Here is a 255,419-nt window from a genome sequence, read left to right as displayed (position 1 = left end):
AGTTTGGAAACAATGATGATTATAAGCTATGAGAGACCTTGGAAATAGAAAATGACAGGCTGAGCGCCGTTAATTACCTGCTCGTGGAAAGTTCTGAAAGCCAGAGAGCCTCCACAGCAAGTTTAAGAGTCTTATTTCCTGCCACCATAAGATAGAGTCCTAAAATCAAGCCCAGGACCTGATCACACAGTAGCAGAACAGCAAAGGATACTAAATACATGGCCTTCACAGTCTTCCCTACCAGTCAGAGCCCTGATAGGGAAAGAGTGGGACCCAGGGTCCTAGAATAGGGCTGTCTCAGTGGATGAGTGTTCTTGACCCTTCGAATCCTGCCCAGAAAAGACCCCCTTCTCCATGGCTTATTCTCCTCAAAACCACTTATTGCCTCCACCAATACCCAGGGTCAAGTGCAAGCACAGCCCACACTGGAAAGAAGACCGTGGAGAAAAAGCATCCCGGCCAAAGATATTGTAGGGCTTGGCTAACGTGCACTGGCAGGAACTGTGGAAACATGTGTGGATCCTGAAGATGTTATATTGGGGGGGGGGGGGCAGAACTCCTACAGAACTCAGCATTTAATGTTTCAGCAAGGAAGCCTGGGGCTTGTCCTACCCCCTTGTTTCTTGGATGGGTCTTCGAAGACTGGTCTCAACAATAAGCAAAGTGGAAAAAGCTGACTTCCTTGTGTAGTGCAGAGGAAGGCATCAAAAGAGTCAAGAAAGAGGGAATATTAGATAGAATATTAGAAGGTTTTGTAAGTAAGGCTCAAGGACTGATCACCTGACTAGCTCCCTGGGCCAGCCCCTAGGACAGTCATTTCACTAAGGCAATAAAGGGTGCCTGAGTAAGGAGGCAGTTGGTAGTGGCTATCCTCGTAGTCCAGGAGTGATGGTGGGGGGAAAGGGTGCTGTGTAAGTGGGCTGCCTACTATTAGCAAAGAAGACAACAATCCCCGAGTCTCAGAGGCGTGGTGGGCGCACTTAATCATCCAGGACAAGGTGAACATATCCCAACAGACAGCAAGGCAGGAGAGCAATCAGGGTCACTTTCTCTGCATGGACTCATGCTGGCTAATAGATCATGGTGTTCCTAAGGGACAGGTACTCAGATAATTTATTTTCCACATTGAGCTCCTTTTGAGAATGAAAAGGTGAGCTAGTAATGATTACATGGGGACAGGAGGTATACAGCAGGACCCTCCCAGTCAGACTGATACCTATGGTCACCCTACCGAGGGTGAGATAGGGAAGGAGCCACTCAGGCTATCGCTTGATTGTATCATCAGAAAAAAATAGCTGGTGAGCAGAAGGCTTGCTCTGGTCACCATAGTGAAAGATCATAGACCCTCACCTAATTTCCAAATCTAAGCCCAGTCTGGCCCAAAGCTGTTGCCATCGCTGAGTGAGCCCACCTGGCCACCTGCAGGGATGGATGCCAAGCACTCAGTCTGACAATAGCCACCTGAGAGCACGTAAATTTATATGGACTTTCTACTTGGGAGGGGGCGGAGAGCTGACTTGACCATAATCAATATAAACACCATATATGGGGTTGCCTTCCCTGCCCACAGGGCTTCAAGCACTACCACCATCTGAGAGCTTCCAGAATACCTTATCCATTGACATGTTACCTTAGACATTTCCTTAGAACAAGAGACCCATTTCATGGTGAAAGATAGGCCAACGATGGGCCCATGACCATGGTCTATTGGTCTTACCATGAATCCCACACCCAGAAACAGCCCACCCGATAATGTAGTGAAAAAGCCCGTTGGAACTCAGTTCAGGCAAAGCGAGGGTACAGTGCTTTGTAGAGTTGTGGTACCGTTCTCCAGGCTGTAACATGCTTTGAGCTATCGACCACTGTATGGCACTTACTCCTTAATAGCTAGAAAGAATGAATCCCGGAACCAAGGCACCGGGGTACAGGTGGCACGTTTCACTGTTACAGCCCGTGACCCACTTGAGGAATTCGTGCTTTTTGTCCCTGAAGCTTTGGTCTCTGCTAAGTAAGCAGTTCTGGTTTCCAGATCACTCTGCCAGGGTACACAGTGAGGTTCCACTGACCTGGAAGCTGCGACTGCTACCTGGCTGTTTTGGCCATTTCAGGCCAGAGGGCAAAGATAAGAGTTAAAGTTTAATGATTCTAATTACCTCGAGGGGCCTGGATGGCAGGAAACCCCAGGGACTCACTGGGATAGCTCCTGGGAAAGCAATAATTTGACAGCGATTGCAATTAAATTCAATAAAGGCAGTTCAATTAAGAGCGTCCTACCTCCTCCCACCTATGAAGATGACCCAGTTGGGCAACCCATCCGGATAAAGCAGCTGCAGTGTTGGACAAGAGGGAGGGAAGTCTAGAATAGGTCACGGAGAAGGGAGACAATGAATATTAATCAAAGCCTTGGGACCAGCTCTACTAGCTTGAATCAGGCAGACTGTAGCTCCACTCGTTGACTCTCTTCCCTTCAATCTTCTAGGAGATCGTAACTGGCCACAACCTTGAAGGGACTTCATAACTGAAGGGATTTGTATCTGTCTTGGAAAAAGGGTAAATCCTCAAATCCAGACTATTCAGCCACCCTTACCAGATCCTCCGTCTTCCCCTGTCTTGTTGGGAATCAGTATTTCATGATGGTTGAATGTAGTGGACGTGACTAGTGGAACTCAGGTCACCTCTTTGTGCCTTAGCTGAAAAGAAATTAGAGAGGGAGTTTTCCAGATTTTATCTTAGAGAAAGAAGATTCACATGGTGGGCAATCCCCCCAGACATAACCAGCGTGTTCAAAAGAGGCTGCACGATTCTGAAACTGTAGGAGATGTCTGATGGGATTAAGCAAACGAGTCCATGCCCTGAGAGCCCTGGAAGACAGTGCTTTCGTATGGAAGCGGAAACATACCAACATGGCACGGGGAGAGGCAAAGAAGGACCCTGTGGGATGAACTGGAGTTAGAGGTATTGAGGGGAACTCAGTCTTTTTAAATCCATAGCATGAATCTAATCACGAACAAGCATCAGACCTAACCAAAATAAGGAACATTCTGGTTTTAAAACTGTATATTTTAACTGTCGATGTAATAAAGGACAAAGAAAATCTGTGGAAATGTTCCATATTAAAGAAGACCAAAGAGACATGGCAACTAAGAGTGATACCTGATCAAAAACTAGGTCTTGACCTGCAGGGAAAAAATGATGTGAATGGTATTATTGGACCAAGTGACATAATAGTAATATAGATATTCGAGTAGATAAAAGTACTGTGTCTATATTAAGGGGCACCTGGATGAGCGTCTGACTTTGGCTCTGGTCATGATCCTAGGGTCCTGGGATCGAGCCCCATAATGGCTCCCTGCTCAGCGGGGAGTCTGCTTCTCCCTCTGCCTCTGCCTTACCCCCCACTCATGCTCTGTCTCTGTCTCTCGAATAAATAAAATTTTAAAAAAAAGTACTGTGTTTATATTAACTTTATTGAAGTTGATAAACTCTACTATATGATGTCCAGGGACTATCCTGATTCTTATTCTTGGAAAATACACACCGAGGTATAGAGGGGGAAAGGGCCACTGACTCTCGAGTGGTTCAGAAAAAACCCCCACTGTGTGCACAAGTATGTGCGTGTGTGTGTGTGTACGTGTGTACAGAGAGAAAGTGAGAGAGGAAATAAGACAAAATGTTAACAGTAGATGAATCTGGGTAGAGGGTATATGGACATTCTTTGCACTATTCTTAGACTCACTTCTCTGTACGTTTGACGTTATTTCCAAGTAAAACACCTCAAAAAGGAGGGGGAATGAATAACCCCTGAGAACAGAGTAAATGTCTACTATAATAAGCCTGTGAGATAGATGGTATCACTTCTATTTTACAAAGGAAGCAGATGAGGTTTTGGAAGGTTAGGTAACTTGCACAAGATGATGTAATTAGTAAGTGTCAGAGCTGGGAATTACACTTAGATCCTTCTGATCCTGTGCTTTTCTTTTTCCTGCCTTTTCACTTTTTTTTTTTTTAACAGGAAGAACAGGGACTTAAATGGTAATCACAGACAATTCCCAGATGTCCTTACGACCAAAAAGTTTAACTGTTCTGACGCTTCACACTTTTCCCTCACAGGGAGTCCCTTGAATTTCAGGCTTATTTGTTTTTCTAACTTATCCCCTGAAGAGGGGGTGCCAGAGGGCAGGGAGCACGTCGGAGAATGAGAAACAGGATGAACAAGACCAGGGGAGCCACCAGGGAAGGGACTGCACTGGCAGCAGCCGAGGCCCTGGACAATGGTCCTTCTGACCAGGCTTAGGGTTCTAAGGTCCTTTGAGGACATTCGGCCCGAGGGAGCAGAAATTTAAGACTTTCTTGGATTACAGCTACTTTTCACCCAGAGAATAAAAGAATCATCTGCTGTAAAATCACCGCCTTCTGTCACAATGGCAGCTTTCAGGGAAGAAACCTGTTGTCCCCCTCCGGACAGTGCATTTGAAGGCTCTGTGCCTACCCCTTAACAAAAATACCATAGACTTCATTGCTTTTAAACAACAAACATTCATTTCTCACAGTTCCAGAATCTGGGAAGTCCAGCATCAAGGTGCTGGCAGATTCAAGGCTCTGGTGGGGACCCACTTCCTGGTTCATAGACAGCCATCTTCTCCCTGTGTCCTCACGTGGCGGAAATGACAAGGGAGCTTTTATAAGGGTGCTGGTCCTATCCATGAGGACTCCACGCGTGTGACCTCCTCACCACCCAAAGGCCCCACCTCCTAAAACCATCCTATCTGTGGTTAGGATTTCACGAATGAATTTCAGAGGGACACACACATTCACTCTGTAACGGCAACCATCTTGCAAATACTTGGATTTGGCCTCTGCAGGGTTTTCCTGAGATCCACATGGAGAGGAGCAACTGCTCAGATGCCGCAGGATGGCTGGGCTATGTGAGAACACTGTCCTTCGGATTCTTGGGTACTTTAGGAAGGTGAAAATGAAGTAAGCTGAACAATATAGCCTCCGTCCAGAAGGAAAATGGGAACACACTGACCCAGGCCTGCCCAGCTGATGAATGAGACCTAAAGCAGTTACTAGGGAGGCACGTGATTGGGGTCATACAGGAGCTACACTGGGGAGTTTCTGAAGGTCCAGGAACCCTCTGTGATGTGAAGGGCACAGCACCTGCTAATCTTAGCTCTGCCTGTAACATCCTGGGTGAGGCAAGTAGCCACCTCTTGGTATTTAGGGAATACCTCAAGACGAGTATTACGAATATTCTTGGAAATTGGAGTCAGACGACCTTCCCTGAAGAGGATGAGTGCATGCATACCCTATCACACCTGGCCACTGAGCAGTTTCTTTCTTTTTTTTTTTTTTTAAAGATTTTATTTATTTATGTGACAGAGAGACAGCCAGCGAGAGAAGGAACACAGCAGGGGGAGTGGGAGAGGAAGAAGCAGGCTCACAGAGGAAGAGCCTGATGTGGGACTCGATCCCGGTACGCCGGGATCACGCCCTGAGCCGAAGGCAGACGCTTTAACGACTGCGCTACCCAGGCGCCCCCACTGAGCAGTTTCTCTGGGTTCCAAGCTCTGTTCTGTCTCCTGAGAAACTATGTGGGTCAGGTTCCTCCTGTATCCATCAAGGACAAGCAGGAAACAGGTGGAACTCTCAAGAAGGTTTAAGTGAAATAAAGCTTTTGAGGGGTCTGTCGGCAGAGGCACTGACAGGATGAGGGGAACCATCAAAGATGACAAGTAACCCTGGAGCTGTTCCCTGCCCTGGGCCTGGAGGAGCCCAGTGAGAGCAGAAGACAGGGGTGCAGTCCACTGAGGGCAGCCTCCTGGGCAGAGAGAGGAGCAGAAAGTGGGTTGGGGGTGGACAGAGATGACTGCTGACCTCGATCCTCAGGATCCAGGCAGAGGCCCCAGTGCCTTCCGGAGAATCTCACACAAGGACAGGTAAGATGTCACAAGGACTTCACACATTTGGGAAGACAAGGCATTCGTGTATCCAGACCATGGATAAGCACGTTCAGAGGCTGAACAGCTTCCTGGGTGAGCTGAAGAAAGAATGTGAGCCCAGCGCTGTGCGGGGAGGTGGTAGGACATTCCTGGAGAAGAGCACCCAGGCGTCTCTCGTTGACCATCTCCCTTGGTGCTCCCCGAGAACCCACTTTGAGGAAAGGGTCCACATTAGAAATATGCCGACATGTTTTCCTTTCTTAATTGTAGCACTCTCCTTGGCTTTATGAAAGACAGCGTCGTCTGGGGAGCAGAGTGTCTGGGGAATCACGATGACGTGGCTTTTGGCAGCAGCAGCCCTACAGAACGTGAGAGGAAGCCCACACCCTCAGGATTATCATCATATGCTATTGCTACTATTTACTGAAAATGCGCTATGTGCCAGCCACTGTTCTGAGTGCTTTTCGAGCATGTAGTGGTTCCCCCTAGGAAGTGGGTGGTGTTGTTATGGACTGAATGTTTGTGTCGCCTCGAAGTCGTATGTTGAAGCCCTAACCCCTCAGTGTGGTTTATTCAGAGATGGGGCCTCTAAGGAAGTAGTTACAGCTAAATGAGCTGCTGAAGGTGGGTCTCTGATCTGAGAGGGGTCGTGTTCTCGTAAGGAGAGACGCCAGAGAGCTGGCCCCTTCCCCCGCAGTGCTCACACTGAGGAAAGGCCATGTGAGGACACAGCAAGAAGGCTGAGGTCTGCAGGACCGGGAAGGGAACTCTCGCCAGAAACCGAATTTGCTGGCACCTTGATTATTCCAGCATCCAGAACCCGGAGAAAATGAACCTCTGTTGTTTAATGAAGCCCCTCAGTCTGGGTATGTTGTTAGGCTGGCCTGAGCTGACTGAGACAGGCACTATCCGTGTTATTCCCGTTGGACAGGTGAGGAAATTGCAGCAGAGGGAAGCGAAGTGGTCTTAAGGTCACCCCGTTTGCCTTTGCCTTTGGCCTCTTCACCCCTCAGGGTGGGTCCTGCTTTTCCGTGGGAAGGGGTAAGTAGAAAGAGGTCAGGGGCCCTAAACTCAAATGTCAACAGATGTCGGGCAGATAACAGAAGCAGGGGACGCTGGCCGAGAGGCCCCTTGCAAACCGAAGAGGGGAGGTCCCTTTAGGGAGGGCAGCTGCCTGTCAGTGTCCACAGCTTGTTGGCCGAATGGCTGGTGTGCTCAGATCTGCAGGTTTTCAAGACAGACTTGGATGTCTGGATCTCCTCTAGGAAAGACGATTTCTCCCACATTCCATCAGGAAACAGTGTGCGGCCTCATTAAGACCTGACTATGGGCTATGTTTGGCACACAATGTCCAGTTTGTGCCCCCTCGGGACTAGATGACTTTTCTACACACTTTTCTCCTCCCGCCTCCTCCATGACTCTTTGCCTTTGGTGAGACTCCCTCCCATGTGGGGACTCGAAGCCCCCTGCCTTTAGGAAAATGGGTACCACCATGATCCAGAAAACGTGTTAAGGTACAGTCCGTGCACAGAGCCCTCTGTCGACTGGGTTGAGCCGCGTGACTCTGAGCCCATTTCCTCTTCTGAACATGGGTCCAATCACAGCTACCTCACAGGAGTTCTGGAAGGATTAAATAGGGTTGGGCGTGAGGAGGCAGCGGGCAGAAAGTGAAGCAGCCGTGTGGGGGGCCCTGCTGGGGCTCGGGGACATGGTGTGAGTGCTTCCCGTCCTCCGGCAGGGGCCGCGATGTTAGGTGTTCGTGCTGAGTCCATACAGGAGACTCGGGCTTCCAGGGCTGTAACGTTGTTGAAATAGAATCGATCGATGCGCCAAGTCCTAAAAGGCAGCAGAGGGTGACCCGGCAAGGCCGGGGGCCTGGCTGGGGGGTAGGGGGGTGCGGATTGTCAGGCATGAGAGCAGCGGAGATTCCAGCCCTGGGAGGCAGGAACAAAACAGTCTCCTCTGCTCTTGAGCGGTCTCGAGGCATAATTAGTAAGAGTGTTTGTAATAATGCACCGAAGTTCTACTCAGGCTTAATAGCTGCCTGTAAAAATTCCGGGAGGGCCATTTTTAGTTGGGGCTAATGAGGGTTAAAAACTCTCTAGACTGCCCAAAATACTCAGTGGGGCCCCCCAGGAGGGGCTTTACTTACTGCACCACTGATGAAGGAACAGTTTATCTGCTCGGGATCATCTTTCAACAAAGCCTTTATCAGTGTTTTTTTGGCTACTGGTGTTTGGGGGTTTTTTTGTTGGTTTTTTTTTTTTTTTTAAACAAATGAGAACAGGTTATGTGTGTTCCAAGGCTGTGACTCAGGTTAGCTGTCTGCCAGCTGTGAGCAGGGTCCTCTGGGGCCAGCCCTCCCTTTGCAGAGCCATGGCGGGGGCGGGGGGCGGGTGTCAATGAGAAGGATGAAACAGAAGGAGGCAGAACTCCCTTTCTTCCAGGTCTTGCTGCCGATCAGCTCCGTGGGGGTGGGAGGCTCTGGGGAGGACTTTGGCCGGCCAAAGAGTGAGTGGGTTCAAGGCAGCCGAGGTGGAGGAAGAAAGAGCAGACATGAACTGGCCAGGGGAGGGGAGGCGAACGAGAGCCGCTCCAGAGGACGTGGGCTGGAGACTCCCCAGGAAGCTGAGGGAACTGATGCGCAGGGGTGTAGAAGGAGGGCAGCACCGAGCAGGAAGGAGGGTCGCGTGGAGCTGTGTTCTGGGCTGCACGGAAACTCTGGGTTAAATCTATATTCACTCTGGTCAAGGAAGGGTTTAAAAGGTGTGACCTGGGGGGCGCCTGGGTGGCTCAGTCAGTGAGGTGTCGGACTCTTGGTTTTGGCTCCGATGATGATCTCATGGGTCGTGAGATCGAGCCCCCCATGGGGCTCAGGCTCCCTGCTCAGCATGGAGTCGCTTGAGATCCTGTCCCTCTCCCACTCCTTCTCCCCCTCCCCACTCACACACTCTATCTCTCAAATAAATAAATACGTCTTAAAAAAAAAAAAAGGAAGAAAAGGTGTGACCTTGGGAAGGGTGTTCTGTCCTAAATGACTTTTTAAGAGCACTCATTGGATTTGGGGGCTCAGGCCTGCCACGAACTGGCTAAATAATCCTGGATACTTCTCCTCCCTCTTTCTAAGGCTTAGTCTGTAAAATGAGGGGCCTGGACTGGAATCCTAGCTCTAAACCTTTGCTGCACATTGGAACCACCTAGGGGGCTGCAGCCCAGACCAGGGAAATCAGAATCATCGGGAGTGGATCCAGGCATCAGTCTCCCACAGCTTGGAATACTGTCCACAGCCAAGCTGGAGACTCTCGGGGCTAGATGGTCTGTGAAGGTCTCATTCAGCCCTGCCATTCATTAAGACTTTAAGGAAAGGAGAGAAAGGACGATTGGCAAGCAGTCCTCAGTAGAAGCAAGGCATGGACCAAATGGCCTCTTCAGAGTCCCACTGTCCATGAGATTCCATGATTTGAGACTCCAAGGGGATACACAGGCTCCCGGTGCCAAGTTCCAGCCAGCTGTGTTCCTTGCCCCCTTAATTTGTTCCAGAAGTATTTATTGAGCACCTGCTATGTGCCCGGCACTGTTCAAGATGCTGAGGATATAACAGCGAACAGACCCTCTCCTGTGTTCAACTCTTGGGACAGATCTGAAACCACAAGCTGGAAAGGAGGGGGCAGAATGGTGCAGAGAGCCAGAAGGGAAGGGAAGTTTGGGAATCTGATGATTCACACAGAGTTGCCAAACTTACACATCATTTTATCGAACTGAGGGATGAAGTTCCTGGGATCTGTCCTGATACATTAATCCCGCCTTCCTTTCCTCCTTCCTCTTCCACTGTGGAGCCTTCAGTCTCTGCATTTACTAAGTCAGTTCTGGCACCCGATTCCAACATGGGGGCAGGGGCTGACCAACACCACCAGGCAATGCGCGGACACCAGCGGGGCGTGCTACAATTTAGCTCGACTCTGACAGTATCTACCTGGAAATAGGCTCAGATCCTGTAGGATAAGGGCTCAGTCCCGGAAGACTCCCCACTTCAGACATCCGTGGCAAGTTCCCTGTACTTCTGACCAACTGGCTATAAATCAGAGGTTCCCATGATCCCCTGCTTGGGTTTGATTAATTTCCTACAGTGGCTCACAAAACTCAGAGAAACATTCTAGTTACTAGTAAACTACCAGTTTATTATACAAGGCTGTAACTCAGGAACAACCGTATGGAAGAGATGCATGGGATAAGGTATGGGGAAGGGCTCAGAGCTTCCGTGCCCTCCAAGTGAGATACTCTCCCTGAATCTCCGCGTGCTCGCCAACACCAAGCTCTCAGAACCCAGTCCTTTTGGGGTTTTGTGGAGGCTTCATTCCATAGGCATGATCGATTAAATCATCGGCCATTGGCATTTGATTCAACCTCCGCCTCCTCTCCCCTTCCCCGAGGTAGGTGTGTGTGTGTGGAGGGGGGTGAGACCAAAAGTTCTATCCTTCTAATCATGTAGTTTGTTCCCCTGGCAACCAGTTCCCATCCTTAGGTAATTTCCAAAAGTCTCTCATTACCATAACCAAAGACACTTCATCACTCTTATCACAGGAAATTCCAAGGGTTTTAGGATTCTTGAGCCAAAAACAGTGACGAAGACCAAATATATCTTTCTTATTATAGATCACAGTATCACAGCAAGCAACCGAAGGGTCAGAAAAATTCTGCTCCCCAATCCCAAACTCAGACTCCCGGGTATCCATCATGTCTTCCCAATTCGGCATAAGCCCCTCACAGCTGAGGACTGGGCCTTGAGTCTTTGGGGGAGCAGATGGTATAGTTCAGAGTGTGTGGGCTATAGACGGATATCCTGGATTCGGATCTTAGCTCTGCCTCTTGCGGGAGGCTATCACGATGTGATCTGGGCATAGTACCTAACAGCACCCCAACCGCCCCCCTCGGGTCTGGATCTTCCAAATGGGGATTATAATAGCACCACCTTTCATGTTGCTGCGAGGAATAATGAATTCATGAAGAGAAAGCATGTGTGGTACCTGGTAACACTCAGTAGGTGGTGACTGATTGTCCTGAGCGGGAAATGTTAAGTGTGCTTGTTCGATTAGGCTCTTGGAGAAACCCGCACGGTTGTACGTTGCCCTGGCACCTGCTCTCTTTCTCATTTCCCGTCAGGGCGGGCGTCAGATACATTGGTCAAGAGAACGCTAGCTGTGGTAACAGGGAGATACTGAGATCTCAGCGGCTTCATCCAGTAGGAGCTCATGCTTCTGTCCTGTGCAGTCTAATGGCATGGGGTGGGGGTTGGGGTGCTCTGCCCCATGCATTCGTGTAGGATGCCAAAGGCTCTGTCACCCTTGAGGAAGGCCAGGACTTTGGCATTCAAGTGGCACACACGCTGGGAGAGCGGAGAATCACAAGGGAGCCTTTGTGGGCCAGGTCAGGAATGGCATCCCTTAGCACCCATTCCACCGGCCAGAACTCAGTCTCAGGCCACAAAGAGCCTGGGAACGGGGCCAGGAAGAAGTGCATGAGGGGGCTTCTAGCACCTGGCCTCCAGGGGTCTTCTGAGCTGGCAAGGTCTGTCTCCTGATCTCAGGTGCCCAGGGCCCATGGTGCTTATCCCATCTGGGATGGGCCGTGGGACCACTGTATGTATAGGGCTCCCTCCTCCTGTCTCCTTCCTCCCTGACCTTCTCCAGTTACTTTCCTCCAATTCCCGTTCTCTCTTCAATGGCACCTGCCCTCTGTTGAACTCCTGTGGTTGGAGAAACGTTAATTGTTTGGCCATTGAGGGCTTTGGTGGAGAGGTGCCCTAGGGATTCAGTGACAAAGGATGTTGGGGGTGGGGGGCGTCAGCAGAGGAGCCTTCCAGGGAGGCGAGCTGTGGCCACCTCCACCTCCTTCCTGAAATCAGAGAGCTTGATCCCAAGCCACTGGGTTCCCAGGGACCCGGGAGAGCTCTTAGCCCCTGATACTGTCCCCTGAACAGCAGCAACAGTATTGCCTAGAAACTTGTTAGAAATGCAGATTCTCAGCCCTGCCTTCATGTGCTGAATCAGAAAATCAGCTCAGAAAGATTGGTAACCTGCCCAAAGTCACACAGCTCGTAAGAAGCAGGAGAAAATGTTTGAACAAGTCCTTAGATGATTCTGGTGCCCTCAAGTCTGAGAATCAGGGCTGCAGGCAGGAGAGCGCTTCACACTGCCACCCAGTGCCTGCAGAGCAAACAACAGCCCAGCCTCCAGCTCTAGACAAACTCAGGCTGAGGGGGCAGCAGTGCTAACATATAAATTAGGAAGCAAGTTCTGGAAAGCACAGGGGAATCCACAGGACTCACCCAAGTCTAGCCTTATGGATAGTTGTTAAAAATTAGCCTAGAGGGGCGCCTGGGTGGCTCAGTCGTTGGGCGTCTGCCTTCGGCTCAGGGCGTGATCCCAGCGTTCTGGGATCGAGCCCCACATCAGGCTCCTCCGCTTGGAGCCTGCTTCTTCCTCTCCCACTCCCCCTGCTTGTGTTCCCTCTCTCGCTGGCTCTCTCTCTCTCTCTCTGTCAAATAAATAAATAAAATCTTAAAAAAAAAAATTAGCCTAGAATCCAGCCCAGAGCCAAACCCAAACTCTGTTGCTACAAGGCCAAATCCCACCTGTGCTTGCATTTCCTGGAGACCAGGCATAGCCGGCTGGAAAGGCCTCTACATCAACTGATGACACCTTCAGGGGCAGGCTCCATCATCCTCACAGGGTACCAGAAGAAGCAGAGGTCCTTCTCTGAGAGGACACAGAACTCTACCTGGGACCCTGCCAGCTAGGACCCTGAGGCCCCAGGGCTCACCTGGTATGGCACTCCCTGGCTCTGCCAGGAGCTTGGGGATCTTGGGGGGGGTGGTGGTGGGGAGAGGCTGGAGGGAGAAGAGAAAATGTGATGACCCCTCAGGGTGCAGCCTTCTCCTGCCTGTGTGACGGGGAACTGCAGGGATGGGGGTGACATCTGAGCTTAATGAGGAGGAAATGTCCAGAGACAAAGACCATGTGCTGTCTCCCTTGTCCCTTGACCTCAGACATGGGGGCGGGGGGGGGGCAGGAGGCTCAGCGCTCTGGGGACTGACTCTGATTTTGCATTTTTGTGGAAGGACCTAGTAGCTCTGGGATTCCCAGGGGCTGTGTCCAGCTGGCTGGCTAGGCAGACTCTGGGGGAGGAGGATGGGCCCAGGAAGCAGTGTCTGATGGGCATCCTGCAATGTGCGGGGAAGTCATGGTCTCATTTAATCCACACACACGGGAAAACTCAACTCAGAGAGTTCAGGAACCTGTCCAGAGTCCCACAGCTACGTATGCTCTGTCCAGCACTCTCTACCGGCCACTCCTCACTGCAGAATCCCTCCGGGCTGGCTGTCCCCATCCTGCCGGGTAGGTCTTGCAGCCAGAACCCCATGGGATCCAACAGCAACAGAGCATCTCCTTGCTTAACTGCCCTGCCCTTTGCTCTCAGGCCCCTTGTTGGCTCAGTAGCATCTCTGACAAGGGAGGAAGCTCCGGCCAACTTAGGAACTGGGACATTGGCCTCTGTCTAAGGTGCGGGGAGGAGGGGGGTCTCCATCCTGAAGCAAGGCTAAGGTCCAGAGGGTGCCCATCTCTGCCCTCAGGGCTCCCAACCAGAGGTGCAGAGCGGAGCCTGAGAAGGGGAGGGCAGAGGAGGGAGCAAAGTCACTGCTCAGCATATCCAAAGGAGAGATGGATGGGGTCCCGGGAGCGGCCCGGCCACCACAAGCCCCAGGGGCAGGAAAGCAGGTGAGCTGAGTCAGGATGGCGGCTCCCCGATGCCCTGCTGTCCTGAGTTCGCTGGTGAGCCACAGCCACCTCACAGTACAGGGTACCCAAAACCAAGGGAGCTTCTGTAGGATAAATATTCTGCTGCAGTCTTGAAGCTTCATAACCGTAGCTAAAATAAACACAAGAAAAGCATGATAGGATTTGTACTTTCAACTTTATTCAGTATACAATTGTTATCACAGAGCCTGACACGGACGCACCTCACACTTTGGCTCAGGAGTACGTGGGGGTGGCTCGTTGGACTTTACACCTTGCCAAAGATTCCAGATACCCCCAAATTTGAGGGTCACCATTGTGGCTCACTCTGTATGCCAGGAATGTCTTCCCCAGCCTCTGTCACTGACCCACATCCTCACGGTGAGGCCCAGGGCATGGATGGACTTAGAAAGGGAGCTCACCAGGGGCGGCTACCCCCAGATAGGTTGGGTGTGGGAGGCCTTCTTCCTTGAGGGTTGCTGTGGACCAATGCAGGCAACTGTCTGATGGATGCTGGGCGGCAGAAGTTCCTTGCCTGGGGCTGGAGCTCTGCCAGCCACTCCTGACTTGGGGCTTCTGACCGCCCTTTTCCAAAGGAGCCAGGAGAGGCTAGCTAGGAGAGAGGCCTTCCCTGGGCAATCTCCCCAAGTGGGGGAGGAGTGGGGCCCTGACTCCATTCTTTCCTAGCTATGCAACTTTTGGCAAGGCTGAGCCCAAGTTTACTCTTCTGCAAAATGGTTGCAATTAGTGAGGCTCCAGAATTTTTTATAGGAGGCACTTAGGGGGCCCTCAGGAAGGAGGTGGGGGTGCTGGGAAATCGTCTACAAGTACATATACACCATTTTCCTTAGATTACAGGCTTGTGTGTGTGTCGGGGATGCAGGGTGAACCGGGGAGCTCGAGGCAGGGCTCTGCTGAAGCCCAGCCAGCTTTTGGTGCTGCTGTGGTTGAAGGAACCGAAGCCGGCCTCCGTCGCGGGGTCAGATGAGCTCATGTAGATGACACCTTTGGGGAGTGTTCTCAACAGATGGAGCGTATTATTATCTCCTCCTAAAGTTGACTTGGGAGCCTGGCCAGCATTGCTAGCTAATGGATCCGTGATGTTGCCCATGGACCCTTCTGCAAAGGGGCCACCACTGAGTACTCTCCCCAGCCCTGGATGATGCCTCAGTTGCTTGTCTAGGGGCCCCTTCCTAAGCCAGAGATGTGGTTAGATCTTCCAAGCCCCCAAAGCACTGTTCAGGGGGAATCTCCCCACTCATCAACAGCCCACATAGTCCCCCAAATAGGCAGTAAGAGCCTTCATAGGCAAAGGGTGGCCACAGCCCAGTTGCTTCAGGAACACGTCAGGTGCTTGTGAAAACTTCCATAGCCCCATCCCGTGTCCCAGGAACCAGTTTCTGGGAGCGGGGTTGAACGATCTGTGGGGTTTTTTGTTTGGTTTGGTTTTTTAATCAAAGGCATCCTTGGTTATTGTTGTGAAACTATGTGAGTCTTGGACAGGGATGTTCATAGGATCTGGTCTGCTCTGCAGGACAGACTTCCTGCAAACTTCTCTATTTCAGGACAATCTTCCCCATTTCTAAAGAGCTCACCTGTCCGGGGAGGTTGCTGAAGTGACAGGAACACGTAAAACATAGCGTCCACGCGTCCTTTTGGAAGGAAGGTCAGCCCGGACTGTGCAGGAGCAGACTCAAGATTAAACAGAGGACTGGGGAAGGTCAGGTGCTCAGAGCATTCGGGGCTTTCGCTGAGGACAGAAACGCCTGGCTCTGGGGGAGAAGACAGGGAGGTAGAGGAGGTCTCGCGAGGGGCACAGGTGGCTTCGCCTGTCAGACTCGGCTCAAGCACCTGCCCGCCTCACCTCTGCCCACAGAGGCCCTCCTCGCTATGCACCACAGCACGAGCCAGGCACAGACGCCCCCTCACACCTTCTCACTGTTCAAATTCCCCACGTCTGTCCTCGCCAAGGGGCTCTCTCAGAAGAGGCCTTCACTTCAAACCCAGCAGTTTCCCCTGTTGGAAGTGTGGGTTCCCAGCCCAGTTTCTGAGGCAGAGCCCCTTCTCTCCTGTGCTGCCTTTTCTCCAGACCAGGTAAGGGTGTCGCTCGCTCTCCTGGCTTAGTGGCAGTCGGGCTGTGGGGATGGGGTGCCTGCTGTCTTCACCGGGAGGAAACTGCTTTCCTAGAAGCCAGTTGTAACCCGGTGGCCCCTGCTCCCACCTGTACCCCACCATGTTTCCTGAAGCAGTCCAGAGGAATGAGGAGGGGAGGAAGATTCAGGGCTGACGGGGAGGAGCGGCTGCTGACACTCTCTAGGGGTCAGCCTGGCCCTCCCTGGGCTCCGTGGGGACGAAGTGTGTTTCTGCACAGAGGCCGATGCCCGCTGGCTGTGGTCCCCGCAGGCTGGAGATGGGCCAGCGGCACCACCTGCCTCCCCCCACTCCCCCCCCCAGACCCCAGGTGCACCCGCTGGGCTCGGAACCGTCGGGGTGTCTGAGAAACCAGAGCCCTGCCTCGTTCCTCTTCACTGGGGACACACAAAAGCCTCGCATCTGGACAGTGAGAAGAACAGCCAGGTCATGTGTCCGGTCAAGCCCAAGGAAGCATTTCTGGGGAGCCACGGGGAGCCTCTGGGGGAGGGGCGCCGAGCCCAGGCAGACCCACCCGAAGAGGCCCTGTGTGTTGAGCCCGCCTGGGCACGCAGGGCCGGCTGGCAGCTGTGCCGAAGCGGTTCTCAAAGTGTGGTCCTCGGGTGGGCAGCCTCACCTCACCCGGGCACTCAGCGGGAATACGTATTCTCGGGCCGCACCTCGGACCCGCCGGATCAGAACCTTGGGGCTCGGGCTCAGCCCTTTATGCTTTAATAAGCGGTCCAGGTGATTCTGAGGACACTCGACTTGGAGAACCTTCGGTTAGAGTAGGCCATGCTGTGAGCCCGGGGCCCTGGGCTGGGCGGCAGGGCCAAGGGTGCTGTGGGTGACCCCCAGGGGGCCTCCAGCCGGAGCGGCCTCAGTCATCTTGCCTTTGGGTCAGCGGGGACGGGGGTGGAGAGAGCACACGGCTGCCCGTGGAAGGAAGGAAGCGTCCCCTTGGTGGCACCCGGCCAGGCCTGGGGCACATGGCTGGAGGGCGCAGCGGGGGCCACGGGAGAGGCTCACAGATTCCACCGAGGAGCGGTGTCCGGCCAAAACCCCATGACTTTTCCCGTCGCACACAAGTTGTGCAAGACAGTTAAGTTGAGTCACCTACCACCTTCCCGGAACAGGCTCCCCTCGGGGTGCCGCGGGCTCGTGCCTGACCACCGCCGTCACTCGGATGTCGCCGCAAAGCGAGTCCAGTGAATGTTTGGGTTCGCAGTGCCTAGGACAGTGACGTTTGCACGGTTTGCACGGTGCAGTGGTCCGGTAAGTGTGCAGCAGCCTTAGGCCTGAAAAAGGACGGCCTTAGGCAAAACCGACTTTGCTGCTAAAACATGCCAACCGTCGTTCGAGCTGTTAGTGAGTCTGAATCTTTCCCGATGGAGGGTCTGGCCCTGATGCTGCGGCTGCTGGCTGGTCAGGCTGGCGGAGGCTGGGGTGAAGCCTGGGGTGACCGGGGCAACTTCTGAAAGCAAGACAGCAGTCGGCCACATCGGTTGACTCTTCCTTTGGGGAACGATTTCTCGTTAGCGTGGAGAAAGGACGTTTTACCCACAGTCGGACTTCTTTCAAAACTGGAGTCCATCCTCTCAAGCCTTCCACTGATTTAAGGGCTAAGCTCACGGACACCCTAAACCCTTGCGGTCCCTTCCGCAGTCTTCACGGCGTCTTCATCCACACGTTCCACCTGGAGCAGCCACTCTCTGTCCCCGCCCTGAACAAGCAACTCCTCCTCCGCTCAAGCTGCGTCGCGAGATTACAGCAAGTCACGTGTGATAATAATGAAAACGTTTGAAATATTGCGAGGAAAACCAAAATGTGACCCAGAGACACGCAGGGAGCAAACGCTGTTGGGAAAATGGCCCCAAGAGACCTGCTCGGAGCAGGGTTGCCACAAGCCTTCGGTTTGTAAAGGATGCAACATCTGCGAAGCACAATAAAATACGATACGCCCGGACGTGCCTCGAACGTGTCCCTGAACATGTGAGAGGTTGTCAATGGCTGATGTTCACCACGCCCCGTGCTGTGTAGCCCAGACAGTGGGAGTGTGTGGACACTCACTTGTTTAACCCGTGTGCGTGTGTGTGTGTGTGTGTGTGTGTGTGTGTGTGTGTGTTAGAGGGCAAGTGACTCCTACTGGTTTGGAGGTACAACTAAAATGAACTGGCACATGCCTGCCCCCCCTCCCCAAACATGCACACCCATCCCCTCATAGCAATCCAGCGAAATTGCAGCCAGTCCAGAGTAGTTCATGAAATGACCAATAGAGGGAGCGCTTGTCCCATTTTTGGAGTGGAAATGGGTCTCCTGCCAGGTGCCAGGCAAAGGTCTAGCAGCTAGGTTTTCAATGCTAATAAGGAAAAGCCAGATCTACTGGTAGGTTTAAGAGGCAGAAGCCTAAAGCAGAATGATTTCAGGGACACAAGGAGGTGCAAAGCCCCATTATCCTACTGGACTATTGAGGCTGTCTGAGCTTTATCCGTTTAGCCTAGACCAATTTAAAACAAAAATACAGGGGTGCCTGAGTGGCTCGAGCATCTGACTTCAGCTCAGGTCATGATCTCAGGGTCCTGGGATGGAGCCCCATGTTCTGCTCCCCGCTCAGCGGGGAATCTGCTTGAGGATTCTGTCTCTCCCTCTCTCTCTCTGTCCTTCTGTCTGCTCATGCTCTCTCTCTCTCTCAAATAAATAAATAAATAAATAAATAAATAACATCTTTAAAAAATAAAATCAAATACAGATACAATCCAGGTTTACACTCAGGCCTTCACGTTTCAGTGAGAGGAAGGGAGCTGTGAGAAGGTTTTGACAAACTAGGAGGTGAGGGTGTGCCAAGAGGCATAAGGGGCATAAAACAATGAAATTGGGGCTTCCCAAGTATCGAGAACCTCCTCTGTTCAAAACAAGAGAAACGCCTTGCCTGATTCCAAGGGTGAGAGGCTGCGTGTTGGTGTCCCCAGCAGGGGGCGCCGCTTCCCTAGTGCTGCTTTTTCATTTGCTCACGTTCAGTCTCTGAGCAGGTGCTGTGGACTCTGATGGTTTGTTTTCTTGTCTTAGAGCGTCTTGAGAGAGGGACACTGTTTTGTATTTCCAGCTCCTACTATAAACCCTGACATGATCGTACGTGCTCAATACACGTCAAACAGGTAAACGAATGAGTGTCCACGAGTAGAGAAACATTAAGTAAATTACGGTGTATGAGCCTGATGGGGATATTATGCAGTTATTTTAAATAATGGTTATTTGTTATTTTGTCTTGTTTTGTTTTAAATAATGGTTGTTTGTTATTTTGTCTTGTTTTGTTTTAAATAATGGCTATTTGAAAGGCACTAGGAGAGTAGATCTTAGAAGTTCTCATCACAAGAAAAACAAAATGTGTCACCACCGTGTGAGTGGTTGGATGTTAACTAACCTCATTGCGTCAGTCATCTCGGAATCTACACGTATGTCAACTCATCACGCTGTACACCTTAACGTACTACAATGTTCTATGTCAATTATATTTCAATAAAACTGGAAAAAATAAAAATAGAAATGAAATAATGGTTATCAAGCCTAGGATATTATGTTAAATACAAAGGTTGCTTTCTACCTGTGTGAGACTCCGCTTGCATGTGAACGAAAAGGAAACGAGAAATAGTTGCTTGCATATGGGTGGTGGACTCATGGGTAGCTTCCTTCTTAGCTTGTTGTTTAATCTCCTTTGTTGTGGGTTATGCAATAAACACAGAAACCACTTTTTCCTGTGCGTCTCAGTTTTGTTCTTTGGTGCCCAAGGACCTTGACTTCCACCCCATCCGTCCAGACCTCACCAACGCTTTAGAATGCGGTTTTGTTTCATTGTCTTTGCACCACGCCTAGCGTTGCGCCCTCATGCACACAGACGTGGCTACGTACTTTGGATATCAATGATTTTAAAGGCAGCTGCTATAATGTCAAGTTCAAACACTTAAACACATATTCTCCCCAATCAGTGACCTGCCTCTCAAGTGTTAGCAGCAGTCAGTCCTTACCTTTCCTGTTTCTCACAATGGGAATAACAAGGCATCTGGTCTGTTGAGGATCTACTGCGTGCCTTCTAGTTAAATTTCAACCTCACCACCAACCTGAAAGGTAGGAAATACTGCTTTAGTACGAGAAGAAACAGAAATTCAGTGTAAATTCCTTTCCCAAGATCACAGTCATGTTCCACACCTAAGTCTTTGGGTTCCCAGAGGACATGTTTTTACCCTACCCGCCATGACACCTGACTTCCGGGGGCCGATGATGCAATAAAGTACTGCACGTCAACTACGGACTCTAGCCGTGCAAGGAAACTAAGCTGCCCTGTGAGTAATAGTACCAAGTGCTGCCCAGGTTTGCAGGTGAGGAATCTATGCCCATGTGTCACCCCTCCAGGGACATCTTTTCTAATACTAACCTGATTGTGCGTCGGGAACCTCTGTCCACACATAAATTCTGCCCTGGCCAGAATAATCCAGAGCTTACTGGTCTTCATTTTGGGTCAGGATATGTTTTGAAGGATTCAGGCTTTTCACTGAAAAAGAAAACACTGCCACTCTTATTTCAGCTTCACTTTTATGCGTGATGAGACTTCATGAAAATTTTATCAATCAGCTAATCTCAGGGGTTAGGGGCCATTTCAGTTCCTGCAGGAATCAGATGTGTCTCTGAGAAAGAGAGGTGCTCAGACAGTGTTTATTAACCAAGCCTGGAGGCTCCAGCCAGAAATCAAGTTTCTACTGGCTTCTAACAGTTTGTTCTCTTTACAATGACCATTTCATCATGAGCTTAAAGTAACAAATGAAAGGGGAAGTGCAAATGAATACATCAAACAAGATAGGCAGAGGCCCAATGCATCATTTGTCTAAGTGGCACATACCTTATTTTAATGAGTCTTCCCGCTTCCCCCTCAATGTCATTCTCCTCCTTTCTCAAGGCTTTAGGGTCTCCGGACCACATCGCCCCCTCCCTTCTATTCGAACCTGCTCAAGGGCATGTCTAGACCCTAGATTTCAGATAATGTGTCTCCTCTTGGTGGTCAGTGTGCTTTGAAACCTTGCCTCTCTTCAGGGACCCAAAGCTGTTCTGTCTCCTGTGAGGTGTCATCAAGGCATCTTCCAGGCACAGAGTCCTGTCAAGAACCCTAACGTCACTTCAGGGCAGGCTGGCACCTACACAGATGACCAGCTCCCCTCTCAGAGAGGGAGGGGCAGTGTGGTATAGGCAGGTGTCTGGGTCTGGGAAGCTGAGACAGGCGGGTGGGTCACAGGAGAAACAACGGGCTTCGGAAATGTGCTTGCCGGCTGTGGAAAATAAGAATGGTGTTTTTTTTTTCTCCTGGATGGAAGTTATTTATTCCATTGAAAATCTCCATGTAATTCTAGTGAAAGGTCTCAGATTTTAAAGCCCCTGTTTACTACAGGGTGATGGTAACAGGTACAATGCTATATAGTCGTTTTATTTCAGTTTCATGACCTTTGCCTTAACATTCAGCTACCTATAAAGCTAAATAAAACTGAAACTTCATCTTGAAATATCACACTAATTATAGTAAAAATAGTATGAAACGAGGTACTGGTAACATTTTTATGGCTTCAGGTAGCATCTTCATTTGCACCTGCCAGGTCTCTTCTCTTTGGTTTCATTAACAAAACTACCAGGTTTTTGCCTTTCTTTCCCCCAGGCTCCTTTGTGCCTCCAATGACTCTTCCATTTGGCTCCTCTTGAGATGCCTTTGAATTTTGACCCTGCTCTTCTGCCCACTCTCCCTCGTTTCTCATGCTGTCAATCCCTGACCTGCATTGATGACAGCCAATCACTTTTCCAGAAGAGTGGTTCTCAAAGTGTGGTCAGCAGAACCTTGGGAGTCCCCAAGACCCATGTCAAACTTTCATAATCCTAGAAAGAAGTGATTCGCCTTTTTCACTGCATTGACATTTGCTCTGATGGCACAGAGGCAGGGATGGATAGAACTGCTGGTACCTTCGCACTGAGTCAAGGCCCAGGCATCGGGCTGCTCTGGTGACCACTGGTTCCTCCCCGTCATTCAGTAGCCATGAAAAAAAGAAAGTCAGCGCCACCCAAGAATATCCTTGAAAAAAGTAAAAGCTATTGAATGCTGATCGTTGGGCAGATGACTTTTAAATATTGTGTGATGGGGTGCCTGGGTGGCTCAGTCGGTTGCGTGTCTGCCTTGGGCTCAGGTCATGGTCTCAGGGTCCTGGGATCAAGCCCCACATCAGGCTCCCTGCTCATCGGGAAGCCTGCTTCTCCCTCTCCCTCTGCCTGCCGCTCCCCCTGCTTGTGCTCTCTGTCAAATGAATAAATAAAATTTAAAAAATAATAATAAAATAAATAAATAAATAAATAAATAAATATTGTGCGATGAGATGGCAAGTACACATGGCACACTTGTGCATACGCCCAAGCATGAGGCTCGTTTCGAGGAAAAGCTTTGGGACATTTATTTCAGATGCAAGCTGAACGAGAGGTTTATTTTCAAAGAACATCATTTTTACTTGAAAGGATGGCTGACAGATAAATTATGGTTATTCATATGGGTGTTTGGCAGGTATTTTTTCAAAAAGCAATGCAGCGAGTCTCTCGCTTCAAGAAACAACTGACAGATTTCCCCCCCAATGGTAAGAATCAAGTTTCCGAACTACAATGAGCATTCTGGAAACCCTGCGCCTGCCGAAACAAGTTTTAGGAGACTTGTATGAGCTTGACGCTTCCCAGCTCTGAAAAGACTTTCTGATGAGATCAGAGGTATTAACGAATGTGATTTTTCTGGCATCCTACAAGGAGATATATCAATGTTTGCTAGAGCTGCATGACTCCGTGAAGTAATGCTTTCCAAACGCCGGAGCAAAACGTTGCAAAACCATGTGCGGGTAGATGTCTACTCGCAAGGCAACAACCGTTAGATTCGGATGTTAACAAAGTAGGGAAGGTTTATGGATACGGCTCCTGAGTCCACCTAGCAACTGATCTTTAAGATACTACCAGTTCCAACTTGCTATTGTATTCAAGACTATCCACAATTCCCTGAAAAGGCTACTAAAATACTTCTTTTTCTCCAACTGCCCCTGTGCAAAGCTTTTCTTCAAACATGTCAAAATAGCCTATCCTCACAGACTGAAGGTAGGATCTGGTAGGAGAATCCAGTGGCCTTCTTTGAAGCCAGACGTGGAAGATTTTTGCCCTCTTTAAACATTAAAAAGTGTCATTGTTCTCACTACATTTATTTTGGAAAATAATTATTTTTCATAAAAATGTAATTTATTAAGATGTAATGAAGTTATTTTTAAATGAATAAAATAGTTTTGTTTTAGTTTCTAGTATGTTTAATACTAACAGCCATAAATCAGAAAAACAGAAGTTCTTTGGGTTCCTCAATGAGTCTTTCATTTTTTAAAGATTTCATTTATGGGAGAGAGAGAGAGAAAGCACAAGCAAGGGGAGCAGCAGGGAGAGGGAGAAGCAGGCTCCCCACTGAGCAAGGAGCTGGATGTGGGGCTCGATCCCAGGACCCTGGAATCATGACCTGAGCTGAAGGCAGACACTTAACTGACTGAGCCCCTCAGGAGTCCCAGGTTCCTCAATGATTCTTAAGTGTAAAAGAATTCCGAGACCAAAACTTTGGGATTCATTGCCCTAGACTAATCTCTCATCCAGCCTCCAGTCTCAATGACAATTTCCTTAATCGTGGCCAACCAGATTATTTGCATACAGGACTGGCTTCAGGAAGATGTGGAGTGGACAGCCCCCTGCCAGGTCGGATTTGAATAATGTGGTTACCACTCTCTTCCTCCCTAAATATCTTCTTTATTGGCCATTCTCCAGGACCTCAAATTTTCCTCAGTGGTATTCTTTTGATGTAAGTCACTTGAACTTCTCTCTTCAAATCCAAATCCTTTTAAGTGGTAATATGGTGCTGGTTGCCAATCATTAATGATAAAAATCGTAGCCAAAACTTTTGAGCGTTGGCTAGGTCAAGCTTTCTGCTAAACGTTTTTTATGTATTATCTCACCGAAGCTTATAAACAATGAGTGTTCATCAGACCCAATATTTCAATGAAGAAAGTTATAGTTTGGTTAATGATGTTAATCAGCAAGGCCTTGAGGAAAAACCGACACATGCTGTGGGATGTCAGTTCCCATACAGGCACACGCTACCAGAGGAAAGAGGGAAAGTCAGCAGCTTAGGGGTAGGGTCCCCAGACAGCTCATGGTAGGCACCTATCTGCCCAAGGAGGAGTCAGGCACCAAAGGAGATCAAGCCCTTACTACTTTGCTGTTTTAGTCCTGACCCTGGGGGACTTGGTCTCGTCGCGCTCCACAAAACTGCCTCCTTGGCCCATTCTGAAATCTTACAGTCCCTTTCCACTCCCCATGTGCACCTAAGCATCAGAACTTTAAAAAAAAAAAAAAAAAAGCCATACAAAATGAACATTAAAAAAATAAATTTATTTCAGGTCTGAAACACTGAAGGACAAGCATACCGACAAATAGTACAAAAAGCAAAAATTAGAACATGAAAGATGATTTAATACAGACAGACATTCTGGCAATACTCTGAGTTTACACACAAACACATTTTTAAAGACATTTCTCCAACATTCACAAAAGGCAAAAGCTAGTGTTTGTTTGTTGTTGTTTTTGCAACATTTATAAATGCAACAGCTTTTAAAAGCATCCAATTTCTTTCTAAAATCACTTCATTAAAACTTACACAAGTACTGGTTACCCAACTCCATTTTCCAAAGATAAGACAGAATTTATATGACGTTCTTGTTTGACCTGCTACAACTTTAACTCAAGATACAGAAAAAATTATCCATCCATTTTGTGTTTTGGAACATCATATTTCATCCTTTTTCTAGTCAACAAAGAAAGACACACAGGACATTTATGCTTTTCAGAAACAAAGTAGTTCAACTTTTATCTGTAATTTTTTCGAAAGTTTAGGAACTCAACAAGTACGTGATTATTTTAAACAATTGATAGTTCCAAAATAAAAGTAATTATTTAGGAGGGATCTTAGAATATATTTTTGGCCATAAAACCTGTGACGTAAGTATCTAAAGAAGTTAATGATCCAGCATATTCTGCCTACGCTATCACCAACTGAATAAAAAAGCAAAAAACAGATGCTAAATTCCCCATATCCACGAAGTGTCAATCACAGCTGTGTATCCAATTCTCCAGGGGATTCTTCTCTAGCTAGATTTAAGTTCCTGTGGTTCAGTGATTTGGTTACCCCATGACGAGTGGCGTTTAAGATTCAAAAAGGATCTTTGAGATCAAAGTGAAAGGAAAATGCTGGCCAGTGGGTGACAGGGACAGCCAGAAACAGCTCCAGGTCACAGCCCCAGAGCTCCTGATTTCCAGCTACGTTCTTCTGGTGACACATTCTCCAGGGTAAGATTCTACATAATTTGCTGTCGTCCGATTACAGAGAATGTTATAATTTCGCTATAAAGCAATGCACAGAACACGCCCAAATCAGAACTGCTAATTCACGTCAGAGTATTCAAGGGTTTACCTGACTGGGTTGGTGTTGCTGTTGTTTTGGTTGATGTGGACATAATGTCAATATCATGGCTGTTTCGATGTCATTATTGTAAAGATATTTCCCTATCAGCTTCGGAGAGTCAGGACAGGAACGACATTTAAATTCTCATTGTAAACAAAACGCAGTGGTAGGCACTGTAGAAACACATTTGGTCCTATTTTCCTTACCCTGAGCATGTAACAGAGCAGAAGTTTTCCAGCAGTGTGGAGACTATGTACCGTCCGGTGAAGCAGAGAATACTCTTCCCCCGCACGCCGCGGGAGGACGTACCCGGTCACAGTATTCCTCAAAGGAGAACGGTCATACGTATGATAGTGCGGAACGAAGACAGTATTTCCAGAGGTCTCCACGAATGAGAACCCCTGGGCTATGTTACCATAGATTTATCTCCATAACCTTCAAGCCAAAGTATTGCAAGACATCATGAAAAAGCCAACAACACGTAGGATGGCGTTTTCTTGCTAGAAAGTCATACACAGGCACACCTCGTCTTATTGTGCTTTGATTTACTGCCCTTCACAGATACCGAGTTGTTGTTGTTGTTGTTTTTTTAACAAATTGGAGGTGTGTGGCAACCCTGCATCAAGGAAGTCCATTGGTGCCATTTTTTCCAGAAGTATTTGCTCACACATGTCTCTGTGCCACATTTTAGTAATTCTTGCAATATTTCCAACTTTTTCATTATTATTCTCTTTAGTAGGTAATCTGTGATCAGCGGTTATGACTTACTGAGAGCTCAGATCGTGGTTAGCATTTTTTAGCAAGAAGTCTTTTTTAAGGTATGTACCTTGTTCTTTCAGTCTACTGCACACTGACTAGACTACAGAATAGTGTAAACATGACTTTTATATGGACTGGGAAACCAAAGAATTCATTTGAATCACTTTATAGTGATATTTGCTTTATTCTGAATGGTCTGCAGCTGACCCTGCAATATCTCCGAGGTATGCCTGCGTTGAAAAAAGAAGAGTCAACAGGGGAGTGGGTACAAAATTACTCTATTTCAAGTTGGAGTGAAAGGAACAGTATTAGCATTTAGACCGTGATAGGAAGGCAGTGCGGAGAACTCAAGATAATGAGCCTGTGTCTGGCTCCTTAGCGTCTAAGACCAAAGTCATGGTTTCAGCGTGTACACAGAACAGTTTTGATGGCCACTGACAATACATGTTGCAAAGCATTGTTTAACAAGAAGAGAAGAAACCAGAAAAATTTTAGAGGTTTCCGTGGAAGTCTCATCCCAGTGCTGTCCTTTGAGGAGTTCGAAGTGCCACACTGGTACTCCCACTAAGGCGGATTGGACAGTTGGTAAGAATAATGGAAAGGGAGCTAATTAGGAATATATTGCACACTTGGTTCTAAATGGCATGTACTCCTATGTGAGTTAAAGGGATTAGACCTCCACATTATCATTTTAGAGAGCCTTCTGACCTTCCATTTTCCAAAAAAACCCAACAACAACAACAAAAAAACCACTTTCGGAAAATACATGTCAGGAAGCTTACTTTCTGATCGGCAATAGAAGATTAGCAATGGGATGCTAGGTGCATTAAGTGGTAGTGTGAATAGGATGTGAGCCAAAGCATATTAAGCAAAATCTTGCTTTACGTTAACAACGAAGCAAGACAGTAATTGTAGTCAGCGGTCACGTAATAATTTTCAAGTAAGTACCCATCTCCTGTCATGTATAAACCGAGCCTCGCTGCTCAACTATCACGTGATGTCAACTTTCTCTTTCACCTCAGATTGCCGATTCTGACTGCTTGGACATCATCATAGTTTTGGATTCTTGATCTGTGGGACTATCTTCAACTGGTACCTGGAGAAAGAATCATAAGATAAAAAACCCTTACGGCATCTGGCATATGCCATGATGACAGATCGACAGCTGGCTCGGGAATACAAAAGAGCTGACTAGACAGATTGATTTCACACATTCCTCCATAGTATAGTCATAAATATATTCATTACTTACAGCTTTAATATCACCGTTCGCAATTCCTATGTTTATATTGTGTCTTTTGAGATCCGACTTGATTAATGCTGAAATAGAGAAACATCGGTAGAGTTACCAAAGAGTATAGAGGGATATATTTTTCTCTAAGCAGTACAAGGCCTTTCTGGATGTTGCCACATTTAGCGCACTGTAGTACCATCATATTCAGCGGCATCCTCACAGCATGAAAAAATGCTAGGGACGCCTGGGTGGCTCCATCAGTTGAGCGTCTGCCTTTGGCTCGGGTCATGCCCCGGGGGTCCTGGGATGGAGTCCCACCTCGGGCTCCTTGCCCATCAGGGAGTCTGCTTCTCCCTCTGCCTGTTCTTCTTCTTTTTTCTTTTTTTTTAAGATTTATTTATTTATTTGTTTGTTTGTTTGTTTATTTATTTGACAGAGGCAGCCAGCGAGAGAGGGAACACAAGCAGGGGGAGTGGGAGAGGAAGAAGCAGGTTCCCAGCAGAGGAGCCTGATGTGGGGCTCGATCCCAGAACGCTGGGATCACACCCTGAGCCGAAGGCAGTAAGTACCCATCTCCTGTCATGTATAAACCGAGCCTTGCTTAACGACCGCGCCACCCAGGCGCCCCCTCCCTCTGCCTGTTCTGCCTGCCGCTGCCCCTGATTGTGCTCGCTCTCTCGCTCTCTCTCTACAAATAAACAAAATACAAAAAAAAAAAATGTTAGTGTTTCTCTAAGGCACTAATTTAATTAGCAATTCCTTCATCAGTGAACACATACAGGATGCTGGGAACCAAAGAGGCAAAGGTGAAAAGCACAATTCTTTCCCTAGAGCACCCTCGATTCTAAGGAAATACTGGCATGCGAACGATTATAACATTGTGGGATCGGTGCAATCACACAGGTTATGTAGAAGGTGTGGTGGGAGCATGGGAGAAAAAAAGGCCTCTGTCAATCCGGAGAAAATCACAGAAGGCCTGCTAGAGGAGATACATTTGAATTGAAACTTGAAAAATGAGTAGGAACTTGTCAAGCAGACAAGAAGAGAGAGGAAGGCATTCTGGGCAGGAAACAGTACATGCAAAGAATGCGAGACAGGAATAGAATGAACAAGAATCTGGCACTGGAGGTAGTTTGGGGACCATTGGAGCATCAAGTACAAGGCGGAGGAGGCAGGATATGTGGCTCGGTTGGCAGGTACCGTGTACATTGTATAAAATAGTTTGCACTGAAGAAATCAGCCAAGCGAGCTACCAGATGAAGCAACGTGTGTGTAGAAACACTGCCGGACATTAAACTTTGCTTCTAAACCCATTTTTACGCTAATGCGCCCGGACAGACTACAGATAAAAGCCCTCTTCTGTGCTCTTTTTCTAGTGTTGGGCAGGCTGGGCCCTACTCTCATTCCTGCCCATGTCTACTCTGATTATCCCTATCTCGGGTACTACTGGCTAACCCTTCCATGTGCTATTTCCACCACCACACACGATCATCACTGAGGATGCGATTAGGCATGTTCTAGGTGCCAGACGCGACACTGGGAGCTTTTCATGAAGCACCGCAGTTAATCCGTGTCACAACCCTCTAGGGCAGGCTTTTTAATACCCTGTTATATGAATGAGAAAAGGAGGATCTGAGAGGTGAAGTCACTTGTCTAAAGTCACACAGCCCGTGAGAAGCAGGTCTGTCCAGAATTTTTACCGACCCTTAATACAATGGTTTTGTTTTTTATGCATAGTAACAGTATTGAGGTTAAAATCTGAAAAATGAATTGATAGATTCATATCCTTGGGAAAAGACAATATCCTGCTTTGTATCTCTTTTTTCCCCCTGAGTTCTGCCAAGTCAGTGAGAATCAATAGACACGAAAATTAAATATAAAGACAATATGACATAAGTAATTTTGCCAGGAAAATGCCCTAATTTACCTGTTAAAAGGATGCCTAGAAACATCCAAATACAGAGGAAAATGTTTCCTGCCCTAGGACCATAGTCTGATGTGAGCTTTCCTTGAGCCAACGTGAACAAAATTCCAAATATCTAAAATAAGAGAAATAATTGTTAAGTTTGCTTCTTTGAAGTAAGTGCAACGTTTTCCCCAGAACTGTTCCTATCTTATTCATATGATTTAGCTTCTACAAACATTCATTGAAAGGTAGAATCTTTCGAACAAAAATTCTTTTTAACTTTATTATCCACTGGACTAGTCAGCAAACTAATCATCTCAGATTTAAGAGAAGTCAGAGGTTTACTTGTGCAGCAGCGTTGAGAAGACCAGAGGAAGTGCCTTCAGATTCAGGGTAAGTGATTTCAACAGCGAACTCAAAACCCACTGGGAGGTAGCCGGTCATGAAGAAACTAGGAAAATAAATCCAGAATTATAGAAACAGTTAACTGAGGGCATATCACATGTTGAGGCAATCGTTCTACTTCTCAGGCCTATTCTAGTGATCAGATAACTGAACGTTTTGAATTCATGTGTGACAGTAAGGCCCTATTGTTATTCACCAATCAGCCCAGGGACAGAAGAACTAAGAAGTAAAGCAGATCCTAAGTTTTTCTTTTTTTGAGAAAAATTTACCTCTAATTTGCGAACTCAGTTGTTTTTCTAACTAAATAAAGCTACCTGGACTAAGGAAGGCTTATCCATTTTTCACTTATCATATATACCAAAAAAACATTGTAAACTACTTTTTTTTTTTTAATTTCCAAAGAATTACGTATTTATGTGCACAGGATAGATTCTTTAAAGTTTAAAATATTAAAGGACATTTGAATGAACTAAAAATTTAAAACCACAGTAGTAATACTTCAAAATTGTAACAGCACGCTAACATTCCTCCTACACGCACACGCACACGCACACACGATGCTTACCCGAGCACCCCTCCCGTAACAAACACGACCATAATGTATCCAAGGTCCAACGTGAAAGTAAATATAACCATTCCAAAAAAAGACAAAATGTAAACTGTCAAAGTTGTCTGTCTAAAACAAAAACAAAATTGTTAGTATTTTGCCTGATTTTCCTAGGTATATAAAAATCCTGTCGCTAACCATTGCTCTCTCTATACAGTAATAAATGCCTTGGTTTTCAAGATTAGGTTTCCGTCGTATGGAAAATGTTTCCACCAAAGCATGGACTTTAAAGCTTACATTTAAGATTCAACAGTAGCAACCAACAAAACTCACACCATATCCAATGTTCAGACAGGAAGGAATATTCATATGGATCAAATCATTTTGTGCCACCAAGTGGGATAGTTCCCTATCTGTATCTGAAGATTGACTTCAAATTCCACCTCTCCCAAAACCCTTTCCTAACCACGGCAGCTTATAACATTGTCTCTTCTTCCAAATCCCCTTATCATCTTAGTAGCTACGTAACTGTCACATGACAGACATCTATTGGGTGTACGACATCTATTTTAGTCTGTTACATTATTATTTTTCATATACAAACACTCTATTTTCCCCATCTAGACCATAAATGTCTCAAGGACAGGGACTCTATGTCGCTTGTCACAATCCCTAGCTGAACTATGGCCACAACACAAGTCTGGTGAATGAATGGCAATTACTCTGAGAACAAAATCAGGACAACAAAGAAGACATTTCTATGCCTATCAAGTTTTCTAACTGTAAAGTGGACCAAAGGCTAGGAATAATTTTAATCCTGTACATATGTTCCCTTTATCTACAGATCGAATGTAAGCTACCATTTCATAATAATGAAACTACAGCAAGTGTTGTCTTAAATTATGGGAGAGCTGTCTTGGAGTTTTTCAACATGAGAGGTCTTTGGAAGGGCTTACATGATGATATCGAACATATCTTGAGCCTTGAAAGGTACACAGGATACATAGGTGACAGTTCCATATTTCATGCATTAATTTTATTTCATTCCATCATTTATTTATAGTTCCATTCATTCATTTCTCCCAAGCAGTTGGGAAGATTCTGCCTGTTAAAAAGTGTAGCTATTCTGGGGTATCTGGGTGGCTCAGTCGGTTAAGCATCTGCCTTTGGCTCAGGTCATGATCCCAGGGTCCTGGGATCGAGCCCTGCATTGTGCTTCCCGCTCAGCGAGAAGCCTACTTTTCCCTCTCCCACTCCCCCTGCTTGTGTTCCCTCTCTCGCTCTCTCTCTCTCTCTGTCAAATAAATAAATAGAATCTTAAAAAAAAAAAAAAAGTAGCTATTTTTGACTTAGGGGCCCAAGATGGCAGCCTAGGAAGACGCTGAACTCATGTCCTCCCACAGACACATAGAATCTACATAGAAAGCAATTCCTCCTGGGGCGCCTGGGTGGCTCAGTCATTAAGCATCTGCCTTCGGCTCAGGGCGGACCCTGGAGCTCTGGGTTCGAGCCCCACATCAGGCTCCTCCTCGGGAAGCCTGCTTCTTCCTCTCCCACTCCCCCTGCTTGTGTTCCTCTCTCGCTGGCTGTCTCTCTCTCTCTGTCAAATAAATAAATAAAAATCTTTTAAAAAAGAAAGAAAGAAAGAAAGAAAGAAAGAAAGAAAGAAAGCAATTCCTCCTGAAGAAGAACTGAAGACTGACTGAACAGCTTCTGCATAATAAAGGGTAGAGGGACCACATAGAGAGGATCGGGAGAGACAGAGACAGGGTAACAGTGGGAACCCCACTGGAGACCCTATGACCTGCAGTAGGGACAGATATCACTGAGCTGTCCCTGTTCAGATTCACCTGCCCTGGGGCACAGCAAAAAAACAAAAACAAAACAGTGGTTTAAGGAGCAACTAGACTATGAGTGAAGGAAATCCATTTACTAACCCTAGAGTGTCTGCCAAACAGTGGGGAAACTGCTGGAACTCACTTTGGAGTTGGAGATGCTTGTGATAGCCACTGTTTACAGCGGCCCCTTGAGAGCACAGACGGGGACAGAGTCCACTAGCCCACACTAGCTCCATCTGTCCTGCAAGGGAAGCCCTCCCGACTGCATCTGCTCCAGGTCAAGTTGTCCCACCGGGGCAGCCCGGTGCAGAGCACCCCCACCAGCACTTACTCTAGCTCCAGCCATCCTGCCACGGCAGCCAGGGCACAGAGTGCCTACAAATGCCCAGGACCCCTGCCTCACGCCTGCTCCAGGTCCAGCTATTCTGCCAATGTGGACCTGACATGAAGCCCCTGGGACCCCCAGGGCCCAAATGTGCTCTAGCTCTAGCCATCCCACCAGGGTGGCCTCTGGCATGGAGCACACCAGGACCTCTGGCCCGGACCAAATCCAGCTCCAGCTGATCAGCCTAAGCAGCCAGGCACACAGAGTCTACACGGGGGACGTTCCTACATAAGGCCGCTCCTTCAAGACCGGAAGAGATACAGACCTCCAGTTATAAAATAAATAAGTCACGGGGATGAAAAGTATAGCACAGGGAATATAGTCATCTGAACTATGGAAGCAGCCCAGGTGTCCATCGATAAGGAATGGATAAAGAAGATGTGGCATATATATACGATGGAATATTATTCAGATCTAGCTATATGAAATAAGTAGAGAAAGACAAATACCATATGATTCCACTCATATGTGGAATTTAAGAAACAAAACAAAGGCTAAAAAAAGAGAGAGAAAACCAGAAACAGACTTTTCACTATAGAGAACAAACTGATGGTCACCAGGGGGAGATGGGTGGGGGGATGGGTGAAATAGGTGAAGGGGATTAAAAGCACGCTTATCTTGATGAGCACTGAGTGATGTATAGAATTGTTCAATCGCTATATTGTACACCTGAAACATAACACTGTATGTTAACTACGTTGGAATTTAAAAACTTAATTAAAAAAAGAAAATAATTGTTGAATCACTATGCTGCACACCTGCAACTAATATAATATTGTATGTCAACAATACTTAAAATTAAAAAAGCAAAAAATATATATATAGCCATATAAATATGGCTATTCTTTTAAGGCTCAATGTAAAAGATGCTGCCCCTGAAATCCCTTTTCAGTCTCCCAGTTGGTATTCCTAAGTTCTTCTTTTGTATTAAAATTTTGATTATATAAATGTATAATTCATATAGTATTTTCATATTATGTATTATATTATAGTTAAGTGGTGCAATAGTGTGGATCACTTTAGGCAAAGACTTTTAAAGACTTATTTCCAAGATTCTATTTATTTATTTATTTTATTATTTTTTTAAAGTAAACTCTACACCCAACATGGGGCTCGAACTCATGACCCTGAGATCAAGAGTTGCATGTTCCACCAACGGAGCCAGCCAGGCACTCCTAGGCAATAACTTTTTACCAAAAATGCCTTATGCTCAATAGCAATTTTTTGGTAGGAAAGACAACTTTTTGTTTGTTTGTTTTTAAGCTTACGACATGAGAAAAGAACAGGATAAAGTCTCTGTCAGAAGTCAAATGTTTCTCAGAAAGGGCTTTTGTAGGATAGTAATGATCCCTTCTAAAGACATATGTGTGCATGATTCCTATTAGAGGGGAAGAAGCTTCATAAGGTATTCAAATTCTCAAAGTATGACTGATAAAATAAGACAATATATAGACTTCATTCAGAAGTGAAGGGAATCTAAGAATGTCTAGAATCCAAGTCTCTTAGTAATAATAACACTTTTTAAATTTCTTAAAATAAAAAGCAAAGTTTCCATTAAACCCCAAATACCCTAGGCTGTACACCACACATTTATCTACTATCACTTACTTGTATGTTTTGGTATGATCTAGCCACAAGCCACAAAGAATAGAGCCCACCATTCCAGCTACTACCAATGTTAGCCCAATCCTTCCAGCATTGATTTCTTCTCCCTTTAAAAAAATTTTCATAAGAAGTTAATCAGATACTTCTAATTCCAATAGATCTTTCACATTCCCATACCTTTCATAGTCAATGAAAATAACAGGATAAAATAGTAGGAAATTTAGTACATCTGTTAGGGTGAGGGGGTAGGGGGCAGGTAAAGCACATATCAAGGACATTCTATTTTCAAACCAAAAAAAAAAAAGAAAACCTAAAATGTGGGAGAAATAAAATAAATTTTCCTTGATCCTCTATGGTTAAGAAAGTGCAATGATTTTTGTTAGAATTCTCATGTAATTCACAGAAGTCTGAGAAGGAGATTAATCTGATAGTTTTTATATATTACAACTGCTTTCTCCTTTCAAAAGCAAAGACAGGTCACAGCTTGATCTTTACTTCTTTATATTTGGGCTGGTTTCCTTTAAAATTGTTTGTTTTTCCCATATAACCAGTCATGTTTCTTTTAAAAAGGACTGAAAAAAAGACTTATGTATTGTCACAGCAATAATACCTTCTTCCTTCCATTTTGTGTGTTCTATAAATTGGATTAAATGTATTCTCAAAGAAAATCTTTTAAAGCAACAAGGTCATACATCTTTTTTTTTTTTTTAAGATTTTATTTTTAAGTAATCTCTACATCCCACGTGGAGCTTGAACCTACAATCCTGAGATCAAGGGTCAAGCACGCTCCCCCAACTGAGCAAGCCAGGCGCCCAATAAATCTTTAATCTTATGATCATGCTAACAGGAATTACGCTGTTTAAATAACATTCTTGGCCAGGCATGCGACACAGTCTAGACGGAAACTCACCTTATAATATGTCAGTATCATTTGATTTAATAATGTTGACACTGAGTAAAATGCTCCAGTTATGATACCTACAATAATAAACAGAAAATTATAAACGTACCATTTATTAGTTCGTAACGTGATAATGGAGTACTCTGTGACAATGGTGAAAATATAACGTATTTCTCAGACAGCTGCCAGAGAAAACTAAAAACTCTGACCATTCCCTTTCAGAATATGGAATGATCAAGTTAACACCTCAACTTACAGAGATTACAATAGTAAACTTCTGTCATTACACCATCTATTATTGTTTGGACTCAGATATGCCGACCACAACTCCCATCTCCATGCAGAACACTCTAGAGCAATGAAGCACTGAGTGGACTGCTCACTGAGCACCCACAATGTCCCCGAGCTAGTGAGTGTTCAAACAGGAGACAGAATCTCCACCTCAGAGATCTCACCCCTGCAGCAAAGACTTCAAGGCAATTAGTAAGATAATATTAATTCCAGAATATTTAAAAAGGAAAAATAAAAAACAGCTAGCTATCAGAAAGCATATGACTGGGTTTGAATCCTGCTGATTACTGGCACATTTGTGGGCCTCTAGCAAGACTTAAGTGTATTATTAAATATTTCAAGCATAGAAGAAAGTGCAGAGAATAATTTAACAAATACCCTTACTCATCACCCAGCTTGTCAAACACTCACATTTTGCCATCTTTGTTTCAGATTCACTGTTTAGATCTCTAATCCTGTTCTTCTCTCCCATTCTTTCTCAGAGGTAACCCCGACCCTCCTGTTAGGGCCTATCATTTTATATTATTTACTTTATTTTATTTTAAGATTTATTTATTTATCTTAGAGGGCATGAGTGGAGGAGGGGCAGAAGGAGAGAGAGGGGAAGCAGACTCCCCGCTGAGCAGGGAGCCTGACACGGGGCTCAATTTTAGGACCCTGAGATCATGACTTGAGCCAAAACTAAGAGTCAGACGTCCGACTGAGCCATCCAGGTACCCCGGTGCTTATCATTTTAGATATTGAATATATGTGTATCCATAAATAACAATTAGAATCATTCTGCATGTAATTGAACTTTATATAAATAATATATTATTTGTATCTATCTATAGCTTCCTCTGTCACTCAATATTATAGTTTTTAGATTTATCAGAGTCAATACTTGAAATTCTAGTTCATGGGACGCTGGGTGGCTCAGTCAGCTAAGCGTCTGCCTTTGGCTCAGGTCATGATCCCAGTGTCCTGCGATCGAGTTCCGCATCGGGGTCCTTGCTCAGTGGGGAGCCTGCTTCTCCCTCTCCTTCTGCCCCTCCTCCTGCTTGTGCTCTCTCTCTCTCTCTCTCACTCTCTGTCAAATAAAGAAATGAGAGTGAGAGAGAGAGAGCACAAGCAGGAGGAGGGGCAGAAGGAGAGGGAGAAGCAGACTCCCCACTGAGCAGGGAGCCCAACATGGGGCTCGATCCCAGGACTGGCGGATCATGACCTGAGCCGAAGCAGATGCTTAACTGACTGAGCCACCCAGGCATCCCAAGAAATTCTTTTAAGAATACTAAAGCCAGGGGCGCCTGGGTAGCGCAGTCGTTAAGCGTCTGCCTTCGGCTCAGGGCGTGATCCCGGCGTTCCGGGATCGAGTCCCACATCGGGCTCCTCCGCTGGGAGCCTGCTTCTTCCTCTCCCACTCCCCCTGCTGTGTTCCCTCTCTCGCTGGCTGTCTCTCTGTCACATAAATAAATAAAATCTTAAAAAAAAAAAAAAAAAAAAGAATACTAAAGCCAGTTTCCTACATGTACTTCTAAAACTTGAAAGTTCTAATTTTCACCCTTTGGTCTTTAATCCATTGCAATTCATTTTTTTCATGGTATGTTCTAGAGAGCTAGTTTTATTTTTCCCATATGGATCATCAATTATCCCAGGGCAATTTCTATATAGTCTCTCTTACACAAACATCTAGTTTTCATATATACATGTTCTAGTCATTAGAGCTCTTTGCAAATACAGTAGTCCCCTCTTATCTGCACAGGATTTGTTTCAAGTTCCCCCAGAGGATGCCTGAAACTGCAGATAATACCAAACCTGACACACACCATATTTTTTCCTGTACATACATACATATATATGGTAAAGTTTAATTTATAAATTAGGCACAGTAAGAGATTAACAATAACTAATAATAGAAAAATTACAATATACAGTAATAAAAGTTACGTGAATGTGGTCCCTCTCTCTCAAAATCTTATTGTACTGTATTTTTTCTTCTTATTGTGCTGATGTGAGATGATAAAGTGCCTACGTGATGAGATGAAGTGGGGTGAATGACATAAACCGTGTGACGTAGGGTTAGGCTACTGTTGACCTTCTGTGATAGGTCAGAAGGAGGAGCACCAGCTTCCTGACTGTGGCTGACCATGGGTAACGGAAACCAGAGAAAGTGAAACTAGGAATCAGGGGATCACTGTATTCTAGCGTCTGCAGCCACTTAGGGGCATGGCCATATGACTTAAATGTGAGCAAAAGTGACATTTCCCATTTGCTGCCCTAGTAATCATAATAGCATGTGCCAAGATGTCATTCTGGATCCCTGAGTTAACTCTGGGGAGCAGCACCTTGCTGCCAATTCACGCTGAACACGCAGCACTGGCAGTAAATGAATTTTTGACGTGTCAGGCCATTGAGATTCTTCATTCGCAGAATTTCATTGCTATCATACAAACCGGCCTGCAAACGGATACAGAGAAGTAGGTCACTGGGCTCTCTTCTCACTCCGGTAATCTACTAGTCTATCCCTTGCTTATACACGGCATCCTAATTCTCGTTGTTTTATAAATCCTGATATTTGAGAATGTGTCTCTCACCTTGTTCTTCATTGACACTATCTTTGTTGTTTCTTGGCCCTTACTTCTTTTGCGGGAGTTTTACAATTAGTCAAGTTCCCTTACAAACCATGTTTAAATGGAAGATTGCAGGATGAGACATACGGCTGTCTAAAGATCGTATCAAAACATCCCGAGTAACTGGCCTTTGATGCTCACTTCCCAGTGAGTTCGGATACATGTAGCGACCCAGCGTGGTTAGCCTGGGGAGACCAAGGAAAGCAAGGAGGCCTGTGCTCAGGCCTGAGGGTACCCTACTGCACTGTACTGTACGCTGATCTTTCATCTATTCCAGACCTGAGTAAAGATAGCAAGAGTCAGGATGAAGGATCATAAGAGCAAGAAATACTGTTATCTGAGCCTAGATTATTTGTCTGAGTTTCAGATAGCAAATAGCAAGAGTGGCATAGTGAAGGATTGCGTTTTCTCCAAATAGCCCTACCTCAAGAAAATGTTACCTTAGACTATTTGGTTCCTAAGTTTTGGACCCTGTATGTAATCCTGAAAATCTGTCCTAGGAGGATAGCCTCTATCTAAACCACCCCACGTCCGAGTTTGCTCCAACTTTACATATAAAATACTAGTCATGGAGGGAGACCGGTGCACTGTCGAAAGGTGTGATGAGGGGCGCCTGGGTGGCACAGCGGTTAAGCGTCTGCCTTCGGCTCAGGGCGTGATCCCGGCGTTCTGGGATCGAGCCCCACATCAGGCTCCTCCGCTATGAGCCTGCTTCTTCCTCTCCCACTCCCCCTGCTTGTGTTCCCTCTCTCGCTGGCTGTCTCTATCTCTGTCAAATAAATAAATAAAAAAAATCTTTAAAAAAAAAAAAAAAAGAAAGGTGTGATGTGACACACTCATTCAAAACCATAATCCCTAACTAGGCACCCCTTTGGTGAAGAATAGGAGGTCAAGAAAGTTTTCCATCTCTCCTGGCGAACTCTCCACAGTGTTTCCCAATGCCTTCTTTCTGATTCTTTTTTTTTTTTTTTGACGATTTTTGTATTTACTTTAGAGAGTAAGTGAGGCAAACGTTAAGCCAGCTCTTGTAGGACTGCTTAAGGGAAAAAAGGAGTACATTTCAGGTAAAAAGAATAATGGCACAGAATTACAGAGACTGGAATTCACAGCATATATGCACGTGGAGGCGTGTTTGTATGTGTGAACGTGTATGTCTGTGACAAGGGGCTGGTTATAAACTGGCTCATAGAAAGCTTATCTTGGGAGACAGTAAGAGATAAAGAAGGTAGGAGTCTTTCTTCCTTAAATGACAGGCTACAGAAAGAAATGAATTTGCTCTTATAGATAATAATCACTCACTCACTCACTGTATTTTCTCTACTTCCTAGTTATGTGTTTTAGGTTTAAGCTAACCAGTGGAGGTAACCAGCAAAATTAAGAAAAGGCACTATGGCATGGCAAAGTATTTAATGACGATAGGATGTAACATCTGGGATTTGCTTAAAAATATTCCAGGAAAAAAAAATCCAGGAAAAATGTAGAGGAAAGAGATAAAGCAAGAATAGTGAAATGTTGATAATTGCAGCTGGGTGATGATAGGTACATAGGAATTCACTATATTAAATGTTCTACTTTTGTGTTCAACTTTTCACTGAAAAAAAGAAGAAGATGAAGTAATCCGGGTAAAAGGGTGAGTGAGTTTAGGTCAGGGCATAATTTGTTACAACTCGTAGAACGGTTATGTACTAGGGTATGCACTCCCCAACAGATGTAAAGAAGAGAAAGAACAGCAGTGAGTGACTGCTGAAGACAAGGAAGATAGAAATAGGGTGTGTTAGCAGTTATTATAAACGGTGTTGATATAAAAAACAAAGAATAAACTGTCAGCAAACTCTGAAGGGAACCAAATGGGTTGGTGCCTGCAGTCAAAGCTACAGCGTCAGGGTGAGTATCTGTCAGCTATCCTGAAATATCTAGAAGGATAAGAATTGCTTTTCAAGTTAGAACTGGTTAGGGCGATCGCATTAATGTCAGTTTTGACTGAGTAGTCAAAATAGATGTCAGTTTGCAAGGGGTCAGCGAAAGGACTAGTGACATTTTCCATATGCTTCCAGCAGTAGGACTTAATTAAAATACTTGGTGAAACTCAAAAAAGGAGGCGGTGCTTGTCTATTTGAGATGTAGTATATTTTATTTAAAAACATAAGAAATTAGAGAAAGGAATTAAGAAATCAGATTAAGAAATTATTAAGAAAATCGATCCTGAAGTTTTTGCTTTTAGTTCAAAATTTAAGTTTATGACTATGCCATCATTCTTTTTACAGTTAACAAATCTATCTCATTAATTAAAGCGCAAACCACTAGATTAAATGAAAAGAATCTACAATGCTCAAAGTTTTATACAGAAATCAAAGTAAAAGAAAACCACTTACCGTAAGTGATCAAGAGAAGGACAAAGGGAATGTTTTTAAATAGGTTCCTTATTGATTTCTTATAGGAGTACTCGGCAGGGGGGCTTTTTTGAAGAACGGCTTGAGCCTGACTTGGTGGATACTGAGGCTTTTCTTTGAATGCTGGAAACACATGGGAAGGCAATTAAATACATGGATCTCCCTTAGTGAGCAGACTAAATCAGTTTAAGCTTAAAGACGTAGTGAAGTCTTACAGTGAGCCTTTCATTTTCATTAACTTCTGAAGAATATCCTCTCAGTCCTCTGAAACGGACTACAACTCAGAGATCTGGCCAAGTCACATAACTGCAAAACCATCAATAATATGTCACAACCTTGCCCACTGATTATTCTATTCTTAGTTGAGCAAGATTAATTTTTATTCTAGTAAAGTCTTCAACAATTCCATTTCTACACTTAGTTCAATTTGTGATTACAGGTAACATCAGATACGAGCAAACCAATATGTTACTTTTTAGAGGACTGTCTTGAGTTAGTAACTGTTTTCTTCTACTATTTGCTACAAACTTTATCATCTGATCTAATTACACCTCTAGAATTGAAAAGGTCCAGGTGGATTCATGGAACAGAGCTCACCCAAAACATCGATTAATTAGCATATACTGATAACTTACCAAACTAAAACAGACTTCTATTTTTACAGGTGTCACAACTAATTCAAGAGGAGACATACTCATGAATATTTACTTTTGAATGTCCTTATATCGGAGGACTGCTACACATAAAATGTTTAAGTCGTTGCAATCCCTTCTCTTCTGTTTACCCTATCTGCTCCTTGCACTGTTGAGAACGCCTGTTGTCCTTTCCTAAAGTCTCTTTGGGTCCTAGTTAAGATACAAGATATCTCCTTTCGTTAATAGTGGTAATACACAACTCACGCAGCTGTAAAACGAAGTTTCAGAACATAAAAACGATGCTTACAAGGTAGTCATGGGGATTGAGTGAGTCTTCGGTCTCTTACTTAGGTTCGCATTTACTCTGGTAAAGTAAGTATAAATGGCTCAGATTTGAACTCAAATGCAAAAAGAGAACAATTCATATTAGTCTTCAACCTCGCTGAATTTATTTTCTGAATACATGTGTTATCTCTTAGTTTCAGGTAGTCATCTACCCTGTTGGAGAAAATCAGGCCCATATCTCAGGCCCATATCTCAATACACTAAAGTTGGGTTTCAGTCTATATGAAGAAAAGGAAATGGAGGGGCAGAAAACCACTGGTCTATGACCCTGTTTACTCTGCATTGCTTCCTTTAAAGAATGAAGACAATAGCCTTCTTCTTTCTTCTCCCCACCAAAAATGTGTGCCAATAAAATAATTAACTATTGGGGCCCCTGGCTGGCTGAGTCAATAGAGAATGCGGCTCTTGATGTCCGGTCATGAGTTCAAGCCCCGCACTGGGCAGAGAGCTTATAAATAATAATAATAATAATAATAATAATAATAATAATAATAATAAACAACTATTCAAGCAGTTATTCTCCAAAGTAGCCAAAGGATTTTGGGGCACCACGTTCAAACCTTTTCTCCCATGATGAATAAGAAGGAAATCTATTGGGGCGCCTGGGTGGCTCAGCTGTTAAGCATCTGCCTTCGGCTCAGGGCGTGATCCCAGTGTTCCGGGATCGGGCCCCACATCAGGCTCCTCCTCTATGAGCCTGCTTCTTCCTCTCCCACTCCCCCTGCTTGTGTTCCCTCTTTCGCTGGCTGTCTCTATCTCTGTCAAAATAAATAAATAAAATCTTAAAAAAAAAAAAAAAAAAAAGGAAATCTATTGTGTTTAGGACTACTACCACTTTTTGGAATTAGATAATAACATTATCTTTTGATTTCATTATTTGTCTCTGTATGATTCAAGCAGACATTCCACACATTAACTTATAACAAGATATGTAGAGGTTTGAATACTGGCTCTGCCTCATATCTTTGTATAACTCAGAAGGAGTCAATTCCTGTCTCTCAACTATAGCTTCCTCATACATAAAATGGAAATAACCAGTTGTTATGAGGATTGTATGATATAATATATGCAAAATAATCTTGCCATTATGGAATGCTACACAGAATGCAGTGTCATTTTCAAGAATACTTATTTTTTTAAAAAATCCATTTATTTATTTGAGAGAGAGAGAGCACAAGCACGGGGAGAGGGAGAAGTAGACTCCCTCTGAGAGTAGAGCCCAATGCGGGGCTCAATCCAAGGACCCCGAGATCACGACCTGAGCTGAAGTAAGACACTTAACCGACTGAGCCATACAGGTGCCCCCAGGAATACCTACTTTTAAAAGTCAGAGACTTTATCTCAGGGGCTTGAAATTCTTATAGACTAAGTAAAACACATTTCTGTTAAATGTTTACAATAGCAGCCTATCTATAAATATCCTGAATATAAGAATTAAAACTAGAATTATATATCCATGTTATATACTCATGTGTTTAAGTACCTTAATATTAAATACTTTGATTGCCTTTACTTCTGCTTTCTCTCATCCACTCATGTTAGTGAGTCAGGAAGGTAAGGATTTTAATTTGCACATTTGAGTTAAGTGGTAGAGTTTACTGTCCTCCTGCACAAGGACAGCTTCAAACACAACAGCATTACCCCTTATACAAGAGGAATTTGAACTGGAACAAAAAAAAGACTAAAGAAAAATTAAAATGACATATTTCTATATATAACATTTTAACTGTGGTGTTAGGGTACCTAGGCTCAAATTTCATCTGCAGTATTCACTATGACCATGGATGGATTACATTCACTTCAATTCTGTGTCCTACTTTCCTCATCTATCAAATGGGAATGATAATAGTACCGCCCTCATATGGCTATGCAGATTAGATGATCCAGCAGGTAGCATGCCTTTAAACATGTTTGGTACTTACCAAACCACCAAATGTTAGAGGCCACAATGGCATGGGGTATGAAGAATGAAGCATTACTGTGAGATTCGGTGGAAGGCTTGGGTTATTCCTAGAAATGCTAGATGGATTACACTCATGACTAAGCTTATGACTAAGGGAGGGCAATAGGGTTACAGGGCATGAAGCCTCCAGATAGCATTTTTCAAAGACTGCTGAATACCAATTTGGTATATGTCACATTGCTGAAAAGCAACAGCAAAGCCAAATCACTTTATAAAATTTGGTTGGGTTTCCAAAGTATTTATGGGAAGTATTTAGAGGGAAGCAGGATTGTATCTTAGTAATTAAGGACCTTTAAGCAGGGATTTTAAAAATAATCCCTATTTTCCTCAATAGCAAATATTTGAGTATAAGGAAAACAGATAAATTTTTTTGTTTAAATGTCACGATTTTCAACCTGACATTCATGTCACAACTGTATATTATCTCCCTTTTAAACTATGTTTCATTAGATTAAGATTATGGGTCACCAAGCAAAACTTGACAGTGAGCCCTTTTTTCCTGGCTCCATCTCCACTCAGAAACTATGAGTGCATAAATAAGTAATGATGGACATGATATAGGTCTCTTTTAATTTCTCAAATAACACAGGTGCTATGTCAAAGGACACACCTATTGTTATTGCCTTTTTGTCCTCTTCCTCTGACAAATAAAAATCTTATATTTGTAGCATCTCATACAGATATGCTTAAACACATATGTGTCACATATATAATTTCATATGTATAGATATCTTATATAGAGCCTGTGCTCTCATTTCTTCCAAAGAGATAAAGCAATGAAAGACAGTTAAAAAAAGGAAAACCAGAATTGATGTGAAGATACACAAGCAATCGTAGGAAGGAGGATTTTACATATTAATAATCCCTATTGCTGATAGAGGATCCATTTATGCAAAATATATACAAACTATATGTCATTTAGCAAATCAAATATGGCTCCCAGAGAAGACGACTTAAGAGTTTGTTTTTCAAAAATATACAGTTGACCCTTGAACAACATGGGGGTTAGGAGCACCAATCCCCCACACAGCTGAAAATCTATGCATAACTTTGGACTCCCCAATAACTTAACAATAGCCTACTGTTGACCAGAAGCCTTACTGATAACAGTCAATTGACTCATATCTTGTATGTTATATGTGTTACACACTGTATTCTCAAAATAAAGTAAGCTAGAGACAAGAAAATCTTACTAAGAATATCATAAGGAAGAGAAAATATATTTACAGTACTGTAAAAGATCCGTGTATAGATGGACACGTGCAGTTCAAACCCATGTTGTTCAAGGGTCAACTGTAGATTTCTTTTAAAACTTTGTTAAACTGCTGAAATAGTACAGGGATAATTGTCCTTTTTCAGTAGTCTCTACACAGCTAAATGTCACTCCCTAATTGAAACATAAAATGAGTAGATTTGGTATGTCAGAATACTTTATATGCTACCGAGAGAATATTTTTTTCATTATCTAAAGGGAAGTTAAATGTACGGGCAGTTCATCTATGAAGGCAGTCTCTATCAACAGTCTTCAACCTACATGCCTTTGAAAAACAAGGATTTCCTATCTGGAGATCACGAAATTTGAATTTTTCATTACTATTATAGCCATGGTAAAAATTAATCTTATACATTTTAAAACTCCAGCTATAATGCAATAAATGTAAATATTCATGATTAAAAGATGGCCTTTCAACTTTAAAGTTGCTTTCTTCCTCAAATCAAGTTAAGATATCCTGAGTGCTCAAAGGGCAATATTACAGTGACGTTAGCAACCACATTACTGAAAAAACCTGTCCTTCGTCCCTGCAAGCAAAATCGTTTCCCATTAAAAATAAACTTTAAAAAGCAGACCTTCCCAAACCTTCTTCCAAACTGACGATGGCTGCTTGCAGCTGATTTTGACTGACTGCTTCAAGAGACAGGCCCAGACGAGAGGACTCAGGGACGAGTGGTGACAGTAGTGCTTTGCTGGAGTGGCCTAACAAGCAGACAGTCGCCAGTTTGAGACTGCTGAACAGCTTGCCACTGCCCAGGATCGTTCACTGGTCAACATGTTCAGATCCAGTTAATTGTTAAAATGGGGATCCTTGGAAGGATTTCTCATTAAAAAAGAAAACAAGATTGTAGCCTCTTTGCATCATTTCAAAGCACGACAAGAATTTGTTCCTGGCTGTGTTAGCATAAGCCGCAGAGCACGTAGAGGAAGATGCAAACAGGAGGCAGGTAGCATGTTGGAAACAACGGTTATCAGGGAAGAAAATTAGTAGGGAGAGAAATTAGATGAATTAGTCTTGAAACCCTTGATGATAGTAAAAGAGATGTGGCTGACCATCACACATCCCTAGGGGTGTAGCATTCATTATCGGAACAAGTGCGACAGCAAGAATGAAACAAGCAAATGGCACTGGAGATATTATCATAAAAATGTTCAGGGTCAGCTATGTTTATTTCCATATGTTTGCCATGCATTTATCTATTTAAGCAATAGGGAAAATAATTTGCTTACCAATTACTGTTAAAAGACATAAAAACGTGGCGATGGATGCTGTTCCATAGAACATGGTACTGATATTGCAAGCCAGAAGATCTGTGTTATTCTGTGTGTTGGGCACTAAAACTGGTGGTAGCAAAAAGCCAACTGCAGTTCCAAGCTGTAAAATAAACAATCCTGTTAATAGCTACCATTAATAAGAGAAAAAAAGGACATACTGACAATTAATACAACATAGAGAAGACAGCTAGTGTATTTATGGTGTAAGGTGCACATTCTACAGCACCAGGTTCTGGGATGCTGGGCTGGCTCTGTTGGAGGAGCATGGGACTCTTGATCCTGGGGTCGTAAGTTCGAGCCCCACACTGCGTGTAGAGATTACCCAAATAAATAACTATTTAAAAAAACCCACACCATGTTCTTTTTTTTTTCTTTTTTTTACTGTACTGTTAAAGGGTAGTTGCTGACAAATGACTTTCCTGTTCAACAAACTCCTACTATTTGAATAATTCTGCTGTAAGGATGTGTAAGATTCCATCCTTACCCTTTAGATGCTTACAATCAAAAAGAGCAAGAAGAATATGCAGAGTAAGGCTGAGAAAAGATGACATACAGAATGGGAGAAAATATTTGCAAATCATATATCGAAGAAGGGTCTACCATCTAGAATAAATAGAGAATTTTCACAACTCAACAACAAAAAGACAAACATCCAATTCAAAAATGGGCAAAGGGCTTGAATACACATTTTTCCAAAGAAGATATACAAATGTTCAATAAACACATGAAAAAAAATGCTCAACATCATTAATCATTAGGGAAATGCAAACCAAAACCATAATGAGATACCACTTCATACCCACAAGGATGGCTATAATAAATAAACAAACAAAAAAAAATTGGAAAATAACAAACGTTGGCAAGTTGTGAAAAATTGCAACCCTTGTACACTGCTAGTAGGATTGTAAACCAGTGCATGCACTGTGGAAAACAATTTGGCAGTTCCTTAAAAACTTAAACATTGAATTACCATATGACCTAGCAATTCTACTCCTAAACAAATACCCAAAACACTAAAGATAGGTATTCAAACAAATATCAAATATTATACATGAATATTCATAACAGCCCTATCTGCAATAGCCAGAACGTAGAAACAAACCCAAATGTCCCTCAGTGGATGAATGGATAAACAAAATGTGGTACATCCCTATAATGAAATATTATTCAGCCCTAAAAAGAATGAAATATTAACATGGATGAACTTTGAAAACATGCTAAGTGAAAGAAGCCAGACATAAAAGGTCATATATTGAATGATCCCATTTACATGTAATATCTAGAATGGCTAGATCCATAGAAAAAGCAAACCAGTGGTTGTCAGGGGACAGAAGAAGGGGTGCATGAAGAGTGACTGCTTAGTGGGTACTGGGTCTTCTTTGAAGGTAGATGAAAATGTTTTGGATCTAGATACAGGTGATGGTGGTACAACACTGTGAATGCACTAAATGCCACTGAGCTGTAATTTAAGATGGTTAATTTCATGTTCTGTGAATTTTACCTCAGTAAGAAAAACTCAAGGTTGAATATGATAATTACAATGAAAGAAATAAAATTAAAGTATTAAAGGAACTCAATAGAGAAAAATAGCAGATTCTTTCAGGGATAGAGGTGAGGAGGAAGGGCCCCAAGACTGGTTTCCAAAAGGAGGCTGAGGCAGATAGTAAGAGTCACCAAACACTTCATTTGCTCCTTAACAAAAAGTTGGATAGAGACCATTAAACAGGTAATTAGAAGAGACAGTGATGGAGAGGTAGAGGGTGCCAAGACTGGGATGATCATATGCTCTATCATCCCAATGAGAACACTATTCAGAGCGAAAGGGACTAAATGAGTAGTTATTCTAATGAACAGCTCTACACAGGGATTATCCCATGCAAACTGGAATATACAGTCACCCTAGCTACTACGCTAGAAACTACTTTGAAGGAGCACTTTGTACAGACTTGGGGTTCAGGAAGAGTTTCTGGAGGAGCAAAGATCTGAAAAAGAAACTGGAGTTAGCCAAGTGAAATCAGGGTGTTCCCAGCCAAGGGAACATCACGTACAAAGGAAGGAGGACAGCATGACCTTGTGAGAAGCTCTAAGTGGTGGACAATTCCCCTCAGAGCAGAGAAAGAATGTGGATGTGAGGAACGGGGGGTGTGGAGAGGTGAAGCCCAAGAGTTGACAGGAGGCAGATCCAAACGGTCTCACATTGTCTCATTAGAAAGTTTGAATTTTATCCTAAGGGCCATGGAAACCACTGCAGAGTGCAAGGGAGTGTCCTGGACAGATCTGCACATCAGAAGGACCACAGTGCATGAATGTGGAGAGTAGTAGGAAAAGAGCGAGAGCTGCAGATAGGAAAGTCAGCCAGCAACCTCTAGGTAAGGGCTGCCGGTGGCCAAAGCTAAGATAGTGCTAGTAGAAATGAAGAGAAATGAGAAGGAGACAAGGCAAATTTGGATGGGCAGGATCATATGGAAACATTCAGCTGGCCAGTATCTACATGAGTCTGAAGCTGATTCATTTATTCAACAAATTTTATGGAGAATATATAATGTGTGGGGCACTGTATTAAATGCTGGTGAGACAACTGTATACATTCAGACCACATGCCTATTTTCATGAAACTTACAATCTGATGGTGGGGATGGGAAATGAGTAATAACAATTAATATATAAGCATAAATATATCAGACAGTGATAAGCACCATATGGAGGTAAGTATAATGATGTAATAAGAGAGTGACTGGGCAACTCTAAATGGGATCCTCAAGAAATGCCACTAAATGATATTTAAAATGAATTTAAACTGAGAGTTGAGTGACAGTAAGGCTGTAATGATGTGATCCTAGGATGAAGAACATTCCAGGCAGAGAGATGGATCTGATCCATGTTTTAAAAGGGTCTCGCAGGTTAGAGACCTGGCCGTAGAGATGGATAGTGAAAAGCCAGGATGCAGCAATCAGACAGACTTGGGTGTGAATGCTCTGCCACCACTTAGCTGTGTGACTCCTGGAAAATAATTTCATTCCCTTCAAGTCTCAGTTTCTGTATATAGAAAATGGAGAGACTCATGGTTCCCACCTTATATTATTAAGCTCAAGGACACAATGCATGTAAAATACTTAGCATGGTGCCAGGTTCTTGGTGAACGCTCAATAATGCTGAATCTTATTATACATGATCATGCCATAATTTAGGCTGAAAATGAGGGCCATGAACACGTGCACAGCTACTGCAGTCAAGGAAGGACAAGAACACCTAGGGAGAACGTACGAAGAAGGCAGAGGTGTGCTGAACATCAGAGGGAAATCTGCATATAAGAAAACATTTCCATTTATTATCCATAAGTAGATAATCCATAGATATGGAGTTAATAATATTTCTGCCATTCAATGAAGTATGAATATGGAATATAATATTGTAAATGAAAAATACTTTAAGAAAACAGTTCCTGGGGTGCCTGGGTGGCACAGCGGTTAAGCGTCTGCCTTCGGCTCAGGGCGTGATCCCGGCGTTATGGGATCGAGCCCCACATCAGGCTCTTCCGCTATGAGCCTGCTTCTTCCTCTCCCGCTCCCCCTGCTTGTGTTCCCTCTCTCGCTGGCTGTCTCTATCTCTGTCGAATAAATAAAATCTTTTTTAAAAATTTAAAAAAGATTGAAAAAAAGAAAACAGTTCCTATCTAAACATATGGAAGCAACCAACTAAAATATCAGTTATAAATTATTTTGAATATGAACAACAAGCTACCCTTTCTTCTGTACTTTTAGAGAAAGAAGATAAAAATAAAGTAATAAACATGTAGAGCTCGCCTTTTTATGGATTTTGGCTAAATCTTGTGATCTTGAAACAAGTGTTAGACTGGAAGTAAGAGAGTAACATTCTTTTGTTACATAGCATGTAGGAATATAGGCAGAGAGAGGTGAAGTTCATGGTATATAGATTTTTAACTACATTCTCCTCAAGCTGAACGAACACTCAATACAATGTACATAAAGTATCACAGAACTCCATATGCAAATTTTAAATGACAATAAAAGAATCAATCTGCAATTACAACACACACACACACACACATACACACACACACACACACACCATTCTAGTTAGTAATGCTACTGGAATGCTACTGGAATTTGAACCTATGGTGTTAGAAGGACTAGATAGCACTTTAAGGGAGAACTGGCAAAATAAGCCACCCTTTTAGAATGGGTTCCATGATCTGTGATCTGTCTTGCATTTTCTTACTGTTAAAATTTGGTACTTGGACTCGGGCATGTTGTGAGGTCTTTACCACCAGAACGTTTATGTAGCTGTCATTTGTAAGTATCATGTACCAGACACTCTGCTGATTGCTAACATATAAAATTAAACAGGAAGGGCGCCTGGCTGGCTCAAGTCAGAAGAGTGTGCAACTCTTGATCTCAGGGTCATGAGTTCCAGCCCCACCTTGGGTGTAGAGATTACTACCAAAGATAAATAAACTTTAGAAAAATAAATACATAAGTAAAACAAAACAAAATAAAATAAAACAGGAGCTGTTCACACGGATCATTTAAAATGAGAACAAACTTCCCAAACTTCCTTTTACAAAGAATACACTGGGGAGGACAAAAATACCTAAGTCTCACGGGTTATTACACTGCCAAGTTTTCTATGATGTTAGGGATCTGTGGGCCAGTTCACTTATTTATTTTATAGGTAATTCTCAAAGCAAGATGATAAGGTAGTCACTTCAAACTGGTTTTGAAGTTCTGTCCTTACAAATAAATCAAATACTCTCTTTAATCCAAGACTGCCTCCTACCTTGTAACGACACATCTCCTTTCCTTCATTTATACACATCTGCCTCCTGAGGGTCCATCCGCATGCCTAGCTCATACAGCCTATGCCTTGATCTGGTCCTGAAGGATCGAATTTTCATCTCTCACTCTAGTTCTTACCTGATTGCCTAGCACGGCGGTGGCACAGGCTGTGGATACCTCCTTGGGCCCAAACCACACTGAGGCGATGCGGGAGGGCAAGCCGAGGATGAACACCTGGGCCACGGAGCACAGGCACTGGCCCAGCATGGTGACCCAGAAGAGATGCTGCTGGACACTGGCGCACTTGATCCAGGCGCCCAGGCAGTTAAGGCCAGAGCCCAGGAGGGCGGTGAGCCGCAGGCCTCTGGTGTCCAGCAGCCACGTGGCCGGGAAGATTAGGGGCACGTACGCCAGCATGTACACCATGGACAGCCAGTCGATGTGCAGGGAGGAGACGCCGTAGAAGCCCTCGAAGACATTGCTGATGATGCTGTATTGGATCCATTGAAAGGCGTTCACCAGCGAGTACAGGCTGAAGATCAGGAGCACCACAAAGCGCCGCGCAGACAGCGCTGTCTGGGGCACCCGGGAGCCCTCGGCCCCGGGGGTCTCCTCCCCGGGGCCCGTAGGCAGCAGCCGGGTCTGGGTCTCCTCCTCTGGAGCCAGCGGCGTCTGCGGCCTGCCGAGGGATTCAGCGGCGGCCGCGAGGCTGTCCCGAGACACTCCATTCAGGGTCAGGCAGCCGGCCTTGGGCCCGTTCTGCGGCTCGGCGCTCAGCTTTCCGGGGGGCTCGCCCCCCGGGACCAGCAGGTATCCATTCGCGGGCGGGTGTCCGGGTGCCACCGCTGCCCCCTTCTCATCGTCCAGCTTTGCCATGTCCCTGCGCTCCCCCGCGCCCCGGCCCTCCTCCCCCTCCCTGTACTCCCCCGCCCAGGACCCGAGGTCCTCCCCGCACCCCAACCCCAACCCCTTGGCCCACCGCTCATGCAACCCTTTCCCTGGCCGGGTGAGCCTGGGTGCGAGCCGCGAAAGTCAGCCCGCGCTGCCGGAGGCCGCAGGCGAAGTAGCTGTCCTCGCGCGCCTCCAGGCCCACGGTCACCCTGCGCCAGCCCCCCTCCTCCAAGAACGTCACCCGACCAATCAGCGGGCGTGTTCGCCCGGCGCGAGAGCCAATCGGTGAGCTTCTGTCAGGGATGAGGCGGGAACAAATTGCTGAAAGGAGAGAAGGAAGGAGGGACGGGAAGGTTAAGGCCCTGCGTTCACTCCCGTGGAGAGATGCAGTGGCCGAGAGTAACCGACCTGGCAAGAGGGCGGGAGGGGGTGCGGACGGGGTGGGGAGGTTGAGCGGGAGGGTGGGAGGGGAGGGCGGGCGTGAGGCGGCCGGGGCAACTGGGCCCCTCAGAACGGGGAGCGAGGGGTTGGGAGAAACCGGGGAGACAAAGAGGGGCTCGCCGAGGGCCAGGTCCACACTCAGGCAGAGGACGAATGTGCGGGGAGGAGACGCCTCGCCCCAGCACAACTGTCTGTCAAGATCGGACCCCGCCTTCAGAGCAGACAGGACCCCATTTCAGAAATTCGTGCCACCTCGGCAGAGGAAAAACACCAGAAAGCGTTTCAGTCCAAATAAAGAGATTTCGTCAGAAATCTGCCCCTTGTGGAGTTGGAATCGCCCACCCGGCAGATGACGGAAGCCGGTGAGACGGGTCGTGCCTGAGCACAGCCTGTGACTCAACACTCTCCCTCGGACCACCTCCGGCAGCTAGTGCTTACTGGACGCGCACATTCAGCGGGCTCCGGGGATTCCAGGACCAAACTCCTTATGTATGTTCCAGACACGATCGTGCCGTGCCCTAGGGAATTAAAAAAAGCCAACAGTTTCTGCTCTCGAGAGCACGTGTACGTAGCCTTCAGAGTCTTCTAGAGAAAATGTCCCTCCTGCTGCTACTTAGGAAACTAATTTTGAAACAAAACAAACCGAAAGACTCCAAATATTCATTATTTTTTTTTAAGATTTTATTTTTATTTATTTGTCAGAGAGAGGCAGAGAGAGAGCACAAGCAGGGGGAGAGGGAGGCAGAGGGAGAAGCCGGCTCCTGGTTGAGTAAGGGGCCAGACGCGGAACTCGATCCCACGACCCTGGGATCATGACCTGAGCCGAAGGTAGCTGCTTAACAAACTGAGCCACCCAGGTGTCCCACCAAATATTCATTTGAAAGTGAATTTGAAACTCAGTGTAACTAACTATGGGTTTAATCTTAAAAAGTGCTCCTATCTAGAAGCCTAAAACCCTGTACATCTTTTTTTAATGCCTCTTAATATTATTATTTTGGTGATGTATACCCGATATTTGCCTCAGATATATATCAGATGCTTCTCAGTACAGGTGAAATACTATGGAATCCTAAACTTTAAGGAATATGTACATTTTATGTGTTCCTTGGCCACCCTATATAAATTGCCACATGACACCCCCCCCAACTAAGTCCCCTTCCCTGCTTAATTTTTCTTCTTAGTGCTTACCACTAAAATGTCCTACATTTTACTTATTTTTTCTGGTTATTTTCTCCCTCCCCACTAGAAAGTAAGCTCCATGACAGCAAGTCTGAAAATTTATTACTATTTCTTAAAGGACTGCAGCTAACAAGCATTGAATTACTATTGAATATTTTAAATAATTACTTGCTTTGTAAGTGAATCCATTTCTTTTTTAAAAACATGCAAATTTCCCCTGCAAAATATGATTTTCTAAACATTGATTTAGATAATATTTCAGATTATTAAGCTGTTCTCTGAATGACCAACCAACCAAATGTGGAATCCAAAGGACTTCAGTCTTAGTTAAGAAGTTTATTTTATGGATTTCTGAAAAAGATACTAATTGCATTGCTTAATATTCAGCACAACTTATTACTCAACATTCAGAGGTATTTTTTTTTAAAGATTTTATTTATTTATTTGACAGAGATAGAGACAGCCAGCGAGAGAGGGAACACAAGCAGGGGGAGTGGGAGAGGAAGAAGCAGGCTCATAGCTGAGGAGCCTGATGTGGGGCTCGATCCCATAACGTCGGGATCACGCCCTGAGCCAAAGGCAAATGCTTAACCGTTGTGCCACCCAGGCGCCCCTCAGAGGTATTTTTAAAATACCATCATGTACCATGAAAATTTCTAGATAGCTCACAGAAAAGCTGTTTAGAAAGGGAATCCAATGGGTAGAATTTTAAATGGACCTTTCTTTGCTTGCCCCAGTCATACCTCCATTTCAATAGTCACAGTAATCATTCAGATATCTGTAAACTTCCCACCCCCTTCCTGAAACCAGAAACCGGCAGATTATATTAGGCCTCATTTCCCCATTACCCAGTGTGCGTTGGCGATTTTCTTCTGCTAGATCTGAACGGTAACTTCCCTCTCTGCACAGAGGCAGCTTCCTGAATGTACTTCTGCAAGGAGGCCATTCTTTCTGATTGTGTAGGCTTTTTCTGTCTAGAGATAATTTGCCTGCTCTATGTGCATAGCAAGAAGGATGGGGTTGTGAGTCCTCCGGGTATCCTGGATAACAGCATCTAACAGTTCCCTCCACATTTTTACCAGCTGGCACCTATTCTGCTGTCCCCCACTTTGTCATTTGCCTTCCCTGCCCATGGCAAAGCCCTGTATCTGACGTTATCAACATCTACGTGGAGCATAGTATCAAGGGGGTTTACAGTAGTGGAGAAAAGCATATCTAGAGACAGGCTACCTGGATTTGAATCCCAACTTTAGCTACCCAACCTTGGGCAAGTTACTTAACTGTTTTATAATAGTACATGCTCTTATGAAGAATAAAGGAGTGAATTATGCCTGGCACATGGTTTAGGCATTCTTAGTTACAGTTATTAAGGTAGTTTATATAGTGGTTAGGGTCCAGGCTCCAGATCCAATTGGCCCGGATTCAAATCCTAGCTCTTTCACTCACCGGCTGCATGACTTTGGACCAGTTACTCTGTGCCTCAGTTTCTACAGCTAGAAAATGAAGACAATATTCTTCATGAAATTGTGAGATATAAATGGCTAATAAGTACAAAGTGCTTAACTAGTGCCTGACCTCTGATCTATAGTAATCAGTAATATATTCAGTAAATGTTACCCAAAGCCATCGTCATCAACTCATGTCTGTCTTCAAAGTTGTATCTTGTTCTCATGTTATCTTAGATTTGACCCCATCTTGCCTATTGAAGCTTGCTTGTGTTGTCCTGGAGTTACTCCAAGCTCTCTCAGACTGAATTTATGATTGTAGAGTCCTTCACTGGGGGGGGGGGTTGCTCTGAGAATGCCCTGAAAGGGCAACACACAGTGGTGTATACTAACTACTCTTGGCCTAACAAGAGATAGATTTCTTATCAGAGGTAGTCAGCAGCTGAATAGACAAATCTAGACAACAGATGTATCCATAATGGACCAGGTGTGTTGTAGATAGGATGACTGAATTCCATAGAAAATTAAACTATGGGGGGCACCTGGGTGGTGCATTCGGTTGAGCATCTGACTCTTGGTTTCGGCTCAGGTCGTGATCTTGGGGTCATGGGATCTAGTCCTGCTTAGAGCTCCACACTCAGTGGGGAGTCTGCTTGAGGATTCTCGTTCCCTCTCCCACAGCCCCTCCCCCCTCAAATAAATCTGAAAAAAAGAAAAAGGAAAGTTGAACTATGTAAGATTTAAGATTTCTTCTGACTCTAAGTTTCTATGATATATGAAAAGTAAAATAAGATGTTTCCAAAGAAAGGATTAGAAGAAATTCATATGCTTAGGTCGACAAAGTTCCTAAGTAAAGAATGGAGTACAGAAAGGGGAAAACTCAGCAGTATCTCTTTGCAGTATCATTCCAGTCTCTTAACCTTGCCTCCTTTCTCTTGAAGCTTCAATAATAGATACTTATTAACCAGTTTAGGTATGAATCATACTTTATATCATATGTGTGGAGGTATAAAACATAAACCTTACTCTCTGCCAGAGAGGACAGTCCTGGGAGCATCACTTGGCTGGGAGTCAAGAGGAGATCGAGCTACATCATGGGCGTGGAATGCCAACTCTGAGAGAGATTTGAATAAGTCACAGTTCAGCAATATGAGATCTGAATATGTCCAGGAACCAAGGTCCGAGATGCTATCAAGTGTGATGTGGCTGTTCCTGAGCAAAGGTCTCCTGCAGTCTAAGAGGGTAAGATGCAAACTAGAACAATGCTACTAGATGTAAAATCCACCATGTTTCATGGGAAGGGGGGTAGACTTCAGCAGCCTTGGCTTCAGTTTATGCCACTATGACCGTGCTCTGTCCACCTGAGTGGCCAGATCGCTGCTGTTGTACTCTGTGGAAAGATTAAGTTGGGAATGGAGGAATAAAGGAGGCTGGATATCAGAATCCTCCCATGTGTACTTTATTTTCCCCATTGAGACAGTGTGTGTGTGTGTGTGTGTGTGTGTGTGTGTGTGTGTGTAACACTCATAGAAAAGAATCCCAGGATTTTCCCTTCTGTGTATTTTTGTCTTGCTTCTTCAGTTCTTACAAAGAAACCAAATGGAAGGGATGGGGTGAGGGACTGAAATTTCCAACCCCTTAATCGATTTGTTCCCCCAGCAACCAACACCATCCCTAGGTACTTTCCAAAAGTCGTTTCATTAATATTACAAGGAAATCATCCCAGGAAAGTCCCAAGATTTGAGAAGCTCTGTGCAAGAAACTATTGTGAAGGCCAAATATATTGTTCTTACTATAAATCACAAAAAACACATTAGCATGGTAGTTGGTATGTATTAGCAAGACTAATTTCTGATCCCCAGTCTTGGGAGTGTGAGGGTACTAATATACAGCCCCTTTGGTCAGGATTGCGGCTGAGTATGCAGACTGGAGGCCATACCAACAGCAGAGGAGGACCAGCACAGTGGAGAAGAAATCACACCACATTAGTCCACTCGGTGCCTCTGGTATGCCACGTTTGTGTTTATTGTGCAATCTGACTCATGATTCTGCTCTCCACCTTCCCTTAATTTAGCCAATTCCCACCCATCCTTTATGGTCTCCCACTCCCTTCCTTTGTCTATCCCCATGATCGGAGCCCCTAGAGATAATCATCCTCTTCCGACTGTTAACAGCCCCGGAGCTACTCACCGAACATTTCCTGGTGGCTACCTAGCTTTTCTTTTATCCCTTATTTAGATTTGGGCATCTTGAAGCCAGGGACTGGATTTTATTTTATAATACTCTCAGTACCTAAAAAAGCTTTTTACTTGGCATTGTAGGGGCCCAGAGCAGGTTGCCCCAAAATACGCCACAATGGCATGTTGATTACTTCGAATTAAAGCTACTAAGAAACAGCCAGTGCAAGGACACTCTGACCTTCCTCTGTCCTGCTGAAAACGGGAAATAAATCTCCTATGTGGAAAGTACACTTCCTGTACCAGGAGGTAGAGAGATAGGGAATCCTTATCACCAGAAGTAGGGAATTTAGAGGCAAGAAGGCCATATAAACAAACCCTGTTACTTTTTACTAATTTACTACCTTGGCCCACATTCTCTTTAGAATTTCGTACTAATCGAAGCTCTTGAACATAAGTTTTCTTTTTCCTGTCTACTCCTCACAAATTTATTGTCTCTTTGACTAAAAAGTATAAAAACTGCTTGCTGCAGTCATTCCCATAGGTTTCAAGGTCTCAATTTCATTACCCTCCATGCACACATAATTAAACTTCGGGTTTTTTTTTTTTTTTTTCTCTTCTCCTGTTAATCTGTCTTATGTTCACTTAATATTTAGGCCAGATAAAAGAAACTTGAAGGGTACAGGAAAATTTGTACTCCCAGACAGCAGTTCATTTCATACAGAGTCACTGGCCTCTAACTCAACAAATGCTTTTAGGTGACAGTGACTAATAGGAAAATGGCCAGCCCCATTATTACAAAATTGTAAAATTTAATTTATATCCGAAGTTAAATCAGGCCCTTTCTCCCTCTGAAATGTAAATAAACACACTTTATTTTTTTATTTTATTTAAAATCAATTAGCCAACAGAGTACATCATTAGTTTTAGATGTTGCATTCAATAATTCATCAGTTGCGTATAACAGTCAGTGCTCATCACATCATGTGCCCTCCTCAGTGCCCATCACCCAGTTACCCCACCCCACCCCTACCTCCCCTCTAGAAACCCTCAGTTTGTTTCCTATTGTTTAGAGTCTCTCATGGTTTTTCTCCCTCTCTGATGACTTCCCAATTAGTTTTCCCTCCCTTCCCCTACAAACCTCTGCTCTGTTTCTTGTATTAGACTTATGAGTGAAACCATATGATAATTGTCTTTCTCTGATTATTTCACTCAGCATACTACTCTCCGGTTCCACTCACATTGGAACCTTTCTGATGGCTGAGTAATATTCCATTGTATCTATACACCACATCTTCTTTATTCATTCATCTGTCAATGAATATCTTGGATATCTTGGCTCTTTCCATAGTTTGGCTATTGTGGACATTGCTGCTATAAACATTGGGGTGCAGATGCCTCTTCAGATCACTACATTTGTATCTTTGGGGTAAATACCTAGTAGTGCAATTGCTGGGTCGTAGGGTAGCTCTATTTTTAACTTCTTCAGGAACCTCCATACTGTTTCCCAGAGTGGCTGCACCAGTTTGCATTCCCACCAAGAGTGTAAGAGCATTCCCTTTTCTCTGCATCCTTGCCAACATTTGTCGTTTCCTGACATGTTAATTTTAGCCATTCTGGCGGGTGTGAGGTAGTGTCTCATTGTGGTTTTGATTTGTATTTCCCTGATGCCAAGTGATGTGGAACATTTTTTCATGTGCCTCTTGGCCATTGTATGTCTTCTTTGGAGAAATGTCTGTTCATGTCTTCTGCCCATTTCTTGACTGAATTATTTGCTTTTTGGTTGTTAAGTTTGATAAGTTCTTTATAGATATTGAATACTAACCCTTTATCAGATATGTCAATTGCAAACATCTTCTCCCATTCCACAGGTTGCCTCTTAGTTTTGTTGACTGTTTCCTTTGCTCTGCAAAAGCTTTTTATCTTGAAGTCCTAATAGTTCATTTTTGCCTTTGTTTCCCTTGCCTTTGGAGACGTGTCTAGCAAGAGGTTGCTGTGGCCGCGATCAAAGAGGTTGCTGCCTGTGTTCTCCTCTAGGATTTTGATGGATTCCTGTCTCACATTTAGGTCTTTCATCCATTATGAGCATATCTTTGTGTATGGCGTAAGAAAATGGTCCAGTTTCATTCTTCTACATGTAGCTGTCCAATTTTCCCAACACCATTTGTTGAAGAGACTGTCCTTTTTCCATTGGATATTCTTTCCTGCTTTGTTGAAGATTAGTTGACCTAGAGTTGAGGGTCAATTTCTGAGTTCTTTATTCTGTTCCACTGATCTACGTGTCTGTTTTTGTGCCAGTACCATGCTGTCTTGATGGTCACAGCTTTGTAATATAGCTTGAAGTCAGGCATTGTGATGCCACCAGTTTGGGTTTTCTTTTTCATTATTCCTTTGGCTATTTGGGGTCCTTTCTGGTTCTATACAAATTTTAGGATTATTTGTTCCAGCTCTGTGAAAAATGTCAATGGTATTTTGATAGGGATTGCATTGAATGTGTATATTGCTCTGGGTAGCATAGACATTTTAACAATATTTATTCTTCCAATCCACAATCATGGAATGTTTTTCCATTTCTTTGTGTTTTCTTCAATTTCTTTCATAAGTGTTCAGTAGTTTCTAGAGTACAGATCCTTTACCTCTTTGGTTAGGTTTATTCTTAGGTATCTTATGGTTTTTGGTGCAATTGTAAATGGGATTGACTCTTTAAATTCTAATTCTTCTGTCTCATTGTTAGTATACAGAAATGCAACTGATTTCTTTTTTTTAATTTAAATTCAATTAGCCAACATATATCATTAGTTTCAGATGTAGTGTTCAATAATTCATCAGTTGTGTATAACACCCAGTGCTCATCATATTACATGCCCTCCTTAAGGCCCACCACCCAATTACCCCATCCCCCTGAAATACAGATGCTTTCTGTGCATTGATTTTATTTCCTGCCACGTTGCTGAATTCCTGTATGAGTTCTAGCAATTTTGTGGTGGAGTCTTTTGGGTTTTCCACAGAAAGTATCATGTCATCTGCGGGGGGCAGGGGAGGAAGCAGGGTGTCCTAGGGGTTGTCACTTGCTGGGCCCCTGCTTGGAGAGCAGTCGGCCCACCATGCCGTGTTCCCAGTTTATGGCCACACCTAGCTGAGAGGCCACTCTGGGGCTTGCTAATTGTAGCCGGTTTCCCCACTCTAATGCTTGGGAACTCTACAGCACTCAGGTACCCCTGTTCTTTCTGTGACCCTAGGGATCCTAAGACCACACTGTCCCACCTAGGATTCTGCCCCACTTGGCCACCCGAGTATCTTTCAGGCAGGGAAGTCCCTCACGGGAGCAGACCTCTAAGAATTCCAGTTTTGCACTCTGGGGCTCTATCACTTTCCAGGAGCCGGCTTACGGAGGCCCCCTCCCCTGCCATTGATCTTCCAATTTATCCCCTCTGATTCACGTCTCCGCACCTCCTACCTTGCAAAAAGTGGTCACTTTTCTATTTGTAGAACTGCAGCAATTCTTTTCTTAGATTTGTTTGAGTTCACAGGTACTCAGAATGATCTGATAGATAATTAGCTGAATTCAAGGGTTCAGATGAAGCGCGGGTCCCCTATTCTTTCACCATCTTCCTTCTCCCTCCTAAATACACTTTAAATTCAATTTTACATATTTGACCATGATTGTGCATGCCTGGTGTTGTATCTTGTAACCTTTTCGCGTAGGAATGAAGACCTTGGTAGGATCTGAAGTGAGTAGCTATCAGGGAGGGGCAAATTTCCCCTTACCCTCTTAGTTCAAAACATTAAAACAACATAAGACAGATTAGCAGGAGAAAACACATTTAATGTATACCTGGGGAAGCCACATAAACATAAGAGATTCCAGTCAGACAAAAAGAGGTACAGATGTCATCCTGAGCTAAGGGGAAGGGGTTAGGAGTCTAGTAATTCAAAAGAAAGGAAGTAATTCACAGGAGGATGAAACAGAGCAAATATGTGGTGCACAGATGTTTTCTGGGCCATACAGAAACACAGGGACACAGGAGTGGTAACAAACAATCTTGGCTAGGTTCCTCCCTTTCTATCACACCCAGTCCATATTATAATGTAGTTGTCTCTGGAGCAGGCTATCTAAATTCTTCTAGAAAGTGAGGATGTGAAAACGAGTAAAGGAAACCTCATTTCAAATGGAGTCTTGAAGCCCTGATGGGGTGGGGGAGGGGTGGGGAGCTCTCACACATCCTTGCAGCCTGCATAACCAGTAGGGAACAAGAAGATAAGAATTATCTTGATAAGGGAGGACATTTTCCACCTAGGTATTTATCTCCTGCTTTTAAGAAAAAGAAGAAAGATCCCTCTGCGCCCCAGCAACAACACCCTAATCACTGCTTCCAGCCAATGTGAGCCCTCCACAACCCCAAACTCTTGTTCTTCTCCAATGAACTTTTGTTCAAAACAACCCTCCCTAATTCCCTTCTAAAACCTAACAAACGCTAACCTTCCCTTTGTCTCTTTGGACTTGCCTATGGTTCACCATAGCTTGCTTGTCCTGAATTGCAATCCCTCTGCTATTTCCAAATAAAGTAAACAACCATTTTATTTGTAAGGTTGACAGGGGGAAGGTCAAAGGTTCTTCCTGCACTTTGGGGCCTTGATTGTTTTTAACTCAAAATAATCCGCATGCCAAAGCAGCACATCCTGGGGTGGCCTGTCCTGAACCTCAACAGTTTTTTCCTCTGAGGCTTTCTTAGAAGTTTCACATATTGAGGCACCTGGGTGGCTCAGTGGTTTAAGTGTCTGCCTTCAGCTCAGGTCATGATCCCAGGGTCCTGGAATCGAGTCCACATCAGGCTCCCTACTTAGCAGGGAGTCTGCTTGTCCCTCTCCCTCCCCTCCCCATGCTTTCTCTCCCTCTTTCAAATAAATAAATAAAATCTTAAAAAAAATATTTTTCCCACATATTAAAAGCTGAGCGGGTGCCTGTGGAGAGTTAGTAGCTGAGTGTGGCAAGAGATCCACCAAGGAAGGAAACAACATAAATTAGAACAAGGATAAACAAACAGAAAAGAACAAACTAAAGCCCATTACCCCACACCTCATTAGACCAGCCTCCTACTCCTGGGAATAGGTCAGTCCCATATAGTGAGTGGATAACCTTATTTTATCTGATGAAAATTACTTACCCTTTCTTTTAACAGATTTAAGTTAGACACAAAAGTGATGTTTTTCACCCATGATTACAAATTTTGAGCTAAAGAGACACATTTTGGGGTAGCAGTTTTCACTCCCCTACCTTCCTGCCTTTGAAATTTCCCCAAGAAGTTTCATCATCCAGAAGTCCAATGGGTAGACTGTTTTCACCTCATTGAACTAGACTCTTAGTCCTGACAATAGGTCAATTCAGTTAAATTCATTTCAGGAGGTCATCTTGCAGAGAGACTCCCCAAGTTAGGCCTGCATTATGCAAACAATCAGGTATTGAGTAAGAGGCATTTCTGTGGGAACAAAGAAAAGCAATGGTTAATGACTGGAGTAAGTTTTAAACCAGTTTCTGAGTTCTGAGGGTAGGTAGCCAGTTGAGAGGATTTCTAGATGTCAGCCTTGAAACATTTCTAGATGGAGTGAGGCAGACAGGGGTAATCTGACAGACTTTCCTAGTTTGCAGTTTGAATGTCTCTGGTAATTTTTCTGAGTGGCCCCCACAGCAACAGGCAACAAGGATTGTCCATACATGAGCTGTTGTGGTGATTCCCCTGAAGTTTATATATCAAGTTGTCCAACTTTAGTTTGCATGGCTTTGGGAAAAGGGCAAATTTAGTTCTTAATGATTCCAAGACAGGATAGTAGGAGAAAAATTGGAAATGTTAGTTTGGAGATTTGTAGCTAGAAGACTTTAGGATACAATCCAATTTACAATGAATAGTATTAGCTTCTAATATTCATAAAGGTGTGTTATTGAAACATAATATTTGTCTTTATAAATACTGTCATTTCTACCAAAGATAGCCAAATTAAGACTAATATGTTTGCGAAATAAGTCTACCCTGAATGAACGTGGCTTGATTATTTACATAAAGGCAGCAAGAGGAGCAATGGATCATTTGTGCTCCTTTATTTATTTATTTATTTATTTATTTATTTATTTGTTGTTGTTGTTGTTTTTAAGATTTTATTTATTTGACAGAGAGACATGGCGAGAGAGGGAACACAAGCAGGAGGAGTGGGAGAGGGAGAAGCAGGCTTCCTGCCAAGCTGGGAGCCTAACGTGGGGCTCCCTCGATCCCAGGACCCTGGGATCGTGACCTGAGCTGAAGGCAGACGCTCAACAACTGAGCCACCCAGGCGCCCCCATTTAGGCTCCTTTAAATTTGCTTGCTGGAACTTTTCATAAGGGATCTCCAGGTTGAACTCTTAACAACTTTTCAAGGTGAAGAGGTCAAGCCAAATACTTGCCATTAGTCTTGTAATACCTGTAGATTTGGGTTAATTCCTCTCTTCTTCGGGTCCCCCAAATATCCTGAGGTACTTGCACCTGCCAGAAGTAGCCTTCCTTACTCATCTGGTAAGGTTGCTGGGAACCCTGTAAGCAAGGTACCAGGCTGATAATTCCAAGGGGTTTAATTGACTCCATAAAGTCAACCTTAGTTCCTTAAAGCTGGTCACACCTGAGTCTATGCCTGTCTCTTTTAAATATGACATTCCAGTCAAAGCCTTGGTAATATAACCAGCTTCCAATTGTGTCCTGTTACAAGGAGAATAGATTCTTATTGAACTTGGGCAAATAAATATATTGCCATGAAAATATAAGCATATTCATTGAGAGTTTCTGAATTCTGGAGAGATCAGGTAGGGAGAAAAAGATGTTACAATTCTGCTTATAAAGGTATAATTGACCAAAATGCTGTAAGTCATAGTTAACGTAAGAGGAAAGTCTTCCTTCTATCTGGAAAACAGAAGATTAAAGAACCAACCATATTTTAAATAAAAAGTCATAAAAATTATAATCATCCTCATCAGTTCATTCAGTCCCATATAATTAATTCTTGTTCTTCTTAAATTCAGTTTTTTCATTAGTTTCAGAAATTTACCCGGGTGCCTGAGTGGCTCAGTCGTTAGGCGTCTGCCTTCGGCTCAGGGCGTGATCCCAGAGTCCTGGGATAGAGCCCCACATTGGGCTCCTCCGCTGGGAGCCTGCTTCTTCCTCTCCCACTCCCCCTGCTTGTGTTCCCTCTCTCACTGGCTGTCTCTGTCAAATAAATAAATAAAATCTTTAAAAAAAAAAAAAGAAATTTACCCAGTTTAAGGATATTCACATCTATTTAATTCATTTATTAATAATCATAGATTGCTTATGAAAATTTCACGAGACATTAAAGCAATTAGCCATAATTTAAGTTATTTACTTTTTGCTGACAAATTTGGTAACAAAGATAACATGAGCTTGTTTGACTTTTTAATAAACCAAAGTGGAGAAGCCTGCTTCTCCCTCTCCCACTCCTCCTGCTTGTGTTCCCTCTCTCGCTATGTCTCTCTGTCAAATAAATAAAATCTTAATGCCAAATCATACTTAATGCCAATAACTCTAAAGACATGTCTATATTTTTTTTTCAGCATCTGCGTCACACTTTTTTCCCTCTTTTTTAATTGAAGTGTAATACACAATGTTATATTAGTTTCAGGTGTACAGTATAGTGAGTCAACAATTCCATATATTACTCAGTGTTCATCACAATAAGTGTACCCTTAATCCCCATCACCTATTTCACCCCTCCCCTCATCACCTCCCCTCTGGTAACCATCAGTTTTCTGTAGTTAAGAATTTGAATTTGTCTCTTTTTTTCTGTTTGTTCATTTGTTTTATTTCTGAACTTCCACATATGAATGAAATCATATGATACTTGTCTTTGTCTGACTGACTTATTCCACCTAGTGTTATAGCCTCTAGGTCCATCCATGTCACTGCAAACGGCAAGATTTCATTGTTTTTATGACTAATAATCCATTGCATATATTGTATGTTATATAATATTCTATTGTATATATTACGTATATATCACATCTTCTTTATCCATGCATCTATGGATGGACGCTTGGGTTGCTTCCATATCTTGACTATTTTAAATAACATTGCAATAAACATAGGGGTGCATATATATTTTCGAATTAGTGTTTTCATTTTCTTTGGGTAAATACCCAGTAGTGTGATTCCTGGATCATATGGTAGTTCTATTTTTAATTTTTTGACAACCTTCCTTACTGTTTCCACAGTGGCTGCATCAGTTTACATTCCCAACGACAGTGCATGAAGGGTCCTTTTTCTCCACATCTCACCAGCACTTGTTGTTTCTTATGCTTTTGATTTTAGCTATTCTAACAGGGTGTGGTAATATCTCATGGTAGTTTTGATTTGCATTTCCCTGATGATGAGTGATGTTGAGTATCTTTTCATGTGTCCGTTGGCCATCTGTATTTCTTATATTAACTAAACCAACAAATTTATTTACTTTTTTTTTTTTTAAGATTTTATTTATTTATTCGACAGAGATAGAGACAGCCAGCGAGAGAGGGAACACAAGCAGGGGGAGTGGGAGAGGAAGAAGCAGGCTCACAGCAGGAGAGCCTGATGTGGGGCTCGATCCCAGATCGCTGGGATCACGCCCTGAGCCGAAGGCAGACGCTCAACCGCTGTGCCACCCAGGCGCCCCTAAACCAACAAATTTAAACTTAGCTTTTATTTACTGAAAATTTTCCTAGATCACATGAACTTGAAAAACAGGTTAGTTTCTATTATATTTTGAGATTTAGAAATGCTTGAATTATAAGTGCTTAATTTTAGGTCAGTTAAATAGAGCTCTCTTACAAATTAACTTTGGTAATACTATCTGGAGGTAGAAAAATCCCATATTTATAATGTATAAAACAGATTTTTATAGCTTTCCATTTTAAAATTTAAGCTATGAATCAGGTGTAACAATACAAAAGTCACTAGTTTGTAAGTTAAGTTTATCTGCTTGGATAGCTAAAGCTTTTTACTTGTAATATTTGTGGAGAAGGCACATGATTTATATTTGTCCTTGACAAGTAATCTTATAGAAGCCGTGGAGCACTTCGTATTTTTTAAAAGGTCCCCAGCCCCCCATTTAGTCTTAGGACTGGCATTGTTTTAGATACCTCCTGGGGTGTTTATATTTCAAATACAAGGTAAGATTCATATCTTGAAAGGACAGAGAAAGAATGTTAAGTTCCTCTAAGAAGAACTTCGGTTTTTTAAGGCCAATAATTTTACAAGCCTTATGAGAAAAATAGGGGAAGTTTTAGGACTGGTAAAAAGAAATAAGATGGACTTCTCATTGCCTCTAGAGCTGCATTTTTTAAATTTAGTAAATATTTGTAATATAAGGATAATTGGTCTCCATGTTTTTTCCCCAAAGACTTGAGTTGGAGCATAAATGATCACAAGGGGTTGATACGCCCATTCAGTTACATTAGCTCCAATTTGCTTTATTTTTCTGGATTGTAAAAAAGAAAAACACAGGCCCAAAATGGTGTTACATAGGTTAAGGCTCCAAGTCAGTAAACCAAGGTTTAATACCTAACCTGACTGCAGATTCAACCTCCCAGAATCTTTAACCAGTCAACATGGGAATTCCCTGGTCAGCACTAGGAAGTCTACTTAGGAGGGTGACCTTGCCTAATACAATGGATTCTTTTCCACTCCCTCTCTCCCTTTAAAAACTTTTTTCCTTGTCTGTAGTCCTTTGGAATTCCCCTCTATTTGCTAGATGGGATGTTGCCTGATTCATGAATTGATTAAATAAAGCCAATTACACCTTCAGAAATTTCCTTAGTTGAATTTTGTTTAATTAACAGATTTGGTGGCAGTGATGGGATCCAAAGTGAACTTCTTTTTATTTTTTTAAAAAAGATTTTATTTATTTATTTGACGGAGAGGGAGACAGCCAGTGAGAGAGGGAACACAGGCAGGAGGAGTGGGAGAGGAAGAAGCAGGCTCCCAGCGGAGGAGCCCATGTGGGGCTTGATCCCAAGACTCCGGGATCACACCCTGAGCCGAAGGCAGACGCTTAATGACTGCGCCACTCAGGCGCCCCCCAAAGTGGACTTCTGGCAGCATTCGGGGACAAGAAGAAAAGCAGGTGTGGTACCCACAAACACTGAGTTCACTCTTTCTCATATTTCCAAGGGCTATAGGTAAGTTCCTCTTGGTTCTGAGCTCCGCTCTTCGTGCGTTTGAGCTCCCTGTCTAATTGGCTTTCCTTTACAGGGCAGGTCAGCTTGAGTGGACACGGCTATGCCTGGAGCCAAGCGAGCTGGCATATTTGCCTGGAGCCCAGCTGAGCTCACTACTCTGCCCATGGAGCTGACAGTTCTGCCTGGAGCTCAGTGGAGCTAGCGGTTGTGCTTGTATCCTGACTGAGCTGGCGGAAAGGTCTGCCGGGGCCATGGCCCTAGCCTTTCAGACCATAGAGCCCCAGGGGAAAAACCTCAGCAAGGTTCCATGGGAATTGATGGTATGCGCATGGGGCCTGCTTGTGGTCAAGATGAAGTAACATCTCTTGGGAACTGCCAATACTTTAAAGTGCACATATTTGTCTTGTTTTATGGAGATAAAGGCTACTGCTAGCGGGGATCTCAGAGGCCAAAAAGGCCACAAAAATTGGTGGGCATGGGTCAAGCATTTAAAGGCTGCTAGAGCTCTGGCCACCTGAAGAAGATTCCCGTGATAGGATCAGCGGGTCACAGAACGGGTTAGATTGACACTAGGTCACCTGCCAACCTCAAGAAAATGTCAAGGCAATGAGGTACACTGTCAAACACTCACAATCCCCAATCCAGGGGCAGTTTCCTTTTAAGTATTACTTCGGCTCTAAGAAACCCAAAGGCTTAGCTAATGGGATCCTTAAATCCTAGAGTCAAGTGTGCCATCTTTCAGCATATTTTATGTCTAAGAACTGTAGTCCCGGAAGTTGTAGATATGCAGTAAAAACAGCAAATCTTACTAAGCTGGTTTTGTGTCCTGAGGAACTTCGGTCAGTAACCGTCAGGTTGAGGACCCCAAAATAAGCGTGGACAAAAATATCGGTTAACTCCATTTGCGGCCAAGGTCCTGCCAAAGTGCTGCCAGCCCTTAGGAGAATTACAACAGAGAAGCACAATGGCCCTGATGGGGGAAGGTTCCAATTAGATACAATCATTTAAGAAGTGCACTTGAAAGCAAGGTTCCCAAGTTAAGCAAAATGGGACACCTGTTTTAATTGGCAAGCAGAAGCCTCCAAAAGGTTTTCAAAATTCCAAAGTCATTTCATCAAATGACTCTCATTGCAAAAGGCTAATGAAAAATTAGGCTGTACAAGGTACTTAAAACAAAAGAGGGTATGACTGATACAACTCCTACTGCTTCTCTCTCTCCTTTTTAGAGTGCTCATTCTTCTAATCCTCTGTCTAAATTGTTTTTCCACTGTAAACAGACTACACAACCATGACCAAAAGTCCGCCAAGTGAATGGCCTTAAAGACACCCCCATCTCCCTCTTCAAAGGAAAGTCCCCATATAGGTCCCTCCCAGAGTGGTCACAGCTGAGGGATTTTCTGCAACACTGCTATGTTATTTCCTTAAACAGCCAGAGAGAAACTGGTAAATACCACAGCCTGCAGAGGGGACCCCAAAAACACTGGCAGAAGCCAGCAAAGGGTGAAATTCCTGATCAGAATCGGCTCTTACGAATCTCTATCCGTGGTGCCCAGTCAAGAGAAGACAATAAAATTCCACATTGTCCCTTCCTTCCAAATCCAGACCTCTGACTACTGATCCCTTCTCTCCCAGGCAAAGCTACTGTCTTCTTGCTTGACTCATTTTCATAATGGGGCCTGGCTTTCCGCCTGCCTGGGACATGCAGGTTGCTGGTTCTCTCTTTCGGCTCTCATTGGGAGCAACTCTGGATTTGGGGAAAGTGATAAATATCCTTCCCTCCCTGTTTGAGGACCCCTCCTACACCAAAGGCGAGTTATTCAATACTGCCAAAAATATCTAATGTTAAAACATTTGGATCTGTTAGTAAACATGTTTAGGATTTATTAAATATTGTACAATGGCAGGGGGCACCTGGCTGGCTTAGTTGGGAAAGAACGTGAGACTCTTGATCTTGGGATTGTGAGTTCGAGCCCCATGTTGGGCGTAGAGATTACTTAAAAATAAAATCTTAAAAAAGAAAAAGATTGTCTTATGAAAAAGTACATTTCCAAAAATTGTGAAATATATTCATCAGTACACCAACTTAAAAAAATACTGGTGCAACAAAGTTCATCATTGCTTACTTACTAGCTTTCACTAGAAATTAAGGTTTCTAAGAGCTAACAAATTCCAATAAGGGAAACAACACTCCATGAAAAAGAAGTAAGATGTGTGTTTTTGGTTAAAATAAAAAAGAGGTATGGGAATACATGTTAGTTGGGGGAGAAGAAAGTAATTCTGTCCTGAAGTGAGGCTGGCTATTTAAACCACAGGACAACATCTGAATGTAAAAAAGAATGTTGCAAAAGATTTGTGAGAAAGGAATCGTTGTTGGAAAGAAATTTTATGGGTGGTCAGGACTGATTAAGATTAAAATGAGTACGTTTTAATATCAAAAATAAGTTGGTACAAAATTAAAATTTGGTTTTCTCTCTCTTAATAGGACAAAGGTTTTTTTTTTCTTTTTTTTTTTTTTAGACTTTTGGTCTACTTAAGTGTTTTTGACCTAGAACATTCCAAAAGATTTGCTGAACTAAGGGGGCTCATTTGGTATGTTAAATTATATAGGAAACATTGCCAAATAAGAAATAATACTAAGTTTTCTTTATATTGTATTTGTAAGATTTGGGCAGAAGTGACAAGTCCATTCTGCTTCTACAAACAATGGCCCCTCACTGCCAAACTTTTGCCATCCTGATGTCCTTGTAACATAGGAACAGCCCGCTCCTGAATCTGAGAAACTGAACAATGACTGTAAATTAAACAGTCAGGGCTATGGGAAAACCAAGACAGCTGCTTGCTTCTTTCCAGGACCCTGGCAAATCCCATTTTTTGGGTTTTGCATTACTGTACTCACCATAAGGCATTTAAGATGCCTCAAATTATAAATAGACATTGGTGGGGAGACTTTTATAATATGGCAAGAACAGTCTACAAGCAATGTCTGACTTGTCAGGTCCAGAATCCTAAAAAAATATGTTTTGTTTCCAGAGGCCTCAGACGTCTTCCCTTTGGACCCTTTGAACACCTACAGCCAGACTTCATTCAACTGCCACTTCATATGGGTGACAAATATGCTCCTGCTGCTGTTTGTATGTTTTTCCAGATAGGTTGAAGACCTTCCCCACGGCAAGTCTGTTGCCTTTAAAATGGGTAAAAAAATCACAAGTTTAAAAAAATGTACTTCCCACTTGGGGTACACCTCTATAATCTGTGGTGACTGGGGCACCCACTTCGCTGGGCAAATCACATGAGCCTTAACAAAAACCTTACAAACTTCTTAAAATTCTACCAGCATACTACTTTCTGCTGACCTTCATTGTCTCGTGAAAGCATGACCAGCTACTGTAAGTCTCTAACGTCTATCATCCACAGGTTAAAGAAGGTTCCCTGGATTCCAATTCAAAGGATTCTGTTGGTCATAGTTTGGAGCCCGATGATTAGGTATTCTGAAAATGTTATCAAAGAAAGACAGCCCTTGAGCCCCATTGAAAGGGACTTTACCAAGTGCTCCTACTGACCAGTACTGCTGCAAAACTAGAAGACGTTGAGCCTTGGGTACACACTTCACAGCTGAGGGAGGTTCCCCCGACCCCTGGAGATCTCCGAATCAAATTGGCAAGAAAGAGAGAGTAGCTGGCATCAAGGTAAATTGCTTCTGCCCAAGACAACGGATCAAGACTTCATACTTGAACTAAACCTGAAACCCTTTCTCCTTTTCCTTTCCTTGACTCTGGCATTGGCCTGGAAGGATAACGCTCTCATTTGTATCTCCCAGGCCATAGCTAAAGGGGTGACCTTTGGAATTGAAAGCAACCTTTTACTTCAGGGTAGGAGAAAAATCTAACTACACTTCTAAATGTTTACAAGCGAAATAAGACATCTCATTGGTCAGTTCCGCTAAATTTACATTGTGGAGTTAGAAAGGAACCACCAGGACAGTTTTAGTCCTTTTGGCAGATCCCTACTTCCTTGGTTAGGGATAAATGTAAATTAAGGCTATGATCCAGAACTTTTCCTTAATTCTTAAAGGAATTGCAAAGTCTGCTGCTAAAGCAATAGTGACCATTTTTCCCCTTCTTTTTAGATACTTACAGTTCCCAGGACCACAGTTCTTATACGTAAAATAAACAGGTGTGCCAAAAGATGATACATTTAATTGTTTGACTCTTAATGATGGGGTTTTGGAATATAGGTGAGGTTCGGTGGGGTGGAGTCCAGAGTCAACGACCAAGAAAGAATTCTTGAGATGTCTTTGGTGCAAAAAGGTGGTTTTATTAAAGCACGGGGACAGGACCATGGGCAGAAAGAGGGGCTGCACCGGGTGGTGAGTGTGAGGGGTGGCGGATCATATACTATGGGGTTGGGGGAGGTAAGGAAAAGCGAGGTTTTCAAAAGGATTCTCATATGTTAAAGAAGAGTCAAAGGATACTGGAGGTCTTGCCATTGTCAAGTTAAGGTTGTTCTTCCTGCTAGCAAGGCATTAACATGAAGATAGTTGGGAGCTTCCTGGAGGAACATTACACTCTGCCCGCTTCAAGTATCTGTTAGTGGGCTGCAGGTTATAAGGACGTTAGATTGTATCTACATCTCCTTCTGGAAGCTAGGTTATTGATAGAAATGCTTTGTTCTTATAGATTGCTAAGACATTTGTAAGGAAGACTCATGTCTTACAGGATTGTGATCTCTATAAATTAACTATCTGGGTTTTCTTTCCTTAACTTTAGGGCAGCCAGGAGTGTTTGAAGAATGTCACATATATCCCATGAAGGGCGGGTGTCAGCTTCTGCTTTGTCCTCAGTTTGCCTTCTGCTTCCTCATCATTAAGAAGGAGGAATTTATGTTGGATGTGGAGTTTTAATTTTTGTTCCAATTTCTGTCTTTTTCATCTTGGAAAAAGGATTATTCCGCGGATTCCTATGGGAAAAGGCTGTTACATTCTTTCGTATCCATTTTTGAATCTGGTCTTTGCATCGATGCCGTTAAGACAATTCTTTAGGATGAGAGCCCTGTTAAATGTTTCAAACATGGAAGTTTCTTTGATTCAGAAGATCCATTGTCCTGCCATGGATGAGTAGGATCTATTCATCTCAATAGTGAGTTAAACCTAAGCCTTCTTATGGCTTAACCAAGGACACAACAGGCATCCCACAAGAAAGTGTAAAATATGCCACCCTCACAAGATCTAGAGAGTTCATTTCCAAAGAGAGACTATAAAAGTAAAGGCCTTTGTTGCTTATTTTTATGACCAGTGAAAATACTCTCTCTGGTCTTCACCATCTGGAGGTCTGGAGGGTGCACTTCCTGGGGTGTACCTGGTGGCCAGTTGAATAGACTGGGGTTCCAAGGCATGCTCTTGGGCTGGGGTCCCAGAACATAAAGGGTCTTTGTTATCTCAAACTTTGTTGCTTGTTGGTGCTGGAAAAGTCCCATTTCAGTAGCACCTGCCTGGTGTCACAGATTAGTGATCTGTGACTGGAGGTGTTCATGTTCCCGTGGGAGACTAGCGACACTGTTTTCACGACACCATCCTTATTGCCTGTGTAACAACAAAGGTCTTTGCTATCATAGTCTATTTTGGGGAGTGAGGTGTTTGGATCACGGGGCTATACTGTCTGCAACCACTGCAGAGACATCTCTTACATCCATGGTAAAGGTTTATTCTAAGCTTGGGAAATTAGCTCCAGGACTTCCCATAAAAAGGCTTATTGGATTGTGTCACTATTGGAATAAATATACTAATGGAGATCCTACTCATTAATGGCCAGAAGATGGGTCTTTTTAGTTGGAAAAAATTCTATATTTGGGAAAATTTTTAAAGAGCTCTCATTCCAAGCAGCTGCCCTTCTGGTATTTACGGGAGGATCGAATTTAAAGGAAAACACAATACAATTTGAACAGCTAGCCTCAAGGAATCAATAAAATGAAAAGAGTCAAAAGTCAGACTTAGAACAGAAATTTAAAAACCAATCTGACATAAATCTCCTTTTGCTGTCTTTTATCCCCCACTTTCTGTCCCAGACCCTCTAGATATTTTGGATCTGGGCCCCTTGTCTAAACTTTTCACAAAACCCAGCCCCATCTCCTCAGCCAATTTCCTTAAATCCTGAGACTCCACTTTCCCCAGAAAAAAAACCTTTAACAACCAGCTGCCTGTTATAATTTCCCTTTCTTCATGAGATTTGCAGAGAGCACTTCTGCCTGATCTCCAGGCCCAGGTAATACAGGTTCCTTACGTAAATACTGAATGTCAGGAAGTGAATTTAGCACAAGTGCCCAGGAAGAGCAACAGGGCTTGTTTTGCTAGCCCTTAGAATTCAACTCCTACCTTCCAGGGCTCTGTAATCAAGCTCTGCCTGGGTCAGGCATTCCTGTGCCAAGTCCATTCTGGACCCCGAGAGCAAAGAATTCAGGTCCTCAGGACAGCAGCAGATCTTTTAAATTCGAAAACCCCTTTACCTCTGCTCTCGGAGTGATGTGAAAATGTTTGGGAATGAACAGTCAAGAAAGAATTCTTAAGGTGTCCTTGGTGCAAAAACGGTGGTTTTATTAAAGCACAGGAATAGGACCCATGGGCAGAAAGAGCTGCACTGGGGTCACGAGGAGTGGCTGATTATGTGCTTTCAAGTTGGGAGGGGGTTAGGGATAGCGTAAGTCTCTAAGGAATCGCAAGGTTTCCAGCATCTTGAGCGCCTAGCTGTTGTTAGGAAAAGGTCATTTACTACTGTCTAGTAAAGCCTTAGCCCTGAAACCCTTCAGAATGTGTATCAGTGGGCCATATGCTTGGAGGATGATTGGTAACATGTATCTTGGGGTGGGGGGTAGAGATAAAGGAAGTTCCAAAGGGATTTTCATATGTTAAAGAAGACTTATAGGATCCTGGAGTTCAGGCTAATATTAAGCTAAGGTTGCCTTTTGCCCACATCAAAGTATTAATGTCAAGGCAGTTGAGTTCCTAGAGGAACGTCATTCTGCCTGTCTCAAGGACTTGTCAATGGGCTATAAGTTGTAAGGAAATTTAATTTTGTTCTTTTGCCTTTGTTCTCCACATCAGGAGGGTCCTACCAAATTTAGATAGGAATTAGAAATATCAGTGGTTATTTACCACCCCACTCACAGAGACCTAGACCGGCTATGAAGGGGTGTTCTTCCTACGCATGATTATATGATGGTTAGGAGACAAGCTAGATGGTCCCTGGAGAAATCCCCCTCACAGAGGAAACAGATGGCCTGAGCCTTTCCCAGGCCCTCCTGCACATGACCAGGAACAGCTCAGCTGGTGGCTGATATCCAAGGCCTCAATATAGGAGCTATATTAGAGGCGTTCCCCCTCAAAGTAAATTGGTCTGAGACTGAACCATGTACTCAGAAAGAAGAGCACATGAAAGCCTTTGCCGAATGCTTTATACAAACTTTTCAAAGGCAAACTTTGTTAAATACAGAAGCCCCGGAATTTAGGAATCTTTTAATTTCTGCTTTAGTGGGACATTTTCTCCCTGATATTAAATACTAAATAACAAGGGGCGCCTGGGTGGCACAGCGGTTAAGCGTCTGCCTTCGGCTCAGGGCGTGATCCCGGCGTTCTGGGATCGAGCCCCACATCAGGCTCCTCCGCTATGAGCCTGCTTCTTCCTCTCCCACTCCCCCTGCTTGTGTTCCCTCTCGCTGACTGTCTCTATCTCTGTCGAATAAATAAATAAAATCTTTAAAAATAAATAAATAAATACTAAATAACAAATCCACATGGTCGGTTGGTCAGGGCAACCTCTAAGCATAATAATGGAGGCAGCTACTTAATTCTTTGAAAAGAGCTTGCAGGAAAGCTTGAGAAAAAAACCTCACAACAACAATTCTTGCTTTGCAGCTTGAGTCTTTGGAAAGGTGAAAGCTGACTGAGAGTAATTCAAGGCCCATTCAGAGCTCTCTCTATTCGCCTCCAGGCAATCACCGATATTGCAAGAACCCAGGTTACTGGAAGAGAAATTGTCCTGTACTTAAGACAAAGTAAAGTTTAAGAAGCAATTTCCCTAAATCCCATCACCCTGAGAGAATTTGTTTTTCTCTTGAGGGACAATTACCCCTTAAATGACAGTGTCAGCCAGTCCTCAATCATACCCCAAAGCCCACCATTAACCTTAAAATAGAGGATCGGGAATTGGATTTCTTAATTGACACTCATGTGACTTTCTCTGCCACCTGCTCAGAGGATTTATCTCTACCTATCACCTCTGATTTTAATCAGGGGGGAAATCAAACTAAGCAGGGAGCTCTAATAGATTTCCTCATCCTCCTAAAGGCACTGGCTCAATGAGGCCATAAAGCCTCCAGATTTAAACTTCAATGGGTGCAAACAACTGTTAACGACTTAGGACCCGAGATATCTCAGGGCCTTCAAAAGCTGACTCCCAAACACCTTGAGTCAATTTTCATCCCTGTCCCCAAAACAAGTAAGGGGTTATTATGTAAACTGGGGGTGGGGGGGCTGACTTTTGCAGCCAATGGATTCCTGATTTTGTGGACTTAGTTAAACCTCTGTATGCTCTTCTCCCAGAGACACCGCCCCCCCCCCCCCCCCCCCGCCCAGAACCCATTTCCTGGCCTTTAAAGCCTGGAAATGAATATTGTCAAAAACCCCAACTCTAGGCTTACCTAATTTTAACAAATCTTTACATCTATATTTCCCTAAAAACAATGGCATTGCTACAGCATTCTAGGACAATCTTTTACCTCTCAGATACAACCTATAGCATATTTCTCATGCCAGTTAGACCAGATAGCATTGGGTATGCCCTCATGCTTATGTGCATTGATTGTTTTGGGCTCAAAGTAATGTGCAAGTGAAAGCATCACATCGCGTGGTGGCCTACCCTAAACTCATGACAGCAAACCAGAGCAAGTACAGGAAATGGGGATAGGCTACCTTTGAACGCAGGCTGAAATCTTTACTGGGAGAGTAACCTTTGAGTGAGGGAAAACTGTTGGCTTAAGAATTATTCAAATTGGCTTTCTTATGTGACAAATAATTGCATTGTAAAATAATGATGGAGAATTACTCTTGGATACAACACACTTAACTTTCTGAGTTAATAATCTAATATAACCAATGTACACTTTAGAAAAACTCATAATGCTCGTGTTGGGGTTCAGGGCAGGCTACCCCAAAATATGGTATGTTGGCATCTAGATTATTTTGAATTAAAGTTTCTTAAGAAATAGCCAGTGCAAAAAAGGACACACTGACCCTCCTTTGTCTCCAGAAAGCAAGAAATTAACCTCCCATGTGAATGGTAACCTCCCATGTGAATGGTACCCTCCCTATATCAGGAGGTAAAGACACATCCTTATCATCAGGGATAGAGAATTTAAGGTGAAGAAGCCTATATAAACAAACCTTGTTACTTTTACTAACTGACTACCCCCATCCAAATTCTGTTTAGAATTCCTTACTAGTTGAAGTTCCCAAACATAAGTTTTCTTTATCCTGTCAATTCCTTACTAATTTATTGTTTCTTTGTTTAAAAAAAGCTGCCTGCCTTGGTCATATCTGTAGGGCCTCCGTATGTACAAATCAAATTTGATTCTTTCCTATTATCTGTCTCATGTCAATTTAATTCTTAGACTAGCCCGAAGAAACTTGAGGGTGAAGAAAAAATTTTCCTCCCCAACATTTGCTTTATATACTTTATGGTTTACAAGTCCTTTCATCTGTTATCTCATTTAATCCTCACAATAGCTCTGTACTGATATCAACCCATTTCACAGCTAAGGACACTGAAGCCCATGGATATAGAAATCTTCCTCCAGGTTGCACTCTAAGAAGAGAGGATTTGAATATAGCTCCTAGCCCTCAGGTGCCAGGGTTGTGCCCAGCCAATTAGGTCTTCTGATAAGCCTTTGGGAGCTTCGCTAAAAAACAAAAAACCAACAGTTGCAAAATACCTTCTCATCTTCAGCAGCTGTCCTGAATTAGTCTCAAGGGTTTTTTTTTTTTACCCCCATCTCATCAGAGTTGGGTGGTCTTTTTTTGCTGACCCTTCATATAGTTCTTTAGGGAATTCATTTCTCTGGCATTGTGAACTGCTTTCTTCAATACCAATCTTATTTCTCCTATCACAAATTCCTGTAAAGAGAGAAAGAAATTACGACTTTTGTATTTCTGAAATGTATTTCTGAAGATTTTATTTTTGTGGGAAGCCTCTTCTTCTGAGAAAAAAATATAAATGAATAAAATAATTCCCAAGTAAAATATGAGGTTTTAATAAAATCAATAAAAATAGCTATGATTTACTAAGTACCTACCTTAAACCTTTAAAATCTAAGCTTCAAGGGGGTTGGTACCCATTTGTCCCCAGTATCCAGAACAATACCAGGCACAGAGTACATGTTCAAGGAATATCAGTACATGTAATAATTTGATACCAGGCACAATGTAAAAATGTATATTTCATTTAATTCCAACTCCCTCCCTGCCTCCTACCACATACACACAAACATACAACTTAATGAAATAAATATCTTTATCTCAGATGAAGAAATTGATATTAAGCAAGACTGAGTAGGAGCACCTGGGTGGCTTAGTCAGTTGAGCATCTGTCTTCGGCTCAGGTAATGATCCCTGTGTGCTGGGATTGAGCCCCACATCGGGCTCTCTGCTCAGTGGGAGTCTGTTTCTCCCTCTTCCTGCCATTCCCCCTGCTTGTCCTCTCTCTCTCTCTCTGTCAAATAAGTAAATAAAATCTTAAAAAAAAAAAAAAAAGAGAGAGAAACTGAGTAATTTATTCAAGGATACATGGCTGATAAGTAAATGGTCTAACACTAAAATTTCTCTTAATTAGGGTTCTATGAATAGAACAAAATTGGAATGGCTTAGATCATAATGTTCCATCACCATGGTAACACTTCACTAAGCTGATCCAAACCAGTGGACTTCAAATACGCTTTGGGTTGCTGTACATTAAAGGTAATTTATGATAACATACCTGTAGAAACAATAGTATATTTTCTATATATACATAGTTGATTCTTGTTATTATAGTAGTTACGTTCTGTTAAGTGGCCCCAAACATTGAATTAGCAAATACTCAACAACTGCTCCTAGGGGAAATACAGGGTTAGGTTCTTGTGAGCCTCTGGTCATAACATTTTTGTCAACCAACCAATATGTAACCTTATTTTATGTACGTATCTGTTTAAAGACACATTATTTAATACACACTGTTGATTCATTAACATTGAACTCACACTCAAAAGCACTATAACTCACGCCTGTACAAACCTTATCTAACACATATGAGGCATATTATAGCCTTCTTGCTGCTTAGGAGCACTAGACAGCACTTTAGCACTATACTTGGGGGGTATCCTAACAAATAATGATGCTGAGTAGATCAGGAAAAGGACATGTTTATAGTATGAGAGCTGAAGCAAGAAGGCAGAGTGTCCCCTTATTTGACCTTAGCTGGCAAAATGCACCTCAAGGAGAAGGTCATTTTGTCAATTGCTTTTTACTGGGCACCTACATTATATGAGCTTGAACTCCAATTTTATTGTGAAAGATATGCTGCCTAAGCTTGAGGATTTTCCAGGGAGACAGGAAACAGAAATGGAAAATGGAAACGTTATGCCTGCCAGAGGTGGCAAAATGAAACAGCAGTTCAAGAAAAAATTGTTTTTTTCTCATATCCATTACCTTAAAAAAAATTCTCTTATGCTATTAAAATTCCTAGAAACAAAATAAGGATAGGAGACTTAGATCCCATCTAACATGTTGGATTAGAGGAAAATGGCTTTTCTTGTTTTTCCCAGCCCTAAAATTTTGGGAGCAGACCTAAGTTCAACCTTCACCGGGGAGCCAAGCCCAGCCAGACCTTCAAGCCGGAAGCCAAGTTCTCAGGTGAGTCCAGCCCAGCTCAGGCCAGCACTGAGCATGAGAATAAATGTTTATTGTTTTATGCTGTTGAGTTTTGTGGCATTATTGTGGCAATAACTGCCTGAGACAATTCTTTACCATCTTTTAGAAAATTCTAGTCTTCCTTGGGCTTTGGAAAGGGGGAAGGGGAAGAAAGTTCAAATTCCATTCTCCCTGAAACCATTTCCTTTTGTTCAGTGACAACTATTTTCTGCAAGTACAAATACATGTAAGATTTATGTGTTAGCCAGAGAAATTTGAAATACACCTCTTCTCCTTTTGAGTATCCAGGAATGACAAACCAATGACTCTGGTGGGTTTCCTAAAACAGCATGTGTTCATGTGTGATTTTTGTCACTTCAACGTGTTTCAAAGTGTGCTGTTCAAAGTGTAAATAACCTACAAGTCTAACAACAAACGGACTAATCAAATATATTATTTTAAGTCCATATGAAAGACTATCACAGTGTCATCAAATATTTCGTTTTTATTGTGGATGACATATATGTAATGGCCTGAAAAATTCTCAGGATACAATAGTAAGTGAATAGGAGTCAAGATTTATAAGTAAATGGGGCGCCTGGGTGGTGCAGTCGTTAAGCGTCTGCCTTCGGCTCAGGGCGTGATCCCGACGTTATGGGATCGAGCCCCACATCAGGCTCCTCCGCTGTGAGCCTGCTTCTTCCTCTCCCATTCCCCCTGCTTGTGTTCCCTCTCTCACTGGCTGTCTCTCTCTGTCAAATAAATAAATAAAATCTTTAAAAAATAAAATAAAAAAAGATTTATAAGTAATATACTCTTCATTCATTCAACAAATATTTACTAACCACCTGATATGCATTAAGCAATGTGCTAGGTGCTGATCCCAATTTTATTTAACAGCTTTATTGAGATGTAATTAACATACAATAGACTGTACATGTTTAAAGTATGCACAATTTCGTAAACTTTGCCATATACATACACTCATGAAACAATTACCACAACCAAGATAGTGAACACAGTCATCACCCCCAGAAGTTTACTCACATCCCCTTATAACCCCTGTCTGTTGCCCTTTTCCTCCATCCCTTCCCAGGAATTCCCAGGCAAACGCATATCTGCTATCACAGTAGAGTAGTTCACATTTCCTAGCGTTTTATATGAATGGAATCATATAGTATATATTCTTTCTTGTCTGCCTTTTTTTTTCACTCAGCGTAATTACATTGAGATTCATCCATGTTACTGTGTCTATCAATAATATATTCCTTTTTTATAACTGAGTAGTATCCATTGTATGGATATACCATAATTTGTTTATCCATTCAGCTGTTGATGGATATTTGGGTTGGTAGAACTTTTTGGCTCATAAAAAAGTTGTGACGAACATTCATATATAAATTTTCTTGTGTACAAATAGTTTCTTTGTACACTTGTATAGAGACTTCCACTTTCGTTGGGTAAATACTCAGGAGTAGAACATATGGCAGATATATGTTTAACTTTTTATCTATTGCACTGTTTTCCAAAGTAGTTGTACCGTTTTACATCCTCACTAGCAGTGTCTGAGAGTTCCAGGTCCTCCACATCTTCACCAGCACTTGATTTGGTCAGTCTTTTTAATTTCAGCTATCCTAGTGGTAAGCAGTAGCTCACTGTAGTATTGATTGACATTTCCTTAATGATTGATGATGCTAAACATCTCTTTGTGGGCTGATTTACCATCTATACAACTTCTTTACCACATTGAAAATATAATTTCTCTGTTTAATGGCTTCTATTATTCCTGTTTGAGAAGTCAGCTGTTAGTTCAACTGCCCTTCCTTTTTATTCTCTCATTGCTTTTAAGATTTCCTTTTATTTTTTTTCAAATTCCACCATAATTAAGTGTGGATTAAAAAAAAATCCTTACTGCTATTCTTTGAGCTTCTTGAGTCTATGGAGTGGTATCATGTATCAGTTTTGGATATTTCTCAAATATCTTTTTAAATCTTCTCTCTGCCTCATTTGTGTCCTCTGGATTTCCCATTTCATGTAGGTTTCATGTCCTCCCTGTGTCCTCTGCATATTTAGCTTTTTCATACTTTTTGTCTTTTTTGTCCTATGCTGCATTCAGGATAATGACTTCTTCTTTTTTTTTTTTTTATTTATTTATTCGACAGAGATAGAGACAGCCAGCGAGAGAGGGAACACAAGCAGGGGGAGTGGGAGAGGAAGAAGCAGGCTCATAGTGGAAGAGCCTGATGTGGGGCTCGATCCCATAACACTGGGATCACGCCCTGAGCTGAAGGCAGACGCTTAACCGCTGTGCCACCCAGGCGCCCCTAGGATAATGACTTCTGATTTATCCCCCAGTCTTCTAATTATCTCTTCATCTGAATCCCTATCTTCTGCTAAACCTATATTAATTATTTAATTCTCATTTTTAGAAATTCTTCTTGGCTTCTTGTTTCCTAAAGCTGCAAACTTATTTCCTCATTTCTTTAGCTGCAGTATGTGTAGTTGTTCTATGATTCATCTGATGCTTCTCACATATGTAGATTTCATGGTTTTGTTGCTGCTGTTCTCACTTTGTGATGCCTCATCTACCCTTGTGCTTGATTGGTTATCCTTGGCTGTGTGCTATTTGTTGTCTTTGAGAAAGTACTGTTGGGGATTCCAAGAGGCCTAGGATGAAGTTCTTCCAGAAAAGACTTGTGTTTGCTTCTGTTGGTCACTTGGAGGTACCCCTAGCCTGGAACCCCTTTAGCTAAATTCCTGCTACCACCCTTGCTTCTCAGCTTCATGCTTCTTGCACCATTCTTGCTTTTCAGCTTGACATTTCTTGTAACTGCCCCAGTTGTGAATTTGGGTTGAAAATCCATGAGAGAGTCAGGAAGCACTTATAATTTTTCATGGAGGGATTTTCCCCTAGAGCTGTGCTTAGTGCTAAAGCAACATTCTTCCTGCAAGTTCCTGATGCAATGTGAGTTTCTTTCTTATTCACTCTCACCCTGAGGCGATAAGCCTTTGGATGCCAACTTAATACGGAAAAAGCCTGCTTTAGGCTCTCCACTGCGCATAGGCTTTGGGCTTTGATCTTTCTGTCTCTTGTCCTCTAGGCTAGCGAGATGACTTCTTTAACCTCCAGGATCAGAAAATGTCCTCAGGCAAGCACAGGTTTTGTCTACCTCTCTATGTCCTTGTTCTTGCATTCCTTCATTGAAGACCTGGTATTTTCTAACTCTCTTATCAATTTCATTATTAACAAATTAAAAAAAAATTTTCCCCCAGAATTTTTAGTAGTTTTCACTGGGAGTTATGTCTGAATAATCTAGTCCACCATAGTCATTTAAAAGAAAGTTCTGTTCATTTATATAAAATGTTAATGTGAGATTGTTTTTTTAATGTCTGAGAATAGCCTTTGTGTGTAGAAAGGAATATTTATAGTTACTTGGTTTTCAAATTAATATTGATTTTATAAAATTAAAACATTAAAAACTTTTCTGTCAACCTTTGAGCTCAATATATGATTCTCGTATTCTATGTATAAATTGAACTATTTTTATATATAGATCACACTCATTTTCTCTGAAATTAATGTTCAGTTAACCCAAGTTTAAAAGACTAAACATCTCTAAGTAATTAGTCCATTTACAAACTTAGTTAATACTTTAAATATTTAAATATTTTAAACTTCTTTTGTAAATTTAACATATTTGATTTAAGTACTTCACATTAAATATTTTAAACTTCTTTTGTAAATTTAACATATTTAAGTACTTCACATGTCTGGTAAGACAAATTGATAGCCCTACCAAGTAAAATCTTCCTAAATACTTAACAACACTTTACGTTTTTATGTTCTGCTATAGCTAATTTAATGTCTTTTTCTGTACTTTTTATAATAAAATTCCTTTGGATATTTATTGGGAAAGAAACAGCCAAAATGTTAATGTGATTGTCTCTGGATCAAGAGTGATTTTAGCTTGTCTACCTTATGTTTTTCTGCATTTTCTTAATTTTCTACAATGAATATGTATTATTTATAATGAAAAGATACAAGAGTCCTTTAAAGCAAGAATCAATACATAGCATTAGTTTCCAAAACAAAATATTTTCTCTTACTAAAATCCTCTTTTTTTCTTTATTTAAATTCAATTAGCCAACACATAGTACATCATTAGTTTTTGATGTAGTGTTCAATGTAAAATCCTCTTTTTATTATTTTTTTCCCTGAAGAAACATCAAAAAACAAAAAGATCTTTGGCAACAATAATACAAACAGAGATGTGGGGTGAGGGTCACAGTGGGGGCGGTATTTTACAGGAGGAGAAAGAGGAAGCGACTGAATCCTGGCTGCTGGGTCAAGCAACCGCTGATAGTATTTTGTGGTTTGTTTGCAGGACAGTAAGAATTACTTGATGATTAGTTTGTCAGCATAATGACTGCTAAGAACAGAACCAGCGAAATAATGACAAAGCTCAGAGAAAGCAGACGATGTCTCCTGGAGGAGATAAATGAAAAGCGTGACTCTAACTGCCTTGTGGAAAGAAGCAATCAAGTCAGTTTACTGAGAGTTCAAAAGAGGCATTTCAGTGGTGCCTATATGTCCTCTACTCACGCCCACATCAAAGAATCTGTTCCTGATAGCGGAAGGAGCTCCTGGGTCACATTGGGTCTCCTTGCTCACACGGAGAAAAAGCACTTTCCTGCAAAAAGTAAGTTGGTATGGTAGGAGTCCCACCCGACTGACAGCAGGGATTTATAAGTAAACTTGGGGAGAGTTTCTGGGGTGGAGAGAGTTTCAGGAAGAATCGCTCTGGGATAGTTTAAAGGAAATCTGTCTCAAGTAAAAAGCATCAGTAAAACGAGGTTAGTTGATACAAGATCTAGTATAGACCAGAGATTCTCAGTTTCTTGTGCTTAGAGAATCCCAGACTCCACCTCCAAACGGACTCGTTCAGGAGGCTCTCCTTTGGGTCTCAGAATCTGCATTTTCAGCAGGCTAAGGAGATGCTGAAGCTGACGGCCTGAGAACCACATTTTGAACAAAGTTGTCGATCATTATAATAGATCACAAAAACTCCAGAGACCTCCTCTCACCAATTTGTTGCCTCTGCAAAAATTTCACGTGCAAAACGGAGATACAACAGAAATGATTTTGATGACAAATATCAAACAAGAAGCCCCAAGTCACAATAATAACACGTGGAAGGAGTTTGGCATGGGGGTTTGTGGTGGCGGTGATATTATTTTGCCGAAGGAGGAAGAGAAAGGGTAACTACTCTTGACTGTGAATACTTGTTTCTAAGGCAAGACAGCAACTGGTAGCATTTTGTCATTTATGTAAAAAGAAAAAAGTGCAACTGGATTAAATACAAACAACACATGATTAAGTTAGATCAGAAACAAAAGAATCACTTCTTTGGAGATTTTTCTTTGATGAAGCGGTTATGACTTTTAATTTGCCCCATGCTCTTAGTAAGTGGGATAGAGAGGTGATACGGTGTGGCATGGGAAACTGAGATTCTCCACTGTGCTTCGAAGTTAATCCAACAGCCATGTGGTTATTTTACTCAAAAAATAACTCTTTACAAGGAGGAATGCCTCTAGTGTCCCTAAGTGGATCTGCATAATCTTTTATTCTGCTTGAATTACTTGGAACTAGCTGAATTCAGCCACACTGAGTAGGTTAGTTCTCAGAAGTTTAATGGTGGAGGGTACTACCCACCTTCTCTGACAGACAGAGTTTACCACTTACGTGAATGCACATGGTTTTCTACAGAGTCGAACACATGCAATTTCCATAGCCAGCATTAATGATATCAAGGTTATAAACCAACAATTCTGGAACATTGAAACACACCTTTAAATATTGCAGAAAAGCTCTTCGTTTCTTTTAAGTAAACAGACTCAAACAGAAATTCAACTTTATGACAAGATACAGAATAAGCATAGACCTAATTTAAATGTTATGGTAATTATCATGTAAATACCTGCTTTTTCTTTTTCAGTCTAAATTAGTAATTCTGAAAGGGTGTTCTGGGGAACCCCTGAGTATTCAGGTCTCTTTCAGGGACTCACAAGGTCAGAGCTATTTTCATAATAATGCTGAGATCTTACTTACCTTTCATACTCTCATGGGAGTACAATGGAGTTTTCCAGAAGCAGTACCATGTGCAATCACATCATTCTTCTGACCATTAAATGGAATGTGGGCTTAACCTCTTGAGCTTTACATTTTTTCCCCATTTAAATTTCTAATGTGGTAAATATTGAGAGGTACAACACACATGAGCAAAAATTGGATAGGGTCTTTAATAATTTTTAAGAATATAATAGATCTTGAGACCAAAAAGTTTGAGAACCACTTGTTTGAACAAATGGTAGGTAATTATTGACCCAGTAATGTGTATTCTCAAAAGCTTATTAGAATTTTTTCCCCATTAATCTGTACTTCAAACTTAAGGTCTTTGGTTCAACTTTAATTTTAATTAGATAAATAAAATATAAAAAAAATAATTTTAATTAGGTAAATAAGAGATATTGGGGACTTATTATTGTTTTATTTCCACAAATGGAAAGTATATGGGTATAGAGAAGGGTGCTGACATTCTTTTGAGTATCTACTTTATTCTGAATACTGTTAAGGTTTGAAAAGGTCAACAATAATATCCTTCTGTCCCTGAGTTTACATCCATGGAAAGATTGATGGAGGTAAAAATTGGCTTTGTTACTGGAAAATTGTCTATACTGCAGAAATGGGCTTAAAAGCATTGAAAATTAAACTCAGCCCAAAAGAGAACTTACCACATACCAAACCAAGAGTTCAGCCCTACCACACTAGACTGAAAACAGCTATGAGAGAGTACGTCCTCCCCCGGGAGGCCAGCAGAGGCAAAGAAAAAAAAAAAAAAAAAAAAAAAAACCACCTCATTTGTAAAAATAAGGAGATGGGACATTACTTATAGAATTTGATGAGCGTATTACCCCCACAAACCATCAACAAATATGTATTGAATTGAATGATAAACATCATCAACTGTAAAATCACCTCCTCCTTCTATAAAATGGCCCACTTCTCATTTGCACTTAGTTTTTAGGTGATCTCAGTGAGACACATTGCTGGTCTTCAACTGCTCCAGGACTTGAAACTCTCATCTCTATTCTGCACGTTTCTATTTCTGGCGCTGACCTTTCTCCAGAGTTGGAGACATCTATCCTGTAACACCATACCTGGCGTTCTTTTCCTCTGCAGGGTTGGTCACTCCCTAATGCTCCTTGATGGTAGCTGTTTCCTCTTCACTCTATCCATTCCGTTCCTAGAATGGTGTCTGGCATTAATCAGGCACTCAGAAAATATTCATTTGAGGACTGAATAAATATTGGGACATAGAATGTATTTTTCCAGAAGTAATGGCAAATCTTACCTCATTCCTCTCGAGACCAGGAGCTGTGCCCTTGGGTGATGGCTCACAAACCTAGAGTTTCCCATGGCACGTTTGTTGTTGTAGAAGAATCTTTAGAAATGGGAGAGGATAATAAGGTACATTTTGCTGGACATACACAGTAATTAGAAAGTACTTTACTCTTTTCCTTTGTATATACCCATGTTAGAGGAAGAAACACATTCGTTCAGCAAATTTTTTTTTTTTAAAGATTTTATTTATTTGTTAGACAGAGACAGCCAGTGAGAGAGGGAACACAAGAAGGAGGAGTGGGAGAGGAAGAAGCAGGCTCATAGCGGAGGAGCCTGACGTGGGGCTCGATCCTACAACGCCGGGATCACGCCCTGAGCCGAAGGCAGATGCCCAACCGCTGTGCCACCCAGGCGCCCCCCGTTCAGCAAATTTTTATGGCACTGTTCTACGTGCTTGGCAGTACTGTGATAGATAAAACTCCTGCCTCGTAAAGCTTAGATTTCAGTGGGTACTTGAGTGGAGAGAGGCAGGGAGCTGCAAGTGGGGAACTGCTACGGAGAAACATAAAGCAGTGGGATGGGAGTGAATAGGAACTGCCGGGTGGGGGACGCTCTGCTGTTCATAGAGCTATGGGGTTAGCATCAGGGCATGTGGGGCAACCCAGAACTCCTGCCTTCTTTTTTTCCCCATTATTTTTATTTTACTTTATTACTTTTTCCATCGTGGTAAATATACTCTTTGATCCCCATCACCTATTTGACCCATCCCCCCAGCACTGGTAGCCATATCCTATGACTCTATAGTTGAGTGTCTTTCTTGGTTTGTGTCTCCCTCAGAACTCCTGGCTTCTGGAGGTAGCCCAAATAAACAGGGACAAGGAACAGAATGAGATTAGTCTTAAGTGTCAAGCAGTGGTGAGGCCATGAGTGTTAAAGCTGAGAAAGGTTGGGGACTTTGCTAAAAACACTTGGGGTTCAGGACGCTCCTCTTTGCTTCTATCAATAGGGATGTGAAGACCAGGGAATGGGTTTTCTTAGCTGGAGATCTCCAAGCTCTCTTTTCAGTCTTCCACTTGGAGATGTGGAGGCCAAAGGAGGGGCAGTCTTACTTAAGCATACTAGCCTTAAAAACAGAAACGCAGGTGTCTTGGTTTAGGCTGGTATAACAAACTACAACAGATGGGGTGGCTTAAACAACATGTATTTCTCACAGCTCTGGAGGCTGGAAGTCTGAGATCGGGGTGCCAACATGGTTGGGTGCTTGACGAATGCCCTCTTCCTGGTTTAGAGAGGGCTGTTTTCTTGCTCTGCCGTCACATGGCAGAAAGAGCAAGCTAGCTCTCTGGCCTCTTCTTCTAAGGGTACTAATCCCAGTTATGAGGACTCCACCCTCATGACTTAATGACCTCCCAAGGGCCCCAGCTCTTGACACCATCACACTGTAATTAGGGTTTCAACATAGGAATTGGGGGGAAGGGCACAAACATTCAGTCCATTGCGCTTGGGTTCAAGTTCTGCTTCTGCTATTGACCAGTGTCATGCACTTAGTCACTTGATGTTTCTAAGCCTTTCTTTCTGTATCTGTGAAGCAGCAGTCATCCTCTCTGCCTTCAGGATTATTCTGGAACTATGAAATGTATTATACATTATATAACAACTACTTCTTACTTTTTATTTTTCAGATAATGCCATATTTGGATAAAGTGCATCTCCAGAGACACACAGAAATAAAATCTCTTTGATCCTTCTTCAATGTCTGTCTTATTTACAAATATTAATTATAAAAGAAGCAAAAAAATTATTCACTGGATCACCAAGAAAAAATATTCTTGTCACATAAAACATGTCTTTATTCATTCCATCCCATTATCTAGACTTGGATGTTTTGGAGAGGTTTTGAGTGATTAAAGATAGTTTCAAAGATGAATGACCCAAAAGTTCACTTTACAGCAACCTTCTCTTTTGCAAGCTCTTTTTAAATTTTGTTTGTTTGTTTGTTTGTTTAAGTAATCTCTACACCCAGCATGGGGCTCGAACCCACAACCCCAGACCAAGAGTCTCATCCTCTTCCAACTGAACCAGCCAGGTGCCCCTAACTTAGAATGTTTACATAGCTTGTTTCTGAAATTAGTAGAATGTGTCCACCAATCCCACTAGTCAAGTTTAAGACTAAAATTTCTCCAAGTTAACAGTTGTTTCTATTGCTTAATTGCATTAACTTACTCTGTTAAAGCTATGATTTTGATAACTTGAAGAAGTACATACTTAAGAAGGTAATATAAGGTGCCTATAGAGACTTTCGTTCTATTTCATTGCCCGTCCCCAAAGTGGGCATTGCCGGAATCATCTCATGGCCAAACCCCATTTGGCTACCATCACCTCTGTGTCATCGTTTCCCAGATAGCAGGCTATTTTTCAATTTTAACCTGGCGTGTGTTCCTTGTTGTAGTCTGAGGTCATAGCCTATTCCATTTGGTAAGCCAAGCACTGCCTGGCTTCTTGGCATATGTCTTTACATCAGTGAAATATTCACCTTGTATTTAATTGCCCTTTGCTTCCACGGAAAGCTCAGATTCATAAGCCGGAGCATTTTCATATTAGAAGGGATATGGATCATTCAACTGGCCTAAAATCCTCCTTCAGCTAGGACTGCACAAGTGCCCAGTATGGATAAGATTCATTAACTCGGAGGGTATGTTAAAAAAAAAAAAAAAGACCCAAAACTAATTTTTTGCTTCTCAAAAAGGCAAACACCTAGTGTCAAGAGCTAGGAAGGTTAACCCACCACAGCTTCAGGAGCTTTGACAGAAGGCAGAAAACTAGCTCTGAGGCAAAGGACTTTATTTCTCCGAGCACAGCAAGCAGCACAAGCCTCATGTTTAGGTGGGTCCCCCTTGCCCTCCCCTCACCCCTCTATGGCAATATGGAACCTTCCAGATAGATGCCACACACACTGAGGTTTTGCCTCACACCCGAGGACCCCTGAGCTTAAGAAACCCGACCTTTATTCTGCTGGATAGTAAATAAGCCAGCCCTCTGTTCCAGTGAGAGACATCATTTCTGCCATCCAAGGTCCTTGGCTACAAACATCCTTGAAGAGAGTCTGGAACAAAAGCTGTCAGTGCCTGGGCTCCCAAGACGCACAGAAATGTGAGAGCTCTATGGAGAATTACCTCCAACACCAAGCAGCACAAATAAAAGACCCTCAGATGCAACATCATTCTCGGGTTCATTCTAAGATGAATCCTGGGGAATAAACACATAGTGAATGAATGTCCAGTTATGGACTATGTAACAATCCTCCCAACCTCATCTCTTGGTAATCCCCTCCTACCTTCTCCTCCAGGTTTTTTTTTGTTTGTTTTTTTTTTTTTTAATTTTTTTTTTTAAAGATTTTATTTATTTATTTGACAGAGAGAGAGACAGCCAGCTAGAGAGGGAACACAAGCAGGGGAGTGGGAGAGGAAGAAGCAGGCTCATAGCGGAGGAGCCTGATGTGGGGCTCGATCCCATAACGCCGGGATCACGCCCTGAGCCGAAGGCAGACGCTTAACCGCTCTGCCACCCAGGCACCCCTCCTCCAGGTTTTAAGGAACTATTTGCGGTTCTCTGCCTTATTCTGTTATCCTCCCTTCACTTGGCTCACTTTAGTTTAAATACCACCTTCTCCTGGAAACCTTCCCTCCCCCGGGCCCTTTTCCTAACAGGTGTTTCCACATCCTCCTCCTCTATACACCGTATGACAGCCAAGGGCTAAAACCAGAAACCCAAACATCACAAAACCATATGTATTTTGGACTCTGACTCTACTGATGGGGTTTTGGAATACAGGTGAGGTTCAGTGGGGTGGGGTCTGGAGCTGATGACCAAGAAACAATTCTTGAGACTCTTTGGTGCAAAAAGGTGGTTTTTTTTTTTAAAGCACAGGGACAGGACCCGTGGGCAGGAAGAGCTGCTGCACCGGGGTCTGGAGGAGTGGTGATTATATACTGGGGGCTTGTCGGAAGTACGGGAAAGGGAGGTTTCAAAAGAACTTTCATCTGCTAAAGAGAACCGACCTACAAGATACCTACGAGACACCAGAGGTCTTGCCATTGTCAAGTTAAGGTTGTTTTCCCCTCTAGCAAGGTATTAATATTAAGATAGTTGGGAGATTCCTGGAAGTGTCACACATGTCCCACCCAGGAGTGGGGGCGGGGGGAGGTTGCAGGATGGCCGCTTGTGCTTTGTCTTCAGCTAGCCTTCTGCGCCCTCATCACTACCTGAAATCACGAGAAGTCCACCCCCTCCCAGGAATGTTTCATATCTGTTGATGCACATGTTTCCTCATAAACATGTGGGGACTGGCATTTTCCTCCTTTTGCTCTGGCTCCCTGTACAGCTGTCTGCAGGTGAGTTTCTAAGTCAAGGCCACTAATGCTCCTGCAGGAAGGCACCCCTGGTTCTCCAGAAAAGACTTCAGCATGGCCCACCATTGCTGCTGAAGCTGCTGTAGGGGTTCAGAATGAGTTGTCCTAAGATGTGCCGTTTTGGCATGTAGATGACTCTTGAGCTGAACACCATCAAGGCCTCAAAGACTCAGGAAGAAACTTTGACCTTCCCCCTAAACCGCCTGAAAGAATTTAGAGGACCTGTTCCAGGAAGAGAGCTACAGTGCGATATGAACTGGGCGTGGAAGAGTGAGGAACCTAGCAAAGTCTGTTACAAGTCCTCTCTGTGTCCCATTATTTCTGTAGGCTCAGCAAACACTCCTTTTCATCTTCCCGTGAACTGCTTTCCTTCTCAGGGTGACCGAATTCCTCTGATTTTCTATTTCGAGAACTGATTTCAAGGTGATATGTCCAGCAAGGATGAATGGAGGCATCTCCTTTTTAAAGGTTATCTTTTCCATTAACGAAACAAATGGAGCACCAGCCTCTGTCACCCTGTAGTCACACAGGCCACTCAAAAGTGAGTCCTTCTTGCCTCAGGGCCACCACATCGGCTCCTCTCTGCCTGGGAAGTTCTTTCCCCATTCTCCTCAGATCTGGCCCCTTCGCACCCTTCAGCAATTCAATTAGCATGTCCTCAGAGGCCTTAACTAACCACCACATCTGAAGTAGAGAGAACTCTGTCGTGCAACTACTTATTACTAAGCAGGCAGAAATGTCATGGAATATGTTCTACAGGTCCAATGAAGTCCCTGCTCTTGCCTTGCTACTCACAGACCAGCAGCAGCTGCCCTATCTGCAATATGGGACCTTAGGTATAAGGGAGGAAAACTTTTCCTTTCTTCCTTTGTAGGTTCTTTGGCTGGTGAATAATTGAACTGATATAAGACAGGGTAACAGGAGAGAGACAAATTTAATTTCTTAGGAGAGCTCACGAAAATATGAGACTCAAAGTGACCAAAGCAAAACTTGTATACCTTTCAGACAAAGAAACAAATTTGTGAGGCATTGACAAGTCTGGGCTTGGGGTAGTAAACTGGTGAAGAAGAAATGAGTGTTTATACAGCCTCGCAGTGCTGCATTCCCCATCTCTGGTGATAAGGATGTTTCTTTACCTCCTGATTCGGGAGGGTAGCTTTCTCAGGGGAGATTTATTTCCTGCTTGCAGGGGGACAAAGGAGGCTCAGAGTGTCCTTCTTGCACTGCTGCTTCTTAAGCAACTTTGATTCAAAATAACCCAAATAATTCATAGTGCAGAGTGGCATATTTTCGGGGGGCCTGCCGTGGACCCCACACAGGTTTCACCCCAGCTCTACTGCAACGGAACCTGTCTTTTAACAAGCTCCTCAGTTGACTTATGTAGACATTAAAGTTCGAAAAGCACTGCAGTTTAAGGCACACCCATAAACACCTTTCTTGGAGTCCACTTCATTTTCTAGCACATGGTTCTCAATTTCGGCTGTACCTCAGAAGCATCTCGTGAGCTTTCCAAAAATTCATTTCCCGAGACCCCGATTCCAGCAATTCTCATTTAAATGATCTGGGTCGGGCCGGACGTGTGGGAACTTTTTAAAAGCTCCCCTGGTAATACTGATGTGCAGCCAGGAATGAGAGCCACTGCTCTGGCTGGGACTGAGTGAGCCTTCCAGTTCTGTTCAGGTGACAGGAGCCTCTTTAAAGGACTGGCTTCCAGACCAGAAGACGCCCTGGGCCTCAGGCATCATTCTGAAAAGTATAGGCCAGGGGTCAGCAAACCATTCTCTGTAAAAGGCTAAAGGTATTTTAGTCTTTATGTCCGTGTGATCTCTGATGCAACTAGTCAATTTTGTCCTGTACAATGAACACAGACACAGGAAAACGAATGACCTAACTGTGTTCCAATAAGTCTTTATGGACACTGAGATCTGAATTTCATATAATTTTCACACGTTGTGAAATATTATTCTTTTGATGTTTTTTTCCAACCATTTAAAAATATATCTATCTAACGCATGCAAAAATTACGTCTAGCTAATCCAGCTTTGAGCTTTACTCATTTCACCAGTGAAAAGTTTTCTCTCTGCATTTTTAAAAACTTTGGGTATTTCAATGACAGTCCCAGACTCCTTAACTTCTATTAACAATAAAAGTTAGAAGAAGCAGATGAAAATGGATTTACATACAGAATTCCTCTGTTAGGGAGCTACTGATTTCGGAAGGCGCCTGTTAAAATGGACTTTAAATTTGTTTGGTGAAAGTATTGCATTGACCAACTTTGTTGTGGGCGAGGATAGCAGTGTGAGACACCCCCAGTCCAGAGAGGAGCCTTGAGAAGTGAGCCTGAAGAGAGATCTTTGGGGATTGGGGAAAATTTCTCTTAGGCCTTGTTCTGTGGAGGGTGTGGGAATACAACTTTACAGGCTTGATTCTTCAGTTCCAAAGGGTGTATTCTTTCTAGCCAAATTAATGTCTGGCTTTTCTTCTGAACCCCCAACAAGAGGCCTCTTATAATAAAAGGACTAATAAATGGGCACTGAATTGTGGCGACTGATGAACTGCAAAGTATCACCAACCCTCAGGGACCATTCCTGAGGTTGAGGTTAAGGAGGTCCTGGAGGGCTTCTTCCCCATCTTGACATTTTAAAATTGGGAATCAGGCCCCAAATGAACTCCAAAGTGGCAATAAAGGCAAGAAATCATAAAATAAAGATGGAGGACAAGAGAGAGAGAGGAGGGTAAGTTCTGGATTTGAAGGGTGGAGTTTTATGGACTGACTGACAACAACAGCAGTCTGTTTCAAAAAACAGAAACCAACTTGGAATAATTTAAGCAGACAAGGAATTTATGAAATATATTGGGTAGCTCACACAAGCTCCAAGAAGGCCAGAGGACCAGGTGTGTAGGCTACAGAGCTAGAAACAATGCCCAGATCGGGACACAAGGTGCAGGAAGACCCACTGCCTTTGAACGTGGGATACGGCAGTACAATCAAGGCCACCAGCACCTCTCAACTGGGTGCAGCTGCCACCTGCCACCCCAGCATGGTGTCCACACAGCCTGTTTCTTTATCTTTACATCCCTGGCTTCAGATTCCAAGTTTGGGTGCAGCCTACTGGTGGAACGTAGGTCATGTAACAGTCAGAGTTGTAAGAAAATGTGGGAAAGCAAATATTTGGCATTTTCAGTTTCTAGAGTGGATGCCGTCTAAGGTAAGAGATTCCACAAATACAAGAAAAGTGGAGAAAAAGAATGAAAATGTTCACCTGCAGTATAGCTTTTGGGTTATCCCCAAATCAACACATATCCATCTTGCTCTGCGAATGTCTTTTAAGATGCTTTCACAAGACAAATCACCACCTGCCATGGACGGCCAGTGCCTTATCCCTTAACAGTAACTGGACACATGCTGTCTGGAAAGCTCTCCAGGCTCTATAATGAGTCCCATTTTCCTTCTCTTCCTTCCTCCTTTCCTTCATTTCCCCAAGGGTCTCTTGGTGACAACCACTTTAGGGTACCAATCTTCTCACCAATCAGGATTCCTAAAGATATAAGCAACAGAAATGAAATCTAGTGTAAGGAAATGAACTTACTGAAGGATATTGGATAAAATCTCCAGGAGGGCTGGAAAACCAAATTCATGCCACTGAACTAGAAGCATAAAGACCACTGCCACAGCCACGGGGCACAGACCCTGCAGTGAAGACTTCCAACCTTGCCAAGCTGGACTCTAAATTCGCTGCTATACTGCCCACCCTCACCAAAATGGAGTTGGGTCAGTCCTGGCCTCTTCATGTCCCTCGCAAAATTCAAACTCCAGGGTGAGTCATGGTATCAGTGCCTTGGTTACAAAGAAGCCTGGAGTGACTGCCTGGCATTTTCAACGTCTACAAGGTGAGAGGTTCTCTACAGAAAACAATTCGCATGTGTCATGGCCAAAAAAAGACAGTCAGATGTCCGTCCATATGAACCTCAAGACCCCTTCTCTCTCCTACTGATTCCCTCAGTTACTGCCTATCTACTCAAATTCAGAGTTCTTGATTTGAAATACCTGAAGGATGGCTTTTGAAGGATGTTAAACTAATGCATAAATCAAATCGGGAGGCACTGCGATATTTGGAAAAAGTGCTGGAATGGAAGTCAGGGGATTATAATTCAAAACGTATCACACATAAGCTGTGAGCATTTATACAATGAATTTAAATTACTTGGGCTTCAGAAGCAATCCACGGAAAGGTCCCGTACAGAAGACATTAGACTTTGAACACTTTCTGCTCTTATATGCTACACATGGCTCTCTATATTTATTATATTAAGCTATTAACTGGGAAATGTTATTTGGACCAGTTTTAACATGTAAGATATAAATAATACTCAGGTTGTTAATGAATTACAGAGATGCTCACCAAAGAAGTTCTCTTTTTTGGAGTTGTGCTTGCTTTGGAATTAGCCAAAAATAAGGAGGGTGAGGAGGGCATACAAGGATGTTTTTGCTTGAAGCCTCATGTTTAAGCTTGTAACACTGATAATCCCTGAATTATCTCATTTCTTTCCACTCTATCTTTTTGACTGACTTTGTAATTATTAGCACAGACTTTGTCATAATTTTAAAAGGACCGTGAAAAAAAAAAATAAAAAGGACAGTGAGATCTGCTTATGATTGAAAAGCTAAGCCCTAAAAAGCCCAGAACAGTTTCTGGAAACCCTTTGTAAGTTACTCAGATCTTGTCAATGAAATGTCAATTCAAATACCTTACCGTGAAGTATTCAATCAAAAGCATGAACAGAGCAACAAAGGGCAGATAAAAATATTAAACTCTGAAGTATTAGTGTAGCTCAAGCAGCAAAGACAAGACTCTTCTTTACGTTCAGCTTAGAAGAAGGATCTGGGAGAGGGGAAGGAAACATGCAACAGCAAGAGGACAGTGGAGAACCACCAAGAAAAGTAGTGGGCAGGAGGACAGAGAAGCGGCAGCAAGGTGATCAAATGAACCCTTGGTTGCATAATAATGAAAGAAAAGAGTTGATATTAATTTTTCTTTTTTAATTTAAAGGATGATACATATTCATCTGATTCTTACCGGAATAAAAAAAGACAAAAGCTAGAATAAGAAAAAAAATGTTTCCTTTAGTAAAGAAGGTCACCATATGCTGGCAGAGGGGAGGGGGAATAAAAGCCCTTTTAGCCTTTCACTTGGGGGAGTGTGTTCCTACAGAACATAAAAGATTTGCTTTTCTGGACCATGAGAGTTTATTCCTATTTTTCACAATGTTTAACATTTGGAAATCTTCGAATAGCATTTAATACATTCTTAGGCTGGAGATGAAAAATATGCACCATGAAACCAAACCAAACCAAACCAAACCAAACACAAACCAGTCAAAATGTACACAGTATTAAATCTCCATTTCAAAGAGCAGGTTGAAAGAGAACATATCTAACTTGTCTGCGGAGGTCAGCTCGACTTACTACCTCCATTTGCTTATTTAAAAGATATGTGAGAGCATATGATATTGCAAACTTTGTTTCAGACCGCACAGAAGATGCAAAAATGAAGTAACTGGTTTGTTCTCAAATGGTCTGTAACTTCTAAAGGTGAAAAACATACACAAGGTAACTCTAGTAAAAAGGAATGTGTGTTAAATGTCATCAGACTGGTTTTGTAGAACCTCGTTCCTCCTTTATGATAGTACTTCTCACAATGCTTTGAAATTATTTGTCCACTTTTATTACACTTTGAACTGAAGGCAAGGACCATGTCTTATACCTCCCTGTAGCCTATGGACCCAGATTAGTGGGAAACCTATTGGAGGGGCTCCATAACTGTTTGTGCGATAAATGAAACAAATAAATTGATGAGTAAATGAAGAAAGTGGCTACACAATTTAGAGGGCAGGGATCGTGTCTGGCTGGGGTGATGAGGCCAGCGGAAGTCATTTAAGTTGGATCTTAAAGGATTGAAAGGTGAGAGTTTGACAAAGGGAGTACGAGCAGAAAGAGTAGTAAATAGGCAGAAGAAACGCAGAGTTGAAAGAGAGCCGGAGCCAGATTTTAATAGAACCGCCACTACATGTAGGAATTTCATCTCTCATGATGTTGACGGGTGGTCACGTGCCTCATGAAGCACCCTCTTCTGTTCCTTAGCTAGTCTAGTTTGGCTTGGACAGTCTGCCCTACAACTAGTTTTGATTCCTCTATAAATAAATTTCAAAATATTAAAGATTATGTAAAATCACTTAGCTTTTTAGGAAGTTAATTTTTTTCTATGATAGGTACTTTTCCCGATATTTGCTGCTTGTATAATTTAGTAAAATTAAATACTCAGGCTTTGGTATGCATCACAACGCCTAGTAAACTACGTATAAGATTTTTTTAAATTGTGGTAAAATACACATAACATAAAATACCACTCTAATAACTTCTAGGTGTGTAGGTTAGTGGTATTACTTCACATCATTTTGCTACCGTACCCACCATCCATCCACGGAACTCTTTGCAGCCAAGATTTTTTAAACTTAAAAATATAAAATATCACTGCGTGCAAAAATAGTCAGATACATTTTAATAAAGCTATGTACATTTTAAACACGTGACAATATTCAGACTGGAACTTAAACTCAGTTTATTGCCTAAACTTTGGGGCTTGGCATTTAACGGTGATTGCACAAACCACTGTCTTCCTAAGTCAAAATCCACGATCAATATAAAAATCTATACATTTTTCTCTTAAAAAGAAGTAATTCAAAGTACTAACAATTAAATTTTACAAACCCAGAGAAGAGATCTCTGACAGTGTAAGAAACGAGATGATCTCTTTCTACTAGATAAATCCTACGGTGGTGAAGGATCAACGTTAACTGTCCCCGTAGCGCTCATGTCTTACCTGGTGGAGCCTCCCTTGCCAGAAGAGATGGCTTCAGGTCATATGGTGGTTCTACCTAATGGGGTAAGGTAAGAAGCAGTGGTGTTTCCCAATCTCCTGCTAGGACTCCATTAATTATAAAGAAGTACAAGGTAGAATCAGAATCTAGGGTTTCAGGATTTTAGGAGAAATATTTCTTTAAATTTATAATCGTCAATGTCCTTAGATGATGGCCTCTTCAGCTCAGACTCTTACTCAAAATATTTCTTTCTCTCAGTGCTGTCCCCACAGCAGATTTGGCTTCGAAGCTATTCCTGGAGCAGGTGCCGAAGCTTGGGAAACAGTCTCAATGCATTCTGTGTTGTCACTTCTATAACTTCTTCTACTGAGATCCCCTTCACCTGGGCAATATATTCTGCTGCAATGGAAATGTTTTGGGGTTCATTTCGTACCTGAAACAGAACAAAGCAGAAAGTCAATCAGACATGACACTCAAGGAAAACAATCTTGGAGACCATAGATAAAACAGAACAAAGTGAGCTGGTAAAAACCAAAGAGCTTTTTTTTTTTTTTTTTTTAATGGGCAGATTAGGGGAGGCAGGGAGGCAAGGCTGGGGAGAAGGCCCTGAGCTTCAGCTTAAAAGCTACAGCTGCAAGGCTGGCCTGTCCAACATTGATTGTAAGCTGGTGTTGCTCTTGAAAAGAGCCCTGTGGTATTCCCACTGAGGTCCTGGCACCTAGCATATGAAGCAGTCTGCAGATGGTCAACATTTGGTGACCTGCCTGACCTGATGGATTAACTGTGCTTAGTTTGTTGCATAAATGAGTGCTTATAAAGGTCACTGCTCTGCGGCTTGGCCTCTTCACCTCACAGGTAATTATTACAGCTGGATTCAAGAATTGCTACTGTGTCTGGAAGACTAGATAGATTATGTACTGGTATTTCACTGATTCTAAGACACATTTCCTCCTATTAAACATCTCTGAAATTGATATATGTTTTACTTATATTCAGTGGCATGTCGTAGCATAACTGGCAGTGTTTTTTTCTTTTTTCATGGTCATAAAGCAGTGGTGTATATATAATCAGTAGTATTCAGATTTTATAAATTTGATTATTATTTTTTTGTCTACTCAGGATGATAACATTCAGAGGAATAAGATAACTATTAAAGTTTTAAAAAGTGACCTTGATAATTAGCCTAAAAAACAATGAAAAATGTGCACCAAGATTTTTGTTCCAAGACGTTCATTATATTGTTTATGATACTGTGTTGGAAACAACATAAATGACAATATCAAGTTACATATATTGTGGTCTGTTCACACACTGGAATATCATGCAGTTATTAAATCTGATGAGGAAAAGTATAGTTATTGACATACAGATACCACATAAAAGTCATAAAATGTGTTCAAGCGAATCCTATTTTTATGAAAAAAATATATATGTACATATATGGATGTTAAAAAGGCTAGAAGGACATAAAAACTTACATTTATTTAGTGCTTACTATGGGCAAGGTTTTGTTGTCAGCTTTTCATGGAATTTCTCACTTATTTCTCAAAGTAACTCTGTGAGATAGGAACTATTGTTAGCAGTTTTACCTGTGTGCTGTTTTTATAGGTAAGAAGGAATCCTACAAAACTAGTATGTCAGAGGGCTGAGGTTTGAGCGTGAGCAATCCGGCGTCAGTTTGTGCTCCGAGCCACTGTGCTCCAGTGGTAGCCTCTCGGTGGTAGATGGTTCTATTTTCTTGTTTATGATTTTCTGTGTTCTCTAATTTTCTAAACACATTTTACTTAACAAAAAGCATATTCAAACTACAAAATTTATTGATTCAGTAAGTACTTCTGTACCTGCTATGTGCAAGGCGCCGGAATTCTTGTCAAATCAACTAAAATAGCATTTGAAATTCATTCCTGTTGGGGCACCTGGGTGGCTCAGTCGGTTAAGCGTCTGCTTTTGGTTCAGGTCATGATCCCAGGGTCCTGGGATTGAGTCCCACATGGAGCTCCCTGCTCAGTGGGGAGTCTGCCTCTCCCTCTGCCCCTCCCCCAGATCATGCGCATGTATGCACACGCTCTCTCAAATAAATTTAAAAAAAAAAAAAGAAAAAAGAAAAAAAATGAAATTCATTCCTGTTTAGGGAAAAAAAATGCTAGGTCCTTTTCCTTCTAGTTTACACTAACCAGGAAAGCAATTCTGTACCATTTTGTCCTATACACAGACAAAAACTGTAACTCGTGTTGTGATTTTTCTGTCTTCTATATTGTTTTAAGAGCTGACTTATAAAATTTATATCCAATTGGACATTAATTAGCAATAGTCACACTGCAATCATAAACAATCATAGTTTATTAAAAATCACATCACGACTACTCCCAAACCTCTGAATCTTGAGAGCCAGTCTTCTGAACCTGGTAGGCATGGAGACACATTATCTGATGGGCAGTCAAGGGCACAAGTAAGCTACATGCTGGGAGGCGAATATAATAGGCACTAAGGCAAAAAGAGTAGATACTCTGGCTTCTTTTTGGTTATAATTTTAAAAGGTAGCAATATTTAAAGTATGATTCTTTGTGGCCTATAATAACAAAATGTAGAGCAAAGACCACATCAGTAAATCCATGACTATATTAATATTTGTACTGAAGGAAACAGAGCGTCATTTTAACATGCTAATTAAAAAAAGAAAAATAAATGTTTCTTGAGCATCTACTGTATACCAGACACTGCTAGACATTTGATATACATTATTTCATTTAATCCACAGTGTAATATTCTAATGTTATTATTGTTATTTTGTAAATGAGGAAACAGGTTTTTTTTTTAAGATTTTATTTATTTATTTGAGGGAGAGCATGGTGGTGTGGGGGAGTGGGGGAAAGAGCAGGGGGAGGGGCAGAGGGATAGGAGCAGAGGGAGAGGAGCAGAGGGAGAGGGAGAAGCAGACTCCCCGTTGAACAGGGGCCCATGCGGGGCTCCATCTCAGGATCATGACCTGAGCCGAAGGCAGACACTCACCCGACTGAGCCACCCAGGCACCCCCTGAGGAAACAGTTTCAAAGAGATTAACTAACCTGCCCAAAGTCACACAGCTAGTGGGTAGCAGAGATAGGATTTGAATCTAGGTCTTTCTGACTCTAGACACTGAACTTTTTTACTATACAGGTCTGGCTCTCATTATTATGTAAATTAAGACTTGGCCAATTTCCAATATTTGCTGGAGCACAACAGCTATATAATTAGTAAAACCTCTCAACCAAGCATTAGAATAGGATTCCATTGGGGGTGCCTGGGTGGCTCAGTCGGTTAAGCATCTGACTCTTGGTTTCGGAGCAGTTCATGATCTCGTGGTCATGGGATCAAGCCCTGCATCGGGCTGTGCTCAGTGTGGACTCCGCTCCGTGAGGGATTCTCTCTCCCTCTCATTCACTCTCTTCTCTCTTTTAAATAAATAAATAAATAAATAAATAAAATCTTTAAAAAAAATAAAACAGGATTTCATTGTATTTACACTGTAATGAGAAACACAACTAAACTGAAAATAGCTCAAGAGAAAGATAATCTAAATAATGTAGGAATTAGATAATCCCTTACCTGTTTTTCTGGTCCTAGTGCAGGTGAATCTGTTTCTAAGCAAATTGAAGTTAAAGGCAACTGTTTCACAAGTTTCTGCTTCTTAGAGAAAAGAGAAAGCTAGTCAGTTTAAAACACGAGACACAAAGATTAAAAAAAAAAAAAAGGAGCATTAAATCCATATACCAATGTATCCTACTTTTCAGGAACCTAAAATTCATGCTTTCATATTCAATTAATTACATACATTACTAAATGCTCACCACAATAAATGTAGTTACTATCTGTCGCCATACAAGATTATCACAATACTATCGACAATATTCCCTATGCTGTACTTTTCAACACCATAACTTATTTTGTAACTGAAAGTTTGTACCTCATAACCCCCTTCACCTATTTTGCCCATTTCCCCACCCCCTTCCCTTCTGGCAACCACCGGTTTGTTCTCTTATGAGTCTGTCTGGTTTTCTCTGTTCATTTGTTTCATTTTTTTAGATTCCACATAAAAGTAAAATCATATGGTATTTGTCTTTTTCTGTCTGATTTATTTCACTTAGCATAATACCCTTTTGATCCATCCATTTTGTTGAAATGGAAAGATTTCATTCTTTTTTATGACTGACTACTGAAGCACTATTTGTGAAAAACTGGAAATGACCTGACCTTTACTTAAGGTAATGATTAAATAAATTATTGTACATCCCTATTGTGAAGTATTATGCAATCACTTTAAAGACGAGGTAGAGTCATATGTATAGACACAAGCAGATATCCACATATTTCCCTAAGTATTTGGAAATTGAGCAACACACTTTGAAATAATCAATATGGTTAAAGATGAAGTCACAAGGTCAATTAGAAAGTATTTCAAACTGAAAGAAAGTGAAAATATAGTATCTATCAAGACCCGTGGATTGCAACTACAGGATCTGGTTAGTGCTAATGCAACAATAGCAGTAAACATGTATATTAGAAAATAAGAAAGATTTTAAATAAATAATCTAAAGTTCTACCTTACACTATAAAATGAAACTATAAAAAGGATAATATACAGGCACACCTTGTTCTATTGTGTTTCACAAATAGTGAGGTTTTTGTTTTTGTTTTTTTTAACAAATTGAAGGTTTGCGGTGACCCTACAAGTCTATGGGTGCCATTTTTCCCGCAGCATTTGCTCACTTCATGTCTCTGTATCACATTTTGGTAATTCTTGCAATATTTCAAACATTTTCACTGTTATTATATTTGTTACGCTGATCTGTGCTCAGTGATCTTTGATGTTGCCATTGCGATTGTTCTGTGGCACTGCCACCTGCGCCCATACAAGACGGTAAGTTTTAATTGATAAAAGTTGCACGTATTCTGACTGCTCCACCCACCAGCCATTCCCTGGTCTCTCTCCCTCTCCTTGGGCCTATTTCCTGAGACACACAATACCGAAATGAGGCCAACTAATAATGCTACAATGGCCTCTAAGTGTTCAAGGGAAAGGAAGAGTCACACATTTCTCATTTTAAATCAAAAGCTAGAAATGATTAAGCCTGGTGAGAAAAGCCAAGATAAGCTGAAAGTGAGACCTCTTGGGCCAGTTCACTGAGTTGTGAATGCAAAGGAGAAGTTCTTGAAGGAAATTAAAAGTGCTGCTCCAGGGGAGACACAAATGATAAAGCAAAACAGTCTTATTACTGAAATGGAGAAAGCTTGAGTGGTCTGGATAGAAGATCAAACCAGCCACAACCTTCCCTTTAGCCAAAGCTCCATTCAGAGCAAGGCCCTTCAGTTCTACACAGGCTGAGAGAAGTGAGGAAGCTGCAGAGTTTGAAGCTAATGGAGGTTGGTTTACGAGGTTTAGAGAAAGAAGCCGTCTCCGTAACATCAAAATGCAATGTGAGGCAGCGAGTGCTGACGTAGAAGCTGCAGCAAGTTACCCAGAAGATCGAGCTAAAAGAATTCATGAAAATCTGCTAAACAATAGATTTTCAGTGTAGATAGAACAGCCTTATGTGGGAAGAAGATGCCATCTAGGACTTTCATAGCTAGAGAGAAAAAGTCTACGCCTGCCTTCAAAACTTCAAAGGACAGGCTGACTCTCAATAGGTGCTAATACAGTTGGTTGGACTTTCAGTTGAAGCCAAGGTTTACTTACAATTCCAAAAATCCTAGGGCCCTGAGAAACTGTGCTAAATTTTTTCTGCTTGTGCTCTATAGATGCAACAACAAAGCTTGGATGCAGGTACATCTGTTTACAACATGATTTAATAAATATTAAGTCCACTGTTGAGACAAAAAAGATTTCTTCCAAAATATTACTGCTCATTGACAATGCACCTGGTCACGCAAGGGCTCTGACGGAGACGGACAAGGAAAGTAATGCTGTTGCCATGCCTGCTAACACAACATCCAGGCTGCAGTCTGTGGATCAAGCAATAACTTTGACTTTCAAGTCTTATTATTTAAGAAATACATTTTCTGAGGCTATAGTTAGTATCACATAGGTAGTGATTCCTCAGATGGATCTGGGCAAAGCATACTGAAAACCTTCTGGAAAGGATTCATCATTCTAGATGCCATTAAGAACATTTGTAAGTCATAGGAAGAGGTCCAAATATCAACATTAACAGGAGTTTGGAAGAAACTGATTCTAACCCTCATAAATGACTTTGAGGGGTTCAAGACTTCAGCGGAAAAAGTAACTGCAGATGTGGTGGAAATAGTAAGAGAACTGGAATCAGAAGTGGAGCCTGTCCTCTGCTGAGAGCCTGCTTCTTCCTCTCCCACTCCCCCTGCTTGTGTTCCCTCTCTCCCTGGCTTGTCTCTCTCTCTGTCAAATAAAGAAATAAAATCTTAAAAAAAAAAAAAAGAAGTGGAGCCTGAAGGTGTGAATGAATTGTTGCAATTTCATGATAAAACCTGAATGAATGAGGAGCTGCTTGTTATGGGTGAACAGAGAAACTAGATTCTTAGGAGGGAATCTACTCCAGGTGAAGATGCTGTGAAGATTGTTGAAATAACAAAAAAAGATTTAGAATATTATATATACTTAGTTGATAAAGCCGTGACAGGGTTTACGAGGATTGACTCCAATTTTGAAAGAAGTTCTACTGTGGGCAAAACGCTATCAAATAGCATCGCATGCTACAGAGAAATCATTCATGAAAGGAAGAGTCAATGGATGCCGCAGACTTCACTGTTGTCTTATTTTAAGAAATTGCCACAGCCACCTGAGCCTTCAGCAACCACTACCCTGATCAGTCAGCAGCCACCAGCATTGAGGCAAGACCTCCACCAGGAAAAAGATTACGACTCACTGAAAGCTCAGATGAAGGTTTGCATTTTTTGACAATAAAATACTTTTATTTATTTATTTTAAAAATTTTATTTATTTGAGAGAGAGAGAGAGAGAGAGCGCATACCAGCTGGGAGGATTAGAGGGATAGAATCTGAAGCAGACTCTGCACTGAATGCGGAGATGGACACAGGGCCAGATCCCATGACTCCAAGACCATGACCTGAGCTGAAACCAAGAGTTGGACACAACTGACTGAGCCACCCAGGTGCCCCAGGTTATCTTTTCAGTTGGTGAGTTGTAATGGTGTTTTATATACTCTGGATACTAGATCCTTATCAGATATAATTTGCAAATACCTTTTCTCATTTTGTGGGTTATCTTTTCACTTTCTCGATAGTGTCTTTTGAAGCAAAAAAGTTCAAAAATTGTTTTATTGTGGAAGTTTTAAATTTTGATGATATCCAATTTATTTTTTTCTTTGGTTGCTTGTGCTTTTGGTGTCATATCTAAGAACCCACTGCCTATTCCAAGATTACAAAGATTTTGATTTGTTTTCTTCTAATATTTCTATAAATTTTAGCTCTTATGTTTAGGTCTCTGATCCATTTTTGAGCTACTTTTCATATAAGTGTGAGGTAGGAACCTATGATTAATTTTTGTAATGTAACTAGGATACCATTGTAAGTGTGTAATAAAAGCTCATGTTTTGGGCGCCTGGGTGGCTCAGTCCATTAAGTGTCTGCCTTCGGCTCAGGTCATGGTCCCAGTCCTGGGACTGAGCCCCACATCAGGCTCCCTGCTCAGAGGGGAGCCTGCTTCTCCCTCTGCCTGCTGCTCCCCTTGTTTGTGCACTGTCTCTTTGTCTCTCTCTCACTCTCTGACAAATAAACTAAAATATTTAAAAAAAAGTTCATGTTTTAAAGGGTATTTCACAAAGCATAAAATGAGGCTTAGTTAAGGAACTTACCTGTCCACTCCTTATGATGGAAGGAGGAATTGAGAAGAAGTACCCAGCTCTTACTCCTTCCATGGCTACAGATGGCCTACCATCAAATGCATGCAGAAGCACTTTGTCAGCACCTGTCAAAGATTAAAGATAATTTAGAGTTTCCTGTCATTTCCTTAACAAGAAATTTTCCCACTAATCAAACTGTGCAACACAGGTTATAAACTTTAAGTAAATGTTGGTCACTATGATATAAAGATGAGGTTCTACGATTTTTTTTTTAAGTTTTATTTATTTAAGTAATCTCTACACCCCATATGGAGTTGAACTCAACACCCTGAGATCAAGAGTCACATGCTCTTCCAACGAGGGATGCCTTTATGGTTTCTAAAGGGTAAATGTACAGTGTTCAAACAGTAAAATAAAAAAATACAGGACATTCCTTATTTTCAGAATAAAATCAAAAGGCAATTTTTTAAGGGCCCCTGGCTGGCTCAGTCAGTTAAGCATCCAGCTCTTGATTTCAGCTCAGGTGTTGATCTCAGGGTTGTGAGTTCAAGCCCCATGCTGGGCTCCATACTGGGCATGGAGCCTACATTAAAAAAAAAAATACAAATTTTTAAATAAACATTTGAACTTCTTATACCATCAAACCTTTTCTAGAAGTTTGTAAACTGTCAAATTAAGGTTCCTACTAGGTTTTTAAGCAGTGAAATTATCCTTAACAAGAATGCTAGTGAAAGAAGAAACAGGGAGTTCAAGGACTCAGAGACTCAATAGTCAGGATTGGCTTTACCAAATCACTTCCAGTTTTTAAAGGATAGCTGTTCAGCCTGACTAAAAATCGTGCTCTCAGTAATTCCAGTGATTCTCATCACTGAGAAATACAATGCTTTCTAGTTGCAGACAATTACATTTCCTTTACTATCTGATACTGTTTTTTTTGAACAGTAGGCGTGATCATTAGTGGATTACAATCGTAAGTGAATTATGAAATCAATTTAGTGGGCCACAACTGAGCAGCATATACTTATATGTATGTGTGTGACTGCATATATGTGTGTGCACATATTTATACATGCCTATCTGCACATACAGATAGATGTACTGCTCCGTAAACTTTGGTGGTTTTCTGTATGGGTACATACTGAGTCTCTTTATGTGTACGTAAAGTCTTGGTACCAAAAAAAGCACTCAAAGTATATTTCTTACTGCGGATGGTACTTTAAAAAGTCTGAAAATTAATGCTCTAAGATATATTTTTACTTTAGGAGCAATTGGTGAAGATGACAGTACATTTTCAGTATGATGGCCACCATCTGTATAATACGATTTTCTGAGGCAGCAGCCAGAAAACATGCAAGACCCATCTTTGCTCTGTTTCTTCCTCTCTCATTAATCAGCTGCTTAAGCTGATAAAAAATTGGAGCTGTTGATTTTTAAATTAAGGAATATAAATTACTTGATCCAATTTTTCATTTGCTCTATGCTGGCCTTCTAAATGTCATAGTCACACTTGAAAGTAGGCTGACTTGCAAAATCACCTTAGTTCATTTCCACCTCCACCCTTGCCCCATTCCCTTCCCTTTAAGAAATCAAATTAAAACATGGCTTATTCTATGAGAATATGGACTGGAACTGTCAAACTTAAATATTAGGCACATTTCTCTCAGGAACCTAAATACCTTGCTCATTTAAGAGGCTGATGGTGGGTCTTCCAGCAGAGCGTGAGTGAACATTTCTGTTTAACAACAAAAAATTCCTTTTAGGTACTTAATCTGAAAGTATTATTTTTGTTCCATTAAAGTAATTCAGAGAAAAATAAATACAGAGCTCCATCTCAGGAGAATCATTATTTAATTTGCTCTATAGCTATTAATACAGAAAGATGATCAATTAACCTACAAAGGCAAATTTAATCTTTTGGCGAACTGGATCTGCCGGATTAGGACTTGTCGTTGCTCTTCCTTCTGCTCATCAGTGCCAGCAAATCTGGGGGAGAAATCTAGTCCCACCTGTAATAGAAAAGTAAAACAGATTTACACGTTTACTGTTTAATGAATTCAAAAGACACACTGTGGAGCAGTGCTGTCCAAGAGAAATATGATGGGAGCCATACATGCAAGTCACATATATAACTTCACGTTTTCTAATAGCCACATTACAACCGCTAACAAGAATCAGGTGAAATTAATTTTAACGATATACTTTATTTAAGCTATACGTCCCAAACATCATTATAATTATATAGTAATATTATTTCAACACAAAATCAATATAAAAAAAATCACTGCATTATTTTACATTCTTTTTTTGGGGGGGTACTAAGACTTTGAAATCCTTTGTGTTTTATATTACAGCATATCTCAATTTGGACCAGTCACATTTCAAGTGCTGAAGGTGTATGTGTATGTGGTTATTACATTGGACAGTAAAGATTATAAATATTTCCCTTAATACTATTTTGGCATACATTGCTATAGTCTAAATTTAAATGTTATCTTATCTTTTATCTTTGATTAGAGGTGGAGTTAATATCAAGTGATAAAAATGTTTCACGACTGCAAATTATTTAATAAAAAATGTTCTTTAATTACAAACTCTAGCCTATTTTTAAATTCTTAAAAAATATATATTTTATTTATTAAGTAAACTCTACGTTCAATGTGGCGCTGGAACTTATGACCCTGAGATAAGAGTCACATGCTCCACCAACTGAGCCAGCCAGGCACCCCCAACAAACTAGTCTATTTAAAGTATGTTTGTATAACTAACTATAGAGATGACCCTATTTAAGAAAAGGAAAAAAGAAGAACAAAATACACAGAAATGCTAATAAAGTAGTTTTCTTCCATCAACATAAGTGTATGGTGGGGCTTTCTACTGTCTTACCCCCAGGCTCTTTAGCTTATTAAGAAAGTACTGACAAATTATTATCCAGCTAAATAAGGTGAATGTAATTATCTAAGTCAGTTATAATCACCAAAAGTGAACTAAAGATTATACTCCTATATCATATGAAAGTCTGGATTAGAAGTCATTTGATCAGCTATTTGGTGTTACCTCTCCAATTGCCAACAACTGATCCTTATAATTCTCCATAATGGGCAAAGCTACATCCAAATCCTAGGAGAAAAAAAAAAAAGTAAATTTGTTTAAATAGAAGGGTAAGGGAAACTGATGCTTTAGAAAACACCTTTTAGGGGTGCCTGGGTGGCTCAGTTAAGTGTCTGCCTTCGGCTCAGGTCATGATCCCAGGGTACTGGGATCGAGCCTCACGAGCCTCACAGTTGGGCTCTCTACTCAGTGGGAAGCCTGCTTCTCCCTCCCCCACTCCCTCTGCTTGTGTCCCCTCTCTCGCTGCCTCTCTCTCTATCAAATAAATAAATAAAATCTTTAAAAAAAAAAAAAAAACCTTTAACCAGTTGAAGAAGTAGTGACAGTCATCCTTCTACAATGGTGAGAACTACTATTTGGAAATTTGAGTAGAAACATCCCACACCCAGTCAGGTTACGAGAACATGACTTTCAATGAAAAGTCTGACTTAAACACTTCCTAATCTTTAGGAGGAATTTCCTGACATTTAGGACTGATTTGGATTTCCTCCTGGAATAGCTGACCACGAGAGAAGAAAGCTAACAGGTAGTCACTTTTGTAATTGAGTTTTTGGGGGAGTGCACTGTGTTATGTTCTTCTCTTGGGATACTAATGGTTTTTGAGTTTTTTAATAGCAACAACCCTGTACTTCCTCTGCACTATTTTCACTGATTTCTTTTGTCTTTATAATTCTACTTAGCCTATTTTTGTCCTAAAGGTTCAACATTATAAACACTAATTATCACACATATGCTTGTTTGTCGATTATTGAAGTAACTAAGTACAATTAGTTTCCATGATATTGCTATTTCCACTTAAAGGAATTTGCCCTGTAAGGGTTCCCTTGTAAGACAAAGGAAAGACAAATATATGTAAAATTTGCTTCTAGATATCTTTAAAACTACTTTGAGGGTTTAGTCTCAGGATATGTAAACTGCAAAGAACTTCTACTGAGGATAATCAGAACAAAGGAGAATTAAGAAAAGAGCGGTGAAACAGATGGTAGAGGAACGGGAGGAGATTTTACAATTATGCCTGTGGAGACAGAAAACATGAGGGACAGAGTAGATCATGGCCTTAGAAATACATTCTAGTAGATTCGATAAAGAGGAATTAACACTGTCATGAGGAGCTAAGAGTATAAAACCCTAGAGATCAGAGAAGGTGTCTGACAAGAGCAGAGGTTAAACAGCGTCAGCCAAAGCTTTTTCCATATCAAACATCCAAACTGCTCTGCCTCTGAGGTTCAGAGGGGCTGGAGAAGTTGGAGATTACCCAGGAAATGGTTGACACCTGGAAAGTCTTAGAAAGAAAGTGTACATTTGGATGAAGACCAGATAGAAGGAAAAATATGCTTCTTGGATTATGTATTATCTGTGAAAAAAGCAAAAACAAATTTACAGTGAGACTGTTCCAACTTCTCAGGAAGTAATCTGGAAGTTTCTGGCAAGTCAAGAATAGTAAATAGAAATTAATATAATTCATATTACTAATTTTATATGTGTGTATTTTTGTGTGTGGTCTCTATCATTTTATTTCAATAGATGTAAAGTTTTATAAAGACATTCACAGATCTATTTCTTTTTTTTTTTTTTAAGATTTCATTAATTTATTTGACAGAGAGACAGCCAGCGAGAGAGGGAACACAGGCAGGGGGAGTGGGAGAGGAAGAAGCAGGATCCCAGCAGAGGAGCCCGATGTGGGGCTCGATCCCAGAACTCCGGGACCATGCCCTGAGCCGAAGGCAGACGCTTAACGACTGAGCCACCCAGGCGCCCCCACAGATCTATTTCTGACTTCATTTCTATTCCCACCTCTTCCATGACGTCTCAAGTTCTTTAATAGCTAATGGTTCTATTACGGGGTTTTTAAAGATCCCATACCTCTACACCCGATGACCGGGACTACTACCACTGTATAATTATCCATGGTTTACAAATGAGGAAATTGACACTTAGCAAAGTGAAGTGCCAAAGATCAAACAAGCCAGGAGGCTGGGTCTCTGAGACTTCAAAGCCTGTGCTGTTCCCACTATGCTGCCGAAAGAAGAGAGAAGGATGAAGGGAGGAGGAAAAAAGGGGATGAAGGCAAAAGGGAAGGACAGATTTATTCTGAATGATTTTAAATAATTACAATAGATTTTTTTTTATTAAATAAAATGTTTAGTCTTCACAATCTTGAAAACAGGGCCAGGCGTGTAACACAAATGAGTGAAGTGGGCCAAGCAGGAATGGGAGCCAACTGCAGAGTACATGCCCTGCCTGCAGGGGGCAGTAGATCGCACACAGTGAATTGTGGTTCCCTGAAATATCTCTAGAGCCCAAGCCCTGCCTGGTGGTAATATTTATTGAATGAGTAAGTTCAGGAATATGCTGAAAGATCTGTGTGATGCTAGGCAGCTCTAATTTTATTTACTTACTTTATTAGAGAGAGAGAGAGAGGAGGGGCAAAGGGAGAGAGAATCCCAAGTAGGCTCCACACCCAGGGCAGAGCCCAACATGGGGTTTGATCTCATGACCCTGGGATCACGACCTGAGCTAAAGTCAAGAGGTCCAACCTTCAACTGACGGAGCCACCGAGGCACCCCAGAAACTTTAATTTTATGAACCATGTGAATTTACTAAACACTTACTACACACCTGCTTTGTACCACATATTAGGGGTTTATAATATAATCATTACAAGAAAATTAAACTATGGTACAGACTACAAGCACACCAAGAATAAAAGAGGAATAACCGCTTATCTCTAGTGTTTTCCGGAGGGCTATCCTGAGATTTTGTGAATCTAGAATTACCTATCTATTGTTGCTATTTTCATTAGTTTTGTAAGTTAGACAGTTCTATCAGTTCTACATTTATGTCAAATTCACTGACTTCCCTTTGTCTCCACCGCTAGCACTCTGGTCCAGTCTGCCATCGTCTCTCATAGGGGCTATTGCAATAGTCTTCTCACTCCTTGTGTCTTCCTTTTTTTGCACTCTTCAAAATTTGTTCTTTACACCATACCCAAGGGGATCTCTTCAAAACATAAATCCCATCTTGTCCCTCCTCACTTTGAATCCCCCCACTGATGAAGACTGAACTCCAGCAAGGCCCTGGACGAGGTGCTCCCTGCCCAGTCCCTCTGATCTCACCACCATTACTTCTCCTTCCCTCTGGTCACATCAGCTCTCTTTCTGTTTCTTGACCACATCAAGCTCGTTCCTACCTTAGGACCTTTGTGCTTGGTTGTTTCCTTTGCCTAAAACACTCTGAGCCCTCTCTCTGCAGGGCCAACTCCTTCACAGCATTCAGGTTGCAGTTCTCATATCATCACCTCAGAGAGGTCTTCCTTGACTACAATCCAAAAATCAGCATCCACAATCCCTATCACATAATCTTATTTTATTGTCTTAAAGGACTGAGTGTTACCTACGTGTATCTAATTGTTGATTGTCTGTCTGCCCCGACTAGAATCTAAATTCCATGAGAGGGATTTCACTCTATAGTGCTTATAGTAGTGCTTGGAATGCAGTAGGTACTCAGTAAATACTTGCTGACTAACTAAACGAATGCCTATTCATACAAATCTTTATATAAATGAAAGAAATGCTGTCCTGCTATGATCCCCAACATTTTGGGAACTGTATCTCTCCGGCAATTTAACTAATTTTATCATCCCAGGAAAACAATTCAGGAGAGCTGAATTGTTTATTTTGTTTCAAAATAAATAGAGCTACCTGGTGTATCCTAATGTAGAAATACAGATTCATTATTATAAAAAATGAAAGACCTTGTATCTTAATTTATTCATAGGTAACAAAAAGTCTTCACTTCTTCAAAATGGTGGGTTATCAATCCCATTATGTAATAAAGCACTTAAGAAACTGTATCTCCCTGATGCTGAGTCAAGAGACAATTCTGAAATATGAGACATATTGGCTACTGTGAGTCAGTGAGATCTTGTAGTAGGATTTTTTTAGAGCCGGTATAAAAGCAGTGCAGTTTCATAGATTAAGAGCATTCCTTTAGAGACAGTTTAATATTCAAGAAGATACTGTGCACCTGAACTCATCTGTTCTCTTACGGTACTACACCTATGAATTTCTACCTTTCCTTTTCTGGATATTTTATCACTTTTTGGCCAAAGCAATATGACAACTTGGTAAAAAATGTGAAAACAAGTCACTTATAATTATACCCGATCATCACAGCTAATGTCATGTCTGTGTTTTTCCCTCTAGTCTTTTTCTTATAGAATATATTTTTACATGAATGTCACAACTAGGGAATAAACCATCTGGTATCCTGCTCTTCTCCCTATATTGTATTGTAAACATTTTCCATATTGCTACATAACATAAACCTTATAGTTCTCATTTTCCATGCATACAGTCCATACATACACATATTTAACACTCTACAAGTTAATTTTTCCTTTATTTCTGAGCCTCTAAGCTGTTTCTGTTTTTTTCTCTGTTACAGATAATCCGGCAATAAACACCTTTGTGAAAGGCAGTGTTTCCTTCTTCTGGATTATTGCCTTAGAACATAAATCAGAGGAGCATTACTGAGTCAAAAGGTATCATTTTTTATGCTTCTTGTTTTATATGACTTTTACCTTTTTTTTTTTAAAGATTATTTATTTATTTATTTGACAGAGATAGACAGCCAGCGAGAGAGGGAACACAAGCAGGGGGAGTGGGAAAGGAAGAAGCAGGCTCCCAGCGGAGGAGCCCGATGTGGGACTCGATCCCGGGACACCGGGATCACGCCCTGAGCCAAAGGCAGCCGCCTAACGACTGCACTACCCAGGCGTCCCATGACTTTTACCTTTAATGTGACACTTCTTTGATCTCCTGGTGAAACTCCTTGAACAGGGTGAACACCCAAGCAGGGCAGGACAAACCCCTTATACCTAAAAATGTAGAATAAATAAGAAAGCAGAAATAGTAAACTAGTAGACAATGCTATGCTAAAGAACAAGTATGAAATAATTTTTTAGGGCTATGTTGATGTGATTTTCTTCTCATTCTAAAATTGGATGACCTTTGAAAGCACAAATATGACATCATAACTCCATCCTTATTAGCAACTCTTTAAATTCTTTTTTTTTTTTAAGATGTTATTTTTCTATTTGAGGGAGAGAGCACAAGCAGGGGGGAGAAGCAGAGGGAGAGAGAGAAAAGCAGACTCTCCATCTATCAGGAAGCCCAATTATGGGGCTCAATCCCAGTACCCTGAGATCATGACCTGAGCTAAAGGCAGACGCTCAACGAACTGAGCCATCCAGGCACCCCAGCAACTCTTTAACTTCTTAATGAAAAGTAGCACCTTTCTGAAAGCTGCATAATCTTTTCAAATTCTCCTGACTGTTCAGCAACCACCACAAGAGCCATAACATTGGCCTGAAACAAAAATGAACAGAATAGTTAGAGTCTTAAACAATATACATCTAACATAACTGAAGAGAAATTTAAAGTCTTCTGTACTTTTAGTTATTCTTGCTCACTCATACTCCATCAATATAATCTTGATGGCTATCACTGAGTACTTATATGTTTCAGGCACTATGTTCAGCAAATATAAATATTACCTCATTTAATCTATACAACCCTATGAGGTAGGCATTGCTGTAATCCATCATATTGATCAGAAGTTTTGGGTGAGCCAAATAACTTGCTCAAGATCATTATGCCCATGTAATTCCAGAGCCCATGCTCTAATTAAGCTGCCATATTAAATGATGGTTGTGTATATAAAAATGTATTAGCAACCGTTTCTGACTATCACTTTAAGGGAAAGCTACAAAGTGGTAGTTACAATGAATTTCATAAAAACTTACAAAAATTAATAATCTTTTCCTGCAACAAATCAAAATGTCTCAGAAAACTTTTATAATTTCTCCAAGATCTCTGGAATAATGTTAATTTTAGAAGTGACAGACAGACCAATCTGTTCCATATAACTGGTAGCTGCGGGGACATGTTTTGGATTCAGACTATCTTGTCTGTATCACTTTACTAGCAGTCTATCTTTGGATAAATTAATCCCTAGGTCTGAGTTTCCTCCTCTATCAAACGCATAATGGTTGGCTATAAAATAGTAGCTTCTTCATAAGAATGGTGTGAAACTTTAAATGAGATAATGTACAGACAGGGCTTAGCTCAGTGCCTGGCATATAGTAAACAGTTAATTAATGCTACTTTTTTATTAACAAAGCAACATAGGCATAGTGTATCTAAATTTCAAGCTGTTCTAGCTTGAAATTAATAGGAAAACAAAGGGCAATTATAGATATTGACTTACTTTCTTGGCTTTCTCCAACACATCATCCAGATCCTAAAATAAGCATAAATAATCACAATTATTTTAGATGAATAAGTAACTGCTCTTTGGCTGGATATATCAATGTAGCTGAGGCACCATAAAGAATGACGACAATGGCAAGGAACAGTGTGAAAGAATGTGAAGAGCTACACTCCCCCACCTTCTGTTTACTCTTCCTTTCGCTCAGTAAAATCTGGCTTCTGTTCTTACTCCACTAAAACAGAAACTGTTATTGTCAAATATAAAGGACAACTGTCTGTCCACCTCTTACTTTACCCCTCAGCAGCATTAAGAACTCCTCACTTGTCCATTCCTTCCTTCCTGAATTATTTCCCACTCTTGGCTTCTGCAATACCGCTCTCCTGCAAACACCACCCTATACCAGCTGCTACTTTCAGTCTCCTTAGCCGGCTCTCTCCTCTCAAGATTTCAGGACCCTATGCTCCTCTCTCTTTTACCCACCTCAGGTGATCTCATCCATAGGTTTTGATATATCATTATGCTAATGAGTCCTCAATTTTGAGCTCCAGACTAGAATTCTCTCCTGAGCCCAAAACTGACATTTAAAAACGACATTTCCACTTGGATGGATATTAGGCTTCAACATGTGCCAAACATAGCTCTCCTCTACAAACCTATTCCTTTTATCTGCCCTCCCCAACTGCAATCTTCCCTCCTCTCAGTAAATAGCACCGCCATCCTCCCTCCAGCATCCTCATGTCCTCTCTCTCTCCCTCGCCACATCCAATTCCTCAGCATGTACCATAGATTCTAGCTCTAAAACACACTGAATCCATCTGCTTTTCTCAAACTCCCCTACAACCACCATCTCCTGTCTACATACAGCAAAAGCCTCCAAACTGGTTTTCTAACTGCCACACTTGCTCTCCATTTTTAAGATGGAAATCAGATCTTGTCACTCTCCCTTAAAAAAAAACACCCAAAACACCTTTACTGGATCCACATTGTCCTTACCGACCTACCTCACCTAACCCCTGCAAACCTTTAGTCTTACTTCAATGGCTCTCTCTAGCTCATCACCCTGCACCTAGCCTTTCTGTAGCTTACGCGTTAATTCTACCCTGTCTGGAGCCTGCGACCTGCTTGGTTTCTACACCACCATACACCCACCTCCTTGCTTGGCTGGCTCTTTGCCTTTCCAGTTCCAACTGAAGTGTCACCTCTTTTTTTTTTTTTTTTTTTTAAGATTTTATTTATTTATTTGACAGAGACAGCCAGCGAGAGAGGGAACACAGGCAGGGGGAGTGAGAATGGAAGAAGCAGGCTCCTAGCAGAGGAGCCTGATGTGGGGCTCGATCCCAGGACGCTGGGATCACGCCCTGAGCCGAAGGCAGACGCTTAACGACTGCATCACCCAGGCACCCCTGAAGTGCCCTCTTGAGAGGTTTTTCCCCTTAAGAGACTCTGCTCTTCCTCCTCTTTTATCAGTCTCTGGTTTCCAATGTAGCGGGTAAAACACTTTGTAACTCTGATTTTGTTTGTGTTCTGTTCTGTTTGCTTCACTCCCCCGTTAAAACTGGAGCACACGGCGCGCTGCTAAGTGCCGAAAGCACACTTTTCCTAGGAAAAGTGGACGCTCCGGCTAGGCCAGGAACTGCGAGGCCCGAGCGATAAACAGCTGGGACAAGGGGCGGTAGAGGGTAAGCCCTCTTGTAAACGGGGAGGGCGAATAAAAGCCATGTAGAGATAGAGGGCTTAACCCTACTCAGGACCAGAAAGAAAAATCAGAATGACTGAAGTTAAATAGAGTCAGGAGCAAGTCACTCATGGCCATGAACAGGGGCCTGGAAGGATTTGACGCTTGGTCCTAAGGGAAGAGAGCAAAAACAACCCGAAGGGAAAGGACGCGGGGGAGGAGGCCCTCCCCGCTCCCACGGGCCGGGCTTCGCCCTTACATACGCTGTCAAAATCCGGGGCCGAGAGGTGGCAGTGGCAGTCCACAAACCCTACGCCCACCGCCCCCATCGCCGCCGCCACTGCCACCCTCCACTCTCCCGCCGAGCCTCAGCCGGAACGCTGCCACTGCAGCGGGTGGAGTTTCCGGCCGGACGAGTGCTTCTTCCACCATTGAGAGCCCGCCCTTCCGCTCCCAGAGTTCCCGCTCGCAGTTCAAACTGGAAAAATGGCGGGGTCTCCTGTGTTGGTGGTCCCTTCCCTTCCGCGGGACGTGGAGAGAGTGGCCGGGGCCGACGACGGGACCTCGGTCGCCGCCACCTCCCGAGAGGACTTCCGGGTGCACTGCACCTCGAAGCGGGCCGTGACGGAAATGCTAGAACTGTGCGGCCGCTTTGTGGAAAAGCTCGGGGACGCGCTGCCAGAGGAGATTCGGGAGCCCGCTCTCCGAGATGTGCAGTGGGTACGGGCCCGGTAGCCATCTCTTGTCTTATCACCCCCTTACCCTATACCCGTCTCGAGGCTCAGAAAGAGCCTACGGCAGGCTTCGCAAAGTTAACGGTGCCACCCGCTCCGGTAGAAGCAGCCGGAGAAACTCAAGGGGTCGAAATAGATGCTAGTGTCAGCTGGGTATTAATCGCTTAGACCAGCGCCGTCCAGTAGAAAAATACAAGGCGAGCTATGTATGTGACTTGAAATTAAAGGAAGAAAAAATAGGTGAAATTACTTTTAATGTTATGTCTTTTTTAGCCCGTTCTATCCAAGATAGCGTTTTAACTTGTAATAATAATTTTTAAAAAGGAACGAAATCTTTTATATTCTTTTGTTCGTCTAAGCTTTTCATATCTGGTGGCTTAAATTTAGAGCTCATCTGCTTGCCGGCTAGCCACATTTTAAGGCCTCAATAACCACAAAGTGGCTAGTGGCTCCCCTAGTGGACAGTGCAGACATAGACTCGAGGAGGAATTCTCCAGGAAAAGAATAATTCTGGAAGTCAGCCAATGTCACCAAACTAGCCTTTGGTCTTTCCTTTTGCCTGTTTAGACATGTAAAGTCAGTGAAAACATTTTCCCTCCAAGTCTAAAGTAGATAAGGAATCTGTCTTGATTAATAACCTCTCTGGCACTCATAACATTTCCTCTTCCTTTCTCATCTTTTGCAAAGCCCTGAAGAACATAGTTTTTTTGAGGAAGGACACAACAGATTGAGGGATTGGTACCTGCCTTAAGGAAGCATACAGTCTATCTGTAGAAAATAAATTTAAAAGCTCATAATGCAGTACATTTGTGAGTTCGAACGACCACAGTGCAAACAATAAAAATAAATGTCAAATGGAAGAAGAATAAAGAAACAGCCCGAGTAGTGAGTCTTCCAGTTTTGTATACAGTAATGCTATTACCACCTTCTTGCAAGGAAAGGAAGAATAGAGACATACTTCAGGACATTTTTAGTAGTTTCTGGGAAAAGACTTTTGTTGCATAATGATCTTAGAATTTGCCCCTTTGTAGGAAGTGCTAACCTATTTAGAACATTTACTTTACAGAAAAAGAGAAGCTTGGCTTAACCTATTATACCTTATTTAATGGATGATCAAGTGAATTAGAAGATAAAGGTTTGAAGACTTAAACTACCAAGGAATTCACTTGTGTTTTATATTAAGAGCAGATAAAAGGCAAAGGCTTTAATTATGTTGATATATCTCTTTATCTAAAATCACGTAATATTGTAATGGATAGTCTAAAAAAGTCATATAGATATGATTGTGCAATGAATATTACAGCTTCTATTCTGAGAGAATCCTTGAATGCCCATGTATAAAGTAAGAATTTTATTTTATAAAATCTTTAAAGTGTAGAGTGTGTACTTTAACTCATAATTATCAGTCATTATTTGATTTATGCTTATTTTTACTTATACAAAATGTGTAAAATACATTCTTGTAAAAAAGAGCTTAAAGCAAAAGTCTGAATTCCTCTCCCCTATCCCTCTTCCTTCCTGGAAATAACTTACTATTTTGGAGGGCCCATGGAGGGTGTAATCCTTCTATACCCTTTTTTATGCCTTTACATCTCTCTTTGTTGTTTTAGTTTTTTGTTTGTTTTTTACATTAATAGTGTTAGGCTGCTGTATTTAGGAATTTAGCTTCTTTTTTCTCTACCAAATCTGTCTTCGACTATTATTTGTCAGTGATATGTAGAGATATACTTTGTTCTTTTTGGGTATTGCATGATATGGATATAATATATTTAACCATTTTCCAAATTTGAATTTCGATTTCATTTGCCCCTCAGTATTTCATAATTTCAAATAGTGCTTTACTAAACATTCCTATGTTTTTATGAGAATAGTTCTTTAGGATACATTGCCTAAGTGGAGCTTGAACTCATAACCCTGAGATTAAGAGTCAAATGCTCTATGTCACATGACTAAGCTAGCCAGGTGTCCCTTTACAATTCCTTTTTTTTTTTTTTAAAGATTTTATTTATTTATTCGACAGAGATAGAGACAGCCAGCGAGAGAGGGAACACAAGCAGGGGGAGTGGGAGAGGAAGAAGCAGGCTCATAGTGGAGGAGCCTGATGTGGGGCTCGATCCCATAACGCCGGAATCACGCCCTGAGGCGAAGGCAGACGCTTAACTGCTGTGCCACCCAGGCGCCCCTACAATTCCTATTTTAAAGCAACTCCAGATCTCAATCTTTTTTTAATATTTTATTTATTTGACAGAGAGATAGGGAGTGAGAGAGGGAACACAAGCAGGGGGAGTGGGTGAGGAAGAAGCAGGCTCCCAGGAGAGGAGCCTGATGCACGGCTCGATCCCAGAACACCGGGATCACACCCTGAGCCAAAGGCAGACGCTTAACGACTGAGCCACCCAGGCGCCCCATCAATCATTTCATTTCTATATATTTCAGTGTACATCTCTAAAAAAATACAGTCCTTGGGGCGCCTGGGTGGCTCAGTCGCTAAGCGTCTGCCTTCGGCTCAGGGCGTGATCCCAGGGTCCTGGGATTGAGCCCCGCATCGGGCTCCCTGCTCAGTGGGAAGCCTGCTTCTTCCTCTCCCACTCCCCTGCTTGTGTTCCCTCTCTCGGTGTGTTTTTCTCTGTCAAACAAATAAAATCTTTAAAAAATAAAATAAAAAATACAGTCCTTTATGAAGTAGAAATTAATTTTACTTATTTTAAGCATTTTTTCTTTGTTAACACTGATGCTCGTTCAGCAGCATATGTAGTACTTGTACCCTTGAGATTCAGCTGCGCTCAACTTTGTTAGCCTGTTTTTTTCCTTCATCTTAGAAGTATATAAATTTTGTGTCAAATTTTCTCAGATGTAGCATAATGATTATCAGAGCTAAAATGTAGGTAGAATCAATGATTGAAATGGAATCTTCATTGAAAAGAATATACTAATAAGCTAGTCTATCTTTTCTTGATATTTTGTATTATAAATCTGAAGTTCTTATTTTGCCAAAATGTTTTAGTTCAATATTTAAAGTTATTTTTAGTGACTTGAGTATTGTGAATTTATTTCAGACTTTTGAATCAGCTGTGCAAGAGAATGTCAGCATTAATGGGCAAGCATGGCAGGAAGCTACAGATAGTTTTATGGGTATGTGATTTAACTTTCCTTCTGTCATTAATTTCTGAGTTATTTTTGTAGCTAATTTTATCTCAAATGCTAATTTTTAATCCCCATTTTCAGTCTTTTTTTTTTTTTTTTTTTTAGGATTGATTGATTGACTTGAAAAAGACAGCAGACTGAGAGCACCAATGGGGTGGGGGGCGTAGAGGGAGAGGGAAACAGGCTCCCCGCTGAGCAGGGAGCCCCATGCAGGGCTTGATCCCAGGACACCAGGATCATGACCTGAGCCAAAGGCAGACTTCCAACTTACTGAGCCACCCAGGCGCCCCAGAATACTTTCTTCAGAGCAGACTTGATTGTACCCTAACAAATGGTGTTGACTTATCTAAAAAAAAATCAAAGTTTTAATGGAAAGAAAATGGTCGGTGGTCAGTGTAAGAAGGAAAAAATTTAGTAGACAAGGAATGATCTGTGTGAGAAAAGAGTTAGAATTCTCCAGCAAAGTCTAAGAGAAGGGCTACCCTGACAAGAGGGTCAGAGCGTCTTGTCTTTCCCCATGGTGATATAACAGAGTCTGACCAGCATAACTTGGCATCACTGCTTGATATTACTTGCTGTCCAGTTATACCCTTGAGCTGATTCCAAGCGCATCAAGTAACCCTCTGTGGTTATAATTTTTCTTCTCAACATTAGTATAATACTTTGCCCAGAAAATTTCACTGTCTAATCCTTGGGATTATTGTAGTTATCTCTTCAAAGTCACCAAAATTTACTTTCTAGTTTATATATTGAAATGGTAAAAGCGGGGAACATTAGATTTCCCAAATATTATCAGAATGATTAGCAATTCATAGGGGAGAGGGAGTGTATCACAATCACCTAAGAGTATTTTAAACTATGCAGACTTTCCTGTGTCTTTGACTCTTGTTCTGTGAAGTCACTTTGGAATTGCTTTATTGTTTGCTCCAGGCTGCCTTTAACAATATGATTCATCAATTTATAGATTAAAAATATATATTTTCTAATAGGTTGGCAGCCTGGGTGGAGTGTGGTTATTCTTTGTCCCTTTTCCTCCTTATAACTGTGAGGGGAAATAGTTGAGAATACTACAGTTTTACCTTCTTTCATGGGCACTTGATAATGCCAAGGCGCCATACCAAATTCTAGGACATAGATGAAAACACATGGTCTTTACTATTTGGGAACTCATTGTTAGTGGAAGGAAATGGACAAGGAATTACTATACTGTTAGGAAGGGGAATAAGACCTAACAGAGTAGATTGTTGTTAAATTAAATGCATTTAATGAATGACAATGTGCTAGACAAAAAGGAGGAAGGATATCTGAAGCAGAGAGAACAGCATGTGCAAAGGCACAAAGGAGTGATATGTTTGGAAAATGTCAGAAATGAATTGGGAAGGGGCGCCTGGGTGGCACAGCGGTTAAGCGTCTGCCTTCGGCTCAGGGCGTGATCCCGGCGTTATGGGATCGAGCCCCACATCAGGCTCCTCCGCTATGAGCCTGCTTCTTCCTCTCCCACTCCCCCTGCTTGTGTTCCCTCTCTCGCTGGCTGTCTCTATCTCTGTCGAATAAATAAATAAAATCTTTAAAAAAAAAAAAAAAGAAATGAATTGGGAAAACTAATGGCAGGTGTGGCTAGAGAGAGAAGTTGGGGCCAGATCACAAAGAGCCCTGAGGGTTTGCTAAGAAATTTGCACTTTATCCTGTAGGCAATGGGGAGCCAGGAGAGATTTTTAAAACAGAGTTTACATGAAAGCTTTGTGTTTTAGAACCTAACTGCTGGCCGTGTAGGGGATGGATTGGAGAGGGGTGACATTCAAGGCAGGCTGATCCTAGGGAAGTTATCGCAATAGTACAGTAAAAGATGGTGAAGACCTGCCCTAAGACGGTAGGAAAGGAGAGAAAAAGGTTCAGCAGATAGGATTAAAAGGGTTTGTATCTGCTCTAATACATAGAAGCAATAAGTAAGCTTCGCAAGGGCAGAAGGTTTTTGTCCGTTTTGTTCCCTGGGATCATTATCGAAATGAGTGAACAAATGAAAGAATGAATGAATGAACATACAAGTGAAAACAACTTTCTCCCTTCCTCTGTAACTATCCTGAAAGGACTTGATTTCAGGCTTGACCGGGGACATTTAAGAATTAAAGGGTAAATTCCTCGAGAGCAGGGGCTATATTTATTTTTCTGCACTTAGCTTGGCATATAGTAGGTACACAGTAAATACTTGTTAAATTGGTGACAAAATCTTCCCTACTCAAATTGTTTATACATTTCAGTTTTGTAGCTTTATCATTAGGTGGCGCTGAAAAACCATTTTCCTCCTCCATAGAAGATTTAGCTGGGAGACTTTTTTTTTTTTTATACTGTGAAATAGTACATTATTTCAGGCTAATGATTGAACTTTTTAAATGGATAAATTAAAATTTAGGAAGGGCTGCTCATCAAAATGAGTATTCAAAGCAAGCAGTGACTGTTTTTCTCATAATATTCTCAAAAGAATTTAGTTGGACTTAATATTTGTTACATGAATGAGAGATACCTGATGTACTTCATTAATCTTTACCCAATATGTGCGTGTGTGTGTGTGTATACACACTGATATATGTCAGCAATGTTTGAAGGTTTCCAAAAATAAATATCACTGTTTCAGACTTCTTAAGCTTCTACTTAATAAAATAGATAAATTTCTAGCATAGACTATGACATAGCAGAACAGGTGTGATGTGAGACCAGTTAAACCAATGACCTAGCTCTTTAGTATTTTTTTTAAAAAAGATTTATTTATTTGAGAGAGAGTGAGGGTGCACGTGTGCATGTGGGGAGGGGTGCAGAGGGAGAAGTAGAGAATCCTCAAGTAGACTCCCCACTGAGGCTGGAGCCCCTTGGGGCTGGATCCCAAGACCCTGAGATCATGACCTGAGCCTAAATCAAGAGTCAGACCCTTAATCAACTGAGCCACGCAGGCACCCCATTCTCTAGTATTTTAACTACTTATTCTTAAAGGTGATTTTCAAAATAAGGTTGATGTACCACCTGCATTCATTTCATCTAGGGTGCTTAATTTTGGGGCCCCATTCCAGAGGCCTCTGTTGAATCAAAATTTCTCTACTTCTGACAAGTTCCCCATGTAATTATTCTGCTGAAGTTTGAGATTCACTATTTTAAAGCAGGAAAGCCACTGATAAATAGTTTTAGTTAAGGAAATTATAAAGTCACCGTGTCTCTTACTTTTTCCTACTATTTATCCAGTTGTGTCTATCTCAGATTTAGCTTTTCCACTCTGCTACTGTCACAGCTTTGGTGTAGCACATAATGAAGTCAAAACATGTTAGAAACTCTGACGTTAAATGCCCTTTACAGTCTAGTTCTTTTATATTTTATCATCCTTCTTCCCTTATACTTTATCCTGCAGCCATTTAGAACGTTTAGTTTTAGAACAAAGTTTCCCAAAACCTCTATGATCTTGCAAATACAGGTTCCTCTGCCTAAAATGCTTCACCTTGTTATTTTTTGTCCCACCTTTTTCTAATCCAGTGGATTTACATTTTAAGGCTTAGCTCAAATGTTGCTTTCTGTTTAAAGCCTTAAATTCCCCAGGCAGAGTTAGTGTTCCATTGTACAGTGTCCAAACAGCATTTTGTTCATACCTCAGTTGCATTTATCAAGTTGTTTTGCAGTTATGTTTCTTCCAGGGAACTGGGGGCTTTTAGAAAGCAGGGATCATGTTATATTCATCTTTGTATTTTTCTGATTTGGGCCTGGCTTCCCATAGGTGCTCAGTAATTGATTTTCAGTGAGTAAATAAATGAATTAATTACCAAAGTGGGGGCATCCATTAACTTACCATATTTGTTTTTCTTAATTATTTTGTATTTTCTAAATTTAGCTTGTTATACTTCTATATAGAACAAAAGCAATGTGTTTTAAGACATTTTTTGATACTGTTTTTCTCTTGAAATAGATTCTGATATCAAAATACTTGAAGATCAGTTTGATGAAATCATAGTAGATGTAGCCACAAAACGTAAGCAGTATCCCAGAAAGATCCTTGAATGTGTCATCAAAACCATAAAAGCAAAACAAGAAATTCTGGTAAGATGATTTATCTTTGAGATAATAAATTTTGTGTTATGTCTATTTTATTACAATAAAAAGATTAAAAGTAATTTAATTTTAATCTGTGTGGACACAGATGACATTTTGTTTTCTTTGTCTTTTCTTCCTCAATTACTACTGTTTATCTCCTATAAGATTTTTTCCTGTTCTAAGTTATACTAGATTTTGAACACAGCTGATTTTAAAATAGAATTTGAGGAAGGAAGACTAACTTTACAATTCTGAGACCAGGAAGGAAAAATAAATTTATCCTTTTTTTAAAAGATTTTATTAGTTTGAGGGAGTGCAGAGGGAGAGAATCTTCAAGCAGACTCCCTGCTAAGCACAGAGCCTGACTTGGGGCTCGATCTTATGACCTCTGAGATTATGACTTGAGCCAAAACCAAGAGTCAGACACTTAACTGACTCAGGTGCCTCAATAAATTTATCTTTTAAGCCTTTTCTTTCTGTTTGTCATTTGTGTTTGGCACATTATTTGTATATGTTTATATATTTTGGAAGACCCCTTTAGCTTAAATTGATGATGAAGGATGATACCTGTTCATAACACCGAAATTTGGTTTATGAATTGTTTGTAATTTGTTTTGCTCCAAAAGTCATGATGGGGTGGGAGTAGTTTTGCTGGGAATGGCACTGCCTCTGGAGCGAGAAACACATGTTGCTTTAAATTATGTTATACTCTTTGTCATTAATTTTTGAGATTAACATACTTTCACATTTAAATCTTCTAGTTGCCTTTTGTCAGGAATTGTTTTAGGCAATAAAGACATTGTTCTATGAGAAAAAATATAAGCAGAATTTTTCATTTTTTTTCTTCCAAAGCATCCTCAAAAAAATACCCTACTCTATCCTCCCCCTCCCCCAACCTTGCTTTTTAAAGTTTCCCCAGGAAAAACATTCAAATGCATTTATTTTCTCTCTCCCTATAACTACCCCCTTCTTTCCTGGAGAAAAATCTAATTAGTAATCAGTATTACGTAAAAGAAAGAGAGTTGCAGGCCTAGGTGGGGTACCACTGTGGAAGTTTAAAAATGGATGCAAGATGGATGGATGGGGTGAGGATACTAAAGGCAGATCTTTTAGAAAACATTTTTGGTTCCTGCTGGCTTTGGGCAGGAGTAAGGAGGAACCATTTTACTCTTTCTTTTTGCGAAATTGTAGATCTTATTCCATGTCAGCCTTGCATAGGGGCCATGCTAACCTCTGTATCGTTCCAATTTTAGCGTATGTGCTGCCGAAGCGAGCCCATGGATCCTTTGCTATAGTTCTGCTCTCATAGTCCCAGTATATCACAGAGTGTACAGGCTTCAGCGTGATGATATGGCAGCGACCACTTTTTAAAACAGAATTTCTGTGGAAATATGAGTTCTGAGTTCCAAACACTTGTCTTAAAATGAACTTTTGAAAAACAGCCTATTCATAATTTGGAGACTACCTTGTACTTTAAACACAAAATTCAGTTTCTGTGCCCTTAATTTGCTTGTTTGCTTTTCTTAAACTTTTTTTATGGTGCTATTTCTTAGTGTATGCAGTAGGTGGCAATGCTGTAAAAGGTATAATTCAGACTTAGTTTGATCTTTTCCCCTCCTTTCCTGTAGATTTCAGGATCTTTTTCTTTCTTTCAATCTTCCTTCCTTCCTTCCTTCCTTCCTTCCTTCCTTTCCTTCCTTCCTCCGTCCCTCCCTCCCTTCCTCCGTCCCTTCCTTCTTTCTTGCTTTTAAGATTTTATTTATTTGAGAGAGAGAGAGAGAGCACTATTGGGGGGGGGGTGAGGAGCAGAGGAAGAGGGAGAAGCAGACTCCCCATTAAGCAGGAAGCTTAATACTCAACACGGGGCTCTATCCAAGGACCCCACGATCACTACCTGAGGTGACCTGAGCAATAGACAGACGCTTAACTGACTTAGCCATCCACGTGACCCAACCCACTTTTCTTTCTTTAAAAGAATGGTTTGACCAGCTAATAGTATATTTGCTTACATTGGTTGAAGGAAATGTTTATATGAAGGATTAAGTGATTAAATCTCTTTTAATTTATATTGTGTTTAGAAGCAGTATTGCCCTGTTGTACATCCATTGGACCTAAAATATGACCCTGATCCAGGTAAGTCAGTGCTCTTTGTGGTAAAAGTGAAGCATCAGCTTGTAATATTTTATGAGTTCTGATACTCTTTTAAAGGTGTCAGCATGAAGGGTATCTTCCCTTCGATGCTCTAACTCACTACCAGTCATCTGTGTTTAGCTCTTCTCTAGGATTATAAAAACTTGCTCCAAATGTACTGACTCAGCAATCTCCAGGAGTAGATCCTAGGAATCTGGACTTTTATAAAGCTCTCCCCTGACCTAGACTATTACAACACCTTCTCAATCTCTAACTTCTATTATAGTACTCTCCCATTTCTAACTGCTACTATACTGTCCATTCTTTGTATTACAGCCAAAGTTATACTGTTAAAGCATTCATGGTGTCACTCCCCAGTGTGAAGATTGGTTTCTCATTGTTTACAAAATAAAATCCAATAAAAATATAATGTTGAACTTGAGAAAACATGCGTACTTGATATACCTTTGAACTCAATTCTGTTTCCATTTAGATGCATCCTTTAAAACTCAGAGAAATAAAATTAATAAAAACTTACGTAAATCCAGCAACAGAATTTGCATTACTAAAAATGTGGATCATATATATTTTTAAATGGCTCTATTGTCACAGTTAAAAATTTGTAACAGTTTTCCTAAGAGACCTTTTGGTGTTTTCCTTTGGCATTCAAAAGTACCATTTCTTTCTTTCTTTTTTTAAAAGATTTTATTTATTTATTTATTTATTTATTAGAGAGAGCGAGTGCGCATGTACGCGCGAGCCGGGGAGGAGCAAAGGGAGAGGGACAAGCAGACTCTGTGCTGAGCACAGAGCCTGATGTGGGGCTCAATCCCACGACCCCGAGATCATGACCTGAGCTGAAATCAAGAGTCAGATATTCAACCGACTGAGCCACCCATGTATACCCCCCTTTTAAGTACTATTTCTGAACTATTAGAAAAACAATTAAAACATTGATTTATTTGTATGGGCTACCTGTACTTACGGTTTTGTGTACCTTATCTTTGTCAAATTGTGCACTACTTTCTAACATGTCCCCTGCCCCTCCTAAATCTCCCAAAGCCAATGGGGATAAACCAAGAGGGGGATGTACAAGTGTACTGATACTCAGAAATTTGTTAAAATCACAGCATTCACTCTGACAAATAAAAATTGACCTAGGTTCACTAAAAAGGGAAAGTTGCCAAAAGGCAGTAGTTGACATACACTTGTTTTGAGTTTGAACAACATAAAGATAATAATTGAAACTTGTGGTATCATAATTGCCCAAGTATTACTTTTCTTTCTTTTTTTTTTAAGTGAAATCTACACCAACGTGGGGCTCGAATTCATGATCAAGAGTCACATGCTCTGAGCCAGCCAGGCACCCCCCAAGTATTACTTTTTAGATATAATTATCCTCTAAAGTAACTTGTAACCTTTTTATCTTAGGAAGGAGAACAAATTTACTTAAATGACTTTAAGGTCTACATGATTTTTTTCCTACCATTCCAGTTATGTAGTAATAGTGGAAAAATCCTCTATATCATATGATTCTAACTTCAAAACTAAGCAAAAGAATAATTAGAAAATATCTTTTGGATAAATTTTAAGATTTTGTTGTTATAACACTTTCATAATGTTTATAAACTTAGAATAGCATCAGTTCTGTAAGCACAGCAAAATTAGCTTACAATTTTATTAGCTGTGTATTTTGGGGCAAGTCTCCCTTGATTTCTTCAAACTTTAGTTTTTTAATGGTAAATTCTAGATTTGGAGCCTGATGCTTTAGGTGTGAATTCCAGCTCTGTCAGTAAATATTACAGCATTGTTCCGCCTACTTACCAGGGTTGTATTATGAATTCCAGGAGATGAGGGGTTCAATAATCTGTAACTAAAATACGTAAGTACTAGTTTATAAAGAGATACTATGTAATAATAACCTTATTATAGGGGCGCCTGGGTGGCTCAGTAGGTTATGCGTCTGCCTTTGGCTCAGGTCATGATCTCAGGGTCCTGGGATTGAGCCCCGTGTCTGGCTCCCTGCTCAGGGGGGATCTGCTTCTCTCTCTCCCTCTTCCCCTCCCCCCTCTCGTGCTCCCTCTCCCCACTCTTTCAAATAAATAAATAAAATTAAAAAAATAATAACCTTAGGATAAATCCTATCTCATTTACAACGGCATACGTTATAATACTGCATAACTTATAATACATCTAACTGGTAAAATCATACAAAATTAATTAAAATGGCTTGGGAAAATAGCATACATTTGTATAGAACCTAAAAGTCTGAATAAGCTGCATGGGAAAATTTTTGTGGGAACTTCTTGTAAGTTTTTTCTTCTTGTTATTAGAATATTAAGTGATACCAAATGTATTTGAAAGCTGACATTTTTAAAGGTTTTCTGGTTTTCAAGAAGCAATACTTAGCCAGCGTGTATAACATTGATTTGGCAGTTATGTTAGGATCTTTGAGGTATATGGAGATAAAGTAGACAGATTCTCCCTTTAAAGAGCTTATGTTTGAGTGTAAAAGATGAACATAAAACAGAATTCCTTCATGCCCTTAACTGGTTCTTCCCCGTTTTCCCTGAGTAAGTGGCACCTTCATCTACATTATTGCTTTAGTTAGAAGTCAGCCTTGAGTCTTTCCTCCCCTGAACTCCTCATATCCATTCCATCAAGAAACTACAAATTATTCCTTTGAAATATAATCTCACATTCATCTATTTCTCTCCATCCTGCTATTATCACTTCCAGTCTGGATCACCATCACTTTAGCCAGGATTTCTACACAAGCTTTCTAGAAGGTCTTCCTGTTTCACTCTTGTTTTTTCCCATTCCATTGTATATATATTGGACAGAGTTGATTTTTTAGAAGTTCTTTGAAATATTTCAAACATATAGAAAATATGGAGTATAACATAATGAACATCTTTGTTGCTACCACCTATTTTTAAGGGCTATTCACATTTTTGCCAAATTTGTTTCAGATCTTTTTAGGAACTAAAAGCTATGGATGCACTTGAAACCTTCTCTGTACCCCTTCACCATCCTATTCTATTCTCTCTTACTTCAGAAGTAATCACTATCCTCAAGCTGAGTGGATCCTTACTGTCCATGTTATGCTTTTATTCTATAGATGTGTAACCGTAAATAATGTATGGCATTTGTTTTTAGATTTTTATATAAATTGTATTATACTGATCATATTTTGCAACTTTTTCACCCTTGACATTATATATACACAAAGCTTTCTATTCATTGAGCTAATATATAGTATTCCAGAATATGAATACAGCACTGCTTATGCTTGAGAGACACTTAGATATTTCTATTTGTGTTGTTATAAATAGTATTACAAGAACATTCTTATAACTGTCTCCTTGTATAGTGTAAATATGCCACAGAATTTCTGGAGTAGATTTCCCGGAAGCAGAATTTCTAGGTCATAGGGTTTGTTTCTCTTCAGCTATTACATTTGAACTATTACTGTTCAGCTATAACATTCTGATACATTTGAACTTTATTATCCATCCAAAGTATAGGTTTACATTCCCACCAGCAGTGTTTGGAAGTTCTTGCTTTCCCACATCTTGCCAACATTTGTTACTGTCAGGCTTTCTATACACACACACACACACACACACACACACACACACAATTTTTATTTTTGCCAATTTGATAGGCACCCGGTAGTATTTAAAGGTTGAGTTTACTTTATGTTTTTCTAACACTTCAGTTTCTTCTGTGAGTTGCCTGTTTATATTGTTTGCCTATTTTTCTCTTGGTTTGTTTGAACTTACTTCTAAGAGTTGTACATACAGGCACATATCCATACACATGCACACACACACATTTTGGATATTAATCCTTTCGTTATAAGCACAATTTGGTTAAATAATTGATCTCAATTTTTGGCTTGTCTTTTAACTTTATAATGATCTTGTATATAAATTTTAATGTAGTTGGATTTACTAGTTTTTTTCCCTTTATAATTTGTTCTTTAGTGTCTTTAAGAAATCCTCTACCCAAGTGACATAAAGATCCGTTGATATTTATCGAGTTTTGATTATCAAGTTTAGGTCTTGAATCCATCTGAAATTTTTTTTTCATTTTATGAGGAAGGAATCTTTTTTTTTTTTTAATGATTTTTTATTATATTATGTTAGTCACCATACAGTACATCCCCGGTTTCTGATGTAAGGCTCGATGATTCATTAGTTGTGTATAACACCCAGTGTACCATGCAATACGTGCCCTCCTTACTACCCATCACCAGTCTATCCCATTCCCCCACCCCCCTCCCCTCTGAGGCCCTCAGTTTGTTTCTCATAGTCCATAGTCTCTCATGTTTCATTCCCCCTTCTGATTACCCCCCCTTCTTTATCCCTTTCTTCCCCTACCGATCATTCTAGTTCTTATGTTCCATAGATGAGAGAAATCATATGATAGTTGTCTTTCTCTGCTTGACTTATTTCACTTAGCATTATCTCCTCCAGTGCCGTCCAAGTTGTAGCAAATGTTGAGAACTCGTTCTTTCTGATAGCTGAGTAATATTCCATTGTGTATATGGACCACAACTTATGAGGAAGGAATCTAATTCCTACATACTGATAGCCACTTGTCCTAGCATCACTGATTGACCAATAGTCCCATCTTTTCTCCACTGCTTTGTAATGTCACTCTCCAATCACTTTCTAATATGCTAAATTTCCATATATTTTGGGGTCTTTTTCTGGGCTCTCTTTTTATTTTTATTGGTTGACATGGCTGTCTGTACACTATTAACCGCACTTTTATATTACTGTAGTTTTATAAGAAGTCTTGATATATTGCAATTTCTTCAAAACTTTATTGCCTGTTCTTGGCCCTTTACTGTTCCATAGGCATTATTAAGATCAACTTGTTAAATTCCATGGAAAAATCTTTTGGGATTTGATTGGAATTGCATTTAATTTATAGATTAATTTAGAAAGAAGTGCCATGTTTAACAATGTACGTCCTTCTATTTGTGAACATATTATATCTCATTTTGTTTTTTTCAAAATGTTCAATAGCGTTTTATAAACATAAGTAATAAAGATGATTCTGAGAGTGCTGCCCACTTGTTTCTTTGAGAACAGTGTTGTTTAAGGGAATGGATATGGTAGGCATTCTGTAATGATGTAGAGAAGTGTTTAAAAATGTGTAATAAAGATGGTTATAAGAAAAAAATAGTGTTTTATAAATTTCTTTATATAGGTTTTACATATCTTTTATTTGTTCCTAGATACCTTTTTGTAGCTATTGTAAATGGGAGCATTTTGGGATTACATATTATAATCAAATATTGCTGATGTTTAAGAGCACCATTGATTTTTATTTGCTGAACTCTTTTTAGTTCTAATGGTTTATCTAGTTTTAGCTAGATTTTTAAAAATGTAGATAATCATATCATTTGCAAGTAATGATGGGTTTTATCTTTTTCCTACTTTATACATCTTTGTCTTGTTACATTGATTAGAATCTTCAGTATAATGGTGACTAGTAGCAATGATAGTGGTCATAATATTTTAAAATTATAAGTAAGTGTCTAATTTTATTGAGTACTTTTGCACAGAGATCATATATTTGTTAACCAACTTTATTGTGGAATAATTTACATATAATAAAATACATCCATTTTATGCATGTAATTTGAGTTTTGACGAATGTATTATACAACTATGTAACCATCACCACAATTCAGAAATGGAGCATTTTCTATAATTCATAAAGTTCCCTTGTGCCCTTAGATCATATGCTTTTTGTCTCTAACTCCATTAATACGGTGAATAAACACCGACAGATTTTTCTGATGGTTATCTTTGCATTCATAGAGAAAACCCACTTATTATATTTTTCCTTTCATGCACTGTGGAATTAAATTTACCTATACTTTATGCTTATACTTTGTTTAGTATATTTACGTCTAGTATATTTGCACCTGTAGTCACACACACAAAAATGTGTATGTGGTGTTTTGAAACATGCTGACCTTTTCTAATTTTGGCATCAAGTTTATACTGCCCTCATAAAACAGTTTGTAAACATAGAGGTTATTTCTTCTTTGGAAAGTTGATAAGATTCAACTATAAAACTGTCTGAGCCTAGTGGGTGGGTGGGTGATGTCTGACTTAGACTTTAGCTAGCTATACTAACCACTAGTATACCTAATGCTTGTTTATTTTTTCAGGTGTTTTTTTCTTTCTTGAATCAATTTTGGTAATATTTGTTTAGAAAATAATCTCTTTCATCCATGTGCTCAGTGTGTTGATATGAAATTGTTTTTAGGAATTGCTTATGTTTGAAAAATCTCTATTCCACATATGATTATTTTCTTTCTTAACATTAAGCTTTCTCTTTTTTGGTAATATCTTGCTTTAGGTTTCTTTGTTTTTGTAGTCTTTCAGAAAGTCAGCTTTTAGTTTTTGAGTTCTCTTTTTTTTTTAAGTTTTCTGGTTCCTTGAATTCTTATCTGTAATTATGGTCTTCCTGCTTTCTTGAGTTTTCTCTGTAATTTATAGCTTCTTGAGTTGAACACTTAGTTTGAGAGTTATTTTTTTTTTTTTAAAGATTTTATTTATTTATTCGACAGAGATAGAGACAGCCAGCGAGAGAAGGAACACAAGCAGGGGGAGTGGGAAAGGAAGAAGCAGGCTCCCAGCGGAGGAGCCCGATGTGGGACTCGATCCCGGGACACCGGGATCACGCCCTGAGCCGAAGGCAGATGCCCAACCGCTGTGCCACCCAGGCGCCCCTGAGAGTTATTTTTTAATTAAGGCATTGAAGGCTGCTACGTCCTGCTTTAGCCAGATTTCCAAGTCGTGATATGTAGAAGTTTCATAGCCCGGCTCTGAGTAATTTTAGTTTGCAAATTTAGGAGTTTTCTTTTACCATTTTCCCTCTTTTCTTTTTTTTTTTTTGCCTTCTATCATGTTGGTAGAATTTTCTTTATTCTCTTTTTTTTTCTGGTTTGGAAGCTATATGCTATGTTTCTTTTCTTTTAGTGTTACCTATCAGATTTTAGCGTGGCTAGAATTTAGCTTAGCTAGAATTCTAAAATTATCTGAGCCTGGAGTTGTTCAGTATTTCAAGTCCCCTCCTGAACAAGACAAGGACCTTATTACACCTTACCCACTGAATAAGCACATCCCTTCCCCAGTTTTTTTCTCTGTGTCTTAGTTTTTCTTTTGTTAAAAAATACAGTTTACTCATTACTATCTTTTTGCACTCGGTGATTAAATTTATCAACAAAATTTTCCCAGTTCTATGATTACTGTTTCTTGAATCTCATGCCTTCCTTCTAGGTTCCCTATTCTTGCTGACGTGCTTCTTTAGGTACTTTGAGTAAAAGTCTGTGGGTGGTAGACTCTCTTAGTTTTTATTTCATCTTGTTCTTAAATTTTGTTTTATTTACTTTCATTTACCATAGGGAATATATTACATCATTATCTTTGATACTCCTTTTTTAGATGGCTTGATTGAAATATAATTCATACACCATACTAATTTACACATTTATTTATTTAATTTTTAAAAAGATTTTATTTGTAAGTAAACTCTACACCCAACATGGGGCTCAGACTTAACAACCCAGAGATCAAGAGTTGCATGTTCTAGTGACCAAGCCAGCCAGGTGCCCCCTCAGTTTACACATTTAAAGTGTACAACTTGATGGCTTTCAGTATATTTACAGAGTTATACAACCATCACCAAAATAAATTTTTAAACATTTTCATCATTCAAAGAGAATTCTCATACTCCTTAGCCATTCTCCTCCAGTCTCTTCTCTCTCTCCCCTGGCGCTAGGCAACCACTAATCTGCTTACTGTCCCTTAGATTTGACTGTTGTGAACATTTCCTGTAAATGGAATCATGCAATATGTAGTTCTTTAAGAATGAAACAAGACAAAACCAGAGAGGGAGACAAACCATAAGAGACTCTTAATCTTAAGAAACAAACTGAGGGTTGCTGGAGGGGAGGGACATGGGGGGATGGAGTAACTGGCTGATGGACATTGGAGAGGGTATGTGTTGTAATGAACACTGAGTATTATGTAAGACTGATGAATCATAGACCTGTACCCCTGAAACAAATAATACATTATATGTTAATTAATTGAATTTAAATTTTTAAAAAAAGAATGAATGGTTTCTTTTAATTAGTGTAGTGTTTTCGAGGTCCATCTGTGTTGTAGCATGTATCACTACTTCATTTTATTGCCAAATGATATTCCCTTTTATGTATATACTTTTTATTTATCCATTTATCAGTGTAGAGACTTTTTTTTTTTTAAGTAAGCTCTGTGCCCAGTGTGGGGCTTGAACTCGTGACCTGAGATCAAGTGATGCATGCTGTACTGAGTACAGACATTTCTGAGTTGTTTCACTTTTGACTGTTATGAATAGTCCTATGAACATTGGTGTACAAGTTTTGTGTGGACGTATGTTTTCAGTTCTCTTGAGCATATGTAACTAGGAATGGGATTGCTGGATTATATGGTAACTCTAGTTTAGCTTTTTTTTTTTTTTTTTTAAGATTTTGTTTATTCATTTGAGAGAGATAGAGCACAAGCGGGGGTGGGGGAAGGCAGAAGGAGAGAGAGAAGCAGACTCCCCACTGAACAGGAGGACCCTGAGAACATGACCTGAGCCAAAGGCAGATGCTTAACTGACTGAGCCACCCAGGCACCCCCCTCCCTTATTGTTTTAAGATTTTATTTATTTATTTGGAGACAGCACATAAGCGGTGGTAGGGGTAGAGGGAGAGAAGAGAATCTCAAGCAGACTCTACACAGAGCATGGAGCCCTATTCAAGGGCTTGATCTCATGACCTTGAGATCATGACCTCAGCAGAAATCAAGAGTGGGTCGCTTAACCGACTGAGCCACTCAGGTGCCCCAACTCTAGTTTAGCTTTTTGAGGAATGGCTGAACTATTTTCCGAAGTGGCTGTATCATTCACATTAATACCAGGAGGGTGTGAGGGTTCCATTTTCTCCACATCCTCACCAAATCTTGTTACATTTGTCTTTTTGTTCATGGCCATTCTAGTGGGTGGGAAGTGGTATCTTACTGTGATTTTGATTTGCATTTCTCTTATGATTAACAATGAGCATCTTTTCATGTGCTTATTGGTCATTAGTTTATCATTTGTCTTTTTGTTCATGGCCATTCTAGTGGGTGGGAAGTGGATTAACAATGAGCTTCTTTTCATGTGCTTATTGGTCATTAGTTTATCTTCTTTGGAGAAATGTCTATTCATATCCTTTAACCATTTTTCAATTGGGTTATTTATCTTTTTATTGTTGAGTTGTAATTGTTCTATATATTCTGGAAATCAGTCCATTGTCAGATACATGATTTACAAATATTTTCTCCTACGGGTTATCTTTCACTTTCTTGATGGTTTTCTTTGAAGTACAAAAGTTTTAAATTTTGGTAAGTCCAATTTATTTACTTTTTTCCTTTGATTGCTTACATTTTTGATGTCATATCTAAGAAAACATTGCTTAATACAAGGTCATGAAGATTTATTTCTAAGAGTTTTATAGTTTTAGCTCTTACATTTAGGTCTTTGATCCATTTTGAGTTAATTTTTGTGTATGGTGTGAGGTAGGAGTCCAACTTCATTCTTTTGTATATGTATATCTAAATTGTTTTCAGCACCATTTGTTGAAAAGGCTATTTTTTACCTCATTGAATTGTATTGGCAACCTTATTGGAAGTAAGTTAACTGTAATGTGCAGGTTTATTTCTGGTCCTACAATTCTGTTTCATTGATCTGTATATCTGTCCTTGGGCCAGTACCACACTGTTTTGATTATTAACATTTTGCAGTAAGTTTTGAAATCAGAGCATATGAGGCCTACAGCTTGGTGCCTTTTCAAGATTGTTGGCACTCCTGGCTCCCTTAACTTTCCATATGAATTTTAGAATTAGTTTGTCAATTTCTGCAAAGAAGCCAGCTGGGATTTTGATGGGGCTTGTGGTGAAATTGTAGATTAATGGGGGTAATGATAACTTAATATTAAGTTTTCCAATCCATGAACAACAAATGTCTTTCCATTTATTTAAATCTTCTTTGAATTCTTTCAACAAAGTTTTCTAGTTTTTAGCACTTCTTTTGTTACATCTGTTTCCAAGTATTTTATTGTTTTGATGCTAATGTAATTGGAATTTTTAAAAATTTTATTTTCACTTTGTTCATTGCTATTGTATAGAAATGGAATTGATTTTTATATATTGATCTTGCTAAACTCATTTATAAATTCTAATAGTTTTTTAGTGGATTCTTTAGAATTTTCTATATAAAAGATTGTATCATATCATCTGCAAATAGATGTAGTTTTACTTCTCCCTTTCCAATCTGCATGCCTGGTATTCATTGTTGATGAGAAGTCTCCTGAGAGTCTAATTGCCGTTCTTTTATAGATCGTCTGTTTTTTCTGTCCTGACTTTTTAGATTTTCTCTGTATTCTTAATGCTCTGCAATTTTACCATAATATGTCTAGATGTTTATTTTTAGTTATCTAGCGTGGTGTTTGATGTGTCCTTTCTTCTTCTTTTTTTAACATCGAAAATAACTTTATTGCTTTTTCTTGATATAAAAATACATTCACATTCTAAAAATGTTAAAAGCATAAGAAATACATTACATGAACTCACATACTCATGATTATTGCTTGACTTCTACACCTTCAGTCTACCTGCAGATCTTGCTGCCCTCACCTTGAAAACATATTCCAAATTCAGCCACTTTTTACCAAATCCATCACTACCTCTCTTATCGGTGTTCTCTTAGCAGGGTTACTATGGTAGTCACCTCACTGGTCTCCTTCTTTCCATTCCAGTTTTCCACTCAGCATCCAGAGAATTCCTTTCAAAGCATAATCAGATCATGTCACCCCCTGCTTGAAACCCTGTAGTGGCTCTCCATCCTACTTCCCTTGGTATACAAGATCCTGTCTGACCTGGTCCCTGGCTGCTTCTCTGATTTCATCTCTGACCTTAGTCTCTTATCATTCTCACCTTTCCTTATTGTGCTGCAACCACACTAGCATTCTTGCTATTTCCCCAAGGACTGCCCGACACACACTGGCCCTGTGGCTTTTGCACTTGCTGTTCCTGGTTCCTATCTGAAACCACTTGCCTGACCCACTTCACTCAGCTCTGTTCGAAGTTACCTCATCAGAGAGGTCTTTCCTGACAACCTATGTCACATTCCCTTCTGACCCCCTTGGTCATAATCCACTTAATCTGCTTTTGTTTTTTTCACCACTTAAATGACATATAATTTCTGTTTTTTATCATCTTCATCCTTCCCCCCCCACTGTAGTATAAACTCCCTGTGAACAAGGACTTTGTTTTGTACTTCTGTATCCCCTGCTAGCTCTCTAGAATCGTTATCTGACATTGTACACTCAAGAAGTAACTATGAAATAAATACACAATTTTATATAAATTGATCATATATATTTAAAAAATATATAGTATTCTATTTTTTACATATTGTTTTTGGCTTCTTCTCTGCCTTCTATTCACTACACCTTCAGATAGCCAATCTTAACCTGGTACAAATCCATTTGTCCATCTTTCTCCACTTACATAATCATACAGGAATACATATGCACTGGACATTTGCAGGATAATTTATTTTACAGAAAATTGATTCATGTATTCATATGACGTGCAATTTACTCTTTTAACCTAAGTATATGGAAGAAATCCTCCAATTCAACTACCATAGATCTGTGTTTGTATTTTAAATTATATTTTTATAGTTTTTGTGCTCACAATAAATGCAAGTTTAATATGAAATTTTAAATAACCAATGCTGTATATATAGTGGTAAATGAAAATCCTCCTCTAAGTCTGCCTGATCCCACACACCTTCAAATAGACAACTACTTTGACAGTTTGAGATGTCTGATTTTAGATCTTTATCAGTGTATTTGTAAGTGAGCAAACAGGCACAGGGGGTTTTAAGTTGCTTATTATATAAGTATTACACAATACATTCTGTGACTTTTTCACTCAACAGTGTAACAATAGTTCAACTCTGCATTTTATTGGTAATTTCTTTGTGCTTTGTACCCACACAATTTTATTTAAATAGATGAGGTACATTTGGGAGGGGTGGGATTTTTTTATTTGTTTTGCTTGCATCCTCTTTCCTCCCATCTTCACTCACATTTCCAAGTATACTTTCAATCAGAGGACTCTCATCTTCTAGAAAATCTTTAACCTAATCTTTCAACTTTGCTTCTTTACATTTCTTCTATTTTTGTATTCTTGTTTTTATTTAATAATTTATTTTTCTTTTGTAATGTCTATTATGATTTCCCTCAACTATAAGAGGATCCTAAACTTTCAGAATTATTTTCAGATTGCTCTATTTTTATGCCATCTGCATGCAGTAAGTTTCTCACCTTGACATTAGTTATATTGGCTGTTATTCATGGTTGTGATTTCTTCATGTATTTTGGAGTTTTGATTTGCACACTCTCCTTTGCTAAGATTATTTATGTGCCTATTTTCTTGTGACTGCTTTCCCCCCTTCCTATCTAGTAGTTTTGCGGTTGCCTTTCATCTGGTCCCTGAACAGTTTCAGCAAAGAGCCAATTTTGAGTTGGCAGCTTGGGGCCCCTGTTCCACTGTATTATATAGGAGAGAGTGGATCTAGTCACTAAGTCAGCAGGCAGCTTGGTCCAGGCCCAGGCTTTGAGGCATTATCTGGCTCCCATAATTTTTAATGTATATCTCAGCTCCTGGCCATGGTTAATGGCAGGTCTTTTTCAGCCTCCTTTTCAGGGTAGGAAAACTCTATTTCAGCCCTTGGTTTCATACAGTGAAGCTGACTCTTCCCATTTCCTGCTCCTCTGGGGCACTTTGGGTGGGCCCCTTTTATGTTATAGGAAGCAAATTCCTGGTTACCTACTGTCTACTTACCATCTGCTTACTGGTGGATCTGCAACTTTGGCCTGACTTACAGCTTTTTCTCTTTTACTTTATTGTGGTTCATAGGAGTGTTTATTTTGTATATGCTTTGGGATATCTTTTTAATTTTCTGTATTTATCCAATGATGTTTTGGACAAAGGTGGGGAGTTTTGTGAATTTCCAAGACCAACTTGACCAGAAGTCTATGATACTCTTAAAACAAATCAGTTTTCATTCCTTGGCTTAAGATCTTAAAATCTTCCAATTAAAAAAAACCCAACAACAACATATATATAAAATACATTTCAAACTTCTTAACATTCCCTTACATGATCTGGCCCCCACCTACCTCTCCAAATTCATTTCAGGCACTTTCCTTTTTGCCGAAGCCCTCTGGTCTACCTTTCAGTTCTTTGAAAGTGCCTTACTTTCCCACATGCTTTTCCCTGGTGCTTCTAAAGTTGGCATCTTCTCAATTTTTCTTTCTCATTTAAATGCTACCTCCTCAGAGAGATCTTCCCTAACCACCCTAATGACAATAGCCTCTCCCTAGTACTCTATCATAATACTTGTTTATTTCCTTAATAGGACTTGTTACAGTATATTTGTGTATTTCCTTGTTTACGGCCTCACAAAACTGAAAGCTCTGTGAGCTTTTTTACTTTACATTTGCATTATATGTGACCAGCATGTAGCACCATGCTCAATAAATATGAGTGACTGTTATTCATCTATGCACTCAACGTATTTATCAGATGTCTACTCTATGCCAGAACAGTTCGCACTGAACAGGATATAATGGTGAGCAACACAAACAAGGTCCCTGCTCTACGGAGTTTATGTTCTAGTTGGGCAAAAAGTATAAACAAATATAAAAGTAAACAACCAGTGGTAGGGTGATATGTTTAGGTGATGGAAAACACTTTCTGGGGAAGTAACAAGGAGGAATTTATCTTATGACAATCAAGGGGAAGAGCTTTTTCAGTTAGGGAAGAGCTAGCTAGAGCAAGGTTCCTAAGTCAAGAGTGAGCTTCAGTATTTAGGGAGTAAAAGACCACTGAGGCTATAGTGGAGGGAGGAGTGGGAAAGAACATTACAGGATAATGTTAGAGAGTCGGCCCAGGCCAGCAACACTGTCTAGGAGTTTGAAAATACGTGGTACCTTAAAAGAGATACAACTCTTCAGTATGAACCGATGCTGGTGATGTGCAGGTAGCAGTGGTTTTATAGAGGATTGTATACATCTGTGACCTAGCAGGTGTGTTCAACAGCTCTGTTTAAGTTGTAGCAAAGGGTTACCTTCCAGAAAGTCATAAATCACTGCTTAGTTTTTTGTTTCATTTTCACCAGGGGTGCTACTTTTCACTTCATCGTTCTTCACGCCTTTAGTTATCCCTTTAGCAACCAGTATAAGCCAGACATACTATGTAATGCACGCGTGCTTGCTCATTTATGCACATAAAATACACTAGGAATAGCAAGGAAGCCCTCAGTTAGTGCTTTTTTGCTGAATGTCTACATTCGTGCAGGCTTTTAGAAGTTCATGTTTCCCAGTTTAGTCAGTGCAGTAACCTGAAAGCAAAACTAGGTTGATTACCCAATCTTTCATTTCCACTTTTTCATTTCCCTATGTTTTAGAAAGCAAGTGCCTAGGGAAGGCAATGTCCTCAAGGGTGCCTACTTCCACATTTTTAGAGCAAACTTTTTTTTTTTTTAATATCCTTGCAGCAATCCTCTGATCGGTTGTCTACCAGTAAGATGAGTTTTCATTTGCCAGTTATAACCTTTTGTGATCCTATTAGCAAAATTAATAATTGCTTCTATATTGTCTTCTTTTTTAAAAAAAGTTCTTTGAAGTTAATTGAAGAGACTCCCTTTTTTTCCCTTGTCCTTCACTAAACATGTAGTGATGACAAGGAGCTATTTTAAGTTTCTCTACAGTAGACTTGATACTTCCAGTTCTTTTGCTGACCCTACAAGCAGAAGACTTAGAGACAGTTCCTCTTCTTTCCTAATAACGCCAACTTGCTTAAGCCACTGCCTGAATATTTACAGGTAGTCACCCACTTATAAATGGTTATGTTTCAAAAATACTTATTCAATCTGACCTTTGGAATTTGAAATGCGTTTCCCCTCTGAAAAAATTTGCAAGTGCTTTTATAAATTGGTAAGTTTCTAGGCTACCCTTTAAAGACCTATTTTCTCCTATAATGTAGCTGAAATACTACCCATTTATGTTGAAAAATATTAGGAAAATCACATTTCAGATGCACATTAATTCCACTACAGATCCTTAAATTGGATTTGGAGGGGACAGTTTGGATCCCTAAGCACCTTTGCAGTGAGAGGATAGTGGAGCCACAAAGATGTCCGTGTGAAGGCTGTGGAGAGAAAGCCATTGGGAATGCTTCTGGAGGAAGCCCGTCTGCAATCTCCTACATGGCAGGGACCAGCCATCTGCATGCGCTACATTCTTCAGTCAGATGTTTGTATATCAGGAGTACCTATATGCTCTTACCAGTTACAAGAAGTAAAAATTTCATTTAAAATAATCTTGAGGGAGGGAGTGAAAGTTTACATATTTGAAATTTTCTAAGCAGATATTAATGTTGGAAAATGCTTTTTTTGGATGCATTTGTAGGCAACATATTCACATATTTAGTGATCATTTTTAATTGTGTGTTTGTTTTCCCCTCCTCTTTTAGTGCTTTTTAAAATCTTTGTGTGCTTGGTTTTATTCCTAAAATTATTGATGTTCCTTAGTTTTCAATGGAAGGAATTTAGTTCACTTAAAAAAAAGGATACTATAATATTACTAGTTAAAACAGAGTTAACTCTAGAATTGTTCTATTTTCAGTGTTTTACCAGACATAATTTATTTTTAATTTCAAGAGATTTTTATTATGTTGGAGCTAACTTTTGACCATTTGTTAACTTACATTCTTATGAGTATAGTATAATTCTGGACAAAGGGCTATTTTGGAAAGTTACATATAGAATATAAAAGAGCATATGCTTTGAATTCTAGGAAATGTGGGTTCTAATTCTATTCTAGATCATTTCTCAGTTCTCACAGCTTCTGTTTTCTTATCTATAAAAGGAGGCTGATGAAACTTGCTTGCCTCACAGGGTTGCTAATGGTTATTACACCTGATTGATTGGCAATGGCTGCCACCCCATACTACTGTAGGAGTGGGCTGTCAGGGGATTAAGTAGAGACAGCAGCCGTGCCATTGTGTTTCTCTTCTCTGAACTCCTGTTTCCTTTTCATACCCAAGTTTCTCAAAGAATAAACTGCAGTCATCAGCTTCACTTTTAATCTCTCATTTTTGTCAAAAAATCAGTAGTAGTTAGTATTTTTTTTATTATGACTATATAAATGTTCTTCAGTATGAGTCAGGTAATCATTACTATGAATATATTTTTCTCGAACAGCTTTCCATCCTCCTTCGGAATGATAATTGCTTTATTTTTCTGTTTGTTTTGTTTGCTGTTGTGTCTATCACTAATTCTTTCCCAAACTCTTCAATAGAACTGTAAAATTCCTCTCAATATGGTAAACACTTAAGGTAATCTGTCAAGTCCATTTTAAAGCCTTTTCCTTTTTCTTGGAGATACTGCTCTGGGAGCCTTTTGTTTTCCTATTCTAATCTGGACTGGTTGCTGTCTAGGCCTCTGCAAAGCTTTTGTCCCATCTTTTCCTTTCCTCATCATCCTAGGAATTTCCTGTACTTCTGTTTTGAATCATGTTTCCTGGTTCCTGTGTTTTCTTCTTTCTTGATTTATTCCCTTGTTTTGGTATAGCACATCCTCTACCATGACCTCCCATTCCCACTCACCCCAGCCATCCAGCACCAGATCCTCTTCTACGGAAACTTTCTTCAAACACCTGTGAAGCTTCTACTCTTCTTTCAGTTCCCCTGTTGGACTGACCTCACGCTTCTTTGTGCTTCAGCAGCACACTCTTGTCATAGCCTTGTTCCATCGTAGGACTGAGCACCTGCTCTACATGTCAGGCACTGTGTTCAACACTAGGGAGTCCAAGGGTAAGAGAATGAGGTTCTTGTTCCCAAGGAAGTGCTAACGGATAAGAACACCTTGGTTCTCACTGGAGACAGTACTGCCCCCTAGCGGCCCTTTTGAAAAAGTGGGGGAAGTTTTTGGTTACCACAGTAATGGGGAAGGTACAGCTGACATTTTGTAGTCAAGAGCCCTGAACACTGAACGTCTTATATGTCCAGCACAACTTTAGAATATTCCACCATAAATTCATGTGTGAAAATCTATTGATAATTATCCAAACCTGGGACCTAACTCCATCTTACACATAAACTACTCTTGGCACTTTTACATTGTCGTTGCTTGTGCAGCAGATAACAGCTATTGTTGTCCGTCAATGTGGGTTTATAGACAGTTTTTTTTTTTCAAAATATCATGTGTTTATACAAAAATTAAGACTCCCTTGGATGATAGATTATTTTGTAAATCATGCAGTAACAATGAAGAATATAAATTACCATATCCTATAAGTAAAAGTAAGATAACTTTCTAGAGTAGATGTTAAAAAAGGTTCTGTTCATTGTTGTGTGGATGTGTTTTTATATTGGCGTATAACATACAGTGCATAGCTTGATGAATCCATACACATGCATACACATAAACACATGTAACTGCCACTTTGATCTAGACATGCTGAATGTCTGCATGGTAGGGAAACATAGGACAAACTTATTTGTAAACAGTATATTTTCAAATAACGTGTGTATTATGCTTTCATGTATATAATAAGTACAATTGAAAGTATCCAAAAAGTCTAGAAACAGGAAAATAGTGTATTTATTATGTATTAACAATTGGACCCATTGCCTTAAATTTAGAAATATTTTACCTAAAAAGGTAATTTGAGTTTAAAGAAAAAGATATTGGGTATAGTATCTGAAAATGTAACTAACACATATTGATTCTGCTTCCTGACTTTATGGATAGTCTGTACTGTGTAACATTTTCAGTACCCAAAGCAGTTTCCTTACCTTCCTTTCTAGTTAGCAATCCCTGGCCATCAGAGGTAACCACTATTCTAACTTACATCATCATATTTCTTCAAATATTCTTTCTCTATTAGTCAACATGTGCAGGAAAGGTAAATAAAACTAAAAAGAAACAAACTAAATAAACGAATCTTTGCAACCAGAGCTGCATTTTATCAGTCTATGAAATGTTTTAGGTTCAATTACAACTTTCATACTCCTTTTTTTTCAAAGGACAATTAATTAGCATTTCCAACAGCATTTTTAATGGAAAAGGATTTTGGTACAGTATATGGTTATTACAAAAGCAACAAAGCTGATGGGAAATATGTTATAGAAGATTTGAGAGTCCTTTTAAATAGGACTAGAACCAAATGTTACTAAGTTAATGGAAAGCTAAAATGTAGGAATCTCATTTTTTAAAATAAGAATAATTTTTTTCTTTATTATTTTTTTTTTTTAGAGAGAGAGCATGTACGTGGGGGTGGAAGCGGGGGTGGGGGACAGAGGGAGAGGGGGAGAGAGAAGTTCTTAAGCAGGCTCCATCCCCAGTGTGGATCCCAATGTGGGCCTCAGTCTCACAACCCTGAGATCATGACTTGAGCTGAAATCAAGAGTCAGATGCTTGGGGTGCCTGGGTGGCTCAGTCATTAAGCGTCTGCCTTCGGCCCAGGGTCCTGAGATCGAGCCCCGCATAGAGCTCCCTGCTTAGCGGGAAGCCTGCTTCTCCCTCTCCCACTTCCCCTGCTTGTGTTCCCTCTCTGTCAAATAAATAAATAAAATCTTAAAAAAAAAAAAAAAGTCCGATGCTTAACCGACTGAGCCACCCAGGCACCCCAAGAAATGATTTTAAAATACTTCCTATTATTGCTGCACTAAATACTAAAAATATATTTTTGTAATATAGATTATATGATTTTAAAACTTTAATATTAAAAAATCTGTTTAAAATTCTGATTGTATTTTTAGATCATTTGTGTTTATTCTTATTCAGAATCTATCCCCAGAGAGCTATCCATAGTCCAGAACTGATTCATAGCGATCAACCACATATCTTCTCTATGGTTTCTCACATTCTCATTTTGGCCCAGTCTATCCTGTGTTCCTCATTGCCTTTTGATAGTATGATCACTGAAGTCTTTTTAAGTAAATGTGTATACTAAATGTAGTCTGAATTATGGGGGAATTGCAGAGTAGGATTTAATCTTACACCTTCCCATATTATAATGTAGGGAATTATTTTGACATGACATTTTTAATAAGGCCATTTCATTTGTAGAAATACTGCACCTTCTAATTTTCACCATTTCTTTTTTTTTTTTTTTTAAGATTTTATTTATTTATTTGACAGAGATAGAGACAGCTAGCGAGAGAGGGAACACAAGCAGGGGGAGTGGGAGAGGAAGAAGCAGGCTCATAGCGGAGGAGCCTGATGTGGGGCTCGATCCCATAATGCCGGGATCACGCCCTGAGCCGAAGGCAGACACTTAACCGCTGTGCCACCCAGGCACCCCAAATTTTCACCATTTCAACAGCCTATACTTTGTCTCAGTAGGTTAGCCATACTTCGTATTTTCTCCTTATCATATTCAAATAGTATAGTCTGTTATTTCTCATAAAAAACCACTAATTTTTCTATTTCTGTTTATCTGATCTTTTGTTTTCTATGTAGAATGACTTCTAATATAAATTTTCTTAAATCCAAACTTATAATAATAGGTACAACTATTTGAGTACTTCATTATGTCTTCTGATATGGTTGGATATGAACATATTAAACATATTCAATAATATTTTATTATAAATGTCTATTTTCCTTTGCATTTTTATTTATACGTACAAAAATATAATCTATGAATTTTTTTTTGGAATAGTAAGGGAACTTTACGAAATATGTTCTAAAGGGGGAGGTTGGATCTGATAGGGTTGAGAAACCATTCTAAACACATCAGTGCGATGAAGTCTTCCAGGTACTCTGATGGAACTGTCAGGACACAGTGGCAGTCTGTAGCCCGGGAATGCTCAGTTCAGGCAGAGGGTAGAATCCGTGGTAGGAATCATGGAAATCCGAGGCTGCACAGGAGAAGTTTGAGCCGATTTTCAACAAGTACTGGTTGGTTTCTGTGTGTTTCTATGTCTCTCTTCTAACCTGCAAGTTCCTTGAGGGGCAGAGACCATTTTTCCTGATTCTGAGTCCCTAGTGCTGGGCCTAGTCCACAGAAAATACATAATAAATGTTGGAAGAATGGACAACTCCCACACAGGTGTGTAAGTTTGAGGGAGAGAGCTGAAGGGTGGGGCTGGCCAGAAGTCAAATTGCTGCCAGAGTACCAAGAGATGGATCACGTATTTGCCGTACTCAGAAGAAAATTTAATAATTGCCTAAGTACTTTGGGGGAAATCTCCTTAAATCTTAAAAGAATTGAAATTAGCATATTATTCTAAGGCAAGGGTCCTTAGAATAAAGGGGGATTATGAACTTGGTTAGAAAAAAATTACATTATTTTTACTAACCTCAGACTGAAATTTAACATTTCCTTCAATGTTAAATGTAGGTCACAGTGGTAGTATTAGCAGTACCTGTAATGTTTTTTGCTACTAAAAGCCATAGATATTTTCAGTTTCATTTGTTGCAGGTACCTCACAATATTTTTATGCTCATTATTTTTATATCATGGTGATTATTAGACCTGCCACTTGGTCTTGTTATTTAAGCCATTAATAAAGAAGCTCATGTATTACCTATCATAACTTCGTAATAATTATATTTTTAAATTTTATTTTAAAACATTCTGAAATTCTAGAGTAAGCAAAAACAGTGTTATAATGATAGAAATCAGATGAATGGTTGCTTCTTGTAGAGAAGGTTGATTGGGAAAGGGACACAAAAGAACTTTCTAGGATGATGGAAGTGTCCTATGCATGGTATGCATATATTACAGATGACTGAATATTAAGCTTGAGATCTACATTTCACTGTATGTAAATTACACCTCAATTTAAAAACTAATACATTTAGAACTATTCTTAGAAGGTGTCTGTAGCCTTTATCAAATTGCCAAAGAAGTCTGGTAGCAAAAATGGTTAAGAACCCTTTTTCTGAGTCCATCCTGTTGCCTTTGCCTTTCTCTTTCTTTGAGTACCCTCTTTCTCCCAGTTACTTTTGCTATTCATTTCCTTTTTTTTTTTCTAAATTTGTTCTCACTTTTTGACCTAAGGAAAGTCAGAAAAGAAAAATACAGCTCTGAAAGAAATTTTTTGCTTGGTTATTTGCCACTTTCTTGAAGCCAGTAAGGCTGTAACTTTCCTAACATGGTTATGTATTTGCTTAGACTTGAAGTAATTTCTAGTGACAACTACACTTCTCAAAACTAATTTGTAGATGATTTCAAAATGGAATGATTTTTCTTATCCAGTTTTGCTTGGAGTTTTAGTAGGATTTTTATCCCTTTATATCATTGAATATGCAGTTCTATTGTGAAGTAGCCATGAACATTTATAACAAAGATTGGAAGGAAATAAAATGTATTAGGAATCAGAAAAGCACCAAGGAAGGAAGGAAAGAAAAATTAATATTACTGACAGTCTAATCCAGGTTTTTCCCCCCCAGAAATCCCATCTAGGTATTGTTGACACAGTGTGATATTGTATGTTCCAAATTCAAACATGTTTTACTTACATAAGACTCAGAGTAATACAAATATCAAATATTAGCCTATATCTATTTTCAAATGTGATGACAGGGCTTGACGATGTTAAACACAGTGTAGATACGTATAGAACAAACATTGGGCTATTATTGGCACACAGTGCTAAGCCTACTCCTAATATAACTCTTGTTGCCTACCATAACTGTTAGTTTTACTCTACTATTCTAACATTTCTTTTTATTTATCTAAATAAATTTAATAGGACACTTATTTTAATAGATTACAAAGTATTTTAAGAAAGATTGAGCTAAGGTGGATAGTCCTAACTGATTTTTGTCCAAATAGCATCTGTGTCTTTTATGACTTGGTATTAGATAAAAAGCCTAAAATACTATTTGGCGGTTTCTTTGCAGCCTCTCGTGTGGAAAATTTGAAATGCAGAGGAGAAACAATAGCTAAGGAGATCAGTGAAGCCATAAAGGTAAAACCTACATGCTAAAAAGTTATAAAATGAACAAAATGTAGCTAGGTATTTGCTTTCAGCGTCCATATGTATTTTAGTCTTTTGTAACAGGAATTCTCAGTAGTCTCTTAAGTAGATCTTTAATGAATTTATTAAAGTGACAATAACATTGAGAATAACTAACATTTAGTAGGCACCAGTATGTGCCCAGTATTATATCTAGCTGCTTTGAACACTGATTATATTTTTGAATTCTGAGAGTTAGCAGTCTATCAAACAATTTTGGGTAATAATAGCACCTAACATTTAGTGAGCATTTATGGGTCAGGCACCATCTAACTACTTTACAGATATCACTTTATTTAATCCTTGCAATAACCCTATAAGATAGATACTGCTAATTTCCCTATTTTATAGTTGAGAAACTGAGACACAGAGAGGCTATAGATAGCCCAAATAAATAAATAGTCAGACTTAAACCCTGGATATTTGGCTCCCGAGCCTATATTCTTAACCACTATATTATGCTGCACACCCAACTTGGATATCTTAATATTATTATAATAAAATAGCTTATATTCTTGACATTTATTTTATGCATACAGGAAAACATTTGGATTTCTAGTGTATGAAAACTATTTTAAAACTCCTCTGAATATCCCATGTTCTGATAATTTTCTATAACATTCTTTTGTGGTTTGTATTGATTCCATGATTTTCTGGTACTCATAGCATTTTCATTATCAGGAGTTGGCAAACTGTGGCAGGCAGGCAAAAACCCAGCCTGCCACTTGTCTTTGTAAATAAAACTTCATTGGAACACAGCTATTTCCATTCATTTATTTATTGTCTGTGGCTTCTTTACATTGCAATGGCAGAGTTGAGTAATTGTGACAGAGGTGTAAGGCCCTTTACAGGAAAAATGTACTGATTCCTGCTCTTGATGATCAAGATTTCTAAAACACTTACTGTCTTAAAATATGGAATTTCAGACATTAAATCCTTGGCTCTGAAATTCTGTTACTTCCTGCTGCCAAAGTTTTATTCTACTACCAGTCATCGTAGGAATAGAATATTTTTTTTTAGTTTTAATTTTTGGTTAAAATCCTCAACTAACATTGGCATTTTAAGGTAAAACCAAATATCCATGACCCAGATAATTAGGTCTTAGAAAAAGCTTTGACCTGAAGAATGAAAATCTAGAGGGTTGTATTTGTCTCTGTGTGTTTGTGTTCCAACCTGAAATTAACGTTAAGTATTACTGTTGTTTAAGTCCTTGCCTGCTTTAATTGAACAAGGAGATGGATTTTCCCAAGTTTTAAAGATGCAGCCTATTATCCAGCTCCAGAGAGTCCACCAAGAAGTCTTTTCCGGTTGTTCTAGGAAACCAGATGTTAAACCTGAGAGCTTTATAACACGAATAGAAACCACACCAACAGAGACTTCAACCAGGAAAGCCACTGACCTGGTCCTGAAAAGAAGGCGAACTAGAGACTGCCCCCAGAGAAAATGGTATCCGCTGCGGCCAAAGAGAATTAATCTTGACACATAAGCTCTTCTTGTTTGTCTTGAGAGTTAAAATTTGGCACTGTCAACATTTAGATAACAGCCTAATGCCTAGACAGGACTTCATTTAAAAAGACAAGTAATTCTTTAACTAGTGATTCCTTTATACAAATATAGTAGCTCTATGCTGGGATATAATGTAACAATTGTATTTCCTCATCATTTCGTCTTTAGTAGATGAAAAGTATATCTTTTGAATATTGGCACAAAGCCCATCAGTGGGCATTAAGAGTGCAAGCTTTTACGGTCCTTAAATGTAATCCGCTCTTGGCTGCCTGACAGCTTTTGTGGAGGGTCACGAGAAACACATTCTCTTGGATTTCTAGTATACATCTTTCTTTTAAAAAGAGCAGTGTCATAGTTGTCTCTATTTAAGTGCTAAAAGTAATCATCAGTTCTGCTTAGGAGCCAGGAGCAGACAAAATTGTGTTTTTCCCCCAATGCAGTTTGATTTATCACATTGATATGCAGATGAGAAGACTGGCTTTGACTTTGCTACTCCAAGTTCAGCTAATTTGGATTTGTGGTATTACTTTTAGGATTTTTTTGTTTTTGTTTTGTTTTGTAAGACAAGACAACTTATTTATATAAGACTCTCTCTTAGAAATAAAAATTGGCATGTAGCCAGTGTTTCTTGTCCACACTTATTTTCCACAAGCCTTTCAACTTTTAAACATTATTTGACTTGGGACTAAGGGTTTCTTTTCAGGATTTCTCATTATATCTTTGTACATGATTGCAGTTCAGAAATATATATTGGATTAAAAATTGACAAATTGTTATTGTGGAACAAATATAGATGCAGTCATACGGAACTATTTTACATTTAAGGACATTTCTTTATCAAGGATGTTATTGGTAGAAGGCTGAGAAAGCTCTATCGCTGTAGTTTCTTATAGCTCTTACTGTGTCTCTTCCTCACATTAATACAATGTAGACAGGGTCATCTAACTTTTCTCCTTTGCTGACTGTATAACTTCATTCATTTGCAGAGGAATTTACTAATCATTACGTTGGGAAATCTGTACTTACTTATGTCTTAACAATCATAAATGTCTAACTGTGACAAAGTCTGTCTCAGTGAAGAAGATTTACAAAGCCACTTTATTGCACTCTGTATTTTATGTTACAATTTCAGATCTTTATGTTTGTAATAGCAATGTGTTTTTAATTAAAATAATGTACAAAGACTGGAATCTTGATACTGTGTATTTTTTAGTTGTTGTAGACATCTTGAACTCAGCTTTAGGTGAATGGTAGGTAAGCATCCTGCCTTTCAGAACATACTAAGTTTCCCTTTAAAATTGTTTTGAAGCTACAGAATATTGTTATTCTAATGTAGTGCTATGTTTTTATAGTATAAAATTCTGTGTGATTTGTTTCATTTCAATAGCCTGTAAACAAAACAATTATTGTTAATTCTCCTAGATTAGATAATTGCATTGTGATTATATAAGAAAACGTCTTCCTTTTTTAAGAGATACATATTGAGATACATAGAATTTAATGACTTGATGTCTTGTGTTTGCTCTAAAATATGTCAGCAAAGAAAAAAAGAAAAGGAATAGATTAAGTAAATGTGGCAAAAATCTTAATAACATTGGATCTGTGTGATATAACCATCCTTTTACTCTTGTGCCTATTTGGAAATTTGCATAATTAAAAATAAAAGTTTGTTATATTTTAAATTTTCCCGACAACTGAAACTTGAAATCCCCCAGAGAGCCTAGAGTGTCACTCCACAATTATAGCAGAGTTCCAAATGAAATACCAGTGGGAAGGACATTATATTAGCATTATTAACTAGGATAAGCATGGCCAGTATCAGTAAAAGTATTGGGTAAGTATACTTTTTTTTTTATATTAATTTATTTTTTTAGTAATCTTTATACCCAACATGGGGCTTGGACTCACAACCCCAAGATCAAGAGTCACATGCTCTTCAGACTGAGACACCTAGGTGCCCAAAGTATACGTTTTTAGGAAGAGAAATTGGATTCCCGCATAAGCCAAGAATTAGATAATGAAAAGTAAGAAAGTCTATAGTTGTAGGCAATGTTGAAGGAAAACAAAATCAAATGTTGGCCTCCTTATGGTAAAAAGAAGACCGGATTGGTTGAAGTCTTAAAACTTGCTTTCAACCAAAACAATACAAAAAAAGCACAGCACAAGAAGGTCAAATCCAGTTCCAAGGGAGAGAGAACATTGTTAAAGTGGCTGGTTTCTGAAAGAGGAGAAGGAAAATCTGTTTTCTAAACTTCAGCCATTGGAAACTATATTAGTCTGATTGAGTTGCTATAACGAAATATTAGACTGGACGGCTTCAAAAACAAATTTATTTCTTACATCTCTAGAGGCTTAAAGTCCATGACCAAAATGCTAACAAATTCAGTTTCTGGTGCGGCCTCTCTTCCTTTGTATATGCGTGCGGATGGCGGGGGAGAGCTGGTATCTCTTCTTATAAGGACATTAATACTGTCGGATCATGGTCCCACCCATATGACCTCATTTACCCTTAATTATTCCCTTAGAGGACGCATCTCCAAATAGAGCCCACCTTGGGGGTTAGGGCTTCATCTAGGTATTTTGAGGGGACACAAACATTCAGTCCATAACAGCAGACAACAGAAATCTTATCCTAGACCTTCTTCTCTGGGTCATTATGGCTTGGGCTGCATAAAGAACAAAGTCAATAAAAAACATTTTGTTTGCTTCAAAATATAGCTGTCTCTAAAACTGAACTTGTTTGACTTCTGTTGAAGGGCATGGTTTTTCCTTCTCCCCCTTCACAGTCATCCATTCAACAAATACATGTTAAGCTCCTACTCAGTTCAAAAGTCAGAAAGGTCGAGAGCATAGTCTCAGAACGAGATCATCTATTAATTATTATTAGTTCATATTATTAGTTCATATTATTAAATAGTATTGGAATATTGGAGTATTAGAGTTACTTAGCCTCTCTGTGCTGCTGTTTCCTCTAATGTAACATGGGGACGATGGTAATACCTACATCACAGGGTTATTATGTGAAGTAAATGTGTTCATGATGTAAAGTCCGTAGGCTAGTACGTGGCACATAATTTACATAGCATTCTATAAGCACTTTTACCACTTGGTTTGATGAGGGAGATGAAAACACTCCTAGGATAAACATTGTCTTCAAGAAGCCCGTATGCTAATGAGGAGAATGAGCATGTAAACAATGATCACACAAAGCAGCTAATGCTATAAATACGTATATGTGGCAGACTTTGGGAAGAAGTGAAAGTCTTTGTAGAGGTGACATTTCAGCAGTTTCGAGTGTTTTAGGCAAATAATCAGGAAGATCCCTGGCAGTGTGAAGAGAATTTCCCAAGGCAGGTGGTTGGGAGAGAGCATGGTGTACTGAGGACCATCAGGTAAGGCTATATGTATAGGTCTTGTCTAAAAAGTCTTGCTATAGGTGAACTTGAAGAGAGGCAGGGTCAGCTCTAAAGGACTTTGTACTTTTTAGAATTGGCAATGAGGAGCCATTCGACAAAGGAGGGGAAAGGAAGGAGAAATCTGTTGAGTCCATTTTTCTTGTGTAGCACTTACCCCCAGAAAGGAAGAACGAGAGAAACAACACACTCATCTGATGATGAAACCAGGAGGTATATTGCCTAGACCATAGCATATGAAGAAGGAATGTGTATGGAGGAAACAGTAATGAATTAGCAGATCAGAAGATCAAATGTAAGTGTCTGCAGAGAGAGACTGGTAAGTGAAATTTGCCAGTTCGCCCCCAGAATCTGAAAGAATGGAGGACACTGCAAAAAGCTGAGATGAGATGGAGGAGCATGAAGATGAGATTGTGTCCACCACCCCTCCACTCACTGTCAGCAATTGCCTTTGCCAGAGGAGCTTGTTTTCTGGAAAAAAAATTGAAATAAAGAGTCCCTGGAGAGTAAGGGTAGAAACTCAGAACAAACAAATGGTCAGAATGAAATTCTCCATTGGAATGGTAAGACTTGAAGTTCCAGAATACTGGCCTTTTGGCTCACACATCTTAGATGATCCTTTAGAGAAACTGAACAACCTGAGAGAAAAGAGCTATAAATATTGTGAAATTTGAAGATCTCAAACCACATATCCAGCTGGCCAGTCCAATCACCCTATACTGCAGAGCCATTCAGTGTCTAAGTCCCAGTTACATAGAGCTTCCAGAAACATTTTTGTATTCCATTCTAAAAAAATAAGTGGACATAATAAAAAAACTGGAAGCTACCCACATATCCATCAGTAGTAGGATGAAAAAAATAAATTGTGGCATAACATATAATGAAACACATCACAAAAATATTTTTTAAAAATGAATTACTGATACAACATGGATGAACCTCAAAGATGTTATGTTGAATAAAAGAAACCAGTCACAGAAGAGTGCATACATACTGTGTATGAAATCAGAATAGGCAAAACTGATCTATGGTGATTACCCATGGGGAGAGGGGAGATATTAATTGGGATTGGGCACTTGGAATTTTTTTGGGTGAAGGAAATATTCTATATCTTGATCTGAGTGTTGCTCACATGGCCGTATATAAATGTATAACTATTTGGCTACATATTTATGCATTTTATGTAAGTTTTATCTAAAAAATAATAAACAAATCAAGATTCACCAGACATTTGAGGGAGGCATTTATTTATTTATTAAAGATTTATTTATTTTAGAGAAAGAGCATGTGCAAGTGGGGGCAGAGCCAGAGGAAGAGGGAGAGAATCTCAAACAGACTCCCCACTGAGTGCAGAGCCCAACATGGGGCTCAATCTCACAACCCTTAGATCGTGACCCTGATCATGACCTGAGCGGAAACCAGGAATCAGATGCTTGACCGACCCAGCCACCCAGGTGCCCCTTGAGGGAGGCCTTTAAATGCAGAGATCAAAGACTTGAGTCCAACAAAGAATCTTTGTTCTGATGTACCCCAAATACCTAGAAAAATGCCTGACATATAGTTTCTCAGTGCATATTGGTTAACTGAATGAATGAAAACAAGCACACAAAACCCAAAGAGAAAATAGGACCTCAAAAAACCTAGAGATAAATACAAAGTTTCAGAATAATTACTATCCTCCCAGAGATAACAAGATACTCCATTCATTAAACAAACAAACAAAAAACAAGAAAGAGTTCTTGGAAATTATAGGTGTAAATGTTGAAAGAAATTCAATAGGAAGGCTGGAAGATAACATGAAATTTTCTCAAAAGTAAAACAAGAAGATTAAGAGATGGCAATTTAGAAAAAATAAGAATAAAGAAATTCAGAGGGTCCAATATCTAATTGATGTCCTTTCCAGAAAGTGCGGAAAAGAACCAAGGAGTCAAAATTATCAAACACAATGCAGTTACCATGTGACCCAGGAATTCAACTCCAAGGTCTAAACCTAAAAGAACCGAAGACGTGTGTACACAATAATTTGTACAGGAATGTTTGCAGCAGCAACTCAACTATCAGCTGATAGAAAGATAAAATATGGTATATCCAATTGATGGGATAGTATTTGGCAATAAATACAGTACATACTACAATGTGGATGAAACTTGCAAGCATGCTAAGTGACAGAAATCACTCACAAAAAACGTTTGTATGATTCCATTTATACGAAATCTCCAGAACTGGCAAATCTATAGAAACAGAAAAGAGATTAGTGGTTGTGCAGGGGTGGAGGACAGGGGAGGGTAGGAGGAATGGGCAGTGACTGCTAATGGGCATAGGGTTTCCCTTGGGGGTGATGAATATGTTCTAAAATTGATAGTGGTGATGGCTGATTGGTGAATATACTAAAACCCATTGAATTGTACACTTTAAGTGGGAGAAATATGGTGTGTGAAGTATATCTCAATTTAACAAGAGTAAAGAAATAGAAATAATGCAGGAAATATTCCCAGATACCAAGACTCCAGATGGATTCCAAAACTCCAGAAGGAAAAAGCCAACTGAGTATTCAGCACAAGAAATGAAGAAACAAAAAACCAAAATCACCCCCACCAAGGCACATTACTGTATTAGATAAAGAGAAGTTCCTAAAGAAGCTTCCACTAGGGGAGAAAGATCATAAAGAAAGAGGAATTGGCATGGCAGCAAACCAGTAAACAGTAATTTTTTTTTAAGATTTTATTTATTTACTTGATAGTGAGAAACAGAACATGACCGGGGAGGGGCAGAGGGAGAAGCCGATTCCCCCCCACCCCCCACCCCAGCATGGGAGCCCAACACAGGGCTTCATCTCAGAAATCCGGGATCATAACCTGAGCTGAAGGCAGATGCTAAACCAACTGAGCCACCCAGGCGCCCCTAAACAGTCATTTTTAATCTAGAAGTCTCTGGAGCAATACAACCTAGAAATTACCAGTATAAACGATTTGCAACCTAGAAATCTACACCCAGTCAAACTATCAGTCAAGTGAGAGTTTAACCTAAGGCCATTCTCAGACATACAAAATCTAAACAAATATATACTCTAAAATATATGCATTTTACCCCCAAACCCTGCTGTTTGGGACACTATTAGTCGATGTGCTCCGCTACAAAAGGTAAAAAAGCCGCAGCCGTGGGATCTAGCAAAGAGAAACTACAAGATGGACAGCAGCAAACTCAAGTCCACGGGACACTATTCAGCAAATCTGGAGCAGAGTCCAGTCAGACCAGGCTGGAATGGGAATATGTAGGACTCGAAAAGAGGTATTTTCAGGGGCAGGAAATAGAACTGACAACATGAGTGATAGTTTTAACTACCTGGAAAACTGTATAAAGGAGATATTTTGTGGTATTCAGACGTTCAGAGAAACAAACCATATAAGGAAGCAGGCAATTATTCACTATAGTAAAAGCAGAAAATAGTACAAGAAAAGAAACGTAGTCATCATTACAAATCAGCTTCACAGTGACCAGTGTTTATAGAGACATAACGATGAACACCCTAAATCTGACTTCAGTAAAAACTGGAACTGTTATACTGGGAGGGTAAAGGGATTGGGACGTAATCAGCACACGAAGGGCACCCGGCAGGCAGGGTGGGTAGTGGTCAAAGTGCTGGAGCTGGGCTCAGGGTTCCCCCTTAACTGCTGGGCTCTGGGGAAGTCCAGGGTATCCCTGGACAGGAACTGGAGCAGCCAGGGGACAGGGATCGGGCACGGAGGGAGCTTCTGTACCAGCCGATACAGAAGTTCATCTTGTAATACTGAAACAACTCAGTGGTCACGACTGTGTGACCATCTGAGTATCAGCCATAAAATGGGAATGTTGGGGAGTGAAATCTTCACCACAAGTAAAAGTCAGTGCATAATCCCTGAAAAAGCTGAATCAAAAGATACCACAATGTGGATATTATTCAAGTAAATGCCAGAAAAAGCAAACAAAGACAGCTAAGAGAGTGGAGAGCGAATGAACCTAGGTGGGTGAAGCAGGCCAAGGAACTGATCCTTTTTTGTTATAAGCCTTACAGATTTGATTCTTTATGTGCATGTAATACTTGCTCACACAATATGCAAGTGAATATGAGTAATCTTTGATTCTATCTTTCGCTATTCATATCATCGAGAATTAAGAACCAAATTATCCCCCAGAGGCTTTTGCAGGGTTTCAGTTCTATTCTCTCAGTATATTTCAGATAAGACTTCTAGACTTTGTTTTTAGCTGAGAGTTTAGTTTTGGTTTCTTTAGAGGGTTTTTTTTTTTTCCCGACCTAATGGATTCTATTATGAAGTCTCTATGTAAAACAATGATGAAAAAGTACCTTTCTAGAAACCACTGAAGAGGTTGTAATGATTTTATGAAAGGATTTGGGGGAAATGAACGTTATATTCCCTTGAAACTTCAGGACTAAAAAGTCCTCCCATAATCATTGCTTATACCCTGTGGGCTATTCACTAATATTCGTTGAATGAATGAATGATTTCATATTGTAAATTTCTGACTTGTCAGTTCCCTCTAGATCACAATCTCAGACATTAATGACTTGGCATTCACATTTATTATTAATTTAGAAGATGGGCTCAGTACTGCAGGAGGTGGGGGGTGGGGGCATGGGAGGGGGTGGGATCTAAAGGACTGAGGGCAAATCCCTGGGAAACTTGTCTGAATTAGAACTCTAGTCTCTTGGCTACGGAAGCTGAAGTCTACTCGCCATAGCCCTCAGGGTATCAGAGCAGAGGAGGGCGTTCACACTCCTCAGATTGACTCCCTGGTGCTAACGGGTATATTTTCCCTCTGACCCTCTTTTCCTTGGGTTGCACTCCTTTGACTTCGGTGTGTCCTGGCATAGCCGGATGAGAAACCCTGGCCCCTCCGAGTCCCCTGCTCCAGCTAATCCCTGTGTCTGTGAAGGACCAGGCAGTCTGTATTTTCACCTTGACTACCCTCGTTCAGAGAATGACTCCCGAGCCTTTGGGTTCATTCCTGGTCAGAGATTTTCAGGCCTCCCTTGCTGCCCACATGTGCGGCTCCGCAGCCCACTTCTGCCACCACTGGAACCTGTCCATTTCTGCCCCTGATGGTACCTTGATGGGAATTCCCTCCGGGCCCCTCTTCACCAGTCCGAAGTATACAAAAGAGCATTTCACTATGGTTCCTTCAAACTCTTCCGAGGTTTAGTTTCCCCACGAAACAGCCAGAGGTTACCCTCCCCCTCGGGGTCCTTGCTGCCTGCTTCACCCCAGCTGCTCCGTAGTCCTCCCTCCCCTGTCCCCTGGCTGCACTGATGGTTTGGTGGCTTTTTCCTTTGTCCCTGCATTTGAGCCTCCTTTTCTTTTGAGTCATTTTACAGCTGAGTATCTCCACTAGAAGGGTAGGTAGAAAAAGGAGAAGAGGGATGCTTTGATCTGCATAGCTTGCTTCATTTCCCTCCCTGATTAAAAAAAAAATGGTGGGAAAAAAGGTTAGAACAAGCGTGGGTATGAACTTTCACTGATTTGTCCTATTCTGCATACGTCACATCTGCCCATCTCTGATCCTGTGACGGTGTTGAAATTAAGGAATGACAGTGGCAGCATAATAACATTCGCGCAACTTGCAGGACCCCTCTGCTCCAGGTCCCGAAAACCCCAGCCTCAGAGCCTCATGGTCTTTCCCACCCACATGCCGTATAATACTTTAAAATCATTTTTCATACCTGCCTTCCTTCATTCCACAAATAAGGAATCCAAATAGCGTGCTAAGGTGTGTATGGATGTAGACATGTGAGCCAAGGCACAGACCCTGCCCACAAGCAACCACTGTTGGTCACTGGAGGACCCAATAGGGTGGTAAAGGGGGAGCAGAGGGAAAGCCTCGGGAGCATCGGGGTGGGGGGGACAGACGGACATACGCTTTACTGTTGCTGAGGTTCCAGGTTCCCAGAAGGAAGATAAGACTGAAACCCACAGGTTTCTGAGACTTCTGAGGAATTAGCTGCTTGCAAGGAGTTGGTTTGTCTGGTTTCAGCAACTATGATGGAGTACTAAGGAATTCCTATACTTTACCGGCAAATTTTAATACTGCGATTTCTCTTTGTTAGAAGCCCAACCCAAGAATTTTTCTTTTAAAGGGAATTATCAGATTTGGCAAAGGATTGCTTCTCTAGAAATACTTCTTACTAAAGTGAACCCTCATTTCTTTTGTCCTTTATATTCAAAGGGAATAGAAGTTCAAGAACACAAGTAAACGTCGCATTCTCTCTGCCTGGGTGAGGGACCGACTCCGTCTGTGACCCCTATCTCCTGACCCCAACACTCCCTGGCTGCCCTCCCTGAAACACTGCACTTAATTTGCTGGGGTTTCTGCCCGGATCCCCTTCTCCCCAACCCCACAGCTGTTAAGTGAGTCGCAGAGAAAGGAAACAGGGGGGACACTCCGAGACACGTGGGAAAAAAGGCACCGCAGTCAGGTTTACCCCCTGTGTCGTCCGTGAAGGTGGTAACACTCTCTGGGAGGCCCGTCAGGTGGTGTATGTAACATGCAGAGAAACCTGCGGTTTCCGTCACTATTTGATACATCGGATCAGTGCCTTAGAATGCTCAGAAACCATGTTGTTCCCTAACAAACTCCTTTTCTCTTTTATATCTCCCTAGAAATCTGATTTGAAAAAAGTTGTTTTAACAAACCCACAATGTCAGATTTGTTCCAGCAACATGAGGTCACAATATATTCCACTCCTGGGAGGTGAAGATACAGATTACCCAAAGAAAAGGAAGAGATTCAGTGAAGCCACAACTGTAACCGTGCCACAAAATCGGGTGAAAGGCCATTAATGAACAGCGTGACTTGTAGAACTGTGGAAAGGAGCGTATTTTTTAAACAAGCATGTGAAGAGTCCACTATATGCCCAGAATTATACAAAAATAATTTCCTGTGAATGTTTAAGTAGTCTTATAAACGGATTTGCTGACGCTAATAGTAATAAAATACAAATAGTTAGCATGCACGGAGTGCTTCCTTTGTGTCAGGGACATGCTAAGAGGTTCACATGCACCATCTCATTAAATCTCAGAATGATCCATGAGGTAGAGGCAATCATCTCCATTCTCATGATGCAGAGATAGAGGTCAGAGAGACGGCACACCCGGCCACTGTCCTAAGGGTCTGCAGACTACCACAGTGGGGTGGGCTGCATGACTCCAAGCCCTGCCTGTCTGGCCCCGTGGTGCACAGCAAAGGCCCCTTGCCCTGGGTCTCTGATACCCGTGCCATTACACGACAGCCCCCTTGCTGGATGCCTCCCCCACTCATCTTCCTCCTCCTCTTTTTCTCTTTCCCTTCCTCCTTCTCCTCCTCCTTCTTCCTTTTCCTCTTCCTCTTCTTCTTTCTTCTTTTCTTCTTCTCCTTCTCCCCCCTTCTCCTCCTCCTTCATGACTTATAACATATGTTAACAGCAAACATTTCTCCATTTTCCAGGAGTTAATGAATAGCTAACATTACCAGATGATAGCAGCATCTAAGAAATTGCCCAAAGTGGTTTAAAGCAGTTGATTATTTTACGGAGATTCAATACAGTAGCCCCCCCCCCCCGCCCCCATCTGTGGTTTTGCTTTCCTCCATTTCAGTTATCCATGGACAGCCGGAAAGAGCAGATGATCTTCCTTCTGGTGTATTGTCAGAAGGTCAATAGTTGACTAATGCTACATCACAATGCCCATCTTATTCACTTCACTTCATCTCATCACATAGGCATTTTATCCTTCCATATCAGCACAAGAAGAAAGGTGAGTACAGTAAGATATTTAGAGAAAGAGAGAGACCACATTCACATAACTTTTTTTTAAAGATTTTATTTATTAATTTGACAGAGAGAAACAGCCAGCGAGAGAGGGAACACAAGCTGGGGGGAGTGGGAGAGGAAGAAGCAGGCTCCCAGCGGAGGAGCCTGATGTGGGGCTCGATCCCAGAACGCCAGGATCACACCCTGAGCCGAAGGCAGACGATTAACAACTGTGCCACCCAGGCGCCCCCACATAACTTTTTTTAACAGTATATTGTTACAATTGTTCTATTTTATGATTAGTTATTTGTTATTACTACTAATAATATTACTGTGCCTAATTTTTTAAGCTAAACTTTATCACAGGTAGGTATGTATAGAAAAAAACAGTGTATATAGGACTTGGTACTATCCATGGTTTCAGGCATCCACTGGGGGCCTCGGAACATGTCCCCTGAGGATAAGGGGGGAACCACTGTATGTCCTTTTGCTGTCAATTTCTTGGGAAGTATAAATCATAGCCAATCATCCCTTTATTGTGGGAAGCTAACCATCATCTCTATTCAGAATTACACTCATAAAAATTCCGAACTGGCAAACTGAGAATTAATAAGGTTTTAAAGCAATTTCCAGACAGTTGAGTCATCAAGTCTTTTTGGGAATTATGTGCCACACATTAAATTCATTGCCCTATTTCTTTGGAGGCATTTTTGTGATATTTATCTAAATTATAAAAGAAACTATTTTAGTTGACGGCCGCTCGAAATTGTATGTCTTCCAAATTTATGTACTGTTACAAGAATGATGCTTTGAAAACACTGACCTGACTTATTTTTGTTTCCCTAAGTTTACCCTTTTCCCTCCTGGCCTTCCATGTCTAACGCAGAGCAATGACGCTTACTGACCCTCAGTAATGAGGAGGGGTCCATGGGCCCTGCTTGGAAGAAAGGCCCCGTGGAACAGCTGGGCATCAAGGCAAGTCCTGAAAGCCCCTTTTTGTTTATAGAGAAAAGGATTTTCTAAATTTCATTAACCTCCATGCCATACATTAAGAGCCAGATCTGGCAGACTAGTTATAAGCACAGTGTAGGAGAGGAAGGAGACCTTTGTCCCTCTGGCCCCTGTGAACTGTGGGAAGATGAAAAGGATGAAGCCGGTAGACTCAGAGCCCCACTTCCCCTCTCTGGGGAGTGATCTCAGACTAGAGGAGAATGAAGGGACTCTGAGAGGACACAGCCTGGAAGCACATTGTCCCTGGGCCGCTCATCTAACCACGATCAGACAGGAGGATAAAATCAATGCTGTGATGGGGCTCCACAATTCAGCCCCGGAACCTGCATCAGCTCTCTTGTTTCACAGAGGCCTTTGGAGAGCCCTACACGCCACGTGGCAGATTGTGGGAGGAGCCAGTGGAGGTGGCTGGCAGCCTATCAGAGGGACGCTGGGAAGAGTGGCTGAATAATCCTACATTGGTCTGGACATTAAAGGGGAGTCACAGCCATCCTGGTGGGTAATGCAGTGCCAGTGGGAGTTGAGGTGAGCTACGTGGTCAGGGAGGGCCACAGCCCGGACCAGATTCTATAAACCACAGTGTCAGATGTGCCCAGAGACCAAGTGGACAGGGGCATTGCCATGGAAACCAGAGGGGCCAAAGAAGGTACAAGGATCTGCCCAGATGGCCCTAGAAACCCTTCTTCCCCCTACATCCGCATGCAATCTTTATGAGCAACGAGGAAATCTAAAAGATACTGAATCATCCAGGAGAGCCAGAGTTATTTCCTAAAAACTGCTTCAATAATTGGATTGAACTAGATTTTCAGAGTTGGACTAATGTTAGTGTTTGGGTTTTTTTTTCTCCTACCACTCAAAAGAATGGTAGTTTATAGGGGAGATCTGACCCCTTTATTTTCTTTCAGATGGCTAACTACTGTCCTGGCACCATTTATTTACTAGTACCTTTTTTAAATAGTACCCACTGATTTGAGATGCCACATTTTCCATTTAATAAAATCTAATAATCTATTTGGGGTCTATTTCTAGTCTGTTTTATTCATATACCCATATCAAATTGCTTTAATTTTTATAGTTTTATGACTTATTTATTTTCTCTTAAGACTATTCCTGCTCCCCTTGTTATCATTATTTTTCCAGAAAGTTCCTGGCTACTTTTGCTTATTTCCCCACATGAATTTTAGTATCAGATGCCAAAAAAATTCCTGTTAGTAATTTTTGGGATTGCACTAATTTTATAGCTTATACTTAAGGAAGATGGACATGTCAACTCTTATCCAAGAATTTGGTATGGGCTAGTTTGTTTGTTTGTTTTTTAAGACCTGTTGCTACCATGATTCTACTTGATTGTTAAATTTGGAAGGATTTAATCTATCAACATATCTTGAAGCCACTTTGGAAGGTCATATATTCCCCTCCTATTTTCAGGAATGATCAGTGTTTTTATTTTTTATTTTGTTTTGCTTTAGTTATCAATTGCTTTATAACAAATCATCCCCCAAAAGTGACTTAAAACAGTAACCAAGTGCTTATTTGCTCATAGGTCTGCCGTCTGAGCTGGGCTCAGTGGGGTGGTTCTTCCGCTGATCTCGGTGGTAGTCACTCATGTGGCTGCACTCAGTTGGCAGGTTGGCTGAAAGCTGAGTTCAGCAGGGACCCAGGATGGCTGAGCTGCTCTCTCTTTCCTTGCTGTCTCAGGGCCTCTGCCTTTCCAAGTGGCCTCTCCACATGATCTCTCCAGCAGAGTAGCTGGACTTCTCACATGGTAGCTCAGGGCTCCCCAAACCACAAAAACAGAAACAGGCAGGTCTTCTTGGGCTTAAGCCTGGAACTGGCACATAACTTCTACACTCTATTATTTAAAGCAGGTCATGGGTCCACTCAAAGTGAAGAAGGGGTGGGTGTGGGGACTACACAAAGGCATGAATACTAAGAGGCATGGTTCAATATGGGCCACCACATTTATGGGCCACCATGATAGTCTTAAAAACTTCCAGTAGGCACTACATCTTCAGTATCTAACACAACACTGGCTCACAGTAGATTCTCAGCACACATCTGTTGAATGACTACTACTGAAGCATCTGGCTAATAACGCTGCATAGATAAGCAGCACCACTAGAAATGTAGAAGGTCAGTTTCCAAAGACGAAGTCTGAGCAACTATCTGCAAAGTCATACCTATAGCAATGCTTGTTTGCTGATCTTATGTGTTGGGGTCATTTACACATCCGGTAGATACCATCCTACTTCTTGGAAGGCTTCCTACTTCTTGGAAGTCATCACCTATTATTGTGCCTCAGGAAGACATCCTTCCTGAGAATCTATTCAAAATACACATTAAGCTAATAAATAAGTTGCAGCATTTATGTTCTGTGGAAACAAAGGGGAAGTTCTTTGAGAAGAGTGGTTAGTGGGGAGGAAGGCCAGGAGGTTTCATTGTTCTAGTGAGTCAGGGAAGACTTCCTGGAAGAGGTGGTTTCAGAAACCCTTTGAATGATGGGAGAAGATAGAGTGTGATTGGTGATATTCTGGGCAAGTAGTATGATCTAAAAAACAAAAAAATCCAAAACACAAGAGTAAGATGGATGAAGGGGTTGGTGAATAACTGCAAAGAAAGGGGAGCCGATTTGGGAAGGTGTTTGGCAAAATTGTCGAGGCACTTTCTGCAAAAGCTTTCCAGTGCCTGGAATGCTTTTGCAAAGGTGAACATTTATGGAGTCAGACTCTAGAAGATCATTTGGCATTGTCACTCCACTGCTTGGGCTCCCACTCCCTTAGTCTTCCCATTCACTTCTGAAAGGATTCAAATCAAGGCACAGGATGAACATGGCTGTATCTCAGGCTCACGGGTACCAGAGTGCAGCAGTGGACGGCCTCAATAACACCACGTTTAAAAGTGGCTTCCTTGAAAAGAAACAATGAAACCAGAAGGAGGCAACCAGGTGAGCCCCAACTACCCAGAGCTCTAGTCCATGTTGAGTAAAGTTGCCCCTGTGAAGCCTGGGCTTCTTGAAGAACATAATCTACAAATCATGCCCCCTACCAGGGAACACCTTGCAAGGGGCAATGTGGGGTTCCTCAGATCATTCTTTGTGACCATACATTTCAAATGAATGTGGGGAGAAGTGGCTGGGAAATGGGCAGGAGGCATGCATTGTTTCCCCAGCTTGATCCAACACTGCTGAGTAACCCGACAAATTCCTGGAACTGCCTTTACCATCTGTGGCTCTTATTAGGAACTACACTCTTGAGTCAGGCAGCCAGGAAGGCTTACTAAATATTTGCCACATGAGGAATCCTCAGCTCAGGCACCATAAAAAGATGTGTGAAGTCACAAGTGAAAGTAAGCCCCCCAAATCATCTATCCAGGCCCTCTGCTTTCAGGAAAGAGAATGTGAAATCACCAAGTCAACTAGTTGTTAGGAAAAATATGCCTTGTTCTCAGCCCTTAAAAGGTTCTTTTTACTTCAGGTTGGATACTTCAAAGTGATCAAATAATTGGAAAATGAGACTCAAATGTCAAGGAGAAAGATGATCGATTCAACCTGGAGAAAAGCAGGTTGAAGGTGCAGTGGTTTCGTTCCGTGGAAGATTCTGAGGCGGAAGAGAGAGGCCAACACTTCTCTGCCTCTGCTAGGGAGAGAACAAGAGGAAATGGGTCTGCAGAACAGCATGTGGAACTGAAAATAAGCACAAAGCACTGCCAACCATCAGTGTTATTATGTCCTGGAACACCAAGGGTAGGTATAGACTCTTCATTGAAAAAAAAAAAATCTATCAGTAACAGTCTTGTCTAAACAAGAATCAAAAAAGATCTAGAACAACTTTTCCAAAGTCCTATATTATCAATAGTGGTCACCAAGTAAAGGGATTATGGTTGGTAACAATAATTAATTATTTATTAATTAAATACCTAATAGTTTATTGATTATCAATAATAACTATTACTGTTGTTATTTTCTAATTCTCTATAATAAATGCGTTTCACTTTTATGGTAAGGTGAGAATTCCCAAAAAATTTTCTTCTGGTCTTCTGTGACTTAAGAAAATTATAATTTGATTTTTAATAAAGACTGGAATTACCTGGTGTATGAAAATGTGATATATGAAATTTCACAGCTACTTTTATGTAGATGAGTTGTATGAACCTTTCCTGAAATTCCTTCCTTTAAAAATAACGTAGGGTTTTATCTAGACTTGCTTTTTTTAAGTCCTGTTATATTTCACAGTCTACCAGTCTACTGAAACTATCACCTGGCTTAAAGAAACAAAAGTTCAAAACTCAGTGTTGTCCATAAGACAAACTCAGATTTTTAAAAAAACATTTTTCAGTTGTTTCGGTAGGTACATGTCCCACACGCAACTGACATGTATATAGAAACCATTTCAGAGCACGAGCTTATCAGCATTCTAAATTATTTATTCTTCTAATCTGTTCTGCTCGACAAATTGGTGGTTTGCCTAATATAATACTTTTGGTGAATTTTGTCATTTGAGATAGAATTTTAACAATGCTCACCATATGAGCTAGAATATTAATAAAGGAGAGGCACTTTGCCTGCAAGTCAAGAAACAGATGTAAAGTAACAACAGCACAGTCCTGGTCTGAATCACTGACATGAAGCCACCTAATGGTTTACCAGATGTGTGCATTATGATACTGAGCTATGCACCATCATAGGACAGATGCTATAGGACGATGGAAAGGGCAATCACTTCCAGCTGGAATGATCAAGAAAGGCTCTATAGAGGGAGCATTTGAGCCACATTTAGAGCATAGGTAGGCTTTTGATTGACCAAGAACATTCTAGGCAGGGCCAATGGCATAGGCAAAAGTGTGGAGGCAGCGGCCAACTTATTAGAGAACAGTGAGGCATGACATAGCTGGATTAGTTAAATCAGAAGGATATCACATGGGCTTTAAATGCCAGGCTAAGGTTGAGGTCTGTATTTTTTACACTTGATCTTAGCCAAAAGGCCAAGAAGCGATAGGACTGTATTTTTTAGAAAATGGGGAGTCATTGAAGGTTTTTTTTTTTTTAAAGATTTTATTTATTTATTTGACAGAGAGAGACAGCCAGTGAGAGAGGGAACACAAGCAGGGGGAGTGGGAGAGGAAGAAGCAGGCTCCCAGCAGAGGAGCCTGATGTGGGGCTCGATCCCAGGGCACTGGGATCACTCCCTGAGCCGAAGGCAGCCGCTTAACGACTGTGTCACCCAGGCACCCCCCATCATTGAAGGCTTTTGACCTAAGTATGTGTCTAATTGCTGTGGGACTGTGCCAGATGGAGATTACCCAGAGACATATTCCTGACTTCTCTATTCAGATGCATGACCAAGATCACTACATATGTAAGAACAAAAACAAGAACAAAAAACAGAAATAAGAGGGGGAAAAAGTTTGAATAATTGGTAAGGAAAGTCTTGGGGTGCCTGGGTGGCTCATTTGTTTAAGTGTCTGCCTTCAGCTCAGGTCATGATCTCAGGATCCTGAGATTGAGCCCCGCATCAGGCTCCCTGCTCAGTGGGGAGTCCACTTCTTCCACTCCCTCGGCCCCTTCCCCTGGCTTATGCTCTCTCTCTCTCTTTCAAATAAATAAATAAAATCTTCAAAAAAAAAAAAAAAAGAAAGAAAGAAAGAGAAAGTCTCAACTACATGTTTTAAAAAGTGCAGTTAGGGAGGAAGGAAAGTATTTAATTTGACCCTCGATTTTAATAGAACTCAGAGAAATGCACGTCAAGACCACAAAATAACATTTTCCACCTTAGGCAAAAACTAAGACATCTGACAATGATTAATAGAACAATTAGGCAAAAATCAGCAAGGATATAGAAGAACTCAATAACACCATCAGCCAATACAATCAGATAGATATTTGTGGAGCACCCCACCCAAAAACAGCAGAAACACGTTCATTTCTAGTGCTCATGAAACCTATAGCAAGATGGGCCATGAAACCAACCTCAAAATCAAAAAAGAATTAGAATCACACAGAATCTATTTTTTGACCACATAGAATCAAGCTAGAAATCAATAACAGAGAGATAAAAAACAATCCTCAAAGAGGTGGACTAAACACTCTTCTAAACAACCCATGGGCCAAATAGGAAATTTCAAGGGAAGTTAAAAAAGATACCTGAAGCAAATGAAAATGAAAATGGAGCATATCAAAATTTGTGACACAGCTAAGGCAGTGCTCAGAGGGGGATCTATAGCACGAAATCTCTCAAGCTTTCACCTTAAGAACCTAGAAAAAGTAGAGAAAAATGAGCCAAAAGCAAGCAGAATCAAGGAAATAATAAAAATCAATGAAATTAAGAACAGAAAACAATAAAGAAAACCACTGAAACAAAGAGCTGAGTTTTTGAAGATCAACAAAATTGACACACCTCTAGCAAGACTGACAAAGAAAAAGGAGAGGAGACACATATGATCAACGTCAGAATGAAACGGGGAATATCACTAAAGAACCTCCAGACATCAAAAGAATAATAAAGGAACACCATGAGCAATTGCGCACACAGAGATTTGACAACTGAGATGAGATGGACCAATTCCTAGAAAAACATGAACTCACCCCCTATGGAACAGACAATTTTAATAGCCTTATAACGACTAAATGAATTAACTATAATTTTAAAGCCCCCCACAAAGAGATCTCAGATCCCAATGGTTTCACTGAAGAATTCTAAATGTTAAAACAGAGTTAACACCAATTTTATACAATCTGTTCCAGAAGAGGGGACATTTCCCATTTTATTTTGTGAAACTGGTATTATCCCAATACAAAAATCAGACAAGGTCAGTACTTCATGAATATAGAAAAAAAAAACTTAACAAAATATTAGCAAACAGAATTCATCAATATATAAAAAGAATTATACACACCATGACCAAACAGAGTTGATTCCAGAGATACAAGTCAGTTTCAGTATTTGAAAATCAATCAATATAATCCGATTCACAGACTAAAAGAAAAAAAAATCACACATATCAATTGATGTAGAAAAACTATTTGACAGAATTCAACAATGATTCATGATAAAAACTCCCAGAAAAAATAGGAATAAAGGGGAATTTCCTCAATCTGATGAAGAGCATCTACCAAAAAAAAAAAAAAAAAAAAAGACAGCTAAAATTATACTTAATGGTGAAAGACTGAATGCATTCCCCTATAAGATCTAGAACAAGGTAACAAAGTTTGCTCTTATTCAATATAGTGCTGGATATTCTAGTCAGTGCAGTAGGCAAGAAAAAATAAATAAAAAGTATACAGATCAAAAAGGAAGAAATGAAACTGTCTATATTTTCAGATGACATGATTGTTTACATAGAAAATCCCAAGGAATCTACAAAAAATTCCTAAAACTAATAGGTGAGTTCAGCAAGTTCACAGGACACAGGATAAAACTACAAAAATCAAATGAATACACGGACACCAAAATTTCAAATACGATACCATTTATAATAACTCAAAAAAAGACAAATATTTAGATGTTAATCTAACAAAACACATATAGGACTTGTATGCTAACAGCTACAAAATGCTGATGAAAGAAAGAAAAAATTTAAATAAATGGAGAGACATACTGTGCTCATGAATTGGAAGACTCAACCTAGTAAAGATGCCAATTCTCCCCAAATTTATATATACGCTTAATGCAATTCCTATAAAAAATCCCAGATTTTGTAGATATACACAAGATTGTTCTAAAATTTATATAGAAAGACAAAGAAACTAGAATAGCTGATACAATCTTGAAGAAGAGGAAGAAACTGGCAGGAATCAGTCTATCAAATTTTAAGACACTTTGTAGGTATAGTAATCAAGACTATGTGGTATTGGCAGAAAGACACATATATAAATAGAGCAGAATAAAGAATTCAGAAATAGACCCACACTAATATGCTCATTTGATTTTTGACAGTAATGCAAAACTGAGCACAGATATGCTCAGTTGATTTTTGACAGTGACGCAAAAGCAATTCAGTGGAGGAAAGACAGTCTTTTCAATAAATGGAACAGTTGGATATCCATAGGCTTAAAAAAAAAAAAGACCTGGACTAAGACTCATACCTTACAAAGAATTTAACAGGGATCACATGCTTAAATATAAAATGCAGTGCAAAAACTATGAAACAACTGAAAAAGAATAAGAGAGAATTTTTAGGATCTAGGGCTAGTCAAAGAGTTCTTAGACTTTATATCAAAAACATGATTAATAAAAAGAAAAATTGGTAAGTTGGACTTCATCAAAATTTAAAATTTTATTCTGCTAAAGACTCTGTTCAAAGGATGAAAAGATAAATTACAAAGCGGGAGAAAATATTTGTAAACCATACATCTGACAAGGGACTAGTATCTAGAATATGTAAAGATCACAACTTAACAGCAAAACAACAAACAACAACCCAATTATAAAATGGACAAAAGACAAAAAGATACATTTCACTGAAGAGCATATACAGATGGCAAACACAGGAAAAGATATTCAACATCGTTCACCATTAGGGAAAAGCATATTTAAGCCACAATGAACTATTACTACTCACCTATCAAAATGGCTAAAATAAAAAAATAGTAACAACATGAAATGCTGGAGAGCATGCTGAGAAATGATATCATTCATACATTGCTGGTGGAAATTTAAAATGATTCAGCCCCTCTGGAAAGCACTTTAACAGTTTCCTAAAAAACTAAACATTTGACTACTCTATGACCCAGGAATTGTACTCTTTAGCATTTTCCCAGAGAAATAAAGACTTAATGTTCACACAAATTCCTATACACAAATGTTTATAGCAGCTTTATTCATAATAGCTAAGAACTGGAAACAACTCAGATGCCCTTCAATGGGTGAATGATTAAATGAACTGTGGTACATCCATACCATAGAATACTACTCACCAATAACAACAACAAAAATGAACTATTGATACAGGCAACAACCAGAATGAATTTCCAGGGAGTTAAGCTGAGTGAAAAAAAGTCAATCTCAAAAGATTACATATTGTATTATTACATTTATACAACACTCTTGAAATGACAAAATTATAGAAAGGCAGAACAGATCGGTGGTTGCCAGGGATTAAGCATTGGGTGGACCAAGTGTGAGATAGCAGTGGTTTTGACTATAGCAGGTATTGCCAACGGTCATGATCTTTGTGGTGATGGAAGTGTTCTATATCTTGACTGTATCAATGTTAGTATCTGTTGGGATACTGTACCATAGTTTTGTAAGATTTTACCACTGGGGGAAACTGGTTAAAAGGCACATGGGATCTCATTGCAAGCGAATCTAAAATCTCTCCAAATAAAAAATTTAAGTAAAAAACCCCAAAAAATGATAAACACAAAATTTAGGATAGTGAAGGGGGAAGAAGATGGAATAGGGAGGAGCATAAAAGTGAATGAGAGGGGATGCCCGGGTGGCTCAGCTGTTAAGCGTCTGCCTTCGGCTCAGGTCATGATCCCAGTGTCCTGGAATTGAGCCCCGCATCGGGCTCCCTGCTCGGCGGGAAGTCTACTTCTCCCTCTCACACTCCCCTTGCTTGTGTTTCCTCTCTCGCTGCCTCTCTTTGTCAAATAAATAAATAAAATCTTTTAAAAAAAAGTGAATGAGAGGGATTGTCAGTGTATTGATTATTGGATTAGGTGGCGGATTTTTTAAAAGATTTTATTTATTTATTTGAGAGAGAGAGAGAGAGAAAGAACATGAGCTGGGGGGGTGAAGCAGAAGGGGAGGGACAAGCAGACTCCTCCCCACTGAGCATGCAGTCCCATGAGGGGCTCAATCCTAGGACCCTGAGATATGACCTGAGCCCAAGTCAGACGCTTAACTGACTAAGCCACCCAGGCGCCCCTAGGTGGTGGATTTAGAGATGCTTGTTATATTATTAATAAATTTTAAAAAGTAATAAATAATTAAAAGGAATCCATTGATAAACCAATGATGACAGAGTAGAAGGAACCAAGAATAAATGTTAATACAATTTTGTGTACCTGACGCCTAGCAGGGAACTAGCTCAGATTCTTTTGAGAAGCAGACTTTGGGCTTCTTTCTTACAGAAACCGAAGGCGTTTTCAGCTGTAAACAAGCCAAGAGCATGGGTGATTGTTAAGAGAGAAAAGAGATTTCTTGAAACAACCCCAGTCACTCAACTTGAATGTCTGGGGGAATATCAAAGCAATTGTTCTCCTTCTAGTGAAATCAACTGCATTGTCAGTGGAAGTCATTCATAGCCTATTCATTCAGCAGATGTATGACTAGTACTCTGAACCTAGCTCTGTGTTAGACACAACAAGAATTAGAGCTGCCCCCTAGAAAATTACAAATTAGTTGTAGATAGTGATAGGTTGTACAGGAAATGAGTGAAATTATTTTAAAAAGCGAGTCACAAATGTCTTACTCATTGTTTTAAAGAGAATAATGAGCAACCTCTTCAGATATTAGGCTATTATAATTCTCATGGTATGCTATAACTTAGGGCTGCCCTAGATACTAGCATTGTATAACTAGTGAAAACACTTTTATTAGATGTCTTTCCATAGGAAACAAAATTAGAGGGGGAAAAAAGAAAAAGCAATCACTTAATTTTTGGTGAAGTATGTTACCATGGTGCTTATGTAAGTCATTAAGCACACTCACATCTGTTCTGATGGTATGTGGTGGACCTTCTCTGGGGGCAACTCTTCTAATCCAAATGATACCTGCCCCAATGTGGGTATTCATTATATATTAATCTGTTAAACCTTTAGTGAGTACATATTCTAGTTGAGGTTCAATGCCAACTCCACCACTTTTCTGGATAACCTGGGCAAGTTCCTTAAGCTCTCTGTGCTTCAATGCTTTCATTTCTAGTGCTGTTTATTCCCACATTCAGGCACTGGGTTGGGGAGTGGGGATAGAGTGATGAATAAGACATTGTCTTTGCCCTCCTGGGTTTTCTTATCTAGTAGGGGAAGAAAGATGTATAAATGAGGAATGGGGCATTAATATATATAAGAGCTGGAAAGACACACACCCAACTAATGACTGGCATTGGGGGTGGTGATCACTCAATCGATCCATAATGGTTGAGTCTCCCCTTTTTACAATGAGAGTGGATTCATGTATTTGTTCTGTAAATTAAAAAAATTCTGAATTTCATAAAGAAGTAGAGTAAAAAGATACGTAGCTAATTCTGATTGTCAAGGAGAGTCTTTATGGAGGGAGAGGTGCTTAAGCTATACCATGGAAGAGGAGTCGATGTTCATCAAGCCAACCGAGTTAGGGGTGGGAAGGGGATAGGTTTGAAAAAAAGAAGATGGAAGCAGAAAGACAAAAGCCACAGGGAGAGGAGGACATTTGGCATGGTTTGGAGGATCCCAAGCAGTCCTACTACATGAGCATAAGGGGTGACGTGGCTCAAGAAGCAAGAAAAGGTCAGAGAGCTGGAGGGAGCCATGGAAGCCAAGAAGAGTAGTGTGCTTCATCCTGGTGACAAAGGATATCTGGTGACAAGGAAAGGTTTTAAATACAAGAGTCATGTGGCAAACTTGCATTTTTAGTTGGGCTGGAGGCCCATGAGAGCAGAAGAAGGAAGTCTATTACAGGGCTATTCTACCATCCAGGTGAAAGCGGATGTGAGGGGAGAGGGAAATGAAAGGAGGGAGGAATTCCAGAGAAGTCTGGAGATAGAAGCAGAGATGGATTTACTCTGAAGCCAGTAAAGTGTGAGCCCATCAGGTAGACCTTTCCAAGGCCTGGGAAGGGATCATAGCACTATGTTCACTTGGTTATATATTTTCATAAAATTAGCAAAAGAAAGATATTTTAATTAAGATATTTTAATTTAATTAATTAAGACTGTGGTTTCTTTCCACTCCAGCTTTCTCTCCGGCATATTTCCTCTCCTGTCAGGTGGCACTGGGATGACTGTGTACATTTTTGAGAGACAGCGAAGGGGTGTTGGGTTGGTATACATTTAGTTTGGGAGTAGAGTCATTATCGGTAGGAGGCTGGTGTAGGAATGGCTTCCAGGATAGTCTTACCACCCACCGTGCCAACTCGCCTGCCATGCAAAGATGCAGGGCAGAGGCTATTGTGATATGAATGTGTCCTATGGTGTTGGCACCAGAAGTAAGCAGGCAGTGGAGGTTCGAAATATACTCAGTCAAAGCTAGCTGGTGGCCAAGCCTTCCAATTATTAGCTATACAACAATGGAAGATTCGGTGCTCATGGATACCTAGTCAAAAAGGAAGTCCTCGGGGAGCCTGGATGGCTCAGTCTGTTAAGCATCTGCCTCTGGCTGGGGTCATGATCTCAGGGTCCTGGGATTGAGCCCCACCTTTGGCTCCCAGCTCAGTAGGGAGTCTGCTTCTCCCTCTCCCTCTGTCCCTCCCCCTGCTGATGCTCTCTCTCTCTCACTCTCTCTCATAAATAAATAAATAAATAAATAAATAAATAAATAGATAAATAAATAAAATCTTGAGGAAAAAGAAAAGGAAGTCCTCACTGTTCAGAATATACCTGATGAGGGAGCTGATAACATTTTATATACATAAACTTTCTTTTTAGAGGGGGGAGGGGCAGGGGGAGAGAAAGAGAGAATCTTAAGCAATGGAGCCTGACATGAGCTCGATCTCACAACCCTGAGATCATAACCTGAGCTGAAATCAAGAGTCAGTCCTTTTTCAGTGCCAATTGTACACACAAGAGTAAGAGGGTAATAGCCTAACACAGTGTGATTAAATCACATTCTCCGAATATCTTCCCACTTGTAGAGTTAGGGAGCCTACAATTCCACTATTTGATATTTGTCCTTTGGGTGAATGCATCATCAATACCTTTTCCTTTTGAAATGCAAATACCTTCAGTAGAGGTACTATGAATACCCAGGTTTGACTTGCTGTCTTTGTGTTTCCTCTCTGAGAAGTGAGGGAGAGAAAAGCCCGAGGGGTGGGAAGTTTGGATGGAGGAGGTGTGATGCGTTTTGGACTGGGCTGTGGAGTCCAGAGCGTCACCTTGGGCTGCATGCCTCTTGGGGAATCCTAGCACCAAGGAGACAGCTTCAGGGACTGGATGTTTCTAGAAGGGGCTATGGAAGGGAAGTTGCTAAAAACAACCCTTGACATGTTCTTTGGGGCAGGTCCTCATCTTATATTTATCTGTTCCTGTTTTTCTTTTTCTTCTTTACCAGGAGACCAACAAGTGACCCGAGAAACAAGTTCAATTCTTCTGACCCTCAACAGTAGTTCACCTAAAAATGTTCCCTAATTAGTAGGATTTTCATACACTGCTGGCAGGACTATTAATTGTAAGGCCATTTTGCAACATAGGTCGAATACCTTGAAAGTACGTATATTCCTTTTGATTAGCAATTCTATTTCTAGGAATTAAACCCAAGGCCATAATCACAGAGGTGGGAAACTATGTGAGTCCAATGATTGCTATGGACTGTATTGTGTCCCTCCCCAAATTCATATGTTGAAGCCCTAGTCCCAAATGTGACTGTAGCTGGAGATTGGGTCTTTAAGAGGGTACTTAAGGTTAATTGAGGTCATAACTGTGGGGCCCCCATCTAATAAGACTGTGGACTTATAAGAAGAGGAAGAGAGAGACATCTCTCTTTCTCTCTCCCCACTATGGGAGGACACAGTGAGAAAGCAGCCATCTACAAGCCAGGAAGAGAGTCTTTACCAGAAACTCACTGATCAGCACCTGTTCTTGGACTTTCCAGCCTCTAGAACTGTGAGAAATACATTTTTGTTTTTTCAATCACCCAGTCTGTGGTATTTTGTTATGGCAGCCCCCACTGACTAAGACAATGGTATTTGTAACAACGTTGTTTACATATAAGGAAAAATTGAAAAGAACAGAGTAAAGTAATAGCTATGTAGATCAGCTGTGGTATATCTTTACAGTGGAGTGTTATGCCTGTTTAAAATGACGATGTAGATGCATATTGTCATGGAGAGAAGTTTATGATGTTCTCAAGGGAAAAAGCAGGTTGAAGTATGCTTTTATGTACGCAAACACATATACGTGTATACACATATTAAAAAAATGTGGGGAAGTAATATATGTGTATTGGTCAGTGTTTTACAGAGAAAAGAACCAATAGGATATATATAAAGAGATACATAGCAGAGACTTATTATAAGAATTTGTTCAGATGGCTATGGAGTCTGAGAATTCCCATAATCTGCCATCTTCAAGCAGGAGAACCAGGAAAGCTGGTGGTATAATTCAGTCAGAGTCCAAAAGCCTGAGAACCAGGGGTCAGGGTTGGTGTGGGGAGCTGCTGGTGTTAAGTAGTCCCAGAGTCAGAAGGACCAAAATTGAAGAGCTCAGGAGCTCTGATATCCAATGGCAGGAGAGGATGAATGGATGTCCCAGCTCAAAAAGAGAGAGAGAATTCACGCTTTTGTTCTATTTGGGCCCTCAATGGATTGGACAATCCCCATATTGGTGAAGCAGGATCGTTTTCACTCGTCTACTGAACCAAATGCTAATCTCTTCCAGAAACACCTGGAAATAATGTTTTACCAGCTATCTGGGTGTCCCTTTGCCCAGTAAAGTTGACACATAAAATTGACTATCACATTATGCTAAAATATTAACAGAGTCATCACTGTATGGGTTCGTGGGTAATGGGAAATCTTTCTCTTTTGTATGCTTTTCAGTCAACTCTAGATTTTATTAGCATGTGTGACCAAGAATCATAAAAATATCAAAGGTTATAAAGTCAGCTAGCTGACTCTTAGCCAGCCACCCGCTTACTTTACTACAATGTCATTGGCTGTCACACAACAGGGCTGACATTAGGAAAGGAATTTTCTCATCTAAAAAAATGTACAACAAATTACAAATTAAAAAAATAACTGATACCAAAAGCAGCAGGAAAATACCATATTTTTAATTACCTCCTGACATACCTCTATAACACTTTTTCCTTAAAATTGTGAGCTGCATACGCTTTGTTCTCTTCTTCATAAGACAGTGCTTCTGTAATGCAGTGTTTCTATAACTGGAGTAGAAAGATAATCCAGTCTTTCCATGTGGATGAAAATTTGACTTAAAAGATATTCAGATAACTTCTTTCACAACGCATTATTAGTAATGCCACTTTTTAGAATCGTCGCATTTGGAAAAACCTCTAAGTTTTTAAATGTGTGAGTTGCAATATTTCAAGGCAGTTCCTTTTGTGTTCCAGTGATTCATCCTAAATGTTCTTAGAACTGGTGACACCCATCAAGCAATCATTACTGACGTCCTCCCTGCAGTGGCACATTATCCTCGTCAATACCAGTGTTTCAGCATGAGAGCAGCAAGAACGGTAAATGTTTTCCCATCGTGTGTACGGTCCGCTCTACTTGCTTACTGCATCATCAGACCATACAGGAGTCTGCTCATTGCTTCCATCTGACACTTCTCTTTTCTTCTGATGTCTTCGCTTCTAGTATAATCTGAAATTTGTTTTTACAGTTTGCTTTTTCATGTCAGAAAATTTTCCATTGATTTTAATTGCTCATCTACAACCTTTTTTTTACATTTCATTAATTTTATATATTTTTCTCTCAGTTCTTTAATACATAAATAAAATTTAGAAATGATAAATGGTGCCCTTCATATATGAACAAATCAGGGGTCTGTACTTTCTACCTTTTATTGAAAATATTCCAGAAAACATTTCCAAACAGCAATTAAAATGTTATAATCAAGCTTTATAAAATAGCAAAGAAAAAAACCCCTTAAGGTATATTTATAATGATATAAGTTGTATTGTTGATTTCATTCCTGGCAGGAGACGATGCTGTTTTGACTAGACATACACAAGAACTCAATCCCCTGCTTACAATTTTGCATGTGTGATGATCTGGAGAATTTTCATAGATTTGCTTCTGGGGCCATACATTTCAAACCTTTCTCCACCATCCACATTGATTTCGTGTGGTGTGAAAATGTTCATTTCTCATTACAAAGAACCTTCTCAGGTGAGTTAGCATGGTGGGTAGTAGGGATATTCCTGGCAGCCATACAACTAGCTAATAATATGACTCTGGACAGAAGTGACTGCAAACCACACACATAAATCCCAATACAGAAGTACAGCTCTGATGAACCTTCCTTGGCAAAGGAACTGGCCCACAGCCAGTTCGATACCATCAGACATGCAGGGAGTGAGGGGAGGTTGGGGTGAAAAGAGAGAGTGGTTTTAACCAATTGTAGTTAAAATATCCCATTTTTCCAAATTTCATTACAGCATATCACCATATGAACACATTGCTAGGGCCCCCTCTGGGTTTTGAAATGGGCCTGCCCAAGTGAAGAACGATTGCCTACACACATTGACTTCCTGGCACATGAGTCTTGGCCCCCATTGCTCTCAGCATCTTCCAAGCCCTCATCTCTGCTCTCCTGGATTATTGCCATCGCCTCTTGTTTCTTCCTTACCCCTGTTGGACTGTTTTTAACACCTTGCCCAAAGAGATCCTATAAAAAGTTAGATCATGTCACACTTCTGTTCAAAGGTCCAATATTTTCTCATCTCGCTTCGAGTAAAAGCCTGCCCCTTTGCCTTTCTGACCTCACCTCTTGGTATGTAGCCCTTCCTCACTGCACTCCAGCGTCCTATATTTCTGGAATGGTCAAGTATGCTCCCAGGGGACTCTCACATTTGCTGTTCATGCAGCTTGGACCACCCCCACCCAGATATTCCCATGGCCCCTCTCTCACCTCCTTCAGGGGAACCTTGCTTGGCCCTCGTTCACTGTTCCCTATTTCTCATCCCTCCTTTATATTTCTCCATAGAACACACCACCATCTAAAAACTGTATTTCCCCCCCCCCCAAATACCACATCATCTTTATTGTTTGTCTCTCTCCTCTAGAATGTGAACTCCCTGAGGTGTGGATCTTTGCTTTGTCCATTGCCTGACATAATGACTGATTTCTGGTCAACACAGGGGTCTCTGCCTTCCACTTTCCTTTCTCTAGCCCCACCAGAGCCCACAGGACCACCTTCCGGGAGCAGGGAACATATAGTTACTGGAAAGCCAGTTTCCCTAAAAGAGAGTGAGTAGTGACAGGGTTTTCTAGCATTTGAGCAACTTGTTTTTATAAAGAAGTGTCACCTTATGAAGTGAATCACCAGAGGGTTTGATCACTGAGCTATAAATCTCCTACACCTCCTCCCCTGTCCCTATAGATATAATCCAGGGTCATTGTGGTAGTAATAGGAAACTGCCACACCATGTAATTTCTCTCCCCCAGTTCAAAAGAAAAACTACGGATACAAAGGAAAGGCAGAAGAAGAAAAGGAGACACTTGAAATGTCTGTTCTTGTTCCTCTTTCCTTCACTTTCACTGTTTTTTTTTCTCCTTCTGACCTGGAATAAAATGAACAAGAAATTACAGAAAAGCAAGAAAATGGGCTGTTACTAGAGTGTCCCACTTGGTCAAAGAGATGTTGGCATTCTGGTGTTACAAATGAGCTTAGCATCAGGGAAAGCAATAGTTAGTGCTTGTAAATATAAAATGTTTTAAGATGTTAACATAATAAAGTGTTCTCCAAAGATTAGGGGGAAAAAAGGGAAAGGAAAATTACTTATAATCCGACCCCCACAGCAGAAAAGCTACCACTTCGTTATATTCTCTTCCAATTTTTTCTCATATGCATACACTTTGTCATTGTGGTAAAAAACAACAGCATAAAATTTACCATCTTAACCATTTTTTAAGCATACAGTACAGTAGTGTTACGCATGCATTTTTTTAAAAGATCTTATTTATTTATTCGACAGAGATAGAGACAGCCAGCGAGAGAGGGAACACAAGCAGGGGGAGTGGGAGAGGAAGAAGCAGGCTCCTAGCGGAGGAGCCTGATGCGGGACTCGATCCCAGAACGCCGGGATCACGCCCTGAGCCGAAGGCAGACGCTTAACCGCTGTGCCACCCAGGTGCCCGTACACATGCATTTTTATACATGTTATATTTGCACTTTTTGTAACCTGATTTTTTTCTCACTTTACCTTATATCCAATAAATCTTCCATGCGGCAAATCTGTCTGCATGCTTGTAATTTTAAAGATGCATACTGTTCTATCCCATGACTAAAACATATTTTAGTCAGCCATTCCCCTGTAATTGGACATTTATGTTGCTTACAATTTATTATTCTTAAAAATATTACTATGAGCTTTCAGTGCACATAGTATTTTTCTCTCTAGTATTTACAGAGATCTTCTTATGATGATTTTCTAGAACTTTTCTAAGGAAAATGAAGTCAAAAGCGATGATTATTGCATGGTTCTTAAAAATGACAAAAAATTTGCTTTCCAATAAGTTTGTACCAATTTACAACAATGCCAATGAAATATGAAAGCAGCAATTTCACCACACTCTCACCAATATTTGATACTTTTTATTTTGTTAATTTAATATTTTTAAATGTTTATTATTCTAACATATATTTTTCTCCTATATCTGTTTTCCTTGATTATTTCCTCTGTTGGGAAATGCCAGTTCATGTCCCTTGTGCAGTTTACTTTTGAGAGGCTGTCTCAATATTTTTACTACTTCTTTTCATGGGCTGTAAAAATAGTAGAGATTTTAACCCTTTATCATAGCTATTGTGAATGTTTTCTCCCATCTCTTTGTAATTTCTGGGCATGCTCTTATCTAAAGCACCTTAGCATTCTTTTTTTTTTTTTTTAAGATTTTATTTATTTATTTGACAGAGAGAGTCAGCGAGAGAGGGAACACAAGCAAGGGGAGCGTGAGAGGGAGAAGCAGGCTTCCCGCCAAGCAGGGAGCCCGATGAGGGGCTCAATTCCAGGACCCTGGGATCATGACCTGAGCCAAATGCAGACGCTTACCGGCTGAGCCATCCAAGCACCCCAGCACCTTAGCATTCTTGTACAGTTCAGAACTTTCCAATGTGGTATCTCCTGTCACATGTTGTCTTAGAAAATTCTCTCCATGATGGCTTAATCCCAGGGCTTTAATAAAGAATTTAATTCTGTTTTATCTCCCTGATTTTATTTTCTGTATCTAATTATTTAATCAATTCATTTTGATGCATAGTAGGTAGGTCAAATCGCCCTGTTCCTTAAATGCTCACTAGTTAACCAAGACTCCTCCTTTAACTATATTTGAAGAGACCCCTGAATGAAGAGAGTAGGCCTATGCCTATATGACGAGTTCTCGTGTGCTGGGACACGGATCCAGGCTCTGTGCGGAGCGAAGGAGAAGGTACAGCCCTAGAGGACTTAGGGTGTGGTGTGGCTGCGTGGGAACAGCAGAGTGGCAATACCCAGAATGCACGATGGGACTGCACCTAAATGTCCGCTGTGCTTTCACCTTACCCTTTCCCTTCCTAACCAGCACTGGAGAATGAAAGCACTTCTGAAAACTCAAGACCACTTGACCCAGAGGTTTTCCTATCTTGCTAGAGTCCTTATGTTTCCAGGAATTGAGGGCTCTCAGTCGACCTGCTGCAATGAATTTATTGCGCACGTGTACGTGTGTATGTGTGTGGGGAGCGCTGTACTAGGAACACTGTGTACCTGTGCGGTTTGTAAAAGTAATAGCTCCGGGGCAACCGTGAGTGATGAAACATGATGAAAAGGGTAAACGGGAGATGAGAAGATAAATCTAGGCGGATAACCTAACGTAGAGATGGCTCTGCTGTGTAGCCCTAATGGTGTAGGGGTACGGCACTATTCCGATAAAGGGTTGCTCCCACCTTCAGTCCTCCCCGCTGCCTTTCACCTCAGCCCCCTGGTCGGTTGCTCGAAGCCCCTGACCCCACAGACAAGATCGTCCACTTATTTTCCTGTCCCCGCCCAGGCAATAAGTTCACTCAAGCTGCGGCTCAAAGCTATTGCCAGGGTCTTAAATCCTGGCGGAGAGCCACGTGCCCCGGACTGAGAGCCTGAAGTGCCCGCCCCTCATCCCCTGCTGCTGCCCAGGAGCCTCAAGACTTAAGCGACCACAGTCGGAAGGCACATCTGACCTCCTGGTGCTGGTTCCCACCCGCCCATCTAGGTTCGCGGTTATCTTTCTTTCCCGGGGCTTGCAGTATGCAGACCACAAACCCGAAACCGCTCGTTTTATCTTTGCTGAGGCCAAATACGATACTACTTGACTTTGTAGCTTTTCACTGGCAGGCAGGTGGAGGGCAACGCGCCAGTACCTCTACCCGGTCCCCAGTCTGGGATTAAGGCACGCATTTTAACTTGTACTCAGAGCATCTGCCACTTTAATCTTGAAAAAGAAAAAGCATCTGAGGTTCCGATACCCGAACCTGTCAATAGTGACGGCCACCGAGGCAGATTCGCTCCCAGGACAACCTCCTCCTCCCCAACCCACACGGAGGGAATTCACCCTCGGGGCCGCCCCGCTTCGAGCTCTCCCACCGCCCCGCCGCGTCCGCAGAAAGAAGGGCAATGCCCCCTGCAGACAGGCCCTGGGTGCCGGGCCTCTCAGGGTGCGCAGCTGGCTGTCCAGCCCCTGGCCCGTGCCTCCCAGGCGGGGGAGCCGCGGGTCGAGGAACGAGTGAGAGTGGCGCCTGGGTGACCGGTCGCCCCGAAGAAAGTCCCGAGAGACTGTGGCCCCTGCGCTAGGGAGAGGCGGGGCGGGTGCGCAGGAAGATGCCGAGATGGGACCGGGAAACAACCCCCAGCCCCGCCCAAGCCACCCACTGGTGTTTCTCAGCCTGAGTTCCCCGAGAGCAGCCGAAAGACCCCACAGGCTACGCTGCGTCTCTCTGACCCCCCTAGCCGCCCCAACGTCGCCTCTTGTAGGGGGGGCTTCGCGTTCCCTCCGGGGTTTCGGAGCCACCACGTGACTTCCACGAAGCGCAGGGGCCCAGCGGAAAGCCGCGACAGGGGTGGGATTTGGGACCCCGAGGTGCGGCGAGAGGGCGGGGAGAGGAGGAAACGGGGCGGGAGTGAGAGAAGGAAGGGCGGGCAGACTCGGGGACGCGCAGGCCGGCGGGCCGGGGCCGGGCGTGGGGAAACCCGGGCGGCGCGGCGGCCGCACGCGCCGGGAGAGCGGGAAGCCCGAGGGGGCGGGGCGGAGGGCGGCGGCCGGCAGGTGCGGGGGCGCGAGGATGCGGGTGACCGGAGAGTGCCGGTAGGCAGCACCCCGCGTGCAGGGCGCGGCGGGCCGCGCGGCCGCTCCTCCGCGAGGCTGCGCGGCGGGGCGGGCCGGGCGGGAGGAGCACCCGGCATGTCGCAAGTGCTCCCGGCGGCCGGCAGCGTCCTGCAGAGGAGCGTCGCGGCGCCCGGGAACCAGACGCAGCCGCAGGTAGTGGACTAGAGGTTCAGGGAGGCCCGTGGGCATGCGGGGCTGGGGTCCTAGGGGCACAAGGAGGTGGGTCTGCGGCTCCGGGGTGGTGAACGCTGAGTGCTGGGGTGAAGGGCGCTGCGGGAGCCAGAGACCGGCAGGAGTGGGGGCGCGGGGTGGGTCCAGGGACCCCTCGGGCGCCTCTTCCCGGTGGTCCCCAACTCACACACAGTGCTCGCGGCGTCCGGAACGGTGACCCGGCTTCTGCGCCCCGGGAAGCGGAGAGATCGGAGGGCGCAGACGCCCAGGCACGGACCACGCTTCCCCGCACGTGGGATCCGCGCTGTCCCGGTGTCGCCATCCTTGCGCTGGCGCCCGCTACCACCCCACCACTCGCGCGCGTGGCCCTTCCCGGGCGCCAGGGTGCGCAGAGGGGAAATTCGGCCCGAAGGGGCCGTTCGTGTCCAGGCACTCCCAACATCTACCGTCCGAATGGGGAACTCGGGACCCATCAGCCTTAGGGTGCGGGGTGGGGGCCCGCAGTGGTAGGACTCCAACCCCGCTGCCGGTGGAAACCCCTAGGCCCGCGTTCAGCCCTCTGAGTTGTCCTCGGCAACATTTACAACTGCGTACTCAGGAAACTGAGATAAAGTTGCCCGCGGGGATGGCCATCAGAGAACTTCCCACTCGGCTTTGTGGGGAGTCTTCATCATTATGCCCCCCCTTCCCAATTCGATGCCTGGCATGTAGTGTCATCAGGTGACGCTAGAGAGTCACACATTTCTGGGTTTGGACCTCGGCTTTATTACATACAGGCCGAGTGGCCTCGGGAATTTTGCTTAACGTATTTGAGCCTCAATTTCCCCACCTGTACAATGAATATGATAACCTCTTAAGATTTTTATGAAGACTAATTAAGATACAATTAATAATTTATGACTATCTTAACACTTTGCTCCCCTCTTTCTGTTTTGACTGAATGTTACTGCTGGGTTATCAGGTGTGACCAGATGGACAGGTGATAAATCCTGTTCAGAGTGTCAGCTTCCAGAGGGCAGGATGCAGGTTGCTTCCTTGGGCCCTATGACTTCTTACAAAAAGGCATGATTTAGTGACAAGCACTATGGGAGACTCAAAAAATAGCAACCCCCACAGAGGTTACTAAGGGCACACCATGTGCTGGGAGCTTTAGGATAAAATCCCATTTTAGCGTATCCATTAAGCCGTTAGAATTATTTCTGCAGTGATTACCGATCAGTTGTTCAGGGCATGCATCCCCAGTGCCTAAAACAGTGCCTGGCACATGGCAGGTACTCAGTTAATACTTATTGAAAGAATGAATGACTCACACTTACAATAAAAGAGAAAATTGAACATTCAGAGACTTTAAGCCATTTTCCCCAGGCTATATTGACAGTAAGAGACAAAACCAGTGGCTGTGTATTTCTAAAGCTAAAGTTCTATACACTGCTGTGGTATTCTGGTTATGTTAACCAAGACTTCTTTGCCTCTAAAAAACTACTTTTTAACACCTGTGTCTGTTCCCTTAAGCATTACTTCCAGACCACATCCATTTGTTATATTATTTATATATGTGTTATTTATCTGTCTCCTTCTATAGGCTTATATTCTTCCACAAACTGAAAATTCTTTACCCACCTGAACTTGGGGAGAAGATAAGTGTCCCTTGTATTTGGAATACAAGACCAGATATAATAACTGAAATTACCCATTATTTTATATTGTCAATATTTGCTTTCCATTAATGTTAATAATTGAGTAACTTTCCTGTGTTTGTATCCGACTAACCTCTTGGCTTTTAAACTGTTAAAGGTAGTGTACCCCATCCCCGCCCCTTTGGTACCTTCTCACAGGGCTCTGGAAAGCAAATACTCTCTACTTCTCCATGTTTTTTCTATAACTGAATTTTTTTTACCTTGGTAGGTACATTTTTTTAGCCTGTCTGTTTCAGGATAACTCTTGAAGGATTCGACTAGGTTTGGTTAAATCTCATATAAAGCTGAGAGCTTTCAAGACACATCATCAGTTTGCTTTCTGATTCACTCTGACCTGTGAAACAAAATGTCCATGAAGCATTGTTCAAATGAGGTGATGTTTAAGATCATTTGGTGTGTTGGTACAGTTGTGTGGTTGCAATTAGTTACCAATGTAATATTTGCACGCAGTATCAAAAGTACCTGTTTGCATGTGGTGGTGTAAGGCCTGGCACGCAGCAAGTTCCAGATAGCACATGTCCTCTGCCTTCCCTGTTCTCAGATGGACGTTGACACCGCACCTCTTCAGGCACACACCCTGTGGGGTAGAGGTTTATGAACGTTGGTTTGGAGTCCAACAGACCTGAGTTCCACTTCCCATTTACCCACTTACTAGCTGTGATACCTGGAGCAAGTTCCTTACCCTCTCTGAGTTTCTTATCCTCATCTTTTAAATGGCAGTCACACCACACGTTTCTCAGGGGGGTCATGGGGATGAACAGCTAAACTCGGCCACGCAGGGCACACGGCTGAACAAGGGGCTACTGCTGTCCCACCCATGTCGCAGCAAGCACTGCCGGGACTGCCAATAAAATGGTGAAGCAATGCTGAGGAAAGAGACAGGGCAGAGGAGGGGGAAGCAAGGCGCCCCGACAGTGCACCTAACCAGACATTTCCCCCCTAGAGCCCAGAGGATGATGACCGGAAGGTCCGGAGGAGAGAAAAAAACCGAGTTGCTGCTCAGAGAAGTCGGAAGAAGCAGACCCAGAAGGCTGACAAACTCCACGAGGTGAGCCTGTGGTTGGGGCAGAGCCACATTAGGGCCACGGACAGGAGCCATCCTCCGCCCTCACACTGTGGTGGTGGCCCCAAGGTCATGTTCCGGTCACCACCAGTTTGGACACGTACGTCTCATTTCACTGCGTCCTTCCAGCCCAGTGTTCTGATTCTTCACTGCCATCTCTCTCCCTCACCCGCTGGTTGTTCCTCACTCTCAAGGTCCTTGCATTATAAATCAAAACAGAATGAAACTAAACCTCTTCTGGATCCCAATTCCTATTCACGCTACTGCCCCATTTATTTCCTTTCCTTCCTCCCTTCCCTGCTCCTTCCAGAGCAATCTGCTATCCCAGGGGTGCAATGCCATTTATCCCCCAGTCCTCTGAGCTAGCGTTTCTGCCCCCCCTCCCCACCCAGCACGCATGCGCACGCATTCACGCACATGACCGTACGCGGGCACGGGCGCACGTGCACCCCCCACCCCCACCACCCCCTTCCTGCAGGAGCTGCGCCCACGGAGACCGCTAGTTCCTTGGCACTGCGTGATCCAGGGGCTTCTTTCTAGACTCATCAACCGTGACCTTGCTGGAACATTTGACACCGTTGACCCTTCCCCCTACCTGAGACCTTTCAAGGTCTTTAGCTTCTAAAAGACCACATTTCCCACTTGACCCTTCTAACCACCTTTCTTCTCAGTTTCTTTGCTACCTTCTCTTCCTCTGTCAGTTCTCTTAAGTTTTGGTGTTGACCAGGCTTTCGGACTCTGCCCTTTTTCCTTCCCACCCCAGAAGACATGATCTATTAATCTGTTCTTTCAGCATTAGCTCCCCACATTGATGACTCTAGGCAAAAGACCTCAGTTCCAGACCCCCAACCCCATATCGCCAGTGTCTTCGGGGATGTCTGCAGGCGGGTCTGCTGCAGGCTGCTGGATGCGACTTGGCCGCGATATGTGTGTTTACCCTGAGACTCTCTCTTCTCACTGTCTTCAACCTGAGTTCATGGAGCTAACCACCTTTCTCATCACGCACATCAGGAACCTGGGATTTACCCTAAACTCTTCCATTTTCCTCTACCCTTATGCATAATCCCACATAATCTCACAGCCAGGACGTGGGAACTGCCCCGTATCAGGCACTGGCCTCAGAGGCATCCAGGTGTTTGTGCAAAGAACTGGTGACGGTTGTGAACTCTCATCTTTAGACAGGGTTGGTATGAATAACAGGATTTTAATTTAGCCCTTCGCTGCCTGCTGTCTTGTCATAGCTTGTCTTAGCAAGGCAAATCTGGGGGCATTGACCGCGTAGCAGATACTGAGGTGTTATGAGGGGGAAAAACAATCTCTGAAAACCCTCTTGCAGTGAACTGAGAACAGATTTAGGATGCACATACTCTAGGGAGAGGTGACCCACTGATAGAAATTCACAGTGGGCTATAAATTACAAATATCAGACTCTTTCCTGGGAGTAGGAAGGCTGGGCCCTAAAAAGAGATAGGGTCTTCAGATGCGGATCAGAGAAGGTCCTTCTCAGCCTGAGTTGGTCCTGTGAACTTTCCACAGGAGAGCTGGAATGTCCTTTGCCTCCTTTCTTCCTTCCCCCTTGCTCCTGAAGCAGTGCTGGTTCTAGCCTTACGTTACCGGATAACCCAGGAGGGCACTTGTGGCTCCGTCAGTGCATGGCCCTGCACTCAGACCCCATGTGCCAGTTGGACAGCCAGGGCCCTTCCCCTCAAGAAGCTTCTCATCCAAGCCATGTGCATTAATGTAAGAAAACACTAGGGGACACTCAGTTGTAAGTCCCAAGTGATTATGTGTGTGGTGGTGGCTAAATGACGTGGACAAGACCTTCCACAGAGCAAGACGGGGTAGATTCATTACACAAATGTTTGTCAGCACCACCATGGGCAAGGTCTTGCTGCTGGGTCACAGAGGAGTAAGATCTCATTCCTATTTTTGGAAGCATAGGAGTTTTCAAGGAAAGTATATTCATTTCTTATGGACTCTGTAATACATTATGACAAATTTGGTGGTTTCAAGCACCACAGATTTATTATCTTACAATTTTGGAAGTCAGGTGTCTGGAATGGGTCTCGCGGGGCTAAAATCAAAGTGTCAGGAGGGCTGCATTCTTTCCAGAGGCTCTAGAGAAGAATCCATTTCCTTCCCTTTTCTGGCCTCTAGAGGCTTCTGTGTTCCCTGACTTGTGGTCCCCTTCCATCTTCAAAGCCAGCACTGGCTAGATAAGTCTTTTTCATGCCATGTTACTCTGACACTGTTCCATTGTCACATCTCCTCTGACTCTTGACTTCTTTCACTAAGATCCTTGCGATTACATTGGGTCCACCTGCATAATCCAGGACACTCTCCCCAAGTTGATTTTTTTAAAATGTTTTTTTATTATATTATGTTAGTCACCATACAGTACATCCCCGGTTTCCGATGTAAGGCTCGATGATTCATTACTTGCGTATAACACCCAGTGCACCATGCAATACGTGCCCTCCTTACTACCCATCACCGGTCTATCCCAGTCCCCCGCCCCCCTCCCCTCCCAAGTTGATTCTTAATCACATCTGCAAGGTCTTTCTTTTGCCACATAAGGTAACATATTCACAGGTTCCAGAGGTTGGTTGTAGACACCTTTGGGACATCTTTGGGGGACCCTTACTCTGCCTACCTCAGAAGGTAACAAATACTACAGTGTCAAAAAAGATGGGTTTCTCTCAGTATCTGTCATTGTTGGACCTGATACCCAAATGAGTCAGGTGCCTGGGAAAGTTAGGGATGGTACCACATTTACTCCGACCTGATCCCTCTTAGAACTAGGGTGGGGGGCCTTTCTGTAGGGTTCCTAGCTTCTTCTGCTGTCCATACTCTGTGTTGCATGACCATTTATGCCAGGTGCTCTTTTGGGAAATCGGGCTAATGGATCGGAAACCCAGTCCCTCCATGGGAGAACACTCCCTTCTCTGCCAGGAGAGTAGATCAGGTTTACCCACTACGGGCAGATCACCTCATCACGGCCAGTCTTGTTGAGAAACACAGTGTCCAGGAGGCCAGGACAGTGGCTCCATCTATATACAGACCCCAAAGCTGTAGGCCACACCTTTACCGTCACTAGCTACATACTAGTGTTATTGATCACAAGAGCGTGTGGGGGAGCAGATGGCTGGTTCAGGAAAGCGGAAATACATCCCAGTCCTGCAGTACAACAAGAATGTCATCTCTGGGCCGAAAGGTAGCACATGAATAATAGCTCTGCTGTTAATTCCTCACCTCCTTCCAGGGAGGGCATCACAGTTATGGGGATCTATGTTCTGCAGGGCCGAGAGAGAAAAAAAATAGTAAAAAAAAAAAATTGAGTATTTTTTTAAACTTTGGGGAAAAATCTGCTTATTGAGGGTGGGGTGTCTAGTTTAAAAACGTGGTGAAGAATAGTTTTACTGTGCTCCAGGGAGTGAGTTGAGGGCAGAGCGCCTAGCACGCTGCTCTGGGTTACGGCAGAAAAGCCCTTCAGGCCCCCCCTCGGTCTCCAGGCCCCATCAAGGATGGGGCAAGTGAGAGCCAGACACAGTTCTCAGCAACCTCCTCAAACCTGGGATCAGGTCCGCTTTCTCAGAGACACTAAGGGGTGCAGAAAGCTCCCACCTGGTAGCAGGGGCTGCCGCCACTCCCTGGGGAGCTTAGCCCATGAGAAGGGCTGTACTCAGTCCTTTCTCTATCCCATCCTGTGGGGTCGCGTTGATGCAGATCTCAAAGGAATTCCAGATCTCTTATTTGCCTTTCTTAAATACCACCAAGAGGACTCTTTAGAGTTTGTTTGGAATTTCCACCTTGTTCACCAGCTTGAGCCTCTCTTACCTCCATTTCCCTGAGAAACCTCCTCCAGTCCCAGCTCCTAGAAGCCTCTGGGCCACCTCCCGCCCCTCCCAGTTCTCCACCTGTGTGTGGGGGGGATGTCAGTCCATATGGGCAGGGCCTCCCTAGAGGACAGGGCCTGGAGAGCCTGAGCAGGCCATGCCAGAGAGAGGCTGGGGGTCACTCTTCAGTCTGAGTTTTCCCCTCAGGGAGGTGGTTGCTGGAAACCCGAGTGTGGTGCTGAGAAGCTGTTCCTGACGCGTGTCTGTGTACTTCAGCGCTCACCGTGGCTTTTCAAATCATCCTGTCAAGGCGCTTATACCTCTCATGGGGATTTCAGCCCCTATTCATCTCTAAACATCAGGCACACGCCTGAGTCCACATCCACAAATAGGGACCCGCGTGAAGAGTCCAGCTCTCTACAGCAGGCTGAAAGGCGTCTCAGAAGTGGGTCAGACCGGTTCGAGCCAGGCAGCCCAAGGTGTAAGACTGAGAAAGAACGTTGAGTCAGAAAAGGAAGGCAGTGATGCCATCCTCAGGAACCCCAAATGTCACCAACTGACAGATTTCTTGGGCCGTTCGGTTGTGGTCTGTGTTGTCACGGCTTCTTCAGATGTTCGTGTTCTAAGAGAAGGCTTCGTGTCGTTCCCCCCTTGGTTCAGAAACTGATGATGACACCAGTTTGTACGGCCCTCCCTGATGACACAATTCTTCTGCTGGGAAGATCAGCGTAGGGCTTGGGAATAGGCTTATTGTAAAATCTGAGCGCTTACAGCCCTTTACTGCTGGTAACCACCGCGGGGAAATTTGGGGCCAGGCATGCCAAGTGAAAGCAGAATTACTTCCTGGCTCGAGGGTTGCAGTTGACCTTGAAATCAGGTTCCAAGCCAGCATGCCCTTGGAAAAGTCACCGCACCTCTCAGAGTTTCACTTTCTCCGCTTGTAAAATGGGGTCTGTGTGTGGCTGGGCCCTCCTGATGGCCTTTTCCACCCCCTTATTTCCTTTCTGCCTTCCCTATCATCTCTGGTCCCTGGGACCCACATTAGCTTGCTTGCCAGTTTTTCATCCTGGACCCTGGATGCCCTCAGTCAGCCTCTCTGAGATGCCCAGACCAGGGTTTCTTAACTTCAGCACTGTTGACATTTGGGGCCAGGTAATTCCTTGTTTGGGGGGGAGGGGTGTCCTGTGTGGTGTAGGCTGTTGAGCAGCACCCCTGGCCTCTGCCCACTGGATGACGTAGACAGTTGTGACAACCCAGCTGTCTCCAGACAGTGCCCTGGGGACGGCCAGAATTGCTGCAGGTAAGAGTCACTGCCCGAGACAGCTTCATTTCTGAGGCAGAACTGGGACGTGCAGTGATTTCGCCCCCCATAATGTGTAGGTCTCTGCTTTGTGACTGTGTCCTGGCAAATACCAGGGAGGCAGCACAGTGACCTCCAACCCTCATGGGGCGCAAGACTCACAAATCAGCAAGGTTTGAGCTAAACGGATCATCTCTTTGGAGATAACAAAGGGCCTAGCGTTCTTGCTTATTTTTCACGTATGTCAAGTCCAAGTACCTTCTTCTCAGTGTGAAGTGGGTCTTATTCTTTCCCCTTGGATCCCCATGTCCTCTCACCTCCTCTCCACCCGCCCCAGCTCCTCCTTTTTATCTTTGTTGAGCTGGCTTCCCTGGAAGATCTTGACTTCTTCTGTCCTTTTTATTCCCTCAGCTCCATCAAAGTCCCTTAGCAGGTTTATGAGTAAAAGTCAAATCCCAGAAGAGAAAGTCCCCACAGAGAAGGCAGATGAGGAGCCTGCTGGGCCGGGGTTTCGGGGACGCGGTGGTACCTCAGGAGGACGTTAGGCAGCGTGGCCCCTCATGGCTTCCAGAGATAAAGCTCAGAAGCTCACGGAGTCCTGCCACAAAATTCAATAAATACAGAAGGGCAAACAAGGTAATATGGAAATGGAATATTCTGCCACAGCAAGAGACTTTCCTGTTTTTTGGAAACTCATTGGAACCATTCACATTTATTCTCCATTTTACTGGGACGTGAAGGTATTTCTAGTTGCAGGGGAGAGAGAGAGTGTGTGTGTGTGCATGTGTGTACATACGCTCCACAGAGCTGCAGCCCATCATCCTGCTGCTGCAGGCAGTCTGTCTTCCCATCCACACCCTCCCCTTGCCCACGGAGAGCTTGTTACTGTGCTGCAGATGGAATTCGGGCTGCAGGACTAGAGCTTGTCAGCGGCCAGCAGAGAGCGTGAGGAGTTGTGGGCTGGTGGTGGAATGGGGCCCATGCATTAGTGAAGCCAGACTGACCCGGGACACCCTGCCGGGGGAAAGGGTGCAGCTTGCTGCCTTGGAGAGTATTCTAGACCACCCTGAGGGCCTGCCGGGGAAGGCTCAGGAGGCCTCTGCGTGCAGCCCCTCTGGTGCCTAGAGGCAGGGAGGGAAGGAAGCGGGTGAGAGAAGGAGGCAGAGGAGTCACCAGTGGTCCATCAGGCGGGGCTATAGGAGAGGGTAGCAGAGGCTCCTAGGTGCTATACATTTCTGATCTTTGGGGAGCGATCTTATTTAGTGGAAGTAAGATTGAATATGATACAAGATTGAATAAAACACATAATGAAGGTTGTGGTTCCATTAGGTACCGTGATCAGGGAAGCCTTCCTGGAGGTGGTGGACTTGAGCTGGGCTCACACAGAAAAGGAGGAAGGTAATCCAGTGGAAAAGAACAGCATTAACAAAGGGGCAGAGCTGAGAATTTGCATGCGCTTTAGAGGCCTGTAAAAAGATCAGACTTTTTAGTGATATTTTAAAAATTTTACTAGTAAGAGAAAAGATTTGATGGATAATAACAAGGTTGGATCCCCACCTCAGGAAATGCATGGTAAACAAAATTGCAGCAAGATTTAAATAAGATTGTCAGCTTCGAGAAGATCTCTATTGGCATGCCCTAGGGCTCTGCCATTGGCCAAGTACTGTAGAACTTATCAATGACTTGGAGGAAGAAAAGGAAGACCTACTTATCAAGTTAATGGACACCTTATAGCTGTGTAGTATCATGATCCGTGAGCTGACACGTTAAGCAAAAGATTTTGCTCGGCTGGAAGATGCCCAAGTGAACAGAGTGAAAGTCAGGAGAAGTGGCTGTAGAGCCCACCCTTAATCTCCAGAACATCAGTCATCGTCCAAATATAGACAGAGACGCAGCAGAGGCAGACAAAGCTTGCACTTCTCTGCAAGCTCGGGGAGAATCCCCAGGGAGAGGTGGCTGCAGGCTTGGGTCCAGCCCCAGGGCAGGCCACCTCCATGCATCTCCCTGGGCATGGTTAGGCGATCCCCAGAATCACGCACTGCACTTTGGGAATGCCACTTTTTCAGAGAAATCCTGGCAGATAAGAGTGATGACCTCCAAGAGGGCAGAAGTCCTAAAACCCAAGGAACTCAGGAGACCTGAGACAGTTGAGCTCAGAGAATACCTAAGGGGAAGTGGTATGGGGCTGTCTCCTAATATTTCAAGAACTGCGATGTTGAAAAAGTATTGAATTGACTCTATGTGGTTCCATAACGTGGAACCAAGCCCAATAGGTGGGTTTGAAGGGGCAAGAGATTTTGTATCAGTGCAAAGAGAGGCTTTCTAATAGAGCAGCTCAGAAATGGCAGGGACAGTCCTTTGAAGAACAGTGCCCAGCACAAGTTGGAGGTCTGGTTTCAGGCATTGTGTGGGTGAGTCTGGGGGTTTCTATGAGCCCCTCCAGGTGTAAGGCTCTGCCAACTTGGATATAGTGGAAACTTCACAGATGAGTGTTGGGATGGAGCCAAGGCAAGGGATACTTTCAATCATTTACTCACACAGTCAGCAAACGTGTATTATGTTCCAGGCCCTGTTCCAAGTGTGGGGCCCACAGCGGTGACCCCAACAGAGATCTTCAGAAAGCCACTCAGCAGGTGGGGGAGGGTAGGCAGGCTGCACAGGGGCACGAGGGAACTTTTAGGAGCGACGGGAATGTTCTCTTGATCCTCGTTGACATTTGCCAAAACTCATTGAATGAGACCCTTAAGACAGGAGTGTTTTATTTGATGTAAATCATTTCTCAATCAAGTTGATTCCAAAAGCACAGCCCTGCCCTCCTGGACCTTTCATCCTGGTGGGAGGAGAGAAACATGAACCAATCAAGCCGAGTGGTGGAAGGGGGCGCGGTTAGGGAGGAAGCTGTCCCTGGGAGTACCGGGGGAGGGACGTGGTTGCAGCACCAGGCTCACCCATTCCGTGTCTCTGTCCAGGAGTATGAGTGCCTGGAGCAAGAGAACACTTTGCTACGGAGAGAGATCGGGAAGCTGACGGAAGAGCTCCGGCACCTGAGCGAGGCACTCAAGGAGCACGAGAAGATGTGCCCGCTGCTGCTGTGCCCCATGAACTTGGTGCCAGTGCCACGGCCGGACCCTGTAGCCGGCTGCCTGCCCCGATGAAGCCCAGGGATCGTCTTCCTCTGCCGACGGAGGAGCCTTGGTCTTTTTCACACCTGGGGTTAGGCGGGTTCCCTCCGCTTCTGTGTCCAGGGGGACCTGTGGCCAGGTCACCTCCTCGGAGCTCCTGGCCGTGTCCTCAGCAGACGGCTCAGCACGACGCTCCCGCGGGCGCCTCTCAGAGCCCTGAGCGGATCCAGGCAGGGAGGCCACCCTCAGGAGTCACCTCAATCCACTTTGGCAGCTAGTAGGTTCCGTGTTGTGCAGAATTATTTCCTTTAGAATTTGGATAATAAAGATGGTTATGATCTCTTCTTTTGCCAAGTTCTTGGAATTTGGAAATACCATGTTTCCTAGTCCTGGAGAGACCTCCTTTTGTCTCAGGCTGTTTTGTGGCTCCTGGGTCTTGTTTTCCCCTTCTGGTCATCGTCCCTGTGGCCATAACCGTGCTCGATGCAGGAGGCACCTCTGGGGTCTGCAGAACAAAGGCCAGTGGGACTTCCTGCCACCCCAGCTGGGTCAGGAAGGGATAGTCATGCTAGGCCTGACTCGTGCTTGTCTTCTGCTTTGGGTAGCCCCCCATCTTGGTCAACACCCCCGCCCGTGCTGGACTCTCATGGGAAATGTTCTTTTCCAGGCTGGTTTTCCTGTCTGCTCTGTGCACTCCTGGGCCACCTCCCCATTCCATAAGTAGGCATAGGATCAGAGGACAATTTCACTTTATGTTAGTCTGAATCACAATAGAATGGGGAAATCTGTCCCCTAGTTTTTTAAAAAAACAAATATATTGGCAGACGAGGAGAGCAATTTCCTTTCAAAAGTCCCGTCTAACTATTATTTCAGGAAAAGCAGAACCAAGACAAGTTGAAGGTGGCCCTAGCGAGAAAAGCAAAATGGCAGAGGACTCCCCATCCTCTTCCAATTCTCTTTTTCCCCTGGACCAAGGGAGTTGTGGAGGGCAGAGCCACGCCATCATAAAGGGCACAAGAAATGGGAACAGAAGGAAGATGCTTTGTTGTAAATGCAGATGTTAAAAAGAGGAAAGTAAGAAAAGAAAGAGAACCCAGCCCCTCCCAGGGGTGACCAACTTGCTGACTTCATACAAGTATTCATATTGGCTACTCCTCGGGAGCCTCCTTTTTCTTAGGGAAGTGTCCCCCGCCCCCCAGGCATTTTAGAGGTCTGCGGGACTCTTGTAACTCACACCGGCTAAAGGCTGCAAGGTTTCCCTGGTCAGAGGCATTGGAAGTCTGCCATTAGAGACCCAGGCTGCTGCAGAACCAGGCCGAAGCTTCCGGAATGCAGCTGTTCCAGGGGGATGGTGGCATTTCTTAGTAAGAGAGACTTTATAAATCACCCAGCCCGATCCATTCACTTTGTAGACAAGGGGCTCTGAGGAGGTGAGGGAAAGACCTTGCCCAAGGTCCCCCATGAGTGAGCAGCAGAACCAGGTTGGAACCCCAGAGAGTCTGACATGACTCCTGACCCACTGGAGAGCCGATAGCATCAGGCTGAACCCATGTCGCAGATGACTCAGGGCAGGAGCTGGGGTCTACACTTGGCATGACCTTCTGTCAACGCCTCACAAGGCTGGCCAGGACCGCCACGGTCCAGGTGACCAGCCCATTCTTGAAGGGCGGACTCAGAGCCAGGGTCCCAGGGACCGATGTGGCTGTGCGCACGAACACATAAAGTGTGTGCCTTGGACCTGCAGGTGTTTTGAAGCTGCTGTCTTTCAACTCCAGCACCTTCTGCCCCTGCAGGAAGCTCCTTCCTCTCTGGCTGGGGCTCAGCCTGATGCTGCAGTACTTCCGTCTCTCTGGCTCACACAGTCCTCGAGCGATATGCCTGCTGATCTGCTCTGACCCCTTCTGACCCTGCTCCCCGACTCCACTGCTAACCCAGGGGTGTCTGTGCCTGCTGGCCTCCCTGGCCTGAGTCCCCTGGCTCCACACGATAGTTCGGAGACCATCTCCTTCCCTTTAGTTGCACTGTGCCCACAAGGTCTTGGGGTCCCCTGGCTCCTCTACTCGGGCCGGGAGACACAGGACAAAGGGCCCAGGGAGGATGGTGGGGAGCGGTTCTACGTGAGAAGTGATAGTATACCATTTCCGCCCACAGCCTGTGGCCAGCCCTCAGTCACACGGCCTCGCTGAGCTCTCAGGGACATTGGGAATTGAAATTCAGCTATGTGCTCAGTGGGGAAATAAATCGGATTCAGGGAATATCTGTCAGTCTCTGCCAGAGGGAGATCTAGCTTTTGCTCCCAGCCCCCCACTGAAAGTGCCCGCTTGCAGGTCCCCAGTAAGCTCTGGCTGCCAAATCTAATTGGACATATCTCAGGTCTTATTTTCCTTTCGTCCCCCAGATTAAGACACAAACTTGTGCATTTCTTTCCGTCTCTCTGCCTGCTGCTTCACAGGATAAAGGAGCTCCTCTTCTTGGGGCCTCCACCTCCACCTATCCCTAAACTGATAATTCCCACATCCGTACCCAGAATAAGGGCAGGTATACTCGGCTGCCCTTCCACGTCTCCGAGAGAACATCGCACCAACCTATCCCACTCAACATGTTCACAGCTGTATTCATGATCTCACTGTCTTCCCATCAAAGATGCTTCTCGATCTGTTTTCACCTGTTTAATAAAGGGCTCCATCCCCCACCTGGCATCATAGCTGGAACCACTGTGTCCCCAGAGTAATTCACCAAGCCCTTCAGTTGTGCCTCCTAATTACCCCCAGATCCAGTCACTTTGCTCGGATGGGCTAATCGCCTTACCTGCTCACAAGGCCTTGATTCAAACTAGCTGTGCAACATGGGGGCCTTCCCCCCTGAGCTGTGTGTTCACCGAGGTGAAGCTGCCTCCCCTTTTGATGTCAGAGCAGTAAATGGGGAGTCAAGGAACCCAAACTAGGGAAGCCCAGGGTAGTGAGTCATGGTGCTAGGGTCCAAGTCCCCTGCAGGATAACTGGCAATTGTGACAAGAGTTCTGAAAACCAACCCCTCACTGCGCTCGGCTACTAAGAATGTCCTTATCAACCTCCCAGTACCGTCAGGGGAGTCTCAGCTCCCCAGCTCCTACTCCGAAGAAGCAAAAATTCTGTATAAACTTGAGGAACTATTGTATTATTTCAGAAGAGACAAGGAAAGTTGATAAGTTACTGGGGATTGGCTTTACTCGGTTGTATTCACACTGCTGCTGTGTGCATGGCCTGGCGCCCCACCCCTGAATTGAGACTCTGAGTGACTCGGTTGGGCTGGGGCAGGGGGGAAGGGAGGCAGGCTGAGAAAGGCCCCTTCAGCATAGAAAGTGTCAGAGGGAGGAAACCCTTCCTTCACACCCACGCGGCCACACAACTTCCTGTCCGCAATCCCTCCCTGTGTTGCAGCAGCCCAGCCTTGAAGCCTGGGGTTTCCATCACTGAATCGGGCCCCAGTTTGGGCCCCAAACCTTGGTTGAGAATGATGACACTAACGGACAGGAAAGCGAGAGACCCAAAAGCCCCTGTCTTCTTTCCCATCAACTCTAGGGTTTCCACAGTCCTGGGTGTACTTACCAGGGCTGCGGGTTCTGTCCTAGCGGGAGCTAGAAGACAAGGGGCGGCCCTGAATCTCACGGACACGTCTTCCCTCCCACGGTATCCTGGAAGTCCTGGCAGGGTCATCCGTGCCACAGCAGGAAGGCTTGTAAACGAAAGCCAGCCAGCCGGGGAGCAGAAAGAAAGGAGAATGGAGAGAAGGAAGGGGAGAGGAAGGAAGGGAAGGAGATAAAGTGGGAGAGGGAAAGAAGGAAGGAGGATGAGGAGAGGGGGATGGGGATCCTGTGCTCTGAACCTAAAGCATCCCGGGGGCGCGGGCGCAAGATGCTGAATCCCCAGGGGGCTGTGCTGCTGGAAGCCCTCTATAATGCATGTAACTCTAGGGGGGAGAGTGGAGCTGGCCAGGGCCAGAGTGTCTGCAAACCACTCAGTGCTAGGAGTAGAGGGAACTTCCTTGCATTGCCCATTTGGAAATGGACCTCCTTGATGAGATTGCACCCACTTATCTTTTTGGGACCAAAGGAGATCAATGGGTTCACTTCTGCTGCCATGGGCATCATCACCGTTACATGACCCACACTGAAAGTCTGTATCTGGCAGGTGCCGATGCACTTGGTATGGCCATGCTTGAAGAACTCCTGTCCTAAATCTGGAGCCATGTTCAGGGAAGACTGGCCCTGCAGGCAGCTCACCTGCTCTTCTGGGTGTTCTAGCATGACCTTTTCGGGTCCGATGTTCTTGAGAAAAGCAGAAATGTCATCGCAGATCAGACCAAAGGCCATTAGCCCAGAATTCCGACCACAATGCTGAGGAAAGTGCGAGGGACAGTCCAGTGTTTGCATTCTAAGACACCATCCTGAAAGGCCAGAGATGGGACTGGAACTTCCCTGATTTCCCTAAAAAACCTGCTACATATCTATCCATCCATTATCAAGACCCTTCTTGAATGGGTTTAAGTTCTCAGTGGCCTTGTGCTGGGCGTCAGCCTCTGTTCTGCCCTGAAGACACCTCTGCTCCCTGTCAATCTCCGGTCCCTCGTTAGTGGACAAAGCAAGTTTCCTCCTTGCCTGGGGCCCGGAGAGTGCCAGTGTTTCCCGAGCATCCCAGAGTCCATGGAGCTTCCTTGCAATCTTTCCTCTAGACCAGCAGCAAGGCAAAAAAGTACCTTCCCAAATGTCACAAATCCACAGAAGGCTCAATTTGCCAGGCAGCCATACTTTCTGAAATTGAGAAAGTAAGAGAGTTGGAGAAACACCGGTGGGGGCCAGTGTCCTGAGGTGAAAGAATGGAAAGAACCAGTGAATGTACCTTGCAATAGTTCTCTAACCATTGCAGTGAATTTGCTAATTATTAGTGATTACTAAACTTCATTAGTAATTAATTACTTACTCTAATAACCGATTGATTATACCAAACCAATACATTTATTTGTAGAAGTAAATAAGAAAACACTTATTTAAAAATAAAACTATTAATGATTAGTTGTAACTAATTTATGAATTAGCTGTTGTTTAAACGATAGGTAGTTACGTGTCCGTTGTGTGTGTGTGTGAGGGGGGACGGGGATCCACAAGGGACCGACACCCCCCCAACACATGCACATACCTTAGAGAACAGCCTTATCATACGACTTCTGAAATCTCACCTCTAGACCTTCTCCAGTTCGAGGAGGGGAGAGATAGTGATTTTCTCCATCTGGTCTGAACTGGGAGCATTCTTACTTAGATTGTAAACAACTACAGGACAGGGATGGTGTTATTTATCCATACATCCCTGGTAGTTTAACACGGTGCGGACCACATGGTAAGCACTAAAAATATCCGTCTGAGTGATTGATGGAATGAATGGCTACTCCTTCCCTGTAAGCCCTCACCCTCATTCCACACCCCCATCATTTAATATTACTTCATTTGTGATGCGAATTTCTCAGAGTTATTTCCCCATTTAAGGGCATGGACCTAACCTACTTCCTTTGTTCCTATAATTCTTCATCTGGGTCAGTTTGCCTGTTTTAAATTAGGGATTCCTGTAAGTCAGCAGTGAAGTTGCTTCATAAAGATCCTGTAACAATGATGTCGAAAGCACAATAGGTTGTTGACGATGGTGGAGGTATGGGGCAGAAAACACACAAGAAACAAGCCTCTCGGTTGTTTTCTTCGATTTTATTTCAATGCTGTAAATAGTTACTGTATTTTTATTTGTTCTACACACTATTACTTAAGTCTTCAATATTTGCTTAGGGATACTTGACTTATCATGTGTACACAGAGGAGGTGGGTACGTGAATCACCAGGAGCTCTGGCCTGGCGGGGGGAAAAGAAAGAAATTGAACAGCTCAGTCGTGTGGGGAAAAGTCCAAGGGAAAATCCGTATTGTCTAGAGGACCTTCCTCAGGTTATCTAATTATAGTCTTTCAATGTCTTTGAGCCATTTTACAACTCTGTAAATTATAGCTAATTGGGAACAATGCAAAATGATTCTCATCTCCAGACATGCAAATTACGTCCTGCCCATAGAAGTCTCCCTCCCACCTCCTTGAAAAACCAGTTTGCTTCCATTGGCACATTCACTTCAATATTCCGAGTCTATAAATATGGTGGATCTTTGGATTCTCTTTTGAACTGATTACATAACTGCTCAGCTTCCCCATTGATGAATGACCTTTAACCTTTATGATCTTATTTAACCTTTACTAAGTAAAAACTTTGACATCTGTTCATTTCCTATCTAAACAAGGGCCATGACTTTGCCTTTTCTTTGCACTTTATTTTTAAACAGGGCCGAATGACCCTACTGTTGTTGGGCGACGTTCTCCCCGTGTGGACAGAGTCCAAGAAAGCCAGGCAGTGTATTGATCGACCTTGAGTGTCGTCTCCAGGGGGCAGAGTCTCTGGGGCCATTTCTCCTGTTTTGCTGTCCTGGGTTCTATTATCCCGAATCAGGTCCTCCTCTGTTCCTCCTCTTTATTGTTAACTCAAACCCCTAAGCATCCTTTCCGTCACCACTAAATGTGATTTTCTCCAGCAATCTTCTGTGATCCAACCAAGTTGATTAAGTGCTCTTACTAAGGTGCTTTCCTGGACTCTGGATGTGAGTCACAGCACACAGCCCATTGGATTGTTATTGCTTGTCTGTTATCTAACTTCAGTGAGAAAACTTCTTGGTCCTAAAGAGAATCTTTGTGGAAACATTTTCCCGTCTTCTCTTTTGGTGGACACATCCCCTTGTTTTCTTTATTGTGTTATTGTGTGTTTTCACAATCTTGGACACCCTTACCAACACCTGTGCCACCTTTTCTTTTTTATATTGCTCTCTTTCTTTCTTTTTTTTCCCCTCCTCTGTCCTCTTTAATAAACCACAGAGCCCACAAAACAGCCACATAACTGAACGTGTATTTGCAAATAAACGCTCAGAAGGCAGCAGGACCCCAACACACTGCAGCTTGGGCTATTCTCCGGCAGCTGGGACATTTCAGGGCACAACAGAGGAGCACGCATCTCCCCAAGGCCACTCTTGGAGTGAACCTGAAGCCAGGGTGCACAGAACTTCCCACCTCCAAAAGAAAATGATGAGTCATCTGGCCCCCGCAGGAAGCTAGGAAAGTAAAAGCATTAGAGGCACACTGGGCCCCAGATCAGACTGAGCAAATCTGTGCACTTGCCCAGATCGCTTCTTTAGATGAATAAGGAGAAAGATGATGATGCATTTCACAAATATGCAGACCCCCTTCCCAAGCCTGGCTTCAGAAGGGCTCTGCAGCGCACTTCCATTTCACCCCCTGGGCCAAACAAATGTGGTTGGTGGTCACTGAACGTTCTTGGCCTTCCAGCATACTGGGTGAGAAAATATGGAATCCTGTGTCTTTAAGAACTGAAACTGGGTAGAAACAGGATTTGATACCCTGTAGGAGACAGGAGACTTCCCTTTTGCTTGTTCAAGTTTCATCTTCAGTTATCAGGAACTGAGCAGGGGACATAGGACCTGGAGCTCGGTGGCACAGGTCTGTAAGCTGCTGCTTTCTGGAGATGAATACATTCTTCTTTCTTTTTGAATGTACCTCATCACAGTGAAAAATACGTTTAAGAAAGTCCCTGGTCGACTCTGCACGTTGCAGGGCTTCGCTAGAAGACAGGAGCATGCTGTGTAGTTCCAGAGGCCGGCCAGTCCCGGGATCCCCCTCTCCCCGGGCGCTGCCCTTGGTCGGGCTCAGGGCCCTGTGGGCATGTGGTGTCGCCCGGGGAGCAGGGACCCCAGCGCCCAGCCCGGTCTGCCGGGGAGAGAGCAAGCTGGCTGACAGCATTGTCAAGGGAGCCTACGTTGGAAGGCCTTGAATGTCACGTGGTCCAACCTACCCTGCACGCTGAGGCCGTCAAGGCCAGGATGCCAGCAGGGTGCCCCTGAGGACAGTGGGTGTGTGGGAGGGTCAGGCCGTCAGGAATCCAAGCATCTTGACTTCCTGTGGTGTGGTTTTTCTGTTCTTCCACAGACTTACCAAGCCACTGCCTCACCCAGGCTGTGTGGGGAGATGTGGTTGTGCTTGTACGTCTCGTTTGCCCCCTAAACCTATACACCTGATCCCTTCTCCACCCTTCTCTGCCTCGTCTGTGTCTGCCAGCCAGCTGGTCCCTATGTCCTTCACCCCGTGTTCTCCCGACGGCTGGCTCCCAGCTGGCGTTCACCCAGGGCAGGTGCCAGTAGGAGACCGGAGTGTGAAAGCAGGGACAGGTGGGCTGGGATGTTTCTTGCCTGTCCCTCCCGACTTGGAGCCTTCCTTCTGGCAGTGGCTGCTTCCTCTGTGACTATAGCTTCTCTTGCACGAGCACTCCCTCCTCCACAGCTCATTTTCCCTGGGCCTCAGTAGTACCATCCTCTCCCTCTGCCCCGTCAGGCCTTAGATGTGGTAATAGCTTCCCACTGTTGAAATCCCTTGGGCATCTCCACATTCCTTGTTGGTTCCCCCCATTCCTGCCCACATCTCTCTAAACCGTCCCTTTATTAGAGTCTCTTCAGAAGAACCATCAGAGTGGAATCCTGAAACCCAACAGATACGCCAGTGAAATTTGTTCCAGCATATTCTAAACCAAGGGGGCAAGGAAGTCCATGCTAAGTAACACAACCACTGCCACAGCAAAACCATGGAGAAAGTTGCTTTGCACTTGCTCAGAGTCTAAGACTCAGTGTCTACCCAACTAACTAATGCCCAGAGAGCATCTTTCTGGCCAGCAGGGCCAAAGCTAAAGGGCTGGCTGGAGTCGGCCCATCTCTGGCACTACCTGCTGGGCACTCTCAGTGTGATGGACTTCCTGGGCTCTCTGTGGGACGTGCAGAAATAATTGTCTCAACCTCTCTCACCTCCAGTCCCGTATATAAACTTAGTCTGTTCTTTGTTTCTCAAGGCCTGGAAAATGAAGTCATCACCCACCCAGCTTTCTCAGCTAGAAACTGCGGAATTACCTGGAACCCTTCTTCCACCAAGTCCAGGGGTCCCCAAATCCATCCCTGTCTTCCCTCTGTTCTCATTCTGTCCCTATAAATGCCACTTTGTCTGGACAAGTCGTTCTCAACGAGGATCAACTGGGGAGCTTTTGCAAAATGCAGATGCTTTAACTCTCCTTCCTTCTGTTTCCTAAGGAGATAGAAAAATTTTCGGCCAGGGTAGGATGTATCTTGCTACGACCCAAACCCCACATTCACTGAGTTCCATTGGTTTTGACCTTCATTCTCTCTTCATTGGAATACTTTCTTCCTTGGTTTCTTGCCTCTCGTCTCTTGCACACACCAATGGAATTATCTGCCCCAAAGCCAAATCTGATCAGTTCTCTCTCTTGTTTAAAAAGTTTCAGTGATGACAATGATAAAAACCAACCTGCCTGGGCAAACAAAGTCTTTTGCCATCTGATTTTAGCCTATCCTTCTGGCTTTACTCCTGGAGGTGCAGAGAGAATAAAGCAGGTGATTAGAGGAGCCGAGAGAGGATGGAGACGACATTAAAGTTTTAGGGGCTCCGGCTGCTGAGGCCAGGAGAGGAGCCTTGGACCCAGGACTGCCCTCCAGGCTCAGAATCCTCGAGGTGTCTCTAAGTATTTCTGTGAGCCTTCATTTTCTGGACAATTCCTTTATTTAACTAAATGGGATGAATTTTAGTTCCTTACGATCAGGAAAACCTAAGTAAATCAATGCCTTTTATGAATGTCTCCACCTGGTAAGTCCTTGTCACCTTTCAACGAGCAGTTCAAATGCTGTCTCCCTCGAGGAGCTTCTGAGTTACCTGATAGGAGCTATTCTTCCTTCCTCTCTGCTGCCTCTGTTACAGCTTTGGTTTTGTTTTATTCTATTTTAGATTCATTGTATTTTCAAAATTTTTTTAGAAGCTTTTATTTATTTATTTGAGAGGAGAGAGCGTACAATGGGGGGGAGGGGCAGAGGGAGAGGGAGAAACGACTTCCCGCTGAGCAGGGAGCCCAATGCCGGGGCTCCATCCCAGGACCCTGGCCAGGCAGGTGCTTAACCCACTGAGCCCCCAGGTGCCCCTAGATTCATTGTATTTATCATAAAAATTCCATAAAAATTTACAATCACCTCGTCAATGTCTGAAAACTACAGCTGTATTCAAATAGGATTATGCTGCTCCTATCAGTCCATGTGGGGAGATTTAACATCTTGAAAATATTGAGTATTCCAGTCCTAAAGGTGATATATCTATTCATTTGTTTAAGCATTCTTTAATCTCTCTCAGCTTATATATAATGGTTTTTATATATTCTGCGTTTTATAATATTTGACATAGAAGTCTTGCACACGTTTCTTTAAATTTCTAAGTATTGTATGCTTTCTGGTGTTTTGTAAATGGGATTCATAAGGTTATAGTTACCCACTTGTTTGTTGCTGGTGTACTGGTTTTTGTATTCTTTAACCGTGCTAAATTCAGTTATTTAGTCTAGTTGGGTTGGGGTTTTTTGTTTTGTTTTTAAGATTCCTTGGTATTTTCTTTTTTTTTTTTTAAAGATTTTCATTTATTTATTTGACAGAGATAGAGACAGCCAGCGAGAGAGGGAACACAAGCAGGGGGAGTGGGAGAGGAAGAAGCAGGCTCATAGCGGAGGAGCCTGATGTGGGGCTCGATCCCATAACGCCGGGATCACGCCCTGAGCCAAAGGCAGACGCTCAACCGCTGTGCCACCCAGGCGCCCCTCCTTGGTATTTTCTATGTCGACAATCATGTTGTCTGTAAATAGAGAAAGTTTTACTTTTTGCCTTCCAAATTTTGTGCCTTTTAATTCTTCTTGTTTTATGTATTGGCTGAGGATTCCAGCGCAATATTTAATAGGTGTATTAAAAGCTGTCATCTTTTCACTGTTTCCTATGTTAAGGGAAACATTCAGTCTTTCAGGATTAAGTACGTTGCTAGCTGTAGGGTTTTTTTGTTTTTTGCTTTTCCAGAATTACCCTTTATCAAGTTGAGAAGTTCACTTCTATTTTTAGTTTGCTGAGAGTTTTTAGTCATGAGGGAATACTGAATTTTTTCAAATGTTTTTTTCTGCATCGATTGAGATAATTGTTTGATTTAAAATTTTTTTCTATTCTGTTAATATGGTCAATTACATTGATTTATTTTTGAATGTAAAATCAAACTTTCATTCCTGGGATGCACTCCATTTGGTCACAGTACATTATTCTTTTTGTATATTGCTGGACTCAATTTGCCAACATTTTGTTAAGAATTTTTGCAACTATGTTCATGAGAAATAGTGGTCTGTGGTGTTTTTCTTTAACTATTTTTGTCAGATTTTGGCATAAAGGTTTATTTTTTAAATTAAAATCAAATTTTCAATCAAACATATGCATAATTTTTTAAAAAATCAACTTGTGCTAGAAAGCTTATGGTACAATTAGTTAGTTTCAACTACAAAGTTAGCAGAAAAGCCCAAACTATTTGTGCTTAAACAAGATACATATTTTTTCCATGAGGAAGGGAGTCAAGCTGGTATGGCAGCACCATTATGGCATCAAAGACCCAGGCTCCTTTTCTTTTTCTGCTTATATCCTTAAGGTCACTTCATATTCCAAGATGGCTGCTGGAGCTCCATTCATCAGGTCCATATTCCAGGCCAATATCAAAAGAAAGGGGAAGAAAAGAAAATGGTTATCTGTCTCTCACTTTTACAGAGACTTTCTAGAAGACCCTTTTAATTATGTTTCTTTGACCATATTTTATCATATGGTCACATCTAGTTTCAAGGTTTAGAAGGTATAATCTTTTAGGTGGGTACATTGCTGAGGGTTTGGTTACTAAGAAAGAAGGGGAGGATGGACACAAGCAATATGCTGAGCAAAAGAAAAGCCAGGACACAAAGAGTATGTACTATAGGATTCCATTTATATGACACTCTAGAAAAGCCAAGTCTAATTTATAGTGACAGAAAACACATCATTGATTGTGGGGCTGATCCCAGGATTGAATGGGATAGGGTGCAAGGAACCTTTTTGGGATGATGGAAAGGTTCTGTAACTCGATTGTAATGATGGTTTTATGGGTGTATAAATTTGTCAGAATTCATCCAAATATGCACTTATAAATGGAATGTATTATATTGAATGTAAATTATACCTCCACTTTGTTGTTGATTTTTATAAGTATGGAAAATCCCAGCACTATAATAAATCTGTTCTTAAATTTTGTTTATTTCCTTATCTTCATATGATTGAAATCAGAATGCACATGACTTTGAATCTTGCCCTTTTCACTTAACATTCTGCCATGAAATTTTCCATGTTGCTACATTAATCTTCATAATCACCATTTTAAATGACTATAATTCTTTGGGAGTTGAAAGTATAATATGGATATATATATATACACATTTATATATTATATATACACAGAAAATATATGTACACACACACACAGAGAAATTCAGGAATACCAAATGGTGTGCAATAAAAGCTAAGGCTTCCATCTCCAGCTCTAACTTCCAAGGCTCCTTATTTAGAAGCAGTGGACAATCCAGTTTCTAGTATGTACATCCAGAAATATTCTATGCATAAAGACATATACGTGAGCATCTTTCCCTGTCCTTTTAGACACAAACAAGACACTGCTAGCTACCTGCTTTTTCACGTATACATCTCGGACAGTATCTCATGTTCACACACTGAGACAGACCTCATTCTTTTTAACCACTGCTTAATATCCCAAGAATGGATGTTCTTGATTTACTGAACCAATATTGATAAACACTGAGGTCTTCCTAGTTTTTTCTTTCTATGACACATACACGAGATGTAATGTTGAGGTTTTGACTCAGCTACCGAGTGAGAGAAGACATTCCAAAGGAATTGGCAGACTGTATGTAAAAGCTACCCCAGCAGTAGCTTAAAGCTGGTGATGTGACCTTTGAAACTTCTCAGCTCCACCATGGATATTAGATAGAGAGAGAGGAGATTGTGAAAGGGCTTCGTGAGGGCTGCCTCCATCCCCTACAGTTAAGAAAGAGAAATTCAGCAGGGATCTCCAAGCCCTGAGTATAGGTCCCTGCAGCCTGGGGGACTCGAGAAGCCCGGGAAGCCCGTGTCTGCCTTCTGCCTGGGAAATGCTGAGGGGGAGGAACTCTGCCTTATTAGGGGAGTGAAGCTGCCTGTGTTCATCCTATGGGCTCAGGGTTTGTCCCAAGAAAATTACACATGTTGCCTGTGCAGCAGTTGGCGTGGGTGGTCTTAAGTCCGTGCCAGCCCTGATCTGCCCTTGTCTTTCTCCGCTCTGTCCACTGGAGGCTCAGAAGCCCAGGCTTATCTCCCTGTCCATGGAACGCAACCTGTTTCTCTCATATTCTTAGTGCAAGTTAGGAACAGGCACTCCAGGAGCAATGAATTGGGCCTTGGCCCAGCTCGCTCTTAGCCTGGCTTTGCCTCTGACCCTTCCTTAGCCCCTAGCCTACGCTGCTCCCTGCCCTCGTGGGCTGGGCTGAAATAGAGACCTCCTGGATCACTGTGCTGGTCCTGAAGGGGCTTTTCTCTTCCATTCCGACCACCTGTACCAAAGACAGATGCTTTCCCTCACAGGGTGCAGACCCCCGCCCCCTGCCGCCCACTGCCCCCTGGGAGAGTCTGCTCTCTGGGCTTCTTCCTCTCATCGCTCCTCCCCACCTACAGCCGCTGCCAAGGTCATGGTGCTCACACCTCACTGTGTGCTCTGTCCTTCCGTGCCTTGGGTTCTTCTCTCCCTGCTCCCCCCATCCTCAACAGGACCCAGAACTGGCTGCGCCCCAGAACACAGCCCCTGCTCAGAGATGACCAGCCCCTGACGGCATCATTGGAGCAAAGCAAAACTCCACAAAGAAAGGCACTGCCAGTGAAGATAATACCCGACCCGGTGCTGCTTCTAGAACTTCAGTGTGCACTGGAAGAAACTGGGGCTCTTGCTAAGCTGCAGATCCTGCCCCAGGTGATCGGGGGGCTGCAGGGCCTGTGAGGCTCACAAGCTCCCACGTGACACAAATGCTGTGGGTCTGCAGACAAAGCTGAGTGGCAAGGGCTTGATACGTTCCAAAGCTCCCGTGATTTTTACAAAGTCATTCTTAAGGGTTACCTCGTTCTTTCGGAATAATTGAGGTGGGGAGCGGAGTCTGAATTTTTAGAAGGTAAATTATTTGACTCTTGTAAAGTACAATGGCTTTTGCTTCTTACAAACATGTATCTTCACTGAGCGGAGCAACAGATGGTTAGAGAGGAGAGTCCCATGGATCTGCTCCAACTGAGAGGGAAACATCGCAAGCCACAGGTCCGTTTTCCTGCCGAACTACGGGGCCTCAAGTCGGCTTGGAAATGCCTGATTCTCTCTCATAGGTGAAGATGCTACAACTGATTATCTCACCCCTTTTGCTCTTGGCACCAAGGGCCATCTTTAGCTTTTTCCCCTAGTCCTCATCGAGCATGCTCCATATGTGCGTTGAATACACAAACAAATCGTTGAATTCGTTTGCTTAGAAATTCATTAACTTTGGAGCTCCATTGTCACAATCGGTCTGTGCCCCATCCAGATGAATGATGCTTTCCCAAGGCCGAAGCCAGGCCCAGTCCCCGTTTCCCCCTTGTGCCCCCGAGTGCCCAGGGAGCACTCAGAGGTAGGGGAGCGTGCTTTCCTGAACCAGGCTGAGCGGTCATTTTCACTGCCCAGCAATGACAGCTGGTAACAGCCCATTTATTATCACCTCTCCCTGCCTACGCCAGGTGCAGGTGGGGGCGCGGGAGGACTGGCAGGGAAGTCGAGAGGCTGCTGAGTAAATTGCTGCATGGTTTCTCCCTGAGTCATCAGGCCAGGGATGAGCTGGGAGGAGTGAGGCTGGCCTGCCAGTATTTGAGTTCGCTCCGTGTGTGAGCAGACACAGACCAGACCCTCTGGCGGCCACCTCACCAGCTGCCACCTCATTTGCATGACGATTTACATGGCTGGGTCTTGAACACTCACCTGTAGGTATGTTCGGGGGTGTTTGGCTAGATATAGGCTTTATGTGTGTCTAGGCAAGCGAGCAGTTTTGGGGAGGGATAAAGGATCAGAAAACTAGATTTTAGGGGCGCCTGGGTGGCGCAGTCATTAAGCGTCTGCCTTCGGCTCAGGGCGTGATCCTGGCGTTCTGGGATCGAGCCCCACATCAGGCTCCTCTGCTAGGAGCCTGCTTCTTCCTCTCTCACTCCCCCTGCTCGTGTTCCCTCTCTCGCTGGCTGTCTCTCTCTGTCGAATAAATAAATAAAATCTTTATAAAAAAAAAACTAGATTTTAGGTTGTTTGCTTAATTCTGTATATCTACGAGCGATGCCAGCCACTGATGCAAGCATAGCCATGAAGTTGGAGCACCTAACTAGAGTTCACCTTACAAAGAACTTCACATGGGGCCCTTGGCGTTGGAGAGGGGAGTACATAAAGAGAACTGATGAACAGAACCCTGGCTTTTGAGGAACTGACCATCTGAGGCAGGAACAGAGGCAAAGAAAGATCCTGAGAACACTCACGGAGGAACTTCTGCACAAATGGGTTTGGGGGGTACAGGGGCGGTGGCCACGTAGGGAGCAGAGGGACTATGGCCCAGTAGAAGGCAGTGGGGAGCCAGCTGTGCCCTCTGGGGAGTCACTCAACCTGCCTGAGGTCTCAATGTTCCCTGGATAGTGAGACTCATAATACCTGCCTGCTCAGCTGCTTTGAGGATTAAATGAGATCATGAGTGTGAAAGGTCTAGAACAGCAACTGGCTCTAAATGGCATTGGTCACAGTAATTATTAGTGTTAGGAAGATACAACTACGGATCAGCCATGATGTCGCCTTACACAGCTTGCCTGCTGCTTTGTCCCCTGTGAGGAAGGCCTGCTCTGAGCTCCTGCAGGCCCTCAAGCCTCGGGTTTTCTTTGGGATCCACATTCTCAAATAGCGCAGGACAGAGCCCAAGGTGCCACCTGCAGCTACCAAAGGACGGATCAGAATGAGGCTGAGAGGCCGCCTTGAGGGCAAAACTCGGGACCTGAGCCTTAGGAATATCCCCCAGCCAGCAGGCTGGAACATGGCGGACCCAGAGGCCGCATGCTGAGTGGGTAATAGCACAGGCCAAACTAGATTCAAATCGTGTGCTATCACCAGTTGTATGACCATGGCAAGTTATTTGACCTCTCTGTGCCTCTGTTTCTTGATCTGCCAGATGGGGGTAATAGCAGTACTCACTGCATAGGGTTGTCGTGAGAATCAAGGGAGCCCATGTGTATGAGGTGCTGGGAACAGGGCCTGGCACAGAGTGTACGTGGTGTAAATAGTAGCTAGTCTCATGCAGTAGAGGTCTTTGTGAAACCCTGGGTTTTGTCACTTTCTGGTAATTTTTGAGGGGGTAACTGGCATGCATAGGGTAGTATGGGGAGGGAGTTGTGGCCAGAGGACTAAGGACAGCCAGGTGGGTGGGCAGAGCCCTGAAACAGGTCTGTGGGTCTCCAGGGAAGGGGAGGACAAGGATGGTGGCACAGAGAGAGGAGGACAAGCCTGTCCAAGGTCAAACATTTCCTCTGACTCATTTTCTAGGAGTATCCACGGGGAGCTCAGGGCCCTGCCCAGGATGACATCTCCCTGTTCTGCAGATAAAGAATGGCTGTGTCTACATGACCCTTCGGGGCACCACGTCTGCCAGCTGAAGCCCATCCTTCCTCACCCCTCAACCAGACCCTCAGCTGGGGCATTGGTGCCTGAACCTTACCATGGTGACGTCTGACTTTTCCTACCATGATTTCCCTGCTTTCCATTTCCTTCTTTACTTAAAAAAAAATCTTGCTGTGGGGCACCTGGGTGGCTCAATCAGTTAGGCATCCCACTTTTGATATCGGCTCTGGTCATGATCTCAGGGTTATGAGATGGAGCCCCGAGTGGGGCTCCAGGCTGGTCGTGGAATCTGCTTAAGATTCTCTCTCTCCTTCCCCCTTTCTTCCCCCACTCCCAAAATCTTATTGTGCCATATCTATTTTTGTAAGTCACCTTAGGCTGTTCTTGGAATAGGCAAAGAATAAATAAACTAGTTCCCAGAGTTCTTATTTACCTTTATTCAAGTTTTTACAGTATATCTATCTATCTATCTATCTATCTATCTATCTATCTATCTATCATCTATCATCTATCTATCATCTATCCATCATTTATCTATCTATCCATCTATTAACTATCTATCTATCTATCTATCTATCTATCTATCTATCTATCTATCTATCATCTATCATCTATCTATCATCTATCCATCATTTATCTATCTATCCATCTATTATCTATCTATCTATCTATCTATCTATCTATCTATCTATCTATCTATCTATCTATCTAATACTCGGGTTAAGGCAGGGAGAAAGACCCCAAGCCCCCAGTTCTGGGCATCTTTACAAGCTCTGTCTCTGAGAAGCCCTGTTTGTAAACTACCAGTCTGCTCCATGGAAACCTGCAAAGCTTAATATGTCACTATGATGCAAAAATAAGGAAGTGAGATGGTTTCTTATGACCTTTAGGACAATTTGCTAATTACTGGTGGACACTAACTGCTAAAGAATGAATATGAGTTAATATCTAACAGGAAAGAACTATGAACAAAAACAGAAGTCCTGTTTATCCTTCTATTATGTAAGAATCATTTGTGAGTTTAAGTAACAATTAGGCCTTCAGGACTACTGATGGACTTTAATAATTAAATATGAGTCCTGGATGTGAAATGTACAAGAAAAATGTACAAAAGTAGTTTCGGAACTGAATTTTAACTGATGATCAACACAGCCTCTCGGTTGCCTCAGTTTCCCCATATGAGTGAAGTCCCCATTCCCCTAAATGCTGCCACTTTCCCATTTCTCTCTTTTCATGTTTAAGCCTCTTTCCTCAGAACCGAGCTCCTTCATGAAGTCCCTTGTGACCCACCCTGTACAAACCCGGTAGCACTTTGTCGAACTTAGGCTGCTGTGTCTTGGATGCAGGCCTGGCTCCCCCAGTGAGGGGATAACATGGTGTATGAGTCACTTTGTACCCAGTGATCAGCCCACCACCAGCAGCTACTGTTCTAATTCTGTCTGGTACCTAACTCAGGCGCTGCTTCTAAAATAATTACAACTTACATGGCTATGTTGGTATAAAGACAGATATTTTTTAAAAAGATTACTTATTTATTTATTTGAGAGGGAGGGAGAGAGAGAATGATTGGGGGGGAGGGGCAAAGGGAGGGGGAGAAGCAGGATCCCCTCGGAGCTGGGAGCCCGACGACGCGGAGCGTGATCCCAGGATCCTGAGACCTTGAATGGAGCCAAAGGCAGAGGCTTGACCGCGTGAGCCACGCAGGCGCCCCAAGGCAAACATATTAATGTGATGTATTAAAACACTTTCTTCAGACCTAAAAATTCATTTTTTTCTTCCGAGTTTAAAAGAAGTTAAAACATTTTTCTAAGTCCCTGAAAGTGTCATCGTGGGCCTGGCACCTTGCAGGTGTAACAGGTTACCACTTTCTGGCTCCACGGACTTAGGCAATTCACTTAACTCTTCTGGGTTTAGTTTTGTGATCTGTAGATTGGGGATGATAATAATAGCACCCAATCTGCAAGATTAAATGTTAACTATTAGTTATTTTGTATTGTGCAGTCAAAAATAGAGAAACAAAAGGATAATATCTAAATTTCTTCTTATGCTCTGACCCAACCTCAAATCTAGTTTTTCATTTTACTCTTGGCAAAAACGGACTTCCTATTTCAAGGGAAAAGCACTACAAAAACCAATGAAACCAAACCAAAAGCTCTTTCCGAAACATCCAAGGACTCTTGCCAAACACCAACTTGATGAGTTCACAGTAATGAATCAGAGACACACGGTTTAGATTTCCCTCTCAAAGTCCCAAGAGGAAAACAGGAAGGCGAGGGCTTCAGAGAGCAGCCAGCCCTGCCAGCCCCACTCCGCCAGTTGAGCAAGAGATCAGGACATCGGAGAGCCCCTCAGACACCCCCTTGGGCTCAAACTCACATCTCTCCTGTGTCCTCCCTGAGGGAGTAGGTGCCGGCAAGCGTCCCTGACCAGAAACCAGATTTTTCTTACGGGGATGCCCCAAGGCCAGTTATTTGGTTATTGCTTAATTCTTGACCGCCCCCCATCCATTCCTTCCTAGCTGCAGGTAGGATTTCTAAGAAAGATTTGGGGGTGGAGATGGTAGGTCTGCTCTCTGTGGGTGGTTTTCTAGGAACCTCAGCTAGCTTCCTGAGACATGTCATGCACTGGAACCTTCCCAGTGGCTGGCAGGGGAACTCTGGAATGACTCAAGTGGGGACCTGAACCAGGAAAGGATGGGTTATGGCCTAAAACCACACCCTTCTCTCAATTTGTCAAACTGCATCCGTTTGAATTACAGCTTCGACAGCACCACCCTCCGCCCCCCCCAACCAGAAAGCCTTCCTAGATAAGCCAGAAGCCCTTTCTACTCCCAGATTACCAACCCCGCTCCCCACACCTCCAACACTTTCATTTGCATCTGCGGTTAGCTTTTTGTTGACATGGAGCTTCAGCAGGGCCCCCTGATAGAATCTAGTGGGTCCGAGGCCCGCTTCTTGAGGTCTCAGAGCCAGTCTGTCAGGCAGTCAGTCAACACACGTGGAGTGCTTGTGCACTGCCAACAAAGCCTTTTTTGTCAGGGACTGGTTTGTGCAAGACAGAGAGATGGTGAGCGAACACCCAGCTCTCGGAAATGCAGAAGTCAGGAAAGACAGAAATAGAAACCCCAAAGAACTCCAGACACAAATGTCTATAACTGACCCGTTCACCTGTGTGGCCGTGCACAGCAGAGGTGAGAGTTGCACACCACCTTCATCTGGCCACGGCTCTGAAGCCACGGTTTCCCCCCACCCTTGCAGTCCTCCCCACGGAACACAGGGTCTCTCCAATACTGAGTGGAAATAAAACAAGTGTTGGTGCCACCCCCTACCCAGCTGAGACATTCCCCCAGCCCTGGGCAGCAGATGGGGCTCCCTGGCCTAGAGGAAAATAAAAGGCTATAGCTTCTGTCACTCGAAACTGGGTGCCACGTGGCCCAGAGCAGAGAGGGGGGACACTCGGCAATTGCAATGGCAGGTCTCTGAGAGCACCCACCACCCAGAGAAGACAAGATGGAGGAAGAATGGCAGCCGGAGGCTGTGGTTTGTGGTGACCGCGATGACCCACTTTAGTTACTGTGTATCATGGTGGGAGGAGCTGGGTCTTCTGAGCATAAAGATATAGGACAGCCCCTCCCCCGGCCCCGGCCATAAGATATTCCAAATGAAGTCGATCCAGAACATAAGGCTGCCTGGACTGAATGCCAAGTGACAGGTGCACACCACTAGTAAGTACACGCCGGGAAGTACCAGTGGGAAAGAAATCATAATGGTAACATTTATTGAGCACCTACTACATGTCAAAGCCCTATTCTCCATGGTTTATACGGACTTCATTTTTCCAACAATCCACTGGTATTATTCCCCTTCCTTCCATTCTTTCTTTCTTTCTTTCTTTCTTTCTTTCTTTCTTTCTTTCTTGATTTTATTTATTTATTTGAGAAAGACAGAGATAGTGATAGAGAGCAGGAGCAGGGAGGAGAGGAAGTAGCAGGCTCCCTGCTGAGCAGGGACCCCCCCCCCAATGTGGGACTCAATCCCAGAACCCCGGGATCATGACCTGAGCTGAAGGCAGATGCTTCATGGACTGAGCCACCCAGGCGCCCTATTATTCCCATTTCATCTATGAGAACAGCGATCCTTGGGCGATTAAAGAACTCACTAGGGGGTACACAATTTTTAATGGCAGATCCAGGATTCGAGCTCAGAATTCTGCCTCATCGAGTGCGTGTCCACAAACATACCTGTGCGTGTTTTTCTTAAGTGGTGGGGAAAGACTTTGGGAATCTCAATCCTGGGATTGAGTGGGCACAGGACTCTGACTCCACTTGTAACTTATTTCTGATATAAAGAAAAAACTTAGATGGCTAAGTTTTAAAGTTGGCGCGTACCTTAGGTGAAGAGGCCATTTCATTGTAATTTAAAAACGTTCTTAATATTGCAGTACAGTTGACATACGACGTTATGTTAGTTTCAGGCCTCCAGCCCCGCGATTCGGCAAACTCATATATGACTCAGGGCTCACCGTGGTAAGTGTAGTCCCCATCTGTCACCGTACAACGCTATTCCCATATTACTGACTTGCCAAGAGACCATTTTTGAGGCTGAGTTTGGCAATATTTAAAATCCTCAAATTGGGAGCGGGCTGACATGACGTGTAACGTGGGAGGGCAGTGGGCTGGGCCCGGCCGGCCGGCGGGGAGGCGCTCGGGGACAGAGGAAGGGAGCGAGAAGCCGAGGGGCTCCGGGGCGCTGCCTGGAGGCCCTGCGGAGTCCCTGTCCCGCGGGGTCCAGCCTCCCCGATGCGGCCGGGAGCAAGAGGGAGCGGGGAGTCTCCTCCACAACCGCTTTCCGCGACGTGGGGGTGCCCCTCTCCCCAGGGTGACCTGGTGGGTCCTGGTCCTCGGCCCTCGCAGATGGTGTCAGGCCGGCCCCCGCGTCCCCTGAACCACAGCGCCATCTTCTGGCCGCGGACAGGGCGCTCTTGGGCTCCTCCGGCCCGGCGCCTGGCGCTCGGCCCTCCTGCGCTGGTGGGCTCCAGCCGGCTTTGTCCTGGTGCAAGGAGCCCACAGCGGAAGTGGGCCTGGGTGCCAAGGCCAGGACCAGATTTGCCTGTCTCCGAGAACTGCCTTCTCATTATGACAGCATAAGGGAAAGGATGATCCTTAGAGCGGGGCCTGCCAGACCCCTACCCCCTTGGGTGACCTTTTGTCCCTGAGCCTCTCTAGACCTCCACTTTCTCATCCTTTAAAGGGAGTAATAACGCTGGGTGGAGATTAAACTGCAAATCCTCTAGCGCCAGCAGCGTGAGTTCAATGCCTCACTGATGGTGTTATCATCAACAGGTCTGCAACAGGTTTCAGTGCGGCTGAAACTCATGATTGGCAGATGGCAGGTGCAAACTAGCAGTGATGCCTTCGGAATGCCTAGTAGTAGAACAGCCCTAGCACTAAATGTTTGCCTATTTTCATTAAAGAAAACAGTCCAGTTGGTCTGACACACCATGTAAAAATATCTGGCTCTCCTATTCATCAGCCCAGGGGAAGGTTCCATTTTCACCAGTGACTCCTGCCTCTCACACCTGCCCATAGGACACCCTCTGGGAACAAAACTGTCCCACTTCTGGGAGGCACTGTAATAGTGAGAGCAAAGGCAATAGTGTGGCCCCTGGGGGCAAGGCACTAACTTCACCGAAGCTCATCTCTCATCTGTAAATCAGAGATATTAATTCCCACCTCCTAAGGCAGTTTTGGAATTAAATGAGATATTCATGTAAAACATTTAGGACAGTGGATTTAGCATGTACCAGCATCCACAGAGAACTTACCGAAATACTAGTCATTGCCCCCCCCCCCGGAGTTTCTGAATCAGTCCGTCTGGGGTACGCCTAAAGAATTTGCATTTCTAATTTGCTTCTTAGGAGATATTGGTACAATCTGTCCAGGGAACGAACTTTGAGAAGGACTAATCTAGCACATCCTAGACCCTCAATTAGTGTCCATTGTCATTCCCCCATCACTCAAGTACAAATTAAAAGGGAGAATGAGGAAATATGGGGGCATATTAACCCAAACCCAGCTAAGTAAAAGCTGCACACGCCACGTCGGGCTAGAAGTAAGAACAGTTCCATTGAACGAATGTTAATTGAATGTTTTCTCTCTGTTTCTTTCGTTCGCTTTGCTGGGCAGTGCTTCACTCACACCCACCATCTCATTCGATGCTCTCAGAGTTTTCTGAAGTGTACGATGATCACGGGGAAGGGCTCTCACGGAGGTCCAGTGACTTGCTCAAGGGCACAGAGCTCTGGAAGGCAAGGCATGGACTCAGCTGGAGTTGGCTGACTGTGATTGGGGCCCTTTCAAGCTGCCTCTCAGGCACCCAAGCCTGCTTGTAGCTGCTGGGTCGGCCCACGTGCTCACCCTGCTTTGGGGTCAAGTGCCCAATGGTCTCCCCTTGCCAGGCTCTTTGGCTCTGCCTTTCTTCTCACCCAGGGGACACTGGGTGCTTCTAGAGAGTGGGTGTGGCCTGACCTCTGGCTGTGTGCTGTGGGCCCCCAGGCCCCAGCAAGAGGAAGAGGCCCTCAGGTTTGGGGGTAAAAGCAGGAGGCTCACCCTTAGGATCCAGACCTGACCCAGGCCCTGTAGGTCTCAGGAAGAGTCCCCCCTTCCCCATCCTGGCATCTGAGAGGCCACAGAGACCTCGTCTCAGCGACACATCGGTGAGTCACCTCAAGGCCTAAAAGGAGTTGCTGCCCTCCCCGACTCAGCCTGGGTGGGGAGGGGGAGAACACTAATTGCCTGGACTTGGGGACACCATGGCTATCCCTCCAGGTCCCAGATCCATTTGAGGTTTTAGGGTTGATAGAAGGAACATGGCCTTTAGAACAGAAGGACTGATTTGAACGAATCCCAGTTCTCTGCTACCAAAAGAGCTTTAAGAAATTTCCTAATTTCTTTGCCCATGCTTATTTCCTCATCTGCCTCACAGAACTGCCGTGTGGACTGATGACAGCTGTGTTCAAGACGCTGGCACCTACTGAGCCATTCTTTCCCCCTGACATCCACCCACCACTTACGGTGAGCCTGTCCCTGAGGGTACACAGGTGGTGAGCCCAAGTCCCTTCCTGCTGGCAGCTTCCAGCCCACTGCCTTGCCCAAATACGACAATGGCAGAGGGCTGAGCCTGGACCCGGTTGGGGGCGTTGTGTACTGGAGGCAAGGCCACTGGTCCCAGGGGTGGGCACCCAGTATGTGACCTTTGCAGCAGGCAGACTAAAGCCCACTCCATGCCAGCTGGGCTTGAGTCAGGGCTAATGGTTTTCAGAGCTTTGCCTTGGAGCTGTGGAGAGCCCCATGACTCACTGCTGTGCTAGCCAGGGAGACTGGAGCTTCCCCCATCCAGCAGTCTCTGCCCTTGGCACCTTTCATTTCATGTTTGTTCATTCATCCATTTATCCCACAATCACTTGTCAAGAACCCCAGGTGTGCTGGGCCCTGGGAACACAGACCCGGGTGAGGAAGACAGACTCAAAGCAGGAAGGACTGAGGTGGGATACCTCCCATTCATCCCCACCTCTTCTTGCCAGGCTATGAATGAGGGTGAAGGTAGGCAAGTAGGAACTTTCCTCCAGTTCCCAAGGTTAACCCCTTTTCTCATGGGGTCACAGGGATGGTCTGATGAAGGAGAAGTTTCTGAGGCTAACTGGTCTGCTCTTGGCTCCTGCAGAGATGTGGGTGAGGAAGGGGGAGGCTTTGAAGGCAGTCCCCGGGAGGTCAGAGCCACGGGATTGCCTTTGAGGGAAAAGGGATCAATTAGTTTCAGTTCAGGTGTTTTCTTGAGTTTCTTTTTTTTTAGGAGATGAAAAGGGAGTCAAGAAAGCGAGGGTGGGGGTGTTAGTGGATAAAAGTGAGACTCGAGAGAGGGTGAATGCTTCTGTGGCCCCAGCGCCCTCATGCCTTCCTTCCCTATTTCTCTGTCTCCAACATCTCCCCTTCTCTGGCCGTCCTCTTGGCTCTCTGGTCTCCTCAATGCCTCCCCATCCCAGACTAGTGTTGAAGCTCCCCAGGGAATAATTGAAAACTATAGTGACCCCCAAACCCGGTCCCCACCCCGCCTGCCTTTGCTGTCCAGATTCACAACTGGAAAAGAACTCCTGGTTAGGAAAAAAAATAGAAATTGGGGACTTGAGCTGGAGAGTGGAAGGAGCAAGGGACCTCCTTCGTGCTCAGGTAAGGGCGACTCTGCACTGTGGTTAGTGAGCTGTTGGTGGGACATCGACACCAACTCCAGACCCCACTTTAATCCTACTGAAAGGGGAAGTTGCTCTTAGAGGTCTGATTAAAGGCTGACAGATGGTGATAGTTAAATACTTGTCTAAGGATATTCAATAGAGATTAGTTCTCCTGTCCATTTCCCCCTCCAAATTTCCTTGGAGGTCCCAGATACTCCTAAGACCCCTCTTGTCATCCCTGTGGCCATGGACCAGCTTCTGACCTCTTGCCCAAGTGCCAGAGCCTAGAGGTAGTTAGGTGCTTTGTACGAAAACTGGGTTCTTATTAGCTGTGGGAATTTGGCAAGTACTTAAATTCTCTGAGCCTTAATTTTCTCATCTGTAAAATGGGGATAATAATAGCATCTACCCATTGGGAGGCTGTGAGGAATAAATGGGATAATGCACGCGAAGGGCTTAATGTGGTGCATGGTAGAGACTATGTTCTCAGTGTGTGTTGGTCAATAATAATTGCACTAATATCTCCACTTGGATGACCTACCAGCACCTTATACTCACTAGTTCTTCCCCACAAACCAGCTCCCTGGCCTCACTTTTTAGTTTCCTTCACGGAGTCAGCATTCCCCCATCATGTACTTGGGGACCTGGCCACTTGGATTCTACCTTGTTCCTTTTTCATGATTTTTCTCCCATCCCCCCAAGCCCACGCTCAGCCTTTCACTGTGTCTTCCCTGGGGTCCCTGACCACAGTCCCCTCACTCAGTCCCTCTCCGCAGAGCCACCAGATTTAGTGTTTGGATTATGCCATTCTCTGTCTCAAGAACCTCTAGTGACTCCCTAGTGGCCACTACTCATGTAACTGTCCACGCCTCACCCTGATGGCTTAGGTCTTCCACTATGGCTTGACATACCTGCCACCCTCCTTCCTGCCCTCTCCCTCCCCCCAATTTTTTTCCCCTTGGAAGGATGCAACCATCCCCACTGTCCTCTTGGTCCCCTTGTGTGCCCTGTCAGCAGGACAGACTGGCAGAGACTGTCCTGTATAACGAAAGGAATCTTCTGATGTTACCCTTGACCCACTTGTATCAGTCAAGTTCTCCCAAGGAATGCATTTAATAGAATGTATATGTATTATATATACACATATTATAGTCCAAAGACCATCTGTGGTAGAACCAGGAAGAGAAGATATTGCAGATGAAGTTTGCAGTTGGCTGGATACAGAAGGCAGTTGGCTGGAGAATTCTCTCTTGCTCAGGAGAAGTTTTTTTTGTTTTTTGTTTTTTTAATTCTATTTAGGACTTCAACTGATTGGATGAGGCCACTCACACTAGGAAGGGCAATCTGCTCTACTCACTGTGCACCAACTTAAATGTCCATCTCCTTCCAAAACACCTAGAACAATGTTTGACCAGATATCTGGGCACCGGGCAGCCCAGTCAAGTCGACACATGGAGCTAACCATCACATGGCTCCCATCCCTCCCGATGTCTACCCTCCTGAAAGGATCATAAGAGGTCATCCACCCTGAGGAGTATCATGGGGCATGCTGTCTCCCGGGAATATTTACACTGTATCTCTAATGGTGGAATTTTAGCACTGATTTCCCAGGCCCAGGAAGCATGATGTGGGTGGCAGCTGGGGGAGGGGTCTTTCTGAAGCCTCTGAAGAAATCACAGCACACCAGCATCTCTGCCAGCTAGCTGCTTTCCGTGACTGATGATCCCCACTAGGTCTGGTTCACTCTTTCGCAGCTTTGCAGAATACAGAAGTTGATTTCCAGGCTCTCCTCAAGCTATCGCTGGTCCAAGCACAGCGGCAAGGAAAATTGTGAAGTAGACCAAAACACAGGGCATGCAACCAACCCAAACCACAAAAAGCACTCATCCGTGAGAGGAAGAGGACCCTGCTGCCAGGCCAGTAGGGAAACAGGAGATCCCAGAGGCTCAAGAGGCTGGGAAGTGGAGCCCAGGGTGAAGGGGTGTGTGTGTGTATGTGTGTGTGTGGGGGGGGTTGCCTGTGTGTGTTGTGTGCGTGAGCCCTGACAGAACGAGCTGGAAACACATCTCACCCTTCCTCAGGCTCTGGTGTCTCAGGTGTCTCTGGCCACAGACTGGTCCAAGCCCAGCCCATTCTGCCCTTCTTTTTTTGCCCCTTTGCCCACAGCTCTCACACACCAGGATTCAGGCTCTGTCCCCGCGGTTGCCCAGCAGTGCCCTTGCACTGGGTGCTCGGTCTTCAGGGTGTTGGAGGATCCGCCATAGGGTAGGACCAAGGAGGTCCTCGTTCTTCTCCTTCTGCCTCCACATCTGCCTCAGCTGCTTCTATTACAAAGGGATAGCTGATTTCCCACATGTCATCCAGCTCCAAAACTGTGTGATTAATTATTTGGGAAAACAGTGAAATTCAGTGAATCAGCATATATGAATGTTTCAGCTGCAAATAACACAACACTTGGAATAAAGAACTAAATGATGGGCTGATTCACTATAGCAAACCCACAGACCAGAGGGAGGTGGTTCTGGGATTGGTGTGGTGTCTCTAGGAGGTCATGAAGGACTTTGGCTCTTCTGTCTTCTCTCTCTGCCTTCTTCACGGCTGCTGCTGTGTCCCCTCATCATGACAAGATGGCTCCAGACTTTCCTTCCCCTGTAGCAGCTTCTCAAGCAGGAAGAATGGGGGAGGGGCACATTCAGTAAGGAAAACTCTTTCCCAGAAGCTTTTATCTAGCAGCTTCCTCTTGGGTCTCTTTGGCCAGAACTGGGTCACAGGTCACTGGACAAGAGGATGGGACTGACCAATCATGATCCATTCACTTGGACCAGGTGGATGTACCAACAAATGAAACCTTGGGCTTCTATTAGCAAGAAAAGGGTGGAGCAGCTGTGGGGCGGGTGACTGCCACAACTGAGGGAGTGATTTCAGGAACCAGAAACAGAAACAGTGTCCGGTTGTTGTAACCGGAAAGGGAATTTATTGGAAAGAGGTATGGGGTGAGTCTGCAGGAAAGAAGCAGGAAGCACAATAAATGCTTTTTAGCCAGAATGGCCTGGTATGGACCCCTCATCACTGTGGAAGAATTCTAGTGCCTCTGCACTTTGTGTCCCTTGATCAACGTTGACGTCTTGGCACATGTATTGAGTCAGGCTGATGACCTGGATCCCTGAGTGCAGAGAGAAGAAATACCTGGCCTTTTTAGTCTCCAAAGTAAACATCTATCAAGACCTTACACACTGGGAGATTCTCCTCCAATAGGAAAGAAATGTTGGTTGGTGTTCAGTCAACAGAAAACCAGACAGCCCAGCTAATATCTAAGAATTCGAAAAGCCGGGGCGCCTGGGTGGCACAGCGGTTAAGCGTCTGCCTTCAGCTCAGGGCGTGATCCCGGCGTTATGGGATCGAGCCCCACATCGGGCTCCTCTGCTATGAGCCTGCTTCTTCCTCTCCCACTCCCCCTGCTTGTGTTCCCTCTCTCGCTGGCTGTCTCTATTTCTGTCGAATAAATAAATAAAATCTTTAAAAAAAAAAAAAAGAACTCGAAAAGCCTCTATTAAGCCTGCAGCTTGAGAAGTACGGTACTTGGGAAGGCAATGGCTGGGCTTATTGATGTCCACCAGGATTAATTACCAGGGAGCAAAGTAACGCCTTTATGCCTCCTATCATTTTGCAAGTCTTATTGACTGTTGGGTAAGTTTAATTTAATTATGACACGAACCCCTGTTTGTGTTAGCCGAGTTTGCAGCATGGTTAGCTATTCACCCATTCAAGGAATTAGAAGAATATGGTTAAAAACAAACAACACACACTGGAAGGAATATTACCTGTGAGGAAGCTGGACTGGGGAGAAGAGTCATTCCTGCAGCTGCTTCTCCCTTGGGTCGTTTCCGATGGGCCATCCAGGCAGGAGACCGATGGGAGCAGAGGCTCCATAGGGACACCAGGTACATCTGGTGGAACTGGTTAGGTAGAGAGAAGCAGGTGGGCTTGGATTTTGCAAGTTCTATTATATTGAGGCACAACTTCTGGTCACCCACATGACCTCCAATTAAAATGAGTCAAACACAAGCTCACGCAGCATCAGTGTCGCCGTCCCTGAACACAGGGACCAGGTCTGGGATGGAGGGGAGGATGGGGCAAGAGAGCTCGCAGCCAGTGAGTGACGTGCATGTGCATATCACATGTGGGTATCACTGTTAAAGTCACAGGAGACAACCTGGTCCTCAGAGTACCCCAGGATGCCCTTGACGGGGTCCTCCAATGCCTACTTCACCACCCTCTTGATGTCATTGTATTTGGCAGCTTTCTCCAGGTGGCAGATCAGATCTACAACTGACATGCTGGAGGTGGGAACATGGAAGACCATGCCAGTGAGCTTCCCATTCATCTCAGGGATGACCTTGCCTACAGCTTTGGTGGTGCCAGTAGAAGCAGGGATGATGTTCTGGGCAGCCCTTCATCCATCACACCACAGCCTCCCAGAGGGGCCATCCACAGTCTTCTGGGTGGCAGTGATGGCACGGACTGTGTCATGAATCCCTCCACGATGCTGAAGTTGTCATGAATGACCTTGGCCAGAGGGGCCAAGCAGTTGGTGGTGCAGGAGGTATTGCTGACAGTCTAGAGGTAGTTGTCATATTTTCATGGTTCATGCGCATCACAAACGTGGGGACATCAGCAAAGGGGCAGAGATGATGACCCTCTTGGCCCCACCCTTCAAGTGAACCCCAGCCTTCTCCATCGTGGTGAAGACCCCAGTGGACTCCACAACACACTCAGCATCAACATCACCCCATTTGACATTGGCGGGATTTTGTTCCTGGAAGATGTAGATGGGCTTTCCATTGATGACAAGTTTCCTGTTCTCAACCTTGACTGTGCTGTTGGATTTGCTGTGGGGGGATCATACTAGAACATGTAGACCATGGTGCTGAGGTCAATGAAGGGGTCACTGATGGTGAAAATAGCCACTTTGCCAGAGTTAAATCTGCCCTGGGGACCAGGTGCCCACTATGGCCAAATCTGTGTACCCTGACCTTCACCATCCTGTCTCAGGGACATGGCTGGCACTGCACCAGAAGATGTCTGTCAAATGCGGAGGAGCAGAGAGCCCAATTTTAATTGTCTTTAAAACAACATCTTCCTTCAGATTATCAGATCCACTAAAAAGCTTCCCAAGGGACCATCACAAAGTCTCCTACCAGGAGCCCTGGGAGAGGTGCTCAGATCACCAGGCCTGAGGCAGCTCCGGACCTTGGGCACAGCCAAGGAGGAGTGACAGAAGGGGAGCCCCTCCTCCTGCTCTCTGGAGTCCTCTGTGACTCAGTCTCCCTCAGCTGAAGCTCCCTCGCTGCCTGCATACCTCACACTCCGCCGATTTGTCTGTGAGCGCAGACTTGTAAGCAATGAGCACTAAATCAAGGCAGTTTTCCTGAATCAGGAAAATGATGAGCACATTCTGAACCTTGACAGGCGTTTCTTTCTTCATTTCTGGAGAATTTAAAAATAGATCTGGAGATGACTCTGCAGCTGAATTCCACAGGCATGATATCCCCTTTTCACAGTAGAAATGTAAGGAAAACAGCTGACTGAAAAGGCCTTTTCTTGATGTCATTAGTTGTCCTCCAGACCCAACGTCAGGATCTCAACTAAGTGACAGGCGCCATTGTTGGGGCAGGGCCAGCCCTGGGCAACAGCACGGAAGGCCCCTTCCATTCTCTTTCCTCTTCGTTCCCTCAGCGCCCCCTCTCAACTTACCCACTGGTCTTTCCCACTGCAAGGCACAGGGGAGTGTATTCCCAGTCTGGCTCATCTTCACCCACACCTGGGCTGTGTGAAAACACAGATTGTTGAGCCCTGCCCCTGGAGAGGGACTCAGAAACCTGGGGTCAGACCGGGGAATCTGTATTTTTAACTCTTCCCTTGGTCACTCTGTTTAAGAAACGCTAGTGTCATGCAACCAGCAAGGACTTTGGAATCAGGCAAAGCTGACTTCAAATCTAACTTTTGCCACTGTGGCCAGGGACCATTACTAAGCTTCTCTGAGTCTCAGTTTGCCCATCTGTAAAATATGAGACTTGAGTAAAACAATGTCTTTTAAATTCTCTCTGGTTGAAAATTTCTATTCTTCTTCTTCCCAAATATAAAATCAGATTCTCCCCAAATAGCTCATTAATCCAGGGGGAGAATCAAGGATAAGAATCACAGTGCTAAAAAGAATAGGACCAGGGCACCTGGGTGGCTCAGTCCGCTAAGCATCTGACTCTTGATTTCAGCTCAGTCATGATCTCACGGTCGTGAGATTGAGCCCTACATCGGGCTCTCTGCTCAGCTTGGAAACTGCTTGTCCCTCTCCCTCCTCCAGCTTGCTGTCACTCTCTCTCTCAAATAAGTAAATAAAGTCTTACAAAAAGATAAAAAGAACAGGACCATACCTGCCTATCACCCTATCCTTCGTCTCCACCCTACCCCACCTGGGAGCTCAAAAGGCAGAGGCCATGACTTCAAAGCTCTTGGGCAGCTAGCGGAGGCCTGATGCCGGGGCCCTGTGTGAAGTGGGGGAGTCCTGGATGGATAAAGCCCTAGCTGGCTGGGTAGGCAGCAGGGCTCTGAGCTCTGTCCGTGCTTGTTGGTGGAGCACAAGTTCAGGGACTCCAGGTGTCCCAGGAGTGTTGGTCCATGTGACTGCTGGTGGCTAGCCGCCACAGTGTCGGGAATGACCCGCCACAAGCAGGTGCCTGCTATTCCCTGGCTCACCACTGCAGGCACCGAGCCCACATTATAGCAGGTGTTCATGATTTTTAAGGTCCTGGAACATAATGGGCACACGATAAGGACTCAATAAGTATCACTTTCTGCCAAGTCCTGCATTACAATAAGATAAAACTGACTAATAAGACAATTATGAGTTACTCTTCTAGAGAGATCATCATTTTAAGGGGGAGAGACACAGTGTTAAGACCAAGAACAAATTCTGGAATGTAGAGAATGTAGAGATGGAAATATTTGGGGGAAGGGGCAGGAGAGGTCTTCTAGCTCCTGTAAATTATACTTGCGGGATTTCCTATATCAATAGAAAATTTAAAAATCTTTTGCTCCTTCCTTCTCCCTTCTTGTCAATAATCCTTTGCCTCCCTCTCTTTTAAGAATCAGATTGTGCTGGGCACCTGGGTGGCTCAGTAGGTTAAGCGTCTGCCTTGAGCTCAGGCCATGATCCCAGGGTCCTGAGATCGAGCCCCGTGTCCCTCTGCCCCTTCCCCTGCCTGTGTGCGTGTGCGTGTGAGTGCGCGTGCATGCTCTCCTTCTCCCAAATAAATAAATAAAATCTTTTTTAAAAAAGATAAACTTGTGCTGATTCTATCATGCCCAAACTACTGGTCAATCATAACTCATATTTAGCAGAAACATTTTGGAAAAGTCTTTTCTTTTCTTGGAATCTTTAAGAAAAGGGCAGCTACTCCCTTTTGAAGTTATTCAGAGCATCTCAGTTTAGGGTCAGAAGAATGGGCTCTTGTTTCTTGAGCCACCTTCCTCTTCCCTGTCCTTTCTCACTGTGGTCCTTTTTTCCCTCCTCCTGGAAATGAGGAGCCTAAGACTTTCTACCTGGGTTGATCGATCCAAGAGCCATCCTCTGAGGTCTTCTTTATGAACATCCAGACTTCCTAACCCCCCCCCCCCGGGCAGGTTCCAGAATATTCTGTTCACTTGGCCAGCCACACCCAATGAGGAACAAGCAGAAGAAGGTCAATGTAGGAAATGCAACGGGAGAAGAGAATAGTGGAGTCTTGTCATGGGAAGTGGGATGTGAATAAAATGCCCATTTCCAAGGATGCCATAATACCCTGGGTGCTCTGCTCTCCAAGATGTACACTGTAGCGTGGTTTTGGCAGGGCATGGAACTGAACCAGAGCTCAGCGCCAAGAGAGGAGAAAGAGGGAAGGCTTGGTGGCCAGATGCTTTCTCTTCCTCTGACTTTTGCTGGGTCACTTAGAAACGACACAGAAACCCGGACTGTGTTCCTTCCTCTGAGTGACTTCCAGCTATGTCCCTCCCTGACCCCCAACTGGAGGCCACACTATTTTTAAATTTCTCTCGGGAAGTAGATTCCAAAATTTCTGTAAGTCTTCCCGTCAGGGGAGCCTCTGATTTCCAGTAAATTCAGGGTCGCATAGTTTTCTATATCATTTGCATTCAGTTTGCATAAAATTAGCATGCTTTGGAGTCCTGGACTCTGAGTCAAAGCAACCCAGAGAATTAATGCAAACGGGCTCCAGCTTTTGTGCTCCACTGAAGTGGCAGAGCGAGGCAGCCTCAGCCTCAGAGAGAGAGTGGCAGCTCTGACTTGTCGGAAGAGGTCCGGTCATCTCCTAATCTGCAGATTCTCACGATGGGCCCACTGATAACTCTGTCGGCTTTTGTTTTCCAGACCCTGAAGCTTCATCCTTAATGTGGTGGGGACTAGGAGAGGGAAATGGAGTCATGACAGGTGTGGGGGGTTAGGTAGGACAGGAGCCAGGTGAGGAGGGACTCTCAGCTCTAAGTAAAGTTGGGGGTGGAGATGGGAGGAAGGAGGACTGAGATCATCAATGGACTGAGAGAGCCTACAGGAGCCCTGGGGTAGAAAAAGGAGAGAGGGGAGAGGTAGGAGGGAGCAAGACTGGGTGGGTAGGCACTGCATGGCTAGTTAGAACAGAGAATGGACATTTGTTATCTAGGAAGCGAATGGTCAAAGTCAGCGAGTGCCTGGCCAGGCAGATTCCCTGGGAGCCATTCCTTTCCTCTCTGTTAGACAGGGCTTTCTTGGGCCCAGAAATTCATCCTTGGGTCTGCCCAGGGATGGTGTGAGGTGTCACAGCCTGAAAGTACCAATGACAGATTTTATAGTGGTTCCAGGTAAGACAGAGGTCAGCAGGCTGGAACTAGAAGACCAAACCACTCTGCCCACATTTGCAGCTCGTTCCTCCAGTGGCCAAGACACACTGGGCCTGAATGAAAGGCACTGTCTGTAGCAGAGGAGTGGAGGGAAACGGAGTGACCCCCAGGGCCAGGGGCCAGGGTGGTACCTGGCATGGCGCCCAGTGTCCTAAGCCATGGGGTTTATTGACTGCCTGCTGGCTGTAGGCTGGTCGCTCACCACGGCCTGGGGTCAGATGCCTTCTAAGGCCACACGCTCCACAGAGTCAGCCCCCGAGGGGGTCAGGAGGGCAGAGACCCCTTGGCATTCAATCCTGACTCCACCCCTGCAGGCCTTGGCTAAGTTATTTGAACTTGTCTGTTCATCTGTGAAATGGGAATAATTGTGCCGACTTTGTGGAGCTGTGGAAAAGCGCTAAACACTGTAGCCCCTGCAGAGCTTTTAGAACAGTGGCTGCCAAGAGAGGAGGCTCTCAGTAGATACTACTGTTCTCATACGTGGCAACCCCAAATAAGTTGCAAGAAAAAGGCTGCGGAGCTTGGAGGGAGACGCGGGGTGGGCTCCCAGTTCCTTGGCTCTGTGCCCAGCGTGGCGGCTGCTCTGCGCGCACACTTGTGGCCCCGCTGATGCAGCCACGGCAGCCACGGAAGCCACGGCAGCCGGCCGTCGGAGGAGGGCCAGGCACGGGCTCGCGCCCACCGCAGGCTGGGGAATGACTCTGGCGGTGAGGCGGTTTCCTTTTCTCACTCTGTCTCTCCAGGAGGGGAGTATGAAGGAAGAGAAACTGCTCCTTTATTAGTTTGGCAAGCAGGCGCCCCTCAGCTGGAGGGAGGGACCCCGCAAGAAGAAAGGCACGGGACCTTGCCTGACTTATTCGTACCCCTCCTAGTAAAGGGCCTGCTGGCCTGGCCTCTGTGGGTAAGGCAGGGCTGGGCATCAGTGGTGGTGATTCTCTGGGTCCTGGGCCTCCTGTCAGGCAGCTCAGAGGGCTGCTGGAAGGAGCGGTGCAGGGCCATAGGGAAGGATGCAATGCGCTGGACGCACTGTGCCCGGATGCAGGAGTGACTGCTGGGCCCTTACTTGTCCACAGAGCCCCCCACAGGTGCCGTTTCTCCCCGACTCACACAGCCAGCCTCCGCGACACTCTCAGCGTATCCCCTGTTTGCACAGCTGCTATCCTGTGGCCGAAAGCACTGAGCTGGCGGATTAAAGAAAGTGCTGAGAGCCTTCTTAACAGGTGATTCTCCATGTCCTTACTGCTGAGAGCCCAGAGCCATGCGCCAACCCTCCATGTTTTCTCCAGCCCTTGCTCCTCCCTTGAGATCCAGCCCCTGAGGCTATGGGACCCGCTCTTGGGGCCCTTGCCTCCTCCCAAGTGGAGTTAGCAGACGAAACAGACTGTATCCTAACAGTGTTCTGTGTCTTGGGCCTGGCCAGAGAGTTGTGTCTTCTTGCCCTAGGTCATGTCAGGTTTATCCTTGGCCTGACTTCCGTCATCATCAGCTTAAGTTACATTCTCCATCCCTGGATGCCCGGAAAAGTCCCAGACTGGTTGCTAGTTGCAAGTCAAGTTTAGAGGATTCTTGGGTTTCGGCATCAGAAAGGAGTGATTGTGTCTGGGTATAGTAGTTGCTTGGAGGGGGACTGGTTGCACTAACCCTGACTTGCTCCATCCACAAGACCCCTGTCCGTTTCTGAAGCCTGGGTCCCGGGCCAGGGCTGGGCCAGGCCTCTCTGGGAGCAGAGGCCTGCCAGCATTGTTTTTGCTCCTTGACCAAAAAGCTGAAATGACATCGTAATGTTGAGGCAGTGAATGTGAAACAGAAAACAAATGGCTTTAGTTCCAGGAAGTTAGAAATGGAAGGAAAAGTTGTAGATGTTCTTCGAGACCCACTGTGGACTAGGTTTTGTGCTGTGCTAGCCGGAACGCTGCTACTGACTTGAAGTAGGACCTTGGGAAAGCCCCTCTCCTCTCTAGGCCTCAACTTCCTCATATGTAAAGTGCATCTGGGATTAGTCAAGACCCTTCCGGGCCTGACAGGCTGTGTGGTTCTAGGTGTCCCAGTACTCTATCCCCCGGGGTCAAAGAGCTTGAAGATATGTGGGGAGGGATGGGGAGAAGGGGACTAAGAAATGTCCAGTGGGGGTTCTTGTGAATTTAGTTAACTGAAATGGGGAGGACAAGAAGAGAGTAAGAAAATAAAATAAAAAGAGGGAAGGACATAAGAGAGGGAGTTAAGGAGAGGGAAAGTAGGAAACCTGGAGGTGGCCACATTGACCTCAGGGCTCCTTAGGTACATCCTGGCCAGGCCAACTTTGTTAGAATTGGGGGTGGGGGGTGGCAAATTGTATTTTCCAAAGAAGGCCGCAATACTATTTCCCGCCTCCACGTCCTCTTGCAATGTGGTCTTGTCATTTCCCTATGAAGAAGCGGAGTTCCATTTCTCTCCCTTTAAATCTGGGCTACCCTTATGACTCGCTTGTAACCAGTAGAATATGGTAGGGGTTACGCTGGGTGCCTTCCGAGGCTCAGTGAGATATTTGCTCTGAGGGAAGCCTACCTGACCACCCGTGACCATCATGGGGAAGGCCACATGTAGGCATTCCTGTGGAGAATCCCGCCTTATGGCCATTTCCCTCAAGGCACCAGACATGTGAATGAAGATCCCTTTGACCTTCCAGACCAGACTACTGACTGGACCAGTTGAGCCCTGCCCAAATTCCTGATGGAGAAGAAGCTACGAGATATCATTTTTCAGGTCACAAAGTTGGGGGTAGTTTGTTATAAAGCAAAAGGATGGTAGGAGAGGCTTATAAAAATAAAAGCTTCTTGAAGATCTCAAGACTTTTAAGATCTCAGAGATGTGTGAGATTTCAAAACTAATTTGGAAGCCAACTTCTAGCTTTGCCTATTCAGGACATTATAACAAAATTACCATTTTCTATAGGTCACCATATTATGTTTTAAAAGAGTGTATTTTTATGAGAAAGGGAGAAAAGGCACTTCATCCCACCAGATTGGTTAGAAGGAAAGAGAAGAGCAACATCAAATGTTGCCAAGGACGTGCAACCAGCAGACTCTCACACGCTCCCGGTGGGAGTGTAATGGCGCGGTCGCCGTGGAAGCAGCGTCTAGAACTGAGCATGTGCGTATATGCAGTTCCATTTCTAAGTATATGCCTCACAGAAATGTATGTATATTTTTACCAAGAGATCTGCATAGAAACGTTCATAGCAGCACTATTCTTATTAGCCAAAAACCGGAAATAACCCAAGCACCCACCAATGGCTGAATGAATAAATTGTATCATATGAAATACCATAGAGCAGTGAGAATGAATGACTCATTGCCAGAAAAACCGTGGACAAATCTCATGAATATGATGTCGAGGGAAAGAAACCAGAGTCAAAGAATACATACAATGCGATTCCGTTTACCTAAAGTTGAAAAATGTCAGAAGCTAGGATAATGGTTACCCTGGGTGGTAGAGAACATGAGGGGGGCTTCTTGGGGGGGGGGGGGCGATGTTCTGATTCATCACCGGTGTTAGCTATGTGGGGGTTTTTGGTATGTATGCTATATTTCAAACGAAAATGTTAAAAACGGAAGGAAGGACATGCTCTCAAAGCAAAGAAAAGGTCTTTAAAAAACTAATTTAACTTTATAGAAGTTTTATGAAAAACTTACTAATTTCCCAGAAGGGAAGGTCTGAGCAGAAAGGTGATGGAGAAAGAGGAGGACTTGGGAGTTTGGGGTTCTTGGGAAATGTCCTTCTCTTCTCTATGATGCCTCCTTCTTTACACTGCCCAAGGCCATCACCAAACTTTGATTTGTGTTACTGGTGTGTGTGTGTGTGTGTGTGTGTGTGTGTGTGTGTGTGTGTGTGTGTGTATACATGAACTATCTTGCCCATAGCATAGCACGTGCTCAACAATTGTTTCTCGAATGACTTCTAGGCTGCAGAGAGACCCTGACACTAACTCCACCCTACCCCTATTCTGGATGGTCACTCATTATGCCCTTGACTTGGAACCCCCAACCTCCTAGGGTACCGGTCTAGTAGCCACTCCGCATTCTGCCACTCCCCTGCCAGAGGCTTGGAGCCATGCAGCCTGGATGAAAGACATTACTCAGACCCCTCCCCCCAGCTCACACCTCTGGGATTGGCATTAGGCTAATTGTGGTGTGACAAAGGGAAGGGGTGACTGCCCCTCAGCCTCAGTTCTGGCTCCCATCGTTCAAGCGATAGCCTGCAGTGCCAGGATATGGCCACTAGGGGCTCTACTGGGCGACGTTTATGTGCGGTGAGGAAGGTTCCTTGGGAATACCTCCTGCCCAGACACACAAGAAACCGCTCAGGGAGTCTCTCCTCTCCTCTCCAGTCCCTTTGGCTGCCTTATCCTGATGTTTTACCCCTTAGCCACGTAGAAGCTGTTTTATATCTTAAGACATTCCTCCTTGCCTCTCTTTTTGCTATCCCCCACACTGACCACCAGTCACCATGGGGGGAGGACACTTCCCCTTTTGTCTGTTCTACCTCCTTTAGATGAGTGCTGAACCTACGCCATGAGCTCCCTGTCTTTCAGGATGTGGGCTGGAAAACTGTCCTGTTCCATCTTTTCAACATCTCCTGACTCTGTCCCCTTCCGTTTCCCCACTGCCACACAGGATCAGTTTCCCCTCTGGCCAGGATTAATGCAATGGTTTCCTGGAGGATCCCCGTCTCCAGACAGCCCCCTGTCTATCAGCTGTCCACCCTGGAGCCAGAGAGAACTCACTCCCATCAAATGCTGGCTTTCAATGGCTCCCCAAGGCCCAGACATTCACACAGCACACCAGGGGCCTGAAGACCCAGCTGCCTGATTCTCCAGCCTCACGCCCCTCTTCTCCCCTTGTGCTCCTGCCAGCAATACTGAAATACCTCTAATTGCTCAACACATCGTGATATTTCGAGTCTTTGTACTTGGCACACATTCTTCTCTGTGACCTGCACCTCCTGCACTCTTTACCCTTGCTCCCCATACCTCCTCCACCTGGCAGAGCCCTAAAACTGCCAAGTCCTCTGTGAACCCTTCCCCAACCCAAGACTCCTCTCTCTGCCCTGGAGTCCCTCCTCTGAATGGATCCTGTGCCCTGACCATGCGTCTTTCCTTGTATCTGTCACTCAAGAGTTGTGACGATTACTCAAGGCCGTCCTGTTTTTCCATCGACTCCGTAGCTCCCTGCAGGACACAGAGCTAGGACTCAGCAGGCGATACATGAAGGGTGTTGCCTCATCCCTCTCTGCACCATCACCTCCACCTTGAGCAAGTCCTTTAAATGCTCTTAACTCCCATTTGCTGATTTGCCAAATGGAGACCTGAGAGAATCAGAAAGGGGCACATACATTAAAGAACTTTAACCGGCTAAGCGCTATTAAACAGCTAAATGCTATGCAGATGTCTTTATTCCAGACTAGTGTTTACCTGCACCTGCCTGTGTGGAAATCAGAGGGTCAAAGGAATGCGATGTGATCTTTTTGTAACTTCCCCGCCTTGAGTCCAGGGAAAAGCTGGTTAAGAGTAAACTATTAATTCTGTCTCCCTGCAGCTCCGAGTCTTGTCTGAAGCTCTGGGTTAATGATTCTGAAGCTGTTTTCTTCCCAGGGCCAATCCGAATCTAATCTTTGGCATGTTCTATTCTTTAAGAGTAACTTGACTCACTCCAATAATTCTCCATCCTGGGTTGTGAACCTTGTTGTGCCTGAGGAAACAGTGGATGTGTGTGGGTCTCTGGCTCCCTTCTTTCCTCCCCAGCGCCCCACCCCATGGCCACCACGACCATTCCCTTTACTAACAGAACAGACTCCTCTCCTCCCCCACTGGAGGTCCGAGCACCATGGATCCTGTGACCTAACAGATCATCTCCCGCACGTGAAGTTTAAGGATTTGTTTTCTGAACGCCAGAAGGAGAAACCCTTTTAAATTGTTTCTCCATACCAAAGTTTAATTAGTGGCTGTGGGAGGAATGGATTGTAGGGAGATTCCAGACTGGTCCCTGGAATCCCAGGCAGGAGGTCTGTTTATGGCTGCAGCGCAGGTCACCCGGAGGCTGGGGATAGAAGCCTGGGAGCCAGACGCAGCTCAAGGGTGGTCTGGACACTCTTGAGAGAAGACTAGCTGAGGGCTGTGAGCTCACTGAAATTCAAAAATCAGCTCACAGTGACTCACTACCAGGAGTCCCCTGGCTTCCATTCCACCCTCCCCTTAAACCAGTGCATTTGGTGCAGAGTTTTGGAACATACTGGTGGGAATGCTTTGCATAAAGGAGTGGATCACCGTTCTGCAAAGGTTTCACTGTGCAGTGGGAACAAGTTAACTTTTCTGAGCCTCAGTGATCCTATCTGTAAAATAGAGATTACATTTATTGTAGGTAAATTATTACAAGAACCCAGAAGCCAATTTAAAGAAACTAGACCTTTCAGACATAACACTTTCGTGCGTAAACATTAAGGGAAAGGCACTGGTATGTCTGAAGCAATAACTTCATCATAACTGCCACGGCACTTCTAGGACCATTCTAATTGCAGAGATCATAATGTGAAAAATACGCCTGTGCACACACTGCCTTGCTTAACAGAACATTTCTAACAGCACTGAAAGCCCTGTGTTCACCTTGTGATTCTGTCTTACCTTTCCACCCTGGAGAAAACCACTGTTCCGAATTTTGTGTTTACTGTTCCCTTGTTTTTGTCACACAAGTACTTTTGATCTTGTTTTTGATAAGTGGAATAGGTTACAGTCACAGAATAGGTTTTTCCCTAGGCCAAGGTATGTAGCCGCCCACTGTTGCATGTATATCTCTATTCACATCCTATTGTATTATCAATTGTGTTGATGGTAATTTGGGCTGCTGGCAGTGTTTTGCTCTTTTTTGCTATAAACATTCTCACGGTCTTAGAACCAACCGTTGTCTCTCCAGGGTGTATGCCAAGGAAAGAACTTGCTAAGTCTAGACCAGAATATTGCCAACAAAGGCTGCCGTAACCCTCTTCCCTCCACGGAATAGCCTGAGGAGATGGGCTTTGTCCCTATTCTTATTTTGTCTATGGACCTTCGGGGGTTAGGAACGTTTATAAAAATAGAGAAATGGTGGAGGTGGAGCATTCCGGGCCATAGTTTGACTGTCAGCTGTGGCCCTGAGGAACAAGCCAGACAGGCCTTGAGGCAGGATGAGCTTTGACTCTGAGCATGGGTGTGAGATGGGGGCTGCCCTCGACTGGACCCTGGGGGACTCAGGTGGCAGCCCCGCTGACCTCACAGAATCCACTGTGAGTTCACTACTGGGCTGCAGGAACTAGAAATTCAGACAGAATGCAGCATGCCATTGTCAGATTGTATGGGGTTTTTTATTTCAACTGCAGTGAGGAAAGCTGGAATGGGGTCTCCGGGGATACGTCCCTGAGCCCCGGCCCCCTTTGCAGCTGCCGAAAGCTCTGGGTCCTACTAATGTGCTTCGAAGGTCTCCATGATGTCAGATGTCCCGCTCCCCGCGCTCTCCAAGCACTGGCCAGTCTCTGCGGCCTCCATGATGGCCTCCATACCGCTCCTGTCCACGGTCTTCGCCAACATGTCCACGTCTCTGCCGCGTGGGGAGGCCACGGTTCTCGTGGTAAGGTTGGCTTTGACGTTCCGCAGGAACGAGCTGATCCTGCCGAGCCTCTTGGTGGCGGAGGCCGAGCTGGTGGTGGATAAGCTCCGCCCCGATTTGTGGGAGGTCCTGGACTCCTTGGCGGTGGGGGCGTGGCTGATGCCTTTGTGGGGGGCGCGCCCGCCGTCCCCGGGGCTGCCGCGGCCCTTCTCCTTCTTGTCCTCCCGCGCGGCCCGCTGGCCGGCTAAGGACCGGCTGGAGGCTTTCCGCGGGAGCTTGTCCCCCGGGGCCTTGTGGCGGCTCTCGGCGGCCCTGCGGCGACGGGAGCTCCGGAGGGCTCGCTCCTTTTCCCGGCGCTCCCTCCGCTCCCTCCGGCCCTTGCGGAGCTGCCTTCCCGCCTGCTCCCCCGAGCCGCCCGCGCTCGGCGCGTCCGAGAGCAGCGCTCCCTCCACCACGTCCAGAGCGCCTTCTCCCGCCGTCTTGCCGGCGGCTCCTGTCCCGGCGAAAGCCAGGGACATGCTGGCCCCTGGGAAACTGTTGGACGAGTCGGAAGTAAACCCTGGGGTCTTTGCGGTACCTGCCAAGGCCATGTTCAGGCTCTTCGGGGACATGTTGGCAGCGCCCGCGACGGCGAGGTGGGCTCTGCTTCCTCCTGGACGCTTGGTGGCTGCGCCGGCTATGGCCCTGCTTCGCTGTTCGGGGGCCCCAGACCTGGTGATCGCCACGCTCAAAGCGCCTGCTGTGTTGCCTGCTGTGACCCCCGCTGCGAACCCTGCTGCTGTCCCTGCAGCCACCACTGCCGCCGCCCCCGCTGCCTCCCCCGCCCCCGCCGCCTCTGTCGTTGCCCCTGCTGCCGACTCCTTGTCCAGCCCTGTAGCTTTGGTGTTTGGGGCGGCTATGTCGGGCATGGTGTTGGGTTTGTGGGAGTCCTGATGGGTCCCCTCCCCGCCAGCAAAAGCTGCAGAGGTGGCCCCGGCCACTTCAGAGACCACGTGGAGGCTCCGGATGCTGACCTGGTCCTGATCCCCTTTTCCTTGGAAATCTGCCCCTGTTGGGCTCCTCCTGTCCTCCTCCTCAAACACAGGCATGCACAGCATGTCCTCCGCTGGAATGGCGTAGGTACTGCTGTGACTGTCCACCGGCGGTCGCAGGAGGTAAATGAGCTTTTCCCAGTAGCCAAAGAGGTCTTCCCGCGCGTCCAGAGGGGGACTCAGCTGCAGGTAGCATGAGCGGCCCGTAGCGAACTTGAGGCGCAGCTGTTGCTTCTCCCGGTTGTGGATGGAGATCCTCACAAACTTCAAGGGAAGGAGCCTGGTGAGCTCCAAGGTCTTTGAAGCCTTGCGGCCTTTTCCCTTGGTGGCCTGGCCACGCCCGGCATGCTCTTCGCAGCCGGTCGCGGGTCGGGCCAGCAGCATGACATCTGGGAGCGGCAGGATGGGGCTGGTGGATGCAATGCCCACCGTCACCATTCTGACTCGGTTGTGCACATCAATGACTTCTCCCCTTTTGGTAATCTGGATAAAGTCGCTTTCAAAAATAGGTGCGTACTTGAATATGTCGTATTCTCCCTTGTGCAGTTGTCGCTGTAGTTTCCCCACAGCGGTGTTGAACATACCCACTCCGGAGGCACTATGGGCTGTGTGGTACGGTAGCAGGGACTCGGTGTTCATGACTACCTTGTGTCACAAGCAGTGCTGGCTGGCCGGGGGGTCCCTGGATCTTCTCTCCCTCCGCCTTGTTGGGTTGGCAGGGGGTGCAGCAGCCCTCCTGTGTCACCCGGGTGGCTCTGCGGCAGGTGTCTCAATCCCACCCCACCCCACAGGCCACAGGCCACAGGCCACAGGCCCCCCTTTGGCTCAGAACCTCCCAGAGACAGGGGTCAGGGTGGGGGGCTCTGAGGATGGCAGAGGGGATGCTGTCAGGTGCCTGGACCCCAGACTGAATCTCTGCAATCGTGTAGAGATGGACAGTGGGCTCCTCCACCTCACCTCTGTCCCTGATTTTTTTATCTTCCTGCGAAGCTGCGAACTACAGTCCTGGTGAGAGAAGTGACCACTCTCTCAGCCTAAACCCCTGCGCAGCCATATTTATCCTCTGCTGCCCTTTGTGACCTGTCACTGTCACATACCCCTTTGTTCTCATCCTCCAGACACCCCCTCAGGGCAGGGCCACCATCCTCCCCCCAAATGCCCCATTGTCCCCACAGAGGCCCACCCTGCCAGGGACTCAGGTGGGTATCAAAATAAAAATTTCTTCAAATGGAACAATTTTGTGTGGGGACTTTTTCCCCCTCCCCCAAATATAAAAGATTCAGCAACTGGACAAAGTCTATAGGAATGTAAGATGATGGGATACATTTGATTGAGCTCATGGTTTCATTTTATCCAAGAACCCAGAGTTGGCAGTCTTGGTCCTTAGCCCGCTCTTTCATAAAATCACAGTAGACACTGATGCTAGCAGCCATATATGATAACATTAAAAACTGTATCCCGTAGACACCATGCCATGTTCTCCACGTATGACCGTAAGAATCCATGGAGTTTGGTACTGTTGCTGTTTTACAGGTGAAAGAGTGAGGCGGTATCACTAGCCTAACTTCACGGAACTAATGGTAGTAGAGGCAGTATTTACCTGCAGGTCTACCCGATTCTAAAGCCCTTGTTCGGAACCACCGCAGTACCTTGCCTTGAAAAGAAAGCTTGGGCCAGAATAGGTTTAAAACCAGACTGATTGAAGACTTTTCTGATGCACTGTTGGAAGTCACATGACTCCATATGTGTATATATGTTATGGAGAGAATCCAAGACATCTACTTCAGACAGTGGGTGGGCTGAATTGGGAATTAAATTTTACAGGGGGTCATCTTCGGTCCTCCCCTCCCTGATGCTTCTCCAAACAGCCCGTATGTGGAAACCTGGTTATTCTCTCTTAAGACCCCCCCCCCTTTAAGGTTTTCTTCCCTTCGTCCCCAGTGAAATGAAGTGGGTGGGGAGGGGGGAGAGCGAGAGGTCACCTTCCATTCCAGGAGCCCGCCAAGCGGCAACAGGAGTGGTCTGGAAGCATCGACACCTATGGAGAGCGTGTACCATACCTCCTGCCTTATTGCCCCTCCCACAAAGCAAGCCAGTGTGATTGGCAAGAATATGTGATTTCTAAATTGTTACTTGAAAGTTCTGAGGAAGCCACCTGCTCCCAATTCTCTTATCTCCCAGTTTGATGTTATGCCTGAAATCCTACGTTAGGGATTCATTCCTTGAAAATAAAGACTATTTTTTTTGTTAAAATACACACACCTGTTCATCAACAGGTGAATGGGTAAGCAAAACATGGTCTATCCATACAGTGGAATATTATCCAGCCACAAAAAGAAATGAATGCTACAAAGAGGAATGAATCCTGAAAACAGGATGCTGAGTGAAAGAAGTCAGACACAAAGGGCCACAGACCGTGTGATTCCATTTAGATGAAATGTCCAGAAGAGGCAAATCCATAGACAGGTTTTAGCTTAGTGGTTGCCTGGGGCTGGTGGGAGGGGAGTGTAGGGAGCGACTGCTTAATAAGTACAGGATTTACTTTGTGGGGGATGAAAATTCTGAAACTAGACAGTGGTGATGGTCACACAGCATTGTGAATGTACTGCGTTTTACACTCTCTAGAATGGGTACAATGGTAAATTTTATGTTGTGTGTATTTTCTCTCTCATACACACATGCAAATATACACTCCTGCTTGGAACCCTTTAGAAAGGTCAATGGTGTGACTCAGCTTTCCATTTCCTCGTCTGTAAAATGGGGGTAACAGTTGCTATAAGGATTCAACGAGATAATGCATGTAAAGTGTTGAGCAAATCGTTTTAATCAATAGTAGCTTTTATTAGCATTCATCGTCGACTGGCCTTTTAAGCCTCGGTGTGAATTCGTTCCCGAGAGCAGTTTTTGAGAAGACAAATTGAGAAGCTTCTGGGGTTAGAGCCACTAGGAGAACACAGAAGGATGCTCAATGGGCAAAACTGGCCTCCTCTGAGTCTCTACCTCAGGCGGATCCATGAAAACACAGAGAAACTGAACAGGACCAGAGTATGGGATGAGAAGAGAGGAAAGGCTCAATATGGGTTTTGGTTTATTCAAAGCCCATGGGGAGAAAGTAGGGTAAAAATGGAAAATAGCATTTTAGCTCTTGGCAGAAAGTGAAAGTCTTAATTCCAGAATCCCCCTGGGCCAGATTCTGAAAGAGGCGTTAGGCCAGATGTCAGGGAAAGGCAAGGGGACAAGGATGAGGTCAGGAGAGAGGGTGGGCTCTCCATGCCTTGCCAGTGTGACGTCACCACCCCAGCAGGAGGCAGCCCCGTGGAAAGACACTGGCAAACCAGGTGTCTGATTCTGGCGGAGGCCCTGTCCAACTTTATTTTCTCAGACCCTCCCAACCTTCCCTCTCCACCGTATATGAAACAAGATGAACTAAACAACTTGATGGTAAATACATATTCGTCTTTTTTTTATTATTGAAGTATCAAAACATAAACGTGGCCGCAGAAAACAAAACTGTTTTTAATGCACTTGGTAAAAGCTTTCAGTTCCACTGATCATATACAGTGTATTTTTCAGATCAATTTTTTTTGGCCATAGCCACCACCCGCTTCCTTCCTCTCTAATTCATTGTTGTCTGTGGCAGCTTAAAAACTGTCTTGTTTTCTTTTTTTTTATTTATAATTATTTTTTATTTTATTATGTTAGTTTTCTTTTCTTTTTTTTTTTTTTTAAAGATTTTATTTATTTATTTGACAGAGATAGAGACAGCCAGCGAGAGAGGGATCACAAGCAGGGGGAGTGGGAGAGGAAGAAGCAGGCTCATAGCGGAGGAGCCTGATGTGGGGCTCGATCCCAGAACGCCGGGATCACGCCCTGAGCTGAAGGCAGACGCTTAACCGCTGTGCCACCCAGGCGCCCCTATGTTAGTTTTCTAACAGCTGATTAGTGGCACCTACACCTACTACCAGAGGGTCAATGCAACAAATCCCACCCCCCCCCCCGGCCCCTTAAAGAAAACAGATTATCTCCTGAAAGCAGCGGCAAATGGCGCCCCCACCAATAGTCTCTTTACAGATTGGGAAGTATCCCTGATGTGCAAATAAAGCAGAAAATCAGGACGCTGGTGTCACAGGTGCTAGTTTAAAGGAACCATACAGGAGTTCAGAGGAGCAAGCTCCCCATTCATGTGCATGCGTCTTAACACTGAATGAAGCTAATACCTATCTGAAGAACGACGTTAGTAGCAGAGAAGCCAGTTTTTATTTCTAGCCTGGGAGGGATACCTGTGTTCACAGGCAAAGAGCAAGGGAGCCTGGTTCTGTTCCAGCCCTAAGCAAGCCTATGCCCTGGAGATTCCAGAAAATTCGGTGGAATGCCTTTCTTTGAACTAGCACACCTATCCCGTCGAAAACGATTCTCTCCCTCTCTTCCTCCCTCCATTCTTTCCTCGTATTTGAAATACATACTTGCAACAATCAGACACGTATTTGGACCTAATGGATATAATCGAGTGACTACTTTAAGAGATGTTCCGTGGCAGAAGGTACAGTGTCAAGCTGAACAATGGGTCAAAGTTTTAGGCGTCTGTACATTCAGACAAACATAGCTGAGGTATCTGGCAATTCGGATTTTATATTAAAACTCTATGTTAACACCAGACAGTTGGTCTAAAGGATATACTTGGTTGGCGCTGCGTTCCGGGGCTTGTCAATGAGAAACTGGGCATCAGATGCCACAAACTAAGAAACAGATGGAAAGTCAACTATCCCGCCCAGTGGCACCCCAAAGAGCAAAGGATGACCCCTGGGAGAATTTTTAAGCAAAACGCCCCCCCCCACAATGGAGAGGGAAGGGGTGGGGAATGACTAGAGTTCAACAACCAACCCATTTAAAAAGAACAGAAACCAGCACAACACTTAAGGTTACCATGTCTTGGCTCCAATATTTATTATATCGACAGGTTAGGAATACGAGGATAAATAAGTAATATTTTCTCTTACAGAAAATTGTAATGATACTATTGAGTAGGATTAAACACTCTGAGGATTTCACAGAAACATCAGAATTTAAACAGACAGTAGCGAGAGTCCTGTGGCCAGTGTGAATGACCTCTCACAGCTATCAATGCTCTGGGCCAGATTTCTACAAACATCTGCGTGACAAACAATGCCGCTAACATCCAACAATGCTAAAGCCTAGGCATCACCTGGCTTCAAACTTGTCTCCACTGAATGTGGTTTTCAACTGCGGGAAAAGGAAAATGGAATATTTGTTGGCTCTTCTGGCCTAGAAATAACTCCTGACCTAAGTCACTGAGGGGAGAGTCCTAGCCCTCTGTAAGTTGGACTTCCTGCTTTCTTTCTGTGACATTGTAACTGAGTTTGTGACAGAGCACCTGTGGTCGTGCCCATGAGTTTTGCGTTAATGCCTGGGTGCCAAGGGAAAGGTGGCTTTCTCTGTTGACACAAAACTGCCCGCTTGCCAGCAGAATTCTGTTCTCCCGGGGCGGACAAGCTCTTCTGGCCACTTCAACATTCTGGAAGACACTGCATATGGTGATCGCCCCCCACACTCTCAGAAACAGACCTGAGGAAAATCACACCGGTGTCGTGCAAAACAAACCTCAGGAGAGCACAATGCCTAGCTTTGACACAGGTGCCTTGCACACAGTAATTCCGGTACGTAATAGCACGTTTGCTAGAAAGCACAACCCTGGCCATTGTACAACGTTGCTAAATGCCGTTCTCACTCTGTGTCTCCTGTGAGTGGCCGTGGCCCCACTCCACCCACCCAAGGTACAGACACTTCTTCAGCATGAGTCCTAATGGTGAGAGTCCTGGTTTCTGTAGAATCCAGGCAGAAGATGGGCAGGACCCTGACCAGGGGCCATCTGCAGCACCCAAGACCAGCCAGTACGTGAAGGCCTAAATCCTGGCGTTGACACAAAAAGATGCCCTTGTCCTGGTCCAAAGTCCGCTCCGGTGCAGAGAGGAAAGGCCCAGCTGAGTCACCAAGGGCTCTTCTGCCTTGACGGTTCTTCACGGCTGCGATGCGAGAGGTGCACAGGAAGTCAGATCTCCAATGGCTTCAGGGTTTGGGATGTCGAAGGTTTCGATGAGGACTCCCCCATTGCCCCCACACCACAACTGCTTAGCTTTGCAATGTTCCTTCTTTTATCTGTTGGATAAAAAGGTTTCTCTCATCTTCTGGAGTCCGCCCGTTCTGAGCCCGGACGATGCACGTGGGCCGGTGAAGGTTGAGCATGTATATCAAATGCTGCTTCTCGTTCTTGAGCTCCTCGATTTGGGCCTTCAGTTCGGCGTTCACGCTCTCCAGCTTTTCCGACTCCTGGGGGACAAGCAACAGAATTATTAGGAATGGAGCCAAGGTTCCAGTGCAGAGAGGTTGGCCTCGGGGTGGCGGTGGTCACACGTTGTAGGGGTTCATCAGGCCTGCAGAGAGGGAGTGCCGTGGGCTCCCTGGGACGGTGTCCCCGCAAAGCTGGGACAGCGGAATTAGGTCTGGGAGAATCCAGACCCTGGAGAAGCCTTTGAACTTGGAGGCTTCTTCAGAGATGCCCTTGAGTTTCCACTCAAAGTTGAGGGTGGGTTATGACTCTCATGGCAATGAAGCTACAGTAGAACCAATGGCTCCTTTGCGTGGGTCCAACAGCCCACGTGCAGCCCTCCTGGACCCATGAGGGCCTTGAGGGCTGGGAAGAAATGCAGACTCATGGTGCTTAGTCTTTCATGAATCACTGATTTCAGGGAGAAGTTCGTCTCCCCAGAGAAAATGTACATGGCAACACACAAAATGTCTCAATTTTCATTGCCTCCCTGAAGCAATCAACAGAATCCTTGGGGACCTGTAGACCCCGGGCGGAGACTCTGCCCTGGCCTGTCCACACTTGGGGGAGGGGACACAGCCATGGGAAGGACGGCGCCACGGCCCGTTCCACCTGCCCAGAGAAGCTCTTCCCACCTGTGCTTCTCCCTTCAGAAGGGGAGCTGGTGGAACACAGCCGGGAGCTCAGACTAAGCGATGAGCCGAGGAGAAGGGCGGCAGAGTTAAGAACACACAAGAACGCAAAAAAAAAAAAAAAAAAAAAGAGTGTAACCACTGCTTGCAGATTAAGGAAGTAACTTGTTTGAAGAGATTAATTAAAGGCTTTTCATACTGAGCCAACTGAGAGCTGGCAGCTTCCTTCTCTCGGTAAAATGGGTGAGTGAAGCTTCTGTAACTGGGCTGACATATCTTGCAGTCTAGAAGCTGCTGGACGTGTATGGACGGGCCAAGACTGCTGGGAATCTGGGCAGCAGACAATCTGTGGTTTTTTAATTCACACACTTGCTTCTTCCACATCCAGAGTCCCCTTCTATGTGCTAACAGCTTTGTTCTCTCCTCCTTCAGCAACTGGCCTTTCTGCTACCAACTACATGTCCTTCTTGGGAAAAGACTTCTGGGCAGTGGGCTTTTTGACTCCCCTTGTGATGGCAACATGAGGTTGGTGGGGGGGGGGCAGGCATGAGCAAAAGGAGGGGGCGAGGCAGGAGAGACTCACTTTCTCTCTTTCTTTTTTAAGATTTACTTATTTATTTTAGAGAGACAGGGAGAGTGAGTGGAGGGAGGGGCAGAGGGCTAGAATGCTCAAGCAGACCCCCACCCCACTCAGCACAGAGCCCGCCACGGGGCTCGACCTCACAAGCCTGAGCTGAGCTAAAACCAAGAGCCAGACACTTAACCGCCGCACCACCCAGGCGCCCCAGGGACGACTCACTTTCTGCAGGCACTCTGTCTTCTCCTTCTTCTTGTTGCGGCACTTGGCAGCGGCGATCTTATTTCTTTCCCGCCGCCTCTTTTTCCTTTCATCTTCTTCAGGGGCTACCTATAAAATTCGAGAGACCACATGCTTCGTGGGAGGCAAAAAGTGCAACCCACCTTAAATACACTGCCTTTCACTGCAGCAAAAACAGCAAACCAGGACAGCCCCCATGCAAAGAGGGCTGAGGAAGTCCGAGTCCTAGCCTCCTGCATGAAACCTCTCCACACGTACACACGAAGGGAGAATGCAAATCGGAGAACCGCTAGTTAAAATTACACTGGCAATACTAGTAAGTTCAAATTCAGCTTTTTTTAGAAAAGCACTTGGATTCTGAGATGAGTTGGATATTCCGAATGATAACTATCAGTAACGACCATAATCACTTAGAGCATGAAACAGATTGTTTCGTAGCTACGTCGTTTCCCCTGGATCCAGGAGTGACCTCAGGAACATCCCCTAGCCACCCTTCCCCTCCTGCCTCTTCTTTGATTTGAGACCCCAAGGCACCCCCATTCACCTCTATCTTCACTCACAGCATGAAAACACCTCCCTCATGAATTCAAGAGAAGCCCGTGGAGCTCCTGGAAAAGAGGAACCGAAGTGCATTCCCCAAACAAAGTGGCATGATCAGCCCATGGCTTGGGGCCACCCCTGGGTGGTGCACCCGACCCAACCAGTGATTTATCCAGCAAACAAAAACGGACCTCGTCCTCTGCACCCCACCCTGAGTCAGCCGTGGGGGTCCTCAGGGAACAAAACCCTGTCCTGCTTTAGGATCTGGTCCTCTCTGGAAGCTGGCTCTGATCCTGACTTTGTCTCAGGACTGATGGGGAACCCACAAAGTATAGCGCTGGGCTTCGCTGAGAGACCCGAGGCCAGCTGGGATGAAACATTCACAGTGGGCTTGAGTGGGTGATGGTCTAGGCTGCTGATGTCAGACCTGGTCGTGTCACTTGTCACTGCTCCAGGCAGCAGGAAAGGGCGCGGGAACCACACCTCAAACCAAAGAAATCCTGGGACACAACGGTCACCTCCGATCTGTCTTATTACTAGTCCTTTGGTTTCGATGACACTGACTTAGCTTGCACTGAGACGGAAGGCCTCCCAACTTAGAGAAACAAAGTTGGAGGGGAAAGCAGGGCAAGATGCAGTTCCACCTTTTATATCCTGGGTCCCAGGACCACACAGGCAGACACCTGAGTTTAAACTAAACTGGTTCTGAATCCCAGCTTCACCACCTATTCGCTGTGAGACCTTGGGCAACTTACCATACTCTTCGGAGCCTCAGTTTCCCTCACTTGTAAAATGGGATCAATAATCTTATCTATCTATCTAATAGTGCTGGGAGGAGGGTCAAATTAGTTAAGTTAGATATATATCTATATATAAAATTAAAATGCTTTGCACAGTGTTTAGCTTATAGTCAGTGCTACGTAAGCCTTAGTTACTACCATTATTAACCTCACCATCTGCATCAAGACCTCAGCAACTGGAGTACTTCTTATACAACCCTACAGATATTTTTGGATGCATGGGAGAGGATTCAGGGTTTTCTCATACGAGGAAGTACTTGAAAGTAGAGCAAATCTCAGAATTGTACACTGTCCGAGATGGAAAAAGCTTTCAAGGACATTCAGTTCAATGCCCTGACCGTACTGATGTGGAAACGAGGCACAGAGGCGCCAGCAGCAGTGCGTCCGCGGAGACCCAGGAATCACCAGCTCATGGGCACCAGACCAGTAGGCTACAAAGCCTGGGTGTAAACCCAGGCCTTTGGCTCCTTGTCCCGTGTCCTCTCTGGGACACACTGCCTCATTCTACCTTGTTGCCTTCCCCGAGATGGCTGGACCTGGGACCTGGCGGGCCTCCCGCTGCCCAAACACACAGGATGCCAATGGGTTTCACAGGCTCAGCATCTTATTTTAAGAGAATTGTAACAACCAAGGGGACCTGAATATTTAACGAGATTAGTTGGTACATTCTCTTCCCTATAGGAGAACGTACTTGTTAAACTGTCCTCAGATCAGAAGGTCACTTAGTAAACACACAACCAGGGGATGAGTTGGGTGGCTCTAAGGAATATTTCCATGGAGCAGGAAACATTCTGTCACCGGATGTCCTCTGCACTGGACAGCTGCTTCTTCTTCTGAAGAGCCCTCCAAATACCCTTGCAAAATGCTTTTCTTTCTTCTATGGGGATCCTACCACTTCCCATTACACCCTGTTATCTCAAGGTATTTAGAGAATTAAAAAAAAATTCCTTGTGTGTCCCATGGCCCAGCTTGCACTGGCCAGTACTGGACAAGGCAATGATGACCTCTTGAGGTTAATGGAGTGCAGGCAATGCCTCTAACGATGCCTTATGGACACAGCACCATATGGTAGTCCCCGCGGCCAGTCACTGAGTGCTGACGGTCAGCTAGACCCCTAGCAAATGCCATCTCGTTTAACCCTCAGATCAATCCCATGCAGGATTCGCTATTACCCCCACACCCTTTTATGGACTCATAAGGCCTCATAACCAACTTCCTTTTAAACTTGGTTCTTTTTTGGCCAGTTCTGCTACCCCTTGACCAAAGACAGCGGTCATGGCAGTTAAGTCCGCTTGATACAGTCCCATCTTTTATCCATGAGGGGAAGGCCGACAAAGAAGCCAAGACCTCCACTCTGAGGTCCTCGAGCCACCACCGCCTGGCCAACAACCGGCTCTCAGACTTCTCACCGCATCTGTTACTCCAGGTGTCTTATCAAAGGTTGCTTGATGGGGAAGAGTGCGAGTGTCGGAGACAGAAGTGAACTGGGAGCAGGAGCTGTTACCAAGGCTCTGAGCACGGCTAGCTGGTCCTGGCTCCCCAGGCTGGCTGCCTGGGCCCTAGTTGTGATGGACCCCATCACCACATGCTGCGCAGCCCCATGCCTGGAGCATGCCTGGCCCGGTGGGTGTACGACGACGGAGCGTGGAAAGAACGGGCCCCTCGAGGAGAACCTACCTCGGTTTTCGTGACTGCCATCTCGAGGGGTCTGCCGCTGACGGTGACTGACTCCAGCGCAGAGGACATCCGGTGACAGAGGTGCTTGTTCTGGATGGCGAACCTCAGCTCTTCCTTGACAAAGGGTGTCAGGTTAGCAAAATCCTCAAACACCAGTGACCCAGGAGGGGACAGGCAGGGGACGATGGCAGACGCACTGACTTCCGAGGCAGAGACCTGGCCTGGGTGCTGAAGCATCATTTTGCTGAAAGAAATATCGAAACCCAAACTACTTCAGGGATTTGGGGGCATGGGATCAAGTCTCCCCACATCTGCAGCCCCCAACACCACAGCCATACCCCGCCTCGAGCTTCTGTGTTGTTTTCGTGTTACACCATCCTTCTCTTGAGTAAAACAGGTTCTTAAAATACACAGCTCAGTGATGTGGATAAAATGCCTACTTGAAATTTATAAAGGGTGCCATTTCAGGCTATTCGGGGTTCAAGAAGCTATTAGTTTTGGCCAGTGTGCATATATGCAAATGTAGCCTCAAACAGTCCCGAAAGAGGAAGAGCATTTAAAGAAAAAAAAAAAAATCAGTGAGACTCTTATATAACCCCATTTCCAGTCTCTGTTTTGAAAAGAAACTTGGAAGGTATCTGAAATCAAGTCAAATGTACCTATCAGTGAATGGAAGTAAACGCGAGGACTCGGGGACCCTTGGCTTTAGCAAATAAATCTCTGAAGCTTCTCCCTCAGGAAGTTGGAGCCAAGTCAATGAGAATGAGGAAAGTAACTGTAGCTAGCAGGTGTGTTTCTTCAGCCCAGTTTGGCAGGAGCTGGGGCTGGTGGCAGGGAGCAGGGGATTCATGTCACAAGGGACCAGTAGCCCCTTCTTAAGTTTAAGACCGCTGAAGCAAAAGACCTCAGAGAAAAAAGCAAGGAACTAGGATTTGGACCTTTCCTGGGGGTGTTGTTCAGCCCTGTGATGTCTGGAAAGGCTGGGGCTGGGGACCGAGGGGAACCTGGGACTGGCTCCAGCACCAAGGAACAGTATGACCCAGGCTCGGAGTCTCAGTCTTCATCTGGCCCATGGCTGAGAGCTCCTGTGGCATGGGGACTGAGTGTCTTCACCGTTCCTGTACTCAGAGCTGGCAAGGCCTGCTGACCCCCGCAGACTGCCCCACTGAGCACATGAAAGGGGGAAAGAGGGGGCCAGATCTAGCGGTCTCTGAGGCCTCGTCTACCTCTCTCGTTCTAGAGCCCAGGGAGCCCAAAGGGACAATGAAAGGAAAGTGAAGGGTAGAAATCGTAATAGTTCCATGGTTCCAATTTGGAAAAGACCCCCATAAATCTCTGCCTGCCATACACTCCCTCCAGCAGTGGCCGTCCCCCCCCCCCCATCCTCGCGGTCAGTTCTCCAGGTATGAGGAGTGTGGGGATGGTCTGGGCACACCACTTCTCAATCTGGCCGCGCGCCGTCACTCGCCCAGTCCAGTGGACAGGAAACCCTTTGGCAAGTCACTAACATTTAACGAGTGCCTCCTTCATGCTAGAAACCTTACGTGCATCATCTCATTTAACCCTCACGAGAACCCAGTGAATTAGGTCCTCGCCCCCTTTCACAGATGAGGTTACTAAGCTTTAGACTAGCTAAACACCTTGCCCAAAGTCACAGAATTAGTAAGAGGCAGCATCGGACTTGGATTAAGTTTAATTCCAGAACTCATGCCCTGAACTTATAGAATATAAAATATTATTTATATTGCAAAAACAAAAAAGCCAGAGCAAAACTTTCTTGCGGGGTGAGGGCTGGCAGGGGCCAGGTGAGGGGTCCTGGAGCAGAAGCGGTGGAGAGCAGACTAAGCAGAGAGCCAGGCGGAAAACATGAACAGTGTGCAATGAATTGATGATCTTTCTGTGTCAGCGTGCACACTCGGGCTGCTGCCTGCATTTCAGGAGTCGTAAGTGGGTCTTTTATTCACAAAATTCTTAGACTGGGGTCAGATGATCAAGATTTGAGGCCCACTTACTCATGTATCATCACCATACCACCCAGTGCCTGCTTTCTCCTCTGTAAAAGAAGGCTAATGACAATCACCCCATTTTTCCAGAGTTGTGCAAAGAGTTGAGAAAGTAACACATGAACATGCCCTGGAAAATATAAAGCAACTGGGAGGCTTCCCCGCAATCCCTCCCGCCCAGAATTGGCTCTGTGACAGACGCTCTGTGGGGTCCCGGTGGCAGGGTGGCTCCGGTCACTCTCTGTGATTTCAAACACTTCGGAATAGATCACCCTGACCTTTTAACTGACTCCCCCTTAAGATCTGAAATACACTGATGGAGGCAAGAATGCCAGGCCAACCAATGCCACCACTGACTATTCAAAGAAATCTCAGAAACATCTGTAATTCTCTTCCCAAAGACCTGTGTTGTGAGCCAGAACCAATGTTCCTCTATCAATTTAATTGTATCATCTTTGGATGAAGGGAGGATACTTCCCTGGCAGGTGATAAACTCTGAGGAACCAGCTTTCTGAAGGCCAAAACTTACAATTAATTCTCCCATGCATTCGTGTTTCCCCTTCTTTAACCAACTTGATTAAAAACGCAGTTCAAGGATGGAAGTCCCAGCTACCACTGGGCTGGCTTTGTTTGGACGACTGGATGGCTCTCCTCTACTTGGGTAGTTTGAATTCCCCCAGTGTTGAGTGTAGTTCTGCTTCAACCCCCAGCTAAGTTTATTAATGAGCTCTCGGGGCTCGGGGTCTACTGTTTGGGACTGGTGTTTTCCCTTCTTAGTTTAAAGTCAGCCATTCCGAGGAAAGAAACAAGAATGTCAGTGGTATGGAATGTTTTCATGAAAAGCATTGGGTGGGCTTACCTGGGGATGGAAACGGGCTGCAAAAATGCTAAAAAAAACCTTTCAGAAAGGAAAGCAGTTGCATCTGTAGTGATTTGAGCTTTCTCTGCATTCCACTAAAGCTTAACTTTTTTTTTTTAAAGATTTAATTTATTTATTTGACAGAGATAGAGACAGCCGGCGAGAGAGGGAACACAAGCAGGGGGAGTGGGAGAGGAAGAAGCAGGCTCACAGTGGAGGAGCCTGATGTGGGGCTCGATCCCATAACACCGGGATCACGCCCTGAGCCAAAGGCAGACGCTTAACCGCTGTGCCACCCAGGCGCCCCTAAAGCTTAACTTTTTGAGATACTTCCTAGTTGTTCCTTTACTCATTCTCTCAAGGTCTCATTCAGCCCAGACTCAGGCTGTGTCCCTGTGAGGAAAATGAAGTTAAGTCTTCAGACAATTTTTCTCCAAGTCGAGACCCACCAACATTCCCCCTCATTGAAGAACAAAAAAATCTGGGGATTTTCTGAGTTGGCTTTCTACGTTGATCTTAAAATCGTCCAGACTTGCTACAAAAACCTGCATTTTGCTTTTGCTTCATTATCTCCAATCAGAAACCATGTCATATCTTTGGCAGTTTCATCATTTTCAAGAAAGTGAAACTTTACTCGTGTATTTCTTTAACTGGAAATTCAACTCCCAGATTTTATTTCCTAGTAGCTACAACTACATTGAATTTTCACTTTTAATTGTTATCTCTTTACACTAAGTGCTGCTCGTAAAACATCTCACAGTATGGGAAGCCGATACTGGTCTTTCACAACCTTCCTATCTTGGTCTTTCTCCCAGCCTATCTAAAAATCACTGGTGTAAGGCTGGGGTTTCAGGAACAAGCCCATCACTACCATACATACTCTCTGGGCCTCAGTCTCCTCATCTGGAAAATGAGGCCAATATTGCCTGCCCCCATTCCCTCACGGGGTAGTCAAGAAGATCACACAAGAGTCACAAAGTGGATTTATACACACACCGGAGAGCCATTATGACTGTGATTCCACTTTCCTTATTTTAGGGGGAACTCGAAATGTTGTTGTCAATGCAAGGTAGCCCCATCAATCAGGAACTGACTGGAACCCTAGTGAAATTCAGGTCATTCACCGTTTCTTTTGAACTTTGGTTGACCCTGGGCTCCCAATACACCGGGTCAATTCTACCCCACTATTTATTTGCTGGCAAAAGCTTGTTTCCACGGCTCTTACGTACTTGAGAAATAACCGGTTCTCACACATGAAACCATTTCTGGTTTCTCTGGTGTCCTGGCTATGTACTTCCTCCTCCCTAGGCTGGGTAACACTTGCAACCACTGACCTTGTCCCATGCCCAGCCAACTGAAAAGGGAAGAAATCGTGGGCTCTCTATAATGGGACAGAACGCCTGACATTAGAGGCACGTGGGTCAGATCTTCATTTTGCAATTGAGTAACATGAGATCCAACAAGGTAGTGACTTGCCCAAGGCCATGAAGCTGGCGAGTGGCAAAGCCCTCAACAAGCTGTTGACCACTCACCCATTGCTCATTTTGCTTCATCACCAACAGAGATCTAACACCGATAGGACCAACCAATAAGGCAAATGGAGAATAGAGCCAATGGCCAGGGAGGTAAGGGGTCAGCAGTCTTAGTAATCTGGTATCCACTACAGAGGAAGCTTTGACAGGACTGAGACAGGGAGGGAGTACAGAAGAAAGAGCACAATGGAGAGGACGGGCCAAGAGGGAGACAGAGAGGGGTGGGGTTAAGACAGAAAGGAAAGGAAGGCTCTGGGTGCTGTATCTTATCCACACTGTCAGCCTAGAGTGTTACCTGTCACGTTGACTCTGAAACCATCCAGATAACAGCCACAAAACCCTCTGCCACCCCAGTCTTTGTCCAGGATATCCTCAAGGCAAGAGACTATATGTTGGAGAATTATTCTACACCAAATACAAAACAAGAAGGGCAGTAATAACAATTCTTCCTTCATTTAAAGATGGGGAGCCCCCCCCCAACAGATGGGACTGTCACTCATATTGAAAGTGCAATGGGGGAGACCACCCGAATTTTCTACCACTAATTTCCCCCCCCTGGCTCCATCAAGGGTTTACAACACCTTTATTTGTAAGGATGCATATGTGAGCTCAGTAATAAAGTTAGGGAAAAGAAAATCGTTAGGAGGAAAGAAAGTAGGTAGATGAAATGAGAATGGGATGTGGGGAAGCAGAGAAGGAGAATGTTAGGAAGGGAAGACATGCCCCTTCACTGCCTCCGAAGCTGGTCAATGACGTTAGACAGAGACACACACACACACACACACATCCCGCCAACTCAAGACATTCGAGTCTCCTCACCGGCCCCCTTTCTTTCAGTTACATCACCCTGGAATCTGAAAAACTTCTGCCAGAGAGGGCCTTAATGGTTATTGGGTCCAACCAGCACTTGGTGCTTCCAAACACGCAGAGGGAGCCAGCACGGGCTCTGTGAGCCCACTTCTCCCAAGGGGGATACTGAGGCTCAAAGACACAAAGCGCAGGATAAGCTCTCAGGGTCCTGGCCACTAGACCACAGAGGCATTCCCTCAATAATCTGCACTGACTTCGCACCCTTGTTCCTCCAAGGTCAGTCTCCATGGACGAAAGGCAGAGAAACCCGCGGACCCGCCAGCGGGAAGAGTCACAGGTACGGGAGAAAAGCGTGTAAGAGCCTTGGGACAAGAAGTCTCGCTCCCAGGGGTTGGACACCGGCCTGTGCCGGGAGCCCTCTCCGCCTTCCGCCCCAGGACAGCAACACGAGCGCTCGCCACCTCTAAACTTATCCCAACTAACTTTCGCTCCAGGCTCAGGCGCGGTCCCGCGGCCCAGCGCTCCAAGGTGCGCAGGGCGACCCCCAGCGGCCGCGCCCGCGACCCCGGCTCGCGCGTCCCTTTCCCATTCATTCGGTCCGGCTCCTGGGGCAGCAGCTCCGCCGGCACCCGGCCTCGCCGCCTCTCCGCGGGCCCCGGGAAGGCTGGGCTCGGGAATGGCGGCGCCCGGCACGAAGCGAAGGATCAGCGGGACAGCGAGCCGCAGAGCCTCGGCCACCCCCGCGCACCCACCTCCCCACACGCCCGCTGCGGGCGAGGTAAGCAAGCACCGAGGGCAGAGAGGAGCGGGGCTCCGGAGCCCGCGGAGGAGCGGGAGCCCGCCCTCTCCGTCACCGCGAACCTTTCGCGCTCCGAGTCAAAAGAGAAAGTTCTCTGCGAGAAACTTTCCGAAGCGCTGAGGAGCAGTCCTGTCTGGCAGAAGTTCGGCCAGAGTTCTTTCGCAGCCGGAGGCTGGGCGCGCGGTCGGGGACGGGCGCAGGGGTCGCGGGACTGCTTATTAGAGGGGCGCAAAGGGAATGAAAGCGGGCCACTCTCGCCGCGCTCACTCACTCGGTTCCAGCGCTCACCTCCGGTCTCCAGTCGAGGCGGCCAGGGTCCAGAGGGCGGGGTCGGGCTGTCTGTCTGCGGGGCGGACCCGCGAGCCCCGAGGACGCACGGCGGGCGCGCGGGCTGGCGGGCGGGTCGGCTCGGGTTCGGGCGGCGGCGCGGGGAGAGCGCTGGGCACTGCGCGCCTCTCTGCGTGCGACTGTGGCTCCGAGTGCGTTGCATCACCCCTTTTATAGCCCTCTGGCTGGCGGCGAGCCAGTTTACTCCGGGTTACGAGTCCCAGGCTGACGTAATGCTATTAATAGCTTCCCCCGAGAACCAGCCGAACTAGGCTGGGCAGGGAGGAGGGATGGAGGAGGGGCCAAAGGGGGAAGGGGCGGGGGGGACTGGTGATGCAAGCTCGGGGAGGAGCCGGCTCGGCCGCGCTCCCCCGGCCTCTCGCTCTCGGACGCACACCCTCCCGCCCTCTCTCTCCATATCAGGACCGGAGCCGTCCGGGCGGGCCGCCAGATGTGCGTACTCGCCGCTGCGTGTTCCAGGCATGAGCCAATGGTGCCCAAGCCAGCGGCATGACTCCACTGCGCTGGCATCTCTCCCTCCGCTAGGTTGGGGGATGGGGGGAGATGGAGGGGCGGGGCCTGGCCGCAGCCCCAACTAGGTGAGGCTGGGAAGCGAGCACTACCTTTCTCTAAAATGCGTGGTCATTTTCTGGAGCCCCTTCCCCCGCCAAACGCCGCCTTCTCAAGTGGGGGGGGGCAGGGTAGGGTTAGAAGCGATAGTCCCCGCTGTGGGAGAGGTGCCCAAAGGACCCCTGCGTGAACCCACACAGTTACCCGCCGGGGGTGACCTCCGTGGCTTGGCCCGCGAGAAGTCCGCCCGTTAACGCAACCGCGGAGGGCCGCGCTCGGCGGGCATGGTGCACCCTAGCCCGCCTCCCCAGCACACCCCGCACGAGCGCACACGCGGAACCGTCTCCGGGCCGGCGGGGAGCCGGTCTCCGAGGCCAGGGCAGGTGCCTGAACCGTGCGGATTAGGATTTTTTAGCAACCACAAAGCGTTTGAAATTGACGGGCAGTTTCTCAGTGAAATGAACACAACGTGGAAAACTGAGAGGAGCTGTAAAATCAGAGGCAACTTGGGCGCTAAGTGTGGGGCTGAAACCGGGCGGCCAGGGCGAGGAGGAAAGAGGAGG

The 255,419-nt window shown here is 43.6% G+C and overlaps 7 protein-coding genes, 1 long non-coding RNA gene and 2 pseudogenes across 15 annotated transcripts; 4 read left to right on the top strand and 6 right to left on the bottom strand.

The window, feature by feature from the left end:
* Positions 1-24,325: 24,325 nt before the first annotated feature.
* FLVCR1 (FLVCR choline and heme transporter 1) lies at positions 24,326-51,679 on the bottom strand. Its single transcript, XM_045787873.2, has 10 exons — positions 50,711-51,679; positions 45,732-45,876; positions 40,268-40,408; positions 35,005-35,072; positions 34,098-34,201; positions 30,285-30,395; positions 29,660-29,765; positions 29,336-29,447; positions 27,427-27,494; positions 24,326-27,270 (listed from the first exon to the last, which is right to left on the bottom strand). Exons 1-10 carry the CDS (start codon positions 51,446-51,448, stop codon positions 27,193-27,195), a joined length of 1,671 nt encoding a protein of 556 aa, XP_045643829.1. The 5' UTR covers positions 51,449-51,679; the 3' UTR covers positions 24,326-27,192.
* Positions 51,680-51,858: 179 nt separating this feature from the next.
* LOC123785841 (uncharacterized) lies at positions 51,859-71,034 on the top strand. Of its 2 annotated transcripts, none has more exons than XR_006777782.2 (4): positions 51,859-52,393; positions 55,565-55,770; positions 56,434-56,534; positions 69,927-71,034. It is a non-coding gene; the product is annotated as an uncharacterized LOC123785841 (long non-coding RNA). The 2 variants fall into 2 exon arrangements; XR_015722587.1 differs by having other exon boundaries at positions 51,859-52,468.
* Positions 71,035-77,714: 6,680 nt separating this feature from the next.
* SPATA45 (spermatogenesis associated 45) lies at positions 77,715-88,027 on the top strand. The gene is made up of 4 exons (XM_045787911.2): positions 77,715-77,895; positions 78,741-78,828; positions 83,211-83,525; positions 87,910-88,027. Exons 3-4 carry the CDS (start codon positions 83,249-83,251, stop codon positions 87,927-87,929), a joined length of 297 nt encoding a protein of 98 aa, XP_045643867.1. The 5' UTR covers positions 77,715-77,895; positions 78,741-78,828; positions 83,211-83,248; the 3' UTR covers positions 87,930-88,027.
* A 4,196-nt stretch (positions 88,028-92,223) lies between these two features.
* On the bottom strand, positions 92,224-116,841 carry TATDN3 (TatD DNase domain containing 3). 5 transcript variants are annotated; one of them, XR_006777780.2, is made up of 11 exons: positions 116,646-116,841; positions 114,705-114,737; positions 113,730-113,803; positions 113,229-113,313; positions 108,381-108,443; positions 107,223-107,332; positions 107,003-107,058; positions 105,339-105,451; positions 101,101-101,181; positions 97,518-97,948; positions 92,224-94,175 (listed from the first exon to the last, which is right to left on the bottom strand). XR_006777780.2 is itself a non-coding variant. In XM_045787869.2 (10 exons), the coding sequence occupies exons 1-10, from the start codon at positions 116,709-116,711 to the stop codon at positions 97,805-97,807; spliced, it is 825 nt and encodes a 274-aa protein (XP_045643825.2). In that variant the 5' UTR covers positions 116,712-116,841; the 3' UTR covers positions 97,180-97,804. The 5 variants fall into 5 exon arrangements, 4 of the variants coding, with proteins under 4 accessions (XP_045643825.2, XP_045643826.2, XP_045643827.2 ...); XM_045787869.2 differs by lacking the exon at positions 92,224-94,175 and having other exon boundaries at positions 97,180-97,948; XM_045787870.2 differs by lacking the exon at positions 92,224-94,175 and having other exon boundaries at positions 97,180-97,948; positions 101,101-101,178.
* A 27-nt stretch (positions 116,842-116,868) lies between these two features.
* On the top strand, positions 116,869-151,297 carry NSL1 (NSL1 component of MIS12 kinetochore complex). Its single transcript, XM_045787867.2, has 6 exons — positions 116,869-117,102; positions 120,173-120,248; positions 124,204-124,334; positions 126,407-126,461; positions 148,491-148,558; positions 149,814-151,297. Exons 1-6 carry the CDS (start codon positions 116,869-116,871, stop codon positions 150,090-150,092), a joined length of 843 nt encoding a protein of 280 aa, XP_045643823.1. The 3' UTR covers positions 150,093-151,297.
* On the bottom strand, positions 125,510-125,605 carry LOC123785881 (U6 spliceosomal RNA; annotated as a pseudogene).
* A 32,135-nt stretch (positions 151,298-183,432) lies between the features above and the next one.
* BATF3 (basic leucine zipper ATF-like transcription factor 3) lies at positions 183,433-195,012 on the top strand. The gene is made up of 3 exons (XM_045787866.2): positions 183,433-183,615; positions 186,274-186,378; positions 194,499-195,012. The coding sequence occupies exons 1-3, from the start codon at positions 183,538-183,540 to the stop codon at positions 194,682-194,684; spliced, it is 369 nt and encodes a 122-aa protein (XP_045643822.1). The 5' UTR covers positions 183,433-183,537; the 3' UTR covers positions 194,685-195,012.
* Positions 195,013-223,749: 28,737 nt separating this feature from the next.
* LOC123785657 (glyceraldehyde-3-phosphate dehydrogenase pseudogene) lies at positions 223,750-224,617 on the bottom strand (annotated as a pseudogene).
* Positions 224,618-235,872: 11,255 nt separating this feature from the next.
* Positions 235,873-237,786, bottom strand: GARIN4 (golgi associated RAB2 interactor family member 4). Its single transcript, XM_045787910.2, has one exon. It carries the CDS (start codon positions 237,784-237,786, stop codon positions 235,972-235,974), a length of 1,815 nt encoding a protein of 604 aa, XP_045643866.2. The 3' UTR covers positions 235,873-235,971.
* A 3,063-nt stretch (positions 237,787-240,849) lies between these two features.
* Positions 240,850-254,493, bottom strand: ATF3 (activating transcription factor 3). Of its 3 annotated transcripts, XM_087858026.1 has the most exons (5): positions 254,335-254,493; positions 254,248-254,302; positions 247,957-248,200; positions 244,922-245,029; positions 240,850-243,492 (listed from the first exon to the last, which is right to left on the bottom strand). In XM_087858026.1, the coding sequence occupies exons 1-5, from the start codon at positions 254,447-254,449 to the stop codon at positions 243,295-243,297; spliced, it is 720 nt and encodes a 239-aa protein (XP_087714152.1). In that variant the 5' UTR covers positions 254,450-254,493; the 3' UTR covers positions 240,850-243,294. The 3 variants fall into 3 exon arrangements, with proteins under 3 accessions (XP_087714152.1, XP_045643820.1, XP_045643821.1); XM_045787864.2 differs by having other exon boundaries at positions 254,248-254,451; XM_045787865.2 differs by having other exon boundaries at positions 254,231-254,362.
* Between the last annotated feature and the right edge of the window lie 926 nt (positions 254,494-255,419).

This window comes from Ursus americanus, chromosome 2 (assembly GCF_024610735.1).
Source record: "Ursus americanus isolate L20-20 chromosome 2, mUrsAme1.1.p, whole genome shotgun sequence".
Taxonomy (NCBI): Eukaryota; Metazoa; Chordata; class Mammalia; order Carnivora; family Ursidae; genus Ursus; species Ursus americanus.
This window is presented reverse-complemented; position numbering and strand designations above follow the sequence as displayed.

What these genes read in the sequence shown, in the direction of transcription:
- FLVCR1 (XM_045787873.2), bottom strand. Translation starts at nt 51,448, where the DNA reads ATGGCAAAGCTGGACGATGAGAAGGGGGCAGCGGTGGCACCCGGACAC. An exon ending in ATGTCTTTTAACAGTAATTG is followed by an intron (nt 40,409 to 45,731) that starts GTAAGCAAATTA and finishes ATGTGTTTCCAG; the next exon opens with CATTCAAAGAAAAGCCTCAG. An exon ending in TGATACTGACATATTATAAG is followed by an intron (nt 34,202 to 35,004) that starts GTGAGTTTCCGT and finishes ATTTTTTTAAAG; the next exon opens with GGAGAAGAAATCAATGCTGG.
- SPATA45 (XM_045787911.2), top strand. Translation starts at nt 83,249, where the DNA reads ATGACTGCTAAGAACAGAACCAGCGAAATAATGACAAAGCTCAGAGAA. An exon ending in AAAGCACTTTCCTGCAAAAA is followed by an intron (nt 83,526 to 87,909) that starts GTAAGTTGGTAT and finishes TTTATTTTTCAG; the next exon opens with ATAATGCCATATTTGGATAA.
- TATDN3 (XM_045787869.2), bottom strand. Translation starts at nt 116,711, where the DNA reads ATGGGGGCGGTGGGCGTAGGGTTTGTGGACTGCCACTGCCACCTCTCG. An exon ending in AAAGAAGTGTCACATTAAAG is followed by an intron (nt 108,444 to 113,228) that starts GTAAAAGTCATG and finishes TTTTTCTCCTAG; the next exon opens with GATTTGGATGTAGCTTTGCC. An exon ending in AGTTGTTGGCAATTGGAGAG is followed by an intron (nt 107,333 to 108,380) that starts GTAACACCAAAT and finishes TTTCTATTACAG; the next exon opens with GTGGGACTAGATTTCTCCCC.
- NSL1 (XM_045787867.2), top strand. Translation starts at nt 116,869, where the DNA reads ATGGCGGGGTCTCCTGTGTTGGTGGTCCCTTCCCTTCCGCGGGACGTG. An exon ending in CTCTCCGAGATGTGCAGTGG is followed by an intron (nt 117,103 to 120,172) that starts GTACGGGCCCGG and finishes AATTTATTTCAG; the next exon opens with ACTTTTGAATCAGCTGTGCA. An exon ending in AAGCAAAACAAGAAATTCTG is followed by an intron (nt 124,335 to 126,406) that starts GTAAGATGATTT and finishes TATTGTGTTTAG; the next exon opens with AAGCAGTATTGCCCTGTTGT.
- BATF3 (XM_045787866.2), top strand. Translation starts at nt 183,538, where the DNA reads ATGTCGCAAGTGCTCCCGGCGGCCGGCAGCGTCCTGCAGAGGAGCGTC. An exon ending in GGAACCAGACGCAGCCGCAG is followed by an intron (nt 183,616 to 186,273) that starts GTAGTGGACTAG and finishes TTTCCCCCCTAG; the next exon opens with AGCCCAGAGGATGATGACCG. An exon ending in AGGCTGACAAACTCCACGAG is followed by an intron (nt 186,379 to 194,498) that starts GTGAGCCTGTGG and finishes GTCTCTGTCCAG; the next exon opens with GAGTATGAGTGCCTGGAGCA.
- GARIN4 (XM_045787910.2), bottom strand. Translation starts at nt 237,786, where the DNA reads ATGAACACCGAGTCCCTGCTACCGTACCACACAGCCCATAGTGCCTCC.
- ATF3 (XM_087858026.1), bottom strand. Translation starts at nt 254,449, where the DNA reads ATGCAACGCACTCGGAGCCACAGTCGCACGCAGAGAGGCGCGCAGTGC. An exon ending in CCAGCCCGCGCGCCCGCCGT is followed by an intron (nt 254,303 to 254,334) that starts GCGTCCTCGGGG and finishes TCCGCCCCGCAG; the next exon opens with ACAGACAGCCCGACCCCGCC. An exon ending in TGGCAGTCACGAAAACCGAG is followed by an intron (nt 245,030 to 247,956) that starts GTAGGTTCTCCT and finishes CGAATTTTATAG; the next exon opens with GTAGCCCCTGAAGAAGATGA.